At 33.8% G+C, this 254,373-nt stretch overlaps 5 protein-coding genes and 1 long non-coding RNA gene across 22 annotated transcripts; 4 read left to right on the top strand and 2 right to left on the bottom strand.

The window, feature by feature from the left end:
• The first annotated feature begins 18,281 nt into the window (after nt 1-18,281).
• On the top strand, nt 18,282-181,347 carry LOC122514858 (connectin). Of its 5 annotated transcripts, none has more exons than XM_043631947.1 (8): nt 18,282-18,452; nt 33,620-33,730; nt 49,056-49,148; nt 110,355-110,922; nt 113,195-113,688; nt 178,569-178,754; nt 180,068-180,177; nt 180,670-181,347. In XM_043631947.1, the coding sequence occupies exons 4-8, from the start codon at nt 110,366-110,368 to the stop codon at nt 180,937-180,939; spliced, it is 1,617 nt and encodes a 538-aa protein (XP_043487882.1). In that variant the 5' UTR covers nt 18,282-18,452; nt 33,620-33,730; nt 49,056-49,148; nt 110,355-110,365; the 3' UTR covers nt 180,940-181,347. The 5 variants fall into 5 exon arrangements, with proteins under 5 accessions (XP_043487882.1, XP_043487878.1, XP_043487879.1 ...); XM_043631943.1 differs by having other exon boundaries at nt 180,038-180,177; XM_043631944.1 differs by having other exon boundaries at nt 33,620-33,736; nt 180,038-180,177.
• A 5,679-nt stretch (nt 181,348-187,026) lies between these two features.
• Nucleotides 187,027-200,457, top strand: LOC122514855 (ammonium transporter Rh type A). 7 transcript variants are annotated; one of them, XM_043631939.1, is made up of 12 exons: nt 188,739-189,429; nt 189,574-189,702; nt 190,911-191,046; nt 191,458-191,523; nt 195,789-195,975; nt 196,359-196,509; nt 196,978-197,125; nt 197,337-197,555; nt 197,719-197,801; nt 198,541-198,684; nt 199,095-199,260; nt 199,712-200,457. In XM_043631939.1, exons 2-12 carry the CDS (start codon nt 189,694-189,696, stop codon nt 199,873-199,875), a joined length of 1,473 nt encoding a protein of 490 aa, XP_043487874.1. In that variant the 5' UTR covers nt 188,739-189,429; nt 189,574-189,693; the 3' UTR covers nt 199,876-200,457. The 7 variants fall into 7 exon arrangements, with proteins under 7 accessions (XP_043487877.1, XP_043487874.1, XP_043487873.1 ...); XM_043631938.1 differs by having other exon boundaries at nt 189,525-189,702; XM_043631937.1 differs by having other exon boundaries at nt 189,521-189,702.
• On the top strand, nt 194,785-195,686 carry LOC122514857. Its single transcript, XR_006303139.1, has 2 exons — nt 194,785-195,188; nt 195,333-195,686. It is a non-coding gene; the product is annotated as an uncharacterized LOC122514857 (long non-coding RNA).
• Nucleotides 200,458-200,592: 135 nt separating the features above from the next.
• LOC122514822 (signal recognition particle receptor subunit alpha homolog) lies at nt 200,593-203,363 on the bottom strand. Of its 2 annotated transcripts, XM_043631898.1 has the most exons (8): nt 203,131-203,363; nt 202,657-203,026; nt 202,471-202,515; nt 202,211-202,352; nt 202,009-202,147; nt 201,371-201,909; nt 200,867-201,281; nt 200,593-200,767 (listed from the first exon to the last, which is right to left on the bottom strand). In XM_043631898.1, exons 1-8 carry the CDS (start codon nt 203,245-203,247, stop codon nt 200,642-200,644), a joined length of 1,893 nt encoding a protein of 630 aa, XP_043487833.1. In that variant the 5' UTR covers nt 203,248-203,363; the 3' UTR covers nt 200,593-200,641. The 2 variants fall into 2 exon arrangements, with proteins under 2 accessions (XP_043487833.1, XP_043487834.1); XM_043631899.1 differs by lacking the exon at nt 202,471-202,515.
• A 1,983-nt stretch (nt 203,364-205,346) lies between these two features.
• LOC122514821 (protein kinase shaggy-like) lies at nt 205,347-241,154 on the top strand. 6 transcript variants are annotated; one of them, XM_043631892.1, is made up of 9 exons: nt 222,837-223,230; nt 225,781-225,971; nt 227,024-227,107; nt 227,798-227,836; nt 228,585-228,695; nt 228,829-229,066; nt 229,157-229,350; nt 231,007-231,313; nt 241,074-241,154. In XM_043631892.1, exons 1-9 carry the CDS (start codon nt 223,050-223,052, stop codon nt 241,142-241,144), a joined length of 1,416 nt encoding a protein of 471 aa, XP_043487827.1. In that variant the 5' UTR covers nt 222,837-223,049; the 3' UTR covers nt 241,145-241,154. The 6 variants fall into 6 exon arrangements, with proteins under 6 accessions (XP_043487831.1, XP_043487830.1, XP_043487832.1 ...); XM_043631896.1 differs by lacking the exons at nt 222,837-223,230; nt 241,074-241,154 and adding an exon at nt 205,347-206,484 and having other exon boundaries at nt 231,007-231,563; XM_043631895.1 differs by lacking the exons at nt 222,837-223,230; nt 241,074-241,154 and adding an exon at nt 205,347-206,484 and having other exon boundaries at nt 225,760-225,971; nt 231,007-231,563.
• A 1,907-nt stretch (nt 241,155-243,061) lies between these two features.
• On the bottom strand, nt 243,062-246,161 carry LOC122514820 (leucine-rich repeat-containing protein 58). Its single transcript, XM_043631890.1, has 5 exons — nt 245,887-246,161; nt 244,880-245,398; nt 244,542-244,758; nt 243,964-244,153; nt 243,062-243,552 (listed from the first exon to the last, which is right to left on the bottom strand). Exons 2-5 carry the CDS (start codon nt 245,350-245,352, stop codon nt 243,386-243,388), a joined length of 1,047 nt encoding a protein of 348 aa, XP_043487825.1. The 5' UTR covers nt 245,353-245,398; nt 245,887-246,161; the 3' UTR covers nt 243,062-243,385.
• Nucleotides 246,162-254,373: the final 8,212 nt, after the last annotated feature.

Here is a 254,373-nt window from a genome sequence, read left to right as displayed (position 1 = left end):
TGAAGATTTGGAATTACACAGCATCAATTAGGCTTTTTTATCGTGTTATGTATCAAGTACATACATAAAAGAAGAACTTGGAAGATTTTAAAATTAATCCAGGCAATATTTTTTGGAATTTAAACGAGCAAACACCTCAGCTATCTTTTATCATAAAGGTAAAGTTCAAATTTTCCATTAGTATATTGTTTATTCATTGTTCTAATATATTGAATGTATAATTGTTTAGAGAAATGTACTTTCTTTTTTCATTTACATATACATGTACATTACGTATACATTAACAATTATTTCAATGCACTAATGCGCTTTTCTTATATTACAGCTAAATTTTACCCTCGAAGTCCTCACTACGCAGAAGCGTTAAAATAATTACACGAAATAGATAAAAATACGAAAATCATAACGTTTTAATCTTAAAGATTATGTATTAGGTGTATGACTCCCTTTATACACATGCGCATCGTTTGGAAGGTCTTATAAACAACATTTAATAAAAGTACTTTCATAGAGGACAACGTCTCATTTCAACGGTGGATTTCGAAGGGGACAGTACATACGTCATATATTCCTAGCTTTTAGACAACAATAGACATTCCTATCGATTATTTAACAATTATTTTAATATTCTAATGCAATCTCTTTATATTTCAGATTGTTTAAATACATATGTACTGGTTTAAACATTACATACTTATTAACATACTTTGAATATAAAATAATTTTAATGTGATACTTTTTTGGATAAAAATTTTATTATCCAAAGTCATCATTGCATAGGGACGTAAAAACAAACGTATATTAGTTTAAACAATTACATAAAATTGAAATAATGTTTAAATCAGAACGTTACAATCTTAAATTTTTACAAATTTAAAAGACAAATAGGAATCATATTACATAAGGGATTCTTTTCTTTTACAAATTGTATTGCCAAGCCTCGTACCAGGTAATAAAAAAAATTATTGTTAATCGAATTACTAGAAAATATTGAGGACTTGTATCAACGAATTTCTTTTTTGTAGAGATGCCATGGGAATCATTTTACAAATAGAATGCAGCAGCAGTTGAAAGGATCTTTTAATAAGCAAACATAATTATCTTGTATTGGGAATAAACCAATATTATAATAATTTCTTAAAAGATATTTATTCAAAATATTAAAGATCTTATTCTTTCTGCATAGGTGATCAATCATTAAACTGGAAGAAAGGAAAGATAATTTTTAATTCGATAAGCAAAATCCAACTACACTGTAATCGTGAGAGATCTAGGAAGACAGTGTGGAAAGGGTTTTGTTCTCACCCTGGAAGGAAACTATGTATTATAATATACTATCAAAAGAATTGAAGAATGAATGCATCCTGATTACTAAAAATTTAAAAGACAAAAAGGAATCATATTATATTAAGAATTCTTTTCTTATACAAATTGTATTGCCAAGCCTCGTACCAGGTAATGAAAGATATTATTGTTAATCGACTCACTAGAAAATATTGTGGACTTGTATTAACTAATTTCTTTTTTGTAGAGATTCCATGGGAATCATTTTACAAATAGAATGCAGCAGCAGTATAAAGGATCTTTTAATAGGCAAACATAATTATCTTATATTGGGAATAAACCAATATTATAATAATTTCTTAAAAAATATTTATTCAAAGTATTAAAGATCTTATTCTTTCTGCATAGGTGATCAATCATTAAACTGGAAGAAAGGGAAGATAATTTTTAATTCGACAAGTAGAATCCAACAATACTTTTATCATGAAAGATTAAGAAAGACACCTGTGAAAGTGTTCCGTTTTCAAACTTGAAGGAAACCATGTATACTATAATATTCTATCAAAAGTATTGAAGAAGGAATGCATCTTGGTTATTATAAATTTAAAAGACAAATAGGAAATACATTACATTAGGATATTCCTAACATATATAAAGTATATTACTTAGCATTGTACTTCGTAATTGAAAATACTATTATACATCGACTGGCAATAATTTATCTAAAGGAAACTATTCTTTTTGAATAATAAATTGTTAAAGCAGAAAGGCCATAGATAAGAAATATTGAAAAAATGTCTTAATTTCGTAAATCTAGAGGAGAAGAAAATAATGCTGTCAGAAAATTAAATTCTACTGATCATCAAAGTCTTTCACTTGCTTTTTAAGATTTAACTGTATTGTGCTATATAATTTCTAATAAGGATCATTCATTATTTAATGGTACGTTGATAGAAAAGAAATACTAAAAACATTTCTAGTATCTTTTCTTATCTATACAACAGAGAATATACTGTAGATTTTTCAATTTTACATGAGATAGTGTAACAAACTAATAGTTTCATTTCCTTTGTAGGGTTTTCTGTGCAATTTCTTAAATGAAAAAGAGATTAAAGGAATATTCTAGTAGCACAAAATTTGGGTAGAAAAGAAGAAAACTGTAGTATCATGAAGAAACATATCACACTATTATGCCACATTGTGGTGGCATTACATAATATAAAATGTATTTGTTGTTTCGTTTAACGATTGCTAGATAAATCTTTTTTTAAATAATATGCTTATATATTTGATACCGGGTGTGATTTCATAAGTGAAGATACGAAATGAATTATTTACTACATATATCTATAATTTAAAGCGCAGAGTAGTGTTTTAATAGCTCAATAATGTAACAAATTCATTGTAATTTTTAACACGATGTCATACCATGATTGTACATTTAATATTACTTATTAATATATATTTTCTAAAAATATTTGTGCATTAGCATATTTTATTTACATATACGTAAAGTATAATATAATTAATTTAACTATCATTAATGAATTAAAATAAAATTTAAATGTTTGGCGAATTTTATAGACTCCTTGGAATAATGTAATAAGAGATAATTAAAAAAAAAAAAAAATGATAAAAAATATCACATTATTCTAATTTTCGTCACAGTAAAATATCTTATTTAGGTCACTATTGAGAAATATTAATATTCTAATTTTTTGTGAAAAAATGATTATTTATATTCTCCTCCTTTTTTTCTATATTCATAGAACTAATATTATAAAAGACTATAAATAATATTTAATAGCTTGGAAAAATATTAATGAATGTATTTATCGATATATATAATATATCTATATATACTGTGAAAGGCATTTAAATGCCACCCTCGAATCAAAATTTTGACGTTTTTCTGATTTCACATAGGAATCCATATGTTCCGGTATTTTAAATCCGGTATTTTAAATTTGTCGTGACGTCACAAAAATGAAATTTTGGTAATAGGATCACAGGATGATACAAGAGCTCTTCGAAGAGAATAGGAAACAAGTGCGCTGATTGGTTGATAAATAGCCAATGAGCTCTCAATATATGGCCTAGAAGAGCGCTGATTGGTTGATAAATAGCCAATCAGCTCTCAATATATGGCCTAGAAGAGCGCTGATTGGTTGATAAATAGCCAATCAGCTCCTAATAATGCGCTGATTGGTTGATAAATAGCCAATCAGCTCCTAATAGTGCGCTGATTGGTTGATAAATAGCTAATCAGCTCTCAACATATTGCCTAGAAGAGCGCTGATTAGTTGAAAATTGGCCAATCGGCTTTTAGTGGATTTCTGATTGGTAAATGCTGGGTCTATTATTAACCAATCAGCGCACTTGTTTCCTATTCCCTTCGAAGAGCTCTTGTATCATCCTGTGATCCTATTACCAAATTTCATTTTTGTGACGTCACGACAAATTTAAAATACCGGATTTAAAATACCGGAACATATGGATTCCTATGTGAAATCAGAAAAACGTCAAAATTTTGATTCGAGGGTGGCATTTAAATGCCTTTCACAGTATATATAGATATATATATATCGATAAATACATTCATTAATATTTTTCCAAGCTATTAAATATTATTTATAGTCTTTTATAATATTAGTTCTATGAATATAGAAAAAAAGGAGAGAATATAAATAATCATTTTTTCACAAAAAATTAGAATATTAATATTTCTCAATAGTGACCTAAATAAGATATTTTACTGTGACGAAAATTAGAATAATGTGATATTTTTATCATTTTTTTTTTTTTTTAATTATCTCTTATTACATTATTCCAAGGAGTCTATAAAATTCGCCAAACATTTAAATTTTATTTTAATTCATTAATGATAGTTAAATTAATTATATTATACTTTACGTATATGTAAATAAAATATGCTAATGCACAAATATTTTTAGAAAATATATATTAATAAGTAATATTAAATGTACAATCATGGTATGACATCGTCTTAAAAATTACAATGAATTTGTTACATTATTGAGCTATTAAAACACTACTCTGCGCTTTAAATTATAGATATATGTAGTAAATAATTCATTTCGTATCTTCACTTATGAAATCACACCCGGTATCAAATATATAAGCATATTATTTAAAAAAAGATTTATCTAGCAATCGTTAAACGAAACAACAAATACATTTTATATTATGTAATGCCACCACAATGTGGCATAATAGTGTGATATGTTTCTTCATGATACTACAGTTTTCTTCTTTTCTACCCAAATTTTGTGCTACTAGAATATTCCTTTAATCTCTTTTTCATTTAAGAAATTGCACAGAAAACCCTACAAAGGAAATGAAACTATTAGTTTGTTACACTATCTCATGTAAAATTGAAAAATCTACAGTATATTCTCTGTTGTATAGATAAGAAAAGATACTAGAAATGTTTTTAGTATTTCTTTTCTATCAACGTACCATTAAATAATGAATGATCCTTATTAGAAATTATATAGCACAAGTACAGTTAAATCTTAAAAAGCAAGTGAAAGACTTTGATGATCAGTAGAATTTAATTTTCTGACAGCATTATTTTCTTCTCCTCTAGATTTACGAAATTAAGACATTTTTTCAATATTTCTTATCTATGGCCTTTCTGCTTTAACAATTTATTATTCAAAAAGAATAGTTTCCTTTAGATAAATTATTGCCAGTCGATGTATAATAGTATTTTCAATTACGAAGTACAATGCTAAGTAATATACTTTATATATGTTAGGAATATCCTAATGTAATGTATTTCCTATTTGTCTTTTAAATTTATAATAACCAAGATGCATTCCTTCTTCAATACTTTTGATAGAATATTATAGTATACATGGTTTCCTTCAAGTTTGAAAACGGAACACTTTCACAGGTGTCTTTCTTAATCTTTCATGATAAAAGTATTGTTGGATTCTACTTGTCGAATTAAAAATTATCTTCCCTTTCTTCCAGTTTAATGATTGATCACCTATGCAGAAAGAATAAGATCTTTAATACTTTGAATAAATATTTTTTAAGAAATTATTATAATATTGGTTTATTCCCAATATAAGATAATTATGTTTGCCTATTAAAAGATCCTTTATACTGCTGCTGCATTCTATTTGTAAAATGATTCCCATGGAATCTCTACAAAAAAGAAATTAGTTAATACAAGTCCACAATATTTTCTAGTGAGTCGATTAACAATAATATCTTTCATTACCTGGTACGAGGCTTGGCAATACAATTTGTATAAGAAAAGAATTCTTAATATAATATGATTCCTTTTTGTCTTTTAAATTTTTAGTAATCAGGATGCATTCATTCTTCAATTCTTTTGATAGTATATTATAATACATAGTTTCCTTCCAGGGTGAGAACAAAACCCTTTCCACACTGTCTTCCTAGATCTCTCACGATTACAGTGTAGTTGGATTTTGCTTATCGAATTGAAAATTATCTTTCCTTTCTTCCAGTTTAATGATTGATCACCTATGCAGAAAGAATAAGATCTTTAATACTTTGAATAAATATTTTTTAAGAAATTATTATAATATTGGTTTATTCCCAATATAAGATAATTATGTTTGCCTATTAAAAGATCCTTTATACTGCTGCTGCATTCTATTTGTAAAATGATTCCCATGGAATCTCTACAAAAAAGAAATTAGTTAATACAAGTCCACAATATTTTCTAGTGAGTCGATTAACAATAATATCTTTCATTACCTGGTACGAGGCTTGGCAATACAATTTGTATAAGAAAAGAATTCTTAATATAATATGATTCCTTTTTGTCTTTTAAATTTTTAGTAATCAGGATGCATTCATTCTTCAATTCTTTTGATAGTATATTATATACATAGTTTCCTTCCAGGGTGAGAACAAAACCCTTTCCACACTGTCTTCCTAGATCTCTCACGATTACAGTGTAGTTGGATTTTGCTTATCGAATTGAAAATAATCTTTCCTTTCTTCCAGTTTAATGATTGATCACCTTTGCAGAAAGAATAAGATCTTTAATACTTTGAATAAATATTTTTTAAGAAATTATTATAATATTGGTTTATTCCCAATATAAGATAATTATGTTTGCCTATTAAAAGATCCTTTATACTGCTGCTGCATTCTATTTGTAAAATGATTCCCATGGAATCTCTACAAAAAAGAAATTAGTTAATACAAGTCCACAATATTTTCTAGTGAGTCGATTAACAATAATATCTTTCATTACCTGGTACGAGGCTTGGCAATACAATTTGTATAAGAAAAGAATTCTTAATATAATATGATTCCTTTTTGTCTTTTAAATTTTTAGTAATCAGGATGCATTCATTCTTCAATTCTTTGATAGTATATATAATACATAGTTTCCTTCCAGGGTGAGAACAAAACCCTTTCCACACTGTCTTCCTAGATCTCTCACGATTACAGTGTAGTTGGATTTTGCTTATCGAATTGAAAATTATCTTTCCTTTCTTCCAGTTTAATGATTGATCACCTATGCAGAAAGAATAAGATCTTTAATACTTTGAATAAATATTTTTTAAGAAATTATTATAATATTGGTTTATTCCCAATAAAGATAATTATGTTTGCCTATTAAAAGATCCTTTATACTGCTGCTGCATTCTATTTGTAAAATGATTCCCATGGAATCTCTACAAAAAGAAATTAGTTAATACAAGTCCACAATATTTTCTAGTGAGTCGATTAACAATAATATCTTTCATTACCTGGTACGAGGCTTGGCAATACAATTTGTATAAGAAAAGAATTCTTAATAAATATGATTCCTTTTTGTCTTTTAAATTTTTAGTAATCAGGATGCATTCATTCTTCAATTCTTTTGATAGTATATTATAATACATAGTTTCCTTCCAGGGTGAGAACAAAACCCTTTCCACACTGTCTTCCTAGATCTCTCACGATTACAGTGTAGTTGGATTTTGCTTATCGAATTGAAAATAATCTTTCCTTTCTTCCAGTTTAATGATTGATCACCTTTGCAGAAAGAATAAGATCTTTAATACTTTGAATAAATATTTTTTAAGAAATTATTATAATATTGGTTTATTCCCAATATAAGATAATTATGTTTGCCTATTAAAAGATCCTTTATACTGCTGCTGCATTCTATTTGTAAAATGATTCCCATGGAATCTCTACAAAAAAGAAATTAGTTAATACAAGTCCACAATATTTTCTAGTGAGTCGATTAACAATAATATCTTTCATTACCTGGTACGAGGCTTGGCAATACAATTTGTATAAGAAAAGAATTCTTAATATAATATGATTCCTTTTTGTCTTTTAAATTTTTAGTAATCAGGATGCATTCATTCTTCAATTCTTTTGATAGTATATTATAATACATAGTTTCCTTCCAGGGTGAGAACAAAACCCTTTCCACACTGTCTTCCTAGATCTCTCACGATTACAGTGTAGTTGGATTTTGCTTATCGAATTAAAAATTATCTTTCCTTTCTTCCAGTTTAATGATTGATCACCTATGCAGAAAGAATAAGATCTTTAATATTTTGAATAAATATCTTTTAAGAAATTATTATAATATTGGTTTATTCCCAATACAAGATAATTATGTTTGCTTATTAAAAGATCCTTTCAACTGCTGCTGCATTCTATTTGTAAAATGATTCCCATGGCATCTCTACAAAAAAGAAATTCGTTGATACAAGTCCTCAATATTTTCTAGTAATTCGATTAACAATAATTTTTTTTATTACCTGGTACGAGGCTTGGCAATACAATTTGTAAAAGAAAAGAATCCCTTATGTAATATGATTCCTATTTGTCTTTTAAATTTGTAAAAATTTAAGATTGTAACGTTCTGATTTAAACATTATTTCAATTTTATGTAATTGTTTAAACTAATATACGTTTGTTTTTACGTCCCTATGCAATGATGACTTTGGATAATAAAATTTTTATCCAAAAAAGTATCACATTAAAATTATCTTATATTCAAAGTATGTTAATAAGTATGTAATGTTTAAACCAGTACATATGTATTTAAACAATCTGAAATATAAAGAGATTGCATTAGAATATTAAAATAATTGTTAAATAATCGATAGGAATTTCTATTGTTGTCTAAAAGATCGGAATATACGATCTATGTACCGTTCCCTTCGAAATCCACCGTTGAAAGGAGACGTTGTCCTCTATGAAAGTACTTTTATTAAATGTTGTTTATAAGACCTTCCAAACGATGCGCATGTGTATAAAGGGAGTCATACACCTAATACATAATCTTTAAGATTAAAACGTTATGATTTTCGTATTTTTATCTATTTCGTGTAATTATTTTAACGCTCCTGCGTAGTGAGGACTTCGAGGGTAAAATTTAGCTGTAATATAAGAAAAGCGCATTAGTGCATTGAAATAATTGTTAATGTATACGTAATGTACATGTATATGTAAATGAAAAAAGAAAGTACATTTCTCTAAACAATTATACAAGCAATATATTAAAACAATTAAAAAACAATATAATTATGGAAAATGTGAATTATTGAAGTTTATCATTATGATAGAAGAAAGCTGAGGTGTCTGCTCGTTTAAGTACCATAAAAAAAATTGCCTGGATTCATTTTAAAATCTTGTAAACTCTTCTTTTATGTATGTAGTCGATATATAAAACGATGAGAAAGCCTAATCGATGCTGTGCTTTTCCAAATCCTAAAATTCTTGCAAATCTGAAAATCATAAGACTGTATTAGTAAAGTATCAAGCAATCTGATATATTTGTGTGATGATTTTTGTATAAGATGTCTCTCTCTCTTTTTCTTTCTTATACTTTTTATATTACTATTCTTTATGTTATAAAAGAAAAGAGATAAACTTACCACAACTGATATCAATATAAAAAAGTAAACACAATTATTATTTAGATAGAAAAGTAAACACAATTAGACTGACAATGAGTATGTGTATTCATGCTGTATTCTACCAAAGCTTGGAAACCTAAAAAAAAGTATAAAATAACATAGCAATGGTATAATATAAAGAACATTAAATATATAAGTGTTTATTATATGTGTAACACGTTCCTTGTCAATATTTGAAACATAATGTACAAAATAAAGACAATATACACTAAAAACTATGTCACATTGCACAGAAAAACAGAATCGTATAGATAAGAAACCAAGTTATAGAAATCTTTAAAACAAATGACATAAAGCACTATAGCCATCCTTAAAGAATTAAAATAAATTGAAACAAAACAATTGACATCTCTCATGCCAACTATGAAAGTATAAATTCCCGTATTCTGTATCGATATGGAAAAATTTTTGTTATTTTAATTCTTTAAGGATGGCTATAATGCTTTATGTCAATTGTTTTTAAAATATCTGCAACGGTTTCTTTTCTATATGATTGTGTTTTTCTGTGCAGTTTTTAGTGTATAACCTCTTTATTTTATTCCTTATTTTTTAAATATAATAAAGAAACGTGTACACCTAATAGAAAAATAAAATTATTTTTGATTTATTAAATAAATAAATTTTGTGTGTTTTTCAGTGCAGTGTGATACAGTTTTTAGTGTATATTGTCTTTATTCTACACGTTATTTTTTAAATATTAACAACGAACGAGCTACAAGTATACAAAACACTCATAAATTTAATTTTCTTTATATTATACCAATGCTATGTTACATTATACTTTTTTTTAGGTTTCCAAGCTTTGGTAGAATACAGCATGAATACACATACTCATTGTCAGTCTAATTGTGTTTACTTTTCTATCTAAATAATAATTGTGTTTACTTTTTTATATTGATATCAGTTGTGGTAAGTTTATCTCTTTTCTTTTATAACATAAAGAATAGTAATATAAAAAGTATAAGAAAGAAAAAGAGAGAGAGACATCTTATACAAAAATCATCACACAAATATATCAGATTGCTTGATACTTTACTAATACAGTCTTATGATTTTCAGATTTGCCAGTATTTGAAGATTTTAAAAACTACAGCATCTATTAGGCTTTCTTATTGTTTTGTGTATCAAGTACATACATAAAAAAAGAGTTTACAAGATTTTAAAATGAATCCAGGCAATTTTTTTATGGTACTTAAACGAGCAGACACCTCAGCTTTCTTCTATCATAATGGTAAACTTCAATAATTCACATTTTACATTAGTATATTGTTTATTAATTGTTTGAATAGATTAGTTGTATAATTGTTTAGAGAAATGTACTTTCTTTTTCATTTACATATACATGTACATTACGTATACATTAACAATTATTTCAATGCACTAATGCACTATCTTTATATTGCAGTTAAATTTTACCCTCGAAGTTCTCAGTGCGCAGGAGCATTAAAATAATTACATGAAATAGATAAAAATACGAAAATCATAACGTTATAATCTTAAATTTATCAATTAGATGAATTATTCACTTTATACACATGCGCAACGTTAGGAAAGTCGTATAAACAACTTTCAATAAAAGTACTTTCATAGAGGACAACGTCTCATTTCAACGGTGGATTTCGAAGGGGACAGTACATACGTCATATATTCCGATCTTTTAGACAACAATAGACATTCCTATCGATTATTTAACAATTATTTTAATATTCTAATGCAATCTCTTTATATTTCAGATTGTTTAAATACATATGTACTGGTTTAAACATTACATACTTATTAACATACTTTGAATATAAAATAATTTTAATGTGATATTTTTCTGGATAAAAATTTTATTATCCAAAGTCATCATTGCACAGGGACGTTAAAATAAATGTACATTATTTTAAACAATTACATAAAAATTGAAAGAATGTTTATATCAAAACGTTGCAATGTGATTAAGTTTTTAGTGTATATTGTCTTTATTTTATTCGTTATTTTTTGAATATTAACAAGGAACGTATACACCTAATAGTAAAATAAATTAGATAAGAATAATTATTAATTAGATTAATAATTAGATAATAATAATTGATAATAAAATTGATATTTAATTTATGTAATAAATAAATTATGTACGTTCTTCTGTACGGTGTGATAAGGTTTATAGTGCATATTGTCTTTATTCTTTTCGTTATTTTTTAAATATTAACAAGATACTTGTACCTTAAATAGAAAAATGGAATAAATTTTTTATTTATTTAATAAATAAATTATCATATCTAGCTTGACTAGCGTGGTCATGAAGAAAGCCTATATGGTAATTGGGAATTTCTGATTGGTCACTTAACGTCCAAAGTGTAAGACCAAAGATGATTAGCGAATTAGCGCTCTTTTCTTCTTGGCCGTCGTGGAGATAGCACGGATACTTCGTCGTCCCGTTAATCTCAGGTAATTAAAAAATATTTTCTAACGTAAATAATCTTTCTATATACTAATAGATTCTTCTAGCAAATGACTTCCAAATGATATAATCGAAAGATTACGATAATGTCGAGGATAAAGAATATTTGCGTAGAAAAAAATTTCATGTACATTGCTATGCATTTTTCTACGCAATTATATATATATGTATATCTTGTTTTACGATATCATTTCTATCGACTCGAACACTATCGATATCGACTTATAATGATTAATTTTGATTGTTTGGATTAATAAATTATATATTTCGACAATTTTTATGTTCCTATATCCTATTTTTAACTATTCGGTATTTTTCTATAATAGATGGAAAAAATGAAAAATTATAAAGCAGCCATTGGTCAACGGATTTCGCTACTTTTTTTGAAAGTGGACTACCGCGCATACTACCGCGCGCAGCAGATGCGCAGCAGAGGCAACGCAGTGGCAACTCAAGGGGTAACGCAGGGGAAAGGTAGAGGAAACGCCATTTTCTGTCAGCTGTATATGTTCCAACGTACTGCGTCATCCCGTTTAATCCAGGTAATTAATAAATAGTTTACACCTTTCTATTATATATCAAATGATAGCTACACACAAGATTTTCATACGTGAGTGTTTTCAAAACGAAATATTGAAAAGTTCGAACGATATCTGTGACAATGTAACTTCGATATATCTCGGCGTCCCGCCAAATCTCACCAATGTTACTTAACAATATTTCTTCTAATTTCCAGCTTTTTTCATGGTATCGATACTTACTACCATCTCTAATGATGCTCTAATTAATTATTTTTCATAATTATGTATTCAAAGATCGTATTTCGTATTAAATTCGATTCCTGTAACATACACACACATACAAGCATATATTCATAAGTATAGGTTGCTCGTACACATACACTCATATATTTGATTTTCTTTATGTTATACTAATGTAATCTTTTTTTTTCCTTTTTTAGGTACCGAGCATTAGGAGAGAGTCCAGCAGGAATACATATACTCAGTCTAACAATTGTGTTTACTCTTTTTTATCTTCATATTCATCGAGGTGAGCGTTATTCTTTTTTTTAAACCATACAGAAATGTATACAAAGAGTGAGAACGAAAGTGAGAGAGAGAGAGAGAGAGAGAGAGAGAGAGAGAGAGAAAATAAGAAAACAAAATATTCTATCTACGGGCAATAACGAATGTGTACGTATATTCCAGGAATTTCTCGAAGTGAGAACAGAAGTAACGAAGACAGCCGAAAACAAAACGAAGACAGCCGAACGTTCGACATGAAGGACGCGATTACGTGTTCATTCCAGATCATTCCTTCAACGAGCTAACAATAAGATCTAACGACGTGACGTATTAAACTATTATATATATATAACGTTATCGATTTTTATTAACAATTTTTACTGATATTAAATACTTTATATGTAATTTTATACAAGTAGTGAGATAAAGGCAATTAATATTGCTTGAATTTATATTGATTCTTTATGATAAAATATCTTTAAAAGTGTGCAATGCCTTCAGGAATGATTCACAGGATATATTGTTCTATAATCTTTTTAGTATGTTTCAGCTTTTCAGAGTTTTATTTAATTTTATTTTATTCATCGTCATCCTAAGGGTAGGATACCCATCCTGCAGTCATCAATGAAGACTAAAAGTAAGTATATTTTCCTATTAAACGTTTCTATGATAACTTTAATGGTTTTTTATTATAACGATGATATTAATTGTTCTTTTTCTTTTTCTGTTTCAGAACATCATTGCAATCGAGCGCGTAGGCAATGAGGTACTCGTGTGTTGCATCGTAAAAATAAAATACAAAAGAATCGGAAAGTAAAGTCAGTGTTGATCGTCGCATTTAAAGTTTCGTTTGCTCGGTTAAGAAACTCCGTAAGTTTCTTTTATTCGGTTTAAACGTGTGCTCATCGTCATCCTAAGGGTAGGATACCCATCGTGCATTCATCAATGAAGAATAAACGTAAGTCAATTTTTATTTTAAACACTTTCTCAATAATTATAATAATTTTTTTACTTACAACAATGATATTTATAATTTTGTTTTTATTTCTGTTTCAGATCATCATGGGAATATATCAGTGTTGGAAGTGTTTGTGAATTGTGTTTGTGAAGTGTTGCAAGTGTTCGTGCATTGCTATCGTGCGCGAAGCAATATACGGGAGTGTTGTATCGTTAAATATAATTAAAATCACGGATTAGAAGCACGTTCGTTCGTTTTTATTTCAATTCCGTCGCGTTCGCGAACTATTTTTGAAATTTATATATTAAATTAACTGCGACCAATGCAGTAATTGCATTAGAGTTTGTTCGAGTAAAGTTGTATTTTTATCTTTAAACAGTCGCACAGACTGTTCGCGTATTAGAATCAGTGCATCAATGAAGATTTTTCTACTTGGATTGACTGTGTGCAAAGCAGTCTTTGAATTAGTTGTGTAGAATCAGTGATCGGGCGTATAGTAAATTAAAATCATACGCGAATTAGAATCAGTGTTGTTCGACGTATAATAAAATTTCGGTTTCGCGATAAGAAACTCATCTATAGTTTCTTATTTTCGTTTATACCGCGTTTTTAGATTCACGCGAGGTGCATCGCCATGGTGCAATTGAATTTCATCCCATTGGAATGCATTGTAAGTATCTATTTTTATTTACATTTTATTCGATTTTATTTTATATGATTTTGGATTATATTGCAAATAACTTATCGTTTTGTTCTATTTTATTTTACAGATATGACGACGGACTTTCTACCTTATCAAAGATGTGGAATGAATTCTTCGATGGATCTTCGATGGATCTTCGATGGATCTTCGATGGATCTTCGATGGATCTTCGATGGATCTTCGATGGATCTTCGATGGATCTTCGATGGATCTTCGATGGATCTTCGGTGGATCTTCGATGGATCTTCGGTGGATCTTCGATGGATCTTCGATATTCGCATTCTACAATACTTGCTGCGAAGTAGGAGTGTTTTGGAGCCATCGTAGAACTTCTTATGTCGTGAGTTAAAATTTAAAGTCCCTCCAGTGCTCAATCATGTCGAGGATGAAAGGTCCTAATCGGCACGAGTTACTGGTTGTAATTATTCCAATAAATTAGTGACGAGCACATGAGTAATTCCTTTCTAGGAGTTATTCATGAAAATTGTATATTATATTGTATATTGTATTGTATATTTTATATTAGTTCAGGATAGGTTTTCTTGTCTCACCGGTTAAATTCATTTTTTAATAATGCAATTAATTAATGCACTTTCTTTTTTATGACGTGTTTTGTTCGTGGTTAGTAGTGGTGAAATCGAGCATTTATTTACTCGTTTTCATTCAGAGAAGCATGTAATAAATGTCTTACATGCATTGCTTCGTATGTAGTTTATCTAATCGCGATTAATTTTAACATATCGATACTTCGATATTATAAATAAATGAGCAAGAAGACAAACTCATTCGCGACGGATAGATTCTAGCAGTTAAGTGGTGGCTCAAAGCCCAGTTCTTTTATTAGAACAGCCAACTTAATGAAAGGAGTCGTCCGAGGTTTTGAAATATATTACAAAATATTCAAAGATATTCAAAGTCATTTTTTATTAAATAAATTGTAGAGTCCTTAGCCGCTTAGATGAATTTTTATAAAAATGTATATTTATGTGTTATGTATTTATGTGTATTTAATCATATTTTTTAGATCAGGCTTTTCAGCTTCTAATATACTAATCTCCCGTTTCTCCCCCCCATACTTTCTGCGTTCTCATTTATACGTGTGCCCAGGTGTTACACGTATGGGTGAGAAACAGTTAGTGTGGGTTTAGTTTTAAGTTTTTCCCCTATTGGCGGCTGTTATTGTGTTAGTGGTTGCACGATGTACTTTACACCTGTGTGTGCGTGTTAGGTAGTGTGTTCTGTACATCGTTTCGCGATATTTTTTAGATAATACATCATTTAATACCGAGAGCACTACTTCTACATATCACGTGTGATATGAAAAATACACGCGTGTGTGTTTCTTTCTTTTTATATTTCTATTAAATATTTCTAATTTTTTTTTTTTGATAATCGTTTTGCATAGTAGAGTTACTGCATTTATTTGCAGAAACTTTGATATACTCGTATATTACTAGTATGCATATATACTAGTATGTACCAGTATTTTTGCTTTAGTCATTATTGCAATAACCACTAGCCTTGGCAGTCGATTACAGCATTGGTACGTACTCCCATAAGTTTAGAAAACACGCGTTTGAACTAGGGTGTCGGAGGTGCCCCGGGGCATGCTCTCTAGTTTAGGCTTTTGCACCCTGGTGGTATGTGAGAGAATCGTGGAGTGTGTGGGTGGGTACGTATGTGTATTTGCTCTTTTTAAATATGGGTAATTGGCAGGCAGGTAGCATACTTCTTTGAGCGAATGTGAAAACTTTAATTTTAAGTAGGTAGGATCCAGGAAAGGCATTAGGCTTGCTTCCACTCCGGAGTGGAAATTCCGCCTCCTGGTTTATACAGAATTGTTACAAAATTATATCATTTCATTCTATTATGTTTGTCTTGTAATTTTATTTTGTAACTCTTCTGTAATTTTTATTATGTATCATGATTCAAAGGGATTTGCAACGATTTGTAAGATTCATTTCTATTTCGATTCTATCTCGAACGAGATAGAGTCGAACAAATTCGCAAATTCTTTGATGAATTTGATACTTAGTTTTAAGTATTATGAGATTAGCACTTCGCACAATAGCGATTTTCTCTTGTAATGAAAAATATTTGATATAGTTCAATATAACAAATGAATGAAATGAAAATATTGCAAGAAAATGCATTACATTTGTTGCATTATTAAATTTCAATTGAATTTTGTTATTTGATATTAAAAGTGCGACGTGTTATTAGGTCATCGAGGGAAATTATCTGCTTGGACGTTTGATTAATTGTGCTCGTGTAATATTATGCAATGAACTCTAAGTTCATCCATGGTTATACGAGCTTGAATATAATTAACATTAAATATAAATTAATTTTTTCATAATTCCATATTAGAATCATAACGAAATAAAAGTTAATTTGCAAAAAAAGATATGAGATATCTTATCTTTCTTGCACGTTGAAAATGTCCAATGCAGTTTTCAGGGATGAAGAAAGAAGAGGCTAAGGCCGAAGAGGCCCCCACTTAATTGTGGCTGAAGAGGGCAACTACATAGACTATTAAGTTATTTTCAAAGGTTTAACAATAAGTTCGAACTTTTCGAAAATAGCTCTTTAGTCATATTTTATATTCTATTGTATTATTTATTTGCTCGTCATTAATTTGTAATTGTAATTGGAGATGATGGACCATTCCATCTCCTTGGCACATCTAATCTGTGTGCCATATCGTCCAAAAGATGCATATGTGTTTAGTTAGAATCAGAAATATTAAAATTTTTGTAGCATTAAATTTTGAAGTTTAAATAGCGTTTGGTAAATATTACAGTAATTTCTCTTTTCTTGTTTTGTCTTTAAAATTTTTCACTTTGATCGTATTTTATTAAATTTGCAATTTTTCTTTTCTATATAATGCAGTTTTAAAGTATTTCTCTCATAATAATTAATAGATATTATTTTTTTTTAGTAACTTAGTATTCTTATTTTTCCTATTTCTTTATTTTTATTTATTTTATATAAATGTAAAATCACGCGTTTAAATTTAATTTGATTGCAACGGTAATTAGAGATTTGATAAAAAGTAAATAAAGGATTCAATTGAAAAGTGCATCTGAGAATTGGACCACTTATATGTCAGGCTATTGTATCACTTGACTGTATGACTAATATAGTTTGCTTTTTGTTACAGGTGATCATCGTTGGATTTATCACCAAATCTTCTGGATTCTTTTTTATTTGAGTGTCTTAAATTGCTTCATTTTAAAATATATATATAAATGCATTTCTGAAGGCACACACATGTTTATATATTAAAAATTAAATATAATTATATAAAATTCTATATTATATACAGTATAACTATACTATATATATTATCAAAAAATATTGCATTCTTTTATAGTATTGTACCGTCATCGCATTAGGTATCTACTATCGCCCATTGATGGTCAGGTTAGTAAAATCTCCCACTCGTGACGTTTCCACATTTATAATTATTAATAACTAATTAAATAATCAATTAATAAAGTTAGAAGTTATGAATTTTAAATAAACATTTTGTTAGCATTTTAGATCACTTATTCATTTTTTTCTGCTGTGACCAACTACGTTGCTTTACTAAGAAATAAAAAAAATATTTGCACATTTTCAATTATCAATAACTATTTAAATAATTAATTAAAAGAGTTAGCAATTATAGATTTCGAATATCGTAATTTTGGACTCGATAGTTGAAGTTTTAGCCGGTAGATGTCGGTAGAGGTATTAAAAAGACAAATCTTGCCAATAGATACGCCGTGATCATTTTGACGGGAATAAAATTGTCCTTATTTTTTACTTTGACTTGTACCGTACGTTACCGCCATCTGGTGAATAAGTTTGGAAGTAAGTTTCGCGCAGGGACTATGACATCCCTCACCCCTAAGCCCTCGGCAGTCTTTAAAGCGCGGGCTACAGTTCAAGTTGCATTTTAGATGTGAACGAATGCACATCGTTTTCGGTTATACGGGGATGAACTTTTATTTCGTGTGAATATCGAAGAAAATCATTTTCGCTAAGGTTTTTCGACGTTTTGTGTTCATTGTGATTCGTCTGGTTTTCGAGTCTAACCAGGTGTTTTTAGGTGAGTTTTTTAATTATTATTTTTGATTATAGGAATAAAATATTTTATTGTTGCATATAAAAGAAAAATTGCCAGATATTCTTTCCGCAATTTCTTCCCAGTTGACATTTTTAAATTAATTTATATAATAATACTTTTTAAATAGAAAATAATTACTTATATATAAAAAACATTACCCGTATCAGTATTTTTCGAAACGCGAAAATTTCGAAGTAAATATCAGTTTAGATGGATAATATTTATTCGATTATATAATAAGATATTAATAAGAGTTTATATTTGCTTGAATTATTTGCGAAATACTTTTCTTTTTTTTTTTTTTATCTAACGAATTGTACACAATATACGAATGTGTAGTACGTATGCACATGCACATGCAAATACACATGCACATGCACATACACATGCACATGCACATGCAACTGCAAATGCACATGCAAATACACATGCACATGCACATGCACATGCACATGCACGTGCATCCCTCGCAAGATGTCACGCGCGGATTTATCGGACCATTTTCGTTACGATTGATGAAACTAATAGTGACATATACGTTGGATTTATTTCTATCGTATCAAGAGTGAAGTGTTTATTAATATTCAAAATATCAAACTAGTTTTTATGGACGTTTGATCATGAATTTTCAGAGTGTTTTATTTCTGTCTATATATATATCTCTTTGTGTGTGCGTATGTGAATTTGGTGATCGGAATTTAGTTTTTATTTTTAAGTTTGATTAAATAAAAATAGATGAATTGTTATTTTTATCGAATTTTTATTAGATTCGAAGAAAAATGTGAATTAGATTTATGCGTGTATGTGTTTTTAAGAATTCGCCGACCAAAATGTAGATTTTTTTCAATTCTGAAAATGCGCATCTCGTACAATTAAAGTTTTATTTTGATATTAATATATATACACGGAGACACGCGCATGCACATAATGCACACATTATGATTATGTGATGTACATCGAATACATTAATATCCTTACGTCACGAAAACGATCAGTATTGTCCAACGAGGTGTGCGTGAAAGGTATCGCGTTTGTAGTTCAATGATAGCTATCGTCTCCATTTTTATCGCAACTGGCCGTATTAAAAATCGTTGAATTTCGTGACGGGTGTACATTTAAAAAGAAACACGCGCGCGCGGAGAAAGGGGGAGAAAGAGGGAGAAAGTGCGGAGACCAAACCGGATATATTATCCCTACGTGGTAATATAAACTGTACGAACGCATATAGCACGAAGAAGAGTATCCTCTTTCCTAATATTTCCTCCTTTTTCTCCTTTTCCTTCCCTCTTTTTATATCTCGTCCACGTATCTTTTTTACTGCTGTTTTATTATTCGCTGTGAATTTCTCTACCTTTTTTTCGGATTTTTAATTTTCCTTTTTTTTCTTTTATATCATATTTTTCGTAAAATATATTTTCATGAATATTTTAATATCGTGGAAAAATGATTTTTACGTATAGGTGTATTGGATAATTGTTTTTTCTTTCCGGGTAAACCCTTTTTACGTGTTCTCTCTTTGTATCAATTTTTTCGGTAATTCATTTCTTTTTCGTTCTTATTTTTCCTTCAAAATTAATTTATAATTAGGAAGTTAATCTAATTATTGTTAGTACACGCGAGTTTTCCTATGAATTCTCTTCAAGCCGAATAGAATAATTTTGCAATGTCAAGGCAATCTCGTTTGCATATTCTTCTGTGTTTAGATCGATGGTATAATCGCGTATGTAGGTTATTTCAAACGATTATTTCATCCGATTGGCGTAATATTCGAAGCATCTGATTTTTTTCCTTTCGCCAATTCGTGTTACTAACATTCTATAAAAAGAAAATAAATATTATGGGCAGGGAAGTAAACGTTACGATATTCGAATGTGTTGGAAAAAGTAACGCAATGGTCACGTAAGGGTATAAAAAGGAAGAAGAAGAAAAAGAAGAAGAAAAAAATAAGGATAAAAAGAGGAGAAGTTATCTCTCGCAAGGAATCCTTCTTAACGTTATCCTGTTCACTCGATTTACGTTCGATTTTGGTCAGGAGCCAACTAATGTTCCGAGTAAAGCGTTACTTGCTTTCGAAGTTTCCACGAGAAAAGAAGAAAACTCAACTAAGCTTTGCGCTTGCTAACTAATAAGAAACAATTTATTTCAGACAAAAATGCGTTTAAAAATCTTGAATCAAATGATAAAAAGTGATCTACTTCTTCTTTTTCTTCTTCCTCTTTTTCTTAATGAATAATTTATTTATTTACCTTATCATTCTTTCAGTTTTGTTGTCGAATAATAATTTAGTATATATCTTATGGACTACTTTAGTTGCAGGTGCATTAATGCGAGAGAAAGAACTACGTTAGATTCTTTGCGTGTTACGTTCTCATCGATGTAGCAATACATTATTCGTAAAAGGTATAATTACCTATAGTAGATTTAGCGTACTATCTAGCGTGCTCGATAAGTATTCGAAGATGTTAGATGGGAATCGTGAATTTTTATTTTTTTATAATCATTAAAAAAGATCAAATAAAAAGACTCGAAAATTCAACATATAAATTTATATGTATTTCTAACACGTTGGAAGTGGAAAATAAGTCTGTTTGAAGTAAGGTATGTAATGTGCGTCATAGATCGTTGAGACGTAACAACATATATATATATATATATATATGTATATATATATTCATACATACATGTATGCATACATATATGCATATAGATATAGTCAGAAGGAAGGTAGCTTTCAACTTTATCTAGTCTGCATACACGTACCGAAATTATTCTAGCGACGAAAAGTTCGTCGGAAGTTTCTCTCTCTCGGTCTCGTTGGAGACTCGGTGTACTATAACTTATGTTTCTCTCTAAGAGAAAGAGTAACAAGTTGAGAAAGAGAGAAAGAAGAGTTTCAGAGACAATATAAAATTCCAAAGGTAACATTTATGTAGGTATATAAATATATGCATACCCAACCGTTCTAAAGTATTTGCCCAACCCGAAAAACTTACATTTGTGGACTTGGAATGAACAAAAGTATTTTTTTATTAGCGACAAATCATTCGAAAACAACGGGAAAATATAGAATAATAATAACGAGAAAAAGGGGCAGCCTGTTAGAGACTTTGTAGGCCGATCGAGTTAAATCGAATAAAAATAAACTGTTAGATATCTGCTTTTGTCGGGACGATAACGTTAACCAAGCGGATATAATTCTTACTCTCTTGCACGTTTACTACTAAATTACTGTTCGAATCGATTTCCATTCTCTCTTCATTCGTTACATACTGTACACGTGTAATACATATACGAGAGTTTGGTGAGCCAGTACAACCACAATTTATTTGAAAATCTCAACAATGGCGTTCTCATTAAGCTACTTGCTTTCGAACGAACGATATTCTCTCTCTCTCTCTCTCTCTCTCTCTCCCCCCCTTCTCTTTCTCTTTTCATCAGCTGACATTTGTTTGCCGAAGAGATCTGTTCGGGTTTCATCGACGAATAGGCAGAGAGTATGTAGCACTATAAGAGAAAAGAATTTCCTTTTCGAGGAAACTGATTGGTCCGATCGAAAGTCGATACGTTTTCGATCGAATTCGAAGCCCGCTATATCGACTTTCGAATAGACCCGGGTAACTCGTGCTAGATAGACTAGTCCACCCTAGGCTAGCTTGCTAGCTTAGCTTAGCGAGATTTCATCAAAACGATTAAACTCTTATCAAATTCCTCTACCTTACGTATACTGCTAATTATAATAATCAACTAACTTATATATACGAATAAAAAACAATTTATTATCTTTTGATTACATACTTTAATTAGATACGTGGTTCGGCATTAAAGAGGCCTTTACGCGTACCACCTGGATAGATATAGTTAACTTTATAGATTTTCCTAGTTGCATCTCGCACTACGGAATTGCAATTTATTTAATAAGAGCCTCTAATCCGCGCTACATCGCAATGCATTAAGGTAGTTACGAATTCCTTCTTGTTCTAATCGAGTTACAAGTTTCTGACTCTGGCACGAGCTAACAGGGAAATGTTGATAATGGTGTACAAACTGCTTCTGAAAAATGTTACGAGAAAAGTGGTCATACTTCATTTTCTTCTTGATAAACTTTCAATTATCCTATTAGGATCAATTAAGCGTTAATATTACGCTATTCTTTATTTCCTATCTTCTTATTTTCCTTGCGAGTTGAAATTTCTTAAAAAAAAATCTATTTCAATAATTCTAATTGTTACAACGCATGTGGAGGAAACTTTGTTCATGTAAATACGTCATAATTCGACTACAAAATGGTACTCGCGCATTGTAATATTTAAAACAAGATAATAGCAATCAAGTAGAGTGTAAAACAAAACGAAAAAAAGCAAACGAACTTCTACAAATATATAGTGACGCAAACTTTGACAAGTGAAACATGCGTGGAGATTCGAGGTATCATCGCGAACGATAAATTAAATTAACGATACGTGCTTTATCGTCCAGAAAATCTGCTTTGACTATTTTTCTCTCCTTTTTTTTTTTTTATTTATATATATATTATATTTTTTTTATAACGATACATTTTTCCAAAATTGCACGAGCTGCAACAAATTAAACGTTATTAATTACTCGTATTCCAGGATTAAATATTATATTTAATCGTTTTTTATGCGTTACGCTTTTCAATCCCCTTTTACCACTCCAAGTTCTTTTTTTATTTCCCGAATACATAAAACCGTATATATGAATATGCTCTTTTTTGTTATTTTTATTTGTTATTTTATTTTTCTCAATAAAAAATTTTCCACAACTTACCCTCGAATTTCCGATACTACGGTAGGGATTGGCTTTAAGCTTAGTCGATCCTTCGAAGGATTTATGAGCATGATTATGAACGGAGCTTTAGCATTCATTACATTGTATGTAAATCGCGAGGATTTCTAACGATTGAATTTCCCATTCTTTATCGATACCTACGCTTCCTTTTCTTCCTATTATTTATTTTAATTTATTGTTATCACATTTCCAATAAATCGTACAAAGATTACGCGTTTGGAATTTATCGCAATTTAAGAAAAAAACGACTAAAATATACGTATAATTTGTACAAATGATATACACGTATAGATATAATTTTATCTCTTTTCTGTTTTTTTTTTTTTTTTAAATTTATCTACTTACAAAATCTTTTACACATTTACACATTCGACTCGAAGAACAAAATAGTGTTACGAATGTACGTACAATATGGGATCGCGGAATTCGCGAACGTATGGTCGCAATAATAAAAGTTACCCTTCCAACGTAATAAATGCGTTTTTGCATTTCTTCTTCCATTCTTATCGATTCCAATGTATATGGAATGTACACACCAACGCACGCACACACCTATATATATCTCTATATACAGAGATATGTTTCTCAAGCTCTATCTGCAGTTCCAGTTCTCATCCAGCTATTACGAACACGCTTGCTACTTTTATACCCATAATACCCATAATACCCATAATACCAAGCCCATTACTTTTTATCACTTATCTGTTGATCTCTCGCACGCCAAGTCGTCTGAGAATTTCTATGAGGGAAAATTTTTTAAACGTCTCGTTTAAACTCTTCACACGCTCTTTACGAATATAACCAAGTTTTATACACATACCTTCGTATATAGATATATTTATATATTTATTGTTTTTTTCAAAAACTATACTATTTTATAGAACATTTTTATTATCGTTTTCAAATGATAGAAAAATGAAACAAAAAACAGGTTAAAACAAAGAAAAAGGCAATATAAAAATTTGTAAAAGTAACGAGTTTATAAACGCTAGGTAGACGGTTAATATTCATTAAAAATTAATAACAAGAGGATCATTAAAAGTACGATGCACAATGTTGAATGTTTAAATAATGGATATCTCTCTTACTCGTCTCAATTTTCTACCCTTCTAAATAAGCAATTTTCCCCGGAGGCAAAAACTTTATCAGAAAAGGAAAACTCTGTGTCGCGAGACGTTAATTATACACGAATTAACGTTCAAATCACATTTCAAATATATTTTTATAATAAAACATTTTTTTGTCATCCTCTAAAAATGTTCTTCTCGAAGGAGGAAAAGTGTGACGTAGATGCGATGAAAAGCCAAAGGGAAAGCGCATCCGAGACTAGAAGAAAAAGTCACATTTTTCTATTTATCTATCTCCCTCCTTTTTTTTCTCTTTTTTTATCATCGAGAAAGGGATGGATAGAGAATACGACGTCTGCCAGGTCTTGTAAAGGAGATTCCACATTCACGAAATCCATTTGATATTTTCATTCAATTTTATTCTTACCTCTACGAGGAAATATTAGATGTTGAAATAAATAAATAAGCAAATAAATTGCAAAAAATAATGCAAAAGTGAAGCAAGCTATTTTCATATTTCAATTTGCACGGAATCTAAAAACTTGTATTATTAAATAGTTGGTCAAATTGTTGGTCGCAATGAATAAATAATAAATCTTAGGGTCATCTAATAAATCGCGATGCTATGAATCGATGTAAAGAAATTTGAAGAATTCGAATGAATAATTGAGGAAGATTAAAGTTAGAGTCAAATTACGAAAGCTCACGTCGTAGATAATATTGATGATAAACTGAAAAAAGAGAGAAGGGTCAGGTTGAAGTTATCCTCTTGTTCTCTCTTTCCTTTCCTTCCTTTCCTTCCGGTTGAACCCTCTAAGAAGCACATTCGATGGCCGACACTTAAAATCGCTGAGACATGAGTGTGCACCTTTATCCTTACTCCGAATTCACCCTTCTCACTCGACTTTCATAACGAGGTCGACGTCTCCCTTACTTGCCTCGAATGGTTTGATACGAATCATTAAGTTAAAAGGACCAGAGGGTCTTTTCTCTCTCTCTCTCTCTCACGTTCTCTTATGACTTTGAGAACTTTCACGAGAGTTCCGTTTTGCTTTGCCATTTTAGATAATTAACGATCACTTTTTTCTCTCTCCTACCTTTTCCTTTTCATGAGATTTTATAAGACAGGTCATTATTTGTTCTACTTTTTTCAAAATTAAAATTATCTCTGGTATTTTCTCTTCTTCGGTAATATTTTCATTAGCGAGTGATTTAAGAATTCTAATACGTAAAGTTGTGAAAGCTTCATTTCTCTTCGATTTATATTCAATATTTTATCTTTTGTACAAACGTTTTTACTAAATATACCATATCGGAATTTAATTATATTGCAGTAATAAAAGATGATAAAATCAATAATTATGTATTTATTATATTCGTACAAATACGCGTTCTCAAAGAGTTACACGCGAATATTTAATTTATTTATCTTTTTGATAAAACTCTTGAAAAAATATCCGATTAACGTTTATATTAATTTTATTATATTTCAATATGGCAGTAAAAGAAGGTAATGACGGTAATTATTTGATCGTTTATTTCGTACTTTATCTATCTCGAATGAATCGACTTTGACGATGCGTTTAAACGTTTAATTAATTTTAGTTTCAAACTGAAACCGAATAAAATATTTGAAGTAAATATTTATTTCCGAACTTATATTGATCTTGGATTAAATAAATGTTTAAAGAATTCAATTTTGTTTTGTTCTAAAAGATAAAAAATATTGGAGGATCGTAATGGAAAACTAGGAAATCGATATAACTTGGAAAATTCTCCACAAAAGAGATCTATCTCTCTCTATCTCTCTTTCTCTCTCTCTTCTCTTCTCGATTTATTTTTCCCAGTTCTTTACATTCACGAAACGGCTAAACCGAGACTAAAAACTTGTTATTCCTTCCCTTCCTTTATTTACCGATCGCTCGTGGACCACGTTTCGTAGGAAATAAAACAAGGCAAATAGAAGGATAAAGTACACAGAATACACCCTGGAAAAAGATAGATAGATGGATAGAAAGATAGATAAAAAGAGACAGAGATGCTTGACGAACTGTGCTGAAACAGCGTGGGAGAGAGAGAGAGAGGGAGAGAGGGTGGGAGTTTCCGAAAAAAGAAGGGGAACACGGGAGATGGAGATATAGTGAAAAGTGGCGGGGGTTAGGGGGTGGTGGTTTGATATCGAGGCGGATAAAAAGCGTCACTGAGAGTTTGTAGTAGTTATCGCAACTTACGGATTATTTTCACGAGCTGTGCGTGCAAACGTACGATAATTATTTCTTTTCAAGGATTACATATTTTTTCATTAAGAATATTACGAAGACGACGTTTATGTCACGCACATGCCAATGCATATTTTTCTTTTTTATTTATAAATTGTTTTAAGAAATTTAGAACTGGCAATTTCGTATATTTGTATGTATATTTATGTAAAATGCATTATAGAACTGTGGATAATTATAATTGTTGTTGATTTTTAAATCGATGGAAAATGCAATGAGTGATGAGTAAATAGTCAAACGAGTAAATGTTCCAGCGAAAACAGCAGTAACAGTATGATGTATTCTGTTAGACAAATTTGATATACATTTACCACGCGTTTTGGGTCGTTGTTTTCATGACTGACAGGTGCAACTACGAAATTAGCCTTGCGGCTAAGTGTCCACCATGAAACAGAATTATTCTCGATAATTCTACTACGTATACATATGAATTAACGTGAACGGTTTCACGAGAATTCTAATATCTCTCTCATTTCTGAAACAAGTTTTTATTCATACTTTCTATCGAATTGATTCAACTGAAATGAGTATATTTAATTAACAGAATGTGTGTGTGTGTGTGTGACATCAACGAGGAGAAGAAATATCAAGACACGGAGCACTGTTTAAAACTACAAACCAAGGATAATAAGCTATCGCGGATTATTCAAACACAAAAGCGGCTATGACTTTGAAACAATTTTTTAATTGTTTTAGTATCTCCTGTCCACTCCTGAAATGGGTCCCTACTATTACGAAACACTCTATAGATTATAATATTTTATCTCGTACAAATATATGCGAGAATGAATTTTTAATAGTAAAAAGTGAAACAAATTAACTGAAATTTTTTCGTCCCCTTTTTCTAGTTTCATACGAAAATTTCTATTTCCGTGAGACCAGTGTCCCGTATGAATAACTAAATCAGTGTGAATTCACGATTATCTCTACTTTTATTTCTCTCTTGCATGTGCATTCTTCCAAAAATAACGACCACGAATTAATTCGAAAGAATAAGAGAAAACTTGCCGCTCGTTTACTCCACCCCTCTCTCATTTTATCCCCGCCATCTTTTATGGCTTTTTTGTCCCTTTTTTCGCATATATTTGTTCGAAAGGTAAGAGAGGGGTAAAAAAAAAAATACTTTACTAAATTAGATTTCTAAACCTGCTTGGAGTTTCCTCGTTCAAAAGAACTTTCCTAACTTTTCTACGAGATTATGGCAAGAGAAGCTTGTAGGTTAAAATGAAAACATGCTAATTCGGGTATATTCCTTTTTTCTCTTATTTCTTAATCGTTCTTTTATTTTCAGATTATTTTGTTATCTTTGAAATTGAGATTATTGGTAAGAGGATATAATGAAACATCGTATCTAATGTAAGGAATTTCACGAATTAATCCCAATACATATATATATATATATGATTTGAATGGAAAACTAACGAATAAATTAGATTCGATTGTAATCTTTAGAATAAATCGACGGGTTTTCAAATAATATCGCGCAAATGTATATGTTAGGTAGATTATATAGGCAGTATGGAGTGAATAGCACGTTGTTTCGAGCAAATAAACAGGCCGCGCAATAATCCATCATTAGTTCGCTCGTGAAATTAAATGTGCGACATCGTTTCGCGCATTACGCTTTCCCTAATGGAAATATCATTCGATTCGCGGTTGAAACGCAAAACAGGGAATCGCGATAGAGTCATCGAGAGATATAGAGAAAGATAAAATCAGAGCCAACGATACGAACTTGATACTGATCGACTTAAAAAAAAAACAAATAAAACATACTTTCGAATGAATATTTCCGTGAATCAAATTTTCGAAATATTTCAAATAGTCGAGACGAAATTATTACCTATTTAAAACCAACATCGAATTATACTAGTTCAAAAGAAACCGATCGAAAGAGGACCGTCAAAGGAAAAGAAAAAAATAGAAAGAGTTATAGAAACTTTTACTACGCGTTATTTACTCATTTCGTGAAATTAAACGTATGAACCGAACGTGGTAAAAAAGAGATTTTATAAGAGAAAGAGAGGGATGAAACGAGGGGAAAAAAATCCGGTTTTTCTAATATTCTTTGTTTTTTTTTGGAAAGAAGATCATTGGCGAACGTTTAAATATGTATAACGTGGGAAGTCATGGCAATTAGCATCTAGAACGAGTCGGCGTCTTAATTAGGTCGGCTTGCCGACGACATCGACGACATCCATCCACGTCGTCGAGGACGACGAGAATGTCCGTGACGTTGAACGTTCAACGTTCAACGCGTCGACGTGTGTTGTCCACGAAAGACGACCACTCACCCCTTTAACACTTTGACATTTTCATCGGGGCTCGTTGTATATGGGAGAGATGCAGTTTCGCTTGGGGAGCAAAGTACGAAGAAAAAGGTAGAATAAATGATACGGCTAACGTGCTTTTCTTTGCTTTCTTTTACGGTAGTGCCGACTTCTTCCTATCGATCAAGATCTGACATGAAAAATGATTTCTCACTCCTGGGGTGGGGTAAGAATAAAACAGAGAGAGAGAGAGAGGGAAAGAGAGCGAGAGACAAACAGAAAACACTCGTTAGTATTTTGGATTGAGAATATAATTCATTATATTTTATCGTAATATATATTATTTTTCGATAATATATAAATCAAATTAATCGAAATGAAGAAAATACTTAGCGCAGATAAATGCATCTAATTTGAAGCATCGCGTATACGTGCATATAGGGACATACATATGTACTAGCATAGGTTGATGAGTAATTCAGAAAATAATGATGAGGATATCGGAGCGCAGCAATTTAAATTAAGGTGGAGAGAGTGAGAGAGCGACTGAGGAGGGCCGAAGAGAGGAAGAGGTGCTTACTCTTTATTTAATGATCTCGTCGTTCACGAACTTTACCTCGTGGTTTTGTTACGAGGGGCAAATTTGGGAAATTTTAGAGGCAAATTAAAATTTAATTTCAACTGATGGGGAATCCTTGTTTTACGTAGAAAGTTTTATGGACGAAAAAAAGATCAAAATAAAATTAAAAAGAAAAAATAATAATTATATGCACATACTTAGCTGATATCTATAGTGCAGTACTCTAGAGGGATTTTAACTAATCGTAACAACGTTCAGATCTATTAGGAATTTGAATAAATTAATACTTTATTTCTATAAATTCGAAAGAAGATAATTATCTGAGAAAAGTGTAAGAAAACTCTTAGACACTTTGAAGCTCAAAATGATCTATCGTTTATAGAAGTAATTTCGACATTACTCCAAGTTTCACGTTTCATACAAATTTGACATTTTATCTAATAATTCATCGTATACGTATAAAGCTCGTAATTATTTCTCATGGTCAGATTAAATTAATTATATCCATTTATATTTCTATATTATATCTAGATTAAACGTACACCCGAGAGGTAATTATCAAACAAATAATTAAATTTATCCTATAATTTATTTTTCTCAGTATGTATATCTGCTCTTCTCAAATTTACCGTATAATTTATTTATAATCATTATCAATAGTTTAATATAAAAAGTAGTTTATTAGAAAAATAATGAAAACTGAAAAAAGTATCGTTTGAAAATTCGTCATTAAGAAGAAAATCTTGGACATTGATCCAAGCTTCCTATTTGATTCGAATAATTTCCATACATTAATCTCATAAGTATCTTCCAAATAATATTATCTCTCTTATTTTTCTTTATTTTTCGAAGATAGATTTAACAGTGTACCAAAGAAGCATGCACTTACTGATCTACTCGAGAACGAGATTTTCGATTGAAACGTAAGAATCCTATGGGAAAAAATAAAAAGGAAAAGAAGGAAAAAAAAGGATAGAAAACGTCTCGAAACTCGAACGTCTCGAAGAAAAAGTTTAAAACGAACCTGACGAACATTCTTCAAATCCGTATCCCAAGTTGTCCTCGAGAACTTTTCAGATCTTTTACTCGCTGCTGATGCCTCTTCTTCTTCCTCTACTACGTCTTTTCCTTTGGAATCTTTCATCCTAACCTTCTATTGTGTCGACAACGATCCTTTATGGATCCTACGAATATCGATCCTATGGAAACTACCACGTTTACCTGAATCCTTCGTCTACCTGTCTCGTCTCGAATAAGTGAAAAATACTGAGAATAATATACCGGGTGTACACAAATTTCCCTAACGATCAAAGCATTTTTTGGAGCTCCCAGAGCTCCCAGTATATTATATCATAATTTTGGTACCCATTGCAATTAGAACAATCGTTGGAATTTGCTAAATTTGATATTTTCACTTCAATAAACGTATCCGTGTACGTTTCTCTTTCTCTCTCTCTCTCTCTCTCTCTCTCTAATAGGATCTTCATAAACAATTTATCAATTTTAGTTGTTATCTCATAGACGAATAGTTATACGTTTTGTTGAAACTTTACCGTCAGTTACACTCAAAACAAAAAATGTTTTATGCACGTTCAACTGTAGGAGAAAGTTTTCACTTTGCAAGCATGCACGCGCGCACTCAACACTCGCGTACAACGTTGCATTGTGAAAAGCTAAATTTCTATCTCTTATTTACACACAATCATATATATATGCAAAAGTATATATACGTAGATTCAACATATAAGAAGCGTATATCGTATACACTCATACATACACGTATCATACTAAATACATCCATACATAGGTAGTCTTATTCTGAAAAGTTAAAGTTCTCTTTCTCTCTCTCTGTCTGTCCAACTCTCGTTTTATTCTCATTCGTTGGAAAATTTAGCTTTCATATCTGTTCGAACTTGAAACATAAAATTCGCCTTCCAATGGCTTAGTTTTCATTAACCGTCAGTCGTCACGTTAAAAAATAATTATTTCAATCAACTTGTCAGTTCAATTCTCGAAACGTCCGGAAAAAAAGATTAAAAGTCGACGTAAAGCTTTTTACAAAGTTAATCAAAATAAGTTTGAGTTTTATCGCAATTCAACGCATATACCTGTTTCTATTATTTTTAATATTTAACAAATTTCTTTCTGTTATGCGGGGGAATATACGATTATTAAAAAAACTTTACATTCATCTCTATTTTTATTTCTTCCAGCTTCTTTTTTCTCCCCTTCTCTCCACTTTATTTCCTATATTCAACCACGTTTTTCACAAACGAAAAGACACCAGAACGGTTACAAGGAAGGACCTCAAATTCTGGAATCCTTTGTCACGAATTTAATCCCAGAACACTCGTACAGACACTACTACACTTGAATATATTCGTACCTGTTACTGGGGTGACATGGTTTAACCTTTACCCAGCCACAAAGACTACGCTAATCCTTTCTTCTCCTTCTTCCTTCTTATTCTTATTCTTATACTTTTTATTCTTTCTTTTTCTCCTTATTTCTACAGTTTTTTTTATTTTTCCTTTACTCTTTTCCACTTCCCAAGCTTTTCTCTGAGAATGCTATGGTATATACTTTGTGGTATATACAGAGTGTCCCAATATTATACCCCAAAATTTTATCTAAATATTCGTATTGACAATACGCTACAACTTTAGTCGAGTAAAAATTATCATTTGACTTGCAAGAAAATTATTGAATCTTTTGAAACGGTCAAAGTTTTATCGGACGGATGTTTTTGCACGGAACATAGGATTAGAGATATTTTGGGCGCATATTTGAAATGGGACACCCAGTGTAGTTTCTATATAGGTTTCTCTCATGGTACATTTACCTTCTTCGTTTCAGTGATTATCCTTCATTTGGTTCCCCAGCGTGGTTCGCCGCACCTCTCGCGAGATTCCCTAGAATTCCTTTCATGTTCCTTTCTCTTCCGATTGTTCGAACCCGAGCCTCCAGGATTCTGTGTGCGTTCTTCGCTCCTGAAGATTTTGATGGTCTGAGGATTTCAGATCTATGAAGATGAGAGATTATTATAATTTAAATTATCTCAAAGCTGAGAGAACGAGACAGATAGATAGAGAGAGATTACATTTTTTTGTAGGATACCCTAATGTGCATTACTAGATTTAATAATACATAAATATTATTTTTATATGACATTTAGAATGCAAGAAAATTTATCTCGACGCAAAATAAAGTAGAATAAAAAGATTAGATAAACATGAAAAGATCATTAGAGTAATTATTCATTATAATGATAACGAATTTAAAAATAAAGCTTGTTCTTTAGATCGTTTTCTAAGATCAAACGGTAAGATAAAAAAGAAGTACTCTGTCGGTGTTTTAAAAGAAGGGAGAAAGAAAATGGCAATGATGGCGTCGCGGTATCCAAACCTCGAAGAGAGGCATTGTTATCTTCATCTGCTCATAACTACGTGCTTTCTCTCTTATCCTCTCGGCTAATTCTTCCGAAGCTGCTTAACAAGAATTTGCATACTAACGCGGCCTGAGGATAGCACTGAAGATTAACGCTTCCACCTGAATCTTCTCTCAAACTTTACCAGGACAACGTAAGAAAGACTACGAAAGATCGAAATTTCTATCAGAATAAATAAAATCACGAACATCCTATACTTTTAGATTCATTAGATTTTCCTTCGTTATACACGTAATAATATATATTTTAATATTTTTTATCTATGGTATTAATAAACAATCTGAAATATAAAGAGAGTGTATTAGAGTATTAAAATAATTGTTAATTAATCGATGCAAGCGTCTATTGTTGTTAAAAAGCTTAGTATATATAATCTATGCAGTGTCGTCTTTGAAATCTACCGTTGAAATGGGCCTTTGTCTTCTATGTAAATTCTTTTATTAAATATTGTTTATATGACTTTTTTAATACTTGAAAACCTAAGAAAAGTAATAAATAACGTTGGATTAGCATAATATAAAGAAAATCAAATGTATGAGTGTTATGTACGTGTTACCCATACTGTGCGCATGTATATAAAAAATGGAAGAAGAAGGAGAAATAGAAAAAGAAAGAGAGTAAGAGAGAGGGAGAATAAAAATACAAAACATTCAACGTACTAAAAGTATAAGTAAACGGTATTTACGTTTTTTCCAGGAAATTTTCGAGCCGAGATCATAAGAATAACACGTGAACGTTCGACACTAGCAAGAAGAAACATAGAAAGATCTTCGATCCCCTTTCATCTTTCGACGCGTTAAGACCTACGTAAGTGTACGTGTAACGTATTAATTTATTGATCATTTTTATTCCTAACGTTATTTTGATAAATTTAATATTATAGGAAGTGCATTACAGCATTGGATAGTACAAAAATTGATATACTTGTTACGTTATTTTTTATTGAGTTTACTGCTACAGTTGTTGTCCTATTTAGATAATTTTCAAGATTTTTATTAACAATTTTTACCAATATTACATATATTATAAATATAATATTCGTTCGATCTGCACATACGTATACGCATTTGCATAGATTTAAGTATTTATCTATACGCATCGATCCATCCATACATTATATGAGTTTCGAAGACATAGGATTCAATGAGATGTGACAATGGCAAGCATATGGGGCTGGAGCTTATGGTCTTTTCTCTTCGGTATGACATCTGTGTTGACGCAACAATGGCCTTGTCCAATAGATGTTCTCGAGTGCTCGTGGCTACTTGACTCTTTTAACACACTTACCAAACCCCTCACCGACTCACCCCATAACTGTACCTTCTTCTTTCCTGTTCATATTTCACTCGTTCTTTATTTCACTCTATCTATCTCTTTCTTTCTTTCTTTCTATCTGCGTGCATTCATATAACTATCTTTGTCTCACTCATTCTTAGCTACTATTATAGCCTGTTTACTTCCGGACAGTCTATTGAGTTTAGAGATAACGTTCAACGAGGCCACATATGGGCCTCATTTTCGGTCGAATGAATGCCCCATTTGGGGTTTGAGAGGAGAGGGGAAGACGAGGGAATAGGGGGGAGGTGAGTTAGCATCATTCGAGGCATCTTTTCGGGTTGGCCAATTCGATAATGCCAATGGGCAGAGACGTGGCATTAATTCAATTTCGTGATAATTAAGGGGCGAGTCGAATAAGAGGAGGGGGAAGCTCTTTTCTACACCTTGTGTGCTAATTCGATTTGAATATACTCGGTTGCGTCTTACATACGTTTATTTTTGTCCATCTTTTTTCTTTCCGTTACTTTTATTTCTCTCTCTTTCCCTAGCTCTTTACAGGTTTTATAATGTAATTAGGTTAAGTATAGTGTTTTTTCTTTTTTGGTTTTTGGACTTTTCTCTTGTTAACTTTGCGGTGTAATTAAAATGTTTTCATTTTGTTTTCTCCTCTCTAGTTTTTCTTTCTCTTGAATTCCTCGGAATTCTTTCGATTGATTTCTTAGTGATATTAATTTACTCTCAAGTTGAAAGTTAAATCATTAAGCAGGATAATTAATAAATAGAAGGAACAAATGTCATAGAAGTAAAAAGAAAAGGATGTAGGAAAAGATGATTGTGTCGCAAAAATGAGAGAAACGAGAGATGAATACGTAGATAGAAAAATAAAGATAGAGAGAAAGATATATATATAACTGTAGCACGTTATGGAACGATGTACGTTTTAATGATAACGAACCAACGCTAATGTTATTAAGCACTTCCACGAGAAGCTCTCCTTCTTATTCTTCTTCTTCTTCTTCTTCTTGGTGGCTCTCGAAAATCCCTAAAACGACTTCCGAGAGTCGAGAGTATATATGTAGTACTTGGTGAGACTATGTACTACTACTGTTACTACTACTGCTACTGATATCACTACTACTATTACTACTATTAGTAGTAGAAAGTAGCAAGCATCGATCGTCGACATTGCTGGAGTCGAGTGACCGTGGAAAAAGTTAATAAGAAAGAAAAAAAGCTTTCATTTTTATGCGAACATACCCTATACTTATATGTGTATATTTGAACAGGAGGTAAAAGTGAAGTGGTGTGGGCAGGGAATGATTCTACATGTAAAAAAGTCGAAAATTCAGTGGGCATGCGTATACTTACATTAGCTATTTCAATAATAGAAAAAATCATGCTTCTCAAGTATCCAAAGAGATCAAACATTTCCCCTCCGTCGTTCGTAACTTAATTAATCTTTTTTTATTGTAGTAAATAAACTTTCAGGAACTAAAAAGTGTTAACGAATTTTTAAATGTCGTTTGTTCGAACAATACGAAATAAAAAAGATATGGGAGTCATTAGTAGAAAAAGAATTCGTTGAAAAATGTTTCTTCGATTAGTGTGAGATATTTCAAGCACCTATATTGTACATATATATATGTAGATACGTATGTAAAAGTACATATGTATATATATATATATTCACAGTAATGGATACATATATAAAAGAGAAGTATGTACGATCGTATGCATTTATGCGAATGTGTGTATAATGTGTATATGGGTGTGTTAGTAAGGTAGTAAAGTATAGCGTTCATATATGTACCGTCTCATTGAGAATCATCCCATCGAAATTTCCATATTCAAATGGAACGACCGATATATCTGATCGACGTTATTGCACGTAAATGTTATGGATTTAGCGAAACGAGTATGTGTGCTCGTGACAGGCGCAACGGGTATTCGAAAATAGTAGTGATAATTCATTCTTTCAGGTCAGATTACTATTTTTCCTCGATGGTTTACTTATTTTATTATTTTCATTTTCTACCTCGTTTGTGAATTATTAGTTTAATTTAATATTCAAATTAGCCAGGTAAACATTTTCTTTTTTTCCTTCTTTATTTTTATACGTCTGGACAACATTTTTGTTCTCATTTCTGTTCATCAAATGATTGTAAGTAAAATCAGTTTCTGTAATGCCTTTATATTGCGAGACACTCGAACGAATTCGATACAGGATTGACTTCCGCATTGCGGTCAATACTCGATTGAATACAGCTTGGTAAAATACATGAAAAGGGAGAGAAGAGGAAAGGAACTTTTATATTTGTTAATCGAAACGGATAACAGGAGACCAGATCCCCGAATGTCGATTTTCAACGATATGATTTATGCGTATGCATGTCTTTCGAAGAAAGAAAAAATTACGCGTGACAATTCGATCATATTTATTATAGTTAAATTTTTGTGCTGATTTATTATCATCCTTTTAATATATTCACGTTTATTCGTCTACCGTAACGCGTTCTTTTTATTCGCATAATATAAAATCACATTTATTATTTCATTGATAATTTGATTAAAAGAAAAAAAAACTATTATTAAAAGACAAACATTGTAATCTCGATCTGCCTGAAAAAGTTATTAATCTTTTGAATTACTGTTATATCTTAGCTTGATTAATTTTTCAATTCCACCGAAGAATTCCATAAATTTTTCGTTTCAAGGTACTAGAACGTTAAACTCATCGTCAAAGTATTGTCCCGAGAGTACTCGTTCCTCTTTTATTCTACTCTTATCTTAAATAAAAAAGAAATAAAAGGAGAGAGAAAAGAAATGCAAAGGTAAAAGAATAAAATAGCAACTATTTTTCAGGTCGTTACTCTTAAACATTTTTAGTATCTTGAAAAGATTTCTTTTTAAATACAAATAAATAAAAAAGTTCAAACAAATTTCGACGATATTTACGATTAAAATTGGTTGAACTTTAGCGAGAGATATAGATACATTCTGTTACTATTGCAAAATTTATGATATTTATCTTTCGGCTACTTTTTAGAAAGTTGTATGTTCCATGTATGCTTAATAATTCAATGTTTATCGATAAGATCAAAGATACGATTTATTTCATGGTTAAAGCTTGCGTCATGGATCTATATATCAAAGGAATTCTCTTCTACGATCCATCCGGTACTTAGATCTTCAAATGCCCATGCATATGTATGCAAGTGTTAGCATCCAAAGTTGAGAAATTATGCAGTCTTACGTATCCGATTTAGGGTCGTAAGTTCCGGTATTCGATGTATCCTACCTATAATCTAGAGCTGAAGTAATATAGAACATGGCGTTCTCTCCCTAAAATATATGTATATCTATCTATGTACAATGTATATACTCTGTACAGGGTGTTTCATTTTCATTCGTCATTTTTAATGATATGAACAAATGTTAACAAAAAGATATTGCACTTAGTTTTATTATTTCATTTCATTGTTCGATTTGCATCAGTATATAAAAATATAATGCATTGAGTTTTTTTACACTAGATAAAAAGAGACCGATGATTTTAATATATTGAAAATAATAAGATTGGAAAACGAAATGTTCATTCTAATAAAAATGTTGATAGTTACAAGTGGAACAATTGCTCTTTTAAATAATTACATAACGCGGATATTACAGGAGTTGTAAAATGAAACACGTTGTAGATGGATTGGATTCATGGGTCGAAGCAAAAGCGAAACTACTGAAATTTCCTACGAGAGAGAGATAGAAAGAGAGGCCTAGCCGTGAGAAGCTTCGAATGGAGTTTTCAGTTTATCGCGCGATTAACAGTTTAAAATATATTATTAAAACTAAACAAAAAATTAGATTAGTTTTAGTTTTTTCATTTATGATTCTATGATAATGCATTAGAATATTTTCAGTTTGTTCACATTTGTGTATTATTTTTCAGTCGTAATATTTGGAAGCTATTTCCTAGATTGCTGAAGTAACATGTTTTTTAGAATCTTAAATATAAGTCTACATACATTTATGTAAAGGTTCTGTTTTATGGGCATAAAGTGGAACGCTTGCAGCATATGCTTCACTTAGGTATATTTATTGTATTGCAATATGACTGTAATGGCCCAATTTTGTGCTTTTTGTAAATTAGTCAGCTACGTTTCTTCCGCAACGTAAGAAAGTGTAAGGAAAAGAGAGAAAAAAAATGTGATTTTTACTTACAAGACAAGGTAAGAAAAAGTAAAAGGGTACTTTACAAAACTCTCTATTCTTTTAAGACACTTTCACGAGAACAGAAGTAGAAGTAAAAGTAGAAGAAGAAGAAGAAGAAGAAGAAGAGTCGACCGAAGTTTCGACTAAAACGGAAATAAACTTTGGAGTTTCGCTTGACCGGTCGAGTTTTCAGTTTTGCATACGACTCGTCGTACCACCCACACATACACCAGCTTCTCGAAGAATCGATTTTCTTTCTCTTTCTTACCTTATTCTCGATCTTTCCCCTCCTTATCCTCCACTCATCCTCCCCTCATCCTTCTTCTTTTTATTCTTTTAGCATTTGTTTCGTACTCGCTAGGAATACGTGAACATCCGACGAAAAGTCGCTAGGCTTCTCTATTCTTCTAGTATGATTTGACTTTTTTATTCTTCTTCTTTTTTTTTTATTATTATTATTATTTTGCTTCTTCCTCGAGAATCTTCTTGCCGCTCTTTGAATATAGAAAAAGCTTTTACTTTATCCGTGAGAATATTAACTTCGTTATCCTCTTTGAATGTCTTTTGATCGTTCTCAGTTATGCTAAAAATTATATCATTTTAAATATCTCTTTTCTACTTTCTACTTTCTTCTCCTTTTTTCTTTCGCAAATTCTTCGAGTTGCTTTTTTCTATTTTCTTTTTTTTTTTTGAAATGGTGTTAGTACTTTCTTCTTTTTTATATTCTTCTAATTTTTAACTATGTGTTACCACTGCGAGTGGCTTTGCTAAGAGTCGAGTTTTAAAAAATGTTGCTTTGAATAAAATTAAATTTAAGGTAAACGTTGGTTTTATAATATAATACATGCGCATATATATATACGTCAGGATTTTTATTTCGAACAATAAGATGAAGTACGTGTAATTAATTAAATGAGAAAGAGATGTATATTAGGTCTTGCAAGATAAAAATATAATAATTTTATTACGAATTTAAAAAAGTTCTCTTTACTAAAATAGAAAACAAGCGATTTAATTTTTTCTAAATCGTAACGCGTCACCTAAGAACTTTTGATTCATCCTATGTTTTTTCATTTTTCTATGAAATTGCATATTTCAAATGAACGCAAGTATTACCAGATCGGAATAAGAAAAAAGATTTGATGGAATAATAAATTGAATATGTCGTTGTTTCTTAAGTTCCTCGCGATCCTGCAACATCTTAATACGGCGTCAAGAGTTTCGGTTAAAAGGGATCATAGTATACTAAAGACATTAGAGAGTGGAATAAATCGTCGTAAAGCGTGGCAAATCAATTCTCTCACGGTTCTGTGCTGTGTTGTTACGGCTGTCAGAAGTACGAACTGCCAGGGTATTTAAACTCGTTCGTTTCTAACGGCATAGAACAGCCTGTCCGATGCAGATTGCATTATTCAAAACTATATGAGAGTTACGGCAGTATGTTTAACGTGAAAATTATCTGCATTTATTTACGTCGTCGTGTCTAATTTAATAAGAAGAAGAATAAGCGTGTATAAAGATGTTTAATTATTTTCACAACGATCTTATTAATTATATTCTATATATATATATGTGTGTGTTAGATAAGACATTAGAGACGAAATAAAAAGGAATGCTCAAATCGACGACATTTGTTCTATTACGGATAAATTAGGGGGAGGTTGAAGAATAAAAGAGAAATAAAATAATACGACTAGGTCGAGGATGGGGTAGTTTGAAAATCAGACCGGATACGATCTCGAGCACAGCATCCTCGTGGTAGTATTGTCCGAAAGCAAGTCACACGTCGGTGCTCGTCTAACGCGACTATACTTCATAGTCTCGCGTCGCATGCAAGTTTAATCTTCTGGAAGTAACGCAAATGCGCTAGTAGCCACTGCTTGCCCTCCTTGAATAATACATTTATGTACGTGTCCACGGATATACGAGAGCACAACCACTCCTCCTCTCTTTCCCTCGCTTTCTGTATTTCCATCTCCCTCGCTCTTAGTTCGCGGTGATTCGTTCACGCTCGCGCACTCGCCTGCTATGCTTTGTATCTCTATTTCACGCGTGTATGTATGTGCGTGTGTGTGTTTTAGTCGCACGCACTCGCGCGGCCCTCGCACGGCCCTCGCACGCCCTTCCCTCTATTTCCATCTCGCTCTTGCTCGTTCACCCGGAGGACTCCTCTATTCGAGCGTATTAGAGTAGTAGCCACGTGGTCGACATTTCCTCTTTGCTTTCTGATCTCGTTGAAATTTCGAGTGGTTCGACCACACGCGCGAACTAGCACACGCGATGCGGGGAACGAGACATCCGTGAACAAACCAAAGAGGTACGACTGGAAAACCCTTCGAGAACTCGAGATATACGTATATCGTATATCGTGTGACTCGTTCTACTGGAATGGCACCTTGACGACAGCTCTACCTTTGAGAGATCGACGCCATTCATCGTGTAAAAGGGAAAAGGAAGCCAGAGAACCGAGGAGCGAGAGAGAGATTGTTTTTCGTACTTTGGGATTGCGATTAAACGTAACAACATTTTGAATATATTTCATTATCACGTTTTCATTCCATTATTCTTTTCCCATGATAATCAAACGTTCATTGGATTCATTTTCAAAAGGCCTCAAATCTCTCATAGAATTCACAAATTCACAAATCCACTTCGATAATTGTAGATCGGTTTGCATTGTTAGGTAACTTTGGATAACTTTTAACGTCGATTGTGTCACGTCGTAAACGTAAAACCATTTGCTGAAACTTGCTTAATTAACTTGGTTGATCAGACTTTAATGTGGCTTTTCTCTCTCTCTCTCTCTCTCTCTCTTTCTGGTTCTCTATGGTTAACTATGGTTAACTATCCTTGCCTCGTAACTAGTTTACGCCCTTTGTTTAAACTTCCAAAGTAAACTTGAACGTTTAACACGTATAACATATTATATTAATTAATGAAATAATATATCATAACGATTGATCAAAGTTCTTTATCGCGTAGATATTATATATAATGGAAAAAATATGAATGTTATATAAAATAAGTGTAATATAATAAAACACACATGTACAAATAAATACACATCGACGAGTTGCATTTGGATGCATGAAACCTCTAGAGTCTAGGTAGAATTTGATTGGGAAATCGATATTCCAGAGGGTTGGTCTCTGTAACACGTGGAGTACAGCATCAGCAACGGCATCGGCAACAGTAACAGTAGTAGCTGCAACAGCAGTATAGCTGCAACAGCAACAACGTCGATAGAACCGTTGACACGTTACTCTGACGACCTGTAGAGTATTATGAAAAGGGAACCTCGTCGATTAACGTTCGGAGAGACTCGATTGACGTACCCAACAAGGGACCAGGGACGACGAGTTCCGACGACGAGTTCTGACGACGAATTCTGACGACCTCGGGATGATTTATCGCTTCCGAGGCCGAACCGAGTTTCCCCTCCTTTCCTCTAACCCACCCTTGAACCCCTTCCTTAACACTTCTAATTTTATATTATACGATTCTTCATTATCTTTCAGTTTGTCTTTCTATGTTTGCTCGCATTGGTTCTATGTTTAGATTGCTATGCAAATAATATGCATATGTGCTCGAGCATGTGTGCTGCTGGAGGAAGAGAGTGATATATATGAGCATCGTTTAAATTTTATATATATAATTGGAAAATCTCTCGGAAATAATGTTTTGGAAAATGATTTCTTGGTAACGAGAATATTTCTCCTTGTATAGTTTTTCGTAAGCAGAAGATCACGTCAAATTATAGAAGATGGATATGTTGCAATCGATGGAAGGGCATGATTCACTCGGGAGTGATAATATTTCTTGCTTGGTGACGTTTTATTGATTCTACAATGTCTCTCTCCCTCTCTCCCTCTCTCCCTCTCTTTTTCTTGTCTTCGAGCGGATTGGATATGAATGTATGTATCTATGTATCTATGTATATGGGTGCCTGATTAAAGAGAGATACTCTACGTAGAATCATAATTAATAAATTCTATTAGTATCCCGTAAAATATGTGCAAGTATGCCAAGTATCTATCTTGTGTGTTGTGAATTTAACAAAACGTTGCCGGAAACACGTGAGTTTAGTTGATTACATTTGCGATCATTTAAGGGGATATCTCCTTAAATTTTCACTCTTCTTTGTCTAGTTATACTTTTTTCTTTATTCCTCTTTTCTCTCTCTCTTTCTGTCAAGAGAGATAGAGTACTTCCTATCTATCTATTTTTTTTTTATATATCTTTTTATCTTATATTACATAATCTCTCCTTGTTTTTCTTCTCCTGTTCATTTTCTTTATTTTCTCTTTCTTTCTTCGTCTACTCGCAAAATTAAATATAGTCCTACTTTTTGGTAATTTTTGGAAAACTTTGTTCGTGGACACCTTTCTTTATGCTGCATCTCTTTTTATTTCTCTTTATCTATTTCTTATTCTTGCTCTTTCATGATGTCGTATAAAACAAAACTGTCGTAACTCGATAATTCGATAACTTGGTTTAATGTCGAAAAAAAGGTGAACATTTAAGAGGCCGTTTTAAATTCTGCGAAGACTATGATCGTTAAGTTCATAGTGCAAACTTTTTCTCTTTCTTCTATCTTGACGTTTCTCGTTTTACATTTCTTTTTTATTGTTTTTATTGCACTTTACCGAAATCGGTACTTTCCGAACATTTTCATGAAATCATTTAAAGTTTCTAATTGTTTTTGTAATAGTTCTATTCCATTTTCTTCCAATGGTAGATTAAAAAAAGTAATAAGAAGAAAAGAATAGTAAGTTCAGATTTATTCTTCAATAAATACATCTAAAGTAATGGAGGAAAATAAAAAAAATAACAAGAAGAGACACAACCACTTAGAGTTCACAAGTATCCCTCAAAGATAACAAACTCAACCAACCAATCGAAGAAAAAGCAACAAAAAGAACAAGAACAAAAAAAGAGAATAGGGCCAAACAAATACAATAAAAATCTAAAAGATACACTTGCTTAAAGAAGGCACTTGAAAGAGAGAAGACGAGGTAAGGGATAGTGGTAGGTATATGTATAGGTATAGGTATAAGGGTTAAGGGTGGGGGTTGGATCTCGTTTTAATTAAAGCCGCCACGAAAAGCACGAAGGAAGGAACCGCTCGCATTGTTCCTTTATTACTGGTGTTCCAGCACCAAAACCCATCCTCCTCCTCCTCCTCGTCCCGACCTTCCCCCCCCAAACCATCCTGAAAATCCACACATACACCTTCTATTTCTCTTTCTTTCTCTCTCGAATAAGAGAAAGATAGTGCCAAAGCTCGGTCCTTAAAGCCTTAATTGCAACACGATTTTGCAAACTCCTCTGCCAGGTTCTACGAAGCACGTGCCAAAAATCTTTCAAAAGTGAATAGAACCCATTCAAAATATTCTCTCTCTCTCTCTCTTTCTCTTATATGAATTGCCGTCGTTATTGATTCTGGCACTTAGACCTATATACTCACGTGCATGCTCACCATGCACGCGACGATATAATAAACCTTTTATTATTTTTTTCTTCTCAATTTTTTTCTTCTTTTATTTTTTGACTTTCTCGCTCACTCACACGGGCGCACACGCATATATATATATATATATATATATATATGTCTTCATTGACTTTACACTTCAAGTTTTTTTAATCGAGATGCAATTATACATTGAGACCACGAGACGTATTCGAGAATCGACTACGCGCATATTCCACCTTCAATTTCCCTACTACCACTCCCTAACCCTACACCACCCTACTTCTTCTTCACCCTACTCTTTGAATTTATATGAGAGTTTAAAGTACACCAGTTTATACCGGGTGTTTCATAACTGCATATCAATCTTTCAGATTTGCGTCAGGCTTGCGTCAAGGGTCGTTAAAGAATTAGCTTCAAACGCATTGGATAAAATTAGAAAGATCGGAGCCCTATGACATACAATTCGAATATGATTTTAATCCAAACGTAAAATTGAAATGAAATTAATACGACATCTTTGGAATTGTTTTAGCGTGCAAATATATTCTCTAAAGTATTGACAAGCATTTATAAAACACCTTGTATATCATCGAATAGTATGTATAATATGTGAAACTCTCGCCTACGTAATTATTCATCGAAGCATGATCGGTCGGCCTCTGGTATATGTGTGGTACAGTGTAGTACTTGAAAAGGGGAAGAAGTAAGAAGAACTTGTGCACGCATACTTGATGACGGCGATGACGATGATGATAATGATTATTATTGTTGTTGTTCCTGGTCGGTTTCTTTGAGGTTAGATCGATGGAATAAATGAAATATGAGTTTGATTGATAATTAATGAAAATGATTGAAACAAAATGAAGATGGAGGTATGGTATTCTGAAAGAGATGCTGCTCTCTAATTACATGGTTTATTTATAGTGTTCTGGAAGTTACTCGGGGAAATTGTTTCTTTCTCATGTGTATAGGGTTTTGTTCCTTTGGTATATAGGGGAGGTTTACATTGCGAGGATAGCTTACTATTATAGAATGTTTTATTATTTAGGAACATCAAATTGTATGCCAAGATATATATTTATTAAAAAAATAGAAGAAACATTTTTTGAGCAACGTACTATAATATTTCTATAGAGAAGGAAAGAAAACTATTCCGAGATGTAATATATCATATATTCGATTATTCAGCATCCCTTTTATTTTTTCCGAATCGAAAAGTCACCACCCATCATTAATTTTGACAGTCGTTGGAATCACGTGTAACGGAGGGGTCAAAGAGCGTATCGTCGATCGTTCGGATTTTAACGAGTTTGTATGTACGCCTGTACGTAAATATATACGTATATACATATCCACGAACACACACGCGTACACCATGAATACATATATCAAAGTGAAATAGTAATAGGGGAAAGTTTCGTCACGACAAATGATGTAGAAATGAACCGATTCCGAATGACAACGAAAAATACTAACGACAGGACACGAGTGTTAGCTAACATTGATCTATGGTTGTTTCCGAACGATTATCTTTTCCCTAAGGAAGGGTAACCAATACTGCACAGTTATTCTTGTGAAATAATCATTTATAAACCCAATGGAAATACGATTATTTATCCGAGCGATCATTTATATCGAATGATGAAATATAATTAAAATCATATTAATTATTATTTTTTATTTTTTTATTTCTTTTAAATTGTACGCACTGCATAAATATTAAATGGGTTTTTTTCAACATCCTGTACAATAATAATAGTATTATAATAGTATTATAATAGTATTATATAGTATTAGTAATAGTAGACGGAATTTTGTTGGAATTCTTGAGATAGTTTTGAGAAATAAGCACCCCATGTTTTCTGTTCCATAATAAAAAGGGTACGGTATCAGGTTTCTGCTAGCAACAGCGTAAGTCAACGAATTTTCCTTTTCCTCTTTCGTTCCTCTCTCGTTGCTCACTCGTGCGTGTCATCTTTACTCGGATTTCTCTCACCCTCGTCTCTTCTCTCAACCCCTTTTAGTCTGCTTCTCTCTCTTTCTCTTTCTCTTGTATCACAATGGACTTTAGGGGTAGGTAAATCCAAGCACGATACCGGCGAGCGTATCCAGGCATTAGAATCTAACGAGATGAATTTCAAACTGGAGATTAGCGATGCCTAAGTGCTCCTTCCCTTCACTCCCTTTTCTCTCTCTCTCCCTCTTTCTCTATGTACACACATAAATATATATATACGTGTACATATCTACAGAGTTTTACAAGTGACGGAAAAAGAAATACATTATTGTATCTATCTACATAAATCTTTCCATTTGTCTATCTATATAACTTAATCTTTTTTCGAAACTAGTTTTCGTTTTGTCCCATTCCTTTATTCTCTTTCTTTTACTATTCTCTCTTTGTCACTTTTACTTCCTGATCGTTCGTAAAAGCATCCTTGTAAAGCTAATGCATAGGACGTATTCGTTTTGGTATATTCGTATATGTCTATATAGTGTATACCATACCATTATTGGCTCTTACTCGATCGATTAGTACTCTAACCGGCAGGCAGTATCCATTATGTATCGCTCCTATCGTACGACTAATTTTCTAACAACGAACCTTCCTTCCTTTGGGTAACACAGTTTCGACGTACCACTTTGTATCTGTGAAAGCTTTTCATATAGAAGTTCATGTGTATTGATGTTTAAGAGTGCACCTTTGTGTGAATGCTCGGTTGAATTAAAGTGATAGTTTAAAGCAAAGCTGTCCGACACGCGGCTCGCACGTGGCCAACGATATAATATAAATTTCATTGAAAAATAACATCGACATTTTTCTATAATTATTCGAATGTATCGGGTTGACCGTAAAATTCGCGAAAGTTTCGGATAAAAATCAAAATCTCGCGAGTCGTCAAATAGTCTATCTCTTCGATGCGTGCCACGCGACATTTCCTCTAATTTCTATTTCCGTCGTTTCCCACCATGACGTCACTTTTCCTAAGAACTAACCCTCCTACATACGCAGTATGAAAACTCGTTATATTCCTCGAAGCCGCCATGTGTCACGAGAAAAGGGACGACTTTGTTCCGGAGATAACGATCCCCATGATTTCCTCTTTAACTTGGAAGATATATATTCGCTAAGTGGTCACTTTTCGGTTTTCACGATTATATCGTACAATTGTACAATCGTAGATTATGTTAGTGAACTCGGAAATGTCGTTCATGTACTTATATTTCAATTTGAGAAATACTTTTTACATTTCTTTTCTCTTTAAAATAGTTTGATAATTTATTGCAACATTCACAACTCTCGTTAACAGGTTAACAATTTACCAGTCTCATTTTCACATACTTTTCGTTTATTAATTAAACTTTACTTTCATTTTAAAAAATTTTTACCGTCATTTTAATACTCTTTATTAAAGTATATGCATTTATAAGATAGTCGTATTACGTATATACGTTTAAATAAATTTGACGAAATTAATATTATTATATAGAGTACATAGGTATAAAGAGGGTTGTTTTCCCTTTAAAATGAATCTTTTTTCGAGTCTGTAGGATTTTTTCTTGCCGAGATACAAAGATTGGAAGTTTTCTATTCATATTTCGGTGGCACGTCAGGGAGTGGTCACGTGATTACTACTCGTAGTAAACGTAGTAACCGTAGTAACCGTGAGAGGCGCGCGTAATTTCTTGGAATTTATGTAGGTCACTGGGTTAGTAGGCTCATTCAAAAGAATTATCTACGGTATTAAATTGTGATTTTAATATCTCGGAAACTATTCGTCCTAGAGACTCGGTTGAAGATTTATTTTAAAGGATAGACATTCACCTATCTTTTCATTATATTGTTAATAACAATTGATGCGTTTGTTATAAATAATTAATTGCAAACAATTTCCCCCGAATTAACACTCTAATTTAAATGTTATACATTTTCTCGTGTATCAATATTAAAAAATTAATTTGTTACAGACAGATTGTTATAAATAATTGATAGTCAAGAATTTGCTCAAATAATTTTTTACAAAATCGAGGTATCTTTCCGTACCAAAGGTTTAATTTATTGACTGGATGCATTACGAATGATATTAGTAACGAAGTCACGTAGCTTAGTATAACAAATAATTTGAATGTGTCTGTAACAGGCCGTGTTCTCTGCGCTAAACCATTTTAAGTTCACTTTATGAACGTCTAACCCCTTTTGAATATTAAGTAGTCAACCAAAAAGTCATGCTAAATCGTATGTCCTTCCGAATATTAATTTCACGTTTATAAAAAAATAAAGGCAAAAGCTTTATCTCTTCTGTTCATTGCTGCAAATATTGCAATTTAAAATATCGTATTTTTGTAACTTGTAGCATTATTTTTAAAATTCTGCATACAAATAAAATATATGGTAGGTAAAAATTCTTTATCGTTAAATAACTTTTAAAACACATTTTGGTCTTTATTTTTTAAAAGATTATAAACTTATAAAATACAGGGAAAACATGGTGACGGAAATATGAAACGTATATCAAATTTAAACGTAGTCGATGTTTCTGATCTGTTATGATTATAAATGATGGGATTTACCATTCGATTAATATTCATAGTCGTAATTTGATGTGCTTGGCAAGCCGATATACTCCTCCGATTGGAATAACAATAAGTGCATTCTACTATTGCGTGGCTTTAGCATTGGCGATAATCTCTAATAACGAGACAAATTAATATTCTTCGCGCTTATGCGTTGGCCGATCGTTTTGTCGGAGTCACTGAACACAACGTGATTATTAAATACGTTTGGAGATCGATGATTTAGTTTATTTATTATACGTCAAAATTACGATGCGTTAAGATAGAAGATAAAAATTCATTAATATCAATCCTTTAAGTATATACTCGCGATAAAAGAGGAGAAGCTTTTCGTAGTTACTCGAGAATAAAAATAATTACCATAATAAATTAATTTAGGAACTATTCGATAATCGTAGTTAGCTTCGATTAAATTTATTACTGGAATAAATGAATTTATTTTAATAATTCAGAGCTTAGAAAATATTCATAGTATTATCTTTACGTGCATACATCGTCGGAATCGATGTATCATAATTATTTATAATCGAATAAATTTATATAACTAACTCGAGCGATACGATAAATTTTAATTGAAACTTCTATCTTTGTCTTTTCCAGAGAAAATCGATTATCGTTCGAGTTATCGTCGTCTAACAAGTGAGATCGATCGATCGATCTATCAACGGTGACATCGCCTAGAGTAACAACTAAGTGAGTAATTCGATTAAAGACAAACATGATCCATCTAACACATCGCGATATTTTTTCCCTTATAGATGACTTTATTATCTTTCTTCAAATATTACATCATTGCTGTAGATAATATCGGTCTTTAGCTTTCTTTTCTTTTCTTTTTTTATTTTTTTTACGACTCAAATGAACACCAACGTTTACAATTAAAGAGATTTAACAATTTTTCCTATTATACAGAGTGTCCTCATTTTAAGGGAAATGCTTTATATGAGGTTTGAGTTGCATGATGTATACGGGTTTGCATGATCTCCTGAAAACTAAGCAACTTTCGTATGTAACATTATAATATTCGCGTTATTTCGAGTCGTCATGAAACACCAGAGTAACTTTTTAATAAAGTGTTTAAAAGTTTAGATTTAAATAACATTTTCTTTTTATTTTTACTCGTATAATGTGGAGGTAAAATTTGGAGCTAAAAAATTGGGACGCCTTGTCTAATAATAAATCTATAGAAAAATGTCTAGCAAGAAAATTTGTAATCCAATTAATTAGTATGGTATAACATTAGTCTAAGTTTGCCTATTCTTGTAGAAATATCGATCTCTCGTTATTTCAAGTTGTCGTATAATATTTAATATAGTTTATTTGTTTTAAGCGAGAAGAAGAAAGATATTTTATTGCTCGGTAAAATCGTCGACGATTCGTTCGAAATTCGAACGATTTTCGATGTCCATTGTTTCATCTCGTTTTATCGCACATCGGTTCTATCGAAATAGTAGTAGGTAGAAACTAGAAAAGAAAGAAAAGAATGCGAGGAGAAAAAGAGAGAAGGTTTCTTTTTGACAAAAGATAGAGAAGAAATCTCTGGCGTAGCTACAATTTTATCTCCGTTGAAATAAGAATCTTTAGAATTTTCTACACGGACACGAGTGGACGACACATCTCGGTCGAACGAACGTGTTCGTAGGAGGTTACAGGATAGGCGAAGGATATTCGCCATCGATTTTGCTTTGTTATTGTATCTCCTCGAGTCAAGATAGTATCGTTCGGAACTCGATCGAGGAAAATTGAGTCTGAGAAAGAGAGCGAGAAAGAGAGCGAGAAAGAGAGCGAGAAAGAGAGCGAGAGAGAGAGACAGAAAGAAAAACTAACGAAACATCTGTTGTATTCTATAAAATTTCTTTTCTTATTTCTCATTTTCCCATTTTCTCCTTATACAATGTTTCATTTTCTAACATTACTCGATAATTCTAATTTTCTTCCTAGTTTGGGTTTGATTTTTAACAGGGAAAAAAAATAAGAAGAAGCCTTTTCGAGCTCATGCAACATTTCATACTTTTGTATTTAACAATGCATATGAGAAATTCTTGTATAGAAAATTGGTACACTTGGCGAGGTATTGTTTCGTAAGCTTTCGCGAGCTTTCAGCAGCTTTCAGGGAGCTTTGCGATACTTATTGCGAAGATTGGAAGATAAAATTGTAGATGGACGAGGTGCGAGGTGCGAGGTGCGAGGATATAAAGAGCATAACGTGTTTCACAATTATCTCAGCAGTCAATTATCTTGTTCGCGTTGTCTGATAGAGTTGCCAAGCGTTTGTGTAATTTTCCATTAGAACGTAACGCAGTCGAAAAGCGAGCTAATGGCTTTCGCTCTTTGCCTGTCCAATTTTTCAATCTACCCGAATCCTCGAATAGTAAAAAGATACGTTAATGGATCGTTAATGGTATGAATAGATTTTAACGGATAAGAACAATATCTATTTACAATTCCATATGAGAACATTCCTTTCAATTTGCATTTCTGCAAATTATTTGTATATTCCGCAATTTATTTTTCCAAATAATGATAATAATAATAATAATAATATTATAATAGGAAAAATTGGACATTTTATTTCTCTCCTATCTCTCATACTTCGCTTCGACACTTGCACCTGTAGTCTCTTGTATGCAAGCAAGTACGCATACTTTGAAAGAGTAGAGTACCTTTAAAGATCTCCAAAGTGCACTGCATTTTAAATAGCCCGGGAGGGTGAACTTGCGGTGGTGGTAAAAGGAAGGGGATTCGCGAAGGGTGGGCGTATATAAGAGGCCGTTGGGTACACCTGCACTCGCGAAAGGGCGCTTCTCAGTCTGGCGTCGTCTTTGTCCTCTTCGTCATCCCTATCGTCATCCCTATCGTCATCCGTGTCGTTTCCGCGTGGCACGTTTTAACGTTGGCTCCTATCTTCCTAAGAATCGCGTCTATCCAAGAAGATAATATAAAGTCGGACGAGCGACGTCTCTTCCTTCTTGCTGGCATCAACATTATCAAGTCTTAGCACCCCCATTTAAGCTTTCTTCGCTTTAAACCCGTTATATATCAAATGCACAAACCTTAGTTTACCTTTCGAAAAGTTCTATTCAAATGATATTCACTTTTTTATTTATTAATTGGAAATAAAATTTGTAATTGGAACATTAGAAACTACTATGAATTCCGAATCGAGATCGAATTCGTATCTAATAGCTAGAGCTTCGTTCAAAAATCGCTGATGCTACTGATCTCGATAGACGCGGAGAACAAACGGAGAACAAAAGAGCATCCTGAATTATCTTCCAGTTCCTTTTCCCCAGTGCCTTTCCTTCGGCACTCCTTCGTAGAACAAATGAGAACGGAGAATACATAGGAGATTATTTTCAACGACGATTTCTATCTTATTCGAAGCTTATCCCTTCGTTGTCTTTATTTTCTTTCAAACGAAAGAGCCGAAAGCATAGTAAGAAGGGCAGGCAGGAAGGAAGGAAGGAAAAGAAGGGAAGGGATCGACAAGGGAATCCCTTCGAACTGCTTGCGAAGGCTGCTTGCACTCGTCTTCGACACTCGTCGCGCGTGTCACAGAATTCCTGGAAATCCTAGCCACGGGCAAAAAGGATCCTTCGTTCGTTGTTACGTCATCGGACCTAGTATCGGCCCTAAGGGCAACGACCGTTTCTCTGACGGAAACGGAATATACTCGCGTATATCGAAGAGTAAGAATAAGAAAGAGAGAGAGAGAGAGAGAGAGAGAGGATCAAATGCGTGTCCCTTTTTTCATGAAGGAAATTCGAGAAAATTCTTCTTCTCTTCTTTCAAGTCTTGTCTTTTTCACGATAGATATCATAGGATATATATATATATACTTACAGTTTGAAAATCGACGACAATGAAGGGTGATAGGTGAACCGGTGGGAAGGGTGGTGCTTCGAGGGGAAAGGAAAAAATCAATTTGTTCTCAACGTGACATCCTTTGAGATCACTTAGTGGAAAATTCCACGCTGCATCGAGCACTCCATATCACCCTGTATTTCTCTCTCTCTCTCTCTCTCTCTCTTGCTCGCGGCATCCCTTTTCTCTCTTCTTAATGGTCCGAGAAGAGAAAAGGGTCGCGCGTTCGGGGTCGATAGCTATTGCTGGTACTTTTATGACGTTCGGAAAAAGGGGGGACACGGGTGTGTGTGCGCGCGTGTGTGGGAGTGGAATGATTTTTGGGATTGCTTAATGTCTTTGCCGTGTTAACTGTCGACGAATTGTCCTTTTCGAAGAGTAAAGAAGCCAGAGGGAGGGTTCTCATATTCCGTACTGTATTAAGAGTATGGATAGTTTACTGATAGGTCACGTGGCCCGATGATACTCTTTATACATTCCATGTACATGGGGTCGGAAAAAGTCCAGACAAACTTATATCAAGCATTGATATATTTTTGGACACCTTCTATATATATCTCTCTTTCTCTCCTTTTATTTTTCACCGGAATTATTATATTTATATATTCATGGGTGTTGGAATTCGAACTTCGCGTGTAAATTAAATCTCATGAAATTAAAATCTCGCGTATGTGTGCGTTATATAGATATTCTTGTATATTTAAAACTAGTAGTACTTACATATGTACATATGTACATGGAAATGAAAAATATGAGCTTTTAATAAAAAATTCATTCGCATATTTGGCTTGATAAGTCACGTTGCTTGCTTTACTTTATATATATATATATATATATATTCCTCTCTATCTCTCTTTTTCCTTTTATTGTGTTTTTATTCTTGATTTTGATATTTTTTATATATTCACGCCCGTTGAAGTTCAAATTTTGTGCGAATTAAATCTCGTGAAATTAAAATTTCATACAATCTATCATATATATATATATAATTGCAGTACAAAATAGTAACTATAATATAGTATTTGATTAGTATTTTAAATAGATCGTCAGTATTTATGATAAAATTTAGCTATTTACACAGATGTCATCGAAATGCGGATCGTTAAAATCGAAATATTTGAAAACGTTGTCGAAAGGTCCTCGAAAATGTTCTCGATAGGAAATCCAAAAGAGAAATAGGTCTTCAAAGTCGTCCGATTCTAATTGGAAAGGATCTTCTCAATAGAGTTCTTCCAACTGATGAGATCACAAGAGTTCCAACTCCTTCTATCCGTCTTCCTTTTCCTCTCCATCCAGTTGCCTCGCCAATTCTCATTGGCGAACGTAAAGGACGAACATCATTTCCTCTTCGCGTTCACTTTTGAATATTTTCAGAAGGAAAAAAGAAGACAAAGTTGAGCGAGTTTGCGTGCATTCGTCCGTACGACAATAACGTCGATCTCTTAGTTTTCCACGTGGTTTCATTCGAAGATTACGTTGTTTTATGAATTTCAACCATGATTTTTCTTTCCACGTATGCGCAAACAAATAGAATTTCCTCTTTTCTTGGGAAATTGTACACTCGTTAGATTTTTCTAAAGCTCCAATTTGACTTTATTTCGCGTTGAGTGAAATTATTTTAGGGAATGAAATTACGCGCAAATAAATAGAATAGCGCGAAAGGTTAACGCGCATCGAATAGAATAAAAAATCAATGTTTCGATGTTTTCATTTATCAGAGCCCTTATTTCAAAAGACAGTTGAAAGCAGATTTTAAATTGGAAAAAAGGTTTTTAATGGTCGTTTGATAGTACTCGAAACATTGTCTCGTTCCAAGTGGTAGACCATACAACATCGATGAGTTGTCTAGTTTGCAAAGAGCACTTAAAGGTCGTCGATATTCCCATCGTCGCCCATCGAAAAGAGCATGTAAAGCGTTAGAATAGATTTCAATAAATTTCGCTAAATACCACAAATAGTTTTTCAACAATCTCGCAAGTAAAAATAAGTTTAGGTAGGAGGAATTAATTAAAAAGATTTCGCGTAAATATGCTTATTGAAAAATAGATACGGATATTTTTATCGAAATTAACGATTAACTAGGTAGATAATATTAGAAGTCAATTCTCGGACATAGCTCCGACTAAATCTGACACCCTTAAAGATAGAAGAGAAGATTGGGTAGTGCTTCGCAACACTAATTGCGAACTGTTCGACATCAATTATGATATCACGTGTCATGCTCGTAATTAGTGGACCATATCAGCATTCGAGACGCTATCTCGGTCTGGGTAGAACCTTAGCGATCATTCGATCAACGTGAATTATCGTTTCCGTTCGATTAACCTGCTAACAAGGACAAGATGTCCATCTTCGAATATTATAGAGATAGATAAATTATTCGAGATAATTCATTCATAACCATCGCATAAATGTTATTAATGTCGTGAAAAATTGATTATCAAATAAATTCGCTTTCGTTATTTTGTAGAAAAAGTTCGGAGAATAAAACGATCGTAAAAGTTCTTATCTATCAATCCACTTACCTCAATTAATTCTAATCGACTAGGCCAAAGGTAAATTTAATCCTAATTTTGATCGAGGAAAAAAAAATTATATAATAAAATACTCGTACACACCTACTCGCCCACTCATTCAACCCACATATAATTTTCTTCGAGAAGAATCGTTAAGAAATCTTAATTCTAAAGGGTAGAAATGAAGATTAAGAACAACAATTACGCGTCGATTTTCGCGTGATCAATGGAAATGAAACTTCTAATTCTTCGTTAATGCGAACGAGAAAAAAGAGAGAGAAAGAATGATTTAATAGGAACGAGTAGGTAAGATTTAATTTCCGGAAGTTAAGTTAACGCTACTGTTATGGGCTACCATCCTATTTTTTACCCCTTCCCTATTTTCGTCCGAAATAGCCTTTTTTCTTTACCTAGCCTTTCGCCTAACCTTCTTTTTTTATCGATCGATAATTAATACAATGGATTTAGTTCTTTTATTTATCGTTCGCTTAAATGATAATGAAATATATTTTTAAAAATATTCCACCGCGATAGTTACTATTATTACATTCTTTCTTTCCTTTTTTTAAAACGTGTTTTAAACGAACCCATCTTTTATTTGTAGACATTTATTTGTATGCGGGTTGCGACAAAGTTAGATCATTTTCAATTCGACGTATGAAGAACGTATACGGGTATGCGCGTCGGACAAGTGGTTAATGAAGAACACGTGGGCGTCCTCAAAGCTCATATTAATAACGTCACTTCTATTAAATGCATATGCACACACACTCATATATATTATATATTAAGTTTATTTATAATTCATTTATGAACTAGACTTTGTATCGTTAATATACCATTTTTGGTCTATTTTTTCTAATTCCCACTATACGTTTATACATATCGTAGAATAACTGCACTTACAATTAGCCAATTATGTTATCCACAACCGAGTCTGATTTATCTCCAATTATTACACATTGGATAGAAGTAGAAACTAGTAGCATTTCGATACAATATCGATATACACTATTCGATACTCGATTATCTCTCGCAATTATCTCCAACGCGAAACTTATCACTCGTGTTATAATTCCCAAAATTGATAGCACAATAGAGATATTACTTGTACTTAAACGAGTATTAAATTTGTACCGAAAATTCTAATCGCTTTTGATCGTTTTGGAAATTTCCTTATTATTTGTCAAATGATAGGAAAAAAGAAAGATTTTTTTTTTTAATTTGGATGCAAAGATAGGAACGTTTATATGGAAATATTAGTTTAATCGAGAGATGTTCATGGAAAATGACATCTCAAAGTTGAGTTTAAAGTTTAACAAGAGTAATATAGGAAGGATATCGGAGATGGTTGATATCGTCCTGTCGAAAATGAGAGTGCCAATGGATCGATAGATCTCTGTATCGGTTAGGAAACCCGGATAAAATATCCGATCTAGTACAGCCCCTCCTTCGATTTAACGAGAATAAGCTGCCTCGTCATTTTCCGAGATAAAATAGCTTCTTGACTAGACGTGCTTCACATCCGTGATCTTTCTTTTCTCATCGTTTTTCTAATATTCCAAAATATCGACATTCTTATCGAAACATCTTCTTGATTAGATTTCCAATACATATTCTCATTATCGAAATTATATTCGTTTATTATACGCTTCTTATTAATATGAACGAAAATTATAATACGATATCCCAGCAAAATGATTTTTATCACAATCAAAGTTGCTTACAGTGCAAAGAGAAACATATTAAACTTGAAAATTCAATTTCCCAGAGTTAATAACGATTGAATGATTATAGTAAACGCGGTAACGAAGTACGAGAAGGTTTATACGGTAAACGAAATATATCGATCGATTATTAGATCGCGCTTTACTTTATTTATTCCAAGTTGATCTATCTTTCAAATTAGGTGCGTAAAGCTAATGCTTCTTTGTAGAGAAGAGTAGGAAAAAGAAAAGGAAAGATAATAATAAAAACAGCTTTGAATAAAATAGTAGGAAGAAAAAGAGATAGTCACTCGTAAAGCTCGATTCTCGGCGTGGAACATGGGCGACCGAGCGGCGCCAGAAAATCGTCATTCGAAAAGTTTCTCGTCTAACCGCGACGCGAGGAAAAAGCTAGTCAAGTGAGAGAGCGAAAAGAGGGAAGGAGAAGAGGGAAGGAAAAGAGGGAAGGAAAAGAAGGGAGGACTCGAGGAACTACCCCTGGTATCTCTTTCCCTCGTGCTCCTCCCATCGAGCTCTCTCAACACCTCAAGAACACCCTTCAACCCTCCGACAAGCACACCTCTCATACTATTGTGCATTTTATCATAGTAAGCTCGCGTGATCGCGAAATGGCTACTTTTGTTTCGCGTTTTCTGCTCGTCGTCGTCGTCGTCGTCGTCGTAGTCGTCGTCGTCGTCGTAGTCGTCGTCGTGTCATCGACATTATCTTCTTCCATGGAAGAAGAAAAAGAAATAGGGCTGGAAAGGAAATAAAAGGGCGACGAGTAGTCGCGTTAATTTTTCAACGTGGAAAGTACGTGTTTTACCACGGCTACGCCCCATGCAAGCATTATCTACCTCGCATTCTTTTTTTCTTGCTTTTCTTTTTGCCTTGAATTATGTAAGGAGATCGATTTGTACTCGTGTTTCGAGGAAAGCTGAGAAGAAGTTGAGAAATGGCGAAGAGATTAGAGCTGGTGGGGATTTCTGGGATGCTATGAAAGTGTAATTTGTTTGTTAGACGTCTTTCGATAACGCCAAATAAATTAGTACACTGACTTATAGCTTCTCATTTTATTTATTACATTTAAAATACAATTTTATGCATCTACGTGTATTCGGTAAAAATATAATTAATCATTACAAATTTATAACCAAGAACATATTCGTCAATGGTAACTCGGAAATAAAACGTACGCGCGTGTATATATATATATATATATATATATATAAATATATGCATCGCATATAAATAAAATGTAGCGATAGTAGTCAAACTGATAATGTTCCAATAGTACAAGGTGTTATTACACAGACGCGAATGAAGTTTATTTCCCCATTTATAACGATCGTCCTTCGTTCAAAAACGAAAGCTACAGTGTTAATGGTTTAATAAAAGCTAAAATACCTTTTGCATTCGTACATGGCAGAACCGCGAGTCAATTTTCTACCCCACGTTCAATTATCGTACGAGCTTCTGTATATAGGTTGGTTACCGGTTTCTGGTATCCTCTGCGAGAGTTCGTACACGAATCGTTTTCGATACGATACGATACGATACGATACGACGGCTAAATGAAAACGCGGTCAAAATGTTTTTCAAATTGGGAATAGTACCTGAAAATTGTTGAAAAATACCTAAAATACTTTCAACCGTTGGAAGACGAGAAGAGAGTGGAGGGGAAGGGGGAGCGTTTGGAATATTTGCACGCTCATCGATCGCGACCAATTTTAAATGATCGAACTTTCAAAACCTAAACGTACTATCGAGGGAGAAAGCTTTGTTATGCGATAATTGCATAATTTTACGAGAGATGTTTTCTTTGAAATTCAATTTGATCGGACTACCGCATTACGATGATAATTTTCCTTCGATCTCGCACGTCCCATAACTCCTAATATGCAATTCGAACAGCTAGCTCATAAATATCGAAGATAATCGATCTACCCGCGCGACATTATCTTCCTACCATTACCGATAAGAATAGATTCGAAATATCGTTATCGATGCGCGGTTAGAGGATTCTTATCTTGAGAGGAAGCAATCGATGCTCGTTTAGAGACCATGACCAAACGCGATGCGGTTCGTTCCATTTGCTATCTCATTTTCGTACGCCATCACCCACACCTTCTTTTCTTTCCATTTTCATTCATTTCTCTCTCTCTCTCTCTCTGTCCGCAATTTCCATCCTCTCTGTTTCTGCCTTTCTATTTCTGTAAATCTACATACGTATGTATTATGTATAAAGGATCTTCAAAGGACATGCACAAACGATCGAGCAATATGCAGGTATTATCTTGTAGATCCGCAATTACTGGTCGCACATTCCGTCGAGTACTATGTCGGAGTTGCACCGATCTATCCGCGTTCGATAGATCCGATCGACGATTCGAACGAGCTACGAGCAACTACTAGCATTCGCACTTGGACCTTTGAGTACTCTTTTTCGGGTCAAAGGTTCAATTACGATAAAAGAACAAAGGAGAAAGAACAAACATGTAAAGTTTTCATTGATCGACGGACTTTGATACTCGAATCTTAGGGATCTTTGCGAGCGTTGAAAACTTTTAACGGATGTTATATATGCGAGTTTTTTTTATATCCGGATCATGTTCGCTGAGTTTTCCCGATCTAATCCCTTAAAGTTAGATCTCTCGCGTGTTTTACTTTCCAACGTGTATGCAGGATTTTATCGAAAATTCGCGACGTTATAAATGTTTTCCTACATTTTTCTTCTTTATTTTTAACGCGTTCAAACAACACAACTACGCAAAATGTAGGTATTATTATAAAAGAAGTAAAGAAAGAATTCTCTCGATAGAGGAGATATTTGGTCGGGAAAGCGCGAACGTTCGTTTCTAATGCTCGAATCCACAGGAATTCGAATTAAACCCGACGACGTCGATCCTACATCGTTTCCGCTTGAAATACTACCTTTCCGAGTATAACAATTTTCATCTATTAAACTATGTTAACGATCGTTAATATTTATTAACAATTGATCGAGCAATATATTTTAGAGTAAGTTTTTACTAGCGTGCCATTATGAAAATCGGTAAAGTATTTTGAACGGATTAAAACGTCATTCTATTCTTAGTTGCAATCAAGTTTTTTTCTTCTTCTTTCTCGCCTCGACAAGATATTTATGCTAGCACGAGGAGGCCCCTTCGATGCATCATGTAGAAGCGTTTGTTTGCTTTCATAAAGGAACTTCCTCCACCTCCTCCATCTCCTCCTCCTCCTCCTCCTCGTCGTACATCGTCCTTTCGAAAGCGAAATCGATAAAACGTCCGAGCAAGATTTCTTTCGCATTTTCTTATTCTAAGTCTTGGGTTAGAAAGATGATTGATAAAATGCTTTTCTACCGCATTTACATACATGCACATTGCACCCCTGCGCCATCCATATAAATAGATTAAATCAGTAGACAAAGTAGCAACACTTTGTAGGATACATTTACTTCTTTTTCACGATCAAAATGGGAGAGAAAGACCGAGAGAACATTTTGCGTTTCTGAAATGTTAAATATACGTCGTTAGTCTTTCAGTGGGAAACATTTATTTTCGTAGAAAAAATATCTATATAAATATAACGGGTAATTTAATCGTTTGACATATTGAAACGGGGAAAAAGTTTGTTCGCGTTTAAATGCAAAAGTCAAACAACTTGTTCTACGTATTTTCTTGATATTTCAATGACTATAGATATATAATTTGAATGTTGTGTGTTGCATTATATCGCGCTATCGCCAAAGTTTTTATAAATTATCGATAAAAATGGAAGGAAAAATATTAGTTCGCTTAGGTTATAAAAATCGTTATCGAATTCGCGCAACTACGGTTTCCATTCGTTCGGAACCCCCTTTAGGAGCACTTTTCAAGCCCCTTTCCCAGCCCCTTTCCAGGGAAACTTTCTCGACTCGTCCGAGTACCGAGAGAGCTAAAATAAGCAGTCAAACGAGTTTCACGAATATGAAATTAGATTGTTGGAACTAGCGATAAATCGTGATACCTGATCAACGCGACTACCCCTTCTCTCTCTCGAAGCTCGAAAAACTTTTGCCATGGCAAATCGAAATTACGGCAGGACGACCAGACGATATTTGCACTTTTCCCGAACGCTCGGAGAATCGTCGGAATTTTACGAGAGCGTCGTGTTAATTAGGGGTAGCAAGCCGTGTCGAGAGGATGAATAAAAAATATAAGAGAGATAAAGTGAGAGAGAGAGAGAGAGAGAGAGAGAAGATAACTCGGGATAATTTTTTGCGATTATTTTTTGCTCATATCTTTCGAGTTGAGCAAGGCTAATCAAGGCTTTCGGTGGAAAAGTTGGACCTTCGGGTTTTTAAAAAAGGATGCGCGCCTTTTTTATTCGACCGCGACAGATGATGATGCTTCAAAGAGAAAGAGAGAGAGAGAGAGGCGGAAAAATAATTTATCTTCATTTCCTTCGCCATTAGTATTTCGTCTTTTAACGCTTTTTTAAATGTTCCTTTTATTTTATTCGATGTATTTTTTTTCCCACTCGTTTATTAATCATTTTTAGTAGGAAAAGATTGACAATTTGCAAGTTTCTCAAAATGATTGGCCGAGAAAGCCGCAAAATTAGCGAGGAGACGAGAGTAGGGTAAGGGAGGTACCTATATACCTTCCTAGCTCGTGTTTGTTAGTCGTGAGTACGCGCGGCACGTAATTAACTTTTGCGTAATTACGTTCGCGGTGGGCTCGATGCGTCCCTGATTTATCGCATGCACCAATGATACCTATACGTTATCATCTTCCTTTAATCTCGACAGGTGGTTATAACCATCTTTGATAATAATTCTCCGACGAAACAATTGTTCTCCTATTTATTAATTACGCGATACTCCTGAAAAGAATTTCTTTGAAAAATACAATTAAAAATAGAAACGATAACTTTTGAATAAGTCTTTTTCTGGTAAATAATTTCATTCGAATTGACTATAAATAAAAATCGAGCATGATTATTTAAATAAAAATGTCTCGACCGAACGCGCGAATGGCTCACTTTGATTTTCCATTTTTGATGAGACGTTAAATAAAAAATCTCTCGTAGCAATAAGATTTGTAAAAGAAGAATTTGCGTAGGAAGATTGGAGGGGGCGATGCATCTTTCTCTCTCTTGTAGAATCTATACGGATCAACGAACCCTTCTCGTATGACACGCAATAGACGATACGTGCCACGGGAGGCCGGAATGTCGCGTACAACCACGCTCGCGTAAATTACGGGCGACGACGGTGGAAATTTCGCTGTAATTTCCCAGCGTGACGATTAGATGCGTGCTCGACGAAACTCGGCCGAGAATGCTAGACAATTCTCTACCATAGGAGATAGAGATAGAGATATATGTATATCTATACACAAGCCAACGGACTAAAACAAAGAATACACAAACGAACGAATGAACGAACGAACGAACAAATAGACGAAGGGAAAGAACGAGGATAGAGGAAATGTATAAAATAGGAAGAAAGTGATACGACGAATGTAAAGGGGAGGAAAAACAAACGGAATGAGACGGATAAAACATAATTCAAGTTGCTAATGTTTCGCGTAATAACGATAGGTACGCGGAGCAAGGAAGCGATATCAGACTTTTGGCTGAAAGATAATGTTTTACAAATTCTTACTACGGTTAAAAGTGTTGACAAAAAATAGGATTAAGATAATAAGGATAAAAAGAAGAAGAGAAATATCAGTCGCGGGGGTAGGAGGTAGGGTCCATTCATCGAGTAATTAATCTGCCGATTGATCTACCGGTTGAAACGAGTTAATGGTGGGTGGGGAAAGAGAGAGAGTCCTCCTCCGGACGGTGATTAATCGTTCGAGGGTCGACGGATTCATCTCCGTCCACATCGAATACCGTGGCATCCATTCGGAAAAGAACCGCTCCTATCGAGCGAACGACCGAACGAACCAAGACGAACATGTAAGAACTATCTGCTTCTAAGATAGAAAGAGTGGGGAACGATTGGTTGGACGAAACGTTCGTCTCTAAAAAGACGACGATTTATTAACACGCCGGTTTACCCGCATTCGCGGACCGATTTTCTCACGGATAATCGAGACTCGTCCCGACCGACAATTTTCTCCGATATTTTCGAACGCTAGTCTGAAACTTTTCAGAGAAAGAATAATAAAAGGGAGAGACGAAGAAAATAGAAATACAATTTTCGTAGCGTTGTTGCATTTTTAAAATAAAAGATTATACGCGTGCATTGTCGTCGAATGTTATTTTTTGTTTTCGAAAATAAAAATAAAGGAATGGAAAAGAAATATATAGGTGAAAAAGAAAATGGATAAACAGTAACGGGAATGACAAAGAGGGAAAGAAAAAACAAGAGAGAGAAATGCATATATAAATAAATGCAGAAATAGATAGATAGTTGAAAAAAAAGGAAAAGATAGAGAGAGAGAAACGAATAAAATGGGAACGACGAAAAAGTAGAAAAAAATCGACGACGAAAAAACACCGAGCAACCCAACGCAACACATGGAAGAAGAAAAATGTTCGTTGCATATCGTTAACTAAAAAAAGAGTAAAAGTTAAAGCGGAAAAAAACGGGGGGAAAAAAAAGAAAGGAAGATTGTAATCTCAGCTCGTTTTAGCGCGTCGCGAATCGCACCTTCCAACACGAAATTATCATAGAATCGTGGTAAGAAAAGGTAAAAAAAAAAAGAGAAGCGTATAATACGAGAGGAAGAAGAATGGGAGAAAACGATCGATCTTTCCCCTCTCTCTCTCTCTCTTTCTCTTGCACTTTCTTCCGAGTCAGTCAGGCATTCGCACGAGGGTAATAGTAGTGCGCGTCGTCTCTCTCGACGAGATCGTCGTCCTTTTCGATTTCTAGCTGGGGCACCGGGTGGTGCACCGGGCGATGCAAAACAAGTTTGTTCGTACTGCAACAATCGTTGTACGTATTTTGGGAAGGAAGTTTTTCTCCGATGTAATATACCGTAGTCATACCTTGGTAGAGCCTTTAACTAATCTTTTGCACGAGTCAGCGCCCGATGACTTCGCGAAAACTTTCTATTCCCTTTTGGCGAGGTGAGAAAAGGAAGGTTGAAAAAGGAAAGGGAAGAGTAGGCGTTATTGCTCGTTAAACTTGCGCGTGCTCGCACCTACCTACCCAAAGAGAATAAGAAACTTGACGAGGCGTTCGTTCGTTGGTTGGTTCCTTACTTTCTGATAGTATGCTAAAAGGGGGATTGATTGGAGCAAATGGATTAGCGAGAATACGAAAAGTCATGACGTTTGATTCTTGAATTTTTTTCATTCGATTCGATTGCGAACAGTAGAATGATTTTATCGGATTGGAAAATATGTACGACCAATCTCTATATCATCTCGATGAATTTTGTTCACATTTCTAATGTAAAATATTTTATTTTAATTAATCGGTAATAAAATTGTGTAATTTAATTTAATCCATTTTTTTGATTGCTACATATGAATTATCCGATCGAGGCGTGTCATTTAACGTTTCTTTTTTTAATTTCGATTAAAAGTTTTTCGATTAATAAATTGGAATTATTTTGCGGGATTTTCTTTTTCTACATATAGAAATGTATATACAATATTAGGAAGATTTTAGGAGAATCATATGCGCTTGTACGTCGTGACTTTGCGACTAAATGCGATGCGTTCAAAGTGAATGGTGAGAAGGTTTGCGGTAAATGCGAAACACCTGCTAAACGGAAGGAACATACTGCGTTCCATTTCTCTCTCTCTCTCTCTCTCTTTTTCCTTGTTTCTCCTAGCAATTCGGGGTTGCCTCGTGTTATCAGAGAAAAGGAGCCTCTCCGTCGGATTATTTTCCTTTACGCTCGTTTTAGTACAAATTTATGCCCGTAAGCAGTCACCGCGGTAGGTGAATCTTACAATATAGCGCAAGATTCTTGTACAGGCCAGGCAAACATTTTAGTTATGAGGAATATTCTCTCTGCCAGATAATCTGTATCTTCTTGTGGCATGTAAAATGTTCAAGTTAGATAAACTCTAGTTAAAAAGCGTTATAGGACAGTGGTTCCCAAAGTTTTTCGATTCTCGGAGCCCTTGCCGAGTCCACCTACTCTTTACAAAAAGACAATCTTTTCGATAATAAATGAAAGTAATTATAAAATACATAAATCGTATCTTGGATTAATAATCGAACGTTCATGAGAATAGAAAATACACGCGTGGATAAAGATAAATAATGTTGCTATATCGAAGCCACGTAATCGATCGGATGGTGGGGGGTGGTGGTGGGTGGCGGTGGGTGGTGGTGGCACAGATGTTATATCTCTCAACGAAATAGCTGCGCTCGATATACACCCCTGCGTTAAGAGAAAATTGATATTCGCTAGATCCGCCTTTGGATGCACTCCAGATGTAGACTACCGATAACAAGCGCAATGCGTTAGCCGCGGTTGGACCATTCGCACGAATTCGCCCAATTTTTTTATTCTCTTTTACATCCGACCTTGCACGCTAACGTTTTACAACCCATATATATATAGATAATATTTATCGCAACTATATTTCCCTTTTCTTTTTTATTATCATTCTTCGTACATACGTATTTTTGCTTATATGTTATAAATAATATTTGGACGTAATGTTTAATGCGTTAAAGCATAATATAACGTCTTGAAAAAGTGAATGCATCGGTAAAAAATGACCCACTTGTAACAAATGACGAGCATTAAAGTCATGAACACCCACGTATACGCGTTTACGTGCATACAAAGTGGCCTATATGCAGCCTTCCCTTCCTCCTCCTTCCTCCTCTGCGCTCCCTTCCGTCTTATTAATGGATTCCAGACAGTGTATGAATGTTTGCGTAGCTCCCATAATTGGCTTGGCCAGACTTGTGAAATATTTCGATCGGCCCTCGTTATTCGCATACGATTTCTCCTACCCTTTATTTTGCGTTATTTCTTTCCCTACTTCCACGCCTATCTTCATCTTTTTTTTTATCCTTCTCTCGTATCCCATCGTGGAGGAAAAGGAGATTCGAGATAAGCTCGGAACGTAAGCTCGTTTCTTTCGAGAACAGCCAAAAAAGCGTCCTTCGTCGGCTTTATATTTCGCACGTGTTACGAACGACTACCAGAGTTATGATGGAAGAATGCGCTAACGGAGTTTACCAAAGTAAAGAGAGAGAGAGAGAGAGAGACGAATTTAGCAATTATTTTTAACGGCAAAAATAACGAATAAAATCTTAGAAATAATAGAATATGGATTTTCCATTGAATTTTGCATAAATTCGCTTGCAAATTCCTGTTAAATGAAAATTTAGGGAAAATAGTTTTCGAGACATTATTGTTCACATTGCTCGGTACAATTTGTAAGATCAAAGGAGAAAAGCTTACAAGTTCGGAAAGCTAGAAGTTAGCTAAACGTCTTCACTTTCCGAGATATTTCAAGTTAGAAGAGTGAGAACTACTGAACTTTGATTTTACAAGCCCTCTCTCTCTCTCTGCCAACCTCTCTCGTTCTCTTTCTCTCTTTTGTTCTTTCTTTTGTAGAATAGGTTTTAATGGCTTATCCAGAGCCACTGAGCTTTCTCCTTTTCCACGTTCCAGTTTAAATCGATTTTATTGTTCGACGAATGGTGTAGACTCGTCGAGTTCTACGATTTTATACGGGTTTAACAATTTTTTCTCTTTTCGCGTTTGATTTCATTCATTCGTCGTTTTATTATACAAATTTTATTTCTCTATCCAATTTGACAATGTTATTTTAAAATCTTCCAATCTAATGCGCGCACGCGTCGAAACATTTCTGTCGTATTTACTATTTTTTGTCGTTATCGAGATTAGATTTCTGCGCGCAATCGAGAAAAGATGACATCGAGCCGATTAAAATAGAAAATATATTATATCTATTGATAAATTTCATCGAATTAAAACTTCAAATAATATTCTTTATCTTTCTAATATGAAGACGAATAAAATGTGTTCGTAGAGATTTATTTCTCTAATCGTATCGATATCTTCAATAAACACATATCGACTCCGATAAACTATATTATCGATTAGCAAGTAAACAAAGCGTATGTAAAATAACTAACGCGAGTGGACTCCTACAGTCGTATATTATTTGACATCGATTATTGTATACATAGGTATCGAACGATCGCAACGATATAACATCGGAAACAAGTCGGTATTATTTAAGGATAATTTATCACTCCCTAAATATTATCGTTCAACGATAAATTAATCGCTATTTATATAATACCTGAATCCCAAATGATTAATATAACAATAATAAAACGAATGATATTAATCTTAATGAAGCTTGGTAGAGAAGTGTCCAACAATGATATATTATTCATTGAAAGTTTTCATTCGATAAAACGATTTTAACGTTAATCGTTTGGAATACTCGATCGTCATCGTCATCGTCATTATCATTATCATTAATAGAATTATTATTACTCTTATTATCAATGACAGCGCGTGGCTAATTTTTGCGAAAAATACGCGAAGACGGTACGCGAAATTTTAGTAAAGTATTCAAATTACTTCGTTCATTTTTCGTTTGACAAAAAGCTCGCGTAGAAACAATAGTAGAATTACTAACGATAAGCATTTCTAAAAATTGAGGTTGTTGGTATCCCTTGATTATTATTATTATTATTATTATTATTATTACAATATTTATCGTTGGTTTATGCTATGCGTATGTACTTTTGAATTTACAATCTAACAAAGTTCCGTTAACTTAGTTGAGACGTATACCGTATACATTGCTGTATATACATATTTATACATACAACGTTGTATATCTAAACCGGAGTTTAAAGGGGCGAGGAAAGGGGGATACTTATAGTACGATTAGTACTCCCTTGACATGACACGTGCACATCTATTATGTAAATCGCTCCTAACTGGCAAACTTTTCTTATATGTTGCTTCGGGTTACATTCGGGGAGGGTTACCGAGAAAAGGGGTACGAGAGTAATTGTTCTTATTTTTGTTTTCTTTTGATATTAGATTTATAACTTTAGTCGAAAGTAATATGATAATAATCAATCTAAATTAAACAATATTCCCGTCGCAATCCTTGTCGCTAATATCGCACGTTCCAAAGAAAAGGAATAGAAAGAGAAATGAATATCTTTTTCAAATAAAAATCAGATCGATAGATCATCCCACGTACCATCCGTCTATGCTCGTCTATACTCGTTAGATTCATTGACACCTGTTCGAGGTAAAAAAATTTGTGAAGATGAATGGCGGCTGGTACGTATTGCTTGGGTCTCTCTCTCTCTCTCTCTTTCTCTTTTATTAACACGCTTACGATAGAAAGAGACAGACGGGTGGAAGAGAAGGGGAAGGAGGAAGGTTAGGCAGAGGGATGAGAGTCAAGGACGAGGATGAAAGTGGTGCTTTTGAATAGAGCAACGACTCCACCCACCTGTTTCACCGCTCGACTAGCCGTGTTATTATATCGTAGACACACCCTTGTGTTGCACTTTCACGAGCGTGAATTAGTTGCCCGTTACCATTGAAATTAGTGGCCTCCTAAAGGTCAAACCGGAGGGGTTCAAAAACTCATTTTTCTGGGTATACCATGATAAATGTATATCGTGTATAAGACCGCGAGATTATAACGGGTAATTTTCAACGATTTCGGGAGTTTATTCCAGACGAGACTAGTTGATAATGCTGCAAGACTTTACTAGTTAAATTTACAGATAATTTTAGAAGATTCGAATAAACAAACTCGGATATTCCGAAATGATTTGTATAAATAATTGCATTTATTAAGATTCCATACAAATCTAATAGGCAATGGCAATAGATTTCTAGACCATAATCAATAAACGAGCAGCTCATACATTTCTTATCGTTTCTAAAAGTGCATCGGCCGCGAAAACGATAGACGAAATATCGGGAAAGGATTATTTCCAGAGCAGTTTCGCCATTTTGGGAGTTTGGTTGCGTCAGGGTTGCGCCGTGCCGCGCCGTGCCGTTTGCTCGCAAAAGGGTGGCCCTAAGGATCCCCTCTGGTGGGAAAAACGAAACGTACGTTGATTCGCCGTCTATCCTACGGTAGAAGGGAGAGGTTAAACCGTCGTCGTCTCCCCCCGGATTTTCGGGAGCAAAGGACTAGGGGTAACATTTTGCCGGTAGCAGAGGGCTAAACAGCAACCCAACGGTTTCACGCTCCGATTGGCGTAACGAAGTTTCCTCGCCCCACTTTGCAACCTCCCTTGTCCCTATCTATATGTATATCTATCTCTGTGCACCCCTCCCCCTACTCTCCCCCACTCCCACCTACCCATCGGCTTAATTGTATAAATATTAGGTTATGCCGTCAGCATGCGACCGAGCAGAGTTTCTCTCGCGTCACGTGCTTAATTTGTAAATCGGCTCTTAAACCACCCTCCCCCGCTGCTCCCCCCTCTCATTCTGCCATCAGCCAATAAGCGACCTTCCCTTATATACATTTTTTTCGCTAGCTTTTTCATTTTTTTCCTTCGCCTTGCTTCGCTTCGCTTTGCTTTGCTTTACTTAAGTTTGCTTTGCTTTGCCATTCTTTTTTCTCCCTTCCTACCGTTCGGTAGAAGCCATGTTTATTCCTCTGGAGATTGGGTTGTTGATTCCCGTTGAGTTTGAAATTACGAATTAGGGGGGCTGCTTTATTGGACTGGGAAATCCCTTTTTTTTGGAAATTGCTTGGGAAAAATAGAAATACGAATTTGTCTAGATTAGATAATAATTTAATATACCTTCGGTATGTTTCTTTTTCATTTTCCGTTCCAGCTTTCACCGAAGTTGCTAATAAGTTGGTATGAGTTTTTAGAACGGAGCCTTTGAAAAAATAAATCAAGCGAGGTAAAGAGAACGAAATAACAATAAGAATAATAGTAAAAAGTAATGCGATTTAAAAGATTACTTTTGCTCTTTCTATTTTCTATTCAGAAAATCGAAATTCGATAAAAATCCGAAAGATATTCGTTATCAGTTTCCAAGATTAGATTTTACTTTTCAGTTCGGAGTCACTATCGACTCTTCTCTCTATAATAGAACTCTCTCTCTCTCGTTTTTATATTTTCAAGTAAAATGCGTCGATTTGGCCGTATTCCGTTGGATCCGTTCATTCTTCTCGAAGACTACAAGTTCTTCGCAGTAGAGAAGGTAATCGAATAACGTCGCGACTCCCAATGACGATTTTCATAAACGTCAAAAGAGAAAAGAGAAAGAAGGAAGAAGGAAGGAAGGAGAGAGACAATCATCGAACGATCTCTCGACTTCCGGTCTTTTTCTTGGAGCTTTCAATGTAGTAGATAGGGTGAATGGAATCCTCGTTGGAAACTAATTTCGGTGTTCTTTGTGGATCCGGCGCCATTATCGTCGATGGATAGATGGATAGATAGAAATGCCGGAGATTTCCGATAGTATTGAGATTCGTCGATGCGAAAAGCAAATTATATGAACTCGCTCGAGCAGTGACAGTTCCTTTGATGTTCCTTTCTTTCGACCCGGGGGGGAATCTACGCTTATGAAAGTGAAAAGGTAGAAGGTCGGAGAAAGATGGAACGAGAGAGAGAGAGAGCAACGTTTCCTCGCTCATTTCGTTCCCTTTTCTTTCCAATGGATCAACCGGCTAGAAATAAACTTTCCAAATCAATATTCTAACCGATTCGAAAGTTCCTTCTTTAACTATCATCCCATAAAATGAATTACGGAAAATAACACAGTATATCTTTACCGAGAATAGGATAAGATTTCTTGAAATACCACTACGACTATCAACCGTTCCTCTCGATGGACTCGAGATCCGGCTCGTGTTACGTAACACCTTTTGTATTTCTCTACTTTTTGTCTTCTCTTTCTATTCCTTTTCGTTTCTTTGAAAGAGGGTGGTTTAATGGACGAATAGAAACAGCTGACAATGTTCGATTGTAACCGATACGGCTAGCACGTTCGAACGTTTAAATTCGTTTTCGCGTTTAGCGGTCCTTGGAAAAATCTATCTTTCATTATTATTATTATATCCAATTAATTTAACCAACTTAAATTAGAAGTAGAGTAAAATCATTAGACGATTGAATGTTATACTATATAAAATAAAGTACAAGGAACAAGTAGAGAAATTTCATTTAAAATCGAGCAATTTTGTTCTCGCTCCTGGGTATACAACGTACCCCTATATAAGCAGACGAATTTCGTTTTAGGGAAGACGAAATCATCGTGGTCGTAGCTGAAATTCGACTAGAATTTCTATTCCCAGGTGGGAATAGTCGTTCTCGATCAAATCGCGATTCACCGAAATCATCTCTGTCACTTTCTCTCGTTCGGCCCCTTCCTCCGATTTTCTCTTCTCCTTCTAACTACATTTTCGTATTCTCGTAGTACCTCTAATGTACCTCATAGATAGGTATCCTCGTACAATTCTTGCGCTGCTATCGTCGGTGCTATCGTCGGTGCCATCCTCGTGCCATCCTTGTGCCATCCTTGTGCCATCCTTGTGCCATCCTTGTGCTTCGTACGAGTAACTTCCCTAAGCATCCACCAATGGACACCTACTATTCGACGTGTGTCGGTGGTAACGTGTGCTGGATGATCAACGAGTCCGTTTGCAAGCGGCACTAATATTCGAGGACCGAAATCGTGACTCGCTTGAGACTCGATCTACCGGCAAGCAAGCAAGCAAGCAAGCGCAGTCTCTCTTATGGATCCTTTGGGGTTTTACGTCGTTTCCTGTCATCGTCCTATATTCTCCTATTTTCTCTTCTACCAGACAGAGAGGTAGACATTTGTAAAAGGAAATGGCGAGATGGTTCTAACTTTCCTCGATCGATTTCTAAATCACCCTTGGGATTTACTCTATGGAACTGATCTTTCAAACTTTCCATGTCGAAACTGAGCGATAATCTTTTTATTCATTCGTCATTTATTACTTATGCAAAACGACTAATTATCTTTTTATTACGATTATCATAATCCTACTTTCGAATAGTAGCTGTACTCGAGTAAAATATCACAATTCTTTTCCTTCTCTGTAGTATATTTTTATTTGTAAATTGCACAGAGAGAAATGCATATATAGTTAGATATCAACGCAAATATATATATATATATATCTGTTTATGCTGTCATAAATATACACACGTATGGATACAGACACACGCGCAAAGGGACAAATAGTAGACATAGAAGATATCACATTTCTGGCAAGCCTTCCTCGAGGCGTCTGCTGAATGCAAAGTACTGTTAGAGAGACCTCGTATTTACACGCTACTCCTGCAACAAGTTTCCACTCCTCCTTTCTTTTCTTTTCTTTTCTTTCGTTTCTTTTTCTTTACTCGCTCAGTTTGAAAGAGATTAAAGTATTTAAATTTTAACGTAACGTCGAATTAAAGCCCAAAGTTTAACGAAGAGTAACGAGTTGGAAGATTTAATATATATTTCATTTTTATCGTTAATTAATTAATATACGGGTTTGTAAAATATAAAAATTTGTCTATTTGTTTTCAAAAATGACATCTACGAATTAGAATGTACATAATATTAATATGTAACGTAACCCAGATATTTCTTAGTACTCATCCATCTCCCCCTTCTTATCGAAGTACCGAACAAGAAAAGAGAGGATATATAATAGCTTATAAATATTCAAACCGGTAGGTCAAATTCAAGCATGCTAGTTCGGGTGGTCTATCCTGATTTGCCTGGTTGGTTGGTTGGTTGGTTGGTTGGTTGCACTTGGCTAGCTAAGCTCGCTAGCTAAGCTAACTCGTTGGTTCGTTGTTTGGCGTTGCCAGAGTTAACTGAGAATATCTCTCAGACAGGCGTTAACACAGATGAATTTTGAAATCCTAGCGGAAGTGTTAATAACGCGTTGTAGTTGGCTATATTCTGGATTTCATGAGCCATTAAAGGTTTCTACCCCCTTATCCTATTTATCTTTTAATTCCCCCATTGCATTGAATTATCAATTTTTTCATCGTTCTTTAGTATTTTACATACGAATATATTTCTCTGATATTAATTATTTCAATATTATTTTAATTTTTAATTACGTCATTTTTCGCTCGATACATTTATTTTGTTTTTATTACATTACGGGTATTCGTGGCTCAAGTGGTAGAGCGTTCTTTCGGTATGCGAAAGATCCCGGGTTCGAGTCCCCGGGGCTCTCGATTTGTGTTAAACAATCGAAGCTCGAATTTATTGGGAGAGTTCTTCGAACGAACAAAATGCGTCAGGGTTGCGTCACTAAATAATAAAAAAAATAAACGCGAACGATCCTGGTCAATTCGTTCCTAAGTTGTTTACGGTCGAGGGGTAGTTAAATGGTCAGAATAGTCGCGCCGAAAGTTCACACGCGAAGACCTTTTTTTTGTAATCAAAAACTAATTATAATTTCTTTTAATTTTCATCAATTTACTTAGTTTTTTTTTCGTATAAAATCATTCCCTTTACTCGCTTGTACCACCGACTAATGAAGACTGTATAAGTGTATGTACACTCATTATATATAATTTATGCATATGATATGTGTAAGTGAATGACGTATATATGATGTATGTCAGCATGTAAATGATGGATGACAGCATGTAGGATGTTTAAACATGTATGTATATTTGTACCTATGTAAATATGTAAAGACCAAGTGCGTGTAGGCGAAAGGTGTCTCGAAAGTTCGGGAATGCTGATTAACGAGACAAATTTTGGTCCTCTAAGAGAGAAACTCCTAATGAACGTGATTGCTTTTCCTTCCATGAACATTTGCGAAGCTCGAATTTCATTTTAGCGAGTTCCCATAAGTGAGAATTAATACGATATTTCTCATTTCGTTTGACATTAGAAGGGATTTGCCGAGAATTTGTATTCTTAAGTGAAATTAAAGCTCATCGCGAACTCATCTATTGTTTCATTCAATTATTTTTAACTGCGAAAGATAAGTAAGCGAGAGATGGGGAAAGAGCTTATTATTATAATACATCTTTATTCTTTCGCATTTTACAATGCACTCGGTACACCCTCGTATCCGCGATAACTAATTAAACAAAAGAAACGTGCGTCGGCGTGCAGCCGATCGGAAACAGGCGATATCCTTAAACAAACGCATACATGCGAGCATTAATCGTTCCGTTTTATCCAGCACGCGCACGCGGCATACAATATCTTTTTATAAATATTTAAACAAATATATATACATATATATATATATATTATTTCTTATTTACCAAAAATTTGAAAATAAACGTAAATCAACGTTATTGGTTGTTAAAAATTGCTTGCATTTTTTTTCTCTCTCTCCGTCTATTTTTTTATTTTTGTCATTGTATTTTCGAGATTAGCCTTGCGATCCGATCGAGCGTATGTACGCGAATAAATATATATATATATATATGCGCAAACGCAAAACCAGGCCGCCTAGAATTCCGTCGAGCGTTGTGCGGAACGCTGTAACATAGAAATTTATCGCGATTTAACGTTGCGCGTCCAAACCGAGCGCGTAACTGTGACAAAATGCTTGTTTGCCTCCGATTATTTTATCCTATAGTCGAATACCATCAATTTTTATTTTTATTCCGACCCCCCCCCTCCCCTCGTTCCTCCTATCCTTCATTTCTCGCAACGGGTTCAAGCGGGATTTGGTTGTAAACATTTTCTAGGTCGACTGTTTATTTTTTTTTGTTTGACGCTCGTGTATGCACACTTATGCAAGAATACACGTATGCGCGTATAAATTACGTATAATATATAGGAATGTTATTGGTCGTTACAAATTGTTCTATTTTTTTTTCTTCTCCCTGTATTTTTCTATAGATATACGCGTTAATCGGTTGCATTTGGATTTCGTCAGAGATTTACTAGTGGGGGGGGGGTAGTGGTTACAATTGCAACTTTTAATAATAATAGTGTAACAACGAAACGATCAATTCTACTCGATCGCGACGAATTTGACGAATTTCTCGAGGGAAAATAATCGGTATTATCGTTGGTAGTTAAATGCAGTTAGGTAAACGTCAACAAGGAGGGAATGAAGAAAGTGGATAGCGAGAGAGAGATGGATGTTTTGGTGGTAACAAATCACGCGCGAGATGCGACTGCCATTTGGAATTCCCGCGTGCGTTCCGGTCGACGGGACGCGACGGGACGCGACGGGAGCTGACGGGACGCAACGGGACGCGACGTATAATTTACACTCTCAGTCACACATTACCCTCTACATATTGCACCCTGCATTGCACCCTGCATTGCGCCCTGCATTACACCCGATGACGTACATTATTCTCCCCCGACGATCGCGCTCGCAACTTTCAATTTTCTTTTCTAATGGATTCGAGCCACGAACAAACGTATAAATGCTTTCATTGATATCAATGTTTTCGTATATATCGTAATAACGGTATTTCTCTTTTAATGATATAAATAATTATTATAATAATAAGGAGAGTCGTGCTTATTCGGTGCACGATGGAATATAACGTAAGAACAATAGAAACGTTAGAGAAGATAAATAAAGAAGAAGAGCTAGTATACGCGAGAGAAAGAAAAATTCTCTTTAGACACGAAAGAGCTTTTATTTTTCCAAATACACACGGGTAGCTACCGTTCCTGCACATAAGTTTTAAGAATTTCGCGGGAGATTAATAAATAATAGAAAAATATCCGCGAACGTTGGGGGTACGCAACTTTTGATCTATTATTATAACGTTTCTAATTATATTTATTGTGCGAATATTATTTAAAGTATTTAATATTTACCGATACACGGCAGAGGGTCGATTATCGATATCGAATTTGTAGTCTGCCAATTAATTCGAGTAATCGACGCTCTGCTTTTCAACGGTCGAAATTTCAATAAACGAGAATCTTTGTTTTACTTTTAATTTAATAAATATGTATTTAATCTCGATTAGTTGTATGCAAATGCAGACAAATTTCAGGGAATTACGAGCTTAAGCATGGTCGGGGGAAACATCATTTTTTTTCTCTCTCTCTTTATTTCATTTATTTTACAAGACGTAAAAGGAATATATAAGGAAGACAAAAAGAAGGTAGAAAAAGAAGGAAAGAATATGTCGCAACGTTTGAAACAGGAAACGGGTAACGCTGGTGTGTTTTTATGTAAATGAGAAAAGTATTAAAGTACGTTGTAACTAACGAAAAACGAGAGAGAGAAAGAGATAGAGAGGGAGAAAAATTGGTGAAAGGAAAGTAGAAAAATAAAGAGGAAGAGAGAGAGAGAGGAGTAGTAGTAGTAGGAGAAAAGTAAGAAAAAAGAGTGAAAAGGGAAGGAGAGTAATGCGAGAAAGAGAGAAACTAGATAATGTGCGACAAGGCGCGAACATTTGCAATTCTAGTTGGCAATTAAAAAGTCCGCACGCGATCCAGCTTAGTTCTATGGTCTTTACCGTACCAAGAATGACAATCTTTTTCCATCGTATGGTTACAGGCTCATTTTCTTCCTTTCCGTACTTTTAAGCTTCCTTTTATACCTTCTCTAGAACTTCTACCTTGCTTTAAGATATCATCTCGATTCAGGGTTAACGCGTTATCTTTCTTTCATCTTTCCCGCTATCTTCCTTTTTATCTCTTTTCTTCCGTCTCTTTCTTTTTCTATTTATAGTCGATAATAGAAGGAGGACCCTGACGCAACCCTAACGCGTGCTACGTGTAATGATTTTTCCGACCAAAAATATCGCGCACGGTAATGCATTCATTCCGCTTTAGATCCAGATCTATTAGAATTTTCTGATATTTTAATATTACGAGTATCTACAAGGTGTCAATTCTATTTTTATTCGGATAATTCACGCTTTACCGTATATAACATCGTATATTTTAATTCGTGCGCGTTAATCCTTATCAATCTATTTCATTTGATGTCTCTCTCGCTCTATTTCTACCTCTTTCTCTTTCGATTTTTAAATTTTTCGTTAGAAAGTTAAAACTGATCAACTAGACGATCGGAGAATAACTTTTTGGTTCATTCGTTTGAAAAGCAAATAGAATAATACCCGACTAGTAGTTCACTTTGTACTATGTTCAATAGAATGAAATTGGTTATTGTTTTTCTTTTTTGTTCTTCTTCGTCGATTTTATTTTTTTATTTTATTTTAGTTTATTTTTGATATTTTTTATTTGCGGCGGAGAAGAGAGATCCATTTTAATACCGAGCTTTGTGAAACGAACATCATTCTTTCTATCCGGGGATAGGAATTATTAAAGTACTATGATAGTAGAGTGTAATCGATTGGAAATATGTCGATTACTCGATTACATTCATTGCCTTCTGATCGAATTGTTTGAAACTTTTCACTATATTATTCGATGGTATTGCTTTGATCCTTGATTTTTATTCAATTTCTCTTTTAAAAGCCAAACCATCGAACTTTTTTGTCTTCTTTTGTTTTATCTAATATTTGAAATGATAAATAAATGAACATTACTTTTTATTCATGATAATTTCTATCGATACTTTTGCAGCGTAGGTAATAGACAAATTAGCGAACATTTTGACGAACGTCAAAATAGAAAATCAAGATAAATCTATGAATAGAATTATTAGCTATTATATGTAAGTAATAAGTTAATAGATTATCTGTTCTAACACAAAGAGATCTTAATGATATCCGATAGCGCATCGAATTTCCTAGTCTAATGATTGCACCTCTCGCGTATGCACACCGAATGTGCACATCGAATGTGCACATCGAATGTGCGTAGAGCAACGCTATCTCTCTGCGCAGGAAATTAGCTCGACTGTTAGGCTACATTCGCGTGAACTGATATCGGAGTGACTTCAATAGCTTTCGAGCTGACAGAACTACGAAGATCTTTGCACTTCCGACAGCTTCCGAATTGATAATACGTCTTGCTCGTCCTAATTAATTTCAATTTCATTACTTCGATCGCAAAGTATCAAATATCTCCTCGTAGCGTTCGTTTATCTTTTTATATTTTTTAACGGGATCATATGTAATCGAAATAATATCAATACCTATAGGATTTTGTCTTTTTACGCGCGAACGTTCAAAATCGAATATCATCTACCAACAGATTTGTCGAATTAAATCAATTTTGATTGTACACCTGTGTATTATATATATCAACAAATCACAAAAAACAAAAGGTAGATTAAGTTTTACGTATAAAATTGGAAGAACGGTAAATGCATTTATATATTACAACATGTAAATTTTGCCTCGGATATTATTCTCATTCGATTTCGTCGAGTAATTCGTTCGAATATTTATTTTTCTCTACTCCTTTTTCTTTTTTTTTCTTTTCTAATTCTTTTATTTAATTACTTTTTTTTTTTTTAATCGAACATTACACACACACATATACAATTGGCATCAACGAATTCATAGAAATGATTATTCACAATTCGCGACTGTCGATTTGATTTGAATCGCTTATTCGCTCTCTACCCAACGACTAATAAGATTAACTGCCAATCTGTTATATAATCGCATTTCGTTTTGATCAACGAATTGATTTCTCGTAATACTACGTATACTCTTTTACCGATATGATAAAACGGATCGATACGATAGAAAATCCTATTCGACGCGTTATTAGTATTCCTTTGTTTCATTTTCTCTGTGCATATTTAGTCTCGTAATATTTACCTGCAATACCAGATATCTAATAAGAAATGAAAAAGAAACTTACGTATACAGAGGGTGTCCCAGTTTACGTCTATGAAATATAGTTTTCGTCAGGGTTGCGAATGGAATAGAATTTTCAATAGAAACGCAATGCATAACAAAGATACACTAGGTTTGGTTAAACTAGTAAAAGTGTTGAGCAACGTTGCGATTATTCGAGTCATTAGAAAGATAATTCTAGCAAATGGTATAGCTGGATAGATAACGAGCAATATTGTAATCGGACGATATCTTAAGGTAATCTCTAAAAGGGAGGAAGGAGGAGATAACATTTTGTCGTAAGAGGGATGAAATGGACGATAGTCGGTAAGATTCTCGTGAAACCAACAAGACTATAGTTACAACGGTACAAAGGCAGAAGGTTAGGTTAATTCTTGCTCGAATTTTCTCTCTCTCTCTCTCTCTCTCTCTCTCTTAATCTTTCTATCTTTGTGTAGATGCAAGTTAGATAAAGCTTTGAGAATGAAATAGAACACAAGTGTAAGAGGACGAAACAGCTGGAATTAGGCAAGTGCGTAAATTAGAGGTGGTGGCCCTTAGGCCCTTGTTCAATTTGGCAAACCCTTATGTCAGCCACGTTCCAACAAGATACACAAACGTTTTGCGTACCTTTATCTATATATCTCTCTCTCTATCTCTCTCTCTCTCGTCTCCCTAAGTTGCTCTTTCTCTTTATCTTTCTGGTTCGTCCCTTTCGCACGGTGTTTCCATTTCTCTTTGCAGGAATTCCTGCTTTCCGACATTCATGGTTAGGGGACCTTAAGACTACATTCCGTCTAGCATAAGATATTCATGGGGAAGATGAAACGGGACCGAGGAATCATGTTTTTTTCAAAGATCACACGTTAACGCGTTAGTCTCGTACGAAAGAATGAAAAGTGCACACTTTATTGCATTTTAAAATAGCGTAATCAATTTCTATGCAATGACGTAAGAGAGGGTGTCTGTCTCGAAAACGTTCTTAAATACTTTAATCGTTAAATTCGTTATTCTCACTTTGCTAATTGATCTAACACTTCAATAACGATTAACAATTCAATTGGATTAAATCGAAACGATTGCGAGTACGATAATTAATCCAATTTCAATATCCGAACAAATTTACTCTCCCAGTTTATATATATATATAGCAAAATTCAATCAGGAATATTTCGAACACAATTAACGAATTAGAGTTATTAGAACGCGGATGCAAAACAATTTTAATAATTACCGAGTCGGCCAATAATTATAAGTGTCCTAATATTTTTATTACGTTCCGTTTAAATAAATGTCCCTTGAAATATTTTCTAATTATATAAAAGAACAAAGAGTTATGTTTTTTTTTCTATTATTCTATTACACGCGTAGATTCCTGTTCGTATGTTTACTCGAGATAAAAGATTCGTTTCAAGGGCTGCGGTATGTTGCCAAAAATGTTTGACGATGAATCACGAGAAAATAGATGGAGAAAATGTAAAAAGGAAAGTACTTTGAAAGAAAAAAAAAGAAGATGTTAGATATTTGAAGATTTATTCTTAAAAGACATTCGCACGCGCTTGTTGGAAGGTATCCTAAATCTTTCGAACTATCTCCATTACTAGCAGTTATCTCAACGATCCGCAAGCAACCAGCCATCCTTGTTCCTTGCACGCGTTCGACGACATGAACTAGCAGCATGAGTTAAGTGCAAAAGGGCCAACAGACAGAGACACACTGGGGAAGATAGAAAGGGAGATATTGATACTGTGTAGATGTATGTGTGTGATTTTGCTAACGGAACCTTTACGAACCGTCCAATAAACTGAGCCAAGTTATGAGAGAGAGAGAGAGAGGAAGGATGCGCGTGCTAGTGTATCAGTGTGCGAGAGAGAGAGAGAGATGGCTAAGTGAGAACGAGCTCTGAACAATTTCACAAGTTTCTCGATGGTGCTGCCGTTTCGTGGAAGAGCAAGGGCTTATATAGTTTACGGGTGCTGGCTTTGTTATCAATTCAAAGTCACTTACTTATTGTTAGTTCGATAAAATTGTCGGATCTGCCCCCTTTCAGAAAGATACTCTCTCTCTCTCTCTCTCTCTCTATGTACTATACTAACAATGAGTTCGTCAAAGTTGCTCTGAAATCTTATCGCGAGAACGCTTACGACACTTGAAAATCCATCGTCTATTCGTATGTTGGCGACAAGTCAAATAATTATACGCAAATGTTTTAGAAATATTTTCGAATAATATGATTCATCCTCGAGAGGAGAAAGAATCTTATGGGAAAATTTCATTTCCATCGATATTTTTGTTCGACACCGCGCGCAAGTTTACATTCATAAGATCAATTTCATCCGGTTCGTAAAGGGTTAAAAGGGTTCCGCGTCAGGGTTGATCCTTCTCAACCGACTCTCTCTTTCCCCGTAACCCCTTAGGCTATAGACAAAGGGTTTTTGCCGATGTGATAAAAATTTCAATTGGGTCGAGCCCAGTCATTTGATACGATAAGTGATTAGTCTGAATGTTATGTTACGCGATACGTAGGAGATATAGCGTACCCCCATGAGTCGATATAATAACGTTTCGAAAGAATACACATCTTTTTTTCCATCAAACTTCCTACCGCTTTGTTACTTTTTTAGTATTGTATTGTATAATATTGGATTATCGGGTACTACCAAGTTTGAGTCTTAATCAAAACTCATTTTTTCCTGGCAACAATGAATTTATTTAATCATCCTTTAGATCTTGAAGCGTTAAAATTATAATAATAATAAAGTGTATCGAATAAATGTGTGCGAGAGAGAATTAATAATGAATCAAATGAAGGATACTTGGAATAATTAACAAATTCAATTGCTATTAAGAATTTATTTAGAATGAAATGAAAAAGTTTCAACGATCGATGTTGTACCTTCGTTTGCGCACACTTGAGATTTTTAAAGCGTTAGAATAATAATGACAGAGTGTATCGATTATCTTTAAAGATAGGATCTAGATGAGGAATATTATCTCTCTGTTTTGTCATCCTTAAAATAGATTCTCGAGATCGCTCTCTCCTCTCCTCTCCTCTCTCTCTCTCTCTGCTTGTCTCTTATCGAAAACAGACGAGTTAGATAAGCGGGAGGACGCATGACGTGTCGCGGAAAACGTTCGTCCTGTAATTGAAGAAAAGCCAGCTTGCTATGGTGGTTTTAATTAAAAGCTTGGTCGAGATGCATGTCGCACGCACGTGTATGTTACATGAGACACGAGAAGGAATGAACGAGAGAGCGAGTGAGAGTAGCGCCATAGCGTTATCAAGAAATCTAATTGAAGTGAAAAAAAAACGAAAAAAGAGAAAAGAGAGAAAATATAGAAAAGGGAGGAGAGAGATTAGGAAAACACCCTGGACTGACAGGTAAAAAGAAACGAATAGGATACAGACTACACGGGTGTATACAACAAGTTATTATTTTCAACACTTCCAACAAACGTATTCGTTTCAATCGGTGTTCTCGAATTTTTATACAATATACACTTATAAAGAAATTACACTAATAATAATAATTATTGCAAAGGAAACACGAAATAAATGAAACAATTTTTATTTTCGTATACTTTCATCTTCTCTCTCTCTTTCTTTTTTTTAACAGTTGAATTATATTTCACAGGAGTAGTATTTAATTAAACACAACTCGTATTTGTACTCGGTCAAACGTGGCAACTACTTTTCAAGCATCCAACGCGATTAACCGAAATGGTGACATACCGCTATTTCTCTCTTTTTCTTCCTAGTTTCTTTTCCCATTCTTGCATTTGCTCGAACGAAAGAAAGAAAGATAGATAGATAGAAAGAATAGATCGCAGAATTTGCAATTAGTGTGCGCTCATGCAAATATATCCACGAGGGACTCGATCGAAGATCCTAACTCCTCCCACGCCTGTGTTCTTTCGCTATTCCTTCTCCTCGTAGTACTCCTCATCTCTCTTAACTCGCATTCCTTCTTCACACATTTACATTCCGTTTCCTTGGTTCGCCTATCGAAGGATACGGTATTTTACGATATATTCGACCGTAAAGTCGATCGTTCTCTCGTGGAAAACTTAGTATAGGACGTAGCTTGGAATCGTGACTCGAATTTCATCTCTATCTATTTCTCTCCGTGTATTTCTAATATTTTTCCCTCCTACTATACGCACCCGAAGAATCAACCGCGACCCTGTCCGACGCATTCGTTATTATTTTCTTCGTTCGGATCGACGTTAGAAAAATTCGCGTCGGGATTGCGTATTACTCGACGAATCAAAAATAATTAGGGCGACGATAGCAAGCGTATAGAAACATTTTCGAATCTTTGTGCAGGGATACCGCTGCGATTATTTCTCCCAAGTGTTCGGGGCTTCGTTACGTCGCCGTTGTTCGAGTTTCTCGATGTTTATCTCGGATTACTCCCCGATCTCTCGTTTTAATATACCTCGCGTTAATTATAATATGTTTCACAGGATCGTTTTCTTTTATCGTCTCTTTTATTGGATTCATTTCGGAAATACGCGCGGAACTGTATTATAATTATGTTTCATTTTGTATGGATTTGTAATGAAATGAAATGAAAAAATGTATAGATCAACGCAATATGCGTACGAATAAAAAGTGTATAGCAATAGACAGTTTGTACAGCAATGACAGTTTTAACAAATAATAGTTTTCTGGTAATGGATCTATAAAGGATATTGCTTCACCCAGATGAGAGGATGTTTTACTGCTGTATTTTAGTCCGCAGTTAACACGAGGAACCTTTCGTGCTCCATCATTTGTATTTTCCTCGTGTTTTATGTGAACACACATCCATATACCTGTACACACACACACACATATATATATACCTAAGTTAGGGAAAGGGAGAGAACGATGACTAGGGGTGAGTTTAGAAGGGTGCTATGGTTCTCATTGGTCGATAGGATGGTTAACCGTACACTTAGCGGTTTTACCATCCGTATACCGACCTAATAGAGACGTTTGATTCCAAATACGGTTGTTTAGTACCCGCTCTTCGAGTGTCCGAATATTTTATAAGATGCTCGACCGAATAAAAAATATTCCCATATTTTATATTACATATATATATTTTTTTTTATATGAATTTTTCTTATTTTATATGAATATGAATTTTTTTGATATTATCTCGTTGCGATACGAATTCTATTGTCATCATAGATTACGCTTAGTATAAATGGCAATAAATTATTATTGATTGTGCCTTCGAGATGTATGTGCACGTACTAATAGAACGTTCGATTATCGATAAGCTGTTATAAGCTTGCTTGGTCTCTTGTATATATAGTTGACCAGATGGCTCGATTTCTATCCGATCGACAAATGTTTGACTCAATGCATTTAATTGATATTACATACTTGCATATATGTTTTTCTTTATAATAGAGAATGTTTGTAATGCGTGTATTGTATATTTCTCAATATCATATCACTCGTATAATATCATATAATATATAAAACGCAATTAATTAATTAGAAATTAAAATACGAGATTTTAGAAAAAATAGCCGTTAGCTTTATTTCAATTTCATTTGTTTATAATTTTGTAATAAAACGTATCCAATAGAACTTCAAACGTAATGAAAAACTAGAGACCAAGACGAAAAGAAATAGTTTAAGTATGTACAGGAATGAATGATTAGTCAAATTACAGTGACACAGTGGAACGTCAATTTAAATTGGAAAAAGGATTCGACTAAAATGCAGTAAAATGGGCAGAAAGAATGAAAGTAGGAAGCATGGAGGAAGGAAGGTAGGAAGGTAGGAAGGTAGGAGGGGTAGATAGCAAGGGATAAGGAGGGTGGAAACAACGAGGGCATTCTCTCGGAGTATAGAACGTTCTACCTTTCGGTACTTTTATTTTTCTCTTTTCTCATTGCTTCCGAACCGTTCACTCTCAATTAGGATTATTTATTTTTCTCATTTTCGTTCTGTCCGTACAACTTCTGCATCAACTGCCTAAAAAGAGAGAGGAGAAGGACTTTGGAATATATCGTATTTCGTACTTCGATATAGGATTTTCTCCGTTTATCGTCACTCGTAAATTCATATCTTCCTTTTCTGTTGGTCTACACGTGAAAACGTCAACGAGAACATTTATATTGTTGTATACCATATACATTTTCCTAAGGTAAGTTAAAATTGTGGCTGTCGTCGTAAACTAGGCCAGTGTTATCGATAAAATGGTTTAGTTTGACGAATGGATCTTACACTCTTATGCAAAAAATATATACTACGAAGTTTGAAAATTGTCGGAGTAACGTCTATCGAACAAATAAAAAAGACTATGTCGAGAAATCAATCGAATTTTCTTACCAAAATATATATTATATTTCTTTTCTTCTAAAGTCGCGTTTGATTGTGTCAAAAGTGAAATAGTTACGAAGTATTTTGACAGAAAACTATGAAAAATGTTTATTAATCGAATTAATCGCTTTGCCCTGCGAACGATTCATACGCGTCTATAAATATATAGATATATTTTATTGATAAATATCAAACGATACGTCGATGATTAGTTTTGAAATTTAATTAACTCAACTGGGTCTACATATGGCATGTAATTTGCAATTACTCGATCATTTCTATGCAGTATCATTAATGTAACTCATTTGATCAAACAAACTTTGGTATGCAATGTTAGCATATGTGAAATTCTCAAGGGTCTTTATGAAATACATTTGTGTCATATCGATTTCGATGAAATGTATTAGATATTTTATAGCGACCATTTATTAATGATACGAGATAATCGAAATGACTATTCATTTTAATTGTCGAGGCACGAGTTTAGCAATTTTAAGATAATAGATAATATTGTCGTAGATTCGAATCGAAACGGAGCTAAATAACTTGTCAAGATTTTGAACTCTTATCCGTTTCGTTCTCATTTTCTCTTACTTACTTACTTACTATCTCTACTTGGACAAATCTCTTTTGTAAAAATAATAAATCACTCGAGTACTTTGCGCGCGAAGGGGGAAGCCTTGGAAAGTTTACACGAAAGTTGGATTTCTCTTTGGTTTCGAAATCGTGGAACTCGAACAAAGTACCCCGCCGATTCTTTATGTTTATTTTATTTGTTCTTTTTTGGAAGAGGTAACTAAATATACAAAAGCTCGGCGTTTTAACGAGCGTTCAACGATTTTCATTGAAAAATATTCGAGAAAATTTGTTGCCGCTAAAAATATAACGTTAAAGATTAACATTTATTCCTCGGCAGTATAATAATTGCGATGAATTTAATAGGAAATTGAATGGAAAATTATTCCTATAGGATTTTAGTGACAACGTGCCGACGATATTCGCGAATTAGAGAAGAGGAGAGGAGAGTGTCATCCGTGAACCGATTAAAAGCGGCGTAACCATTAAGTGAAACGGCTCTTGGCCATTTTAAACGGGACGAGACCGTCCCGTGTCGCAAGTATAAATAGGGGACACCATGGTGGTGTGTGTAAGATCGTTGCAGTAGAATGCTGTTAGATAGGATGTGACGTCACGTCGTTGTATTTCACCGAAGAGAATTCTCAACTCGGCAAACTCTAACGGATCTTTCGTTAGACTTTAGTATTCGTTCCTCTACGCGAGTCATTTCTATTTAAATATCTATTAATTAATAACCGGAGAATTATTGTATTAAGAAGAAAAAAAAAAAAAGAAAGAGAACAAGAGAGTCGAATTGATATTAATAATTAATCGATACATTTTTTTCTAGAACAGTCAAGTCTGATTCGATACTTTATTATTTGATTAAAATCGGATCAGGGGAAATAATTGGAAATAATTACCTCAAGATAAAATCCATTAAGTTCGAAATCGTATTATCCCCAAAGTAATTACCAGCTTATTTAAACCGTAGATATTATTCAAGCTTGGAATCACGTTTCGCGCTGGGAGATAATCAAAAAAATAAAATGAAAATGGAGTGACATTTTTTGGGGAAACGCGGAGATGAAACGAAAACGCAAAGAGAATTATTATTTACATATCTGGTGCGTAACTTTGAGCGATAGACGCACTTTTGCGCATTGAATCTTGACGAGAATGAAACTATACCAGAGAATACGCGTAACTTCCATCCACCGAGTGTCACCTATATAACTCGTACAAATATCTTTCGTATCTTTGCTTCTTTTCAAAGAAGCAACCTAGTTTCTAGTTAATAAATTCATTGATTCTAAATGATCAGAGTATACCTATTAAAAACTAATTTGAATGAAAATCAACATTCGAAGATGTAGCTCGGAGAAAGGATGAATTCGACCGGTGTTCGTGCTTGTTACTTTTCGAATAAATTGGCAAAAGATGGAGTGTGTATCGTTGAATCGATTCACCCGGTATACGTGTACGCGCATTTCCATGTACGCAACATCCAAAATTTACAATTTTCTACATTCGCATAGTATCTATAAAAACTCGAACGAGCAAGTGCGCGGATACCTTTTATTCAATTGGAAAGTTGAAAACATTTCATTCATTTTGTTGAAAACATTTGGTCTAGTTGAAGAACATGATGGAAAAATGTTCTCGATTATTCGAAAACTCATCAATCAAACTTTTGATTAACCGCGCACCTATTTAAATAACATTTTTTCAAAATTCAATTTCCGATTTGAAACGAATTCGTTTTACATACCGGGTGATGCGGTGCCTATAACTTTGTCATAGTTTTTATCTTATGGGATGTAGTTAAATTTTATCGAGGTTTGTAAATATTTGTTCATCGAAATGATTAACTTTATTATATTCCATCGATATTCTCTCTGTGGAAATAATTCGTAGTCGCGCGGTGACGATGAATATCGCGAATCGAGTTTGAAAAAATAAGAGTATCATCTTGCAGTTATTTGTGTTATTTGTGTTATGCCGAGCGTGGAAGGGTAACGCATGTTCGCGATAATTAACTTTAATAGCCGTCGGCAAAGAGATACTTTGTGAATCATTTTATGAAATATACTGCTATGTTATTGTGGAATGAAATTCAAATTGGTTTTAATTAGATATTTCTCTCTTTCTCTTTTTCTTTTTCTTTCCTCTTTTTTCCTTTCCAAAATCGATCCATCGATTCGTTCCCCCTTTTATTTTTCAAGATAATGAATATTATTTCATAGATTATTTTATATTTTTAAGCTAATTTAATTGGAATCATATTCGAATTGTTTCATTCGTACACGCGCGAGATAATGAATTATTATAATTATTTCAAAGTAAAATATATCGTCGAACAAATTAAATATTCCTTTTGAAAAGTTTATTTTTCAATTTTTATGAAAATTCCCCCGTTTCGCCTGGTATTTTTATTTCGTTTAAAATTGATCGGAACGATAGCGAAGATGTACAAGTAAGATATTTTATCGATAAATTTCTTTTGATACATAAACAGGGTATCCCGAAAAAAAGAAGTTACACAATCAAATTTATACTGCGCGTTGATTTATTAAATCTATTAATTGTAAGCTTAAATCTTGCAACAATATCTCAACTATAAGACGTTCTTTTATCGGTAAAATCGTTATCGCTATCAGAAAAGCTTTGAAAAATAGAAGAAAAAAATCGAAATCGAACGGAATAAAAGGAGAGGAAAAGAGAGATAGATACAAAAAGAGTATTTAATTCTTTTTTAACTTCTTTCTCTTGTTATCTATCGCATGGAGTAGTAAAAAAGAAAAATAAAAAGAAAATAAAAAGGAAAGGAAAGGAAAGGAAAGGAAAGAGAAGGACAGCTTTCCGATCGATTTATTCGCTTTCTTTGTTTCTTTCTGGAACAGAAACGAGATGCCTGTTAGATGGAACGTTTCACGACGGAAAGTGTTAAACACACACATCTTCTATCTTTATCTTTCTTACTCTCTCACCAATGTTCTTCTTCTCGTATATCAGTCGGTGGCGTCAGAGGTTCAACTCTTATTGCCCTGAAAGAAAAGTGCACGCGGAGCTAGCAGCTAGCTAGCTAGTAGTCGACGATGTAACCGTTCAAAGTCGAGGAAGAATTTTTCGATAGACGAAAAATACGAAGAAAAAGGAAATAGAAACACTCGGAGAAATGATTTTTCGATAGATAAAAAAAAAAAAATAAAAAAAGAAAAACACTCCGAGAGAAATAGTAGGAGGGGATCCAAATAGCGGTGGTAGAGAAATCTATATATGGTATTCGTCGGTGGTTAAAGTTATTCGGATGAAATAGTTTCCAAATGAATTCGCGAGATTACGCTCTTCGCGCATTTCTAACACGTTGGAACAATTCCGCAGGAATTTTTCTATGCCATTAGTACGAATATTTTATATTCTCGCATTTCTGACTCCATTTCAATTTGATTTTTCTTTTTTTTCTATTTTAATTATTCTCGTTTATTATCGATCAATTATGAATACGCATCAATCGTGATATCGCGATAACTCGTAACGACTCAAACGAGTACAAAACAAATTTCATTAAGACTTTCGTTAATTCGAATGGAAAAGCTAATGAATAAGATCTAAAGTTAAAACAAGTTTATCGATAGTCCGATTAAAGAGACATTAAAAATTGGAAAAGTCAACGTTCCCTCTCGCTAAACGACTTTTCATTAATCTTCCGTCAAATCGATCGAAAACAGTTTTACCAGGTTACAGAATCTTGTAATCTGTGAAATCACGAAAGTTGAGAGGAATTAAGGCACGCCGAGAGAGAAAGGGCGAAGGGGGTTAAAACATTTCATTTCGCGTTCCGTTCTCGCAACCCTTCTTCTCCACCTCCTTCTACCCCTCCTTCTACCCCTCCTTCTAGCCCTTTTGACTATATGTCTCTTTTTCTTCTCTAGGGTGAACGGCAAACCTATGGGCATGTAGTATTCGTGAAATTGGGGACGAAATTAAACGTAGAAGTACCGTTCATTATTCCGGAATATGTAGGTGGAATATTTGTCAGCTATGATAAGGTCATATCTGAGGAGGAGGAGGGTACGTGAGATTTAAATTCTTTCTTTCATTTACGTCTCTATCTCCAACTTCATCGAGTCCGCTTTAATAATCAAAAGTTGTCAATTATTCGAGCAATGCGTTTAATAATGCAAATGCATTTTCGTCGACAAGAAACTATCAAACGAATTCGACGACACAGTCGTAGAAATAGGAATATTCCGATTCGGTTCGTGCGAGATTATGATTTTTCATCGATAAATAGAAAATAAAAGTTACAAAATCGAGATTGATCTCTCGTTGATCCTTTCGATTATCCGAAAGAAGTATGACTGGAAAGAGAAACGTATTTGAATAGAAAGATAAAGATATAGTTCGGGATGCCTTCTTATCTGTAAGCTTATGCAAATTGCGAAGCAGTTTGCCACGCTGGATTAGCATAGATCCGACCTAGAAGTGATCTATACGCGATCATGTCTTGGAATAATCGTTTAGAGAGGGATCCAAAAAAAAAACGAGGAGAAAACTTATGTGCCTCCGCGTTTGTCTTTTTTCATCTTTTTAATCATTTGGAAATGTATTTTTTAGATCCGTTAAATTTATTCCCGTTTATTAATTACAATTTGGATCATTTATAAAACTTGTTTTGATATCTTAGGTTTGCCAATAAGTCCGTAGGATTTTTTGTTCCTTGGGAAAAATGCAAAGTTTAATAAAGAAGCAGCGCATACAAGATAAGAAGCTTATCTTAAAAGCGAATAAACGTCATTCTAAGGAAGATTTTAAATAGATCGTAATTTCGAAAGACGTTGAGCTCGACACGAACGTTGATCCGCACGATGCGGATGCGGATGCGGACGCGGGATGCATCCTGTCACCGATATTACCTGATATCTTTTACTCGAATAACGTTATGAATGTCTTTAAAGTAGACAGCATATTACCAACTTTATCAAATATAATTAATGCTGCCAAAGTATTAGTACGCGAAAAATAACGTAATAATTAAAATGTCATTTATTTAACAATAATCTCATATAATTCTCAATTTGAACCTTCTAGATTTGCACGATTCAGCAGTGTTATTTTAATTCAACATCAAAATACCATTTTCATTGGTAAAAGAAGGATGAGAATGAAATATTGGAAAGGATTTAAATGATTCGCTATAACCCATTAGATCGAGAACTCAATCATGATTTATCTCATCGCGAAGATCGCGTTCAGTCGAGTTATGCGAACTGCATGATCGGATTTTCAAAGACGTACCTTCCTCTAAGACGTTAATCTTCTCTTCGATGGCTGCTAACCAAAGAAACTACTTGAATTTTCGATATCCTTTGCAGTATTTCTTTCTCTTACTAGACCATCGATTCTCTGATTTTACACAAGAAAACTTTATTCCCGTTTCTGTACATATAGATACCGGGTGTACCACTTCGTTCTATCACTTTCTCGAGTGCACATTTGTGAATGTGCATTTGCATGGAAAGAAAGTATAACAATTGTACGCGCGTAATTTATACTATTTATTATATGCATATGATCAAATGTTTTCTAATATTACACGCGAGTTCGTAAAAAAATTGATGGGGTCTTAAAAAATTCATAAATCTTCTTTCGCATTCATAAATATTTGTTCATTCGCATACAATGCACTAGACTAATGTAAATATTTCAGGCGATTAAATTAAACGTTACACTCGGTATATTTCTATCTTATTTTCTTTGGTTCTTTATCTATCCAACTATCTACCTATCTATCTCTTTCATTTCTCTAACAAGTTCTGTGCCATAAGACGAAAGTTTGAAATTCCTCGATACTTCTAAGAAAGTTACTTGCGATTCTAACCGGTTACATAATTCTACCGAGTTTTATCTCTCTTATTTTTTCCATCTATTATCTAAGATTTATAAGGTCATTACATCCATTGAATTAATGTATGATAATCTTTTCATTTATTATTGATATTTCCAACAATTTTTATACTTCGTTGATCGAAAAGTCAAGTTTTCTCATTTAAATGTTACTTTAATAATAATCGTATGTATAAATATATGCTTGCATATCGTATAAATAAAAAATAATTATATATATATATACACATAAATTATTGTAAAATATAATATTATCGTTTAACAATGGTTCGTGCGTGCATCTCGTTGTCCACGTACATTTCATATAATTAAATGCAAAGTGGACCGAGTAAGATAGATTGAGCCTTATCGTACGCCATGAATTATGTAAAAATTAATTAATAATTGCGAGAAGGTGCCAAGTACCAGAATATTTAAATGAGAATCAAATGAGAATCTGTTTGCTGATTAACCGTTCTTCAAAATTTGTGACTTCTACCTATGGTAAAGTAATAATATTATCTCTGGTATATATAAAATTAAACAAAAAAACATTGTTCAATACTTAGTCGCTATTTTAATATTTCTTTTTCGAACGCGTAACCCATTCGAGATCAATTTTCGCGTATCGATATTATTTATTGATAAAACTCGAGAAATAGGCAAAGATACATGTAGAAAAATAAAGAAATATGAATAAAATTCGTGATATCGTGGTATCGCTTTCTCATAATAGTTTGCACAATACCTTTGCCGGTCGTTAAAAAAGAAAAAGAAATAATAAAGATAAAGGGAAAAGAAACAGAACAAAAAACTGATTTAATTAAAACTTGTTCTATCTCGATATTGTTACTACGAATATTTACAATGGATTCTGTAATCCATCGAAGAGAGATCGAATTGTTTTTTTTTTTATATGTATTTACTTCTTCCTAGCGTTTTTAATTAATGATTTTTTTACTCTTATTCCTTTATTCCTTTTTTTTCTTGCGGATTTCATAGTGCATACTTTTAATCAATATTATTGGATAGAACATTCGACGGATAACACGAGTTCAAACAATTTTTATATGTTAAATTTCACGCGCCTAACTTGACGCGAATATAAAATATAAAAATGAAGGAATGCTTGCTTCTTTTTTTTAAATTCTATTTTAAATCATATTCCTACTCTTGATTCGGAAAAATCTTCGATCAAAGTGATCGATTAAATAAATCAAACGATCAATGAAACAAATAAAATATTCAAAATAATTTCTAGAGTAATAAAATCCACTCTTGTTATAAATAATATAAAAGAGATATATAAATTTGATATATAGATGAATTTGAACTATTCAAGCAAATCTTAAAGCATTTGTCGAAATGACAACCCTTAATATGTATTACGTATTTCCATTTGCAAAGCATAAGCTCCGATGAAATCCGAGCTACGAACAATTTTCATCCTTGACGATTATGCGATCACACATACGCACTTATTACACAAATACACGCGTGAGATATTTCGATATCGCATGGAATATACATAAATACACCAATGACATTCATAACATATTCTAGTATCATTTATATATGCACGCATATGCACGTATATGCACGTATACGTGCAAGAATATTGACGCATCTTCGATCGAACGATTATAACCGCATTGCCGGACGCAGATACAATTAACTATTGCATATTGCTATCGATCGATCGCATTGATCTATGTGGTTTATGTTAATTTCCGTCAAAACATCATTTTCATTCGTAGCTTCCTCGTGCGACAACCGTAACTTCCTCGTATACGAATCTGAAATTATAGAAAATTTCAGAGTTCGAAGGGTTCATTTATAAATACTTTTATTTTTCAATTACAATTTCAATTACAATTTCGATAGGTGAAAAAAGTAAATCTTTTCTAGAACATTAACGTTCTTGTCATTATCGCGTAACTATTAAATTTCACACACATTGCTATACATTAATAAAGGCTAACGATTAGTTGTGCAGCGTAATTTAGTACAATATGAGGATATAATAGGATACTCGGAAGGTGTGTTCTTACACTGACGGAAATACGCAAACACGCGTGATGCATATGTCGAGACTATACTATAGAGAAGGTTCGAAGAAGATCATTAGTGTCGCATATGAGATCGTTACGAGGGAATCGAGCTCTCCTACCTATTTGCACCATCGCCCATTAATATTCTCTGCTTTTATTTTTTACTCATTTTTTTGTCTTCCTCCTTCGTTCGTTCGTTCGTTCGTTCATTCGTTCGCTTGCTAGCGAATTGATCAACGAATAGCAATGCTGTCGGACCTACCTACCTCGTAATTAATTTGAATGAACGTATTCAATGTAATCCAGGAAGATCGTTATCGATGAAGTAATATGTACTTCAAATTGATTTGTTCCGATTATTATAGATTCTTTTCTATGATATTCGAAATATAATAGAAATAGAAATATTCAAAGACTCTTTTCGAGTTTGGAATTTTATGGGTTTTCGTAGGCTCGCCTATGCATTTTAAAATCATTTAATTTCAAAGTCGGTCGAATAATTGGAAGAAGAAAAATTCAATGGAATTTTTGTTAAATTAAAAAGAAAAAAAAACTTTAAAGATCAAAGGGAGCTCCGAAGTTACGAATGCATTTCATAGATATTGACCTATATATCAATTCTTGAAAAAACGTTGTTCGCAGTGAAGCGTACCTTTAGGATCTCCTAGGTGAATGATACTAAAAAGAAAAAAAACAGAGAGAAAAATGCGGATGGCACGTTTGAAGCTTCGGTATTTTACAAAAACACTAGTGGTCGGTATTTCTCTGCTCGATGAACAAACGAACAAACGAAACGAATGAACCAACGAACGAACGAACGAACGAACAAACCAACGAACGAACCAACGAGCGAACCAACGAAGATCGGATTACCATCTTTGAAGAGACGAGGAGGACGATCGGATTACGAGTCTTTAAAACCAGATACGTCTTTATAACGTAAAGTCCTTTCGAATTTCAACAAGATACAATTTTCAAGTTTGCAGTTACTTTTGCTAGACGAAAAATGATCTACGGTCATCCTTAAACCCTAATTTTACAATTTATTTCGCGATTTTCACGCGCGCAACTTCAAGAGAAACGAATCTTAGGTGCAAATGATTTATACGAAATTGATCCATCGGATTAAATATTCGCGTTAATTATACCTGACGTTTGTTCCGAAGATATTCGATCGTAGAAAAATGAAAGAAAAGGCCGAGAGGGAAAGTTGGTTTCCCATCGGATCCGGAAAATGAGTGTGTTAGAAAGGGAAAAAGAAAAAAGAAGAGAGAGAGAGAGAGAAGGATTTGAAGTTTTCAAACTTCTTCACGGCAACTTTCCGCGATTTAATTACGGAAGACGACGGAAGTTGTAGTGGTAGAGAGGGTAGCTTACCAGGTAGCTTGCTGGGAGGGTTGGAAATAAAAAAAAAAAAGAACAAAAATAGCATAGAGAGGGAGAGAGAGGAAGGAAGAATGTTGCTTATTCAACGATCGGTACCGGTAATACGAATTCCGTTTGATTTACAAGTCTACGTTGAATTCAATCGTATCGATGGTTGCACCCAACCAATTAAGAATTCGCATATCGATAAATCTGACTGATGCTTTCTAACGAAAGAAAAAGAAAACAAAACGTAGAAAAATAAAGGAAGAAAGAACGAATGAAAATAAAGAAACTAGATTTCCTTCGAAGTAAATTAATAGACGTTTTATCGATGATAATTAAAACTTTTTTTAATAATATTTCATATAAAAAAAGAAAAAATATGATAATAAATTTGACGATACGATCGAGCCGTTCAAAATAATAACATTTTCATAATGTTCTCGTTTAATAAATGGATTCAAACTAAGAAGTTTGAAATATTAGGGCAATAACGATAGAATCGAAGATGGATTGGTAAGAAACATAGAAATGAAAAGAATCGGGAATAGTTCATAGTCTTGGACGAAAGCTTGCAACCTCTCTTTACAGAGATAAATTCTAAAGCCGAAGTTGGATCATTAAGGCCATCTTCCTTCTCTCTCTCTCTCGTCTGTAAGTTTATTACGAAGGATACGAATCTATTATGACGAGGGTGCTTCCGAACTAAAACTAAATAGATTCAACAAAAAAGTTATAATGAGCTGGTGGTTCCGTTAAAGAATAAACTTAGATATTTTGCCAGCTAACAAATCGGTTATCGGTATATATACAATTTATAACTATTTAGAAGAAAGTTTTTATTACAAATTCGAGTTTACTTAATGCTCTAATCGATTAAGTCGTTTTATCGTTTTGCATACACGCCACCCAGTTTCTTTCGTTTAATTTATTGAATATGCACGAGCCTACTATTGCATGTACATCAACTGACTTACATCAATTTTTTTGCAAATATTATATTTAATTACATTCGTATAATTTAATATGTTGGTTAAAATTTAGTTGGAAGATACCTGGATACCATTCTGTGTACGAATAAAATGAATTCTCCGTTCGGGGCGTAAAATAATATCGCGTTATTTGAAACTAAATTATTAAGAGATTATATTTTAATTCGTATTAAAAAAGATAGAAAAAGAAAAAATTGTAAGTGTTTTATGTAAAAAAAAAAAAGAAACAGCAGCGAGTAAATAGAGTATTCTTTATTCAAATAACGATATTATAATCAAAGGAGGAATATGTTCCTTCGGATGAAAATTGCGCGCAATTCTTTAATACCATCTTCTTTTCCCTTTATCGTGGAAAATAAAAGGAAAGGGGATTGAAAGGAAAGGTAAAAGGAAACTAAAGGAAATATAACAAAATCGTCGGAACGTCTGTACCTCGCAGAATTCAGATTATTATGTAATTTTGCTCGGATCTCTTCCCGTAGACTCCTCGTTGCCAGGAACGTGTTGCACCCACGTGCTTGGAATTTATCTCCATTTTCTTTTCCGTCCTTTCAACCTTTTCGAAGGATGAAGAAGGGTTGGCGGAGGTGGGAATGGGTGGGGAGGGGCGAACTGGAAGAGGACTGCTCGGTTAAGACGAGGAAAAGAAAAAAAGCAGTGACAAGAGGGTCGCGAGTGGGTGCCACAGGAATAAGGGTAAAGACAGGGGAAAGGGGAGGACGATAATTTACCGCAAAGGCGAAAAGCGAGCTACGAGGGAAATAAATAACACCGGGAGTGGGTGAGAGAGAACGTCGGACGAATCAGAAGGGCACTAAAAGGGCGTTCGCACGCAACTCCTCGAACCTTCCGCTTTACAGTTTCTTCTTTTCTCGCGCATTTCTATTTGTTTTTTGTTTAGAATAAAGAATACTAAAGCGCACGAATGGAAATATAATGAAATCAAATTGTTTGGTAAATTCGTGTGTCGAGTTAATCGAATTAATTTTAACGCGACAAAAGAAAAACACACAAACGTGGAAATATTTTCTATTATTAATGTAAAAAGATTGCTAAGAATTCGTGCGCGAGAACTTTACGAACAACGTATATGGGTTGCATAGAAAATTATAAATTGTACGGTCACCGTTCGAAAATGATAAAATGACTGACATTATTTATAAAATTGTTCGGAAAGAAATAGAAGAAATAAGAAAAAATGTAGAATCGTTCGTCGAGTAAAAAGGTGGAATTCGATGTCAGAGGTCAGAGAAAACGTTTTCTCGTTGCTATGTATTACATACTCGTAACACAGTAGTGCAGTGCACCCACTACTACTCGTGGAAGAGAAACTGTAAAGGGAAATGCTTGAAAATATCTTGCGGTCTCGTACGGAGAAAAATTCTTTCAGAGGAAGAGATAGAAAGAAGAAATAAATAAGATAGTTAAAGAAGGTAAATAAGTAGCGAGATCGTAGCTACCCTTTTACGAATCTCGAGTAAGGGTCATCTTACGTTTTTCCTACACAAATCTGATCTCTCTAATTTTCTTGGAAAAAGTATGATAGAAAAGAAATGTGAAAAAATATACGAGCGGAAGAATAGTATATACGGACCAATTAGATTCGCGTTTCAATTATTACGATTTTTCTAGAAATATCTTATTTTTAGAAAAAGATGTATCGATGATAGGATAATAATTATTTACGATCGTAATAAAAATAATACAGATATATAAATATATAATGGAAGAAGATGTATCGATATATTTTGTCGATTGGAGTTAAATCCAAATCGATAGAAATCGATCCACGAGGAGTAAAACTTTGTCTCCGTAAGGCTGAACATTAGCCTTATCGTTTCGATATCGTTTCTAAAGCTCTTTGTCCTCGAAGCTTTTCGACTCGCAGCTTTCCTCGGGGATAATAGGAATTGTTGGAATTCTCGACTTTCGGGAAATAATTAGAACGAAAGAGATGAGAGAATACGTGATGGAGTAAATGGGAAAAAGAGAAAAAAACGGAAAGAGAGATAGTCCAATTTTTCGGAGGTTTGTATTAGGATTTCTATAAGAGTTTTACATACCCGAATTCTAATATTGTTTGCTTTCGATTAACAAGAGGATTTTCTTTTAATGATTATTTTCAAATTTGTTTATTTCTAAATCTTCCTGGAAACGTTGCATCCAACTGCATCCAACTGCATCGAACCGTATTATCGAGCTCGTCGATAAGAATTAATAGTATAAAAAATACTAAAATTTTATTTCAATAGATAAAATATCATAGCCCGATTTATCGAAATATAATATACTAAAAGTAATCGACGAATAATATTCCATCTACCGTTATTGATTTAATTAAACCGTATAAAATTGATAATTAAATTAAAATTCTACAAATTTTGTTCCGGCTAAACAATACCAATCGGCGTATAAAGTTTATTTTATAATAACAATAAATTATGTTTTATTCAACGTTAGGTGCATGTAGAATATTAACGATCCCATACATATATATATAATAAACATGTATATCTAATGAAAAAAATTGATTTCACCTGTTAGAAAAAATATATGTATACGTATGTGTATAACTCTTCTCGGACGATATTCAAATGAATCGTTTCCTTTCAACGAGCCGCCCTCTTTTTTCCCTTTTTCTCTTTTTCCCTTTTCCCTCGCTTATTTTCACTGCGTTTGATTCATAGCACCGGAAAAAGTCCAGATGGATACGATACGGAGTCGACGTACGCTTGCTGGAAAATATCGACGAACAAAAGCGTTCGAACCTACACGAGTATCGCCATATACACACGTATATCTATGTCTATCCGTGTTGCCACCCACTATTAACTTAATTTTAGAATTCTTACAACTCTCCTCTCTCTCTTTATACATATATATATTTTTTTATCTTCTTGTATTTTTTTTTTTGCCATGTGTATATTTTGTTCTCTTACCTCTCATTTTCTCTTTAATACTTATTTTCATTTTAAATTTTACTCCTTTTCTTTCTCTCTCTCTCTCTCTTTTTCCCCGTATTTCTCCGTATTATTTTATTTTCATTTCTTTGCCCCATTATTATTTTTATTCTCACTTTCTCTCTCTTTTTTACTCGCTCTTCTTCTCGCGCATACCCTGTGCCTAATTCTCATTCTAATCCTCTCTCTATTCCTCGTATTCTTCGAATCATTCTTCTTTCATTTTTTGGTTTATTTTATCTGTTTATTTGATTTGATGATAGAAAAATAGACAAATACGAGGGAGGTATGGAAGCGTAACGTACGCGTATCTCTTTGATCTAGGCCATCCAGTTAGGCCATCATCCAGTTAGGCCATCCAGTTAGGCTTGCACGTACGGTAGTTTGGATTTTCCACGATCGTACTCAACCTGGTACTGTAGTATGCTTCGGTGAATCATGCCTGACCTTAATTACGATTATTTCGAGAGCATACGAATTAACACTAGCGGCCCTTTTACTTGACAGCAGTTATAACAAGCGTTAACTGACCCTGGAAAATATATCACTCGTCTATCTCTTCATCTCTCTCTTTTATTCTATTAATCGTTCTTTCTTTCTTTTTTTTGACTTATCAATCGTCCCGATCATTTTCTATTTTATTAATAACAATTACGAATGGAAAAGAAAATTGTAAAACTTTCGTATTTCCATGAAAAGTCATAAAGAGTCGATGCTTTTTGCAAAAGCGGTTGCAAAAATAAAAGAAAAAAAAAATGAAATGAATTTTCCGTTCGTATGAAATTTGAAAGGAAGATCCTTCTATTTCTTTCGGATCGTTCTCTCTTTTCAATATCTTTCTCGTAAAACCACGATCTCCTGTTTGTCGATTCGTAGGAAGAAAGTTTTTGGAATGTATGTAACTCGGTATGTATTATATTATGTACTTTCCTCTACTTAATGTTACACACCACGAAGAAGACAAATATGAACTTATGTTAGTTGCCGACGTCGCGAATTCTCCTCTCTCGCTTTCTCTCGTCGATCATAGAATTTAATATTTCCCGTGCTTAAACCATCTCCCTAGATCGCGTAATTTAATTCCACCTTAATTTACAACGTAAGCCACCTAACTTGATTTACCTTGAATCGCTTCCAAATTGTACATTAATCATTTTTATTACGAATTGTGTAAACTTGTAAAATAAATTACATATATATATACACATATAAGTCTAGGAAGATTAATAACAATAATCACGGGAGCGATTGGTTTTATTTAATATATGTAAATATTTGTCGAGAGTAGTCACTGTACAGGTGTGTGTACACTATACATATGCAAACAAGTATAATCTGTAGCACTTTGTAACGCGTTTCATTCATCTCGGAATTTGAGATGGAGGGAAAAAGTCGAGTTGCGGAGTCCCTCCCACCCCCGTTTACATAGAAGCGCTGTTTTTTCAAGCATAAGAGGAAAAAAACAAGAAAAAGAAGGAAAAAAGGAACAGACGCGTAGGTGGGTTTTTAATAGACGGCACTGATCTAACCCGTGCCGCGAAACGAACCAAGCGGAATAATTGCGGCTCTTTAATTACTTACGCTCTTCGCACGCTCGACCGGGACGATTACCGTCGATTAGCGGAATCCTACCACCCTCCCTTCCACCCTCCTACCACCCACCCACTCTATAAAGCATTCCTCTTCAACCGACTTGCCGATTTTCGACGAGAAACTTTCCGATATCTGTTTTTACGTTTCGTTGCAACTTCCGATGGTTGAAAACTTAAACGCGTGCTAACAACGATCACATCGAGCGTCTCGAACAACTCGCAATTTATTTTCCTACAATTGCATCGTGTATTAGCTTGTCCCATAAGTTATTTCCGCGCCACGTTACGATTTCAATCGGTTTCTTCTATGTAAAATACTATTTTCTTTTGTGGTTTTTTATTTTTATTTTTTATAGTAATATAAATACGTATACTTATGCATATATGCGTAATATTACATACGCTTTATGCATATATTATGTATAGTCATACATAAATATATACATTTTGCAATTTCAATTACAAACTAATTTAAAGTAAATTACAAAATATATGAATTTTTAAATATATTTAATAATAATCGTATACACGCGCGCACACAAAAGCATGCACGCGTGTGCGTATTAATTAATAATAAGGTTTGAATACGATTTGCGCGAGAGTTAAAAGGTTTTCACTCATTACGAGTACCTTATAATTCTATAATAATTAACATAATAAATAATAATAAGTATCTATTTAAATTAAGATTTTGTTTTAATTCCGATTAAATCATTTTTAATACTCGTTATTTACTACGAATTCTATCAAATTTAATCCTTTTCTCTTTGGTGGTTATTCTAAAACAAAAAAAAGAAATAAAAAGTATGGAAAAAGGTCAGTCGAAAGAAAAGTTTAGTTAGAAAAGGCAAAGTTCATTTGATACGTCCAGGTGACGCTCAGGATATCAGAAAAGTTTTCCAAAGATTTTCACTTTGGTCACTTTTCCTACAATTTTCTTTTCCTCTTTCTGTCTCTTTCTTTCTCTTATTGTCAGTATAATACAATCTCATTCATATTCTATTTCATAGTTTTATAACATATTTCAAATCTATATAAATAAATGTTAGTTTATCTTTTGAAGATTTTAATCGAATATCTCCTAATAATAATAATAACAATAATAATGATACACTATACATAGGGTTGCATTTATTTATGATAATTAAAGATTTATCTACGTTTAAACGATCCCCGATGAAAGATTAATCTATATTTAAACGATTTAGAAAATTAATTATCTTCATAATTCACATCTAAAAACAATTACCTCTTGCCAGTTGGATTCATCGCGGTTCAATAATTGACGTGTAAATAGACGCATAGAAAATATTAATTACGCGATAATGGGTCATGTTAACAAATCATTTTCAGCCTAATTTCGATCTTATTTCGATCATTATTCTTTCTTTCACTCATCCATCCATCCATTATTTTTAAATATTCGAGTAAAAAGATAGGAGAATAATAATTTGAAGCCAAGAATTTCGAGCTGTACGATAAAGAAATAAAATAAAAAAAAAACATCTGATATAACAACCATAGTCAGTACTGCTATGCAACGAGAGAAGAAGCAGAAGCCTTTTGTTCGTCCAATTTAAAGAAACGAAATGCGATCGTTATCGCGTGATTAATCGCTCAGTATAACAGCCTCGAACTTATCCTACCATCTTTCTTCTTCTCGACGTTCGTGGAATAGATTTTACGTTTTCTCTATCTTTCTTTCGTGTCTTTCGTGAAAACAAGACGTTCGTTTTATGCTAACAAGATAAGTACCAATTATGTATAGTGACTCTACGGTAAAATGAAAATCATATTAAATGATCGAAGTTATATATATACACGTGCACGAGACATTTCATTAAAATATATAAAAAGAAAACAACAAAAAATAGGAACAAACTTTCCTCCGAAATCAATATTTGATTATTCGCTCTGTTGCCGATGTACATCGGTTGTCTTTCCTTCTCTTTCTCTCTTTATCTCGTACAAAAGTTTTCAATGAAATTTCTATTTGAGATGTACCGACCTCTTTTATTCCATTGGACTGGTGACCGAGCGATCGCGGATTTTTTGGTTGACAAATAAGCGATCCTTCCTCTTTAAAAGTAGGAATGAAAGCGAGAAAAATTAGGGAGGGAACGAAAACAAATCGATAAAGAATGAAAAACATCGAGAAAATAAATATTGTTGTTGAAATTTTTAACCGATATCAAAATATGCCGATCTTTCGGTTTTCGAACTATGCGGGGGTGTTTATTTTAACAAAAACCTAGGTAGGTTTTTATTAAAGTAACCATACTCGCTTAGTTGCCAACCAAAAAATCCGCAATCGCTTATTTGCCAACCGAATAAGAACATTTCTAATGACTTTCCTTTCGTTTCTTTCTTACTTTCCACTTTTCTTAATTACCAGCTCCGATCCCTCATTAACTTTGTTCGTTTAATGTACGAAGTATCTCTCTTTCTCTCTCTATCCGGTAGCTCATCCCAAAGATAAATTCGATTAAAGATGCAGAGAGAGAGAGAGAGTAAAGGAATAAAAATAAAAATAATTTAAAAATATATAAATAGAGTTGTGCGTGCCAAAGGATAAGTCGATGAGACAAAATTAATGGGACGAAGAGAAAAAGAGAGAAGACTCGATGATGATAAGGGTTCGAGATTTTTTTTCAAATAAATAAGGATTATAATTAGTCGAAGTCAAAGTTATCTGTATAAGGTGTAGCTTTACTCTTGATTTACTTTGAGACGATGTTTAATAAGTATACTTAATTAAAATCTCATCGTTATATAAAGCAAACAAGTAAACTGTAATTTATTTGATCGCTCTTCTTCTTTTCGTCTTTTATTTGTCGTTTGTTTAAATAAACAAGAAAGAATCGAATAATTAGTATTATAAAATGTTAACATCGTTTATCTTCGAGTATATGTAAAATATGATAGAAACAAGAAGAAAGTTGATGAATGGAAATATTAGATTAGTTGGAACTTATCCTTCCATTATCGTGATCCATTTAAGAGAGGGATATCGTGCTTAGACTAGATCTATCAGGATACTTAGGGGCAACTTGTTCTTGCCATTAAAGGATCCAAAATACTGAAGTTTACAACATAACGTATAGTCCGAACATTAGCCTACGTCGAATCATAATTACTTGGGTTTTATACCTTCCTTAAGGTATAAAGGCGCGTCTTACCTTAAAGGTTTCCATTAAAGGTAACCTCCTATACCTTAATTTATGTTGGCACGGTTGCCTTAGGACGAGATACTTCCCGTCGCTGTTCTCTTCGTCTTCGGAAGAAACTAATTGATTTATCTAGTAATCTTCAAGTTATTTCATAATATAAACAAATAGATATTTCATTGAACTTTTTAATTAATGCTTTGGGTATTTTTATTCTTTATAATGTAGTCGAGGTAATCAAATTGTAGAATTTATCGGACGCGAAGAAAGTAGATTTTTTTGCCCCGGTAACATTTCAACGTTTCGCGTTTCTAACTAACTATTTTTCTCTTATTTCTTTTTTAAATGTTATTTTCTTTTGCGCGTTCCCCTTTCTTTTCCCTGACGTTGGTTTTAGAGAAAATTGTTCTTTCCGCATGATAGTCGTTTCACGTGAAACGAGGATACATCCAGATTTCATAGGTCTCACGTCCACGGAATATCCGTTAAATCCTTTAGGAGTAGCGGCAGGAGGGAGTGGAAGAGCAAAAGGTTGGAAAGGTGCATCGCTTTGCATCGGAAAGTATACCGTAAAGTAACTTGGATCGATCTATCGTTCTCGATTACGTGCTTCCTCTATTCTTCAGCTGTATCCAAGCAGCTTGTATTATCTCGATGAATGGTTCACCTTAGATTATAGACCGTTATCGAAACCCTCCTTCTTCTTCTTCTTCCTCTCCCTATCTTCTTCTCTTCCTTTCTTTTTGCATTATCGCGAAAACTGTTTAAAAAACCATATACAAAGTATCGAAGATTTTTTTCTCGAGCAAATTTTACGAACCTACGTTAGGCAGGAGCCATCGATTATCCGAACTTCGGTTATCCGAATATAAAATGAGTTACCTATGCTACGTACTTATTACTTATACAATATTCCGATCAAATTTTCTACGAAAAAGAACAAAAGTGAATTTATAAAAGTATGCTAGAAATATTTTACTCGAGAGTTTATCATCGCGCTTTCGTAATATTTAAATAAAACTCGCAAAAATAATGCAACCAGTTATTTGCGATAAAAACTAAAGGTAAAGAAGAAAGAAAAATATCTTTTGTAAAATTGACTACGCGCGTGCTCGCGCGTATAAACGTTGGAGAACAAAATTGTTACTCCGCGTTTGTAAGTTTTTCGTTTACAATTTTTCATATTAGAAAAATCCGGAATGCTTCTCGTTTAGGTACAACCTTAGGAAAATTAACTCGAGTACGCTCGACATCTCGTTCGTTGGTGTATTACAAGCAGTCTGCAAACACCTCGTTAAATATCGGTTCGTTTCGTTCAACCAACATTTCTCTACGAATGTTACATTTTCTCTTCGCTCGAGAGTGTATTCGCTAATATTTGTCGAACATCATGTTGCACCAACGTTGAGAGAAAGAGAGAGAGACGACAAAAAATATACGCGCGTATGTATATACTCAAAAGTATATAGGATTCGTGACTTTTACCTTTCATGCGGAATATATCACGTACGCGTATGAAAGTAATGCATTTATTTAATATTATTTATTTTTCTCTCGCTCTTTCTTATATAAAATTTCATACGCGTATTTTGACATATTAATTTATACAAAATACGTAGGGAAAAAGAATACAATGTTGCTTTCATCAAATACTTTTTGCAGGAAGGATTTTCAAAATAATTTGAATATTCTTGTTTAATGGTTTTTTTTTTCATCTGCAAATAAAAGGGTGAAATTTCATTCGCGTTTAATAATTGACTTTGTTTCGATTTATTTATAAAAAAAAAGAAAAAAATGGGGGAACAATATTTGACGATAAATAAATTTTCAAACGATGATAAAATAAAAACAAATGAAAAATAATTCGAAAATAAATGTTTCTCTCTGTTCGCGTAAAAAAAAGGGAAAAATTGCGAATAGAACTCGCGGTAGTAATTAATTTTACGGTTACTCGTGGACAAAAATTGACGAGTAAGTAAATTATACGCGCGTTCTTTCTACTTTCGTTTGCGAACAAAGTACTCGCGTGTAGTAATAATTATTGAAACGAACGAAAAATCTTTTCCTCCTCGAAAACAAAGAAAGAATTTTGAAAATCACGACCACTGTAACTTTAATATTTATCTCTTAGTAAACGGTAAACCGTGAAAAATGATCATCCCTAGTGTAAACTTTGTCGTAACACGGTATGGTGTCACTTTTACATTTTTTATCTTATTTCCTTTTGGAAAAAGCAACGGTTCATTGCGCGCGTTACGTACGAGTACCTTTTCTCATCCTCTTGAAAATATTCCCTTCTTCTGTTTCCTTTGTACGCGTACATAAATGTAATATACCTGGATGCGAACTATGTACGCTATTAAATTTACTAAAAAGTTAACCAAACTGTGAAAGCATATGATCTACGAGTGGAAACGAGACGAAAAATATACTTTGAAGTTCGATTAGAAACGTTCTATTACGCAAAATTGCAATTCAAATATATCCTAACAACGAAAATATAGTCTTCCTGGGATTAATCATCTTTTGCTATCTTAAAAAAAGAAAAAGAAAAAGAAAAACCAATCAAATGAAAGATACGAACGGTGAAACGACTCACTTGGTATAATATTTCTATCTGTTTTCCACTCTCTCTCTCTCTCTCCTTTCTCGTTGGTTAAAGTTTCGCATTATGCATGCACAGAGGAAAATAAATATGCGCATGCGTGCGTGCGGTCGAAGGATGCGGTTTTCTCGCGCGAATCCACGCTTTTTCTCGCAATTCATATTTAAAAGGGAACGCGGTTTACATTTTGTTTCCGTTGTAGACGAGGACGAGGACGACGACAACGACGACGAGATTCAAAGAATGCAATTATGTTCAGCTTCTCGACGTAAAATGTCTTTCCCTTTACGATCAAATCTTCTTTATTTTTCAATGTTTCCCGATCTTTATCTTCTTTCCCTTATTTTTCCTCAATCTGTTTATCCATCTATCTTCATTCATTTATATCTATTTTTCCGTCAATTTACATTGACTTATTTTCAATATTCGAATAATGAAAATATTTGTGCGCGTGGAATTTCGTTGAAATTCCAATTTTTCTTCGTAATTTTTCTTTATCCATTTAATATTTTATGCACCCATTTGTTTATTTAGACATCCGTTTATTTGTCTATGCAGCTATCTATCCATTAACGTATTTACTTATCATTTCACCTAATTATCTATCTATCTATTTATCATTTAATCTATGCAATTATTTATCCTTCTATTTAAGAGCATTATATTAAGGAGCCTGCAGCTTTTGTGTGAAAGAGTTTTATAAATAATATATACAATTAAATATTTATCTATTTCATAATTTATGAAAAAAAGAAAAGAAATCAACGAATCTTCCATTCTTCGTTTTCTTTCTCTTTCTTTCTCCTTTTGTTTCATATCTTCTTATTTCTTATTCAATAAAATTGTCTACCTTCCTTTTTATCATTTTACCAATTCATTCGACTCGTTTAGACAGTAGGGAAAATCCACGTGGAATTAATATATTTTTCTCTTATACACGTTTATACTTATTACACGCGCATAAGGAAACATTTGACATATAACGCAACGTTATTTTTACATTAAAAGATATATTTACTCCGGATCTTTGAAGTCGAACAAAGTCGAACGAACTTAATTGAAAAGTCGACTGAATATTGAAGAAAATGGGGAAAATGGGGAAAATGGTTAGGAGAGATATACCACGAGTTACGATGGAAAATGCAAACGAATTAAAGTACGACGGACAGAGGGAAAGAAAGAAAAGAAAAGAAAAGAAAAGAAAAAGAAAAAGAAGATAAAAAGAAGAATGAGAGAAAGAGCTTTCAGTGAGCTTTATAAAATGCAAGAGAGTTTGAATTTCTTACGAGCCAATATTAAGAAAACGTCTTCTTTCCCTAATTTTTCTTACCTTATTTTCTTTAATTGAGAGACACCGAAAGTATACGGAATTTTTGTAAAAATAGGTAGATAAGAAATTCATAGGATTTATAATTATAGAAAAATAATATGCGTGTGTGTGCGCGTGGTGAGAAAAAGATTCGATTAGGTTAACTCGTGTAATACACACGCATCCGGGAAATAATTTCATTAGCATAATAGTTAGTGAAATTCGCTGACAATTAACGGAGAATAATTTGGAACCTTCAAAGTCTCTCGCCATGTATTGTACATATTGCGCATGTTGTAGACCCTTGATTCGTCACATGCCGGCGGCCTTTGCGTGTTACTGACATCCTGAGCGGTTCGTTTCATGTACAATTAACGTACGTAATTATTCGATCCATTGCCTCTCAGCAATTTTCGGATCTAAGGATGTTCGACAAATGGGACAGATCATGATTGTTAATCAACTCGAATTTATTATCATTTTAAATAACTTTGCGTTACGATGCATTCATTTATTTTTGATTCTACGCGTGTACAAACATTAATGCGATACGGTTCGTTCTTCTTCCACTTCTTCTTAATTTCTACAATTATCGTTTTATTCTATCAACCTTTCTCTTTCATATACGATCAGACAAGAATGAAATATGAATCAGATATAACCGTGTTATAATTAAATGAAATGGATACCACGCTTGTCGACGCGTATAGAATCGAGTTATGAAAGGATACCAAATGCGGTGGCACGTTTCGATAATCGATATCGAGTAGTATCATCGGACGATCCAATTAACAAAACTAACGATCAACCTTTCCCAGTTGCATTCGCGTATACCTACAAAAAGACGAAGGTATGTATAGAATAAAAGAAATGAGAGAGAGAGAGAAAGAAAGATTGAAAAACTTGTACATTTTGGATCTAAAAAATAATCGGAAAGCAGTATGAAATTCATATAAAATATGATTTATTCATTAAAAAGTAAATTGATATTCAGATTTGCGACCGGATAAAATAAATAACTGGAAAGGTTTGTACGTTTAGCAGTTTAATAAATACTCTTGTATGTCGCGCAGGATTGCGAAAATTTGATTAACCTGACGTAAGTAATAATGCTATTATTACTAATAATAAAAGTTTGTACAATGGTAGTAGTAGTAGTAGTAGTAGTTTTAGTAGAAGGGAGAGGATTATTTGGAGTGGAAAGAAAGAAAGAAAGAAAAGAAGAGATAGATTGGATATATATGTATACACGATGAACAAGTTTCAATGGATTCAAAGCAGAGAGTAAGCTCGTTTCAAGCGTAAATAATTCGCAGAGAATTCCGAAAGGGCTTGCAAGTTTTCTTCCATCTCAAAAAGGAAGAGAAAGAAAAGTGGGAAAGAAGGGGAAGGGGAAAAACGATCGAAAGAGAAAACCATGGACGATGAACTTGGAAATCTTGATCGTGCTCCATCGGCCCAGAAAAAGTCTCAAACACTCCTCCCTCCATCCAATAGCTAAAGAAAAAGGAAATCCGGAAGAGAAAGAAAGAAAGAAAGAAAGAGAGAGAGAGAGACGGAGAAAGCTGATAAACTCGATAGGCCAAGAAAAAAAAGAAAGAAAAAGGGCTGAGAAGGAGCTTGGAAAAATATTTAAAGAAAAAAATAAGGTAAAAGGAAACTAGAGAGAGTTGTAAAAGGATCTATGCGCGAGGTGCAGCAAAGCTGCAAACTATCGTCAAATCTTTCCTATCTCTTTCTGTTTATTCGTTAACAAATCTTCCTTTATTTTTTTTTCTCTATCTGTCTCGTTTTCTTTCTTTCTCATAACTAAGCACCCAACGAAAAATAAATGAACCATTAATAATTTTCTCTCGTGGTAAACTAGAAAGTGGTAAACTAGAAGGACAACTTTTATTCGATTCGCCACCGAATTATACAACTCGATTGAACTTTAATCGTTCTGTATTTGACGCCGTAAAAGGGGGACACTCGGTATACGCTATCGCATACTTATACACTTAGTATATACGTGTATACGTATTTGTACCGGTAAGGGTTACACTCGTATCGAAGTAAAACGGTTTGCGAAGTTGAGGATTACTTCTTGTCAATACCATAAACTCGTAAACGAACCATAAATGAGAGAGAAACAAAGAGAAGAGTGAAAGTGATAATGACGGTAAGAGTGAACTAAAAAGAGAGAGAGAGGGAGAGAGAAAGTGAAAATCGAAACTCTTCGAATTAGCGAGAATCGTCGTCTTCATTTCCAATTTAATCGCGCGGATGTTGTATCGGTTTACAAATTACAATTAATAGACTAATCGAATCCCGTTGAATATATTTAACGATTCGAAATTTTGTCGCGTCTGGTTTATCTTATTTTCCTTATTTATTTAAAATCAACAATTTTTTCATATTTTTCGAACAAACGTATTGTTAATCGTTACGTCGATGTATCGTATTATTTTACTCGATTATCGGATCATTTTTAAATTTAATCACGAACGGTTCTATTTAATTATTACAAATTATTTTAATATGATTTCAATAATATTTCGTAGAAATGAATAGAAATTATTATCTACGGTAACATTTTGATATATTATTAAGGGTAAATTAAAACGAATGAAGCAGTGCATTCAATTAGTACAAAATTACATAATTATTATGCGCGCATAATGAAGAATTTAAACTTGACGATAAACCATTAGAAATTTTCACAACGAAAAAATGTCTATAATCGTATTAAATTATATGCGTATTACGAACCACCCTGCATTCTCGTAAAATAATGAATAATAAATAAAACTCGAAGGAGCGAGAATAAAGAAAAATGATTTTGATCGTGAAAAATGTATATTAAATTTGCCGAGTCGATATAGATATATTTATCATCAAAAATGTTTCTACATCGAATTGAAATCGTTAAAATAATGGCGATATTTCATCTATGTGGTACAAAGTATCATAAATCTTAAGAGGATGTAGGGTTCGTTCGATTGTTACGGGTAGTGGAAGAACGGACGTGTAGATATTACATACACATACTCCTGTTGTAAACGATAACAAGACGTGCCGAGAGAAACAGTCTTTTGCTTCTGAAAACGATCAGTCATTGTTCAACTTTCCAAGGAAATTCTCTGCAGTTGTGCACTCTTTCACCGCTTACATAATAGGTATAGAGAATGAGTAAATAGAAACTGCTAGGATATACGTAACACGAGGACTGGGGTGTCCGAAAAAGAAGAACAAAATTTATACCGTTTCTTAATAAGATCGATTAGATGGAAAACGTTTATTTATAAATAATCAATGATAAAATATCTCTTCTAACGACTAAATATTTTTTCTAACGACGAATATATATTTTCTTTTCAGAAACTAACAGGATGAAACGAACGTCGATGATATCTAACAATTTCCTGCTACGTGTCGGCCTCTGTGCTCTTCTGATTGCTGCCAGTTTAGCCGCATCTACGAGATCTCGCAGTAAGAAGAAGGTAACGAAAGAAACGAAGGAAGTGAATATCTGCGACATCCAAGGCCAAGAGGCACCGATATTTTGTTACTGCGATACGAACAAGTTAAGAAATGCAACGACTGCGAATTGTTTGGTGTTGAACAAATTCAAGGTAGATGACCCCATGTGGACCTATTTCATATCTCAGATTCATCTGACGAAATTAATGTTCACGGTTCGCGCATCCGGTGCTCTCGATTACGTACCGACCAATGTTCTAAGGCAATTTAAAAATCTCAAGAGTGTTACATTCGAATATGCAAAACTCAACGAACTTGCCGAACGATCTTTCTCCAATCTCTCGGAAGTTACCGAGATCAATCTCAGCAAGAACACGATCGCTATTCTGAAAAAATATGCTTTTGAAAATATGAAGGAATTGAATGTCATCAATTTGGACGACAACAGGATAACTGAAATTAATAGGTGAGTTTTGCCTTTCTTATATCGTTCATTGATCGGATAACGAAATATATAGGATTGTTCTGTAACTGGTGTTACGCATCGAAATCGATGATTTTTCATTGTAGTTCATTTTTCAATTCCATCGACGAAAAATACAAGAAGCTGGGGAAAAAAGTATCGACGATATGAAAAATAAAATGTTCAAAAGTACTGTCGTTAATATGGTAAATAGAATGTGTATGAAATATATGCGAAGTCATTTGAACTCTCGGTAAAAGCCTATAGTATTTGTAGGTGAATACATGCATTTCGTATATATATGCACGTGTGTTAGAGAAACACAAGAGTTAGTTATTCATTGCTAGCAGTGGTTCGCACGAAACGAGAGGAGCCACGTATTTTTTACACCCCAAGGGTGACACACAATTTCCGAAGAGCAGCACTCAAGGGCTTAAGGGATTCGTGCTTTCATTTGTTTTCCCTACGGAAGAGGCTGATCAGTCTTCTTTATTAAAAAAAAAAAAAAAGAAAAAAAGAAAAAAGGAGAAAAAGGGAAAGAGGGTGGGAGGGGGAGAAAGAAGGGGAAGGTGTGACGCGCTTGCCAACAAGGGTCGAGGCATCGGCACTCGATGAAATTGATGGGAATAAAAGTTTCCTTAACTCGTTGATATAGTCATCGATCTACTACCCCTTCTTCTACCGAAACAAGAACAGAGGGAGAGAGAGAGAGAGAGAGAGAAATAATGCACAAACACGGGCGGAGTCGATTTAAATAGTTCTTTTTTTTCCGCGAACATCCATCATACGTTTCAATCGATTCACTATCATCCTCTTTTACTCTTCTATCAAATGTGACGCGTTGAAGAAGAGAGAAAGAGATGGCGCGATCCGAAATGACGATGATACTACGAGTGTATCTCTATCGTGCAAGATGAAACCAAAAACATGATTCGCGACAGTGAAATAGAAAACGTTTTCCAAAGAGATATGACAAATGCATACGCATCTTTTCCCTTTCCCGTTCTTTTGACACACTAATACTCCTAGACGTTTCAATTTTTTTTTTTTTATTCTTTTTTTTTGACAGATGCACGCGTTCATTTCAACTATGCGAGAGTACACGATCGTTTCATATATCTTTCTTCATAACTTTCTCTCTGTCTCTCTGTCCCTCTTTTGCTTTTAGTTTACGTTCAGATTCTAATCTGGGTTATCTTTATCTAATTTATACCTTCCTATTATTATTCTATCCCTTTTTGTCTAATTCTTATTCTGTCTATCTCTCTCTTTTGTTTTATTTCCCTGGCAGGTAGATGTGTTCGTATTTCACAATGACGTCTTTTCGATTACATCAAAGCGTAGGTGCCTACGGCAGCACGTAATATCTGCCGAGGATGTCTCTGCATCGCTTTCAAGTCGTAAATATTCAGATGCAATACTTCGACGGGGAGATTAAATATGCAAGCCTGAAAACTATTCTCTCTCTCTCCCCCTTTCTCTCTTTCTCTCTCTCTCAGTCCATCTGTCTATTGCTCCCTAATACGATTTTTGTTTATTTCTAAAATCTTTAGTTCTACATCATTCATTCGTTATTAATTACTTTTAATGTAAATGTAAATTATATTTGTTAACGCTGCTTCGACATTTTGTATTTTTGTTTATTATACGATATATAATTTGTAGTATGCACCTTTATTTCTCTGTTTAAAAATATCGAACGTTTGATAAAAAACAATGAAAACATTTATTTTATATCGAAAAGTTTCATATATCGAGTATCCGTATAGAGAGAAAGTGTCGTCTTGAATATATGCAAGGTTTATCGGCTTTGATACAGTACTTTAGTGCGTAGTTTGATATAGGAGTATTGTTTTTAATATCAACGAAACTTAGAACTCTTTTTCTCTTTTTGTCTGCGTATCGAATGTTTAGTCGAAATAAAAGAAAAGTAAACTTATTCGATATCGAAAAGCTCGATATATCGAGTAGGTACGCGAACAAAAAGTGTTATCTCGAATATATGCATGTTTTATCGGCCGTGATGTAGTACTAACGTACGTTTTCCAAAGCGTGCGTGTTCGCCACCCCGAGGAATAACAAAAATGTTCAACGTACGAAAGGTTCACCGTTGGTCTAATTAAAAGCTAAACCAGAAATGTCGATCTCGGGGCTACAATTAAGCGACATTTACGATCATTTACTTCGAATCTACATATTTAAATGTAATAATTAATCGAAGGATCGTTTCTCGCAAAGTTTTTAATCTAATTGCACGATCTAATTCTGTTTGCAGAGACGTGTTCGTGAATTTACCAAACCTAGGAACGCTTTATCTGAACAACAACAACATCACCACCGTCCATGATAAAGCATTCAAGCATCTAATCAATCTCCAGGAACTCCAGCTGAGTTCGAATGAGATATCAGTGATCACGCGCGAGAGTTTCCACGGTCTGAGAAATCTTAAACGTCTCGATCTTCGAAATAATGAAATATCGATGATCGGGGATAATAGTTTCGTCGAAATCCCAGAATTGACCGAACTCGAACTCGATCAAAATTCGATCGAATATATCTCGGAAAAAGCATTGGACGGTTTGAGAAAATTAAAGAAACTTCGCTTAAGCGAAAATAAATTAGTCAGCTTAGAACCAGACTTCCTATCCGGTGCACCGAGTATCTACTTTCTCGATCTCAGAGATAATAATCTCAAGACTATGACTTTTAACAACATCAAACCGATCGTCACGAATCTCTACAACAGCAGCAGCCATTTCTACTTGGACGGTAAGTACTTTCTATCTTTTACGATGAAAAATCCTTCGAAATTTAATAATATTTCGAATAGATCATCGATTTGTTAAAAAATACGTATTTAATCCTATAATCGTTTATCGAATCATTCTAATTTTTCTTTGCAACTGTTTAATCTGATTATTAAATAAATGAATTTTTCTCGGAAATCTATTTAACGAGGTACTCGAATTTAAATTTGATTATTCGCGTTGAAATAATTCTGCGCGAATAATTGGCAGATATTTAAGATAATAGGAAAACATTATCGCGATTACTATATTCATTATTTTAACTATTAGAGATGTGCTAAAGCTATCGATAGAATCGTCATTATTTCGGTTATTTCAGATTCTGTATTGATAACGCGAAACGTTATCTACGTTATTATCGCTATTATTTCGGCCATTCGATGATCAACATTCCGAGAGATAGACAATGCCGATAATGAGAAATATCTATCCAACAATATGGTTGAATCCTATCGATAATAATTCGTCAGAGAGAAGAATTATTTCACGATATTAAACCAAAACAATACTAATTCACAAAGCTCAAAAATTATCATAATTTAATAAAATTTATCAAGCTATACGCGTAATTCCGTTCGCGTATCTATGATAAATAGAATTGACTAATATAAATCTATGTTATATACAATTATTTATAATATTAACAAATATTTATTTACATTTTAATATATTATTATATATATTTTTTAACAAATTTGTCTATCCACATATCCATACGAGTATATATATTACAAATTTGGCTATTATAATACGGGTATTGAATGGTATCGATGAATAAGTTAATTCGCGAGGAGGGGTTATCGATCAACCGGTAATACACTAGTATTGTCAACACCTGTTGACAAACATTCTCTAACAAAGGATCGATCAACAAAAACAGAACAAAGCAAATGTAGAATAGATTTTGGTAAACGTTCGTATTAGTTAGTCAGAGTATGCGCATGCATCGACGAGCGAGAGCTTTTTTGTTTGGTTTTTCCACGATGTTCAGTTTCGTTCGAATGGATGAGCAGGAGGGGAGGCAAATGCGTGGGACAAATACGTGGGTCCCATGGCACGACACGACACGGCACGGCACGGCACGGAAACGCGTACGAGTTGCGAACCCCTGATGATCGTATAAAGGGAATAAGGTCTTCCTGTCTCGAAACCCGCCGCTATTCGTCCGATTGGACAACGACGCTACTGGTAACTCGACAACTTCGAACTGTGAATGGCACAGAAGCAACAGAGAACTAACGACACTGACCGCAACTTACAATAACAACAACTAGAACAACCAACAGATGATCGTAGGTAGTTTTGGAAAGTTACTTACTTATTCGTAGCTCTATTGGAACCCCTTTTGTTCGAGGAAATAGCTCCTTCTCATCCATTAGGAAGATGTTGGTCGATGGACTCCAATCGGTAGCTCTCGTATCCGAAGGTTGATCAATTAATTAGATACGTTTCCTTTCAAACGAAACTCGACGCGTTTTTCATTATTTTTCTTATTAATGTTTGGCTCAATGCGTAGATTAGATTCTAATGCAATAACGTTAAAGTGCAGTAAAGTCGATCCGCAAGGTCAAGCAGAAGCGACAAAATTGTTGAATGAATAATACCCTATGTCATTATGCTCGCTTTAATGGCCGACGATGATCACGCAATGAACCGATAAATGTGCTTGCGAACGTAGAAGAATGTCCGCTTAAGTGCGCGACACCATATTATGTGCGAGAGGACAATCGATTTTCTTTCTCTCTCTCTTTTTGTTCCTTTTACTCCCTGCAAATATCGCAAATAATACGTAAATGGACACGTTAATGGCTTCCCCATGTTTGCTTCTAACTACGAGGTATACACTTGTTCTCTCACTTCAACGATACTTCTCGTTCGTCTTCGAAATCGTGTTTGTCAGAAAATCGATTAGAACAAATCGAATATCGAATACGCGAATACAACGCGAAGGTAAGGCAAAATTAAGAACGGTAACTCATTCATTCCGAAATTATACAACGCGTATATTAAAATTTTGTAATTTATTTGAAACAATTAAATGAAAGATCGAATAGAAAAATAATCGACGTATAAGATGAAAATCTTGACGAGTAATTTGCCATGAAATGCTGGAATGAAATATAAGCGAAGTATTTTATTCGCAATTAGATAATAATTTGAAATAAGTGTTGATATTTGAAAGCACTTGGAAGGAATCGTACATATATTAATGATACAAATTAAGATTCGCTTTGAGATTCGTAAATCAAGCGAGACTTGTAAGATATACGAAGCTCTTTCACGAAAGCTTCCGAACGTGAGTGCTTTCGACTAATGCGATCGAGTGTTTGCCGGTAGAATCGCGAGCGAAGGAATTGATAAATTGATGGATGTGTGTAATGAGTGAGTGGGAGAAGGAATGTCGGTAAGAGAGCAAGTGTATGTATTTGCGAGAGAGAGAGAGAGAGAGAAATTAAGGCAAACCCAGTTACATGTGTTACGTTACCGAAGTCTCCAGGGGTTCTCACATCGAGTGATACGAATTAATCAACGTTAATAAATTTCACGTGGAACGACAAATTTCTTTGAAAAAGTACACCATTCTTTTGATTCGTCGAATAATAAAAAATCAATTTGAAAATTTTGATTATAATCTTTCCTAACGATAAACGCGTTAAAGTATATTTTAATAATCAAAATAAACGTTGGTGTAACGTTAAGAAACCAAAACACTGTTATATTATCTAGACCGCTACAATGAGTACTCTGGGATTCTATTTTCACCAGGTACGAAAATTTATTTTATAATAAAGCATAGGGATACGTGGTAGAAATTTCGACTCTCAGTTTCGTATACCGTCATGTAGAATATACTCGAACTGCTTATTGTATATACATACTTATATATACGCCAATAATGGAAGCTCTTCTCTCGATGTATATGCCAAAAATTTTACGCGAAATGGAACAGTTCAATGCTCTTACCATATATATATATATATATGTATGTGCATAGGTATCTCAATTTCTATAGAATTTCCATACTTATGAAAACAACATTAAATTTTGTTTCTCTTCCAATAAAATATTATGAAAAAAATGGAGAGAAATTGTTGGTAGATAAAGCCTCATATTATAAACAATTATTGAAATTTGAAATGCAATTGAAAAGGATGATATTTCTGAAAAGCGAGACAAAGTTCGAAGAAATGCAAGTGCAGTTTTAACGAGAAAACTTAAAAAAGGAAAAGTACGATGAATTAAAGTAAATCAATTAATTAATAAGGTTTGATAATATTTTTCAAAGCTAACGTCACATTTAAATTTCGAAAGAAATGTTTTTTAGGTCGATCGTATTACCGTGCTGCGATTATCTTATTAATCCGCGATGCTAAGAACAATTATTTCGTTGATCGAATTGGAGAATGATAAAGCTCTTTATGATCGTTAAGTATTTGCAGTTTTGCCCGTACCTTAGTAGCGGTTTTTTCGATATTGAGGATCGAAAGGGATTAGGCGACTTTATCAACGTTTTTCAAAAGTTTCTCGCCGAGTGACGACAAAAGAAGACAGAGAAAAAGAGAGATGGCGGATGAGCAAAAATAGATAACGAGGGTGGAACGTGCCCTCTTCGGCACCTTTAAAGCTCGAACCAGAAGCTTTATCCATAAAGCCGATTTACGGAAAATGCAATATTTACCTGTCTCTTTTCTTTTCCATTCTCTCTCTCTCTCTTTCTCACACACTTTTTTACCTTCTCATAACTTTTTATTCATCTCGTCATTCGGTATCTAGTTTTTATAATTCATTAATTGTAAATATAATTTGTTATTTTCTTAACTATACTTTTGATCGATGTATCGGTAAAAAGTAATCGCGTAAAATGTTATGATATAGGATAATATTCGTTCTCCGATTCGTTGTCATTAGCAATCTTGTTAATAATCCTCCATAGTATTTTGTCACTGTCGAGAGACATTTTTTTGTCCGGTTCATTAAGAAAGTACCTACATCACTGTCCTCGTTTGAATAATTTATGGATAGTATTTTTTCTTCTCCGCGTTAAAAGTTCACCTCGAATATGATTCAAATGACTTTGACTGGAATGTAATTAAAATGTATGGAATGTTATACGAATACGAATAATAAAATGTCTCGTTCGAGAAGTCGAGAATTTTAAAAACACGTCAATTGTTCGTTTCGTTCGTAAATCTTCGATGTTTTCTAAAATGTATTATACCATATTTTCGGACAGATAAAGGGAAGGAATAATAATCGATAATTAAAATAAAAATTTGTTAAAAATAAAAACAGTAGGAAAGGGAAGAGGAACGAATCGAAAATTGATAGTGGAAGGTGGACAAGTTGAAAAAATAACAAGGGAAAAAGTAATTCTTTTTGTTTTTTTTTTTGTTTCATTTTGTTAACGTCACGCGTTGAAGGTTCAGCAACCTTTCGGTAGCAATACTTTTCCTCGTCTTGATACGTCTTATCGATTTGTAATAGATTTGTCGTATGTGTCGTCTCCTCATAAATTCGACCGACAATGAGGAACGAAAATGTTGGAAAGCGATAGAAAACGTTCGATAGATGCGACCCAGAGAAAGAGAGAAAAAGAAAATGAAACACTGGCAGACAGAGAAAGAGAGAGAGAGCTGTGGAAGTGTAAAAGAGAGAACAGGAGAGGAATGGGGGAAGAGGTTGTCACTTACGATCGGTTTTAAGTTCCTTCGAACGACCCTATTTTTATCGTGAAAGGTACATCCTATATACCTGATCCCATCTAAGTATTAGTGTGTGCGAATGTAATTGTCGAAAATTGATTGCCCCATCGCTCAGGTCGTACCTATTTATCAGAAGACTCGTATCGTACACACCTACACCTATACTGTACGAAAACTCTACAGTGTGCAAAACGGAAATTAGGATTTTTTCTCCCTGACAATTTTATATATGATTTAGAAATTTGAAAATATATATTCCATACGATATTCTTATATATATTTTATATTACATTTGTAATACTTCAAAATTGTGTGTAGCAAAAAGTAGATGGAAACTAAGACGATTAATATTCACTCGTTCGCCTCTTCTTTTACAGAGTGAAATATTGACGAGCTCAGGATTTTATAAAAAAAAAAAAATAAGAGAGAGAGGGAGAAAATAAAGAAAAAGAAAAAGTAAAAGGGGAAAGAATTGTTCCTTCTACTAAGCTTTTGTTGTTTCTCAGCAGTGCTTATATAATTTCATTCTTTTTCATTCTTTTTCATTCTTTTTCGTTTCTTTTATCTCGCTCGTTACTATTCCTAGGCAACAAGAGAGAGAAAAAGAGAGAAAAGGGAAAGAGTAGTTAGAAGAGTTAAATGAATGAGAAAAAGAGAGAAAAAAAATGTGTTGGCATTACATCGAAGCATCGTGGCAATCTGCAACGAGCATTGTTCAGTTGTGTGAACGTCTTAGTGATGAATTGTAAGTGTTTTAACAATGCCAATGTTCTTTCTCTCTCCTTCTCTCTCATTCATACTTTCTTATTTTTTCTTCTTTCCCAATTATTCTCCGAATTAATCGCATTTTTTTTAAACCGGATTTTAACAGGATTTTTTTCCCCGCTTCTTTTATATATATATATATATTTTTTTTTTTCTCTTTATGCGGTTAAAATTACTTTTTCTTTTTACGAAAGAAAAAATAAATGATTCAAACAGAATCGGGAAGTTGATAGGAGAAAATGAGATCAAAAGAAAAACGATTTATGTACTGCCATACTCTTTTCATTTAAAAATCATATCTTTTTAAAAACGACGAAATGATTTATTATTTTGTTTATTTGTCTTAAGATAAAAAATAACAAACGAGTAGAAACACTGTCGGTACGTCGGTTTATTAATGAATTAAAAGTATGACGTAAAATGCGAAGGAAAATAGTTGCATTAATAAAAATCTGGAAAGAAAAATAGTAGGAGAGAAGGGAAGGGTTGCTTTCATAATAGAAAAGGATGATTCTCGTCTTCTATTAAGTCGATATACACAATGTTACGGTGACTCGTTAATTAATGCCGACAAAATTGCTGACAGACTTACTTCCGACAATCCTTTAATCTCATTATTAAAAGTCGAATAAACAGGAAAAATATGGATTCGTCTCTATCATCAACGCGACGTACGCCTCTGCATTTCAAAACCGTCAAATCTTCTTCTACCGTTTTCTCTCTCTCTCGGTAATTACGTTTAATTAATGTTTCCGCATTAATGAATCCGCTCTCTGCTATCTACAGTTTGATATATTCAAAGATACATTTATAAATCGATTATTCGTTAAAAACATTTCTTTAAATTAATCTTATTTATATGTATATTCGTATAAATATATATATAGGGTGTTCTGTAATCGGTAGGACAAGCGTGCGAGTGACAACCTAATACATTGGGTGATTGCTAATGCGTCAGATTCGTTAAATTTGTTTTTCACCGATTGATCAACCAAAACTCGATATATTTTCGATACAAAAATGTCCAAATTGAAAAAAGAAAAGGCTCGAATCGGCTTTGTGTCGGTCGTACTAAAAATGATTTCCACGAGAGAACACGCGTCGCGAATTTTTTTTCAAATTTCTCGTAAATTTGATTGAAATGTGATCTCATTAAAAAAACATTACTCACGTATCAAATGACATACGTAATAACCACGGACGATCTAAAATGAAAGATAAAAAGAAGAGAAGGTAACTCGAAAGAGAAAAGAATTTCTTGATCTTGCTTTCAAGAAGAAGAAGTAATAGAATCACTCGAGATCAAAGAGGCGCGCTTCCTCGCACTTTTTCCCATTCGTTAAGGTTTCAGGACCAAGGCTGGTTCTTAATTGACACACATAAGTACGCGATATACTAAAATCACAGGCGCGCGTACACGTAAATACGGATGTAAGCCTCGTCGGATGGCGTCGACGAACCGGTCGTGAAAACATCTTGTTAAAGGAACCCTTTTAAGCAAAACTGAGGAAGAGAAGAAAAGATTGCGAGAGGAAAAAGAAGGGTGGGAAAAGTAGAAGGGGAGAATAACCTGTTAGGGCAAGATTTAGCACTTGTATCTTAACGTCTATTCGTTGAAGGCTCAGCGGAGACTAACATGCGTGAATGCAGCTTAAACTGTAAAGTGGAAGAGAGAGAAAGTAAAGGGTTAAATGTCAGGAAGTCGGAAAGGAAAATAAGAAGGAGAGAGAATATTGCGAGGGTAAATCGAAAGGTGATGAAGAGAATAAAAGGAGAAATTACAACTGGAATTAACTGGTGTAATCATGATTGCATTAACGAGGTGTTACCACAGCTGCTAATCCGTGAAACGCTTTTGCATTCGGTATAAGAAAGGAAGAAAGAGAAAGGCAAAAAGATATGGAGAAAGAAAAGGAATAAATTGTCGAAAAGAACTCGCTAATGAGCTCGTCATCGTTCCGCGAAAAGAACTGTAGTTTTATCGATCATTCCTGTAAGAATGAAAGAGAGGAGGAAGTAGACGGGAGGGAGACAAAAGTAAGGGTGGGTTCTCTCGTTCGTTTAAGCTGGACCACGCGTTTCCATTGGCTGCGGCTCGTTCTCTCGCTCTTTCATCATGCTTGGATTAATTACAGTCGTACTTAACTCATATCTAATTGCTTCATTACGGAAAAATATAAATCGTCGGGAGTGTTGGTATGGGTTCATTTTATGCTACGAGGATATATGAAATTTTGTACAATTTTCGGGATTACAATGGTTGGGAATAAATGACAATTTAAAATTATTTAATATAATCTATATATAATCTCAATCTTGTAAAATATGGTTTAGTTAATATTTGGCAAAATTTCAACATATCCTACTTAAGAATCGATAATTTATTACTCTTGAAGAATGAAACTATTATCGATCGAAGTTGTTACTTCCTGAAAGGTAAAGTTAATTAAAGGAGATAGACAATTAGATCTGGCTAAGGTAAATATCAGCTTTCCAACTACGTTCTCTTGTTGGAGTGATAAAGCTTGTGTTCTTTGGGATGAAACAGAGAGAACGAGTGAAAGAGAGAGAGGAGAGTGAATGAAGAATCAATTGAAATTGAAATATACGACTTTGCTCAGACAAACTCGACAGTGAAACGTTTTGAGTTTCCAAGTTTACTAGACGACTTTTCTTTTGTTCTTTTAATTACTATTTATATATTAATTAATGAGAAAAAGATAGCTGGAGATAGAAAAGAGTAACAATTATTTACGGAGGATTACAAATTACGAACGATTTTAACTGGAATTTCTTTTCTTTTCCATATTAAGCTTTTAATTGAATTATTTTTCTCTCGGAAAAATTTTTTGCATTCAATTAGACACTTATAAGATAGAAAATAAATTCTAATCGTAAATATACTCGTCGAGAAGATAAAAGATTACAGCATCCATTTTATTTTACATACTTTTTATCGAGACTACATTAAAAATAAGAAAAAAAAAAAAGCAGAAGAGAAGCATCGTTTTAAAGTTGAAAGATAAAAAACCGTAGGAAAAATTTCCACTTCGACGCCGCGAATTGTATCGATACGAGCAGGTGTGCTCGTTAAATCTTAAACGATGCTGTAACGGAGATACTGTAAGATCGTTGATATTAAGCTCGTTTGGAAAATGCAAGACTAAGGAAAGATATGAAACATTCTAAAGGAACATAAACGCTTTAGTAAAAGCTATTACGTATTATCAATTTCACATTTCTAACTTTATCTCGAGATATACGGAGTGTCTCAGGGTTACCAGCCAAACTGCAAAGGCACATTTTATAAGTGAAAATAAAATAAAAATGTCATTTGAAATTTGTGCCGAAGTTCGTGTATAATATAAACTTATACAAAAAATGAAATTGTAATATGTAATAGCAGATCTCTCAAAAGAACATTACATTGTACAAATTTGTTTAAGAGTATAATTATAAAGTAGAATATATTTCCTATAATTAATAAGAAAACTTTAAAAATGTGTATTATAATGAAAAAAATCCACATTTATTCGCTTTAATGCATTCAGTTTTCTGGCGCGTATAAGTAATTAAGTTATGTATACATTATTTATTTCAATAATTATATTCATCAATAATCATACGTATAAAATGTATGAATAATTAAAAAGAAAGGATATCATGAAAAATACATTATTAATCTGAAGCTTAAATTATCGATATTATTAGCTTCTCGTAAAACTGAATACTTTCAAGTGATAAATATAAATATCAAAAAAATATTGTAATAAAAATACTATATTTAATAATTTTATGAATATTTTCTGTTTTCGACGTTAATATAAATATAACAAAGTAACGGTGATAATTATAAATTAATAATGCTAATGAAGAGTACATGAAAATGGTCTATCGAACGCGATATCATAGTAGTCATTATAATAACGATAATCAATAAGTTACATTAGTAAAAGTTCAAACAAAAAAACATAACGGAAAAGTCGAAATAAAAAGAAATGTTTATTTCGTCCCATGGCAGTTTATTTGTTACACTCTTTGTTACATTGAAAAATGAAATTAACCTTGGCTTGTGTATTAGAAAGATAAAGAAAAGAGTGAAAGTGAATTTAAAAAAACGACAGAGAGAGAGAGGCGGGGTTTATTTTGTTTTTAAGAAGAGAACCTTTACACCCTAGTGAGCCCTCTTTCGCTTTGCTAAGATAATTTAATATTTTACTTCTTTAGCAGAGTAATAAAACCGACGGTACGCGAGTAATCCTTTTGTATATGCGCCTGAATGTGATGGAAACTGAAATTCGAGAAGGATGCTTACATATAACGTTTCCTTCCGTGATATGGTATATTATAATTATCATAGGTACTATAGGTACTATTATAATTTCAATGAAAGATAGATAAATGTATACGGTAACGAAGAAATATTATATTTATATTGTATATATCGATATATAAATCGTTCACAAGTCAAAACGATTAACTTCGTTTATCGAATCTTTCGAAATTTTATTAAAATAATATAAAATAATATAATACAATAGTTCTCTCTCTTCTCTTATTAATTTAACATTATCCTTCGCGATAGTTCTTTCATTTATTTTTTTCTTTTAGCGAATAATATTGTCATTATTAATATGTTCGATCATATCGAATGAAAAAGATGAAATATTTTTAATAATAAGATGAAAAGAAAAAGAAAAACCAGAGCCCCGGAAGAGCTTTGAAGAAGAAAAGCGTAGGGAGAAAACGTGTGTGGTTTAGATTCGACGGTAATGAAAATCGGAGAGGATCGTTTCAAAGGGAAACGAAATACTTCGCCCCTGATTTAATTTTCAAACAACCCGCCACGGGCTATTTTTGGTTCCTTTCGTTCCTTTAAAGCTTACGCATTTCTCTTTAACAGCGATGACGATTATGTACCCGAAGATGTTTGATTTTTTAACAAATTATTTGACAAATCTAAATCAAATTTCATTTAATTATCTCTAACCAAAAAGCAACGTGTCAGAAGGATCAAATAAAAGAAAAAAAGTATTTGTACGTTATACCTATATTCTACCATTGATTAGTATGATTTCAATATCTTTCTAAAGCCATAAAAAGAATAAAAGATTATGGTAAAAATGTTTGCGAAACCATAGAAAAATATAAGATCATATAATTCTAATTACAGATCTTCTTATCTAATTTTAATACATTCACGTCATCGATAATGATTGGATTAACTTGTAAATCAAATGAGATTTAATTAGATATCAAATTTCGTAATAAAATATTATTTAATTAAGCAGTAATAAGATTTGTCGCGTGACGAGTCACCTCTCCTCTTCCTATTTACCTTATAAACTAGTTTCGAAATGTTTTTCTCCTCGTTTTAATGTAAGTACACGCATATACAGAAATAAACAACAAATCAATGTTTTATTTGTAAAATGTAAAGTTATAGACAAAAAGTAGACGGTTTTAAGAATAGAAATGGAATAAATCATCAAAGGAGATTTTAAATTCATCCACTGAAAGATCGAATTGAATCCTTTTATCCCTTTTTTTCAAAGATACCACTCAGGTACTCAATTTTACAGGTCTCTCGGCAGTTCACTACCCTTCATATACATCGCCTGTGTTCATCGAGATTGAAAGCAGTAAAAAGTAACACCTGATCGAGTTCATAATCTTTTTTCGAAAACCTCGAATGGCTTTTATCGATCGTATTCTCTCTCTTTCGCTTTCACTTTCCCTTTTTTTTCAATTTATTTTTCTCTTTTCATACTATTCGATCGATCCTTTATGGAAATTACACGGATCCATAACTTTCGAGATAAAATTTTCTCGGTTGAAAGAAAAAAAAAAAAGATAAAGTGGAATAAAATAACACGTCGTTTCTTCCCTTATTTTTTAATTAAATAATAAATAATATATTTGTAATACAAGTAGGATTTTCATTCTCTTATTATAGTAATAGTCCATATACGTATATATTCATATTCTTTGCACGTTAAAATATAATATTTGATTATGGTGAATTACAATCAGATTTGAGATAAAGAAAAGCGAAGAAGGGGAGAGATAGAGAGATGGAAATTTTGTTGAATAATTAATCGTCGTTAACAAGTATGTCAAGAATAATTGAACAGATTTATAACTCTGTACGGATCATATTTTGAACATTAAAAATATGACCAAATATTCGTCATCGTATCGGTTTTTTAAATAAATTTTTAAAAATTCACATTTTCAAATTTTCGGGAAGATAAATGTAATATTTACTAGAAATATTTCATCGAGGCTTGCTTTTTTGAACAAATATAAAACGTAACAATTATTTTTTTTATCGAGAATCGATTTTTTTTCAGCGAATAAAATTTGTACGAAATATCAGCACTTATCCAACAAGTATCTACCTAGGCTTTGCGTTTTTATTTTGATATTATATTGAAATATGACGCTTAAATCAATTTTCCTATAAAACAACACGATAACTAACGAATTTATCAATCAACTTTTTCTCTTCTTTTTTTATCGATTTACTCGTTCATTTTGAAAACTGTAATCGTTCGAAGAGAGGTAGTGTTTCACAGTAGTCATAATGAACATTTCTATTACACGGATAATAAACATTAATACATCATAATTCAATGAAATATGAATAAAAATATAATTTATACTAGGTAGTAAGGTAACATAGAGAAGCTAGCAATTTATTCCATTGGATAAATTTTCATTTTACTTACCTACTCCATAAGTTAAACGTGATTTATCGCTATATATCTGCATGTAAGCCATGCATTAATCATCACTGAACGTTTCTCGAGGAGGACTACTCTACTCTTCTAGTAGTATAACCATACTAGAATGAGCGTTGAAATAATTAGTAATTAATCCCTCGTAGCTTTCTATCTTGCACATCATTCTCTTTCTCTATCTTGCACACATAGACACATACACGTGTATATAGTCTCTTCTATAAGCAGCTTTTTAATGCGAGCCACTTGTTCGCTCTAATAGAGAGCCTTCGTAATCATAGGGGAACTTTCCTCTTTAACTCTTATGGTCGTTTACATTTGTGAAAACGTATTATAGGAAGGAAAATGAACGAATAAAAAAAAGAAACTTGTAGTAGTAGTAGTAGTAGTAGTACTATTAGGAGGAGGAAGGAGGATATATATTTCGGTATACTAGACGTTTGCAGATATAATAAAAACCGCAAAGTTGGAACGTTTCTTGTTTTCGCTACTGGGAAATATTTCGAAGCTGATTATACGTGCCTCTATATGGGCATGTATTTATGTATATAAGTAAAGGATATGGGGATTGCATGTGGGAGAAGTAGAGAAAGGGGAAGGGGTTAATGGCGTTTACGTGTAATGCTATTACAACGACTATGAGAGATATACATATACACGCATATCTATGTACGTCTAATTGTTCGTCTAATTTAGCAGCAAGACTTCGATGAGCTACGAAATTAGTTTTTTGAATAATGGTCGAATCAAATGCGAACTCAAATCCCTTTCCAAAAATAATAACTATTTTAAACTGTTATATGTAGATGAGTTTAGATCGAAATTGTTACGAATTATGCCTATTAAAAATCATTTCTGTCGGATCGATCGGTCTTTGGAATATTTTCTACGCCCATTGTATAATCTAAATACGAAATGTACAAATAATTAGCTTAGAATTCGTAAAATAAAATAAATGCCAATGATCGTTAAAGTAATTAGGGATTATACCCAAGGATTATAACGTAGGTGTACAGCTAAAGGAAATTTCGGCTTTGTTTGAAATAGTACAATAGCGAGAAGGATGAATTGCAGTACTTATCCGTTTGATGATTAAGTTAGAGAGAGAAAGAGAGAGAAGAGAAGAGGTACTCGTACGTTCTCGACATTTACCTTTTGAGCCATTTCGACGGAGAAAATAATTCACGTGTTATTCGTTTATAGTACTGTGAAAGTTTCTCCCTTACTTTTTGCAGTTTCGTATAATAGCATTGGTCAACAATGAATCAAGTAACCGACCGCAAATGGTTTATCAACCGATTAACGGATCGACGCCAACACTTGCACCTGTTCTCTCTTTCTCTATCTCTCTTTCTATTCCTATTTCTCTTTGCAGCACCGAGCCAACTCGTTCGGTCGTTTCGATGCAAACCAGAGACCAATAATTTACGATAGAATGCAACGAGTCTTGACAATGAGAATATGAAAGTGAAGATAATTCTAGGAATGAACGAGACGATAACAAAAAATTCCAAATTATACGAATGGACGACTCCTTGATAAAATACCTAAAAGGGATTATTTATATTTGATTAATAGTCCTTTGTAATTTTCATTTTTTTTTTCGAGGAATTAATTATTCTATGAAAAGATGCATTCGTTGTTATTCGTATAGTCGATTGAATATAAATTATCAATAAATTTCCGAACAAAATATTCTATACATAAATATATATATATTAAAAAATAACGAATATGGGAGAAATTGTTGAAGTAGAATAATGCCAAGCAGGATATTTATAATCACCCCTTGTCGAACGAAATCGATATTTGGTAGCAATAGAAACGTTAGAACAATGACATATCGTGGAGCTTTGTCAGCTCGCATAATTGCGATTACGAGCATTCGCGAGTGCTCTTCCATGCTCGTTTCAAAATCGTCATATCATCTCGGACGTTTTATTTGTTCCTATTGTTTCCTCCCTTTCCCTTCATTTCTCTTTACGTTTCGTTCCTTTTTTTATTATTTTTATTTTTTCTACTTTTGTCCAACTTTTTTCCTAACCGGTTCACCCCTTACGCGGAACATATTAATAAAAAGTTGCCTACAAATGCAATAGTTCGTTCGTTGATTTTTTTTGATAATTTCAATTATTTACTTATCGAGGTATCGCATATTATAATTACCCTACTACTTTTAACAGAAATAAAAGTACACTCGCAACATTTCCGTTCCGACAGTAAACACCTGCTCTGTTTTATTGCTTTCGCGTTCTAATTCTATATCATTATATCCTTATTACAGGTTTACCTCGATGTTCATGCAATAATTTTGATCGTTGGTTGATACTGGTAATCATTCATAACTCCGAGAAAAATATTTTTCGTTCAATTCCTTTTGCATTTATATATTTTATACCGCGAGTCTTTATTACGGACAATGGTCACTGAAAATTACCAGTTTATATATACGTGTACACTCGCATATGTATATTTGTAGAATTTCTGCACGGTCTGTCAGCAACTTGTATTTTATGAAACATGCAGATGGTTCCTGTTTTTATTGAGCATCCATAATAAAGTTAAAACCACACCTATATTGTCGCTTTTATTAATACATTTTGTCAATAATTTTCTTGCATAAATGAAAAAGAAATTGAAATCGCGCATAGTCTATAAGATTGTTTAATCAAAAAATAATATAATATTATATATTTTATATAAATATATATAATGCGTGCATGTTATCTCTTTCTTATTGCTATAAACGTTTTGTTCTCGAATTTATTTGACGGTATAAATGAAAGAAAAAAGAACACACCATTGGTCTAGCTTAACTCTTTTTACTCATTTTTGTATTTTTTCTTTCTTTCTGTTCGTTTTTCTATTCACTAGTCCAGCCGTGTTTACGCAAACAGTAAAGGATCGAAAAAGTAATTTGTACTTTTGGTTTTCGTCGAAGTTCATTTATTTAAATTTAAAAAAAAAAAATCGGAAGAGAAGAAAGCTGCCGGGTTGAAATCGATGGTAGCGCCGAAATGACTATTTAAAGATTCGAACCGCAGTTCTCGAGAGAAAAAAAGCAAACGAAAGAGAGAGAATATTTAAGTACACTTTGTGTGAGAGAGAGAGAGAGAGAGTTTGAACGTTCGCTTTGTGAAAAAAGAGATAGAGAGAGAAGAGATGGGAAAAGGTGTGTGCAAGGGCTCGAAAGTAAGGGTGTGGAGCGATTGGGCTGAAAAATTGACGCCCGATTCTCGAATTCTCGGTGCAGGAGTCCGGACGTTTTACGAGTCGACCGATCGAACTCCCTCGCTGCTTTTAACCTTTATCGGTTTCCGCTAAAAGAGACAATGCACTGGATGCCGTATTGCTAACTGAAAAGGGATGTGCGAAAAGGATACGTTTGCGTTTTAAACGTCGATTATCGAAATAGTCGTTGTCTTTCTTTTCATTTGTAGTTCTTCCTTTATTTTTTTATATTTTTTGTCTTACTTCAACGTTAGATACTTTTACGAAAGGATATTAAACAAATACAGATTTGATGGAAGTTCATCTACGAACGATGAACTCGCGTAAACTCGATTATAAAAGATTCTCGCGTCGATGAATAATATCATCGCGCGTTAGTATTTTCTCGGAACAATATTGTCACATATCTGTCTTCGTTGTATCGTGAGAAAATAAGTTCCAACACAAAGCTAACACTTTGTAGATCGATCGGTTTCTCGTAAACGAAGTAGACAATTGGTGAAACGTTACAACAGCGGAAACGAATCGTTCCGTTCACGGAACAAATAATCTTTAGCTAGTTCAAAGTACACCGAAACTTCCCCTAACCCGTGAAGCCTCTCCCATCGAGCCTCCCATCGACCCTCCCATCACGACCCATCCCCGTGCCAAGGCATGGAAAAAGATAAAGAGAGATATATCGCGAATTCGCGTCACGACGCTCGGGAAACTCAACTACGATTGTTCGAACCGTCTAGCAAACTCAACCCTGAGGCACAAAGACGAGTTCGAGAAAAATATCTTGGAATTACTCGCGACGTTCCTCCTTTTACTGCTTCCATAAAACATCGTATTAGAGAGTGTACTAGTACCTACCTTCCGAGGAAACAAAAAGGGAAAGAAACAAAAGCGAAAAGAAGGATGGGAAGGAAGAGACAAGACTCGTCTAGGGACTTCCTTTTACATTTTAAGCAAGAACACCGATACGTCCCGTTAAATAATCAACGCGATCCTCTCCGTTACTACGAACATTGCAATTCTAACCTTTCCCCTCTTACTTTTTCTCCTTTCACGATGGATTAGTTTTCGATAGAAAAGAGAAGTCTCGTAAGATTGTAATTTCACCTTGCAGCCTTTTTCTTTTTTCTCTACATTTTTGTTCTCGCTTTTTAAATATGAAATCGGTATAAACGAAGGAGGATTCCTTTCGAAATCGATAACGAAAGCATATTTTGCCGATCCCTTATGGGAAATGATATAAAATATAACGATCGGTTTATTCATTTACTTTTAATTTCTAACTTTTGTCGATATTTTCGCGCAGGGTCGCGCAGAATCCACGTGCCGATAAGTCATCTCCTAGTGGCTTCCTATCTCCGGAGAAAAGAAGCGAATACGAGTAGAAAAAGAGAAAAATACGAAGGTTATAGTAGTCGGTATAGTGGGGAGGTGGAGGGTGGTATGGGATTGAGCTTAGGGGGTGAGGGTGTTCGTAACGAACAACTCTCGGCGTTATATTTACCGTGCTTTCAGAGCTTAATTAACGACCGAGCAGCAGCAGGATGAAAATAAATTTCACGAGACCGTGACCACGGCAGGGCCGTTGCTACCCGCTGCCATTGCCGTTCTTGTTTGCGGAGTGTCTTAACGCGAAATTTGCATAAGACGCGAAAATCGGGCTTGCGCGCCCGATCTCTTCATCTTTCTCCTTTCTTCTTCGATCATCCGAAACCAAAACGTTTCTATGCTTCGAAAACACTTCCTCCTGGGATTGTTACTTCCTTTCGTACAAAAGAATAAATAATTTCTATGTTGGTTTAAATATTTGTAACCTATTTTCTCTTAATTGCTAATTCATCGCATGCACGAAATCGGTCGCGTAGCTTCGAGTTTCTCCAAAGACCCGGTTATCCTATTTCGTGACTCTCGAAACATAGAAGGAAAGAGAGAGAGAGACAATTGTGCCACGATATTTTGTCTTTTTTTTGCGGTCTATTAGGAGAATACACGCAAGAAGTATAGTCCTATGCCAAAAGGACTTCAAAGAGAAACGGTTTTCTCATTGCTGTCACGACATCGTGCAAATGTTTTCCAAGAAATTAAATAGGTCGGTGTGCCGATATTATTTTGATTTTATTTTCGAGTAGGATAGTTCTAGCGTTCGTGCACGCGTGAATCTATATTGAAATTTAATTCGAGAGAAATGCTAATTAAAATTATCAATTCGGTAAATGAAGTTTCGATAGATGAAATTGAAAGAGAAAAACAAAGAGAGAAATGATGTATGCATACATCTACGTGCGGCTTTCTTTAAAAACGATTTCCAATCATTTCGCGGTTGGATTTTAATAGAGAGACGGAAAAATATAATCAGACAGAAACATCCTTTAAAGACCGAATTTAAAGCGTGAAATAAAAACGTGAAATATTTATAATCGTTCAATTTGGCAGATTTTTCTGAGACGCTAGTGAAAAGCTAAAAAAAGATAAAAAAGAAGAAAATAAATGCAACTCTGACGGCGACGACAACGAGGGGGATGGAGAGACGCAAGAACATTAATATGTAAGTAAGGAAAAGAAAAAAATAGGAGGAAAAGAAAAACGAGAGGAAAGAAAGGAAGCGGATAAAGGGAAAAAATGTCGCAACGGTACGCAGGACATACGTAATTTTGCGTAATTTTGCGTAATTTTGCGTAATTTTGGGTAATTTTATTCTCGGCGAGAATACACACACAGCACACCACCGGGTTCGTTTTTTTTACGACTAAACGTAAAAATACCGAGGACGAGACGAAAAGATCTTCCCTTATACCGATCTTATTCCTTTTCTTTTCATGTTTCTCTTTCCACGTAAGATAAATCTTCGTTCTTTTGTTGCTCGCAAGAGATATTCGCCATGAGACAAAAAAAGATGTTGAAATTTTTGTACCGTTGCCGCAATTTTGCGCTATTTCGTTGCGAAAAGAAAATGGAAAAGGGGTAAGGGGATTTAATATTATGGGATGGAAAGGTTTCTTATCGAAAATCTTGGTAATACTAATATTCGTTCGTTCCGAACGCGTTCATAACCATTTCGAAAACGGAATTAAACCGTTCGAGTTCGCAATCGTAATGAATTTTAATTTGAAAGATCCGTCATAGATGCCTTTCATTGTCCAATAGACGCAACCGGACATATACGCGCGTGTACATACGTAGCACGTATGTATAGACGAATAGACGAGTCAATATTGAAACGGAATGGAAAGCCGAGGCAAGATCAAAGCTAACGATTTTGACAGAGTACGTCGATAAATTCGACTCAACGATACGTTAACATCGCGTACGTACCTGATATACCTTGCTTTCAATTCGTTACCTCTACTACGTCCTCCTCCGGTTCCTTTTATTCCTATATTTCACTGACTTTTCGATACATGTAACAATTTTATATAAGAAATGCCTCAAGGATAGGATATCCAACGACAAAGACAACTTGTTTCGTTAAAAGTGATCGGAGGAAAACGATTCTTTTCGATGCTTTTGTCATTCGGATGATCGCAAGACAACCAGAAAGAAAAAGAAAAAGAAAGAGAGAGAGAGAGAGACAAATTTTATTTATAATAATAGTTAAGAAAGAAAGAAAAGAGGTAAGAGGCAAAAGGTTGAACAAGCGGTTCGACAAAATGCACGGGAGATTCGCGAAAAGAGAAAGAAGGTGACAGACGGGAAGAGAGAGAAAGAGAGGGGGAGGAAAAAAAGGGGGAATAGGTGAGAGAGAGGATAAGCACGCATATGGTAAAAGCTCGCTGCACCTCTCTCTGGAAATCGAACACGAGAAATAACTTTACGTCCATTTCGCGAGGATTTATGAGCGTGCTATGGGGGTATCTCGTAAAAAAATTCTAACCGTACCAACTCTCCAAAAAATCCACGCTTTTCGATCTGTCTCTTCTCGCATACCAACACCATACCGCGAATCTCGCCACCCTCCCCCCTCGCTTTCCTTTCAACCACTTTTTCTCTCTTTTACCGAAACTTTCGACTAAAAATATCTATCGTTGCGATGACTACGGGGATCCATATGGAGACTGATCAAATGAGATAGAAAATAAGATCAGAATTAGGTCGGGTAAACAATATTAAAATAGAAAAAATATAAAGAAAAAATGTAATCGAGAAGATATTACGTGGAGACTAATGTAACGTTAAGAAGATCGGAAAGGAAAAACAATGTTTTCTTTTCAATTGATTCCGTTATATCATATGTTATTAGAGTAAGAAAACAAATGTGTGTGTGTGTAGTGTTTGATAATAATAAGTGCATATATAGATATGCGCGGTATGGATATGGATAGCATTGGATATAAAAACGGTACTGTAACCATTAACTTCAATTTTAACGCTATTTCTAGCGAAGGTGTTGAAAAATACCTTTCGAAAATTATTATCGTTAGTTTAATCGTTTTTCTAGAACGAATTTTCTATTGTATTTCGAAGACAAAGTATATACATAGATATATATATGCACGTACACGCGAATCGATGTAACTACCTTTATTTCTGTCGCTATTTATCTTTCTTTTTCTTTTTCCGCTCGCATTCTCGAATAATGTTTTTAAATCGACTCACAGCTCGAAGGCAATTTCGCGAGTTGCGATGCATCGAACGGAACGAACTGTTTCACGCAAAGACCGAAAATTGATTTCTACCAAACCCCATCCCTACGAACCTTTCCCCTGCATCTTTTCTCTTTTCCTAACCACAAAAGACCGCGATTCATCGTGAATGTATTTTTTTTTCTTTACTCTTTTTTCCCCTTCTTCCGTATTATAGGACTATGCTGAATTATTCGGTAAAAATTTCGGAGCGGATACGATTGAAAGAAATTTCGAATTAATTAATACGATCGGTAAACGATATATGCATATTTTATTAGTGTGCGTTTGTATGACTCTGTGTATGCGTTTTACCGATAACCCAAGTATTTTCTATGATATAACGAGATAATCGAATATCGGTGTTGCTTGTCGGTTTTGATTTGATCTTCCTAATTGACGTTTTAGTCTTACTTAATGAGAAATTCGTTTGTTATTAAATGTAGAAAAAAATCATTTTTTTTTAAATGGAAGCAAAATATTTGGAGAAGAAGAATATTTTATTTATATTGGAGCACGCTGAAAGATTTAAATATATTTTTAGTGGTACAATTATGGCCTTGGTATTTATAAATACTTGTATAAATAAACATATGCATGCATGTACACACACATATATATATATACGTTTTGAAATGTAAAAAGTAACGAGCCTTCGCGAAAAATTACGATCGAGTGGAAAATAAACAAAGATATTCGTTTGTAACTCGATGTGACGGTTGAGTTGACACAAACATGAATTATATTTGACGAGCATCAAATACCATTCGTACTTCATGCGAATCGATTGATCGAAATGTATATATACTATATTACGTGCTTTTACAAATTCAAAACCAATATTCTCTGTGGCCAGAGGGAGGACTTCTCTTCTCTATTTTTAAATATTGCAAAACAATTTTTTTATTATTTCTATTGCATATGCGATTTGGTATGCAGTTTTGTATGCATTTTTAGCCTTTCAAAAGATACGTATGTATTTTGAAATTGGTAGTATGGTCAAACTAAAATTACTTATCGATTCTTGTAGCAAAGTAACATTCGTATGCACGCACGTGTTATTCTACATGTACATTTAGATTTCAAGATAACGAAATTGCAACTATTACAAAAATCAAATAAAATTGCAATCATTTGAAGTGGATATTTACTGAGATTTTAAGTCAACATTCATATACAGGGTGTTCCAGGGTTACGTTAGTCTTCTTGGCATATCGATAATTATCGTTCGTCATAGCACACATATCTGACAAATTTTGTTCGTTCGTTTTAGTGCATCCTACGTAGACTATTGAATAGAAAAGAACGTGTGAGAGAGAGAGAGAAAGATAAAGAATCGGATCGTTCCTTGGCTTTCAATGCATTTTTCCTATCCATAGCATTTAAGTGGAAATAGTGTGAGAGAGAGACGGGGATGTTAAGGGAAAGGTAGGGGCGAGGTAGGGGCGAGGTAGGGGCGAGGGAGGAAGTCTGCATCTTTTGTGAATCGAATAAAGTACATCCGAGCTCGAGTATGCTTCCCCTTCGGGCCACCTCCGGGCAAATATATTGAAAAAGGGTTGCACAGGGAGAAACGTGAAAGGGGGAGGGTGATGGTTAAAAAAGTTGGACCGCGAAGAATCTCTTGAGGATCCATCGTAGAATACATTGTTATGTTGAAAATGATTCTGATATGATTTACGATATGATCCGGTGAATCGAATTGTTCCTTTTTTAATCAAATGATTTTTCTTCTTTTCCTCCTACATTTTCAAAAGTTTCGTATTAACTTTAGAATTATACCGCTAACGTATAAATACTTACATATGTGTGTGTGTGTGACTGCGTGCGTGCGTGCGTGCGTGTATTCGTTGGGGTGTTTTTAAGAACAAAAAGAAGAAACGGAACAATGGAATACGTATAAACGTTGGAAGTTGAAATTGCGAGAAAACTCGCGTTAAAATTCAATGCTCGACTTATTCTCCCTCTTTCCCTCCCCCTCTCTCTCTCTTCTCTTCTTTGTACCACTACTCTATCCATCTTTTTCACTCTTATTATCTTTTCAGTTAGATCAACACGTACAGCTTTGTCCATCTTACCAAAAGCTTGCGCTCGTTTTAACCCTCGAGGGAAGCTGTTTTCGTTATTTTTGTTCTCTCTCTCTCTCTCTCTCTCAATCTCCCTCCTTTCTTTCTCGCATTCTCCGCCTTTCTTTTAGTAAGAAGAAACAACGAAGAATAGTAGTAGGGGTAAAGTAGAGGTGATATTAGTCGAAACCTAGCGGTGGTAACTTCTTCAACCGCTAATGGATTAATATACTTGACATTTTTAATCTTTTGGATGGTCCTTCGTCGCTATTTTTCTCTTTTTTCTTTTTTTTAATACGTCTTCTGTCTTCTTCCATTCGTATCCTGAATGCGAATGGACCGAACGGAATCCAAAAGAGAGTTCGCTCGAGAAATATCTATTTTATAGTTTTTATTTGATATTAAAGTTTCTCTTTAATGAATTTTATAATGAATTACTTCGGCGGATTATTATATAACAATTTCATTTCATATATATATTATGTATTAGATAATAAATAGATTGTTGCATTTGATAAATAATATTTTCATAGAATTCGAACGCGCAACATTCGAGGTCTTTGTATTTTGTTCGATTATTATGATTTGTTATAGAAATAGAGAGATGCAAAATGGAATAGAAGGCGTAGAATTCTCTCTCGACGGTAGATCATTGATACGAGGTAGGAACTCAGAATCAGCATGTGGTCGATCGAATCGAAAAGCAACGAAAATGACGACGCCATGTGGTTCGCGTCGAGACGCATTGTACGTGCATCGCGCGCGACTCACCATAAAACAATAGGGATCGCCTTTTAATAAATAGAACGGATGGATTGCGTCATAGAAAAAGAGAGAAAGAGAGAAAGGGAGAGAAAGAAACCGCAGCAGACGTTTTTGATCTACGGGGTGACTCGACAAAATCTGAAATCTCTATTCAATCTCATTTTTTTTTTTTACTCGATATAAATTTTGCCTATTCATTTATTTTATTTTATTTTTTTTTCTTATTTATTTTAATAGCGTTCCTCGTTAATCGTTATAAATATCTATTAGTGTATCTTTCGTTTTACTACAATTAATTATAAAATAACGTAATTTATTGTTGAATTGCAGGTTATATACGAGAGCTTCGATAATTTCTATTAAAAATAAACTTTTTCTATTATCCCTGTAATAAGATTTATAAAAATTGGCCCACGGCAGTGAATAGGTCGACTAGATTAGATCATCGTGACGCGAATTATTCGTCGAACATCATATAGTTCGTTAACGTTGTTTAATTAACGTTGTTTAATTAACGTTAAATTCGTTTGACAGGTATCCCATCCACCGTGCGAATATTTCAAAACTATGCAAAGTATGGAAAAAATATCGGATGCATTTTTCAGTCGGGACACGCACCCGTAAATATCTAAATATTAATAGGCTTCGAATATTGAACTGTGAACTCCATTTACGTGCGTATAAAAATTCATGAAACGAGGCTGCGAGGGCTTGCGCTGGTATTTCATTTTTTTTTTAATTCTTCATTTTTTTATTTTGGTAGCATCATCGGCCGGTAAAAGATGATAGGTCGGTCGCTTGAATAATAAAACGAAGATGAGAAAAATGCTCTAAAGCGACGTTATTTTTGTACCTTAGCGAAAAATAGGGAATCCTTTAGACGACAAAAATACTTTACAATAATAATAATAATAATAATAATAATAATAATAATAATAATACTTCAATCGTATCCTACAAAACATTACCATACGATATTATTATCCAAGGAGTTAATTGAGTCGTAACGAATCACCCGCGTGCTTTATAAAATCTGCTTGAGAAGAACCCGTCGAACATAAAACCACGTTATCTGATGCGAAAGCAAAAGCTTGTTATTTCGTTCGGTCGACCAAATACGATACTCGCTGGAAAAACTCCTATGATACCGATTACACGTTCAATCAACAAGAACTAACCTTTCTCTCTCTCTCTATCCGTACATACCTGTACATACCTATACGTACATCTATACAGGGACTCCCAAAAATATTCGGAGACTACGCGATATGTCCAAATTTTCTTATAGTATTGAAATATTTTTGAAAATTACTGTACATATATGTTCGTCTATACGCGGGTGTGTTTTTCTATGCATGTATGCATCTCTCTCTCTTTCTTTCTTTCTTTTGCCGTCTATAAATCTCTGACAATATCGATAGATTTTCGTTGGACAAGCATAAATCTATGGTCTGTCATACGATGTCCCATAAAACAGTGAGAATAGCCTTTTAATAAATGAAACCGTGCTCGGAAATGCGAGGACAGATGTTCGATGGTTATATCCCGTACTGATCGGAGTTAGCATCAAATTGAGAACATATCTATATATTTTTTATATATATATATATATTTTCCTTTCCTCCCTTCCTTTTTCCTTTTTTCTTTTTTTTTTTCTTTTGACTAAATCGGATTGGATTGCAGCGAACGAAGGTGTCGATAAAAAGTTTGCATTTCGTCATTTCTTCTTTCTTTTTTTATTTTTATCTACATCTGATATAAAATAACGGGCGAAGAAAAATTGTTCGATGAAAGGAAATTACTTTCTCGCGTGTGGATTTATATATTAAAAAATTAACAAATAATAATTCTTAATAGAAAAAAAAAGAAAAAAGTAAACGTTATCGAGCAACATCTAAAACTGCCAATGCGTAGAAACGCGAACCACAGGAGTACCCGCACGAAAGTAGTCAACTGCATCGAAATCACATTAAATGCATCGATGTGAAATAATCTCAAGAGAACGGAGAGAGAGAGAGAGGGAGAGAGAGAGAGACTACGAGTTTAAAAGAAAAAAAAAAGGAAAAGAAAACACATCTGCCGTTTGGCCTGGTTAGCTTTTTTTCCCGGATTAGAATCTGACCTCTCTAATCGCTTTAAAACCGGTATCTAATTTATTCAAGGCACGATTTCTCCTCCCTTTTAGATTGACGTATGGTGAATCAAACTATCTCTCTCTCTCTCTTTCCTCTCTTTTTTGTATCGCAGAGACTTCAGTGTCGTAGAAAAATTAGGTGTCAAACGATCGATGATTCGGATAAGCGAAATATCGATCTTAAATAGAAAAAAAAGGAAGAGAGAGAGAAAAAAAACGAGGGGGCGGGGACAAAAAGAAAAAGAGATACTCGATTGCAAGCCACTTGAATTTCGATGAGTATCTCTGTCTCTCTCTCTTTCTCTATCAGTGTCTCTCTTTTTTCTTCATTTCTCATTTCAATGGAAAGCACAGTGGTGCTGGTTGTTCTCATCTTGACAAAAGCCACCAGAAATTGGCTTCCTCGATTGCACTGATATTACACTTTGGCCATTTTTAAGAAGAAGGACGTCTTTTGCTCCTATTCTTTTTCCCTTTCATACTTTTTTTCTTATCCTTCCTTCTTTTCATCGAGATTGGTACTGGACGCTGATGATGATGGATCGGACACCGGATGGAATAAAAAAGGAATTCCGTTGGAATCGACGAATATTGTTGCATTCGAAAGTACTCCTTCCTTCTTTTTATTTCACATTTTTTAAAACGGCTTCGCAGCGTTATATTTCGTCAAACGAATAATTTTCAAGTAACGATGTTTAATTTTATTATGCGACAAAACAAAAAAAAAAGCAGCTTAAATAAAACCTATGACTCAAGCGTTATTACAACACGTCCCGGGGAACCTTTTCCCGGTAGCAGATTTTAACGCTTGTTCTAGAGAAACGGAGAGAGGGTAAGGGAAAAGAGAAAGACAGAAAGAGGAACGTGCGATCTGCAGCAGCACCTCACCCCAAGCCCACGCATACAATAGCCCGTTGATTTTGCATTCGCCGAAGGGGATGAATCGTCGTCGTAGCAGGCAAGCAAGCAAGCAAGCAACCAACCAACCAACCAACCAACCAAGCAACCATGCAACCAAGCTAGCTAGCTAGCTAGCTACCTCGTAGATTGACGGCTCTCACCCCTTTCATCCTTTTTCCCTCGCCCCCTTATCACCAGCTCTTTCTCTCTCTCTACTTCTCCTCCTCCTCCTACACCTTCTACACCTCTTCCTCCTCCAAAAAAAGTTCGTTCGCGTTCGTCCTATGTACTTTCCTACCTAACCTATATACAATGCCTATATACTTTGGTGAAACCAATGAGAAACTAGCTAGCTCCACTACCATATCCAGGACCCTTTCGAACGGCACGTTTTTCTTCTTTATTTTCATTCATTGTTATCCGAGTCTTTATATCGGGGATAGGTGGATTTGGGGGTAGAAGGAAAGGAAAGGGTATCGAGGGGAGGATTGGGATTCCACGCTGATGTTTTGACGTAATCCCATAAAGCGCGTTATTCTTGTGTAAATAGGCATTTGAAACGTGAACTATAGTTGCATTTAATGCATACACCCTGGATATGATACCGACTCGTTTAAAGATTTATCGCGGTACTAGTAAAATACTAGATAAAAAAGGGGTGAGGTTTGTGTATGTTTGGATAGGGGATGAAAAGGATCGGTTAATTGCGAAAAACGTTCGCTTATCTATCTGTGGGAAATAAAAAGGGGTTGGGTTGGGTTGGGTTGTACTATCGGATTGGGTTAGGATTTCCTATCCTTTTTTATCCTTTATCTATCACATTTAACAGCCTTTTCTCTGGTCGATCGTCCAGTAACCACCGAAGGTGGCGGTGAATAGGTGGCGGAAGGATAACGTCGGTACGGGATCGAGGTAATAGCTTCTCGTTGTCGACATCACGCTTCGTGGGATACATGGGGGAGGGAGGCTTTGGATAGCCGACGATGGTAGCAGTACTGGTTTATGGGGAAAAAGTCGAGAGAACCTTCTTCGATACTTGCGCGGTGTTTATCCGTTAATTGTGGATAAACCGAGTTCTATTTTTCTTCGTTCTTCGAATTGTTTTAATAAGGAATGTGTCGTTTCAAATTTATGCTACTATTTATGGTTAGATCTCAAAGAGTATTATATCTAGCTCATTGGATATTTCTCGTTCCACAACGAGAATCGAGAAGGATAAAGTAGAAAAGATATAAAACAAAAGAAAAAACCGGAAGAAGAAAGAGAAAATAAAGAAAGAAGATGCAGGAGAGAGGAAGGGAGAAGATAAATCCACGATAAATCAAGAGTATGTACCTCTCCGTGGTACATTCCCAGCAAAACTGAATAAAACCTTTCCTTTGAGAGTCAGAGATTTTCCTTAAGCTAGGAGAATCTTCCTTGAACGAGGACGATCCAATGTTGGAATCGATAAAATGTGGTCAGCGATTTGTCTTTATTCGAAGTAACGGTATATCTTCTATACATGCATGTATATGTATACGATAATACCCAAATGTAAGAGTATGCTCGAAGATTCGAATAAAGAAACGAGATCGGAAATCATTCTACATCTTTTTCTTATTTTACTATTCTTTTCTACAACAATGATACCAGGAGAACAATTACTAGATCCATTACGTATCATCCATTTTCTTTTTTATTCTTTAACTTTTTCCCATTTTTCTTATCTCGACTTTGGAACTACCGAAAATGAATGTGCACCGTTTATACCTTCGGATCGGTTTAAATTATTGGTTATCGATGAAATACATTATGCAATGATGATGATAATTTGTAAAGTAATTTATTTGTTGTTTCTAGTTACTCACACGTTTCTTCTATTTCGTTTTTCCTTAAATTATAATTCCTGTTTCTGTAGAGAACGAGAAAACAACGGTATTACTTGTTACAAATCTCGAAAGACCTTTCTAGTCTAAGTTTAGTAAACAGTAACGATGAGACGATTCGCTCTTGTGCATTTCCTTATTACAAAACTCGATTTAGTTTGGTCGCAGTGGGACTAATAAACCTATAACTACCACCAGTTTGCACATCGGTAAGAATCTCTAATGCCGTTCAAGAATATTCTTCTTCTTTTCATTTAATAATCAGTAGATATAGATTTTGTTTTTTCACTTTTTTACTTATATTTTTTATTCGCTAATATAAATTATCAATGTATAGATTTATCGTATATCGCATAAATAGAATTTTATCCGCGAAACGAGAATTCGTAATGAACGAGCTGTTAAAAATTACAACGAAGAGATCTCGCGTCGATATCTTTTCCATTTTGGCACGGATACTTCAATCTTTTATGCTTTAAAATATTGAAATATTCTATTTTTATTTATAGACGAATTAGTTTGACAATATTCAAGATCGATTTTCTTTCTTTCGCTTCTCTCTCTCTCTCTTTCTATTTCGCGATAATTTTTGAATTCCTTTTTGTACAACAAAATCACTTCTTCGATATACGTATATGTATGCATATACATACCTGTACAATACATAGAGCCATATATTCGAAACGTTTCTCCATGGAATTGATGCCAAAACCATAAAAGATCAAACTGAAATGCATTGAACGGAGGAAAATTTATTTATGTTATCGTCAAACGAGAAAAAACACCGAACAAAAGATGTCAGTTCATTTATTACGCAAAGACGGCCGACCAGGACGAGTCAAATTGAATTTCATTTAAATAATTTGCCGAATCGTTCTCTTTTTCTATTTTATTTTTTATTTTTTTTTCCTCTTTTTCTTCGCACTTTTCTCCTTTCTTTTCTTTTTTTTTTTTCTTCGCTCAGACAATTTTTCAAAGCATTCATATTTAAAGTTGAACGCCGGAGCCGCAGAATTTTGCTTCTTTTCAAGATTGGTTAATCGAGCAATTAAAATCTAAAAAGCTTTATTTCCCTTTTGCTCTCAGCTATAACATTCTTACTCTCATGGCTCCCCATGGCTGCTCCATTAACGTAAGTCCATAACAAGAGAAAGATAGAAACGTGTTCGTTTCAGCAAAACCCCATTTCTGGTAATCCGATATCGAAATTACGTTTTCGAGAGTAGTTAAATTATCTTCGAGGAATATAATCGTTGAAGAAATAAATCGAAATTATTATATTAAGTTTCATTGGCTGGATGTACCATACAGGGATACGAGATTAAATTTGATTTTCCGAATTTGTTTTCTTACTTTTGGAATAATAAAATAAAATCTGATCAATCGACAATCGACATTTCGAGTAAATAGATTTTCCAAATCGCGGAAAGTAAACGCGAAAAAGCAATCGTCCGAGAGAATAGAAAGAGAAAATCGAGTCTAATGTAAGAAGGGATATTCCCATGGGTACGAGCATGGTTACCCTTCCTAAAATCTCTTCTTTGCCGAGCAGGGGGTCATTATATGGTGTTTCGATGTGATTTACGTGCATTAATAAACGTTTACACGTATCGTCCCACGTTCCCCAGTCCTGTAATAAATAAAGCACGGAGAAAGAGATAAATTCGTGTAACAATCAAATTGAATTCAAACCAGGGGAAAACCTTTACACGTAATAAAAAAAAAAAAATAAATGAACAATGAAGAACGAGGTAAAATTTTCCAAATTTAACTACTGCAAATATGTATTCTAAATATTATAAAGAAAATCTCGCGCATTAAGTATAGCAAACCAAATGAGAAGATAAAAACCAAACGAACGTTCTGCAGCGTTTGTTGACCAACGTCTTTTTTTTCTCTTTTTTTTTTGAGAGTGCAGTATGCCGCTTTTTGTTTGATTAATACCGAGGAAAACGGCATATTTTTTGCATTGACATGAGAGATCGCAATTTAACTGGGCTTCTATTGACTCTGACGAAGAAAAGTTCACTGCATTTTAAAACGTTGTTTTAATCCATATCAAAAGCTTTAATTAACTCTCGTGTCTAAGTCTTCTATTTATAAGTTACAACAATGTATTCGCGTGTCTAGATTTCTATGTAAGTATTTATGCATACGAAGTATCTATTTCTAGGTATCGATAACTATTTTTAGCACGTAAGTTGTTACACCTTATCGAGAAATATGAAAATAATCAAAATCGAATAATGCTTTTTTTTTTCGTTAAGAAAATCAAAGCAGTGCTCGCAGGAACGTTAAAATCGATAGGGATAGTTAAGACAAAGAAATTCAGACAGATAAAAATAAAAAACATAAATATTCAAAGACTAGTAAAAGATTTTCTTTCATAAGGAAAAGATGTAAACGGTAGAATTATTAAACGTTTGCATTAATATTATTGCTACTGCTACATAGATATTATTCCTTACGAGAGAAGTTCTTAACTGTGCTTTACAGGAACAAGTTATATTATTGATTTTACCAAGCTATTGGACCTTAAAAATAAAGTAAAATGAGGAAGAAAGACGGACAGACATTGAGCGAGGGAAAGAAAGAAAGGAAAGAAATATGATGGAAAGAAAAATGCAGTTCATCAACGATAATAAGAGAGCTCGGTTCTCTCGACTTGATAATGTTATGCGGATCTCTCATTTTTCTTATTTTTCTTTTTTTATCTACATTTTCTTTTCCTTCTCTTTCCTCTTCTACTTCTCCGTCTCTTATTCTTTCTTTTCTTTTCTCTTTTTTTTTCTTTTTTCTTTTCTTTTTTTTTTTAATATGCCCAAAGAAAATTAAACACGATAGAAAGACGGTTTCCTCTGTCAACTCCGTTTGTTGAATTATCAAACCCATGCGTATCACGGTCGACGCGCTCTACTGGTAATTTTATTTAAATTTTCCTGTTGATAAAATGCGCGAGAGGAGCAAAAATAGTCTCGATAAAATTCCAATTCGCGTCGGGTAAAAAATCATTAAAAATAATGAAATTATTTATATGCATCCGTATTTTTATAATTTGTAATAATTATACACCGGCGCGAATAATTATTCTTATTTTATTCGGGTCAGAAATCAACGTCGGTAGAATTCATCGATGTAAAAATAATATTTTAAGAATATTTGCTCCTTGTATATTCGCGATAAGATGCTAAGAGATATTTCGAAAATAGAAATATAATTAAGCACTCCGAATAAATAAGACAATTTATTATTTTTAATTATCCCCCATACATATCATTTTTGCGTTAATTTGTGTTATACGAAAAAGACACGATTTCGCGCAATACGTGACGTATTAATTGCATTATAAACAATTCGAAAAATCTGCTGAAAAACTCCAAAATTAGACCACGTAAATTAAAACTTCTATGTAGAGCGAGTACGCGTAAGTGAAAGGGTTATTTACCGTTCAAAAAAAATCCCTCTCATAAAAAGAACCGTAAATTGAGGGACAGGTGTAATTACATGGTCCATTGATTAAAAATCAAATTGAAAACCGAAAAAGAAAGGGAGAGAGAAAATGAGAGGGATGTATATCGAGCGAATGCTTGTGCAAAAATTCGATTTTATCTCGCGCTCAACCGTAAAGTCTTTTAATTATAAATAATCCGCTTGAAGAAATTTCGAAGAACCGTTATAAACAAAAAAAAAAGAAATTTAAAAAGAATGTAAAAGAAGGAAGAACATCTAAAAGACTGACTGACTGACAGACAGATAGATAAAATGACTAACTGACGGACAGATAAACGAGAAAAGAGTGAAATTAAATAAGATTGAATTTTTCCGAGAGTTTAATCTAATTTTTAAGATCTTTCTCTCTCTCTCTCTCTCTCTCTGCGTGTGTGTACGTTTAAGAGAATAAGAATAAGATTGAAAAACCCCAGGAAATTTTCAAATTTCCTCTTTTCAACGAAAATATCTCCTTAGTAGATTATATTAAACGTGAAAAATGTATTAAAAGACGAGGAGACTTGTTTCTTGTTGAGAAGAAGAGTTAATAATTTATTGCAACATTCACACTTTTCGTTTATTAATTAAACTTTATTTTCATTTTAAAGAATTTTTACCGTCATTTTAATACTCTTTATTAAAGTATATGCATTTATAAGATAGTCGTATTACGTATATACGTTTAAATAAATTTGACGAAATTGATATTATTATATAGAGTACATAGGTATAAAGAGGGTTGTTTTCCCTTTAAAATGAATCTTTTTTCGAGTCTGTAGGATTTTTTCTTGCCGAGATACGAAGATTGGAAGTTTTCTATTCATATTTCGGTGGCACGTCAGGGAGTGGTCACGTGATTACTACTCGTAGTAAACGTAGTAACCGTAGTAACCGTGAGAGGCGCGCGTAATTTCTTGGAATTTATGTAGGTCACTGGGTTAGTAGGCTCATTCAAAAGAATTATCAGCTGTATTAAATTGTGATTTTAATATCTCGGAAACTATTCGTCCTAGAGACTCGGTTGAAGATTTATTTTTAAGGATAGACATTCACCTATCTTTTCATTATATTGTTAATAACATTTGATGCGTTTGTTATAAATAATTAATTGCAAACAATTTCACCCGAATTAACACTCTAATTTAAATGTTATACATTTCCTCGTGTATCGATATTAAAAAATTAATTTGTTACGGACAGATTGTTATAAATAATTGATAGTTAAAAATTTGTTTGCATAATTGAATTGATTCAGTGCCAATCTGAAAGTGAATTTTGAGGAGGATGGTGCACCGAACATATACTTCGTGTTCTTAATTTACGATATACATTTCCTTCGATTAATTAACAATAAATTAATGTAATATTGCACACTCTATTAATATTTTAGATTGTTTAAACGCATATATACCTATATTTAAAATTCGTTTGATAATTTATTCATAGTTATTCGTAATATTCGTTCGCAAGATCATTTCCGTAGTTAAAGATACTCCGAGAAAGTTTCGTTAATTTGTCGTCAGACATTTTCAGTTTGCAGCTGAACTCTCTCGTCAGTTTGACGCGCAAATGAGCAAAGCTACGCGAACCCTTCCTTCGTGAGCCCTTCGCGTTAACGCGACTCGACTTACGACACCTTGTCTCGTCTTGTCTCTCGTCATCCCGTCTCTACATTTTCTCATCCTTAACGGGGAACTCGATGATGCCTATTCTCGTCCTTATTTCTATCTTCGATTACTAAATCAGTCATCTTTTAATAACGAATTATTCCTTGTGAAAAATGTACGTTTATTTAATCGATCCGAACTCTTTTATTATATATGAATAATAATATTATAATTACATCTACACTATACTTACAGGGCAATATTAAATTCAACTCGCATTAAAAATAAATCTATAATTCGTTAGTAAAAAAATGAAAACTATTCTATTCCTTCCTTTCACATGCACACGCGTACACTCGCATAACGTTTGCAAACAGAAAGAAGGGCCCATACACGTAGGTATCGATTCGTGCTAAACAATTTAAATATGCCTCGAGTATATCCCTCGACAATGAAATTATATAATGCATGAAGGAAAAAAAGATGGTGATAGAAGAGAAAAGAAGAGAAAAGAAGAGAAAAAGGGATGGGAAGGTGAAGAGTAAAGAGGGAATAGATCGTTCCCTTTAAATCTAACGCACGCACGTTCAACACAGACGAACTTGCGTGCTTTTATACACACATTTATGTAATATTACCATATCATCCTCGCGTACAAACACGCACATACATCCCACCATAGCATATACAAATACACCTACATACATGAATACATACGATCGTATCATACATACATAAATACATACAATATCTAACGGGTGAGCCGAGCAACCCCTATGAACGATTCGAAAAGCCTGGATTTAGCAGAACAACGGAAAGAAAGAGCGAGCGAGAGAGTGCGCGAGAGAGAAAAGGATCCAAGCTTCGAGGGTAATAATTCCATGATTATTTCATAAGCAAAAGGACACAGACTAGGGGTGAATCAACGAGAGAAAGAGAGAGAGAGAGAGAGATAAAGGAAAGGTGAATACGGATGTGTCAGTGCGTAAATTCACGAGTTTTGAATATGTATGCATAGAAATTTATAGCCGGCTAGAGAGAAGGGGTTGTTGAAACGTAATTGCAGAGCCGACCACCATCGAGAATTTCGAAAGAAACAAGACCAGCCTACTGCTAAGAGAACAGGAGAAAGATGAGGAGAAGTTGGGGGAGAGTGGGTACAGAGGGGAGTATATAATAATGAAAGCAAAACATCCCTTAGGCCGAGCTATGGCGAACCTTTAATTATATTTCGACTCCCCGTCACGAGTTTCGCTCTCCGAAACCGGTCTCTGCTAATAACGAGGCAAATGTTGCTATTTCTTCTCTATTTCTTTTATTCGTTTCCTTTTTTCTATTTCCTTTGTCACCTTTTTAGTTTTCTCTTTCTTTCCTATACCTACCACTTTCTTCTTCTATGACTTGTAGGATTTTTTTTGTTCCATTTTATTTAGAAGCTTGGGGGTAAGTTCTTTTCTTTTCTTTTCTTTTCTTTTTTGATTCCTAGCTCGACACTTATATACTTATTTGCAAGATTTTTTTCTCCTCTTCTATTTTCTTTGGTTTTTTTTTTCAGTCAACGACTACTTCCCGCAGGCAAACGATCGACTCCCCGTAGTTTTGAGTAAAGTTTCTTTTCCACTTACAATCCTTGGATCGTTAGCTTATAATTTGTTAGTTAGTTTCGAGCAGAGTAGTAATCTCTGTGCTCGCTACTCTATTCTTATTCTTATTATGCTTTTCCCCTCTTATCTTAGTTGTTTTCTTTGACTCGTATAAGTGATCCCTTTTGCATGGAGAGTATTTTCTAATGGGAGTAATCGTCGGATTAATTGTATGATTTGATTGCAAACGAGTTAGAAATGTTTTCATCGATATGCGATTCTAATTACTCTTATATTTTTGATTTATCTTATATCATTTATTTTAGTTTTATTTTACATTAAAATATTAATCTAAAAGATAAAAGTAGGTGATGAGAGTATACGTCGTAGTTTGGCCAGCTACCAAATTATTTCTGCTGGTTCAACGTTCTAACGAGAAGCTATCGAATCGATAAAATACGCTGAAAGAAGAAAATTAAGAAATTCTCGTTACTATATTCCGATAATTAATAACTTTCCTTTGAATTTTCGAATAAAATAATATTGATTAATAATATTTTTAATATAACGAATAATTTTTCCTGCAAATAACAAATTTTCTCTTTTATTTAGTTATGAAATAGTTACAAGATCATTTTATTTCGCAAGCAAATAAATTTGTTCGCTAAAGTTTCGCGCATATGCGAACCTATGTAAGTTTGAAATCGTGTAAAAGTTTCGTTTTTAGATGCAGCTCGAAAAAACGGAACAACGAGAAGGGCCTTAAAAAGTCCCATATTATCCTCTCTCTCTCTCTCTCTCTCTCCCTATTCCTCTCTTTCATTCGAGCAAATTCCACAAACCTACCAACGAGGAATTTATCGAGCGAGGAAAAGTTTCGTAGGTTCGACGTCGAATAAAAAGCTCCGGAAATACGAAAAATTTCTCACGATGTCCCCCTATCACTCTGCCACCCCTCTCTCCCTCTCGTTTTTATCCATCCATAAAATCCCGTAATAATAAATAATTAAACAAAAATTGACCACGTAAATCCGTCGCGTTTAGTTTTGCCTTTATACACGAGACGATACTAGACATAAAAGAAAGTTGATTATTTATGGCAGGATTATCTTTACGTTGTTAAAAAAGAAAAAATCGTAAAATGATCTATTGAGATTAAGCTTGAGGTTTACGAAGTAAATCCACTCTTAATTATTTCTTACGAGTAAACTGAAATTGTTCGCAATTTATGCTCGCAAAAAAAAGAACGCATACCGAGCACGAATACACAAGCGCGCCATTTTAATTTGGAGAAAATGTACAAATTTGTAATTTACCCAAATTACGTAAATAATGTATTATATACTTGGCATTTTTGTTTTATTTTTATTTGACTTTTTTTAATTAAGAAAAACTCACGAAAGGTGCGAATATGCGTGTAACAATTGATGCGAAATTTTATAAACCATTTTTTAGCATTTATTAAAATTCTTTCGACTATTCATTCGTGACAAAATAAAACTTTAGGAAACGTTACACGCAAATGCACGCAATCACATACATGGACGCAAATTTGTAATTTGATAAACGTTTGATTGGAATAAATAATTTATAACAATGTTAGTTTACGCGTGTACTAGTGCATGGACTTGGTTGAATTCAATTATATCGTGATTATTCAAACTCTCGCTGAGATGCTCTGTAACAACGTAATTACGAACGTTAATTACATGACTAAATTGTAAGAGAAAAAGTCCTTTACTCTTTTCAAAAGCATCGGTTGTAAGATCAACACTGACATTTCCATTACTTTTTGCCATCCGTAAAAGAGGAAAACATTACTGAAATATTATGAACGGAGAATCGCAAAAGAAGATTTTTCATCTAAGCAATATCACAATCGAAATCTTTTAATATTATGTATTTCAACAGGATCTTGTTAATTAATTAGCCCATAATTATACAAATTACTGCACCGAACTATTATACTTGAAAATGGTTCTTTTTTTATATACACAAATGAACAGTACATTGTGTTTTTATTTTGATCTTTGATCTATTAAGAAATTATTTAAAATATTTCTAATTTTCATTACTCGATCCTAATTTATTTTAGTCTCATTTATTATTTTTCTCATTTTGATTCGCGCTCTATTACCAACTCCTAGTGTCTCTTTTTATCTCGAATTTTGTTCGTTTTTTGATAAGCTTTAAAGAATTTTTCATTTTCTCGGTGGCTAAGGAAGCAGGTCAAAGCGATTGCAAACTTTTTAACCCCCAACCTTTAACTCAAACCATTCAACCACCTCGTCGTATCTTTTTGCTAAGCGTTTATTAGTTTCAAACCATCATATAAAAGTCCGAATTTTTTAATACCAAGCCTGTCCTCGAAAGATTCTCTATGTTTGCCAAAGATTTTCTTTTCCCAAGTACGTATTAGGTTTAAATCAAAATTGTCAGCTACGAAATTTCTTAAAACAATTGCGAACGGTTCTCCCACTCCCATAATACCACTCCCATAACCCTTTCGCACTCGTCCTGTCTTTAATTATTGGTACACGCGTGAGCTACGATATAATTCCCGTTTCTTGAACTCTTTCTACGCCTGTCGGTCAGCGTATTTTAACTTATTTCTTTTGTTTTTCTTACTCAATTTATCTCTGTTTGCTTTTCATCGTTTCTCTCTCATTATTACACACGGGTTGGGATCTAACGTCCCTCTTTAACGTCCCCTCTTTCTTGTAATCCATTAAAAGCACTTTATCAAATTGACAAATATATGAAATATCATACTTATGTTTGATACCAAGTCACTCCTCCCTTTTCTTTAGCCCTAAGCTCATTCGTCCGTCAGTTGCATTTACTCGATCCTTCCATTTAACGCGACGCGACGGTTCTTTACTTTTTTTTCTTTTTTTTTTTTATTATTTATTTTGCCACGGTATTCTTTATAATCTTTCATCTTAATTGGTTAATCGAGGAAATTAATTAATCTTCTACGAAATAGCCGAGACAAATATTATTTTGTTTATAAAATCAATAAAAGGAAAGATATTGTTAATCGTATATACGCACACACATATACATAAATACGTATATAGGTGCATTGATAAATGCCCTATAGAAACTAGCACACGTGTATTGCATATATGAGTCAGCTGAAACTTGAAACGCGAATATCTCGGTCAATTTTCATGATGCGAAAAAATGTCAGTGTGGAAGAATTTGTTTGATCGAGGGAGAGTAATATTTTGATCGACGCGAACCTGTTTTTTTATTTACCTGTTTCTTTTTTTCTTTTTTTTTCGGATCATCTCTTTTCAGATTTCAAAGTAGTCAATGTTTTTTTTTTCCAATTGATTGATAGACTTTTATTAGTGATATGCTGTTGCTTGTAAAGAAAAATTGTTTCGATCATATGGAATCTGTTGATTTTAAGATAAACTTTAATTAGAATAAAATAAAATATAATAATAGAAAAATACTGAAAACATTTGACACGTGTAATTTAGTTGAAACAGTACGTAGTTAAAACGAGTTTCGAAGTTTAGTTTAGAATTCCATAGAATACGAGACAAACACATAAATTATCGGTAAAACGAACGGACTGGCGTGAGTCCGAAGTAGAAGTACAAGAAGAAGAAGAAGAACCTTTGTACTTTTGTCATCGATCATTTTCAGCGTCGAAAACGTGTAGCTCTTTTCGGTTCTCCTCGTTGTCGTCGTTGTCGTCGTCGTCGTCGTCGTCGTCGTCTTCCACGTCTTCCAGTCTTTCCTTCTAACGTATTTCGTAGGAAAACCTTTGGAAAAGTTTACGCTTTAAAAGGAAACTCTCACACCGCGGTGAAGATACGTTTTGTCAGTGTCGACACGTCGAACCCAAGTAAATGCTCGTCGCATCCTGTCAACTTTCTCCTTTTTCCTTTTTTTTCCTCTTTAATCGTTTTCATTGCTACTTATTGTATATCTTTTTTTATTTAAATCTTCAGTAATTTTGTAAACTTTTTTTATTTATTATTCATATTTCTATGTATATATTATTCGTTTATTGATTTCCATTTATATTATCTTTATCTTTCAATATTTATTCTGGTTATGTAGCAATGGGTAATTTCCGTCAATGTTTGAATAAACACGCACAAACAAATGGACAAACTCTTAGGGGTAATATATACAGGTATACGTACGCGTATGCTTGTTGGTTGCCAATTTTACTGGATATTCTCGCGAGAGAACTTTACGTCGGATGAAAGATATAAAGATGAAAGGCTGGAAATTAGGATCGTTCAAGATTTTGCGATATTTTTTTACCTCGAAGATTTATGCTCGAGACGATGTCGATAATTAATATTAACACTTTCCTAAAAACTGGCAATTCTGAGGTTTCTTTAGTGGCTCAGTCTTACTGCATACAATGTTCAAAAATTTATAGCTGACGTAGGAAGATTCATGGTTCGAAAGTTTAGAAAACGGTGAAACTTTGAGAATATCTGGAGCATAATTGTACGGGTAATTATGACAATGGAGTGTAGATAGAATGGGGTAGGAACATCGATCAAATTTATTTTAGGATTCATTTTATATATTGCATGCGTGATGCGTCGGTAAGTTTTAGCGTCGAGATCTAACAAGATAAGTTTCATGTAAAAGTTCATTCGTCCGGAGATAAAACTGACCTACTGCGATAACCCAGAAGGAAAAATAGGTCAAGTGGATCGGATTAGAAGGGTCATTGTACCTTACCGACTATTTTTTCCTCCGCATTCCGTTCTCGAACGTGACAAAACGCAAGGTCGAGGGATAATCCCTAGTCGGAAGGTAACAGGATGGGCGGGTATGCGTGTGTGTGTGTGTGTGTGTATGTGTGAGAGAAAGAAAGGGAGAGTAGGTCGGACAAATTACCCCGGCACCTCGACTGCTAGCACCGCCACTGTTTCATCGTCTAACTTAAACGCTTTTCGAGAAGATTTATTTATTCCCTCGTTCCATTATTTTTATCTTTGTTATATCTATCGTTGCAATCTAACGAATCCACTTTACGATTAATCGTAATTTCATTGAATTTTCTATTTGGACGATAACGAAAGGAAATGAAGGAATTTTCGTTGGATATAAAATAAGTATCATCCCCTATTTGTAGTAAACTAACTCTCACATTTATTTTGCAAATCGACAAGCACGATTCAGCTAGTTCAGTCCCTTCGGGCAAAGCTTTATGCCAAACGACTCCTGGAAATCCGAGAATCTCCTTGGTAGAGTAGCGGGTCGGTCTCCTTCTTGCTTACACAGCATTAACAAATGGTCCAAGCTTCTAGGAAAGATACGAAACGCGAACAAACACGGAAATACAAAGATAAGGATCCCTTTCGTCGTTGGAGCTTCTCTCCGCGGCTTTCCCTAAGAAGATCCATCAAAGAACAAAACGCGAGCTTGTCGTTGCGACTAAAGAGTGCAAAGTTATACTTGCATTGTAATTCTGACAAACTTACGAAAATGAATCATTCATTTTTTACTTACAATTACAGAATTTTTCTATTAAAATATGATTAAATCGTTATAATTGCGTTTAATAATAATAATAATGATAATAATAATTAATTAACATAACGAAATTAGAATTCGATCTTAAGGACTTTGCAAAGGTAAGGCTATCAAAAGTTATATGGATAATTTATAATACAATATAAAAGCAGCTTATAGAAGGGATTTAATTGAAAGCTGGAGGTCTTACCTTGGCAAGTCTTTCCAAGACGATTACGTAATCGATCGATAGTCAAATCGCGGGATGAAAAATCTTCTAGTAACTTCGGTTGCATTCCTTAAAATATTCATTAGTTTCTAAACGTGACTAGCTAGTGGAAATGAGAATATGCTACGAGGAAAATAGCTAGTTTCAACCCTCTCTCTCGTTCTTACTTACTTACTTATTTCTCACATCGTATAGGTACCTCTTTATACGTGCATATATTTTAGGGAGAATGCAAGCCGCGAATATAAATAAAAGAAGCACTCTGACCCGAGTCGTCTCTCGCCTTTTGCTCTTTATTTACGAGTCTTTCATTTTTCAAGCGCTTACGCGTAGCTTTTAGACGAATACTTACTTTATTTTTACCGTAGTTTGTTTCAACCGAGTATAATTTTCTCTCTCTCTCTCTCTTTATTTTTTTAACACACGCATTTTTATAATATAGATTATAAATAATATCAATATCGAAATAAAAATGTTTTCCGGGCGTATTAGAATTTCAATCTCTGCGAAAGATTTGAAAATTCTTTGAAAAAGAAATAAAAAGTGTCTCGCGAGAATCTATAAAGAATAAGAAATTTCCGATGGGGTGCATCGTTGTTGTTGTTGTTCATAGTAAAGCGATAGAATTTTTGCGTGTTAATGGAAGACCCTCTTGAAAAGATAGCAACTACCAATTGTGCATTTTTATAGACGATATCGCGTTTATTGGAAATAGCGTCATAAAAATTGTTCGAGCTTATCGAGATAACACGTGTCTGGAGAGGAAGAACCTGGAGGGTTCAACGGAGGTGGGGGAACGTTAGTTCGCAATTTTTATCTTATCTGTTTCTAAATTGGCTGTATCTGGGTAAAAATAAAATCGACGTCTAACGCGAGGGACAATTTAATGAAAATTGTCGATAGAAATATGTCATTTATTAGAAAATTCTTGGTACGAATAATAATAATGATAAAATGAATCGCGTTTATTAATTCGAATTATAATTGAAAATAATATTTGAACGAAAGAAAGGACTAATCTATTCCCGACCAGTTTTATATTCAAAATTGTTTGCCGCGGAAACAACAACAAAATATTTAGAAAATGTAGCATCTCTCGAAATTGAGTTATCAAATTGAGGAACGGAAGCTGTACCGCGACGTGATCGGCAAATATTGACAGCGTTTCATACGTGAATGACTTGAGGCTTTTTGTTCCGTCTCGTTTCGTTTTGTTTTTCATTGATTGCGTTTGTTATGCAACGATTTGAACCTTTTTTTTTTGTTATCCTTTTTCTTTTTCATATGCACTTGTTCGTACAAACAAATGTTATAAAATCGATAGTTCAGGGGAGAAAAATCTTGATTTTATTTTATATTTCTTTTTATTTTTATCTTCCGATGAAATATTATATACTTTATGAATTATTATTTGCGTTAGGGTTGCGCCGAATTTCCAAACTTTTCTTTCTTTTTCCTTCGATAAGACTGAAAAATACGTGAAAATTGTGACAACTTGCAATAATTGGCAACGTTTCTTTGCTATCAATTTACGATTAGAAAAATGACGTCCGTATACCGTAAAAGCGAGTATACCACCCCCACACACACACACGTATACATATTTACTATCCGTATATGGAAATTTGTGTTGGCTTAAGAAGTGAAATAACTTTAGAGATATGGTCGTGCTTCGTTGGACGATTTGCGAGGGGACACACAACCACCCCCCTCCCCATAAAGTTATACGCTTGACCGTGGTCTTTAGAAAGCATGCCAGGAGTTTCGGTACACGCTTATAAATATCAGCACTGTTCGAAACATGTCGCATGGTGAATAAGTATAAGCACTCTAGAAACGAAATCCTCTTGGTACCTTTTCCTACGACGGTGGAAACAACTTTGTTTCAATATCGTTAGCATAATACCACGCGAACGTTTTTCTATATGTCGCGTAAACTTGTATGTTAACAAAATTATCGTTCCCAAGAAGAAGATGATACAGCGATGCAACGAAATGCAACGAAATGCGCTTTGCTTTCGTCTTGTTTTCGAATAAAATCTGACGAGAAAACGTAGGATCGATATATCTGATAAATAATTCATTGTTACTACAGGATACAAATTACGTAAAAAGAAAAGAAAAGGAAAGGAAAGGAAAGGAAAGAAAAAAAATTGGTTAAACAGAGAAGAATGGTAGTTTAACGTCTAGCTTAACGTTATTGCGAAAAGTAATGAAATTCTCGTCGCGTGTATACATAAACGATATCGTTTAATTCAATGCATCACTCGTGTACACGTAAAAGTAAATGTAACACGTATATACGAGCGTATCCTGTAAGAAGAAACTTCTATGGGATGTAAAGTAATCCTTAACAATATTCGGGATCAAACGCGTTTGATACGCTTCGATCGTTTCGAACACTCGATTAATACTCAAAGCCTAACGCAGATCTTTCGAGTGCACTATAGTCTCTCGTGCAAACAAAGGAACGCAAACTCGCGTTTGTAGACAGTACGTGAGAGAAACTTTGAAGCTGTCTTACATTAGAATTTCTTTTTTTTTAGTTATCGTTACATCGTTGTCAGGTAATACTAAATCAATTAAATAACAATTGGAATAAAGAATTGATGAACCTCGTGCAGTGCAAAAGAAAGAAAGTGGAAGTACTTTGATTAGTAAAATTCTCTTTTAAAATATAAATTGTATGAAACGTCGCGTAAAAGATTATTTAGAAATAATTCGATCGAATCTAATATTTTTTTGGGAACATAAATTAATCGTAGGAAAGTCAGTGGGGAAAAAAAAAAGGTATAAAATAGCGTTGGACACGTGAAGTCGACTCGGGTTTCTCGTTCATAGCATCGAACAAGAGCAATCCGGTAGCACGATTTCTCCTACTATGGTTGCTCGGTTAGAGTACTGTATTTTAGCGTCATTAGCATAAAACACAGAAAGAAAGAGAGTACGGGTTCGTGTATACCTCGACGTACGGCCGTACCGAATGGAAAAAGCATCGATCGACAAAAAAATCAAGTAGCAAAGCGAAAGCTAAAACTACGATGAAAACTGAAAAGAGAGAGAGAGGGGGAGAGAGAGGGACTGCAACTTTGTGCATATTCCTTGATATGCAAACTGCACGCGTGCAGCCCTTACTTCCAAGGATCCATTTGCGAAACGGCGAATTAGAGGACTCCGACGATTTCAAATCATTTCCAAGAACGGAGTTTACAAACTCGTGAAAAAAATACTCCCGAGTTTTTAACTCATTTCCGAAATGGAAAAATTTTCTTATTCGCGTTCTCTACTTGTGAATATATTTACGAGATATGTCTCTCGTTAAAGTTTCTTTTTTATTTGAAACAAAAAAAGACAAGAAAAAAAAAGAAAAATAGGAAATTCGTTTCGCGTTAATCTCAAAAGCCGCGTAAAAGGAAAACCCATGGATCATATGCGCGAGCGTGTATGGGTGCGCGCGTGTAGGAGAAAGAGGAAAAATATAGATAGGACAATACGTATTCCATATGTATGCGCGAGTAGGAAAAAGAGTATAGATAAAAAAAAAAGAAAACGGTAGAGGTATCGTAACGGTAACGTAAAAGAAAAGGATAAAAGATTTAGATTGCGTATGTCCCTGCGAAAGGGAAACGAAGGGAGGGGAAGAAGGGTAGGAGGGAGAGAGACAAAATATACGGGGTATTATAAACGTGGGCGAAAGAAAAGGACGGTAGATATAAATGGCACATGTCCGTGGGAGGAAAAGAAAAAGACGGAGAGAAGGGGGGAACGCGGAAGGTATATATTTTTCCGGAAGTTTCCCCTCCCCCTACCCTTTGCCCGTTTCATCCCTTTCATACCTTTTCGTCGCGTTACAGAAGATTTCGTCCTTTCGCGTTTTTCTTCCTGAATTATGCGACCACCACGGGTTCACAGTCGACGGCGTAATTGGCGTAGAAATGATTTTTTTCTTCTGTTCTTCTTTGTTTCGTTGAAAATCAGTGGTCGAGTAGTCGAGCTCGATAATTAAGTCCACGCGACAGTGGTTTCAGGTACGCGCAAGGCCATTCTTCTTTTCTTCGGAAATATTAATCGAGCCAGCGAATAAAAGGGAAAGAAGAGATTTTCCGTTTTAGTTAAATATTTAACTATGTCAATCTGATAATCCCCCTGTACGTTTAATTCTTGGGGAAAGATGATACGAGCGCGTTCGGGGTACCAGGTATTATATATATATATACGCGGAGTGTCCCAGTTCCATTATCTACAATTTTACCACCATATTCTCTACGTAAAAATACAACAAGAAAAATCTTATAATTGTATAGATATAGGTATTATAAATGCGCTTTCATTAAAAAGTTATAATCAAAATATGAAATAACAACGAGAGATATCACCGGGCACGTTGGAGGATTAGAATTTGATATAACTAATGCGTCATCTTTTTTTTTTCCTATCACTTTCTTCTATCGTTTTAACTTTAATATATGATCTATATTAAAATTAGCTCTAATCAAATGAAAAATAATGAAATAAAGTTACTTCTCTCTCTCTCTCTATCTCTCTCTCTGTAACAATAAAGTATAAGTTAACGAGAAGAATCTGAAACTCCCATTATGAGTGTTTATACGATTAGGGAGGGAGTTCGGAAGTGTCGTTTAAATAACGAGACACTCATTATGATAACGGAATAAAGGAGTATGAATTATACGTGGGAATGATACAAAAAGCAAAAACGGAGAGAAGGAAGTAAGAACGGAGACGGAAACCTAAGAAAAACAGGACGTTGGGGGCTGCGGGGGAGGGACGAACTACTTTCCGGAAAAGCTCTTCCTTTTTCGAGCTAGTGGCTGCTCTTCTTCTTCTTCTTCTTCCTCTTCCTCCTCTTCTTCTTCCTCTTCTTTTTAACTCTGGAGAGAACAAGAGAGAGAGAGAGAGAGAGATAGGGAAGGAGAATAAGTTTTCGCGTTCTAGAGATGCTTTTTAGTTGGTTTGAAAGCTCCGCTGGTTTAAGGACTTCCCTCTTGGTTCTTGCGACACCAAGAAGCATGATTTTACGGATAAAAACGAATTGTACTTGTAACAGTCCACCGTCTAGCCGGACAAACATTAACCTTTTCATTTATACATTTAACGAGTACGAACAAGAGATTCTTTTCCTTTTCTTTTTTCTTTCTTTTATTTTGCTTTTCAATTTTATCTTTGTCTCTTTAGATGTTTTAGTATTATTATATTATATTTGTACAAAAAGTTACATTTTGTAATGCTTTGGTCTTTTGACCGGTTTAATATTTCACTTTGATACTTCGCTTTGGAAGACATAAGGGTGGTGGTAAGAGGTTACATGAAAGACTGCTGACATTATATACATAAGTTATTACCAATTTTCTTGATTCATAACCCGATAAAAAAGATCTTTCCCATATTACTACTTTCTCTCGTGTACAATGAGGTAGAATAAAAATTGAATGCGTTTCCGAGTTCCTTCGTAGATAACTTCGAGAATACTTGGAAGAAGAGAAATTGAAGGGAATTTCAAGATTCATCATCGGTATAAGAAAGAGAAATTAATTAAAACGCGAGGCAAGCTGTGCGCGTTTGTTAATCAATCGTACGATCAAACTTGTAGCATACTTTTTGAATGTTTGCTCTTTTTTTTTTCTAAATTGAAAATAATCTTTCTCTCGGAGTTGATCTTTTTAATAAAATTCGACTCAAACATTGTGCGTGTGTGTCTGTGTCGATGATAAATCAAGGATGTAGGAATTAAAAAGTTATTTTTTCCTCGCGTAATTATAAACGCATTTGTTCGAGCATCAAACGTTCTCCTTTAGTTGTTGTCAGTTTTGACGAGTAGAAAAGAACATCATTTTTGGATCAAACGACGGACGATACGAACATTACGCGTTCTTATTCTTCTTTTCCCTTTTTTTTATTTGTCTCTTTTCCCTTCGACACCAAAGTATCACAGAGTCGATACGAAATGTCGGGTGCTTTGAACGTAGTATACGCTAACGCTCGTAAAATTCTTTATCGTTATTGTATTTTCCTTTTTATTATTTTCACCGACTGCTAGACAACGAAACTGGTACGACCGATTCGATATTGATCTACAAAAATAAAAAGAGAGAGAGAGAGAGAGAGAGTAAACGATGAACATAGTCTTTATATGGGTAAGTACCACCATATAAAATGACAAGTCGAATAAATGTGTTCTTCCAACGAAATATACTCCAGTTTTAAATCTACACCATTTTTATGTTTTTTTCTGATAATCTTTACCGATAATTACGATCCAATATTTAAAAAATATCGATCAAATTTAATCGAACGACTCAACGATCTCGTTTAGCACTCCTATTGAAATAGTTATTCGCGATATATAAACATTGTATTGATACTTCTATCGGCATCGAAAATACTTGTAAATTGTATTCATTTTAAAAAAGATATTCTTTTCCTCTCTGCCTTAAAATATTAGAGCCGTTGGCAAAATGCATAAACTTGCGATTAAAGTGTCCTACTTCGCGTGGATGAAACGTAAACATCAAAGTGATATCGTGGAAATATCGTTTGGAAATATCGAAATAGAAAGAGCTAACACAGGAGAGAGAGAGAGAAAAGAGAAACGAAAAGAGAAACGAAAAGTGAAAAAAGTTAAGTAAAAAGCTTCTTCGATATAAATATTCAAATAATCCGTATTATCTCTTACGTATATTTCATTGTACAATTTGAAATAAGAAACAATAATAAAAATGCGAATAATGAATAATATCTACGTTATTTTTAATACAAAATTAAAACGATTTTTCTTTGAATCAAATAAAATTTCATTGAAATATATAAATCGAAGACTAAATGATTACTTAACAGCTTGTTAAATCATATTAACCCCGTTAAATCTTAGCTTCTCTCTCTTTTGCACTTACTCTTTCGAGTTGACCTATACATCGATCGAACTATTCGTAGTTATCTTCTCGAAACGATACACTTCCCAAGGGCCTTTCATGGGGGATCGGTTGAGAAAGCAAAGGGCAAAGTGCCCTTCTGTCTTCGATACGCTTTTGGAAACTTTCCTCTATCGATCTATCCATCTATCTATCTATCTATCTATCGTACGAGTAAAGCATGCACACGTTGCTGCAGCACGTTGCAGCAGCACGTTGCAGTGAAAAGACGAGGGTCTCGAATAGGCTTACCACACGAACGCGACCGAGATAAGCCGTCTGTGGTTTATATGTATTTACACAAAGCTTCGTGGAAGATGCACTAGCATAGAAACTTCTAACTGGAACACATCCTACTGTTACCTGCTAACTGTAAACAAAACTACTTTCTCTCTTGCACACACACGTACAACTAACGCTATTTATTTTACATGAGTGCGACGCGACCAAATTTTTAAGCTCTTTCTCTAACTATATATGTAAATAATATGTAAAGTTTTCTCTCTCTCTCTCTCTCTATACATGTGTATTTGTGTGTGTGTACATTTATATACCATGTATTATTTTATTTCTCGTTCTTTTTCGTTCGAATAGAAGGTAATTCAAGTTCGCGGTACATGGAATAGTAAAATCAACGCGACGACGATCGTGATTTGCATCGAATTCTGTTCGCTACGTGTCGACGAATTGCCTCGAAGAAATAAAAAAAAAAACAAAAAAAATTAGAAGAGAAAAAAATAGTAGTTTGTTCGTTACTTCGAATGAATGTCTTTTCTTTTCTCTCTTTTTTTTGGGAGGGGGGGTAGGGGAATTTAGCTAGTTTTTAAATGAACTGTTTAAATCAACGCTCTACGCTTTTTTTTTTTTGTTAAAGAGAAGGGAAAAAAATAAAACGTCTCGTTCGAATTGACGACTGTACAAATACTCGGTAGATTTCCTTGTAACGTAGTAGAAGGAAACAAAATAAAAGTAGAACTCGGTAGATTTCCAGCGTTAGCAAAATACAAAATGTTAGAAACATCGTAGCCTAGGAGTTCGGGGTAAACGATGTCTAAGCGAGAGAAAGAAGAAAAAGGAAAGAAAAGGGAAAGAAAAAGATCGGAAAATAGCCGGCGGCTCAAGATGGCGTAGCTTGGTAACGCAGGTTGAACCTTTTCAAATCTTTCTACCCCGACTCTTCTTACTTCTAACTCGTCTCGATACTCTCTCTTCTTAGATCGATCGAAGAAATCCCTTTGTGGTATGAAATTGGTCGAGTTCAACTCTCTTTTCTACGTGTACGTGAACGTAAACGCGAACGTGTATGTGCGCGCGCGTGTATGCGCGTATATTCCATAAACAAAGCTCCTCGAATTCTATCGTTCCTATCTCCACCCCCTTTCCACCCCCTTCTTTGTTACTTTTCAAGACGATGAGTCGAGATCCGTTGACGTTCGATCGTTCCTTTAAAATTCTTACTCTCTATGAACTCCGCGGCAAAGAAGGTTTAACATCGAGGGTAGTTTCTTTCCTCCCTCGAGAGAATCAAATACCAAAAATATCAAATTGCTTATTTTCTAAATATCGGAGTATTAAGTCGTTCGATTTGAACCAACCAAACTGATGGAATATACTTGGAGAAAATTTATTGTCCCATTTAATATGTCAACATAGTATTCTACTTTACAAACTCCCATATCTCAAGGCTATCCTGAGATGTTACAGCTGTGTCCTCGAGGTCTTCTTATACGATTCATTTGATTAAAGCCCAACTCATTACGTAAATCAATCCGATTTCGATATCCCGACAAACTCGTTCTATGTAATCAATGCTTCAACGCTATTAGCGAATGATAATAATTATTGCAACGAATATGATGCGATTATACTACGATGTAATGGTAAAATATAGAAATGATTTGATTTTATTTCATTTTACGACGAATACAAAAACCTATCTGTACTTTTGGCAAACCGTTAAGATCAGGTGTTCCATATAAAGTGCAGTTACCGTGTGTATCCACTTTCAGAAATTATAAATGGCCCACGAGAGGAAAGGGTGGAACGCGAAATGAGAACGAAAAGTTCTTGGATTTGATTTGTTTGCGTTTTAACCAACTATACTGGCAAAACGGCCTCCGTGAAATCCATTCTTCCTTTCAACTTTCTCTTATGTCAACATGGTGTACTTATAAACTCCTATAACTCAAGCCAATCCTGATGTTACAGCTGTGTCCTCGAGCTATTCTTAAACGATTCATTAGATTAAATCAAACTCATTAAGTAAATCAATCCAATTGAATATTCGTACAGGTCGGCTTCGCAATAATCGTGAAATTATATTCGAGCAATGAGGGGGGAGGGAATATCTCGCCACAATTAACGAATCCAATTTACCGTAACCGATAAAATTCATTTCCGAAATCATAGCGTTCGAAAAGATGAGTTAGTTATCGATGGGAGCTTTCAAATTCGAACGCGGAATCTTCCGATTAACGCGCGATTATTATTTTCTTTTTGTTTTTCAACGTTCCTTTATTTTCAAGACTCGAATTGCATTCCGAAAAATAATACGAAATGCGAGGACATTTTTTAGTTTATTTCAACGAGTACTCATTGTATTATTATTTGTTCTTTCTAAATAGAAAATGTCCCATTTTTAGAAAATATTTCGTGCATCGAATGCACTCGCGAAAACGTTTCTTCCAATACATGAAAAACATTCTTCAATGCATTTTTATTATGTAGCATTTTATTCGCTTACGAATTTTTACGTTTAATATTTTCAACGCTTTAGAAATGTTGTTTTTTCCCTTGGAAATAGAAAATAGTTGGCGGGGGGGAGGGGTATTATTTGTAATAGTAAAAAATTTTATGCGAATATGGCGCAGGCTGCGGTATCAGAATATTGATCTATTTTTAAGTGCAAATTCAGGAACAGGAGCAATAACGTATGAATTGGTGCAATCTCCATGAATTATCTTTTCGCAAAGTGAATCGATTTTTACGAATTTTTACGAACACGAGTTTCCCCGATAGTAATTCACCGGTTAGCATTGATTTTGTTCTACTTTCGTTTAGATCTTTTTAGAGAGAAATACTTTCAATATTATTAATTCAATATTCTTTGTAGATTTGTTCCAATATTAAATATTTGTATTTGATGTAATCCATATTATAACGTTGAACATCGAATACCACAATTTCCGTGCTCGAAACGATTCATTTCGTTGATAATCTTCCCTTTTGATAATTCCATATTCGTTTGCGTCGAGTAAGTCAAAGCTTAAAGTGGTAGTATAATGAGTAAACTAAGCTTATTTGCCGTTGCTGCTGTTCTTCATCCGTATGAATATTCGTCGAAGGCTCGAGTACATCGATGATACTTACGTTAAAGACGATTATCCTTTCGGTTTCATCAAATTCTAACGAATTCTCATCTTTCGAAGGGCCCCGATAAAAGGCAACGTAAACCTTTTACATATATACCAAAGCGTATTATTTTATTATTAAAAAATATATTTGTTCGTTGTTGGTTTATTAATTGATTAAAGGAAAAAAAAAGAAGAAACAAATTTTTCTAGATTAGTTATAGAAAATGTTGTCCTTTAAAAGAAGCAGTCAAAGTATTTGAAAAAGTGGTAGCCTGTTGATGATAGGTTCGGGTAATATGTTGGACGAGGAAAACTTTTCTATCCCAATTCGTTGAAAACTTTAGTAGATTATATCGTGCGACGTGTGTGGTCGAACGTGCTGTCTGTCCCGCAAAATAATTGGGTCCTTTTTCCGATTGATCGATATACCGGACTTAGTCGTTCCAATTTTGGATACATTTTATCAAAAAGTTTGGCAAAATATTCATCAATGCAAAAAGACCAACGACAACGACAAAAAAAATGACATCTATTTTGGTTTTTGGAAAACAATGCAAACGAATTGGAAGTGTTAGAACCGCGTTACAATCAACCATAGTATCCAGCAGTTTTCGTTCATATCGGTTTTAGATTCGGTACTCATAACTGTTTCAATCAGAACCAATATACAACGGTTCGCAGCAGTTATTTTCGAAACTATGTTTCAACTACTAAAACTGTAATAGTTTCTTTTTTTTCCTTTTCCGGGATTTATGAAGTTGCAGGATATCTTCATCATCGAAGTTAAACGAAATTACTGCGAGGGAAGAAGTTAAACGTCATAAATTATTCGTCCGGAGACATTAATTTCTTATCAAATCCTGATATTATCTAACGATGACGAAGAATAATAAAAAGATGAAGATGAAGAAGAAGAAGAAGAAGAAGATGATAAAAGATAAAAGAAAAGTTGCCATTAATATGTATTACGTCTTCTTCTCATCTTTTACCTTCGCCATCTGTGTGAACCGAAGAAGAAGAAGAAGAAGAAGAAGAAGAAGGGGTGGGGATGGGGGTGGGGGTGGAGGCGTTCTCTGAAAAACACGCATAATGTCGTTGGAATATCCAGTATTCATTCACTTATTTCACACGAACAGGGGGAAAAAGGATCGTACGTAGAGAAGAAATAAGATCATAAATCTTAACGTGGATCCTCCATTATGTGAAGACTCTAACGTTAATGTCTACTCTCTACCCTTCACCTACCTTCCGATTTCCCCTCCGATTTCCCCTCCGATTTCCCCTCCGTCATCCCAGCGTAGAATCTTTGCTTGCTCACAGAATCCGGAAACGAACCGAGGCGTAACTGAATTATGGATCTTTCATCGACTCGATGTCTCCTTTCTTTCCTTCCCGTTTTCTTTTTTAGTTCTTTTTTATTACCTTTACACTTAGAAGAAGAGAACTCTTCTTTATTTTTTTTTATTGAAATTATACTTCTTAAATTAAATGATATTATCGTATAATTTAGGTGCTTCCACATAAATGTTAAAATACTCTCCCGTAATATTTTATTAATCCAATGAAAATCTGTCGACTGTCTGCTGCTGTTACGCTAGGTCCCGCAAAATAAATAAAAGAAATATTCGATTGAACTCGAAATAAAACGCAGCTCGCTAATTTTTAATATATAATTCTTATCCGAATAAAGAGGGAAAATCCTGGAGTATTCTTTCACTCGGGTAATATAATATATCCGACGGACGGAAATACAAGATTCGTTTATTCGTGGAATGCATTTTCTCGTACGGAACGCGAAAAGAAGATGCACGGGGGAGGGGAAAAAGGAATGTGCATGCTGGTGGTCAAAGGAAGACGGAAAGAAACCGAGAAGACCCCCTTTTCTGTATAAGTTCGTATGCACGCGCGGGTGTATTCGTGGCGTAGGTGTTGCACCCGAAAGAAAGAGAGAGAGAGAAAATAACAAGGAAGAGTAACTGAATTTGGCTTTTAGAGGAGCCGACTTTTCGAAGGGTTTGAATAACGTATTAGACGAGTGATACCGTTCGTCGAGAGTTTGGGTCGAATCTTGGTGAACGAGGAGGAAGACGGGGCGGCAACGGGGACGGGGGAAGGGTTAAAGAGGAGAAACGGAAACGAGAAGAGACAGAAGCAGGGGCTGCTGCTCTTCGGGGGTGGTTCGGGGCGAGAGGGGAAGGAACGAGAGATGCTCGGAGTTATATCGGAAGCTTCTTTTCTTCGACGCGGGGGCTGGGGGGGAGTGGAAATGCAATTTCGTCGCGCAACTCGACAAACATTTATCAGGGAAAGAGAGAGAGGCTGCGATTGGCCTGACTGGGAATAAATTCCATTGGCTGCCAATGTGTCCCCCTTTTCATCCTCTTACTTACCCCTTCCATTTTCTTTTCCCTTTCCCTTTTCATTCGGGTTTCCCTCGATCGCTAATAATTCCTTCTTCTTCTTGTTCTTTTTCTTTTTTGTTCATCTTCACCTTGACATCGAATTCCTTGCCATTTTTCCTCGCTTTATCTTATATATCTTTTATCTCGAAGGAAATAGAAGATGATTCTTCACGATCGAATAGCCATCTACCACTCTCTCGACGCGTTCTTTATTTACAGCTTAATAATCATCCGGTATTTGTTAGTAAATCAAGATTGATGAACGGATTGAAAGAATACTATGCGCGGTTCAACTGGGAATACAGATTGATGTTTGCCGTTATACGTCCCGTGTATGGTGTTTCGCTAAAATATTGTCTCTCTTTTACAATTTCTCATGAAATTAATGGATTTTTGTTCGAATACGTATAAATATTATTTACGCGCAGAGACATTTGTATAATTTATGAGTTAATGAACAGGCAGCGAATTATCGGAACGTGACACAAGACTACTACTACTACTACTACTACCACTACTACGTTCGGTGTTCACTTATGGTTGGAAGTTCAACTGGACGAACGTGTTCATTTAGGGTTAAACCTCGGACACTCCCTCTCTCTCTCTCTCTGCTAGGGTTTAATAGGAAATCGATCGACGTACGAGTAACAAGTACTCTCTTGACCTGTGCTTGATTATCGCTGTTAATCTATTATCCTCGAATCATCCTCTTTCCCTCTCCCTCTCTCTTTCTCTATTTCGTCATCTTGATATCACGATAAGTACTCTGTTTTCAACGAGCCCGTTGACGATGATAATTGGTTCGAAACGATTTATCGGTCGATCGAGGAAAATCCGATGCGTTCGATTCGCCTAGGCTACATTTTCGTATTGAAATTTTGTCTCGGATATAAATAAATATGAAATGAAATAAAAAAATCCAAAAATAAGCTCGCCCACGTTTCATTGGGATATAAACGACCGAATGAAATAATTCAATGGATAAGTAAATGAATTACTAATGGCTTAGGAATCGAAAATAGAAGATTTGTATTTGTTAATAAAACGATGGTCAATATCCGTTCTTTTTTTTTTTCTTTTTTCCTTTTTTTATTACTTCAAAATTGAACAATTCGTATTCCACCGCGTGAAACGAATTAGTTTCGTTTGAATTGTTAAAACGAAATAAAATGGTGAAATCGAATCAGGCGAATGCACAAAATTCAAAATCTCGATCGTCATTACGAGAAATTCGAAAGTTATAACGGGGGAGCAGCGGCGGCATGGTGGAAGCTACGCGAAGCGAATTTATTTTGTTGAAATCGTTAACACTCGAGCGATGGTGGCCGAATAATTATTTCCTTTTTTTTTTTTATCTGTTTTCTAGCTACGCAACGCGATATATATTCTCGTATGTAGAAACGAGCTTCGTTACTAACTTAAAATAATTTACAAACTGCGAAAAACTAATGCAATAATTTATTCCATTTTAAATGGACTCGTATAGGTGCCTGTGTATGTGTGCGTGGGAGAAGGGGAGGGCGTATTTTCCACACGCTATTTTATTTTATTTACAAATAAAATACTTATCGGGAGGGGGGGGGAAGATTACTCGTAAATTTGAAGTTTTAAAGCTCGCATATTGTAACATTTGGTTGGTAGAAAAAGATTATTTTCTGCGTATTTATAAAGCAAAAGTGAAACGCGAATTCGCGTTCGTATTTACGAATTTATACGGCTTCTTTCTCCAAATGCTTTTGTTCATAATTGTTTCCCGTTCGTTGCTTATCGTTTAGTTTCTTTTCGCGACTACTAATGTACCGGTCTCGCTCAATTTTCCTCGTCGAAAGAGAAAAATAATAATGTAGAGAAAATTTGTAAAATCGAAAGAAATGGAGGAAAAAGGAGAGAATAAAGTATGTACTTATTGTTAGTTGAAAAAAGTTGGAAAAGAACCGAAGAATGAAATGCATAAACTGCGATATTACAAAGTTTAGTCTGTTTCGAAACTCGAAATGCCATAGTCAGTGCTCTTCGCAATTTTCTTCTTCGTCCTTTTCACCCCCCTCCTCCTCCTCCTCCTCCTCTTCGCGAACGTCGATGTCGCACATCCTTTTAAAAGTAAGAAAAGCGACAGGAATTATCGCACAGATAACGATAATAATTGTGATAAAGTCACGAACTTAAAGGGAAAGAAAGAGACAGATATTATATATTTGTATAGAGGGTGTTCCAAGAAAAATCTTGATTTTCTAGTCGAACGAATTCGTTGTCATAAATTTCGGCCCTTTTCGAGAAAATCTGAAATAACGAGTATTATCGTCCTTTAATACTTTTCCAAAACGTTGCTCGTTCATTTTCCCAACATGTACAAATAGTTTTTGGAGAAAATGACTTTCCAAATTTCGGATTGAATAAATTGGAAATTTTATTGACACACCCGATATACGTATCCAAGCATTCGTTGAATTTTCCAAACTAGTTCTCACCGACCGAAGTATAATCCAAGTTTTCTCTTATACTTTCTTAACTTTCTATCTTCGATCTACGAGATCTCAGTCAGAGGGAAAGAAGAAAGAAAATGGAACCAAAAATGAAAACGAAGGGTTTGAAAGATTTGTAAAGAAGATCCCAGACATTTACCACCGTTCCTTTTATTTCGCTATCGATAAATCTTAAAGCGAACAAATAAATAAGAAAAATAAATCATTTATTTAGTTCGATTATTCTTACGAACAAATATACTCGTTCTAATCGATGAAAAGATTCGATAGAGTCTTTACCAGCCGTTTTCTTTCTCTTTTAGCAAACATATGTCAATAAAAATCGCAAAGGATTGTAGAAAAGTTATGAAATCTAGCTAGCTGATACCGAGAAAATTGAGTACTCAATTATTCAGTAGGGCACATCCGAGCGCAACGTTTATCTCATCCCTCTTTCTCTATTTTACTCGATAAAGTCTCCTCCCTAAGAGGTCTGCCATCGAAAAAAGAAAAAGAATCTACGAGAAAATACTGGCTGTATCACCTTCTCCTTTTTCCATTTGTATTTGTGCATATTTGATCGTCCTGCACCTACCCCCTCCTGCATCCGAGAATACCTCTCGAGACCCGTGTAACAATCGAGAAAAACATAGTGTCGGGACGATTTCAAACGCGAATTGTAAATCGATGTTTCACTTTGGTTGGTCCTTTCTCCATTAGAAAACTCGACAAAAAAAAATAAAAAATGCACGGGGGCAGTTCACGCGCGGTAGAAGTAAAACTTTTAGAAATCTATGGGGAAATTCTGGTTTCGTACTTTTACACCCGTTATTATCTGCCAAGTCGGATTTCAAATCTTGATTGGATTTAATTTAGAAGCAAAATATTTTGAATAATAATGTAAAACCACTTTCGGTCTTGATTACGCTTGCTATGAGGGCTTTCAAACGATTTTAAAAAATAAATCGGATAAGAATTGCGATATAAAATCTTGCATGTTACGTAGAAAAGTTTATCTTAGCGTGAATAAAAGATTGGTGACGCATCGTCGTCGTCGTCATCATCGTTTCTAGCGTTTTCGATTTTTTTCCCCCTGATTCACGGATCGCGTGGTCTTTTGCACGCGTACATACACATACACGTACACATATACGTATATACTATATATATATATAAAGAGAAACGCGCATGCTTTCACCCGCGGACTCATTAGCCTAATGACACCGATTAATTATTGCAAGAACCGCACGGTTGGGACGCACGCGCAAAGAAGAAAAAATAAAAGGAAGCTTCTCGGTTCGATATTCCTATTTTCTATCTCTCTCTCTCTTAGTTTTTAGCATACGCGATGAATTTGGACGATATCCGAGGAAATTGAACGAAGCGACCGTGAAATTTGGACGTTGATATGCTCGCAAGGGTAGTTGTCCCTTCACGGTTTGAATAAGAACAAGGAACGAGAAATAGAGGGAACGTGGTTACCCCAAAAACTTAGACGAAGAAACAGAAATGTGTGTATATATATCGTTGAAGGAAAATTTTCTCGTGGGAAAAAGAAAAAATAAAAAGGATCGTGGAAAGTGAGATCCGAAGAGAAAATAGTTGGAGGAAATTGCGCGTATTTTGTGTGCGGGTTGACGAGCAGGCCCTTTCGTAGTAGTACACTTCGACCCTAGGGGTAGGCGTGTCCGTATATTAGGTTTTAATCATTCAAGGGATGAAATTTTAGGAAGAGGGGCGTGGTAGTCTGCTTCTCTGCCGGTTACACCCCTTCTTCCTGCATTGACCTACGTTCTCCGGATTACTCTTGTCGTCTCTATCTTCATCCCCGTCCCTTTTTGTCCTGCAACACTCGCGCGTCGTCGGGCATATACGATACACGTGGTATATGTCGCGTAAAGATAATGGGAATTTGTGGTATACATATTACGCGTATAAACGTAATCGCAAGATTTAAGCGTTCGTCTGGTGAACTTACGTTGGTGCCAAAAGTGCGTTTCTATTTTTCAATTAGCGCAAAAATAAGTCACCAGCTAAACGATTACATATACTACAAATACAATTCGTCTGCAGAATGTGTACAACAACTTTGTGGAATAATCGAGACGCGTAGGATGCGTTTGAACGTATCTGCTTGCAGAGAATTGCAACTTTGATCCAATATGAAAAGAAAACGCGGAAGGAAACGACGAAGGGTAACGTGAGTTATAGGACGAATCACATGAGGGATCTTATTCGCCATTTAGAGAATTTTAATCCAAAGGTGCCGGCCAGTTCGGAGTTGTCGCTTGGCACATAACTTAGCCTGACAGTCTTCTTGCTTCGCACGAACTCTCCCATTGTTGCAGCTGTTGCAGGTGGTATTACTTTGCGCCTGACGTATATCGACCTCCTCCGCGACCCCCCAAACTGACCGACCAACCCAACAAACGGAAAGAGAGAAAGAGAGAGGGAAAAACGGAAGTATAGGCGGCTAGATATGTATCCAAAAAAGGGTTGAGAGAAGATAGGGAGGACAGTGAAAGATAGATAGATAGACAGCTAGATCGATCGATAAAGATAAAAGGGGATAGTTAGATAAATAGGTTTTATCGCGTCTTTAGACGGACCCCCCGTTCCCTTCCCCTCCTTCTCCCTTTTGTACAAGCGTTTAACGTCGCACGTCAACGCATCTCTAATCAAATTCGTAATAAAGTAATTGGCGTTAATAATAGGAACAATTATTTCATTTCTGTCCATCTTCTCGAATTTTCTTCTCCCTCTAATGCGAAATATTAGGGAAGAAAAAGAAAAAACGTGTTGAATGTGTCGTCGCAGAAGATAGGGGGATGCTTTCAAGCTGCTCTTCCCAGAGAAGAGAAGAGAAGAGAAGAGAAGCGGGATTAATTTGGAGGATAACGAGGATTTAACGGCGGCCAAAGTTTTCAAAGTTTCAACACCCGGAAAGGGGGGCACGGGGGGCGGGGGCACGGGCGCGCGTGCGTGCGTGCAAAAGAGGGAAGAGAAGGGGGCTAAGTTTGCGCAGTCACGTGCAGTCGCGCGAGCTAGGTCATCGCAGTTAGTTACCACCGTGGTCCGAAGGAGTGGGTAGGTATATAGGGGTTGGCTGGCAGCCTGGCTAACGGGGGTTGGTTCGGGCTCGGAGTTGCGTTTGACTTTGCGATTTTCTCATTAATTAAAAAAATCTTGAGGTTGGTGCACTCTAGCGCGAGCGGAATTGAACCTCGACTCACCTTTCCACCGGCATCTTTTCTTTCAACTCTTCTCCCATCTTGTCGTAGAACTGTGTTCTCTTTTGATACTTGATTCTAAAGTCCAGAGAGGAGAGTCCAAGTTGACGGCTTATCAATCCGTCAAGAGAGCTTTTTTTCATGCATTAATGCGAACTTCTCCGAGTGCAAAACTTGGCTTTTTTTTCTTTCTTTTTTTTCTTTCTTTCTTCGACGATCTTTTCTAACCCACCCACCCTCTTCTCCTCCGTTGCTTTCTTTCACCTTACATTAATTTTCTTGAGATTTTTCAGATTACTCGGACTCGTTCGAGAGTAAGTCAAAAGATTTGCTTTCTTTTTCTTTTCTATTTTCCTTGCAATTTATTATCGAGTTTATCAAAGTCCGTACTGCTCTAACAAATACATTATTTGTATTTAATGTATATCTATGATATAATTTATATTTTAATTAAGAAACTTTTCTTCTATTTCTCGTCAGCTCGAATATTTCCTATTTAAATTTATTACTTCGAACGTAGGATATGCTTGTAAATCCATTGAAGATGGTATTTTATCGGAACCACTAGCAATACATACTTTAGTATACATCATAGTATTTCTCAAGCTTATTCTCGATTTCGAATCGCATAGTCCGTCTTGAAATTTGGTATTCATGCGGGAAACTCATATTCCTCCTTCCATTTATAGGATTACGACTTTTTCAGATTTATCCTACTATATTTCGATGACGTATAAATGCGTATATTACGATACGATTATGACGTTTTAAATTATGATCGTAAGATCGAATATCTCGTCCGAATTTATTTTACGCATATCAATGTTAATGCATAATATATAGAATTGAAATAAATCAAACCATTAGATTGATTTTATATCATAATATGATTTTTACTTTAAAGTATTATTAATTATTTTAATATTAAAATAAATAAATCGAGAATCGTAATAAAATAATTGACCATCTCTCTAACATTAAATAGTAACACTTTTTAATATAAAATCGTGTATGCAATATGATAATATGCATTGATCGTTGTAGTATTGGATCATTTTAATGTTTATCGAGGAAACATTTTAGATTTAAATTATGTTCAATACGTTTAACATTTCCTATGCTTAATTAGTCCCCAATGAAGCGATAATTAAAATTCGTACACGCGTGTATACTCTACGCGCGTATATAAATTTAACTATATTCTATTGAAAATTGCGAGGGGGAATTAAAAAGAAAAAATAATATCGAGAAAAAAATAGGATGCGTTAATGAACGAAATGTCCATCATTCAAAATCCTATTACAAACTTACACTTTTATTCATCTTTTACGTACACCCCGTAATCGAGTTAGATACCTTCATGGTTATATATTTCATATGTATATAAAATCTTCGTTAAATGATTACACAAATGAATATTTTAATTGTAAATGGCGAATGTGCATAGAAAGTTTCATTTGCAAATATCATTAATCCCCTCAGAACGATAGAAAACTCTGACGCAAGCAACAAGCAAATATTTATTCGTTCTCGAAGTAATAACAAAACGTATCGATCGTAAAATTTCCAACCACAAATGAAACACTAGAAAAATGGTATATATACACACACACACACATATACAGAGGACCCAGTAACCAAGCTTATACGTGACGACGCGCACAAATACCTAGATAAATATACATATTGACGTCGAAGTGCTGACTCGACAGTACAGTTCATTCGAGCATCCTCTTCGATGCATCGCGGGTGTATTTTTGAGACAAATGTAACGAAAAATAAAAAAGTAAAAAAAGCAAAAACAAAAATCACCACCACTATCGGAGAGAGAGAGAGAGAAAGAGAGAGAGAGACTATTTCATCCCCCCCTAAACAAACCAACAAAAATATTCGACAATTGAACGGAGTTGTGATCGTTTTGTCGATACCATCAATGTTTTCAGCTCGTATATATATATATACTGCAACAAATGGAAGTGAAAAGAAAAAGAGAAAGATAGGAGGAAAAAAAAAAAGAGGAAAGAGAGAGAGAGAGAGAAAAAAAACTGGGAAACATTTTGGTACAGAAAACCCAGGGACGTTCGTCGTTTATACGAAATTGGCCGGAAAGGACAAGAAGAGTACATATGTAAGTACATATATATACGTGGAAGGGAGTGGGGGGGAGAATTGCGAGGAATAAAAAGTTACAGCGTGAAGAATAACAGGTGGAAAATGTGTCGTCCAAAGCTACAGTAGCTACCACCGATATCATGATGACTCGATCAAATAGCGAATGAATTTTTCTTCTCTTTTTTTTCTCTTTATTTCTCTTTTTCCTTCCCATCTACTGCACCATCATAAGCTTTTTTTCTTTTCGAGAGAGTTATAAAACAAATCCGAAAGGAACCAGGAAAATGATATGAAGTTTCGATCGAAATTTAAACATTTCGATATAACAAACGTTTAAGGGAATTGCAATAGAATGTTGAACGGGGAGGGGAAAACCAAAAGATAAAATTACAACTTATAGATAAACGTGGAAAGATAGAAAGAAAGAAATAGGGAAATAAATATCAAAGAGAGAACTAGAATAAGAAAGAAAAAGTTAAGGAAATTGAAAAGTAGAGTAAAAGAAGGAAGCTTTATAAGGCATAAAAAGATAGAGAAATAAAAAAGAAAAAGGAAGATAAATAAATATAAAACGAGAGAGAGAGAGAGAGAGAGAGAGAGAGAGAGAGACGATCGATTTTGGGAAAGTCAGTCTGTTAGAAAAGAAAATAGCTGAATCCGGTGAAGAGATAAACAATGTGGGTTTAGGTAGAAAGGAGAAAGATAGAAGATGTCAGTGTAGTCATTCTTTTACCGAATGCATCGGTGCACGTGCACACAGGATTATTGTGGTGGGTTGAACGGAAACAAGGCTGGGTCCAGGGAAGAGATAGCAGGGTTGCGCAGGAAAGCTTGAGGATTGGTTAAAGAAAGGGAGAAGAAGGTATCGATAAAAAGAAAGAACAAAAAAATCCCTTCTCTTTTATTTTCTTGCATTTTTCAACGTCTCTGACCGAATGGAGAAACTCCCTCGAAATTTTACGATCTACCTGCATGCATGCATGCATGCATGCATGCATGCATACACGGACACACACACGCACACACGCGCCCGGATTTCTTCCTACATATATTGTATTACGTTATATTTAAAATTTATTGAAAAATCAATCTCTGAGTTTTAATATTTCAATTGAAAAAAAAAAAAAACCACTCGCACGTGTAGTCCAATTTTTAAAACGTGCACTTGATACAATAAAAAACATTGTTAATACTTATATTTGAAAAGTTTTCAATTTATTTTGATATTTATCGAATCCTGAAAATATATTAGCAAAATTAATATATTCCGCGGTCAATCGAATAAATGAAAAAGAAATTTATAATAATATATTGAAAAAATTCGTATAGAATTTAAATTCAAAATTAGTTTTATTATAATATCCTTGTGCGCGTGTGTGTGAATGATGAAAAACTCTCGTGGGAAATAAAAAGCATCTTTGATAAAATGAATAAAATGAAACATAAGTAAAATGCAGTGAAAATTCCCTGAATATATATTTCTCGAAATGATATTAGAAAAAGAATTAAATTATTAAAATACATATATGTGTACGCGTAGAGAAAATCGCAATAATATTTAGAAAAGTCACGGAACTTTGCGTTAGAGAAAGAAATCTAAATTATTTCAATGAAATATAGCGTTTGCGAATAAAATTAGATAATTTAGAAATAAAACATTTGAACGAGATCTTTCAAATTATTTTCAAAGACAACTATAACATTTAATATCGGAAATGCATACGCGTATGTACATTTATTGAACCATCGATAAAATCGTTTAAATTTTAACTTCAAATCGAAATTTTCAAATATTACACGAAAGGATGACGTATATATATATATGTACATACACTCATACTCGAGTTTTCTTTGATATCGTCAAATGCGGTCTATAAATCGAATATTGTGTGGTACATCGAGTATTGAATCGTAAATATTAGCAGTTATCGAATATTTGAAATTATTTATTTATACCAACACGGCCCGATATTTATTTCAAACAATTATATATATTTTATCGTTCGTTCTTGTGCCCCCTCCCCCCTCGAAAATAAATGATTTCGTCGCGTAAAGATTTTCCTAGTTCGCTTCTTCTAAAAGTATAAAAAGAAGTAAAAAAAAATTGTAGAAATAGAGAAAAAGAAAAAAAGAAAAAAGAGAAGAAGATATAAAACAAACGAATGCAAATCAGTGCTTTCGTAATCAGATCGTTTGGTAGGTACTTTATTTCCCAGAAAATTAGAGTCACCCTTGCATGGAATAGTGGTGCATTCTCTTTCTATCCATAGATATACATATACATATGCAGAAATATATAGAAATGTATAGCATGCACGTATCTCTTGCTTGGCATTCCACGTAGGTGCAATAAGTGTTTAGGTATGTAAATAAATACGTTGAGAATCGTGAATAGTAGGCGTTAGTGTGGGTTAAAAGCACATACACGAGAAGACGAATAGTCGCTTGGAGGAGCATTGTAATCCTGTCGTTACGACCGTAATCCTTTCAGCGAAAGAATTGGCTCGAATTGTCTGGACATTTAAACGCAACTCGAAATAACAGGATTTTCATGGAAGCCCCTAATACTGTTTTCTTTGTTGTTGTTCGAGTAATGGCCACGTTGATGATACGCTTTAATTAGAATACTTAATTCTACTTTAGAAACGAGATCGCGAGATCACTCAAATTGATTCATTATTCTCTCTTGATTTTTATATATTCTTTTTTTCTTTTTTTTTTTTTTTAATTATTCTAGGATATCCCTCTGTACATGACACACCTCTAATACTTATGCCGCGACACAGCGTCTAAGTAAAAAGTGTCTTTTCTAAAATCGTGCCTGAGGGCTACGTCGAAAGATTTACGCGAATCTTAGACTCTTAGCTCTTTCAAAAGTTGCATCAAAAACCGATTTATCCTTGTAAAGTATAAAGGACGAACGAGTAAAAAATTATCCGAGAAACCGATAGAAAACAGCAACGCTGTCGTTGTTACCCATTTGCAAATTTTCTTCTAAACAACTTCCGAAGATTTTTTTCTTCTAAACAACTTTCCGAAGAATGACACTGATCTCATTCGAAATAGTTGCAATATTTTGCGTTCTCGTTGTTTTTTAATAGAAATTTTCCGTCCCATCTTTTGATGATTTTTTTCTTGCTCGTCGTCTACTCTCTTATCTTTTCTATCTTAAGTAATACGTAATCTCGTATGCATATATAAGATTAGAAAAATAAAAAAAGAAAGACAGGAGAGGAGGATATTGCATGCAGGAAGCAACGAGATGAAAATTTCATATCAGCTCTTCTCGCACTTTAGCAAAATCGTTCAAAGTCGAGATTCGACAAAGCGAATTTAAAATGCGCGTGAAAAGTACGATGCAGTGCTCGTTACAAATTTATATTATCGGATCAAACTCCTTAACCCCTGCATTCCCTTTGTCTTCTCGTTCGCGAGAGCTCTGACAAAATTTCAAAATGACAGGAAAATTATTTCGAACAAATTGTCAAACGATGTAATAACTCTTAACTCGCGTCAATTCGTAATACTACTAATATAACCTACAGTTTTATTTCAAAAGTTTTTAAGAAAAAAACACGAAAGTGTTAAATAATTAATACGAAACGAATGATTGGCAAAAGAATCTAATTGATTAATGTTGATTTTTTAAAAATGAATATCTTCGAAACTAAATTTATTCAATTTGAGATCATTGAAGGTTCGTTGCCTTCCGCATAATTTAGCAACATTAATAATAGCTGAATTGTCCGTACTAATCGACGTTTCAATTAAAGATTAACGATACGGCATAAGTATCAGAAAGTCGAACTGACGAATAATTGAATTCTACTGGACGTTTCGAACTTCGATTTCACCCTTCCTTTTTTTCTCCGCCCTCCATTCTATTATTGTAATTTTTCTTCGTTTAAGAAGTTAATTAAATTCGACGAAACTGTGTTATCGCGATTAAAATATAAGACTGGCACGAAGACGAATGAAATAATACTTTGGAAGAAGTTTCTTTTATTTATTACGGGGAATAAACGTTTTGCAGCGCAGACGAATCCTTTTTCTTATTCTTCTTTTCTTTTTTCTTATATTAATATAAATAACAATTAATCATTCGTCGTGTTACGAAGGAAAACCAATGGGAAATTTTGATGTCGTATATATTTTACAGGAAACAAATTGATCTGTGACTGCAATCTTGCCTGGATTTGGGGTTTAAGGAACGAGACGAAGAATATAAAGTTACGGGATGCCCTCGAGGAGCTTATTTGTTTCCTCGAAAGTAATAATACAGCACTAAAGATCAACACCGAGGATCTGGAGAGGAATCAGGAACTCGAGATCGCGCGAAATCCTGGTAAATTTCACTTATTCTTCTATTATATCCTTTCCCTCACATATATTTGTGTTTTAATAACCGAGATATACGAGGTGTCTCAAAATGAAAGCAGTCAAACAAAAGTAAAATATTATTTCAATTTAATACGATCGAGTCGCTGCTTAAAATATTATAAATGCGACACGATAAACGTAATGGAAACATTCTTTGCTAATTATTCAGGATCATCCCCTCCCCTTCCCCAATCCACCAAAAAGAGTCTTTGATAATTTTCTAATTTCATTTCCTGTCTTTCTCTCAAAGATGATACGAGTCAAGAAATAGAGAAAAGAGAGAGACAGATAGAAAATAAGTGAGAAAAGTAGATATATAGGTCTCGAAGGTGATCAAAAGTTTCTAACAATTTCCCTTACTTTCCTACTACCCCCCCTACCTCCTCCTCCTCCTCCTCCTCCTCCTCATCTCAGTCCACCCTTTTATAAGTTTCCTTACTTCGAAAGGTTCTTACACCGGGTGTCCTCTATTTTATTTAATATAACCAAATATCTCCGATCCTATTCGTCTTATGAACAAATGTTTCAAATAAAAGTTTCTGTATTATAAACGAAAAATATGTATTGCAGCTATCTCATACAGTTCTCGTCGAGTTATAGAATTTATGACAATTTCATATTTACGAAATTGAATCGGTACTGTGTCATCGTCATCGATATTTCATTGACTCTTTTATGACTCGTAGAAATTGAATTGAATAATTAATAAATGAATATTATATACTAAAATAAAAGTGAAATTCGTAGTAGGAAAATGTTTGTATTGCTCTAAAAAATGAGACACCCTGTACACTACTATGTCCCAGATAATCTGTTTCTTCTTGTGGCACGTGAAATATTAAAGTTAGCAAACTGTAGTTAAATAGCGTTATAGGGTAACAAATTATGTCTTTGCGGAGATGCTCAAAAGATTTTTTTCACTTTACCGAGAGAAGAATTACGACGCACAGCTTTATTGTTTTAAACGCAACAAGCCCGTTGTTTGCATACTTTTCGTTGCCGCGCGAAACGTGGATTGCATTTGCGTTGAAACTAATTTATTATCGTCAATGGTTTGCAAAATAATATCGAAGTATGGGAAATTCGGTATTATTGTTTATGACCAATGGCTAAGATGCAATTTGTTAATTTAATGAATACTTTAATACGCGTTAGAAGAAAAAACGGATTATCCGGGGACACCCTTTATATCGAAATACCTCGCGTGTACGCGTTCGTACGCGTGTGCGCGCGCGTGTGTGTTTTTAGATTCATATTTGGCTGATAATTTGAAAATAGGAAACAAGGAAGACGAGGACAACTACTTAGGTGACGTGGCTAATGAAAGTTATGAAAATTTGGGCGAAGAATACGAGGATTCCTCGTTGGATAGTAATTCGCAGCCTAAGGTAATAGTTTTCAAGTAAATCGTAGTCTATGTTCTATCTCTCTTATGCAAACGTCGAGAGATAGCAAATTTAAATTAAAAGCGATTAGGTTGATCCTTGTTTCATTATTTAAATGAAGAGAGTATAAAGTAAAAAGAGACACGTATGTATAACGAACTCATTATGTTTCGAGTTACTTTGACTCCGACGTTAATATTATTTTCTCTTTGTTGTTCGCGTGATTTTAAATCAGCTTTGTGATATTTTCTTTTTGTCTTTCCGTTTCTTTCGCTAGAGTAATAATATTGTTGATATTAAAACATATCCCTTATTGTTTAAACTTTCTTTTTTTTTTTGTTTATACGTAACTTAACACCGCATTACACTGCAACTTAGTAGCAGCGGCAGCAACGGGAAGAAGCGTTTGATGTTAGGATGAAAAATAAATGTAAAATGAAAAAGTTAGTTAATGGGACGAATCGTGCACTGTCGCATTTTGTTGAACGTTCGCAGGTGCAGATATTGGATGGGAAGGTGTGCTACGTGAAGCATTTGTTCGATCTAAAGTTAGAGGATCTACCATGCCCGGAGACCACAAGGGAGGACCTAATGGCTTCCGAGCAGCCATCCAGTCGTCACGAGAATGCACCAGTGGGTTCCTCGGGTTCCATATGGTTTCCATCTTCGGCGCAGACTCACCGAGTCAACCGATTCGTCTACGCTAGTTCACTTCTATTACTTCAAATAGTTATCTTTCCTTTTTCGACCTTGATTTTCACGTAGAAGGAAGAGACTAGAATTTTTTCCGGGCACCGATCATTAACAGAGAAATAAATAGAGAAAGGAAGGAAAATCATTTTTGGAGGGATCGTTGTAACGATGGAATATATTGCTCTAACAACGTCAAAATTCTATCCAAATCTATATAGGAAAATTTTCCATTCCCATAAATGCGATGGTATTATATCTTTCTCCTATATCCAACCATCAACCTCCCTCCCCCCACCCCCCGTTCGACGATATATTTGTAGTTTCAATTCCTTAGATTAAATTTTGCTCGGCTTTTGAGCTTGCTTCGTAGATCTCTTCTCTCTTCTCTAGCTTTTTCTTATATTTTTTTTTGTTTAAAGTAAGAGAAGATAGATGCTTTGCGAGAGAACAAGGGAAAAAGAGGAAGACAATAAAAAGAAATAAAGAAAGGAAGGAAGAAAGGGTATGAGAGAGAGAGAGAGAGAAAGAATAAAAAAGCACTTTAACTTTCTTATTTTTCATGCCGAGAAAGAGACAGAAATTTGTTAATTCTAATGCTAATTCCATGGCATTTTTAATGTAGCAGTAGTACACTTAATATCAATATAATAATAAAAAAGAAAATAGAGAGAGAGAGAGAGAAAGGTAGAAGTGGAGAGGAAAAAAATAAAAAAAAGGAGAAGAGAATATAACGAATGGCCTATTTTTTTCACGAATTTTTGCGTCGTCGAAAGAAATAAAATCATGATTTTTGCAACGAACGCGATCTCGCAATTGGTATTTTGAATAAACGAGATAATTCGTGAAGATAACGATATCATTTTCGTACAAAAATTAAACGGAAAATATAATAAATTGCATTAAACGTCGATCGATAATATTATACATACATATATATACAGTTGAGCAAAATTATAATCAAACGCGATCACTATCGCGTGTCCAAAAGAAAAAAAAAATAGAAAAAAAAATAAACAAATAAAAAAGGAAAAAAGGAACATTTGCGAATTACGTGAAACACGCGGAAAGAAGAGAGAGAGAGAGAGAGAGAGAGAGAAAAAAAGAAAAGAAAAGGAAAGAAAAGATCGTAATTTTTTTATTTCCCTCGACGTTAAATTCCTTTTTCTCGGTTCTCGACGTTCGTCGTTTTAGCTTCCCCATGTCGATCGTAATCGAACTATAATACATATTACATGCGGAACGTCCAATGAATAAATTAGCATGGTTAATGAGCGAGAATAATGTCGCACGGTTTCAACCGACGACATGCGTTCATCTAAATTTCCGCGACTCTACCTGTGCACATGTTTCTCTCTCTCTCTTTCTCTCACACACACACACACACATGCGCGTTTATTCATTCATTCGTTATCTCTCTCTCTCTCTCTTTCTCTCTCTTTCTCTCTCTAGGTTGCCTCTTATTCTCTTACTCTTTCTCTCTCATTCACCTTTGTCAAGTTGATTCGCACACGAGCGTGCACGAGCTATTATTCGCTAATTACACGTCAGACAATCCTGAGTAAAAACGCGAAGAGTCACCATTTCTCTCCCTCTCTCCCTCCCTCTCTTCCTCTCTCTTTCTGTTTCTCTCTCTTTCTCTCTGCGAAAATGCGTTAATATACGCGTATATCTGTATATCTGTGCGTTGGTACAGGAAAGAAAAATGGAAGAAAGGATTGGGAGAAAAATGTGATGAAAGAAAGAGAGAGAGAGGGAGAGGGGAGGGTAAAAGAATATGAAAAAAGAAATATGATGAAGGTAAAAGATTAGGAAGAAACGATGTATACATTACGAGTTAGTATCTCGCGAGATTCACCGAAAGTACCGGTAAAAGTACCTTTTTTTAACATATTACGGACAAGACGTTTTTATCATTGATTATTTATTATTACTGAAGAATTTTTTATTCTTTTTTTCTTTACAAGAGTTAATATTATTTTGAATTATTTGTGATAACGTTGTAGTACTCTTCGTCTATATTTTTTTATTATTTTTACGTCATTGCTCTACTCGATATTTACGATTAATTGTACGTAAATATTATATATATATATATATATATAATTCGTATAATTATTAATCATGAATATTAATAATTTAAAAAAAGAAGCATCATATTTATGAATATATAAATCGTATTTATAATTACTCTCGATCAATTATGTCATATAACATAGGTCGGATAGCTTTTATTTTGAATATTTTCAAATTAATCTTATAAGTAAATATTAATCGTATATTAATTACTAATTAAAAATCATTCTCGCGTTTCAACTTTTTGCGAGTATATCATTATATATATATAATCTTCCTATTATTATATTACTTATTAAATTTTCAGTATAACGATGAATAATTAATTAATTGAATTATTAAAGCAATAAACGAGAATAGATTTCGTCATCCGTCCGTAATGTGTTAGCGAACGAAGAAAAAAATGTAAAAAAAAAATAAAAAAAAAAGAAAAGAAAGAAAAAAGTAAGGAAAGAAAATTAAATTAAATGAAAGATATAACTTCAAAAGTTATACGATTATTGTATAATATAATACATGAAACGTCATTTATCGTATCAATACCAAAAATATCATGCACACACACACACACACCGTCATTTTCTTATTAATTATATACATATATATATAAATATACATACATACATATACTTAAGTATTTTTAGCTTCTATAAGTGCGTGCCATCTTAGAATGTTAATTAACTTATTTCCATTGAAACGCAATCTTACGAGTCTAATCCGATGTCATCTAAATCGAAACAATTCGCGTAATTGTTCGAATGAAAGAATAATCTTATTAAAAATAGAAAAAAGTAATTTGATACTTATACAAAATTTCGTCATAGTAAAAAAGAAGAAAAAATCAAAACGAGAAGGAAGATAAATCAATTGATGATCAAATAAATGAATGGCCATAGGTGTACTTCTAAATGCGAACCCTTTATTTCTAACTTCTCTAATCATTCTGCTTGCGATAACCGTATATAAGAATAATCAAATAAAATAAGGAGAAGAAAAAAAGAAGAAACTTCATTTAAGGAGACGATGATGTTTGTCGAGTAACGTGGAACACCTCGACTGGCCCTTTCAAAACCAACACCCTATCCTCTACCCTCTTTGAAACCCTTTCTCTCCTTCGAATTTAATAAAAAAAAAAAAGATATAATAAATAAATAAATAAAATAAATAAAATAAATAAAATAAATAAATTATCAATGATGTTGAAAATGTTTGTCATAGTATATACGTTATATCATAGTGTCGTGAATATAGTATGTATATACATATACATATATATATATATATATATATATATATATTATAAATAGTCGATTTTTTGTCGAAATGTCGGTGGCTAATTTGCGAGAGAAAAAAAAATGATACCAGCGAATAAAATAAACAGGGGAAGTTGTCGTATTATTTATACAACTGAAACACGTTAATATTTTTCCTCGGCTTGAATGAAGCATATAATAGAAAAAAATAAAAAAAGAATATTAGAAAAGGCAAAGTCTTAAAGTAAAAGGGTGGCGAGGAGGGGTGAGAAGGTTGTTAGAGGAAAGCTCGAAAAAATGGAAAAACCCAAAAAAAAGAAAATAAGTAAAAGAAAAAAATAACCAACGAAGCTAGCTTTACGTAAGCTTCTATGTTTGATACAACGAAGTCTTTTTCTCATTCCGCCATTCTACTCTAGGATTACACGTACCCACTCTCCCTTCCCCCCCTCCCTTTCTATGTGCATGTTCGGTGTAAAATATAGGGGACGAAAAGGTAGAGAAAATAATAAGAAAAAAAATGAAATTCTCCAAGAAAGTTCACCAACGTTTCGATGAGAAAACGATACATTTGTTGGGCTCGAGAGAAAAATGGCAGCTTTATTATATAATTAATAAATAATTAATCATTCATATATATATATATATACATATTGAAACAAGGGTAAGCCTATGGTGTACCACGTTAACTCATCGTCAATTTTTTTATGAAAAAATCATTCTCTCGTTCTCTCTCTCTCTCTCTCTCTCTTTGTCTCTATACTTATTCACTTTTTCATTCATTTTTTACATAGATAAAAATATATAAACACTTATCGTTATTATTCTTTTCATTCGTTCACATTGCAATAAAATAGAAACAAAAAAAAATATAAAAGTATATAGAAAAATGATTAAAAAAAAAAGAAAAAAAAAAAAAGCGTATGTCATCTCGTCTCGTCGTAATTATTATTATTATTTTTATTTCTTTTTCTTTTTTTTTTACTATTAATACGATCATTATTATTACACGCGAATGCTCTTAGGTACCAAAGATATGGAAAGAGTTTGGTGTTAGTCATTAGAAATCTCGTACACGATGATTTAAATAATAAAATAATTATTATTGTTAATAATTATTAAAGAAGAAGAAGAAGTAGGAGGAGGAGGAGGAGGAGGAAAGAAAAATAATTAAAAATCAAGTTGGAAGTCTGAATAAACGAATATTACTTATATAATATATATATCGTAAGAAAAAATGAATTTTATTGCGAAAAAAAATGAGTTTCTTGTCGGCTGATAGTAAAAAATAATAATAATAATAAGAAGAAGAAGAAAAAAAAATAAAAAAAAGGGATAGAGAAAATTTTTCTTATAAACCAAAAAGAGTTATTAATCCTGATCATTCGTACATACATAAAAAGACATAAATGCATAAATATATATATATATATAAAAAAATACATAGGTTTTCTCTCTTCGTCGTTAGTATCGCGATGCCAATCCTTTTTCGAATGCATACACACATACACACATATATATATATACATACATACATACACTTATACATCCTTCATATGAAGAAAAAAAAAATAAATAAATAAAAAAAGGAAGAAATATACACGCACACACACGTGATCGAGAGTCTTGCATTTATCTTGTCCAAAATAATATATTATATATATGTAAGCGTATCAATAATATAAGTTGTGAAGGATTTAAATGATTTCGATAGACGTTTTTTACAGATTTACAGATTTACAGATTTTTTATCTTCGATGTAATTGTCCCCCAGCCCCTTCCCCGCCGGCCCGTCCTCCCCTTTTTAATCTCCAATCGAATCCTTGCTCACTCAAAAAAAAATAAAAAAAGATTCGCGTAAAAGCTATTTTTATCTCCATTTCTACTTCCATTTTTGTAGAATCGATTTACGCGCGCGTTTTTTGATATATATATTATTCAATTTGATTATTATGTATTTTATTTTCATTTGCGCATAGAAGCCACACACGAACACGCGTAAGAAAGGGTCATGGAAAAAAAAAAAAAATAATATATGTACCTTCTCTAACGTATGCATTAATTTAAGCTACTGATAAGAAACGTACGATAAGTTTAAGGTTTTATGAATAATTATGTGGATTTACTGCCGAACTCTAATGTGTATTATATGTTCTTTTGTAAGATTTAACAATGATGGAAAATAAATCTACGAGAAAATATTTGCAATTGTAATAGAAAATGAACCTTTAAACTATAATCCCAGATCCATTTAGCGAAAAAAGATTGTTGGATTTATTTCTATTGTAATAAAGTATCTTTAACGTGCATTCATTCATTTCTCATTCGAAATACCATTAAATAGTTATTCATTTATAACTATAATATTCGTGAAATTTTTCTATAGGGTGATTTACGCGAACGCGTCGATTAATTTAATATATTTCAAGTTTTAAAAACGTGAATACTTTATAAAGTATATTAAAAATATAAATCGGCCAAGAGGAAAGTTTTTTTTAGAGAAGCAAATATTATCTTCCTTAAATTAATTCGAATAATGAAATTTTGACTGTGCACGTATATTACGTCAGAAGACGGAACGTTGCATATAACAAACGTAAACAAATTTATCTCGAGTTAAGTAAGCGCGTGCGACCGTGAAGACTAATTTAGATCGTGGCATCTAATCATATTGGTATACACGGAAGATGCATGCATTCGTGTGTATATCTTTACACGTAAATGTAATGTGTAGGTATGTATTACCTCGTAGATATATATGTACGTTTGTGTGTGTGTGTGTGTTTCTCGTGTCTCCGGTCACTTTCCGTTCACGTTCCTATGACAAAATCGATCGCGTGTAGTCGAATCGACATCGAATATATTTCTCTCGTCGTGTGTCGAGTTCCACTTTGCTCGTCCTTCCAACTTGGAAGTTTCTTCGTGAATCAAACGTAGCTGAAATAAAATCCAAGAGTAGTAGTAGAAGTAGTAGCTTTGACATCCGACTTCAAATACGATATCCTAGCGGAGACAAATTATAAAAATCGTCGTATAAAACACTTGGAAACGTGACAAGAACGGTCAACGGTTATTAGTAAGTGCCAACAAATATTTTCAATCATTTTATTTATTATTTTGTTCGTTCGATAAAGTAACGTTAACAGTTAATACGCGTAACCGGTGATTATCGATGATCGATCACGTTAACAACAGTTATAAATTATATTAAACAATTTGCCAATGGTTTAAATAATAAATACAATTATTTTGTAATTATCATTATTATTACAAACTTATATTATATTTTCATTTTCGAAATAATGAGCAAGGGAGAGAGATAGAGACAGAGATATTAAAGCTTCTTAAAAATTCCATTTGGAGGAAGCTTCTTCTAGGACGGTTTTAAGCCGACAAAAAGCTCTTCTTTCTTTTTCTCTCTATTACACTAAACGTTGACGATAACCAAGACACCCCAGCTCCACCCTGTTCCGTCAACATCGTATGCTTCTGTCTTTCTTTCTCTCCGTATTTCTTCTGACGAATGTCATTAGTGTTTAGAAGGAGAGTAAGCACAATAAATCCTCATTTCCTTCATCGTCCTACTTTCAATTAGCCCCTTTAATTGCCAACGACCAGAGGTTTCGCGTTACACAGCTTAACACACAACAATCAAGAATTCAAAGATGTTGGATGATGAGCATCGTTTCTCTCTCTCTCTCATTCTCTCTCTCATTCTCTCTCTCATTCTCTCTCTCTCTTTTGATATCCTATTCTTCGAGAGAGATTTGAACAGAAGGGATATCGCTACTACTGCTTTCTCAAGCTCTTTGTCTATTTTCCTAGAATCTACGAGAGACGAAAACAATGACGAGCAAAATAATAATAATAATAATAATGACGAAAGGCAAGAAGAGAATAGGAAAATAGGAATTATGGGGTTGAGGGTGAGGACCGAAGAATTCATGTAAAATGGTTTAATTGTCGTCAATTTTCTAACGTCGGCGTAGTTAATATAAACAGCGATGACGATCTTGTTAAAAGTTACAGTACACGATTCGACGTCTTTGCGAAGAGTTCGATAAAGTTTCTCGCGTTGATTCGTCACATTTTTTCTTTTTTTTTCTTTCATTCTCGATGATAGATCTTCCCTCGATCAATTTCATTAGATCGAACTTGTCGTATGTAAGAGTTACGATCTCGCGTTGTCAGTTTGAAATAATGTTGGTTCAATGTGTTCGAACGTATTATCAGTTCTGAGATTTCAGAATGTTCTACGCATAGAATTTTAAATAAGAAGATTTAGGTTTTATGCATTGTCTATAAATAAAGTTTCGAATCGATAGATTTTAATTTGCAACTGTTGGAAATTAAATACAACAAAAGAAAATACTAAACGATCGATAATATTTTGAATGCACCTACTATGCATCTCGTTCGAAATCGATGGAATAACGATTGCGTGACGTACTATACTTTTTTCTATCTCTCTCTCTTTCTTTCTTTCTTTCTTTCTTTCTTTCGTTTCTGACAAAGTAGTATTCTTTCGCAAATTGACGACAACAGCAATTTATTTATCGTCGCATGTGACATGCATAGAGAATCGATGCACTCGAACAACGATCAAGTTGATTCAAAAACACTTACATATTTAATACCTACGAATTACTCGTTCATTATTAATGACGAATTATTCACGTAGGAAATTGGAATACGTATTATTAACGTGAATTTATTTCGTCTTGTCGTTTAAACAATCTCTTCGACAGATTCGTAACATTGAAAATACATTACATAATATAATTTTTATTTCTCTTTACATCTCGTACGCATTATATTGTATCGTATAAATTTGTCTAATTTAAAATAAAAAAAAAAAATAAATAGGAGTTTCAATACCTCGTTAAAACATCGAAGCATGGACAATAAGAGAATAGCGTATATCCGTTAGGGTTACTTAAACGTCATAACAGAGAGGAGGTCAGTTAGGATCGAAAGTTTCAACGGGATAGAAGTCGCGTAATGTAAAAAACATTTCAAAATGAACTAACACAAATTCCTATTCGATAATTAGAATAAAATAAAAGATATACCTTATCGTTAATAATCGACTTGATTGGGTTTCATCGTTATTCGTTTGCCGATCTAATTGCGACAAAATTAGTCAGTTAGGTAGATTAATCGAAATAAACTAAAGAGAACTAAAGTAATACGTTCGAATCGTTAACCGAGTATCCGTAAATGGAAGTATAAGTAGGTAAGTTATAATATTAATATAATCGCACACCGGGAAAACACACACACACACATACACGCGCGCGTATAGAAAGATAGGTTTAATTGAAAAGCTAGGAAGAACGGGACGACGTTGCAATAGTTGAACGAATTCGGTGTACGATAGTGGTGCTCTGGTGCTCTCGTGTATTTGCACTGAACGCAAGGACGGTAAAGAGGATAAAGAGGATAAAGAGGATTACTGGTACGATCGAATAAAGAGGAGAAAAGCAACCGCATCCTAGCTATGGGAAAGGTACAACAACATTCTACTCAAATAAATATCAAATATAGACTTCTTTTCTATTTTCTATTTCATCGGAGTCCCTGCTAACAAAAATATTTGACAACGTTATCTAAGCTTATGTTTAATCATGCGAATTAACGAATACAATATTGCTTGTTCGGTAATCATATTTGGGAAAGGAAGAAAAAGTTTCCCGTTACGCGGTTTCAATGGGGACAAAAATAACTAATACAAGTTTTCCTTCATATTTATCCAACCTTCTCGAAATGGTTCGAAACATTTTTCCGTTGGTTGCTTATTGTTAGTTCTTTACCGATATCTCGAACAATAATGTGCCGGTCTCTCTAAAACATCGACAGGGGTTACATTCGCAAAAAAAAAATCAATAGAACGGGAGGCAAGGGGGGAGGGGGGAGGGTACTACATGCATATGTATGCGTCTGCATTATACGTCCTTTGTAATTTCGTTTGGAAAATAACAGAAATTCCATTGCTCGGTGGTAACTTTTAGCAACGCGGGATGCAACGACCCACGAGATAGAGATAAAGAGATAAAAAGATAATGTGGGAGTGAGAGAGAGAGAGAGAGAGAGAGAGAGGAGAACACGCGGGGGACATTTTCAAAACGATAACAAAAGACCGTACCTCGTAACGAGAGAAAGAAAGAGAGGAACAGAGATGGAGAGAATATAGTCGGTGGTTTGGTTGTTGTTCGTCGCGTTGTTGAAAAGTGCATGGAGTGCGATGTTTTCCAAAGTTATTTTCTACGAGGATCGGGTAACGACGGAAGGGCGAGAGTTGTTCGAGGGAAAGGGAGAAATGGATAGAAACGCATTCTACCAAGTGGATTATGAATAACAAGTTAATAACTTTGTCCCGTGAAAAGCGGCATAATATTACGCAATAAACATAACTCTACAAAATGTTTTTAATTAAACTTGACGAGTGAAACATAAAAGAGACTTACGTTATTAGTACAATATCGAAGCTGGGTATTTGTTTAAATTTAATGCTTCTTCTTTTTTTTTTTCTTTTTTTCAACGTCAAATGATTTTTCTTTCTCTCGTTAAAATCAATTCTACGATCGTCTCGTCGATGGTTCGATGGATTATAATTATTTTATAAGGACAATTGTTTTTTCTCGTACTCTTTGGTAAAAAGAATATAAATTGTAGATTTTTCTTATATATATATAACTAGGAATTTTAATTCAACAGGGTATGCTGTCGGTATGCGGGGAAAAGCAGCAGGTGGTTTTGTTATTCCTGATCGAAATCATTTTGATCGTCCTGATCGGAACTTTGACGACTTACGGACCCGAAGCTAACGCTAATCTTCTGAAAAATCTTAAGGGTCAGTGGTAATAGAAAATAACGCGAGATATCGATGCGATATATGAAAAGTAAAATAAAGTTTTCATTCGAACTTATTCGTTTATCGTTTGATTTTGATATATAAATATCATCATCATCATCATCATCATCATCATTAAATCATTAAAGAAAATCATTAAAGAAACAATTTTCGAAAAGAAGCTTTTACGCAAGAAACAAAAAAACTGTTAAATAGTTAAAGGATACATAGTCTCGATTAAAAGTAAAAGTAAAAGTAAAAAGGGAAAATAGAAGAGAATAGAAGATACACGCGCGTTAGAGCTTACAAATACACTTACGAATAAAGTTAGATAGGAAACTGGTGGTGGACTCGTTTAAGATGCTGCTTTCTACCCAAGTAATCCGAAATAAGTGAATATTAAATTTTCAGTAGACGACGATGGGAACAACGAACACGACAGGAAACCACAGACCGATCCATTACGTATTTATCCGAGTGAGTAAATTCAATTACTTTATCTCTTTCTTTTATATATTTTTCTATGCTACCAAATTAATACGATGTTGCGTATACGTTTTATATAATAATAATAATAATAATAATATATATATATAAATAACGATTATACGTTAGAGTTATCATAAAATATTCTAAAGAATGAATGAAATTTGTATGTATCAGTACGATTAAAAAAGCCGTACGCTAACAATAAGAACGCTCGTTTTCACAGATTTAGCTTATCGTATGCAAATATAGGTCACGTAACACATGACTTATCATTAAAGCCTGCTATCGCATATACATAATAGCGATAATTCTTTTTCTACTTTATAATCTGCCTGAAAAATTAACAAACTATTTCGAATTATTATTATCCGTTGCGTTTATAAAATACGATTGAAGAAGAAGAAGAAGAAAAAATCTAAAAATAAAAAAAGCTCGAAAGTTCCGAGCTAATCGTACAGAGAAGGGGCGGGGGTGGATGTGTCGCAAATGTTCGTCACGATTTTCTCGTAGGGTTGTTTGTTACGCCTTGATTATTTTCTTTTTGACACTCGCGCGCGCGCTACGAATAAATAAAAATTTGACGTAGAGAAAAGGTCGGTGGTGGTCTCGATGTTTCTTTCTTTCTTTCTTTCTTTCTTTTCCACGGTACGATTCGACCGATCATAAATTTTTCAAACGAATTTATTCCTTTATCGTATAAAATCTGTTTTGTTAGTTGGACACCGCTGATATACAGGATCAGCGTGTAGGATAAACGGCCTATCATCTGTCTCTGTTTCTCTGCCCCCTCCTCCCCCCTACTCCCTTTCCCTTTTCCCTCACTCTCTCTCTCTTTCTCTCTCTTTCCCCCTGCATCCGTTAAATGCAATTTATCTTTCGCGCGTCACAATGCAGAATTTAATTAACGCTTTATCGAGCGAAAACGACACATCGTTCGGAGCTACGTTTACCTTGTTGGTCTCATGCGAATTTCAGCATTAGTGTATTAATGACACGACTAATATATCGATGATTTCCTCTCCCTCTCCCTTTCTCTCGTGCATAAACGTGTCTCTCTAGGTATACACACGCTTGTACAATTCCACTACGGAAATATCAAAAGCAGATACTCGTGTTGGACTCGCACGAAAGCGCATAAAGTGTGAAACTATACGAGAGGGTGAGAGGGAGGGAGGGAGGGTGAGAGGAAGAGAGGAACTCGCATCGTTGCCTGCTGCAACGGCCAAGATTTAAACGACAACCCTCCTTCGCTCGGCTTCTCATGAATATGTAATATTCGTTAATTGTTACACGCGTTATTTAATCAAACTCAAGGGAACGATTATAATATACTAGAAATCAAATTTTCCTAATGTTATTTATTATTACACGTTGAGAACATTTCTTACCATTAATTGTCGTCAAAATGTTAACTCGTTTATCGATATTGTTATTATTTTCTATGGCGTGTTTGTTAAATAACATTTTTAATCGAGACAAAATTCTTCATTAACTTTCTCCGAGTCGTATTAAAAAAAAAAAAAAAAAAAAAAAAAGAAAAATTGTCCCGCGGGTAAAAGGAACGCGTTAACAAGATTTTTTGTTCGTATAGAAAATCTCAGAGTAATTGAGTTAAACGCATCGAATCCATCCATCGTGGATAGAGCGGATAGCTGCGAATACCGCGAATGCACCATTTGCATTCGCAGCAAGGTGTGCGTCATAAATCACCTGGGTGATGCGCCGTTTAATCGCCATTCCGATGTGCTCGCTTGCTTGCTTGCTTGTACAACGAGATCCTCGACAGGACGCGTTATTTACAAACCAATGAAAAAAATCCTTCGTTTCTCCCTCCCTCCTTCCCTCTCTCTCAATTCTAATTCTCCTTTGATTGGCTATTAACATTGGTATTAACATTTCCAAAGTAAATTGTACAAAAAACAATCCATTATGCAGTTGGTAAAGTAAAGTTTTAATTCACCCTAATAAATATGAAGAATAAGATAATAGGAGAATGAGAATGAGTGAAAAGTCATATGGTGGGGTGGAAGTGGGGGGGTGGTTTAATAATCGTATGCGTCTAATGTAAGACGTATCTAGAATAAAATGAAATAAAATAAATCTATGGGGTTAGAAAACGTGTCAGAACGCGTGCTCGTTACGGAAGAATACTATGCGGAATATGAAAGACTCGAGCGAATTATCGTACGGGGCCACGTAGTTACCCGATCTTACACATTTGCGAACTAAATGCAAACACACAGTAGGAAAGAGGAAGAAGCTAAAACCGGCGACGACGACGACGACGACGACGACGACAGAGTATTCCTAGCACAATTGGTACATTACTGCTCATGGTATTATCCGTTGGTAACGAGCACGCGAACTTTCCCATAGAGAAGAGAAAGAGAATTTCCTTTAGGCGACGTATCCACTCGGGATACATAAAACGAGACGAAATTACATATCATTCCTATTCAAACCTTTCAACTAGAAACTAACAACACTTTTACTCGGTGTTTTAGAAATTAAGATAATATATATTTTAGATCAAAATGATTATCCATCCTTCTATTCCTGTCTCTTAAAAGACAACCAACAATTAGGAAAAATAAATTACTTTAAAGAAGGTCGAATAGTTCGCGTTAAGTTACAAAGGAAAAGATTATATCTCGGGGGAGGAGGGATGAAAGTATGCGCGTGTATGTGTGTGTGTGTGTGTTAGTAAGATCTCGCCTCCGGGTGCCACTAAAGGTATAATATCGAAAACCCAAGAATCGACTCAGGGGCAATACACCGTGGATCAGGGAAAAAGCTCTCGAGGATGACAAGGACTAGACTAGCGAATATTTGGTAAAGGGGGCGAGAAGAGGGAGACGAGGGGGAGACGAGGGGGAGTCTACTACACCCGAATACGATCGTAGTACTCCTCTTCTTTCTCGAGGATTTCCTTCTCGCTGTGCTTTTTTGGGGCCACGTTCGATTACGCCCTCGAGGCAGCAGCGTACGTTGCTGCTAACAGGCAGAACAGCTTTGCGCCTCATCTAAATGGAAAACCGAGTTTCTTTGCCGATCGCATACACCCTCTCTCTCTCTCTTTCATTTTCTTTTTAAGCACAACCACAGGAAGGCTCCTTATGCGATCGGTATACGTGTTGCTTTGATATAACTTTAGATAGAATATACAATTTAGTTAATTTTTTCTTTGAAATGTTCTTTCAAAACTATTTGTTTTATCAAATGTTGATTAATTAAATATCGATAAAAGTTAGTCGTATCCTAGTTTTGAGAATTAATCGTGCGTCATTTTGTTGCTCGTCCTTTCTTCTTCTTCTTCCTCCATTCTTCTTTATTTTCTATCTCGCGAAATTATCCTAAGAAGAAGAAGAAGAAGAAGCTTTAACTTTGCTGAAAGATAACGAGAAAGTGAATGAGAAAGGGAGAGACGTGTGTGTAATATTCCGAGAAACTCGTGTACCTTTATAACGAACCGAAGAGACAAGAAAGATGACGACGACGACGGGAACCTAGACGAGGATGAAAGTTGGAAAGAGAAAAAGTACCACCACCACCACCACCACCAACATCACCGCCGGCAGGACCAACTCGAGGATGTGAACGAGGACGAAGGACGGCAGGCAAGAGGGCTTAACTTTACGGTCGAGACGGATAAAGTACGTATATTAACGTCACGAGACCATACCGGAAAGCCCTTTGTGAATACACGTCTCATTGTGTTACGTAAAATTGTGTTATATCTACGTAACGAAAGACGCACGCTTGTTTCTCTCATCCTACAATTGTCTTTACCTTATTAGACGAACAAAAAATCAATGGGGGAAACTTTAATAGACGTACAAACTTGCTATCGATCGATGTAACATCGAATAATAATCAATGGGAAAACTTCGATATTCGTATAATACGGTCTAAGAAAGTCAAAGGAAAATTAGGTCACCGAACGAGCTTTTATAAAAGATAATATTAAAAAAAGAAAAAAAGGTAACTCGAACGAATATTTCTTTTCGCATAAAATCGCCGACGTTATTTCACACGCTTAATTATTCTAACGTAAACAACGTAATTGCGTGGATTAATTAATACACGCTATTAATAACATTCCAGGGCGTAAAGAAATCGAGCGAGATCATTTAACTGCACGCGAGCAAAAATTATAATAATATCTTACACGCATGTGTTTTTCGCGCTTCTAGTACAATATGGTATTTTCTGTTTCTCCTCATTCTACCTACCCCCCCATTAAAACGACTAAGTGTATCAAGATGTTCACGTGATGATCTGGATCGGATTTGGATACCTGATGACATTCCTCAAGAGATACGGTCAAAGTGCTATCGGATTGACCTTCCTGATCAGTGCCGTCCTCGTACAAGTCGCTTTGATCTGCGAAGGGGTCTTGCATTTCGACAAAAACAACAAGGCTCACTTATCTTTGGCCAGGTTAGGACAAATAATATTACAAATTATTGATCTTACGAATCTTTCGAAATAACGAAAACGAAAAGTTCGTCTCAAACGTAATCCGTCTCTCGATTTATCTCCAATGATTTTGATGAAACTTCGTCTACTGTTTTATATCGTCGTATAAAGATAGATAATAAAATCGTTCGTAAAAATTCAACGCTTTAAAAAGAATAAAAAGAATATTCTCGAAAGGTATAAGCTACGTACGTGTCATTTCTTCGTTCGAAAATAACATTATGAATATTAAATATAATATTCTAACGTATATATATATCCTTTGAATTTCCTCGCAGACATGAATTTCAATAATTCATGTTAAATATTAAATGAATCGATTTGAAAATTGTATCAATTTCTAGTCTGCTCAGTGCCGACGTTGCCGTCGCAGCTCCATTGATATCCATGGGAGCTCTTCTCGGTAAGACGACCTATATGCAACTCGTATTTATGGGTATCGTCGAACTGATCGTGTACACCATCAACAAGTACATAGGCGAGCATCATCTTATGGCAAGTTCATTTATGAAAAATATTCTCGCATTGGTAGATGCAAAAAAATCAGAACGATTCTATCAGAGTTGAGTGACACGATTATTTATGGGAATAAAGTTCGATCGAATTGAAATCTAACATAAGTATTTTTTTTCTACATCTATTCTATGTATAATATAATTCGATATAAAATGATAACGATTTATAAAAATAACCGATTTCATTAAAAAATGGGATAAGATTTATTTTCAAGGCTTCATGTTTCAATATATTTCGAAGGGAGATATTGAAAAGGTATTGGAAGAAAAAGAAAAAAAATAGAAAAGTTAGGTTCGCATTTGTGGGTCGGGTCAGTTCACGTTCACGCACCAGCTGTCCGTGAAAATCGATCTACGATAGGTCGACTGTAACCCGTCGTCGACCCCACCTGTCTTATTCTTTTATTCTCGAGTGCAACGGAATGAAAAGTTTCTTCTTATTTCATAGGCCGTCGATGCCGGTGACAGCATGTACGTTCATGCCTTTGGTGCATATTTCGGATTGGCCGTCAGTTTCGTCTTCGGTAGGAAGGATAAACCAAAGGAACATCATCTCGAGGGACCCTCGTATCAGTCGGATATATTTGCAATGATCGGTAAGATCATCTCACAATTATTAATCAACTAATAAGCGTACGAAAGTGTAAACGAAATAGGTGACTAATCAATTGAACGAGTTGCAAGAACATATTCTATGACACGGATGTATTCTCGTTACACCCTGTATATCATAGATGATAGATAAAAGTTGAAGAAGTTGTAGAAAAATCAGGACGTATGAGAAAAAGTTTGTGTTCGAACGTAAAGGTACGGTTTTCCTGTGGCTGTTTTGGCCGTCGTTCAACAGTGCATCCCTCGATGGGGATAGCCAACAGAGGGCTATAATAAACACTCTCCTCTCGATCTCGGGAAGTTGCGTGATCGCCTTCGCCACGTCCGCTCTAATTTCAAAGGATAACAAATTCAACATGGTCCACGTACAAAACTCTACTCTTGCTGGTGGTGTTGCCATCGGCACTGCCGCAGGTATTTACACAATACCATTTCCTCTCCCTTAATTGCAGGTAATTACAGGACCATTCGTAAGCACGCCTTTAAACATTCGATCCCATATTCAAGTATATTCTACCATCCGTATAGGAAATGCAATATTATTCTACAATGTTCTTCTTTTCTATTTCTCTAACAGGTATGATGTGTAAACCGATAGGAGCACTGATCATTGGTTCTTTGGCCGGTTTGCTCAGCGTCCTCGGATACAAATATCTAACGGTATTTGATATTTATCTTTTAATTAACGACCGAAGTTAAACGAGCTCGCAATTAACGCCCGCAGAGTGACCGTGTTTTCCTTCGTTTGACCGAAATACAAAATCACACTTGATCTGTCATACGGGTTAATTTAATGCTTGGGAATGCTTCTAGTAGTACTTCGTAAAATACCCAATAGTTTTTTCGATTTAAATGCACCCAACTAATTTCTTATTTTAACGCTAATTTTAAAGACGAGTCTAAACTTTGAGGGCCCGGTGGTTAATAAATTATCGACCGAAAAACCAATTAAATGAACTTCCATATACGAGTCCTAAAAAATACTTGGAAATTCCCTTAATCTTGATTAAAAAAGGAACGAGGAAAAATAGATAGAAGCGGTCGAAGTAAATTATCTATCCGGACACCCTTTCTAAAAATAGTTTCGAGAAAGTTCTCGGTCATCGTTGAACGAATCCATCAACCCTTTTCCCTCTTTTTCTCTCTCTCTCTCGTGGAACATTTTGCGGTCCCGGAGTAAGAGCCGATCCGAGTTGCCCTCGCAAACGGTCCGTGGAAAGGGCTCGTAAATCCGACACGAAATCCTACAAAATCGGGGGTGCAAGGGTCGCGAAACGTAAAATGCGCTACGATAAATCGGTAATACGTGTGTGTAGTAGTAAGCTAGTATAAGTAAGTAAGTAAGTAAGTAAGTAAGTGAGTAAGTAAAGTAATAGTTGTCTTGTATATATGTTTCCAGCCATTTATACAGAAACGGCTACGTATCCACGATACTTGCGGGGTTCACAATTTGCACGGAATGCCAGGAGTGCTCGCTGGAATTTTCGGTGCGATCATGGCGGCACTTGCTACACAAAATTCTTACGATTATTCTCTTTACGAGGTACGTAATTCTCTAAAAACGTACCTTAGCTTTTTACCCCTCTCTTTCTTTTTTCCTAAAAGCATATCTACGAACGGAGTTTGCTAAATTTTTAACCGTTGTCTAGATTCCATTCTTGAAAAATGATCTTTCTTCTTATTTCCATTTTTCACCTTTCCTTTATTTTTAGAACCAGTCGCAAACGACATTTTTATTTTTTCTATTTGTCCACCCTCCTCTGTCCAAGACCAACAACCCCATCGATCTTTTCAACATTTTCATTCGCTCCACCGTTATCCTTAACTTTCCATAGTCGCGTCAATTACCCTGACTCGTCGCGTAACTCTAAAATCTTCCAAAGTCTCATTCGATTTCGTTTATCATCCCGTTAACTCCATATTTAAACTTTGCTTTTTCAAATTTTCATGCAGATTTTCCCAGCGAGAGCGCCCAGCTTAGAAAAATTAAGTCCCGAGATGAGAAACGATCATGGTATTTTACCTGGTAACGATAGAACGGCGTTAGAACAAGCAGGCTACCAAATACTTGCGTTGACTGTTACCGTACTAATGGCTACCATTTCTGGCGTAATAACGGGTAAGCTAAAGCAAGTGGACTCGAATATACGCAGCCACGATTCCGAACACAATATCATTTACAATTTACAAGAACCTATTTTGAAATTTATACACGAATAAAACGAACGGAAGAAAATTTTTACTACTTTTTTTTCTCGACTGTAAAGATTCATTATTTTCTCGCGACAAGCACAAACGTATTTTATACAGTTCGCGTTCATTTATTTTCATTTGTTTAATATCAAACGTAAAGCAACACGACAATTCTAAATTTATTTACTCCGCGAAATCATAATTAATTTGAAATAATTATAATAATTAATTGGGAACGCGACGGAAATATTCGCGCGTATATTTCGTAAGTATTTCAAACGTAGAAGAAACAAGCATGCGCGTTGCAACGCGCCAAATCGAATACTTTCGATTAACGCAGGCACGTGTTCGTACATTTTTACCGTTCATTGTTTTAGGATTAATTTTGCGTACATCTGTCTGCGGATCTGTCGCGGAGGAAGACAAATTCGACGACGCTGTTCACTGGGAATTAGAAGAAGAGGAAGGTGTGCATGAGATTTCCAAAATTAAAGAAACAAATAATCGATCCAACGATCAATTACCAATGGGTACCATTTGAAAGAGCAAAGTTTCTCTCTCTTATTTCTTATCAAATTTTATTCGAATTTACCTTTATTCTTGTTGTTAGATTTAATGATACCTATATTGTGAAAATATTCTCTTTTTAATTACAACCATACATATTTGGTAATAATTTCAATAATTGTTCGTAATAAAACGTATAACTTCTATACGAAAATGTAAAATAATTTATGGATTAACATTAAAACAAATAAAATAATTGTGACACAAGTTTTGAAGAAAGATAGTGAAATGAGAACAAATCTTTTTAGATGCTTTTAAATATAAGTCTCATTAAAATATCAACAATCCTATGAGACTATATTATTTCTTATTAATAAAAAATAAAAAAATATCCACGATGACAATTTACTTACTAAACAGATACATTGCGAACAAACAGTGATACTTTGGATGATTTTAATAAATTTCCTTTATAAAACCGTTGTATTAAATCTATACAATAAATATAATGTTAAATAATTTGTAATGTAATCCATTAGGAATGCTGAATGATTGTGTGAGCTCACTGATATCCTAATAATATCGAGAAATTAAATAAACTTTACCTTATATAACAGTTTTTTTTTTTTTTAAGTTACATTTTTTAAAGTAATCTATATTTTATTTTCATTATAAACTGTAGTCTTGTTTTTTATTTTGTTTCTTTTTTGCTACTTTCCTCATATATATATTTATGAATAAATCAATTTCATTAGAAAGAATATTGCGATTTTATTTATAGATGCTGTTTTCGGCACCGCTCATTTCATCAGAGCGTGTACAACAGCTTTGGCATTCAATGATTTTAAATCTGTATAAGTTTGACCAGTTCCAACAAAAACAATCGGCTGACCGGTAATATATGTCATCGAAATAGCTGCACCCACCTAAACATTTTATTTATAGTTGGATAGACCCATCATTAAAATAAGAAAATAATCTCTAAATATATGAGTGAAATGAATATTTATATAAATGTTGCATACCTTGTCATCGATAGTGTCAAACTTAGTTAAAACAATGCCATCGATAATATGAGGATTCACAGAATTACTATAATCTGCTAGAGCTTGATTGAATTTGACTAGTTGGTCTACAGCTTCGTTTCCGACAAGAGCCTCGCCAACGAATAATACCAAATCTGGTTCATTAACTTTAATCAATTTAGCCAGAGCTCTCATTAAAGGTTCGTTATCTTGCATTCTTCCAGCGGTATCTATTAAAACCACATCGAATCTGGAATCTTTAGCAAATCTAATAGCTTCCATAGCAATCCCAGCTGCATCCTTCCCGTAACCTTTTTCGTAAAGTTGAACCATAGATAAATTTCCGTGTTTCTCTGGAGGGTGAAGAGCATTTAGGTGACGCATATGAGTTCTCAATTGCTCTACTGCACCAGCTCTAAAAGACGTTGTACATATGCAAGCGTTCTCATAAAATTTCATTGAAAATATACGGCATATATGTATAATTGAATATTTGATAATTACCTAAATGTATCACACGCAGCAATAAGTACACGAAAGTTATTTTCTATTAACCAAAAGCAAATCTTAGCCAAATTGGTAGATTTGCCAACTCCGTTAACACCGCAAAATGACATAACGTATGGTCTATTATTCTTTTTAGCTTCGAAAGCATCTCTTAAAATATCAACTCTCCTTTTAGGAGATAATATTTGTACCAACGAATCGGTTAAAGTGGCTTTAATCGTACTCGTTACACTATCAAATGTACCGAGAACCTTTCCTTCCAACTTAACTCGAACGGAATCGCATAACTTTTGCGCAATATCAGCTGCCACATTTTTAGAAATCAAATGATCCTTGAATTTGTCTAAAACCGGAAGCATATCCTCCTGTTTTAATGATTTATTGCCAACGAGGCTCTTAAACATAGAAAACATGCTATTTGCTTTCTTTTGTACTTGTGGTTTCGAATTTTCTATTTCCATTTCGTCGGAATCTTCGTCATCGGAATCACTCTCGACTACCAAATCGCGAATGGTACCCTTCATTTTACCCACCAACTAATAAAATACGAAATAAAGAAAAAACAAAGTTAAGATAATCCTTGAAATATCACTAATAATCGTGTAAGCATATTAATTACATGAAAGGATATTTACTCCTCTATCAGCTGGAACGTAATCTCCTATTTCTTCTGGTTTATCTTTGGTACGTTCCAGCGAAGCGAGATCTTTGGTAGTACCGCCTAATTCCCAAACGCGTGGTTTCTTACCCGCTTTTTCCGACTTGGGACTTTTCCTATAAACGAACGATAGCGTTTACTCGTATACATATACCGTAAATTCAAAAGCATTAACTTACTGCTTATCAGCTTTTTTCTTTTGCCCTGACAATTTTTGGGCGAGTTTCATACGATTTGCGATAAGCGTTTCTTCGTCTACTTCTCCGTTAGAACTGATTTGCGATTTAGAAGATTCCAACTTTGGTACTTCTTGTACCTTTGCTAAAATAATTAATATTATAGTTATCAACGTGTGCAATGTGAAAAATTGTATAAATATCGTTAGACATGCATCTGCGTTAAATTGTTGAATAACGAGCAAGGTAAGAAGGCAACTTACTATGCTCAATTTCATTATTGTTAATAGTTCCCTTCTTCTTTTTACCTGAGAAGCAAACACCCAAATGTTGTTAGTCACAGATAGACTGACCACTGAAGTACCACGACTGACACTTATGTTTTATTGTAAACTACGAAAACAATATAAGTATTTACTTATTTACAAATGAATAGATAAATTATATACCCTGTTTTTTATTCTCCTTATCGTCCTTTCTCTCTATCATACTAGCAACAGTCTTTTTAGATTTAAGACTCTCATCAAAGGTACGCATTTGCTTGGGTATTTTGGCCTGTGCCCGTGCCCATAGTTCAGCGGCAGCCAATACGTTAGTATAATTTTGTTGAAATTCAAAATTCGAAAACCATTGGGACGATTCCAATTCATTTTTAAATTTATCTCTAAATTGGAGATGTATATCGTTTAAGAATTTATCTACGTACGATAATTGAAGTATCTTTTGATACGCCACTACAAATACTAATTCAAATTCATTATCAAGTTTATATTGCAGACGTAACGATTCATGCTCAAACGTGTGATTTCCGGTACGTTCCTAAAAATTGCAATTGATTGCGTTAATTATCATTATCTATGAGATTAACGTCAAATCATTATTGACATCGGATATAAATCATGCCAGATGTTTGAAATACTTACTTGCAAAATAACACTCCTAATTAAGGCATTAACGCTGGGTGTAAAAATTTGCGAAGTACTTTGGAAACACCATAAAACGATACCACCTTTACTAAATATCGTAAAAAGGTCGAGCATGATTGTACAATTTCTTAATAATAAGGAAAATCGTTACACTAATCTTCGAACTAACCTATCAACGACAGCGCAATTTTGTACACGTCAGAATGCGTCAGATAATCTGACTGACAGTAGTGGTATAACCTAAAAAAGGAAAAAAGTCGCGAAACGATGCCAACGATAAAAGGCAAAAAATCACTATACTCTAGTAACTTTCGATGGGAGCCAATGAAAATGCACGACAGATGCAATCGTAGTACGAAAAAAAAAAGATGGCCGTCGGAGAGGAGAATGAAATACTAGAAATAAAATGGCGGTTCGTTGGTGGTGCCAGCTATCGAGTGTTGCTAAATCGTGTTTGGTTAGGGCGCGGAGTGTGTGTCGGGCGGGGGCTGTAAAGGGGGTTGCTATATCGCTGACGTCACGTTCGGGAATGTCCGTAGACACTCGAGTAGCCCGATCTCGGCCGAACGGGTCAATGTCTGAGGAGGCTTCGAAAAATCCGTGCCTGGTGTGGTGTTCCCGTGTTCGACGAGTAAGTGGAGAAGTCGTCGTCGTTTATTGTCAAAGGAATAAAGCATTATTTTCACGTTGGCTAAAACAAGGCCAATCGTTGAGTCAATATCGAAGTAAAATCATATTGCTCGATTTCGATATCATTCGTTACAGGATATCGGATAAGCAACGAAGAAGAAGAAGATTACGACGACGACGACGACGACTACGTCAGGAGGAGGAGGAGGAGGTGGTGGTGGTGAAGAAGGAGGAGAAGAAGAAGGAGGAGGAGGAGGAGGAGAAGAAGGTAGTGGAAAAGAAGAACAAGGAGAACAACACGACGACGACGAAGAAAAAGACGTGGAGACAATTATTCAACGTTTTGGCGTCTGCAGTTACGAAGAGTCCTAGTCCTACGCCCCCGTTGTTTAACCGTATTATTACTTCCGTGTCGAAAGCGACAAATGTCGTGAGCCTCTCTGGCAAGTTCCTCGCGAGAAGCCTGCTGAAAAAAGAGATAGGAGAAAGAGCTGGAGGAGACGAAGAAGAAAGAGGAGGGAAGAGGAAGAACAGTACTGGGAAACGAGAGGACGGTTCCTGCCAACAGCAACGGCGGACGGACAGACGAGAGTTGGAGAAGTGGAAGAGGCGTAATACGACCAGGTCAAAAGGGGAAGGACTAAACTAGAGGCTAGCTAAATCCTAAGAAAGGAAACAAAAATAGTGGTGGTCTTTCGGCGCTTGTTAATATTCCAAAAGAATAAGTGTGCTATTGTGTGAAGGAGCGAGAGAGAGAGAGTGAGCGAACGAACGAACGAACGAAAGAGAGAGAGAGAGAGAGAGAGCGTGCGAGCGTGCGTGTGAGCGAGCGAAAGGGTGAGAGAGAGAGAGAGAAAGGTATAGTAATATAGTGCGGTGGTAGTAGTGGTGTGGTGCGTCGAGCCGATGATTTTCCCCCCTCGCGCGCGCGACCGTGGCACACGACGTTGAGCGATCTCGCTTGCGCGCGCGCACACCCGCCGAGAGGGAGAGAGAGAACTAGAATCGTAGGAGGAGAAGAGAAAAGCGTTCGAAGAAGAGGCGAGAGGTAGCGCGAGCGTCGAATTACCGAGGAGAACGGAACAACGACGAAGGAGACAAGACGACCAAGAGGGCTACGTGGTGTGTGCCCGAAAAGGAATTTCCAATTAATTCGTACGTTCATTCGTTCGCGCATATATCGGTGATATCCAATCGGAGTTGAAAGATCCGGTCTCTGGAGTCGGTCGCTTGCTTGAAATCGTGTTGTGTAGTTAACGGTGCTACTGTCGGTGGAGGCGAAGAAACCCGAGCCGTGATCCGAAGTACTGCGGTAAAGAAGAAGGGAGAAAACGAGCGAAAGAAAGAAAAGAATAGAAGGAGTGTGATTGGTGCGCCTTGCTTGCGTTCGCATTCGTTCGGATTGGTTCGCATTGGTTCGCGCGTACGAACCGTCCTGAAAACATCGACCCCTACCTCCCTCTTCAGGGTACCGCTGAAGTCGTTGCCGACGTTTTATTACTACGAGTGTCTTCTCTATCTCTGTCAGAATAGAGAGATCAAAAAAAAGGAACAAATAGACGGAATAAATAATTAGACAAATATTCACTCTATCTCTCTTTTATTCTCATTACGGTACGTGCTTGGCCGAGGAAATAAAAAGATAAAAAAAGATTAAAGAGATTCGAAAAAAGTGGCGCTTGGGCTATCCTAACGGGAGTTACTAGATTTTGACCGCAACGCGTCGCTACGATCGTGCGGTCTAAACGAGAGAGAGAGATAGGGAGAGAAAGAGAGAGAGAGAGAGAGAGGCAGGCTCGACGCCTCCGTCCGTAAAATCGCGCCTTCGATCGGCGATCGCGCGTCGAGGGTTCCCTCCCCCTCTTCATCATCTTCTTCTTCGCTCTGTGTGGTATCCTCTCCTCGTCCCTTTCCTTTTAACATTACCAATAGCGGTAGCAGCAGCAGCCACAGCTACAGCTACTAAACTACTACTACACACCTACCCACAGCCACTTATTACACTATTAAAATCTACTATTAGCCACTCTTCTCGTCCGTTCATCCATCCGTTCATCCATCCGTCATCGTCGTCTTCTTCGTCTTCTTCGTCTTCGTCATTGTACGTCGTTGGTGTCGATGGTGGTAGTGTTGGTGGTGAAAAAGGAGGAGGAGGAGTTAGGAGGTGGTGGTATAGAGGTGTAGGTGTATAGTGTGTCGTAACGCGGAGGTGTCGCTTCGTTGTCGTCGTCGTCGTCGTCATCGTCGTCGTTGCTGTCGTATTTATCGGTGTCGTGTCGTGTCGTCGTGTCTTGTCGTGCATGCGTGAGTAAAATAGATTGGAAAGAGGGAAAAAAAAAGAAAAAGAAAAAGACAGAAAGGGTTGAAGAAGAAGGAGAAGACGAAGAGGAGCAAGTCAGCCAAAGGGGCTGCTGCTCGCCTGCAATGTGATAATCCTTTGTACCGTCATTGATGTCCGAGGTGGTGTCGTCTAGGAGGACAACGCGTTATTACCAGGTCCCTCCTTGTGAGGCATTTGCGAAGAGAAGGAAAAGGAAGCGGCACGGCCGGCCGACCAGGCGGCGGCCAGCGGAAGCAGCGCAGCCGCGCCAATAGCGGCCCTGCCAGGTGGAGCTTCCTCAGCTCCCGGCTTCAGGATGAGCGGCCGACCGAGGACCACCTCCTTCGCCGAGGGCAACAAGCCGCCCGCGAATCCGCCCCTCGGCGGCGTCAAAATCAGCAGTGAGTACCTACCACCTTTCTTTATACACCTACAAACCTATTTGCCCCCCTACACTCGCATTCCACCCCCTTCGCATCTTTTAACTTTACTCTCCGTCCTCTCTGTCTCTCCTCTTCCATCTTCTCTATTATAATCCCCTCGCCCCGCCATTAACCATTTACCCTCCCCTTACCCCCGGTGAACATATCCACCCTTCCTACCACCCAACCCCCACTCCACTCTCCTATACCCACTTTCCTACCAACCACCCTCCGTGTCTCCTACACTATTACGCCTGGGATCTTCTATCCAACTTACCGAATAATACAGTATACGGACTTTATGAAGAGAAAAAGTATAAACCGTAAACACATTCTTGGTTTCATTTTCTAATACTCTTATTATTTAACTTTTTAACCGGAGATCTAATTTAAAGAAATACGTCGATGTCTCATGCAATAACGGTAAACACGGTAAAATTACAATTTGCACTTTGTTCGATTATATTCAAAGGTAAAATAATTCAACAAATGATTCGTCGAGTTTTCAAATTGACTTGCCTTATCTTCCAAATACCATCGCGAATTAATTCATCCCCAAAAAATTAAATGATTAATATATATTTTGATTATTATAATTGGATAGATCAATTTTGTAACACACTTTTCGTCCGCACCGTTTGTTATCATTCACGTATATCGTTTATTAATTACCTTTTTCGTGTTAATTATTTAACGATCAAACGATGAAACCAATACTCATTTGAATAGCTCAAGTATTTTTTAATGGTAGTCTGATGTTTTTTTCCTTGTAAAATAAAATATAAGTTAACGATTGTAGAATTGTTTGGTTAATGGGATTCGTTTAATGATCTCATTACTCAACTCCATTGATTCTTGAGTGGTAGAAATGTCATAAATCGAATTGTTTCGTTAGGTCTCCCTTCATATTGCGACAACTTCGAAGTCATCTTCGAACGATTTATACGAACTCATTAATGTTATTTGTTAATTTATCTGTTATCTTTTATAGGAAATAATTTTGTATTATGAATTTACCTGGATTAGGAAGTATAAAAAACAAATTTTCAATGCTGGGATATAAGAAATATTGTAACTATATATATACATATATGTATTTTTTTTTTTTAAATATAAATGACTAAAAATGTCTGGCATTACTTATTGGTCAAGCAATTATTTGCGTACGTGCGCGCGCATCACTTGGAAACGGCATTTAACCGCGCCACGTGCTGGATGAACCTATCGATGAGAGCGCATCCTATGCGTTGCATTCTTGGCGGCCACCTGATTTACGTACACGTTCCTTCTTCTCGACAGAGATCAAAAGAGACAGAGACAGAACATTTCTACATGTGTGTGCATGTGTATACGTGTGTGTATGTGTAAGACATTCTCGTCCACGGATTCACTTTTCTCCGTACCTTCTTAGTATTCGCGAAGAACGAGCTGCATCTTGACGCGTTTAAAAAAGGGGGACCTGTTTGTGCCACGTGTACTATTTTTCACACCACCTACCACTGCTTTGTTCAAATTTCTCTTATTCACATCGATAAGATTATTTCTAATTATATTATTCGCGCGTGATATTCTACGTTTGCGTTGTTGTTAATGTTTGCGTGCGTGAAAAGGATAAAGAAGCGATTAGAAAATTTCCTATCATCGTAGTTTGTTTATGTTCTTTTTCTTTTCTTGCTTCGAATTTTAATCGTGGATCGTTTTAAAATCATAATCGAGATATAAAATCTACGTAGATGCTGCAGTCGATTCCCGAAGAGACTTGTAAGTCCGTGTTATTTTTTTTCCCTATCAAAAATAATATATATATATATATATTAATGTAAGTGAAGTTTCAATTATTTTACGAGTACCACCTCGATGCAGTATTTATTTAAAATTTCGTTATTGGAAGAAACACTCGTTGTCTTTTACACGCTACGACGATCGTTTTTCATTCGAGAATAGTTTTACCACGTCTCTATCTATTTCATCTTCTTCTTCTATTTCCTAATCTATTTTCTTTCTCTATCTCTCTTTCTGTTTTATTCCTTGCGAAGAGGAAGAGTCATGCTCGATGTTGCTGCTGCAGCAGTAACATTACTGATACTAATACTTTGCTAGTGGTATTGCTTACTAGTGGTAGGACAGGGTTACACTAGTACTAAAACGAAATAAATGTTTTCCTCGGGAATACTTGGTCCATAGACGGCGGGGATACTCTGAGGCCATCCGACCTTTTAAATTATTCCTACTTCTTTTTCCAACCTCACGAATTCTCCATGTGAATAAAATATTCCTCGTATGTGCCAGTAAATATCGACCGTCTCTGACGCAAGAAAAAAAGAAAAAAAAAGAAAGAAAGAAAGGGAAAGAAAATAGACTATTTACATGTAGCAAGTAAAAGAGAGAAGAAAAACATATATATGTAAAGAAAATCAGAGAGTAAAAAGGAACAACGCGCATACAGAAAATTAGAGAAAAAGAGATGAATATATGTAGAATAAATGAAAGGGAGAAAGAGAGAGAGAGAGAGAGAGAGAGAGAGAGGCTTTGTTTGTACAAAAGAGAGGAATAATCTTCTCTCTCTCTCTCTCTTTCATATTTTTTATTTAACTAGCAGCAGCATGCCTTTCCTTTTTCTTTTTTAACATCTTAAGCATGTTATGTGTAGGTAGATACGAAGGGATCCTTTATACGTGCATATGTATGCGTATGCATATGCATTTTCTACCCATTTTATATGTATGTGTGTATATGTATATATATATATATTCTTTGGACGTTTTCCAAAGGTCTTCTTTAACCCACTTAACTGCCAAAAAAAAAAAAGATGACGCATGTTACGGTGCACTGCCGATAGATAATACGTCGTTAACTTATCAAACGAAATTATGCATATACTTGTATGCATATTGATACGCGGCCGCGTATGCGTGTATGATGCGTGTATAGGATGTATATGCATTATCTATGTGTGTTTTAATATGCGTTAACTCGTCGATGCGGTTAGTATAATATATCAATCCCTTTCGATCGTTTTATTTGCCGTATTGAAAATCTAGGTTGAATTTATTGATCTTGATAATATTAATTAACGTGTCAATTAGATTTGTGAGAAAATAAGATTATAATGATATGTTTTATATATTTTAGATTTGTTATGATTCATTAATTAAATCCATTCATACTCAAAAAAAAAAAAGAAAAATTCCATACGTAAATTGATGAACAACTCGATCGCGATGAAATAAACAAAAAATATTATAAAAAAAAATTGAATTATTAATGAATAGGTTGAAAGCATTCGTGTTTGAATGGTACGACAATTCTAAAGTATACATTTTGACAATTATATTAGCCATTTAAATTCGATAGGATCTATTCTACGAGGACAAGGAAAGGGTGGGTGGGTCGAAGAGGAAAAGGAACAAGTATATAAGTTTGATTATATTATAAAAGGCCGTGCGTCGATTATAATTTCGTGCCAAAATCATATATATAACGGCCCCGACGTGTCACAGGTACGAGAATAGCATCGGACATGTTTCACCGTCTCAGCTTTTCAGCTTTTCAACGGGAAAGTTTATACGGCGCTTATACGTAAATCCGATAGCCACTAAAGAGAAAAAGAGAGGGAGAGAGAGAGAGAGAGAGAAACCGTCTCGTAAATTAAATGATGATTCTCGTGAGACTTACTCTCGATTCAAAGCTTATTATCTATTCCTTTTACCTATAGAATTTTACCGTCAATACTTTTGATCCAATTGAAAATCGATATTTTTCAATTACTTTGTTCGACAGAATTTATTGACCAACCTTAATATCAAAAATATTAATCGTCACGAACTTTCTCGCATAAGCAAATATTATCGCGTGATGTAACATATATTTATATATATCCTATCAGTGCAAATAATTTGATTATGATAATGATATATAAAAAAAAAAAAAAAAAAACTCGAAGAAGAATGCACAAATTGAACTGTCGATTAAACAATTTTCTACATGGTGTGATACGCGTTCGTAAGCACGAAGGAAACTCGGGAACGATCAGCAAAGTGGGTCAATATCCTGGCTTTGTCGGGTTGACTGCTGCAACGTGTCATTCCACCCTGTCATTCCACCCTGTCATTCCGCCCTGAGGTGCTTATATTTTATAAACATTTATTTTTCTGATATATACACGTGTAGACGATATTTAAATAAAAGAAATCAAAGTAAATAGTAAAGGCCGTCGGTTAGGCTCTAGGTCTACGAGACTTCGTGAAAATTTGTCTAATTTGTATAATTAGCGTTTACCTGCACACGGGTGCATTCGTTCATCAAGAATATAGCGTGTCATCGACAACGCACATTAATCCATTTACTATATTTAGAAAACCTTTTTACTCCTTTCCATCATCCGGCCTTTCCTTTCTTTTTCTTCGCTTTCTATTTTTATCTATTTATTTATCTAACTAATTATTCATTTATTCCAATCTCTCGATGCACCTACGTCTATCTAATTAGCTATAATTTTTATGTATTTATTATATATATATACACATCTCTCTTTCTATATTTTTATAATCTCTTAGGAAAAAAAAAAAAAAGAAAGCTTAAATGATTTTTCAAGTAAAAGCTTTTTAAAAGTCTCGCGATATGCCATCCGGACAGAATCTAATTACAGTTCTAACGTAAACTTTTTGAGCTTCGTTATAAACTAACATAAGTATATACGCGAACTCGAGTGTCTGTGAGCTTTTGGTTAATATAAAGTAAGGGAAAGTAAAGCTTGTTGCATACGATCGAAACGAATTCTAAGTATACTCAAACGTCTCAGAAAAAATGTATCGTGATAGTCGTGAACATTTATTCTTTTATCAATTAAACAAAACAATATAATAGCAATATTCGTTATAAATTAAAATTAATAATCTCTGCAATAAACATTTTTCAATATTATATTTATCTTCTCGTAGCAATTATTTATAAGAGTAACGTGATAGATTATTGATCGAGTATTCATGCTAAATCAATTCTAAAATTTTTATATGTTTCCTTGTCTTTTCTATCTTTTTTATCTCATTTATTTATACTTCTCGGAGTACTTTAAAGAGGCAGACAATAAAACCACCAGTAATAAATACTACCGGTGGTATTATTATTTGATTAATATTATATGTACTTCCTATACTTTTTAGCTTAGAAAAATCAATTTCTAATCATTGTTATTAACGATCCAACGATATATATCGTCAGTACCGTATACGGTACGCGCATGCGTAAGTGCGTAAGAGTTTACTAATGGGATCTGGGTCAATATGCCCCTATAATATTAAACTATTCGCAGTGGAGAGAAGACCACGACTACATAGGTGATGGCACGCAAATTTTACCTCCTATGTTGAGAGAGAGAGAGAGAAAGGGAGAGGGGGGGAGAGAAGTAGAGAAAGGGGGAGGAGCAGGAGCTTTTGCATCGATCGATGCTTTTGATTCGACGTCGTCCATTTGGAGGAAAGTGGACTTTGATAGAATTTACCGTCGTCACACTTTATATAGGAAATTCTCTTATAAGAAATGAAATTATTTGACTTATTACTTTAGGGGATACCTTTATATTTCAAACCTGTAAGATTGCTGCTACACTATCGATCGATATTATTATAAACTATTCAAGAAAAAGAAAATGAAAACACCGTTATATTGGCCGATACCTGTTACGGTATTGCAGCAATCTTTTTCTTCTCTATTCGTTTATATATTTTATCTAATAGGATTTTTCTACGAACAAAATTTTTTTTAATAAAATATCCTTTTTAATACAACATTGTCCCCGTTTATTTTGACTTATATAATATGCTTGTAACATTTTATAGAAAATAATATTCTGGTAAAAGTCTGAAATATAAAAGATTGTTTTAAAAAATTAAAACAAACCTTTCTGAACAATATATATATATATATATACGAAAGAGAAGAAAAATGTACTCGTGTTAGAGAGAACGAGGTTCACCTGGTATAATATGTGTGTATGTGATAAAGAAAAAAAAGAAAAAAAAAGATAGAGAGAGAGAGAGGGAGGGAGAGGGAGAGAGGAAGGGTCGTACTATGCCAAGAATCTTTTTTTGGACGCGAACTTTGTAGAATCTCCACTGCGGATGTATGCAACTTTTAATCCTTTGACTTTGTCATAGTTAACTCGGATAATTAATTCTACGATAAATCGTATTATTTAAAATAACGACGCGTTGTTAAAATAGTATAAACATTAATACAAGTTTTGAATGAATATAACGAAATAGTTCTAATCGTACTCGATTCATCTGTTAGGGGATACTAATTTAAAAATAATCGCCACGTGATCATCCTTTCTGCGATATAATTACGTATCGATATATCGCACTCGGTTGCCAGGCACGATTTCGAGCTTAACGAAGAAGAAAGGTTTCTACTTTATTCTCGTGTCTTCGAGTATCAAGGATCGATTATCCTATTCACGGGAGGAAGGAGGAAGGAGGAGGGAGGGAGAAGAAAAAGAAAAGAAAAAAAAGGAGTTAGAGAGGGGCAAGGGGAAGGGGGAGAATCGTCCTGACCCGAATCAACTTTTATAGTTACTCGAGAATCGATAATCGGTCTTCCTTTAGTCGATTCTATCATCTTCTTTATCGGTACCGTTAGAAATATCTGTTATATAATCGATGGCCTTGATAAGAGATCGATCAAATTTCATTTCAAAGCAACATTCAAAAGTTTGATTCTAATGATAAGTAATTTTTGTGTCTACCTGTATTATAATAATACGAAGAGATTCGAGTTATTAGATTGTTTTAATGCATGGGATATGTTGTTATCTTATGCGAGCTTGATCCAGTTGCATTATCTTAGAGATAATTCAAATATTTGATTATTAATGCGATTTGATATATAATTATACGTGATATACATGTTTGAAATTAATTCATGCGCGTGGTAAAGGTGTTTCACACGCACAACACACATCCTCAATTTTTCTATTCTTTTTTTTTTTTTTTTAGATACTAACGAAGGGCTTTTATTCGTTGGAAAAAAAATCCTCACCTAGTTTCTCTTATTCCAAATCTCTCGTGTTCATTCGTTCACTCGTGTTCGTTTGGTTAGATTTTTACGGGTCGTCGAAAGTTCGATGAGTTTCTGGTGCTAGGCCAAGCCTTTAGGGCGGACCACACCTTGTTTTTCTCGTTTCAAGGTCAACTCCGACGGCATCATTACGTACAGAGAGTCATCAAGAGATAGAGAGATGCATCTCTTTAAAATATATTGACTCTACCAAAAACAATAACTGTTCGTAATTATTTCTATCGCGATCGTTTCGAATAATGACCAATCTTTTCTATAATTTCATGCGAATGGTAATAGTTCATTGTAGTTAATAAAACATATATTTTTTTTTTTTGTTAATTATCAAATAGGGAAGGAAAAAAACACAAGCATAATTATTTAATGGAAAATTTTCGTGAAAGATTTAAAACCACGACTTAATGATCATTGGGACATGCTTTTATAATAATTAATGTCGACGTTTTCGACATCGTTTCTTTGAAACTATGATGGAATCCATGATAAAAACTTCTATCTATCTTTATTCTATTTCATTCTTTTCAACTTTTCATCTTTATTTGAATATTTTTCCTACACTTTTTTTTGTACTCTTCTCTTCTTTTTCATTCTTCTTATTCCTTTATTCAATCCGTATCGATAATTATTCCCCTCATTTTCCCTTTGTTTAATTCTAATTTTCTCTATCTTTTGTTCCAAATAAATTGACGACTTATTATGTTCCACGTTTTCTTTGATACCTCGGTGATATTCGTTTCCCGGTAGTGCAGGTGTCACGACCTTGGCCATACGAGGTGCAAGTAAGGTTAAAGTTGAACGAACGTAGTTGGAATTATTCATTCGTTAGGAAGGAGAGAGAAAGAGAGAGAGAAAAAAGAAGAAAAGTTGATGCAAATGTATGTAGAAATGCAGACAAGCAAATAATAAGCAACCCGTTCGTATTTGATTTCTTTATATTTATCGTTTATTGTCGGAGATATACGATTGAAATATTATTTCCCTGGAGAGAGTTATATGAAGCGACTACTGGAAATGGGCTGATCGATCAGGAAAATACGAAGAAACTTTTTCCCTATGCCTAATATATATATGCGTATGGGTATATGTAGCGTGTGCTGCGTGATTGGCATAATTCGTCGATTGGATGCAAACATTGATGACGTCATTACATAAACCCACACGAATGCATAGTACAATCTCTCTGTTTCTCTCTTGAAAAAAAAGCCAACGGCACTTCCTTTGACGTATTCGCGTTACACCATGAAGAAGGAAAATACACGTGAACGCGTATATATATACGGTGTCACGAGTGAGAACGGAGTGGTAGTCGATAAAGAGACAGTTACACTGGTAGTCGGACAAAGCCAAGCATAACTGCATAAGAAAAAGAAGAAGGGGAAATAAGAAGAAGCGAGAGATCATTGAATACTCTGAGAAAGATCGGGTGGGTGGGGGTGTGTGGGGAGGGGACCACCTGGGTAAGCAACGGTGCCGGCAACGGAGACCTTTCGATCCGTTCTTTCCTTCCCTTCCCTTCTCTTCCCTTCTCTTCCCTTCTCTTCTCTACCCTTTCCTTTCCTTTCCATCCCATGTTGCTCTCTCATTTCGCGTAGGTCTCTATCCACACCGTAAGCGCTTTCACGCCTGCGTTTAATCTTTCCTTCATCGACCCGTGTTAGTAATGGCGGCGCCACTTTCCAACTCAAAAGGCGCCACCAATCGCGTTGATTCAAGCAAATTCTCTCGGTCAGTAATACAGGACGCGCTAAAGTACGAGAATTAATCTTTCAAACTTGTGATCGATCATCTCTTCTTCTTTTGCTCTCAACAACGAAATCTTTCTCCTATAGATACATTAAATTCAATTTAATTGAATATAATTAAATGTAACATTATAGATTGTGTTTTGTATTGAAGAATGCTCTTCCTTACTTTTCAATATTATTTTATTTTAATAAGACCCATTTTGTTACGAACGAAAGAATAATCAAAAGTAATGTTTGATTTATACAAAATCATATCTCAATTATATCCCCTTTTTAGTTGGATCTATCTATCTACGATTTAAATGAAAGTGAATCGAATGAAATACTATCATCTAGACGCGTATCTTTTTCTTTTTCAAACGAATAAAACGACGTGGGTATTCTAACTTTTTCTTTTTCTTTTTTTTTTTTTCTCTTTCTTCCTCTCCCTCTCTATTCTCCCTATGCTCTTCTATTTTAAGACGTCACCGAGATTTGCAGCAGCAGACGTTTCACAGATGTTGACCACGTGTCCTCAAAAATTACAAACAGCTACCGTGAAATAAAATAAAGTTACGAACTCTTGCCGAGTAAAAGATTTCTTTTATTCTTCGCGAGCCCGACGAACGTTCAATGATCTTCCCGTCTTTATATTTCTTTTCACATAGTTATAAATAATTATTACGTACTATAAATGAGCAGCCGGTGGTCATTTGGCAAAACGATGAATTTAGTCAAAGAATGGCAGAGGAAAAAATTAATTTAAAAAAAAGTAACAGCTTACACATTGTCATCGAATAATTCGAATATTTTATTCTAATCGTAAATTAAAGCACGCGTTAAGAAATGAATCTTATTATAACCGTAAGAAGAAACTCTGTATCCGCGTACGGGATATATTGATTTAGCGCTTCATTGATCTGTCACCGGTAGCGAGCAATCAGCTGTTCTTATTGCGCGCGCGCGCGCGCAATGTATATACACGCTCAAATATTCGTGTCGACGCACCTTCTTCTTACCTTACTTTTTCATCGTAATTCAAACGTATTAGAAGAAAGAATAGAAATGTTAGAATTATTTTTAAATCGTTCGAGTGATTAATTATTTCGAGTAAAGAATATTATAATCTTGTAAAATCTGTGAAGAAAATCACGTTAGCTTTTAGAAAGAGAGATGACACGTGAAAAACGTCTGACGTTTCTGTCGGAAGAAAAAAAATCGCGAAGGGTTGGAACCACCCCCACCACCACCACCACCCTTCTCCTTCTCTATCTCCACGTCGCCCACTCGTTTCTTTTTTTTTTCTTCGACATTGTGCTTTCGTGTGCTTCTTCTCGTAATCCTTGGAATCCTTATATGTGAGCCATGCAGTCCTGACATAACGGACAAGCCGACGGAAAGAGAAAGAGAAAGAAAGAGAGAGAGAAATAGTTAGAATAAACCTTTTTAGTGGTTGAAAAAGGTCAACGAAAAATACTTATTTCATATGTTACGATATTGATGCGAATCTTGAAACATTATGCATCTCATTTATCTATCATTTGTTATCTATTTATTTTCTTGCTAAATATATATCGTATGTAATAATAACGTTGATGTAAAAAAAAACATTGAACGTGCATCATAGCATGATTTTTCTATTTCCCCAGACCCGATTGACTCCTATCTGCAATTCGAATGCATTTAATAAATGTAAATATTTATGAATGTATAATATTCGCTTTTTTTTAATCGACATCCTCTCTACGAATGCACTTATTGAAATATGATTTTGTATCTTTTTCTTTTCGTTCGTCGAATATCATTTTTCTCCATTTAACCAATGTCAATTGGATTTCTAACGTGCAATCTTTTTAATACTCTTTCGATGGGAAGCCAAGCATGATCGATCGATTTTTGATTTCTGAGTTTTTCTTCCACCGTTTCTTCCGGCCTTTTTACTTTTATCTTTTCTCTTTCTATTTCTTTGCACGGAGAAAATGAAAATTGAACGAATTATTCTTCATCGTTAGAAAATGCTTATCAATTTTTTCTCTTTCTCAGTAATATTCATTAATTCATCTATCGTGATATATTTAATAATTATTATCAATTAGTAATATTACATAAGGATTTGTCCTTTTTTTTTTTTCTTTTCATTTTAATTCTAATTAAATTTTGAAAAGATCTATATTAGTATGTCTTAACGATAAAGAAAGAAATAAATAAAGAAAAAACAAATGATACGATCATAGACTCGTCGTGTTTTACATTAACGTCATTCATTAATCTCGTGAACTTTGAGGGGAACGTGCTTACCCTGATAACGCACGAGCCGTTTTGAAATCTTATCTATTTCGATGATAAATAAAAAGTTAAAAAGAGAGAGAGAGAAGGAGAGACAAAAAAAATTGGAAAATCTTGATACATTAATGGGCTAATACAATTTTTATTTTTGTCCCGATTGGATTACCATTTTCGATGGGTTCCGATGGACCACGAAGAAAACGAAGAAAGTGAATAGAAGGAAAAATAAAAGAAAGAAAACGTGCCTCGTCGTCTTGTTGAGACGTCTAGACACTTTGTTTTCGTGAGGCCAACTTTTTGATAGGATCAACTAAATAGACTACTTCGACTGCTTGATTAATCTTCGTATTTTCTTTCTTTTTTTTTCTCCCTCTTTCTCTTTCTCTTTTTTTTTTTTTTTTAATAGAGATCTCGATGAGATTGGTCACGAAGGTCTTATTGTTAGACTTACATTAGAATTAGTTGCCACGAAGGACAACGTTTTTAACGATCGTCTCGTTATTTCTTTTTTTTCTTTTTTTTTTCTTCATTTATCGTTTCTTTCCTTTGATTATAATTAGGCCAAGTTATGTTAAAAGGTTTGCCCGTGCACGTATAGACAATTTTGATAAATTGTCATCGATTATAAAGTTGTGTTTCAATATCCTAATATAAATAATTAATCTCAAGCTTATATCAAATTTTGTGTTAAGCTTCGTGAGCTTTTCAAGAGAGAGAGAGAGAGAGAACAAGGTGATTATTCAAGATTTTCTATAAGCTTGGAATAATTATATTTACCGGAAGTGATAAGCAGGTGCAAATAGAGATTACGAAACTTGACTGTGAAACTTTTGAACTCGTCGACTCGTTTAACATGGTCTTGCTAATTTCTCTTATGTCAATATGCCTAAGTAAGTAAGTAAAGATAAATCGATGGATTAATAAGGACCTGTCATATCTCTGTTTATTTATTTTTTATCGATTGTCTTTTGTTTTTAATATGTTTTTTTTCTTCTTCTTCTTCTTCGAATTCAAAGACATCCACCTATCCATCATTGATTGCAAATATTTTTTTATATTTTTGTATTTTTAAATATAATTTATTACTTATTTGATCAGCGAGTCTTGGAACACACTTATTCTTATATATTTATATTACATTATACTTTATAAATATTATTGAAACATAAATTATCCGTCTATTTGCAGGCTCGTAAATTTCATAAATTCGTAATATAGTTTATTTCAAATAAAAATATAAAAAGAAATGAAGCACGCGCAAACACCTATTTATTTGTACAATATCTTCTAATGATAATAACGTTTAAAAGGAAGTGACGTAATCGCTCCGTCGTATAGTGTTCCCTGTCGTCGAGTATAGAAACTAACTAGTCAAAGAGGTGTGCAAGGGTAACCCTTTAGAATTCTAAACTCCTATGATGCTTTCTTGACTATGTCGGTAATGCAGAATGAAGTTGTTATGCATATTGATTGACTACGGTTTATACCTTTCTCCTCTGGCTTATGCGCGAATGACAAACTATAATTAGATTAGTTTAGTTTAGTTCTTTAAATAACTAAAACATCGATTTGTGCTAAAAAGACCGCGTCATAATCTGTTAACGTCATGAAAATACGTCATCTTCGTCGGAATGTGCGAAGATTCTCAGCAATTCATCTATTACGAAAGAGCAGTGAAATAGAAAAATATATAAAAGAAGAAGAAAAAAAAAGAATAAGAAGAAGAAGAAGAATGGTAAATGGAAAAGGATTAACACCCACGCAGTTAGGCGAATTGTTCTATTTCTGTTAGATTTCTCAAAAAATTCTATTCATCGTTAAATCAAAAAATATTCAAAGTTCTGATTTAATGTGTGTGGGGGGGAGTAGAACGATTATTAATTAGAGCGAAATAATGAATTAGCGCCTTTAAAGGAAACTTTATTGTGTACTTTATTTCTTTCTTTCTTACCTTTACGCACATTCATAAAAGAAATTTTTACGATCGATGAGAAATCTTGTCAGATGATTTAACTTTGCGAGTTAGAAGAAGAATTATCAAGGAAGCTTAATTCGCGGTGCAAAGTGTTCATCTATATTTTATTTTTCTCTCTTTTTATATCGTTATTTTGTAGTTGTTGTTAATCTTACATTAAAGTTAAGTTCTATCGGAGGACCTGGAATAATGCCAGAACAGTTGCGACCTACCGATTACGACATTATCCCAAATCTAGAATAGTGTGAACGAACTCGATTAAACTAGAGGAGAGAACAATCGTCTCTATTTTTCTCTCTTACCCTTTCCCATTCCCTTTCCCTTTCTTACTCTCGCGTACTTTCACTCTCTTCTTCTTCTTCTTCTTTAATTTGTCGTCGAGATTTTCTGTTTCTATCGGTTCACTCGATTACTCGATCCATTCGGTGCATCGGTTGCATTTGTTGCATGATACTTTATAAAAAATATATATGATATATGTATTTCTCTTCTTAACTCGTTACTTTTTAATCATTTATTGTTACCATTGCACACGTCCACGAGAATATTTCAAATCGAATGGATTTCTATCTTCGCTGATAACGTAAATACTAAGTTTTCTAGCTCTATGATAATAGATAAACGATGTAGAACGAACATCGTGTCATCGTACAATCAATACCTATCTATTTCTTAATTTTATCTTCTTTCTAACAATTTTATTATTTCCTCGAGATCTCGACAAAACAGATAACACGAATCTTCTATTCTCTTAGATACTTGCATTATTCGTTTATTTCTAACTCTCCAAAAATATGAAACTATAAAAATATAAATTGTTTGAATGTTTCGTCAAATACTCGATGCGTAATTGTAATTTAAAGATTAATTAAAAGAAATCAGAACAAAAATAAATATTGTGATGTTATAAATAAAAAGAAAAATAAAGATTACGTAAAGCTTCGTTATCATTTAATCGGCCTTGCGAGATAAATAAACGATTTCATTTACGCGTGGTAGAATCTTTTTACAAGCCGAATAGAACACGTTCTCTCGTAATGGTGTTTTTCGGCAAACATCCGTCGGTTTAGTGCCAAAACCATTAGCACGTCCTTGCAAGTCACGAGAATATGAAGAAGAAGAAGAAGAGTATCGGTATAAACGAGAATAACCGTTGGATATACAGCCGATCTATTTGTATCTTCGATCAGCTGCACTACTGGATCATAACTCAATTGCATATGCGTGTGCGTATGCGTTGCTGCTTCCTTTACTTAATCATTATACGCGTGTACATACATATGTATGTGTTCGTTCGCGTGTTCCATATATTTTATGCATTAGATTGCTTAACAAGTAATATTACAACTCTTGCAAGGATTAAATTAAAATAAATAATAATAAGTATCTATATTTTTCTTTTAATTGTGAGATATGAAACTTTATTTGGATTGAAATCTATATTGTTTCTTTTAATTAATGAACGTGAAATAATAAAAATAAGATTGAGAAACCTTGATGATTTAATAACTGTCTATTCAACAAACCATCCTTCCAATTTTGTATTTGTTTCTTTAACTTTTTCATTACCTTAGATATATATATATTTCTTTGTAATTGTTCAACTATTCGTCTTTATCAGTCTGGTTGGCTGTTTTTCTTTCTAATTGTTTGAGTATCCGTCTGTATTTTTATTCAACTTAATGTCTCTCTTTGTATACCTGCATGTATTACTGATTGGTATAATCTCTATTTGTCTGGCTGGCTATCTTATACCCACTTGTTTCTGTCATATCTTTAAATGGGATTAAGCGCAGTAGTAGTAAGTAACGAGAAAGGATGACGATTAAACTAATAATAGCAATAATAATCATCATAATGGGTTCTCGGGCGTCAACGATGAACGTAGATCGGAAAGTGGAACGCTCGTTTCTTCGAGTTTCTCGATCTTTATCGAATTACACTACTACTGTCGTTTTGATTAATTTCTACTCTTGTTTGGACATCTTTCTTCGTTATTTTCCTAACTGTATATTATGACGTGTTAACTTCTCTACTACATTTCAATTATTCCTAGCTAATAGTTCAACAAGTAATTTGACAATGTTATAATATACGAATTACGAATTGCAATATTATTTACTGTTAAAGCAAATAAATAAGCATATTTCTAAAAATTCATTCCGATAATAAATGTCCGCTAAATCGTATCCGACAAATTTGTTTTTTCCAATTATCACGCTCATACCTTTTTCCAACGAGAACATTTCAAACTCATCCGTATTTTCAAGTATTCCTGAACATTTGCCAAAAGTATCAAAGAATCGTGACTAATCTTTCACGAAAAAAGAGAATAATACTAATATATCTTTTATTATCGTTCCTCGTATAAACGTCAATAAAATCAAATCAAATTATATTAGAACAAACGAATCGAAGAAATAAATAAGTAAATAAGAAAGAAAGAGTAAAATTTATTTGAAAATAAAACTTATTAATCAGTTTGGATCGATGCTCTTTCGAATCAACCGTGACTGTCAACTACTACCATCCAATCCTCTTCCGTTATCCCTACTCCTCAGTCCTCCTCCCTCTATCGCGGCACCAATCAACAGCCACGTTGATCCGCGAACTTGTTCGATTCGTTTAGTCGCGTGTCGAGACGGCACGAATCGGCTACGGCGTATATTCGTTCTTGCACACCCTGCTGCAAGAAACGCATCAAATAACGTCTAATTATTTATATTTTCTTTTATTATTTTTTTCCTTTTTATACATTTATATTTTTATATATTCGAAACTGTGAATATTTTCATCGGTATTCTACCACAGTGCAGTGTCAGTGTCTTCCATTTATTCTCACTGACTGTTGTTCACTTTGCGTGTCTCGTGTGTGTACATTTTTGTATTTTCTTTTTCTACACTTGTGCACATATAGGAAATTTTTATGGGGATTTGACTCGAACATAAGATTGAATTCTTTTGTCGTGTGTGATACTTGTACACTTCCAGAGTTTACTAATCAACACGGTGATACTAAGTTTCTTGCAAAGTTTTTCCTCAAAAAAAAAAAAAAAAAAAGAAAAGGAAATAAGATAGTAAAGACAGTGAATATTAGAAACAGGAAATCTTTAAATAAGAAGAGTAGGAAGAAGTAGGAAAGAAGAAATGCAAAATATATCGATCGCGTATTAAAATAATAATCCAAATCGAAATCTAATAGAAAATTTGGAAGCGTCGTAGAAAAAATGTTCTAATATAATTTTAAGAGAGAAATAAAATCTGAAAGTGTTCTCCTTTTTTTTTTCGATGGAGAATACGAAAAGAAAAAATATGAAATTAATGAAAATATAAACGCCGTATGGGGTTTGAAAAAACGATAGATACTTTGACGAAAGAACTGCGGTAAAAATATTGACGTTTTCGAAAGAAACAAAAATAAAGATAAGAAAATAAAAAGAGATAATCTAGAGGAGGAAAAGAAAAAGAGGGAAAAAAAGAAAATGGCTCCAGCAAGCACGCTTGATTGGTCGGAACCATGCCAACAGTGGAGGTATCCGAAACTTTGTCCTTCCGGGCAGAGACACGAGAGGACGAAAAATGGCGTAGAATTGAACGGCAAGGAGCCCAATGGGGCTTACAAAAAGTTCTGCAAATTCTTACGTCAGTTGGGAAGCAAAAGACGTAAGTGCAGATAGATTGAAACTATATAGATTATTCGGAATAACCATTAAAACATCATTCGGATTGATATTTATCAGACAATCGATTCGACATATTCGTTCGAAATGTTTTTTCCTTTTTTTTTTTCCCCCTATTTGATTGGCAGATGATTAATATCGGAATCTATAATCATTTAAAATTAGATTTAAATCTATATAATACTAGTATCTTTTATATTGAACATTATCAAATTACTTATTGTTAGATATATATATATATACGTATTTAATCCTTTAGGGTTTTTCCCAATGAATATAAAATCGAGATCGAACGAGATTTAACGTAATCGTGTTTCGAATGACGTAGCAAGTGATGATTGCGTATATGTCAGTTTTTTCTTTTTCTTTTTTTTTTTTTCAATGTCAGGGAAGTAAAGCGATGCATGTTATATCAGAATATGTTAACATTTGTGCTGGTGGTGATGGTGGTGTGGTGGTGTAGGCTAGGTGATGATGTCGGCGTGAAATTTTCCAATAGGTTGACTAGATTCCCTAGCTTAGGTGGGCAGACAGGAAGGGAGGAAGGGGGGTCGAGAAAAGGGCAAGATTACACGATGCGAATATAACGTGATAAAAGGGATAAAAGCGATTAGATGAGACCGCTTGTTTTACTTTGTTATTTATTACACGCTTAATTTAACCTAACACTACTATTATCATTTTCTATACGCGTGTATATTAATATCTTTTTAATATCTTATCTGTAGGCTACTATAGCGGGGTTTTCGGAGATGTCATCTTTTTAGGCGATTCGCCATCGTTGTTGCCTAATCTATCAATTTAACTGTATAAATTATCGTCTTATCTAAACTGTGACCTTGTGATTAAGCCCTGGTTAATAAACTAAGAAACGTCAATCTGTCAAATTAGTGACGTTACTTTATCTCAAGATACAAAGATCAAAATAAAAAATATTTTAACAAAAAAAGAACATCTTTTATTAGCCATTGCCATCTCATCTCAACCAATAAACTCTGTTCATCGATTTCTTCGATAAATTCTATTGGCCTACATTGTTCTCTAACCAAAATAAATACATTTCATTCTGGTATGATCCAATTGGTTGTTATTACTTCGATCGATCGAAAAGTTAGTAACGAAGTTTGTCGCAATTATTGGGATAGATCATAGATTTTCTAGAAATAATACACAATTGTTTGTCTTATACGATTAGTCAAAATTAACTTGTTGCCCGATTTAGAAGGATGAAAGAGTCTGAAGTACGACGCAGTTTAAGATCGGGTAAAACTTTTAAGAAGGATGAAGGTACCTATTTTTATGCTTAATTCATTATGGGATACATTCGAACTAATTTCTTCTGTCAAAATCTGAACATATATATAATATATGTGTATGTGTGTGTGTGTGTGCAAAAGATTACAGTTAAGTGTACGTGTGCATAGGACATCTTCTTTATGATTCAAGAATATCCATAATCTTTTTCAAAAATATCCTTCGTACTGACTGAGTTTCTGACAAATAAACAAACACAAGAGAAGACACGCAAACCTAATGTTTTTCTTTTTCTTCTTTTATTTTCTTTTTTTTTTTTATTTTTTCTTTTCGGAAAAAAACCTTGTAGAAACATTCTAACCTGTGAGAAATATCTTTGATCGGTGTTCCTGTCTGATGTCTACATTCTCAGGTTATTTATTCTTAACGTTTATATACAAAAGTAATAATATATTTAACACGACGTGTGTGTTATTGAGATTATAAATAAAATATATATATATATATATTTAGGAGAGAATATATATATATTTATTTTTAAAATGAACGAACAAAATAATCTAAAATTTATTGATGAACCGAACCAAAAAATTGCTTTTTAATTGAATTAAATTTATTTATTTAGTTAATACTTTGATTGTATTAATGTTATGCATTAAATAATATACGAATATAAAATATTATACGATTAAATGTATAATGATTATATTGTTCGAAGAAGACAGAGATAAATAGGGTCGCGTAAAGGAAAGAAAGAAAGAAGAAGAGGAGGAGGAAGAGGAGGTATAAATGTTTAAGTAGAAGTTGAGTTGCAAGAATATATGAGAGGGAGAGGGCACATATGTGGTGGGTGGGAGGAGGAGAAGAAGAAGAAGAAGAAGAAAACAACGCTGTCGATAAGGAGGAGGTCGCTTTGTTCTTCGAAAGATGTTTTAATTGATTTCGTGTATGCGCATAGAAGATAATCTCACGTGATATCTCCGTCTTCACTTTGTGGTTTTATTTTTCTCTCTCTCTCTCTTTCTTTTTCTATATCTCGATAAAATAAAGATAGATAAAAAGAGCCTCGTTATTATACATAACAAGAGAGCTTTATAATATTATACATCGATAACGCATATAAAATATTTTCTATTTTGTTTTTCTTTTTTTTTTTAAAATATTGCTTCATTTAATTTCTTAGGAATATAAAAAAATCTCGTTCTTTTGATTTTTTCGTTGTACTGTAGCGTTGTGGTTTTGGATTTTTTTTCTATGGGTGGTGCGATGTACAATGCAGGCAAGGATGGCAGCAAGGTGACGACAGTAGTGGCAACTCCTGGCTCTGGACCAGATCTACCCCGAGAAGTAGCCTATACCGATACCAAGGTCATTGGCAATGGCAGTTTTGGGGTTGTCTATCAAGCGAAACTATTCGACACGGGAGAAATGGTTGCCATTAAAAAGGTTCTACAAGATAAACGATTTAAGGTGAGTTATTTATATCTTTCTTATCAAATTTCAACGTGTAAGTACTATTGTACGTTCTCTACGTGTAATTGGACTTTTAGACAAATTATTATTTCAAATATAAATTATACTGATAAAAATTCAAAACGAACAAACTTATTTGCATAAACGGAATATTTGTAGCTTATCTTCGATAAGAATCGTAAACTCGTCGATTAATTTTTATTTTTAATTCGGTGTGCTCGAACGATCATCAACAACACGCATATTATTATTATTATCATCTTCTTTCCCCTTTCGGAATTTTGCAATTAAACGAGGATTCTTCTTACGTTTACATTTGCTTGTTTTTTTTCTTTTTTACGATAAGAGTTATTTTGAAAACTTATTTCCGTCCCGATTCGTACAATCTAATTAATCTCTCTCTCATTTTATTAATAATAATAATAATATTATTCCCCTTCTACCGATTAATGATTAAAATTTTCGTTACGAACGTACGACAGTATATCTTGCGCAATTTTACGTGACGTCACGATTGTGTGCATCATTTATGTATAGGTCACAATTCGTATTGATGCACAAACATTCGATTGATACGTTTTAAGAGAATGCATTTCTTCATCATCGTTCCCCCCATCGACTTTTCTAACTTTTATCAAATAAAGGCGTACGAGGTTATTATTCTACTCTTCTTTCTTCTTGGTCTCTTCGTTATTCTCTTACGTCAAGACGTCAAAACGAAGAAGAAGAAGAAGAAGACGTTTGACGTCTCGATTAGTCACGCGATATGTACCTTGAATATCAATTTTAGAGAGTTTCAACGTTAACGGCATGTTACTTTCAAGTTATGCATTACTATATATCTATTTATAATATACCCAGGGTCCCATTTATCCTTTTGAATAAACCAGTGGTTCGCAAAGTGTTATGAGAGTACCGTAACTTTTTTCTTTTACACGAGGGTGTTGCAAAATATTAACTCAATTTTCGTCATTTCTACAAAAACAACGAATGTTTATAGTAATTAATCATTATTCTCTTATCGTCTTTGTTATTTTTCTTTTTTTCAGAACAGAGAATTACAAATTATGCGGCGCCTTGAGCACTGCAACATCGTCAAACTAAAATATTTCTTCTACTCTTGTGGTGATAAGGTAACTATTAATTTTATTATACATATGTATATATATCTATATATATATATATATTTTTATACATATATATATATATATATGAATATTTATACACGTATTTTGTTATGTAAGAATCGATTTAAACGTTTTAAGAAAAGTTAAGACCAAAAAGATCTTTTTTTTTTTTCTTTCCTCGTTTCTTTTCTATCTTTATTTCTTTTTTTTTTTTTTTTTTTTTTCTTTCTTTCTTTAAATCTCGATATAAAATAATTTCAAGCAATCGAATATAACAAATCCGGTTAAGTTGATTACGATTTTACTCGCGCGATTCCGAGAGTATCATAATGTATTATTAATATAGAATCGAATTGAAATTTGAAATACGTTTAAACGGGGATTATCTGTTTTTAAACAGTTAGCTGTGACAATTTAAATATATCAAATGCGAATTTATTTTTCCGCATGAAGAATATACTCGTCCACAGTCACAGCTAATTGATTAAAATGTTCTTTTAAATACATACAAGTTACGAACTATAGAAATTTTATATGTATATATTCAATATATTAAAATTAAATTTGAAATGAATTCTTTTTTGAAAAAAAAAACCAAAAAGAAAAAAAAGAAAATAAATAAATCGTGTTTTATTTATATCAATATAAATGTCTTTTTAGTGTTAATGCATGCTACGTTGTTATGTTATTTTGTAGAACATCTTAAACGCAACTAATCCAGTTTTTCATGTGGACGTAAGTTGGAGCATACCCAGTAGCTTACAAATTTTTATCCTTTTTGCCGAGATATATACTTAGGCTACCATTCGCTTTTATCGTAGAAGAATAAAAAAAAGAAAAGATAAAAAAAATAACTATTAAATGCTGATAAAAAGATTGAAGGAAAAAAAAAAAAGGGAAAAAAAAACATTCAACGATAAAAATAACAAAGATTAACCGTAAGAATAAATAACGTTATCAAAGCGTACGATTTATAATGAATTATTTTTCTTTTAAACATGATCTTAGATCACGTTATACACGTTTATTATAATTTCACTTTTGAATCTAGTAGAGCTAACGCCGCTTCGCTAGTCCTAGAGGATGATCACGTCGAGATTGCGTGCATTTGTAACCGTAATTAAGTGTGTACGTAATTAACAAATCGAACACGAATCAAAATTGATGGATATAACTATATCTCTCTACTCATTCTCGTATAATCAATATATATAATATATTTATAACATATTATATATGCAATAAATGTTACGAATAAACATCTACACATTCATTCATCATTATTTTTTTTTTCTCATTTTTTTTTTTTTATTTCTTTCTCCCCCCCTTAAAAAAAAAAGATTAGACGAATACGACATAAAAGACTTCCCATTAAGACCCACCACCATCGTACAAAAAAAAAAAAAATCAAAAAAAAAAAGAAAGAATAATGAATAAAATGACATGTGTAAAATTGTAATAATAAAAGAATCATTTCTTTTAGAAGGACGAGGTTTATCTGAATCTAGTCCTGGAATATATACCCGAAACCGTGTACAAAGTCGCCCGACATTATAGCAAAAGCAAGCAGACGATACCAATCAGTTTTATCAAGGTAAAAGGAGCCATGCATTAATTAATATACAATTGATACTGATCACGATATTTCTCTTTTTTGTTGCACGCTTTCGATTGGCTCGCTCATTACTTTGAGTATCTTTATTACCCCGTATTTCTATATTTTCCAGCTATACATGTACCAACTGTTCCGTTCTTTGGCATACATCCATTCCCTGGGCATTTGTCACAGGGATATTAAGCCGCAGAATTTACTATTGGATCCTGAAACTGGTGTTCTCAAGCTCTGTGATTTTGGTTCAGCCAAGCATCTTGTCAAAGGGGAACCTAACGTGTCTTATATATGCAGTCGCTATTACCGTGCGCCTGAACTCATCTTTGGTGCCATTGACTACACTACAAAGATCGGTTAGTTCTTTTTACCTTGGAATTTTTTTCTTTTTTTTTTTTTTTAAATAATGACACGTTGTTAATGAATTTAACATTTATTTTTCGCAGACGTGTGGAGCGCAGGTTGTGTTCTGGCAGAGCTTTTGCTTGGTCAGCCGATATTCCCCGGTGACAGCGGTGTAGATCAACTTGTTGAAATTATCAAAGTACTTGGTACCCCGACGCGTGATCAAATACGTGAGATGAACCCTAACTATACCGAATTTAAATTTCCACAAATAAAGTCGCATCCATGGCAAAAGGTAATTATTCTATATATTATAACATATTTATTCAAAAATATTGGTACGTTTTATATTAATATTAATCATTTAATATGTACATATGTCGCGTGCAAACACGTACACTTATTTAAAGGACCAAATCCAAATCACACCTTTCACATTAGCACGTATTATATCCTTGTATTAAGAAAAGCACGTAGTAGAGACTAATCGACGAAAATTCTATAAATAATACGATTATTTATATCCGTATGCATTATTTAGATCTGTCGCGTAAACAATATCTGAGAGATGATTCACAGAGTTCTTTGGAATAATTATTTCCTATTTTCAAAACTGATAAAAAGCATGTAATTAAACACCTTTTTATGAATAGTTTAAATTACGGACTACAAATAAGCTCCAATATTGATACGATTGTGTTCTATATAAAAAATGAAATGCAATTGAAATCTTATCTGAGGAAAACATGCAGGTTAAATATTATAATAGTATTCTATACAAAATGTCGAGTAATATTTTATTACGAAAAAGTGTTTAATTGAATGCTCTTGATCATATCTATGAAATAGGAATAATTATTTGGAAGTATCCTGTATAACGGCAATTTAGTTAATCCTTTCTCATTATAAATCATTCATCAATACCTGTACTCGTGGTTACAGTATATGCTTCAACGAATGAGTGGACCAAAGTGTTCCACGGAGCACCAAAAAATTAGAGTAAGTGGTCCTAGTCCTCAAACGCATTATTAGATACTGCTGCACAAGTATTCCTTCACTGATCAAATCATTATACTAACCAATTAAATAACTATGATTTTTCTAGCATTTCTATATGTTGAACATTTTTATATATTTATATATATACGTGTAAAAGATGCCCCAGTGTTTTTCCTCGCAATTTTACCAACACATTCTACAAATAAAAAATAAGGCAAACACATGGTATTTAAACAATTCATGAAACATTAAATGCTTTATTAAAAAGTTATAAAAAAAAATATGAAATGAAGTTGGACTGCTTTCTTGTTCGATACACAACACAGGAATAAATTGTTCATGCAAATTTTCATTTCATTTAAATATTATCATGAATGCAGGACTAGCATTTACGGAAAAGAGAATTTATTGCATTATACTAATTGATTTTGCGTACTAATTAATTTGATTTATATTTTTTTCTATATATATCTTTTATTGAAATAACAATTGACAAGATAGACCATTTGATCTTTTATATCACCTATTTTATTTTACACATTTATACCGTTTTCAATATTTTCTGTTTATCCTTTACCTTTTTATTAGCGATTAACATTACTAAACTATATCTCCTTTCTATTTGAATTGAAACAAAAAGAAATCAAGATAGACAGAGAATAGGTAGGTAGGATAAATACAACTTCAAAAAATATCACTTACTCTAACGTTTTGGTGATATTTTACGATCCTCGAGAACATATCCAAGGTGTGAATGATTAAATAAATAATCGTGTAATACAAAACCAAGCAACGAGGAGACGGAGACAAACAAAATTGTCATCATCGATTATAAAAGAAATAAATAATATTATTAGCCAAGTATATATGGGCAATTGGTGGAAGTATTTAAAAGAAGAAAAATTGTAGGAGGGAAGCGTGTTAGTAATTGTAATATTATTATCGGTTTCAGGTTTTCAGGGCGCGTACACCACCGGAAGCGATGGAACTGGTAGCACGGCTTTTAGAATATACACCATCTCTGAGAATGACCCCCCTCCAGGCATGCGCACATTCGTTTTTCAACGAATTGCGAGAAGAAGGGACACGATTACCAAACGGTCGTGAATTACCACCATTATTCAATTTCACCGAGCACGAGCTTAGAATTCAGCCTATCTTAAACCCGATCCTAAAACCGAAATACACCATGCAGTCTCCCGATAATCCCGGCGGAGGCCAATCGGAAGCGACGAATGCTGCCGCGGCGGGGGCTAGCGGTAACTCTAGTGATAATAGCGTCAACACCAATACACCCTCCACCACACAAACTACCGATCCCAGCCAATCGAACATGGCTTAGAGAAAGAAAAAAAAAAAGAGAAAAAAAAATAACATACACAGAAAAAAATGAATAAAAAACACGAAACGGTGTTCAGAAACCCGTAATAAAAAAAAAAAGGAAAAAAAAAACAAACCTAAATGCTAAACCTAAAGTAAACGTTTTAAAGATATAAAAGAATGAGAAAATAATTCTATATAAGAAGAAAGAGAGAGAGAGAGAGCGTGTGAATGTACGAGAGAATAAGAGCGAGAGTGAGAGTGAGAATGAGAGTAAGAGTGAAAGTGAGAGTGAAAGTGAGAGGGAGAGGGAGGAGGGAGAGTGAACGAGCGCGCGCGCAAGAGAGAGAAATATAATAGCAAAATGATAATCTGAACAGCAAAGTCAAGTTTGCTTCTTTATATTTCGATATATTCATTATTATTATTTTATTTTTATTATGATTACTATTATTATTACTATTATTATTATTATTGTTATTATTATTTTTATTATTATTACTATTATGATTATGTTTATTATTAATTATTAATTATTATTAACAAAAAAACACAAATAGCATACGAAAAAATTTACGAGTCAAACTCTCACACGCAAACAAAAAGCTTCTGACAATTTATAAATGATAATATAGTGCGAGAAAATAATTAATAATAACCGGAAAAATATTTAAATTAGAATATAAAAAAAAAAAAGAAATAATAATGATAAAATATGAAATTTTGAAAATGAAATAATAAAACGCAGACGGTGTTTGTAAACAGAACAAAAGAAATAAGTAATAATACAAAAAAAATTTCTTAATTTGTGGTTGACGAGAACAAAGATCTTCTTCTGAGGAGGATGTCCCCGTTTTATAACAAAATTCTATTAATCTATTCTAACAAATATATATAGCAACGTGTGTAATGAACGTGTCAAATTTTTACGCTATAGTATAATTGTTTTTCGATCAGTTCTGTGTCGTGTGTGACGGAGAAAATGGAAAAGAGAAAGAGAAAAATGAAATTAATGAATGGAAGAGTGAATGAGCGAAAGAGTGAATGAATGAGTGAGTGAGCGAGCGAGTGAGTGAATGAATGAATGAATGAATGAATGAATGAATGAATGAGTAAGCGAAAATGAGAATGAACGTGCGCGCGTGCGTATGCGCGGACGAATAAACAAAATAAAAAATAAATAAAAATTGATTCAACTTTGCTGCCAAGCTGAACATTAAATATGATTATTACACGCGCGCGCGTGCATACACACACACACACACATACACAACACGTATATGTATATAGAAAAATACGGTGAATCAATGAATAATTTTCATGAAATTTTTCGAGACGAATCTTAAGCAACAACAACACATTATTACTACAAAGTAACAAAATTTAGTTGACAATTTAAATGAGGATTAGGGGAAGAAATAATTCAAAAAAAAACAATATCCTAATAATAATAATGATAATAATGATAATAATGATAATAAAAATAATAATAATAATAAAATGAGGGAAAGAAAGAGAAAAAAAATTGTGTAGGATCTAATATTATTATTATATCGCAACAATTTTACAATTAACACAAACACACACGCGCTTAAATGTAGCTTGCGTCGTCACTTAGTTACTGTATCTTTTTTAAAAAGATTCCAGTAAAAAAACAGCTTTGCGAGATAAGGAGAGGGTGGTCGGTGGAGATAGGAATGCGGGGTGAAATGGTAATTGTTGTTACGAAGATAAAAAAACAGTGACGAACAAATATAAACATTTGAGAAGGAAGAAGAAAAAAGAAGACGTTTATATTGCATACGTCGAGATTGAAAACTATAAATCTTGCATTTTGAATAAAAAAAAATACACGCGCGTAAACATTATTATTGCTAAATTTATTATTATTGTTATTATTATTATTACTATTATTATTATTATTATTATTATTATTAAATTTTGGAATGATGTAAGGAAAGGAAAAAAAGAAAAGAGAAATTTGAACGATTCTTCCGCCAGTTTCGTGAAAAGAAACAATTCTTGTAAATGGAGAAAATTTGTAGACTAATGTATTTCTTTTTCTTTCTTTTTTTATTTTAATCTTATTGTGTTCAGTAAAATAACTAATGATATGTATAGGTATATGTATATATCGTTGTATAAGGAAGAAAACACATAATTGAAGTTGTTTATTCTATTAGAAGGTGTAGTGTATAGCACTTTGATTTTGACGTATGTTTCGAAACGTGTGTCCCTGTCGTTGTTTTAATGACGGTTTTTTCCTTTTTTTTTTTTCTTTTCTTTTAAAGTGATATACATATACACATAGGGTAACGGCAATCGAATATGAGAAGACGCTATTTATGTTTGATTGATAGTAAATCAACTGACAGTTTATGTATACTTATTTATACTGTAAAACGGTCTCTTTAACTAAATTTATATTATATATATATATTTTACTGTTGACTACAGATAACTGTCAATTTGGTATTGGTTTAAATAATAAATAAAACGATTTTTAGATAATACTTAAATAATATTTATTATTATTATCATCATTACTGTTATTATTCTTATTAATATTATTATTATTATTATTATTATTATTATTATTATTGATAAAACGAAATGAAGAGAAGAAATTATATTGAATATTACTTTTAATTTACTTAATGAGAATAATTTATTTATATAATTATTTAAGAAAATATTGATTGAAATAATTATAATTTATTACGAGGAGAAAATAAAATATGAAAGTTTAAAATTAATGCGAAATTAATGAAATTTGAAAAACAGCACTTTATATAAGACTCTGCATTACATGAAAATAAAAAGTAGAAATTATCATTTAAAATGTAAATATATAGCAAGTTCTTTTTATTTTTTAAATAACGAAATGATCGAAGAATATTCGAGAAACTATTCTAGCATCTAACTCGTTTAATTTCGAATTAAAATTTCGGTAAAAAGAAATTAATCTGATAACAGTTTATAAATGTTTCATTAAATTGAAACTTGAAGCCGAGGAAGGAACAATTAGAATAATAACGCTGTGAAAATCTCTTCTTTTTTGCAAATGACTATAAAAATTTGCTGTTGTCTAAAAATACAATGAAATTTAATGTCGTCTTAATGAAATAATCGTTTCCATTTGAATTGGAATCTCATGCGGAGAATCCCTATTATTTATTTGAATATTTTAAATTATTGGTGCTGTTATTGCAACTATTTTTTGGAAACACTATTGATTCTCATAAGGCACATGTCTCATATTCAATACTGTTACTCTATATACATACGAATACAACATATGTATGTATGTATATATGTATGTATATTACTTTTATTAATAATATTAATAATATCGAACAGCTTTATAAAAAGGAAAAAAGAAAAATAAAGAAATAAATGGAAAAAAGATCAAACTAAACCAAAAGCTTTGAGATTACCGAAAATGGCTTTTCACTGCTATTGCAAAAACTTGAGAATTTGCTCAAAAGTGGCATTAAATAAAAGCCATATAAAAATATATTATGCCTATCGATCATGGCTCGACGATACGAAATCGCTCGTTACATATTTTATTTTTATGATTTATGAATTAATGTCTTCTTCGTTGAATGTTCTCATGATTATTTTAACACTAGAATTATTGGTAATTCATTTCTGTTATAATTTCTACGAGATCAGCTAAAATGATTTATTTAAGTATATTCCAGTAATATTAATTTTGAAAAAAGAAAAAGCAATTAAAGTAATAAAACATTTTTGAAACGTTAAATAATAAATTTGAGTAATTTATTAAAAAGTAAAGCTTTGTAAATCAATCAAAATGATTAGCAGCCTAACAGTTCTAGTGTTAATTAATAATCAGATTTATTTCCAGTCTTTTTTTTTTTTTACACACACTTTGGATTCATTTGAAAATGTTAAACATCATTTTCGCAATAATTTTAATTGAACTAACACGCAAAGAAGGATTTTAATTTTTATATAGACGTAATAAATTTATTAACGAGTAATAATATTTCTTTCAACCCATTTCGTGTACGTACTTATAAAATATCTATACGCAAACATATATCTTACGTTTGTTTTCCATCAATTCGCCGGAGGTGATTAAAAAACACGAAGAAGAAGCAGAAGAAGAAGAATACGAAAGAGACGAAAATAAAAAGAATAGAAGATAATCGGGAACAAAAAAATGAATAAGAGAGAGAGAAAGAGAAAGAAATATAAAACGAACAAGAGAAAGAAAGAAAGAAGGAAATATTGTTCGAACATTTTCTCAATGTTCTAATGAGAATCTAATGAAAATGCATAAAGTTGTGTTTCTTATCACTTCTCCGCGTCGTTATCTAATAACATTTCATATTCTTCTGCTTGATATTTGATTAAAAAGCGCGAATCGATAATGTCAATCATAAGTTTCACACTATCATCATTCTCGTTCGTGTTATGTGTAGTATTTCTATTCGCAATATTGCACGAATAAATAAAACAAAAAAAAAGAATACATCTCTAACGTTGCATTTTCTAAAAAAAAAAAAAAAACAAAAACATCTCATCTTTAATGTTAATGATTATGATGATTATATTTTACCACCCATGCAGAGAGACATACACACACATTACATTCACATATCATTGCGTCGCAAGAAACATTTCGTAGAACTGCCGCCGCAAAAAAAAAAAAAACAAGAAAAAAAATAAATCGATTTAGTTCCTTATCTAGGAAAAAAGGACGAAAATAGAAAAGATTTAATATTGAACAACAACTAAAAAATAAATAATTAAATAAGTAAATATAATTAAATGAAATAAATAGGCGAATGGGATGGGGAGGAGGGGGGATAAAAGAAAATGAAAAAATACTAATGCGAGGAATGGATGTTATTGGATATAAAAATTAAAAATAAATAATGATAATAATAATAATAATAATAATAATAATAATACAAAAAGTGAAAAGAAGTGTGAAAGGAAAGTGCGAGAGAACAAATTGATGATAGTGGGACATGTAAGATGATGAATGAATGACAGAGGGACGTATGAGAATATATGTATATATATATATTAAAATATATATATGTACATATATATGTGTTGTATGAAAAGCATGGCATTCCGTAGTCGAGCTGATTGATCTTATTGTTGTAAAGAAAAACTAAAACAAAATATAATGATGCTTAGTGGAAGAGAAAGAGAGAAATAACTGAGACTTCGCTGATGAAAAGAGTTGTCTTTTTTGTTCTTTTAAAGTAAAACGAATATCGTACGAATCATAATTTCTTTCTCACACGGCTTTGTATATTTTTTAAGTTTGCTTTACTTTTTATGAGGACATATTTTCATTTCATACACCAACCTGTCGGTTGGGTCTTTTTTTCACGGATTCATCATGTATATAGAGATATATAAATGAGCTAACTGTTTTGTATTTTATTATATTAAATGTGTTTTATATTTTATTTCTATTCTTTTTTTTTTTTTCTTAAATTATATCACAAACGTATTATATATTTAAATTGTTTGCTTGTGTGTTCTTTATTTCATGTCAATGTTTTATTTTATTTTATTTTATTTTTGTTCTTTTCTGGTTTCAAAAAAGAAGAAGAAGAAGAAGAAGAAAAAAAGGAAACAGATAGCTCGGTTTCTCTATGATGTTCTTACTATCGATAAGTATAAGGAGAAAAATATCTTTATGCGTTAGGTGCAGTTAGTTGCAAATTATATGAATATTCTATATAGTGTGTACATATTTATGGCGTTTTTAGTCTGACAGAAAAATGATTAATTGCAAGAGAGAAAGAAAGAAAGAAAGAAAGAAAAAAAAAAATAATAGAGAAGATTTTTAAAAAGCAATTATTAGGATCCTAAATATGCATATTGAATGATGATTATAAATAAAATGTATCAACTCTCTTAGCCAATGAAATTTTTCATGCGGCAAAAATTAAATTCGAAAAATGAAAAAAAAAAAAAGTATATAAGTATAAATACAAAAGGTTTTTGCTAGCAGATAGTTGCCTAATAACTGCGATAATGATAACGATAACGACGATGATGATGATGATGATGATGATGATAATGAATAGATTTCACTGTTTGATATTTGATCGTTTCTAATCACTTTTTTTTTTTTTGAGGCTCGGACACTAGACGATTTAAACAAAGCACATAATTATTTCCAATGCATAGTTATTCGATGTTTTGGAAAATAAATTAAGTGTACAATAATGAAAGTCTACGTTAGTATAAATATATACATATATATATTATATAGGTATATACAAGAATATACCTATCTATGTATACACAAGTAGATTGATTAATTAATTAATTTTAATAATAGCGATATTAATGATATAATAATAATAACAATATTGTGCTATTGTATAAACGAAAAACAAAAAGAGAAGAACAGAAAACGAGTAATGAAATAACGGAAGATAGATAACGATGATAAAAACGATTACTTATAACTGTTTTCTCTAAACCATCAACATTTTTCTAGTTTGCATGAAAATTATCACCGCTAAAACTATCATCCTATCACCAACACCAACACCAATACCACCGCAATCACCGATTCTCCTGAAAACCTGCATCATTTTCACAATTTTTGATGCACCTGTTAAATGAAAGAAAGAAAAATTTAAAAAAGTGTAATGATTGTATAAAAATTATTAATAAATTAATTCAATATGTGTGTGTGTATATATATACACATATATATATATAATACACACATATATACATGTATAGTAAGTTAACTATCTCGATTGTAGTTGGTTTGTTCGTTGTTAATGTTCTCGTATTATTATTCTAATCGTCGATTATATTTCTCGATCGATTAATTATTTTATTTTTTACTGTTGCATCTCTCTTATCGTTGTATTATTATTATTATTATTTTTATTATTATTATTATTATTATTATTATTTTTTTTAGTCTTCGTCGTCGTCGTCGTCGTCGTTGTCGTCGTCATTTGCATTGAAATGACTATAGGATCATTGAAAGAAAAATGGAGCCTTTAGTTTCATCATATTTTCGGCAATATATTCCTTATTCGTAATTTTAATATTAAAATTTATTTTAAATGACATTCGATTTAAAAAAAAATGTTCATTTTAATATATCATTCATATCCAACTTTCGTGCTTCCTCATCTGCAAATCTTATTCGCGTAAATAATAATTAATGATGATGATGATGATGATGATAATGGTAATAATGGTAATAATAATAATATCTAATAATAATAATAATGATCGTGATCTAGATACTTTGAAAATAACCGAGATAATCCTCAATAAATTGTCGAAACGTGTTTTTATGTATGTAAATCCTTAATGCAGTTTGAGGGTCACGCTGATGCTCATAAAAATATTAAAAAAAAAAACACGTTGATAAAAGAAAACAAAAAAAAAAAGGAAGATAAGAGAACGAAAGAAAAAATTTTTGAAAGAAATTTAGACATTCTAATGTTTTTTCTATCAAAACTAAAAGATTTAATATATTTATAGGCTTTTCACTTTTGCATTGAAAATCTGTCCACGAAACGTTTTCACGCTTTTGTAGTAAATAGTAATAATAAGTAATCCAAGAGAAAATAAAAAAAATAAAGCAAGAAAGTATCCTAGGCAGACGAATCTCAGAAAATATGAATGAAGGGATAAGAAAATGAAAAATAAAAAGTGAAAAAAACAAGAAACATAAGAAAAGAAAGAAGAAGGAGAAAGATGGAACAGAACCGGCACCAATATTCCATAATAATAATAATAATAATAATAATAATAATCATCATAATATTAATAATAATTTATTTATGTTTGCTACTTCCTTAAAGCACACATTATGCAACGGATTAATCGGAATGAAGAAAAATAAATTATAAAAATATATCAATCGTATGAAATGAATAAAATTAACCCGCGTGTGTTCGTAGACGATTAATCCGCTTCTTCTCATGTATATATATATATATTAAAATATATATATATATCATGATCTAAGAAAAGATATTTGCACAAAACAATGATATCTATCATTTTTATCTTGTGTAAATCTTGATAAGTAAAAACACATCGTATATTTAATACTAAGCATCTGTCTTGTTGGTCTTTGTGTAAATAGTTAATGATGATAATGATAATATTAATAATCATCATAGTAAAATAGGATTAACAATAAAAATAATAATAAAACAGTAATATTATTCCTTTGTATCGGTAACAGATATAAGAATTATTTTTCAAATGTTTATGGCACACCTCTTGTATAGAAAAATCGTTCGAAAATGAAGAAGAGGTGAAAGAAGAAAATGATCATTTTTCTTCTCTTTATTATCGATTAGGTATAACATCTTTCAAAAGCACGCGAAAAATGTCAGAACATCCTCTTCAGAAGTATATCTTCCTTCTTTGGAATGCACGTGATAGCTGTTTAAATATTTGCAAGAAATGAATTTTTTCTTTTGATTTTTGGCAAAAGTTCGAAAAAAGATAGAGAAAGAAAGAGAGAATCTTTCGAATTTTGTTTAAATTTATCTAGATGAAAAAGTTTAAAAATTTAATGACGCCACTCAACGAATACTTGCTATTTGTTTCTTCCTTATCACGTTGATAACAATTTATTATTATTTATTCATTTTTATTTAATATTTTATATTTTATGTTACAACAAGAGTAAGAGATCTCATGTTCGATTTTAAACGCTCAAAAAATATCTACTATTATTATTACTCATATCCTTACTTTTCCTTTTTTTTTTTTTTTCTTAAATCTTTAAAAATATAACGCGTTAGTTTATATACTGCGCGAATCTGTGTGGTCCACTACCTTCCCCCTACCCTTCCGTTGCTTTTTTCTCTTAACTCAAAAAATATGAAAAATACGAAATGACCGGACTGTTTTCTTATTCGGAAATCGCACAGGAATAGATCGTTGATTGAAATTATAATTACGAATGAAGTACTAGCATCTATGGAGAATAGAATTAATTGCATTACTAATTTCTTCTTCGTTTTCCTTAATTGGAAATGGAAAGAATTAAGGAATTGGTATTACTACTGTATTCGTACTGGTATTCCATAATGTACTGAACAACCATGTAATTGAATCCTTAAATGTTGATGAAATAAATATAAAAAAGGCTGTGCAGTTAAGTTATTTTTGTGTATTCAAATAAATATCGGTAATGTTTTTCTTATGCTGCGCTAACAACGAACTCCAGTCCGTTATCATTTCGTATTTTGATTAGAACTTTTTAATTAAATACTTAAGAGCTCATACTTATATAATAGTTGTTTGTTTTCTTATTTTTACTGTATGGAATATACTAGTAGAATAATAATTTTTATGATGAAATATTTCGTATACCGACGAAATTTGTAACTAACAAAAAAAAATAAAAAAAGAAGATATTTCTTCTGTACGTTACTATTATTTTTTTTAATTTTTTTTTTAAATACGCGTTTAAAAAGCTAAACTATATGTTTCCAAAATGCATTTATATATATATATATCTCGAAATAAAATCTAAAGATAAAATAAATAAAATATGTAAAAGAAAGAAAGAAGTAAAGAGAAATAAGCAACACTTTTGAAAATAATATAGTTAATTAAAAAAAAAAAAAAAAAATAATAATTAAATCCCGGTCCCTAGACGGTCGCTCTCTGTTTACACTGCATAATATCGTATTCTAGAGGAGGAGAAGGACGTCAAGGAGGCAAAGGAAGAAGAGGATCAGGAGCAGCAGGTGGTGGACGGCGAGTAAAAATACGAAAGAAAGAAACGAAATAATGCAAGAGAATAGAGTGAAAGAAAGGATGCGAATCTTTCCAATGGATGACGATCTTTCGCGGCGATAAGATAATTTTAGACGATGGTGATATCGATGATGATAAAAATATGATTAAAAAAAAAAACAAAAAAAAGAATAGTCGAGTGCGACGATCATGAAAAAAAAGAAAAAAACACGATGATATAAGAATGAATATTTGGCCGAGTACCAACAAGGAGCGAGTCGTTCAATGTTATTCGTGAATGTACGATACTAGGGAAAAATTGTTTTAAATTAAAAATACATAGCGACACGTAAAATAATAAATAATAATATTAATTACCAAGCAAAACAAAAAAAAAAAAATAACAAAAAAGCAAAAAAATAAAAAAGAATATTTACTACGCAATCGAAAATAATATAATAATGATAAAGATACGCAACACATATACACCCACACACACCATACATACACACACACACACATACAGACTCAAAATCGCAAGGATAAATAAGTAAAGAAATAAATTAATTAAAAAAATATGTAACAGAAAAGAGTAGTGCTATTTACTACCGTGAGAAACACACAAAAAACATACAATGCATACACATACATTCAAATAAACACACGCCTATGAAATAAAGCGCGCTAATAAAAAAAGACAACAACAAAAAATGGAGAACAAAGTTAATATCGACGATCGGAATATAGGAAAGAAAAGATAGAGAAGAGGGGTAGTAAACAAGAGAAGGGGAAATGGTTAAAGGGCGAAGTTGATGAATGAATAAGGCCGATTTTTAATTGGCTATGTTTGTGCGTGCGCACGTGCGTGTATAAGAAGAAGCGTGACGTCTCTCTGCCGTGTAAAAGTGGAACGGTATGAATGAATGATGTATGTTTGCGTGTGTGTATATGTGTGTGTGCAAACGATAGAAAGAAAACGAAAAAAGGGGTGGGAGGGGGTGGTTAGGGGAGAAAGAAAGGAAGGAAGGGAGGGAGGGAGGAAGGAAGACAAATGTGTCTTCTTCAAGGGAAGAAACAAACATTTTGGCAGCAGCAGCAGTAGCAGCAGCAGGACAGTGCGAAATAATAAGCCTGAAGCATGTACATACATATATATGTATGTAATATATAAATACAAAAGCGCATCTATATGAATATGTATATGTATGTATAGGTAACTCTATGATGATTACACCTATGCGGAAAAATAAAAGTAGTAAAGAAAGAAAAAAAAAAAAAGAAAAAATTGATTAAATAAGCAAACAAACAAATAAAACTCTTATTACGATTACTATGTTTAATATTATGGCGACAATTATTATATAATTACCGATGTTCTATAAATATAAATAAACTATAAATAAAAATACTAATTAAAGAAACAAACAAAAGAATAAAAAGAGAATAAGAAAGAAAATACCGTTCGTTTCGCTCCGTTTAAATTCAACGTAATGAGAATTATCTGTTTTTAGTTTTACATGATTATTAATTATATAGTCGATATCATACTTGTAGTATATTGCTGAATGTGTTTAAACGAGAATCGATACGCCTTCGTTAATACTAAAGCTCTATATAATATACTATATTTATTATTATTATTATTATTATATTATTATTATTATTATTGTACATTTTTGTGGTTTATTTAACAATAAAATATTAACAATAATGTTGACAAAGATGCTATTTAATTCGAACTTGATTTTTTCGTTGTCGTTGCTGATTTAATACATATACACACAAATGATAATTATATTATTATATTATTATTAAAACATTCTCTCTTATACAGGTCTCAAATTACAAGTTATTAACCCTTTTATCGTTAATATTTTACTATTACTACTCCTAATTATTAATCCTTTTGTAGATCATATTCGATATTTCGTTAATAAAATTTACACTTTTTTTTTGGTGCCTTTCAAATTCTTTATTGGTACAAAATAATTCTTCTAGATAATCGTTTTTCAATATCATTATTTGTTAATCCAACTCACTAATTATTACAATTAGTTGAATTCCTTCAATTATATTTTATTATTCATATAAAATTTACAACCCTGAGACAATCCTGAGATTTAAAACAATTCATTTCTTTTTGATTAAATTATGAATTTTTATTCAAAATTGATGCGCAAAACTTGTCACAACACCCTTCCGTAAAAAGACGAGAATCTTGTGAGAAGACAGAGTAGAAAATACATTTTCCTAGAAATATATGATAATCATCAGCCAAGCAATACTTTCCTTATCATCGCTCCACTAACGACTTCCTCTTCACCGTCACGAGGTCCGATGCAATTACTGCTACAGAGGTATTGAAGTAATGGTAAACGATACTTTCCACAAAAATCAACGAATTTTACATGTTCAACGCGATTATTGAAAAATACACCTGTACAAAAAAAACCAAAATAAATTTAATATTTAATATTATTGTTTTAAAAAAAAAAAAATATATGAATAAAAAGCTTATGCATCTGTGCTTGAATTTGTTCGTGCGTTAAAAAGAAAGTACGCGTGCCCGTGTGTACTGGGTGTATTCGAAAGAAAGTGACAATATAAAATATAAGAATACTTGTAAAAATAGTAGTTAATGTATTTTTAATTCATTCAAAAAAGTTGGTCATCCGTTTTTTTCTTTCCCCATAATATCGTAAAAAAGTAACAAAGATATTTCAAGTATTCTTATTAAATGAAATAAAATCCTATATACTGTAAATATAACATATTATGATAGCATATGACGAGAAAATCATACAATCTTTGTAATATTGGAAAAATCGAGAAAAAATTAATCCCTGACCTTTACACTTAGGGTTCACACAACGGTGTCCACTGTTCAAATATTCCACAAGATTTTTAGGAATGTGTTCTTCGTCGTATTGCATATCGTTCATTTTAATAATTCGTGCGGCCAACTCCAATAAGGAGGGGGGATTGTGCGTCATGTCCGATACGAATCTGACCACAAGAGGATTGTCTCTCAGAGAAAGCTAAAACACGATAAAACGAACGCTATACGTAATACATACATACTTATGTATTAATACGAGCTATGCATAAGGTATTTACTACTAACAAGATAAGACGAACGATAAGAATACATGATATAGTTCAACTAACGTTAGTTCTATAAAGAAAAAGAGGATGTAAACAAGCATACATTAGAAAAAGAGAAAGAATGAGTATAACGAGTGCCCCATATGCCCACACTTTATACATTTAAAACGAAAAACCTAATTATTTATCTTACATGGAACGATATAAGAAGAAAAATAAATATTAGACTATTCTTTTTATATAAAAAGAAAAGAAATACAAACTAAGACACCCTGTATATATGAATGTACGATAATTATTTAGGTTAGACTTGTATTTAACCTCAGTCAAACATCTCAGCGTGATAATTTCCGTAGGCAACGTTTTCAATCTGTTCTTGTGTAGTAGGAGGGATTTAAGATTCGTTAGATTTGCTATTGAACTCGGCAAGCTCTCTATCATATTATCGCATAGTACCAAGGCTTGTAATGATTTTAATTGACCTAATGTCGAGGGAACTTCGGTCAATCTGTTACCTCCTATTGAAAGTACTTGCAATCTGTCGAAAAAGACAATTAATTATGATGTTATTGTTCATCATATTGCATCTTATCATTATTATTATTTATACTATTTTATTTATTTTGTTTTTCTTATAATAGAAAGCTGTATCAGAATACCGTTGTAACTTCCATAGATCCTTGTTGATCCCCGTAATTTGATTTCCACCGAGATAAAGATACTTGAGCTCGTGGAGATCGAGTATTTGTTCAGGAAATTCTCTTAATCTGTTCCCACTTAAATTGAGCTCGCGTAGACCGGGTAAATTGTCGAAGCTTTTTGGCAAAGAATCGTTAGTTAAATTATTATTCCTAGCGATTAAACAGGTCAATGGACAATCACCAAGGAAATCCGGAATTCGGTTTAAACCGCAATTCGATATGTCCAATGCATTCAAATTGGTAAATCGACTAATGCTAGGTGGAATAATGTTAATACGATTTTGATGAACCAAAATGGTATCCACGTGTTCGGGACTTTTCATCATGACAAAATGTTCGTCCAATACGTAACTGTCAAGCATCAAATACGACAAATCCAAGGTTCTTGAGTTGCCATCCGAATCACTCGAATCCGAAGTATAGTTCTCCATTACAAAAATAAAATCTTTTAATCGATTTCTTATTTTTAATTGTCCTCTGCAAAATTACATACACGAAGAAAGAATTACGTAAGTTGACTTATTGCATACTGAGGCGAGTCGATAAACGACGAAAATAAGAATGGATGCATAATGATGATAATGAAGAAGAAGAAGAAGATGAAAGAGGAGGAGGAGGAGGAGAAGAACGATGATTTCTAATAAAGTCAAACGTACGATATACTTCAAAAGCAAGATCATCCGAAATATTAAATGATTCGATCGTAACGCTTCGATTATTATAATTAAAAAAGATAATAGACAGGCCCGGCTCGAAAATACGAAGTACCCTTAGACCAATTTAATTTCTAGCATTTTAATTGGAAATGAATATCTTGAAATGAACAAAATATATGTTACAACGCAGTATGCAAACGTACTGTATATACCGAAAGATTATTTTTAAATTTAGCGCGACAGAAGGTTCGACGGGATGGAGAGGAGGGGTTGGGTGCATATATAACACTAGTCAATAAAACAAATCACCTGAGAGATGGCGGTCTTTGCTCTCGCTTCTAGAATAGCTTTCACTCGTAACTGTTTACCTTGATATTTCGTGTCTTATTATTTTGATCATAGATTTACTCTTATTTTATTCCGTTTGTTAACTCGTCTAATAGTTGTAGTAGGTTTTTTATTCTATCGATTGATACGTTGATCAAAATACTCGTAGGATAGTTAAAGATAGATGGAACGGTATAGAAAAACACATGATTGTTCAAACAGCAATGACCGAGAACGCACGGATCGCGACTGAACGATAGTTGCCTTTATCAGTTTACTTTATAAGCTCGTTCCGTTCATCGGTATTTATCGACGAGACATACGTATATGTACTTACTTACATATAAAACCACCAGCGTCGTTTAAATCTAACGTCTTTATCTACAAGTTCGATTACCAGTTTTCTTACCGAAAAGATAACGAATAAACTTTGTGGCAAATCTTATTCGAGATATCTATCATTAGTCAGCAGATTTTTATGCAAAAACATATTTCCACATATTGCTGCAATTATATGAAAATTTACAAGGAAGTTTCGTCTAAACGTTTTCTACGAAAGATCGATTTATCGAATCGATTCTTCGAAAGATTCTTCGAAAATAATTTTATAATAATCAAATACAATAACTACCACAAAAGTTTATTTTTAAAGAATAATGATATTGAATTAAATTCGATAATATAATTATAAATTTTATCGACAATTGATAAGGTTCTCTGATCGTATCAATTATCGATAAAATAGTATAATTATATCGACTTTCGATAAAAGTTAAAATAATATCTAGACCAATTAGAAAGGCTTAATAGAAAGATAATACTTTTAATAAATAGTTATTTATATAAACAATATCTCGCGAGAAACGAACGATAATTCTCGAATTATTTAGAATCGATATAAGTCGAATTTAACTAGCACGCGAAGCATATTAAAACCGTTTTATGTTTTTAAAACATAATATTACGCGGGCTAATAAATATATTAATTTCTAAACATGTTACTAAATCATAAGATAGACAACAATCAATTAAAAAAAAATAAAATAAGTGTAAAAAAAAAGTTAATTCATTAATTGCCTTATTAAGTACATGAATTTAATCAACGAGACAAGGAAACCTATCCTGAACTATAAAAATAGACGACAGAATATACAATGTTCAGGAGGGATTCTTTTCTCAAAATTATTCATGTGCTCATCAATAAATCATTTTTATATCATTTAAATAATTAGAATCAGCAGCTCGCGTGTGCCGATTAGGAGCTATCATCCTCGATATGATCGACCATTCGAGGGACTACAAATTTTGTTACTCACTCGTTACCAGCTGTTATATCACACATATGTGACATTTTAGAATTAAAATGACGCATATGTGAAATATGAACAATAGCATTAGAAGTTCTGCGATGGCTCCAAAACACTCCTACTTTGCAACCAGCGTTGTAAACTAGCGATGAGAGGGTTCCTCGTTTAAAGAAGAAAGTCCATCTTCATATCTATCAAATAAAATAGAATATAACGATAAGTTATCTGCGATATGATCCAAAATCGTATCAAAAGAAATCGAATACAATGTAAATTAAAATGAATACTTACAATGCATTCCAATGGGATGCAGCTCAGTGGCACCATGGTGATGCATCTCGCGTGAATCTAATAACGCGTTATTAACGAAAATAAGAAACTATAGATGAGTTTCTTATCGCGGAACCGAAATTTTATTATACGGCGAACAACACTGATTTTAATTCGCGTTCGATTTTAAACTGTTTTGTACCCGATCACTGATTCTAAAGCGAATTCAAAGACTGCTTTGCGCGCAGTCAATTGAAAGAAACAAATTTCACACTAAAAACAATTGTAAACACTGCATTTTTTTAATAAATTAGTAATATTTCTGACTGAAAGTAATATCTGACTTGTAAAAAAAAACATTTTTTTAATAAATAAGTAATATTTCTGACTGAAAGTAATATCTAACTTGTAAATAAAACCATTTTTTTAATAAATAAGTAATATTTCTGACTGAAAGTAATATCTGACTTGTAAAAAAAAACATTTTTTAATAAATAAGTAATATTTCTGACTGAAAGTAATATCTAACTTGTAAAAAAAACCATTTTTTTAATAAATAAGTAATATTTCTGACTGAAAGTAATATCTGACTTGTAAAAAAAACATTTTTTTAATAAATAAGTAATATTTCTGACTGAAAGTAATATCTAACTTGTAAAAAAAACCATTTTTTTAATAAATAAGTAATATTTCTGACTGAAAGTAATATCTAACTTGTAAAAAAAAACATTTTTTTGATAAATAAGTAATATTTCTGACTGAAAGTAATATCTAACTTGTAAAAAAAAGAATTTTTTTAATAAATAAGTAATATTTCTGACTGAAAGTAATATCTAACTTGTAAAAAAAAAAATTCTTGACGAAATCATTATTATTCTATTTTTATCTATGGTACATATCTAGAGAAATATTTAAATTTATATTTATTATAAAATTTTAAATAATTATATTTAATTTTTAGTGTGAAAAATGTGTGTGCCTTCAAAAATGCATTTATACATATATTTTAAAAAGTATTCATAGCATTCAAATAGAACAAATCTCAAAGATCGAAGATCACCTGTAACAAAAAGAAAACTATATTAGTCATACAGTCAATATGATACAATAGCCTAACATATTAAATCGTCCAATTCACAGATGCACTTTTCAACTGAGTTCTCTAATTATTTTAATCAAATCTCTAATTACCGTTGTAATGAAATTAAATTTAAACGCGTGATTTTATATTTAAATAAAATATATAAAAATAAAGAAATAGAAAAAGTACAAATATTAAGTGACTACAAAAAATAATATCTATTAATTATTGTAAAATACTTTTAAACTACATTATATAAAAAAGAAAAATTACAAATTTAATAAAATACGAACATAGTGAAAAATTTTAAATAAGAAACAAGAAAAGAGAAATTACCGTAATATTTACCGAACGTTACTTTACCGAACTTCAAAATTTAATATTACGAAAATTTTAATACTTTTGACTCTAACTAAACACATATGCATCTTTTGACGATATAGACACGACTCTTTGGTGTCTCAAGGAGATGGAATGGTCCATCATCTCCAATTACAACTAGAAATTAATGACGAGCAGAAAAGTAACACAATAAAATATGAGATGTGACTAGAGAGCTATTCTCGAAAAGTTCTAACTTGCTGTTGAACTTTTGAAAATAACTCGATAGTCTAAGTAGTTGCCCTCTTCATCCACAATTAAGTGGGGGCCTCTTCGGCATTTGCCTCTTCGGCATTTAGCCTCTTCTTTCTTCATCCTGAAAACTGCAATTGGACATTTTCCACGTACCAGCAAAATAAAACCTCTCATTCTTTTTTTGCAAATAAACTCATATTTTGTTAATATTCAAATTCTCAATTAATAAAAAATTAATTTACATTTTCCGTTAATTATACTAAAGCTCGTAAACCATCAATGAATTTAGAGTTCATTGACCATGAGCACAATTAATTAAATGTCCAAGCAGATAATTATAGTCGATGACCTAAAAACACGTCGCACTTTTCATGTCAAGCAATAAAATGAAATTGAAATAAATAATGCAATAAATGTAAGGCATTTTCTTGCAATATTTTCATTTCATTCATTCCTTACATTGAATTATATATCAAATATTTCTAATTATAAGAGAAAATCGCGATTGTGCGAAGTGTTAGTTACAATACTTAAAACTAAGTATCAAATTCATCAAAGAATTTGCGAATTTGTTCGACTCTATCTCGTTCGAGATAGAATCGAAATAGAAATGAATCTTACAAATCGTTGCAAATGCCTTTGAATCATGATACATAATAAAAATTACAGAAGAGTACAAAATAAAATTACAAGACAAACATAATAGAATGAAATGATATAATTTTGTAACAATTCTGTATAAACCAGGAGGCGGAATTTCCACTCCGGAGTGGAAGCAAGCCTAATGCCTTTCCTGGATCCTACCTACTTAAAATTAAAGTTTTCACATTCGCTCAAAGAAGTATGCTACCTGCCTGCCAATTACCCATATTTAAAAAGAGCAAATACACATACGTACCCACCCACATACTCCACGATTCTCTCACATACCACCAGGGTGCAAAAGCCTAAACTAGAGAGCATGCCCCGGGGCACCTCCGACACCCTAGTTCAAACGCGTGTTTTCTAAACTTATGGGAGTACGTACCAATGCTGTAATCGACTGCCAAGGCTAGTGGTTATTGCAATAATGACTAAAGCAAAAATACTGGTATATACTAGTATATGCATACTAGTAATATACGAGTATATCAAAGTTTCTGCAAATAAATGCAGTAACTCTACTATGCAAAACGATTATCAAAAAAAAAATTAGAAATATTTAATAGAAATATAAAAAGAAAGAAACACACACGCGTGTATTTTTCATATCACACGTGATATGTAGAAGTAGTGCTCTCGGTATTAAATGATGTATTATCTAAAAAATATCGCGAAACGATGTACAGAACACACTACCTAAGACGCACACACAGGTGTAAAGTACATCGTGCAACCACTAACACAATAACAGCCGCCAATAGGGGAAAAACTTAAAACTAAACCCACACTAACTGTTTCTCACCCATACGTGTAACACCTGGGCACACGTATAAATGAGAACGCAGAAAATATGGGGGGGAGAAACGGGAGATTAGTATAGAAGCTGAAAAGCCTGATCTAAAAAATATGATTAAATACACATAAATACATAACACATAAATATACATTTTTATAAAAATTCATCTAAGCGGCTAAGGACTCTACAATTTATTTAATAAAAATGACTTTGAATATCTTTGAATATTTTGTAATATATTTCAAAACCTCGGACGACTCCTTTCATTAAGTTGGCTGTTCTAATAAAAGAACTGGGCTTTGAGCCACCACTTAACTGCTAGAATCTATCCGTCGCGAATGAGTTTGTCTTCTTGCTCATTTATTTATAATATCGAAGTATCGATATGTTAAAATTAATCGCGATTAGATAAACTACATACGAAGCAATGCATGTAAGACATTTATTACATGCTTCTCTGAATGAAAACGAGTAAATAAATGCTCGATTTCACCACTACTAACCACGAACAAAACACGTCATAAAAAAGAAAGTGCATTAATTAATTGCATTATTAAAAAATGAATTTAACCGGTGAGACAAGAAAACCTATCCTGAACTAATATAAAATATACAATACAATATACAATATAATACACAATTTTCATGAGTAACTCCTAGAAAGGAATTACTCATGTGCTCGTCACTAATTTATTTAAATAATTACAACCAGTAACTCGTGCCGATTAGGACCTTTCATCCTCGACATGATTGAGCACCGGAGGGACTTTAAATTTTAACTCACGGCATAAGAAGTTCTACGATGGCTCCAAAACACTCCTACTTCGCAGCAAGTATTGTAGAATGCGAATATCGAAGATCCATCGAAGATCCACCGAAGATCCATCGAAGATCCATCGAAGATCCATCGAAGATCCATCGAAGATCCATCGAAGATCCATCGAAGATCCATCGAAGATCCATCGAAGATCCATCGTCTTATCTGTAACATAAAATAGAACATAACGATAAGTTATCTGCAATATAATCGAAAATCATATAAAATAAAATCGAATAAAATGTAAATAAAAATAGATACTTACAATGCATTCCAATGGGATGAAATTCAATTGCACCATGGTGATGCACCTCGCGTGAATCTAAAAACGCGTTATTAACGAAAATAAGAAACTATAGATGAGTTTCTTATCGCGAAACCGAAATTTTATTATACGACGAACAACACTGATTCTAATTCGCGTTTGATTTTAATTTATTATACGCCCGATCACTGATTCTACAACTACTTCCAAAGACTGCTTTGCACACAGTCAATGCAAATACAAAAATCTTCATTGATGCACTGATTCTAATACGCGAACAGTCTGTGCGACTGTTTAAAAATAAAAATACAACATTACTCGAACAAACTCTAATGCAATTACTGCCTTGGTCGCAGTTAATTTAATATATATTTCAAAAATAGTTCGCGAACGCGACGGAATTGAAATAAAAACGAACGAACGTGCTTCTAATCCGTGATTTTAATTATATTTAACGATACAACACTCCCGTATATTGCTTCGCGCACGATAGCAATGCACGAACACTTGCAACACTTCACAAACACTTCCAACACTGATATATTCCCATGATGATCTGAAACAGAAATAAAAACAAAATTATAAATATCATTGTTGTAAGTAAAAAAATTATTATAATTATTGAGAAAGTGTTTAAAATAAAAATTGACTTACGTTTATTCTTCATTGATGAATGCACGATGGGTATCCTACCCTTAGGATGACGATGAGCACACTTTTAAACCGAACAAAAGAAACTTACGGAGTTTCTTAACCGAGCAAACGAAACTTTAAATGCGACGATCAACACTGACTTTACTTTCCGATTCTTTTGTATTTTATTTTTACGATGCAACACACGAGTACCTCATTGCCTACGCGCTCGATTGCAATGATGTTCTGAAACAGAAAAAGAAAAAGAACAATTAATATCATCGTTATAATAAAAAACCATTAAAGTTATCATAGAAACGTTTAATAGGAAAATATACTTACTTTTAGTCTTCATTGATGACTGCAGGATGGGTATCCTACCCTTAGGATGACGATGAATAAAATAAAATTAAATAAAACTCTGAAAAGCTGAAACATACTAAAAAGATTATAGAACAATATATCCTGAAATCATTTTTGAAGGCAGAGCACACATTAAGAGATATTTTATCAAACCGAGCAAACGAAACTAACATACGACGTTCGACACTGACTTTACTTTTTTTCAATTTTTTTATATTTTATTTTATCGATGCAAACACTCGAGTACCTCATTGCCTACGCGCTCGATTGCAATGATGTTCTGAAACAGAAAAAGATAAAGAACAATTAATATCATCGTTGTAATAAAAAACCTTTAATGTTATCATAGAAATATTTGAAAAGAAAATATACTTACTTTTAGTCTTGATTGATGACTGCAGGATGGGTATCCTACCCTTAGGATGACGATGAATAAAATAAAATTAAAGAAAAAATCTGAAAGCTGAAACATACCAGAGATTATAGTACAATATTTTATGTAAATCATTTCTGAGGATAGAACACATTAAAAGATATTTTATCATAAACAATCAATGTTAAATATAAAAAGAAAATGTAATAATCTATTAAAATTGACATAATTAAAAATAAATAATTAAAAGATTTGAGAAATGTACCAAAGTATGCTTTAATTCTTTTGATAATGCTTGCTTTGTATTTTTATATACAAATTCAAGCAATATTAATTACCTTTTTATCTCACTACTTGTATAAAATTACATACAAAGTATGTAATATCGATTAAAATTGTTAATAAAAATCAATAATGTTGTATATATAATAGTTTAATACGTCACGTTCGTTAGATCTCAACTCGTCGAAAGACGGAAGGGGAATGATGATCTCATGCTGCTTATCCTTGAGAGGGTCTAACGTTCGATGCTTATCTGTTTACGTTTTGTTTTCGGCGGTTATTCTTCTGTTTTCACCTTGAGAAATTTCTGGAAATATAAACGTACATTCATAACTGCCTGTAGGTCGAATGTTTTGTTTTCTTATTCTCTTTCTCTCTCTCTTTCTCTCTCTCTCTCTCTCTCACTCTCCTTCTCACTCTTCCTATACATTTCTATAAGTAAGATAAACTGAAAAAAAGAATAACGCTTACCTCGATGAATATGAAGATAAAAAAGAGTAAACACAATTGTTAGACTGAGTATATGTATTCCTGCTGGACTCTCCTAATGCTCGGTACCTAAAAAAGGAAAAAAAAAGATTACATTTGTATAACATAAAGAAAATCAAATATATGAATGTATGTGTACGAGCTACCTATACTTATGCATATATGCCTGTATGTGTGTGTATGTGACAGGAATCGAATTTAATACGAAATACGATCTTTGAATACATAATTATGAAAAATAATTAATTAGAGCATCATTAGAGATGGTAATAATTATCGATACCATGAAAAAAGCTGGAAATTAGAAGAAATATTGTAAAGTAACATTGGTTAGATTGGCGGGACGCCGAGATATATCGATGTTATATTTTCACAGATATCTATCGAACTTTTCAATATTTCGTTTTGAAAACACTCACGTATGAAAATCTTGTGTGTAGCTATCGTTTGATATATAATAGAAAGGTGTAAACTATTTTTTAATTACCTGGATTAAACGGGATGATGCAGTACGTTGGAACATATACAGCTGACAGGTATACAAGATGGTGGTAGATCTGATGACGTCATGGCTG

This window comes from Polistes fuscatus, unplaced genomic scaffold (genome assembly GCF_010416935.1).
Source record: "Polistes fuscatus isolate 324 unplaced genomic scaffold, CU_Pfus_HIC Scaffold16, whole genome shotgun sequence".
Classification (NCBI taxonomy): Eukaryota; Metazoa; Arthropoda; class Insecta; order Hymenoptera; family Vespidae; genus Polistes; species Polistes fuscatus.
Note: the sequence above shows the minus strand (reverse complement) of the source record. Positions and strands in the feature narration are given on the sequence as shown.

Bases quoted from the DNA above. Each gene is read 5' to 3' on its own strand.
- LOC122514858 (XM_043631946.1), top strand. From the start codon at position 110,366: ATGAAACGAACGTCGATGATATCTAACAATTTCCTGCTACGTGTCGGC. The intron at 110,923-113,194 runs GTGAGTTTTGCC...TTCTGTTTGCAG, and splicing joins AGGATAACTGAAATTAATAG to AGACGTGTTCGTGAATTTAC. The intron at 178,755-180,037 runs GTAAATTTCACT...GTGTGTTTTTAG, and splicing joins CGAGATCGCGCGAAATCCTG to ATTCATATTTGGCTGATAAT.
- LOC122514855 (XM_043631939.1), top strand. The intron at 196,510-196,977 runs GCAAGTTCATTT...CTTATTTCATAG, and splicing joins TAGGCGAGCATCATCTTATG to GCCGTCGATGCCGGTGACAG. The intron at 197,556-197,718 runs GTATTTACACAA...TTTCTCTAACAG, and splicing joins TGCCATCGGCACTGCCGCAG to GTATGATGTGTAAACCGATA.
- LOC122514822 (XM_043631898.1), bottom strand. From the start codon at position 203,247: ATGCTCGACCTTTTTACGATATTTAGTAAAGGTGGTATCGTTTTATGG. The intron at 202,516-202,656 runs GTATATAATTTA...TTTGCTTCTCAG, and splicing joins TAAGGAGAATAAAAAACAGG to GTAAAAAGAAGAAGGGAACT. The intron at 202,353-202,470 runs GTAAGTTGCCTT...TAATTATTTTAG, and splicing joins CAATAATGAAATTGAGCATA to CAAAGGTACAAGAAGTACCA.
- LOC122514821 (XM_043631891.1), top strand. From the start codon at position 223,050: ATGGCTCCAGCAAGCACGCTTGATTGGTCGGAACCATGCCAACAGTGG. The intron at 223,231-225,780 runs GTAAGTGCAGAT...TGTACAATGCAG, and splicing joins TCAGTTGGGAAGCAAAAGAC to GCAAGGATGGCAGCAAGGTG. The intron at 227,837-228,584 runs GTAAGTTGGAGC...CATTTCTTTTAG, and splicing joins ATCCAGTTTTTCATGTGGAC to AAGGACGAGGTTTATCTGAA.
- LOC122514820 (XM_043631890.1), bottom strand. From the start codon at position 245,352: ATGGAGAACTATACTTCGGATTCGAGTGATTCGGATGGCAACTCAAGA. The intron at 244,759-244,879 runs GTATTCTGATAC...CTTTTTCGACAG, and splicing joins GATCTATGGAAGTTACAACG to ATTGCAAGTACTTTCAATAG. The intron at 243,553-243,963 runs GTCAGGGATTAA...TTTTTTGTACAG, and splicing joins TGTGAACCCTAAGTGTAAAG to GTGTATTTTTCAATAATCGC.